The 288358-nt window shown below is 39.0% G+C and overlaps 18 protein-coding genes across 33 annotated transcripts in view; 9 read left to right on the top strand and 9 right to left on the bottom strand.

Moving 5' to 3' along the window:
- Positions 1 to 9545, top strand: part of LOC130174831 (cadherin-4-like) — a 233496-nt gene extending 223951 nt beyond the window's left edge. The window contains exons 13-17 of the mRNA XM_056385049.1: positions 1490 to 1729; positions 1983 to 2219; positions 3735 to 3874; positions 3966 to 4130; positions 5175 to 9545. Coding sequence (XP_056241024.1) covers positions 1490 to 1729; positions 1983 to 2219; positions 3735 to 3874; positions 3966 to 4130; positions 5175 to 5381 — 989 coding nt within the window. The 3' untranslated portion in view covers positions 5382 to 9545. The remainder of the gene's footprint in view (positions 1 to 1489; positions 1730 to 1982; positions 2220 to 3734; positions 3875 to 3965; positions 4131 to 5174) is intronic.
- Positions 9546 to 59933: 50388 nt separating this feature from the next.
- Positions 59934 to 73607, bottom strand: LOC130175187 (transcription initiation factor TFIID subunit 4-like). The gene is made up of 16 exons (XM_056385528.1): positions 73340 to 73607; positions 72362 to 73177; positions 70925 to 71079; positions 69718 to 69837; positions 68588 to 68743; positions 68296 to 68418; positions 68018 to 68107; positions 66572 to 66808; positions 66309 to 66444; positions 65736 to 65853; positions 63232 to 63401; positions 63008 to 63138; positions 62774 to 62899; positions 62450 to 62506; positions 62228 to 62347; positions 59934 to 62103 (listed from the first exon to the last, which is right to left on the bottom strand). Exons 1-16 carry the CDS (start codon positions 73605 to 73607, stop codon positions 61936 to 61938), a joined length of 2991 nt encoding a protein of 996 aa, XP_056241503.1. The 3' UTR covers positions 59934 to 61935.
- A 796-nt stretch (positions 73608 to 74403) lies between these two features.
- On the top strand, positions 74404 to 77503 carry lsm14b (LSM family member 14B). Of its 2 annotated transcripts, XM_056385529.1 has the most exons (8): positions 74404 to 74536; positions 74634 to 74797; positions 74903 to 75032; positions 75171 to 75350; positions 75524 to 75616; positions 75767 to 75928; positions 76453 to 76588; positions 76729 to 77503. In XM_056385529.1, the coding sequence occupies exons 1-8, from the start codon at positions 74416 to 74418 to the stop codon at positions 76886 to 76888; spliced, it is 1146 nt and encodes a 381-aa protein (XP_056241504.1). In that variant the 5' UTR covers positions 74404 to 74415; the 3' UTR covers positions 76889 to 77503. The 2 variants fall into 2 exon arrangements, with proteins under 2 accessions (XP_056241504.1, XP_056241505.1); XM_056385530.1 differs by lacking the exon at positions 75767 to 75928.
- A 576-nt stretch (positions 77504 to 78079) lies between these two features.
- Positions 78080 to 86563, top strand: LOC130175545 (calcium-responsive transactivator-like). 3 transcript variants are annotated; one of them, XM_056386096.1, is made up of 11 exons: positions 78082 to 78420; positions 79269 to 79345; positions 79449 to 79533; positions 79856 to 79988; positions 80461 to 80709; positions 81426 to 81590; positions 83030 to 83131; positions 83660 to 83752; positions 83858 to 83977; positions 84075 to 84202; positions 84373 to 86563. In XM_056386096.1, exons 1-11 carry the CDS (start codon positions 78352 to 78354, stop codon positions 84397 to 84399), a joined length of 1248 nt encoding a protein of 415 aa, XP_056242071.1. In that variant the 5' UTR covers positions 78082 to 78351; the 3' UTR covers positions 84400 to 86563. The 3 variants fall into 3 exon arrangements, with proteins under 3 accessions (XP_056242073.1, XP_056242071.1, XP_056242072.1); XM_056386098.1 differs by lacking the exon at positions 80461 to 80709 and having other exon boundaries at positions 78080 to 78420; XM_056386097.1 differs by lacking the exon at positions 83030 to 83131 and having other exon boundaries at positions 78084 to 78420.
- Positions 86564 to 87123: 560 nt separating this feature from the next.
- On the top strand, positions 87124 to 89767 carry mtg2 (mitochondrial ribosome-associated GTPase 2). Of its 2 annotated transcripts, none has more exons than XM_056385058.1 (6): positions 87124 to 87599; positions 88055 to 88202; positions 88465 to 88580; positions 88693 to 88911; positions 89004 to 89142; positions 89265 to 89767. In XM_056385058.1, the coding sequence occupies exons 1-6, from the start codon at positions 87378 to 87380 to the stop codon at positions 89657 to 89659; spliced, it is 1239 nt and encodes a 412-aa protein (XP_056241033.1). In that variant the 5' UTR covers positions 87124 to 87377; the 3' UTR covers positions 89660 to 89767. The 2 variants fall into 2 exon arrangements, with proteins under 2 accessions (XP_056241033.1, XP_056241034.1); XM_056385059.1 differs by having other exon boundaries at positions 87391 to 87599; positions 88132 to 88202.
- A 1677-nt stretch (positions 89768 to 91444) lies between these two features.
- zmp:0000000926 (uncharacterized) lies at positions 91445 to 168399 on the top strand. 7 transcript variants are annotated; one of them, XM_056384331.1, is made up of 6 exons: positions 91445 to 91556; positions 91820 to 91957; positions 92074 to 92178; positions 139708 to 139772; positions 164769 to 166516; positions 166779 to 168399. In XM_056384331.1, the coding sequence occupies exons 5-6, from the start codon at positions 164927 to 164929 to the stop codon at positions 167241 to 167243; spliced, it is 2055 nt and encodes a 684-aa protein (XP_056240306.1). In that variant the 5' UTR covers positions 91445 to 91556; positions 91820 to 91957; positions 92074 to 92178; positions 139708 to 139772; positions 164769 to 164926; the 3' UTR covers positions 167244 to 168399. The 7 variants fall into 7 exon arrangements, with proteins under 7 accessions (XP_056240306.1, XP_056240308.1, XP_056240309.1 ...); XM_056384333.1 differs by having other exon boundaries at positions 91820 to 91984; XM_056384334.1 differs by lacking the exon at positions 139708 to 139772.
- On the bottom strand, positions 93519 to 99190 carry LOC130174495 (uncharacterized). Its single transcript, XM_056384337.1, has 10 exons — positions 98934 to 99190; positions 98585 to 98703; positions 98269 to 98340; positions 97469 to 97561; positions 96810 to 96902; positions 96159 to 96251; positions 95508 to 95600; positions 95290 to 95349; positions 95068 to 95148; positions 93519 to 94970 (listed from the first exon to the last, which is right to left on the bottom strand). Exons 1-10 carry the CDS (start codon positions 99133 to 99135, stop codon positions 94671 to 94673), a joined length of 1206 nt encoding a protein of 401 aa, XP_056240312.1. The 5' UTR covers positions 99136 to 99190; the 3' UTR covers positions 93519 to 94670.
- Positions 99286 to 102499, bottom strand: LOC130174931 (cadherin-2-like). Its single transcript, XM_056385181.1, has 10 exons — positions 102386 to 102499; positions 102077 to 102196; positions 101828 to 101974; positions 101596 to 101740; positions 101270 to 101442; positions 100991 to 101122; positions 100698 to 100880; positions 99876 to 100225; positions 99620 to 99762; positions 99286 to 99521 (listed from the first exon to the last, which is right to left on the bottom strand). The coding sequence occupies exons 1-10, from the start codon at positions 102419 to 102421 to the stop codon at positions 99286 to 99288; spliced, it is 1665 nt and encodes a 554-aa protein (XP_056241156.1). The 5' UTR covers positions 102422 to 102499.
- cdh26.1 (cadherin 26, tandem duplicate 1) lies at positions 103333 to 120783 on the bottom strand. The gene is made up of 19 exons (XM_056384328.1): positions 120717 to 120783; positions 117469 to 117528; positions 117287 to 117379; positions 117014 to 117175; positions 116767 to 116914; positions 116388 to 116557; positions 116152 to 116280; positions 115875 to 116060; positions 115333 to 115598; positions 114546 to 114691; positions 114209 to 114439; positions 113901 to 114122; positions 113193 to 113317; positions 112978 to 113052; positions 112340 to 112405; positions 111343 to 111417; positions 108864 to 108902; positions 108636 to 108707; positions 103333 to 107086 (listed from the first exon to the last, which is right to left on the bottom strand). Exons 1-19 carry the CDS (start codon positions 120741 to 120743, stop codon positions 106868 to 106870), a joined length of 2511 nt encoding a protein of 836 aa, XP_056240303.1. The 5' UTR covers positions 120744 to 120783; the 3' UTR covers positions 103333 to 106867.
- On the bottom strand, positions 125857 to 137068 carry LOC130174496 (dysbindin-like). The gene is made up of 4 exons (XM_056384339.1): positions 136569 to 137068; positions 128662 to 128811; positions 128156 to 128305; positions 125857 to 127459 (listed from the first exon to the last, which is right to left on the bottom strand). Exons 1-4 carry the CDS (start codon positions 136609 to 136611, stop codon positions 127164 to 127166), a joined length of 639 nt encoding a protein of 212 aa, XP_056240314.1. The 5' UTR covers positions 136612 to 137068; the 3' UTR covers positions 125857 to 127163.
- On the bottom strand, positions 168249 to 179705 carry irf10 (interferon regulatory factor 10). The gene is made up of 8 exons (XM_056384336.1): positions 179256 to 179705; positions 177365 to 177560; positions 176961 to 177037; positions 172350 to 172407; positions 170904 to 171008; positions 170383 to 170769; positions 170047 to 170165; positions 168249 to 169297 (listed from the first exon to the last, which is right to left on the bottom strand). The coding sequence occupies exons 1-8, from the start codon at positions 179424 to 179426 to the stop codon at positions 169193 to 169195; spliced, it is 1218 nt and encodes a 405-aa protein (XP_056240311.1). The 5' UTR covers positions 179427 to 179705; the 3' UTR covers positions 168249 to 169192.
- Positions 179706 to 182299: 2594 nt separating this feature from the next.
- bmp7b (bone morphogenetic protein 7b) lies at positions 182300 to 205069 on the bottom strand. The gene is made up of 7 exons (XM_056386036.1): positions 204370 to 205069; positions 189700 to 189892; positions 187970 to 188118; positions 186355 to 186558; positions 185166 to 185242; positions 183922 to 184032; positions 182300 to 183644 (listed from the first exon to the last, which is right to left on the bottom strand). The coding sequence occupies exons 1-7, from the start codon at positions 204767 to 204769 to the stop codon at positions 183495 to 183497; spliced, it is 1284 nt and encodes a 427-aa protein (XP_056242011.1). The 5' UTR covers positions 204770 to 205069; the 3' UTR covers positions 182300 to 183494.
- Positions 205070 to 211145: 6076 nt separating this feature from the next.
- spo11 (SPO11 initiator of meiotic double stranded breaks) lies at positions 211146 to 217776 on the top strand. Of its 3 annotated transcripts, none has more exons than XM_056385236.1 (13): positions 211146 to 211466; positions 211907 to 212020; positions 212841 to 212929; positions 213330 to 213396; positions 213534 to 213642; positions 213993 to 214079; positions 214420 to 214456; positions 214663 to 214772; positions 214917 to 215016; positions 215406 to 215443; positions 215845 to 215921; positions 216331 to 216442; positions 217311 to 217775. In XM_056385236.1, exons 1-13 carry the CDS (start codon positions 211381 to 211383, stop codon positions 217428 to 217430), a joined length of 1146 nt encoding a protein of 381 aa, XP_056241211.1. In that variant the 5' UTR covers positions 211146 to 211380; the 3' UTR covers positions 217431 to 217775. The 3 variants fall into 3 exon arrangements, with proteins under 3 accessions (XP_056241211.1, XP_056241210.1, XP_056241212.1); XM_056385235.1 differs by having other exon boundaries at positions 211149 to 211429; positions 217311 to 217771; XM_056385237.1 differs by lacking the exon at positions 211146 to 211466 and adding an exon at positions 211514 to 211570 and having other exon boundaries at positions 217311 to 217776.
- Positions 217777 to 219898: 2122 nt separating this feature from the next.
- Positions 219899 to 223909, top strand: LOC130175262 (5-aminolevulinate synthase, non-specific, mitochondrial-like). The gene is made up of 11 exons (XM_056385640.1): positions 219899 to 219992; positions 220364 to 220569; positions 220720 to 220896; positions 221076 to 221207; positions 221312 to 221531; positions 221640 to 221824; positions 221925 to 222104; positions 222310 to 222474; positions 222572 to 222840; positions 223095 to 223257; positions 223629 to 223909. The coding sequence occupies exons 1-11, from the start codon at positions 219937 to 219939 to the stop codon at positions 223790 to 223792; spliced, it is 1917 nt and encodes a 638-aa protein (XP_056241615.1). The 5' UTR covers positions 219899 to 219936; the 3' UTR covers positions 223793 to 223909.
- A 3859-nt stretch (positions 223910 to 227768) lies between these two features.
- On the top strand, positions 227769 to 232296 carry LOC130175264 (dual specificity protein phosphatase 7-like). The gene is made up of 3 exons (XM_056385641.1): positions 227769 to 228473; positions 229218 to 229646; positions 230613 to 232296. Exons 1-3 carry the CDS (start codon positions 228104 to 228106, stop codon positions 230921 to 230923), a joined length of 1110 nt encoding a protein of 369 aa, XP_056241616.1. The 5' UTR covers positions 227769 to 228103; the 3' UTR covers positions 230924 to 232296.
- A 9038-nt stretch (positions 232297 to 241334) lies between these two features.
- Positions 241335 to 261583, bottom strand: tnnc1a (troponin C type 1a (slow)). 2 transcript variants are annotated; one of them, XM_056385410.1, is made up of 7 exons: positions 261295 to 261583; positions 245365 to 245819; positions 243980 to 244010; positions 243595 to 243741; positions 242862 to 242976; positions 242201 to 242337; positions 241335 to 242051 (listed from the first exon to the last, which is right to left on the bottom strand). In XM_056385410.1, the coding sequence occupies exons 2-7, from the start codon at positions 245386 to 245388 to the stop codon at positions 242020 to 242022; spliced, it is 486 nt and encodes a 161-aa protein (XP_056241385.1). In that variant the 5' UTR covers positions 245389 to 245819; positions 261295 to 261583; the 3' UTR covers positions 241335 to 242019. The 2 variants fall into 2 exon arrangements, with proteins under 2 accessions (XP_056241385.1, XP_056241386.1); XM_056385411.1 differs by having other exon boundaries at positions 245365 to 245769.
- Positions 261584 to 262112: 529 nt separating this feature from the next.
- slc6a1a (solute carrier family 6 member 1a) lies at positions 262113 to 271664 on the top strand. 2 transcript variants are annotated; one of them, XM_056385408.1, is made up of 15 exons: positions 262113 to 262496; positions 263525 to 263908; positions 264157 to 264288; positions 264488 to 264588; positions 264782 to 264891; positions 265047 to 265179; positions 265858 to 265992; positions 266081 to 266184; positions 266860 to 266984; positions 267159 to 267271; positions 268001 to 268132; positions 268394 to 268496; positions 268806 to 268906; positions 269070 to 269237; positions 269340 to 271664. In XM_056385408.1, the coding sequence occupies exons 2-15, from the start codon at positions 263677 to 263679 to the stop codon at positions 269817 to 269819; spliced, it is 2169 nt and encodes a 722-aa protein (XP_056241383.1). In that variant the 5' UTR covers positions 262113 to 262496; positions 263525 to 263676; the 3' UTR covers positions 269820 to 271664. The 2 variants fall into 2 exon arrangements, with proteins under 2 accessions (XP_056241383.1, XP_056241384.1); XM_056385409.1 differs by lacking the exon at positions 262113 to 262496 and adding an exon at positions 262689 to 262970.
- A 14039-nt stretch (positions 271665 to 285703) lies between these two features.
- vgll4a (vestigial-like family member 4a) overlaps positions 285704 to 288358 on the bottom strand; it is a 7354-nt gene continuing 4699 nt past the window's right edge. For both annotated transcript variants that reach the window (XM_056384565.1, XM_056384566.1), the window contains exon 6: positions 285704 to 288060. In XM_056384565.1, the coding sequence (XP_056240540.1) occupies positions 287861 to 288060 (200 nt within the window). In that variant the 3' untranslated portion in view covers positions 285704 to 287860. The remainder of the gene's footprint in view (positions 288061 to 288358) is intronic.

Below are 288358 nucleotides of genomic sequence, written 5' to 3'. Positions count from 1 at the left end.
ACCCCCTGACACACACTCAATAAACAGCTCTGAGCTTTATACAGCCAAGCACTCGTTCTTTCGATTTCTCTGTGCCACATTTTCATACCACATATACACTTTCATGCGTTCTTCTCCCTGCTCTGCTATCTTACGCTGATTGCTTAAAGTGTCTATTTTTTACCTTCAGTTCTCTAATAATGCTGATGGTGATGGTCTGTTGCTCTGTTCAGTCAGTGCAAAAGGCTTCAAGATTGTGTCTGAGGTGTGTGTGTGTGTGTCTGTGTGTGTGTGTCTGTGTGTGTGTCTGCGTCTGTGTCTGTGTGCACTAGTGCATGTTATTACAGTCCAAGGCTGACAATATTCTAGTGAACCAGCACCTGCAATGGCCGCCTACAGTCGAATCAGACCAGATTTCTCCACTTGTCTTAACAGTTTCCAAAGACTTATACAACACAGACTCAGGTGCAACAGTGGTGCAAAGTCTACAGGCATTCATGTACGAGAGGATCACAATTCTCAGAGCTCCCTAACAAGTCACATCTGCACCTCTGTATGTATAATAAGATCGTTGCTAAAATTCTATGAATATTCAATAAGCCAATCCTGTGCTGTAGTCATTGTGTGTTTAAGTCGTATCTACTTGTAGGATCACATTCAGTTAAGAAGAAAAAGTCACAACACAGGGGTTCTACTGACTTCCACCTACCCAGAGGAGGGTGTTTGGCTAAATCTGCCACGTTTCCAACACAGAATAGTGGAGTTCATTGATGTGTATTGTCTCTGTGAAATAAATGAAATACACTACATTATGCGTCACAAATGAAATGCATATGATTGGCTGCTATAGTCTGCACTGTGGAACATCAACAACTGCTTTCCCCCTGCTTTACCTACTCAGGTAACATTGAAACAATTAAGGACTTAATGACAAATGTATTGTGACGTGAGAATGGAGGACTGAGTGGGCCACGATGAGAATGCCCAGTTCACCTTTCAATAAATACAGTGCATTGTTAAAATTGCAGACAGAGGGGCGTTTATCTACTGAATCATAGATGACTCTCATAGAATTGTGTAAATACACACAGACAAGGACTTGTTTGATTGTGTTATAGTCATCATTATTGTACCTAAGCCCTCTCTAGGCGATTGGATGTGCTGTGTCTGCATCTTGATCGACTGTGATGGGTTTGATTTGGCTGTAAGGCTAAAAGAGGAGCTGGAAAGCACAAATGTCAAAAGTATTTCTGTCAGAGGCAGAAATTCTCCTCCAGCTCTACAGCATCCCTACCTCTAACATCACCAATGTTAATAAACAGTGTTCTTTTTACCATGTCTCTTTTCTTTTTTATCTCACTTTTTATTCGCTTTCGTTATTTGCTTCCCCTCTGTTGGCCTTCAACTCCTGTCTGTCTTCCCTTTCTATCGCCCCTTTCACTGCACACATCTCATGTCATCCTTTCCTCTCATCATGATACCATTTTCTTTCCTCTCTCCCTGCCCCCAGGCTCTCCTGCAGCCAGCGGCACAGGCACACTGCAGATCTATCTGATAGATATTAATGACAACCCCCCAGCGCTCATACCCAGGGAGTCTCAGATCTGTGAGAGGATGAACAAGAATGTCAACGGTGTCAACATCACTGCTGCTGATGCCGACACGGACCCCAACGCTGGACCCTTTGTCTTCGAGCTGCCCAACTTCCCCATCAGCATCAGACGCAACTGGACGATTTCTAGGATCAGCGGTGAGGAGGTCTCAGCGTAGATGTATACTACCAGGGAAAATTGGAAATTATGTTTTTAAATAAGCTCCTTATACCTTTCATGCCTATATATCAGTATCATATTTTGCAATTTCAGCCATGTTGGAATCCTTATGTTGAAACAATTCTCAAGATTTGACAGCTGCAGATAGAAAATGTGAGTTTTGGAACTATAAATGTGATGAATACTAACATAGTAACATTCTTTTCTCTTTCCTTTTTACTCTTTACACAGGCGACTACGCCCGTCTGGGTCTGCGGTACCAGATATATTTAGAGCCGGGAGTGTATGAGGTCCCTGTAATTGTGTCAGACTCAGGGAACCCTCCATTGTCCAATAGGTCACTCATCAAAGTGAAGGTGTGTCCCTGCGATGAAAACGGAGACTGCACCACTCTCGGGGCCGTGGCAGCCGCCGGCCTCGGAACTGGAGCCATCATGTCCATCCTGATCTGCATCATCATACTGCTCAGTGAGTATCAGCCGTACATATCGCATTCATCCAGTGACACTTCACTGCTCTCAGACATGCCACACACCCACACACATACATACGATGTGAAAAGTTACAGCTGCCTGTGATTGGCTTTGATTTGCCTCTCTGCCAAAAAAAAGTGCAGTTCAGGGCGCAGGCATTAAACATTCACCAGGCTGTGATACAACAACATGAACAATAGTTTGTATAATGGATGAAAGTCTCGACTGCTGGAATCCTCCCCAGCATCTCCCGACAAGAAGTTTTTGTCTTCTTTTCCTGGTAGGGTAAATATCTGCTGCTATCTATCTTGCCAGTGATTCATGCTGCTGGCTTTCTTTGTTGCTGTGAGTTGCATCATACATATAAATATAGACAAGTCCTATAGACAAATTCACCCACAGCTGTGAGATTTTTCCAACATATTCTAAAACGTAATACTGTATGTAAATGATCCATTCTTCTCATTAATACAACCACCAATTCAAGTTTTGGAAGAGACCCACATTTATAACTTATTTATCTTTATGTTTATTTTATCAAGTGGAGCCCACAAACTTTTGAAATCTCTTTTCAAAGATGGCACGCAAACACAGATGATTTACATAAGCAACAACAAAGCTACAAAAAAATGTAATAATAATAATAAAAGTTAAATAATAAAATAATACTAACAAGAAAAGAAAGATGAGAGGAAGAGTTTGCATGTCAGGATTCATATTACTGTTTTCTGGTCAGGCACTCCTATGGTTATGGTTTAGGCATAAAAACGACTTGGTCAAGGTTAGGAACAGGCTGTGGTCATGGTTGAATAGACTGTTGGTTGGAAACGAATTATGAAAAGAAGTCTCTCAGTGTCGAAGTAACACGCTTTGTGACTCCAACCATCCACCCAACCTGCTCCATGAGAGGTTTTTGTGTTGGTATAATTGCGTCACGCTTACTGTCAACAGTGCACGGCCACAGGAGGTTAACGTAGTTTGTTGGTTCTTGACGGTCTTTTTACATCAAGAGCAAAAATACACATCTGGTTAAATACATTTTCAGTTTGCTGGTGTGTTCATCATCATGGTTCAAGGTATAGAAATGTCTCAACAGCTGTTGGATGCTTTGCCATGAAATTTGATGCTTACATTCATGCCCCCCTCAGGATGAACTGTCTAAATTTTGGTGATTAGTCTCACGCTGTCATCAGGTCAAAATATATAATTGTCCAATACTTTGGTTAATGACCAAATAGCTGGAAAATTAATGATATTTTGTGTATTGTGATAATTAGTTTGTGATCAAATTAAGATGGTTAATTAAGAACATGGTTAATTTTGCCTGCTTAACATTAGACTTGTCATTGTGAGCATATTAGCATTCTAACTTTAGCATTTATCTCAGCAGCTAGCATGGCTCTTAGTCTTGTTAATGTCAGGCATAAAGAATTTCCTGATTGTCTGTTATGTGTTTTTGATGCAGGTTGTTGCAGCTTACTGTATAGGTTTATCGTGTGTATCATTGCAGGCATGGTGCTCTTGTTTGTGGTGTGGATCAAGCGCAGAGAGAAGGAGAGGCAGACAAAGCAGCTGCTAATTGACCCTGAAGACGATGTCAGAGACAACATCCTCAAATACGATGAAGAGGGAGGAGGAGAAGAGGACCAGGTGAGATCTCGAGAGAGACACACACACACACACATGCTTTCTATGTTGACCTGTACCCTTCTTATATCGGTGTGTCCCTGTGGCTGTGTAGGACTATGACCTGAGCCAGCTGCAGCAGCCCGACTCCTTGGAGCATATCATCAGCAAGCCGCCTGGTGTCCGCCGGGTGGATGAGCGTCCCATCATCCCTGAATCCCAGTATCCAATTAGACCTGTCGTGCCCCATCCTGGAGACATCGGGGACTTCATCCACGAGGTGAATTCCCACGCACGCACACACACACCGGACACACACATTACATCTCCCATGCACAGGAGCTCAAGGGTCATCAGACAGTTTCTCCCACAGTGAGCTGGCCTCTCACTTTCACTTTCCTGTGATCTGACATTTAATGCGATTACTTATTTCTGGATGCTGTTCAATATGTAAACTCCAGTATGGTGATGGCAACAATCTTGAGTTTTGTTTAACTATACAGCTGCTCTCGCTGCGCCAGGTTTATTCTCACACACACACACACACACACACACACACACACACACACACACACACACACTGTTACACACACACAATTCCAACATTGGCACACTGATGCTACAAAATGCTGATTGACAGACTTGTGACAACGCGTTCACACTCGAGAGGTGTTGGCAGCTGTTCAGCTTTGATCCATCCAGCCTTGACTCTCCCTCCCTCCCTCCCTCCCTCCCTCCTTCCCTCCCGCCTCTCTCTCTCTCCCCTCACTCACACATGTACTCACCTGATATCGCTCCAGCAGTCTGGTAAAACACAAACACAGCAAACACATGGTGTTCCTGCCATGCACTGCGTCCCCGGGGGTTGAGGCTTTTTAGGTTTCTATCCGTAGCATTTCTCTGTATTTCAGTGAAGTGGATGAAGTCAAAATCCCTTCACCTGCCCAACCTTCAAGTCAAAGACATTAATTCGTCATTTTCTAAGAATCAAGTACAGGTTTGAGCATTGGCAGAAAACATACAGACCACTTCACATCTTATTTATGAAACAGTAACAAAATATTTATGAATAAAGTTTGATCGTTCATAAATCAAATTCAGAAACAAGAACCGGCCAAAGCAGCTCCTGATTTATGTATTCACATACATGAAACATGCTGATTTATGCAGGTAGAGTGACTCTGGGCCTCTCAAAAGGAAAGTTTGATACAGACTTGTTGCTTTTCCATCACTGATCATCAACCTGCCTTTTTTAAAAATCATATTTACCACTGTCGGCATGTGAGCACTGACCACCACCTTTCCTCATCTTGATCCTGTTTAGGGTCTGCGAGCAGCAGACAACGACCCCACTGCTCCTCCTTATGACTCCCTGCTGGTGTTTGACTATGAGGGCAGCGGCTCCACCGCTGGCTCTGTCAGCTCGCTTAACTCCTCCAGCACGGGGGACCAGGACTATGACTACCTCAACGACTGGGGCCCACGCTTCAAGAAGCTGGCTGACATGTACGGAGGAGGGGATGATGATTAAATCTGCCCAGTCACACATGCACACACACACACGCACACACACGCACACACACATACCCTCGTCCCGTCAGCTGGCCTGCCATGCTCTGTCCCTATAACATATGGGGCTATTACACCCTTATTGAACACACGACTTGTTCACACTGACCAACTGACTGACCAACCAACCAATCAAATTACCCACCACAGAGGACCAGTCCCGTGAGTCAGTTTCGGGTGCTCTTCTCAACCTTCACCTGCTCTAAGCTCGTCTTAGACTGAAACGGAAGCTCTGAATTGCAGGCTTCTCATAGTTTGTATTTTCAAACTCTTGTGCTTTTGTTTCAGTTTAGGTTTTATGCTAGATGTAGGTTTTAGTAACTTTTGTCTGACTTTGTTTTTCCTTTAGATTTTGCAGCTTTTTTTTTTTTTTTTTTTGTCCTCACTCCCCTTAGATTTGAGTCGATTCCTAAGGGTTTTCACTTTTCCCTCGCTGTCAGCCCCTGCCTGCCTCTCTGCAGAAGCTTTAGGTTGAGCTTCTTGCTTTGTCTGAGGGGAACAAAAGGAATAAAATGAAGAACACAGATATGAAAGTCCTTCTTTCTTGAACTTGAATTACTTAGAACAGAAGCACTGTTGTTTAAAAAGTGCCTTCAGTGGTGCGTATTTTAGCAGACTCCCGCTAACTCAGGATTGGTTGCCATTTTCTGGGCTTATGTGCCCTCATATGACCCTTGACCCTTTAACTCAGACCTTCCCTTGTCATTTCTGTGGTCCTGCAGGGCTGTGGTAGCTGCGGGAGATGTCAGTGCTGGTTTAAGAGGAGCATTGACTGGCTTACGAGGGCGCTTTATGTAGACGTACTGTACATAGGCCTACAGTGTGTCTGTAAGTTATGGACAAATCATTAACTTTTCAAGTCAGGCATATCTGTGCTCTTAGATCACAGCCAACTTGAATGTGGTTACTGAAATCACAAAAATACATTATGGGACTGTCTTAGAGAAGAAATGCATTGCGTGTCTTTGTTTATTGTGGCTTCAATAGCAGCTGTGTTTGTTTTGAGCTCTGAGTATTTGCACCTAAATTCTGAAGATTGACAAGTCAAGTGTGTTACCTCCATAATGTTACTGTATATGAAGAACATATGAGGGTTATTTAAGGAGACTTTGGTTTGCATGTTTATCCCTACACCCAAAGGTTATTAACATGGCACCAGTTATTTGTGGTAAATGTGTCAAAGAAAACTATGTAAACTGTACAAACATGAGGGAAAAGAAAATACTAGATAACTTTAAATAGCTCTGATAGCGTTACATGCAGAGTTGTGAGCTTGTCTGAGCCACATTCCGAGTCCCGCTCTTTTTTTTCTTCTTTTTTTTTTTTCTTTTTTTTTGTTTTTTTTTTGTGTTGTTGATTCACTGTTGTTTCTCGACAAACTTTTAATATACAAACTTTGGTGCTGGTCCCTGTCACAGAAACTGGGGGAATTGAGCCTCAGCCAGGGATTTAGCGCCTTCACAATCTGTCTCTCTTCAGGCAGCATTTCATTCATCTCAAATTTTCTCCTGAAATTTTTGGCTGCAAGTTCAAGAGGTTTTGAGAAGAAGTTAGAGGAAGGGAAAGTCTCTTAAGAAGTTCTGCACTTTATCAAAGCAGACTTGCAAAACTAAAGCTTCAGTAATAGTGCTTTAAAAGACAGACACTTTGAAAGACAGTTGTGTTGTGACTTAATGAAAAGGCAGCACTACCCATGGGCTTTTGTAATTATATTTCAGCCCCCCAGAATTGCATATACATAGAGAACTGGGGGGGGGGGCTTTATTCTTTGTATTAAATTATTTAAATATGCAAAACATTTCACAGAAAGACCGGGGAGATGCTGGTGTATGATAGAAAGGTTTAATCATTCCTTATCTTCCTAGTACCCATTGAAATGCTCCTTGGTGGTAGCCAGTTTCAACTTGATGTGGACTGACCAGATCTTTTATTAATTATGAATATGATAAATGCGTTGAGGAAATCTTGGTAATGACAGTGTTATTCAGATGATGTGATGGCAAGGATTCTCCTCTCATATTCTTTTGTATCCTGCTGCTTTTCAACTGTTTCCCACCTGCTAACGGTTCATTTAAAGAATCGCTAGTGTTCCAAATGGTCATAAAAATGGTCAAATGAGCCCACTGCGGGGAATGAGTATAATTTGAGAGTGGATAGAAAAGAATTGAGAGATAAATGGAAAACATTACCTGTTAATGCACATATTCATCATGCCATTAAAAAGAAATAAGGATGAGAGTGTGATTTGACTATAAACAAGGGACGGAAGGTCAAATTATGATTAATAAGGTCAACAGGGTAGGAATCTCTTGATTTAGATTCATAGATGAATGGGTTTAAATTGCACCTTGCATTACAGAAACTGACAACAGCGATTTTTCAGGACAGCTGTCAGCTGAGACAGTAGACATGAGAAAAGCAGTGGTTTCCACAGCCTGCTGTTGGATAAGCTCTTATCTATCCAATTGCTCGTCAGCATACAGAATATCTTCGCAAAATAAACACAGCTGTTACTTTCTGCTATTTGTGATTATTTCTGACTTATAAATGTTGTATATACAGATCATTTTCTATACATTTGGTGAAATGATTTATCTGTTTCTGTGTGGTCTTTTCCATTTTCTTGCACTCTAGTTTTGTTTCAAATGAAAACTTGGCAAGGTATATCTCACCACAGAAAGCCATGTGCATTTAAGAGAATCAATATGATTCTAAATGGGCTTACAGCCATACTCGTGTCGCTGTTCAAGTAAATCATGGTGAAAAGGTCCCATTTCAAACCCACCTGTACAGTCTATACTAGCACACACTCACTCCTCTAGGCCTTACTGTATATATGTGAGTGTTCAATATTATATAAACCCTTTCAGCATTGTTCTGATACAGCCGCAGAGCTCCAACATTACTGAAGCCCATCCGTATCCATTCACAGGATAAAAACATGCTCATGTTGTCTTATCAGATGTTCAGACTGGCTTCAGGTCCAAACATTGCAGGAGCCCCCACTCTCTCACACACACACACACACACACACACACACACACACACACACACACACACACACACACACACACACACACACACATACATACACACACACACACACACACACGACACATACATACATGACACATACATGACACAATGCCATTATGATACTGAATGTTATCAATGACTCGCAATGACACATGGCAGCAAATCATCAGTGGAGTTGGTCAAAGTTGACCCCCATTAAAATGCAATTTATGATGGGAAATGAAGCAAGATTGATCATTACTTGTTACATACTTGGTCCACTTGTCTTATTGATGTTCCCTTGCTAAAGTGAGGGGAGAATTGGCAAATGAGAATGAAGGAAGAACCATCACACTGTTGTAGTCCATCCCTGTCTTCTGGCTGTGTCGGCTCTACTGCCTCTCTGACTGGTGTTAGTTAATGGACGCTCACTCGGTCTCACTCTGGACACTGCCTGACCATGGACACACACATGACGGGAGGCTTCAGCAGAAGCCAGACTTTTGTCTTGCTTTGGCCAGAAACATACAGACAGGCAGCAGTGTTTCATTCAAGTCCCCCCGATACTGCTCAAGTCCAAGTGTACATAGTGTAGTATTTGCTTGAAGCTAAACAGACTGAGTTAGGCAAACTGTAACTGTACAATTGGAGCTTTTTGCATGTGTCTTTTTATAATGGACAGATGAGTTCTATTACAGTAATCATATAACATTTTAAAATGTGTCGCAGCCCGCATGACCGAGGTTGCAGTCCAGAAGGGATTCTGGTGTACCATACTCACATAATTTCAAATGGAGGAGAAAAAAAAGTTGAAAAAATAATTGCACAGTTATTGAGTCAAAAGACTTCTTTTGTAAATTGTCAACAGCACAAATATTTTGTATTGTTGTTTGTACCATTTTGTAAGAAAATGAAGGGAAAAAAACAAACAAAAAAATGGAAAGAGTCTGTTGTTTCAAGCGTGTGTTTATAGTGCCACTGCAATCTTGGTTTCCAAATACCGTACAGTACATGCGCAGCCTTGCAGATCAACCTTGTAATATAGACGCTGAGCTGGAGACTCCCTGTCAGCACCATGTGTTATAAATAAAATTTCCCCTCCTTATAAGAACTCTGGCTCCTGTCTCTTTTTTGTCACCTGCTGATTTCTGCAAGTGATGCATTTCCTCACAACCGTGTTATTTTTAAAATGATAATGTGATGTTATTTTGCCCAGAAAATTGTTAAATTAACTGAAAAAGTGTCTCTGTCAGTCAGGCAACTTTACACCATGTTCAATTTCAATTAAATTTAAAATATTTACATGTATACATACATAATTTCTTTTGGTCAGGCAGCATCCATTGATTAAAGTTTTGATACATTGTAGCAAGGATATTAAAATAACTTAAAGAAAAGAGAAGTCTTGAACCATGTTGAGTGTGTCAGCATTGTCTCTTCTGAATCGCACCCTAATCGTACCGTGCACAGAGTATAATTTGATTGAGTCCTACAGTAAATAGAGCAATACCTGCCTTCAAAAAGAGAACACAAAAAGCACATTGTAACTGGATTATACTGTAAGAACACATCAGCTGAGGACCAGACTCATCTCAGGGGGAAAACATTTTTTAGAAAACTGCATGAATTTCCAGTGAATGTGATCAATCACAGAAACTTTATCAAATTGGTAAATTACACAACAAAGTACTACTTACAGGCAAAAGAAGCACGCATATGCACTTAAATGGAGGCACACATGCTGTGTGCACTTGCATGCTGGCATTAACACAAAGGTCTTTATAGACAGATGCATGTGAATGTGGCAGTGTACTGACTAAGGAACACAGCTTGTCCCTTAAACGTAAATGGTCTTGCATAAAGAGATACAATAATGTGTTCCAGGAAACATTTCCACAATGTTAGAATCAAAATTGCTGAGAATTTGAAATTATGATGTGCTTCTGTTTGCACGGGTTTAATATGGATGATTGAGTTTCATATTCCAAATTAGTTTTAGTGCCAGCCATGAACAAACATAAGCTAAAATGATCAACACAATTAAGGCTGTTCATTTGTCAACTGTGCCTGACAGGGTCGTCTTCCAAGGTGGGATAATGAATTCTTTGTAAGCTACAGCGAATGAAATTCAGTGCCAAAATAACTGAAATGAAAACAGAAATAGGTGCATTTCATTTCTTTTTCTTTCTTTCTTTCTTTCTTTCTTTCTTTCTTTCTTTTTACTTCAATGCTCATCATTGCTGCAAATGTCACCATAGAATAGGTAATGTATTATACAACCTATATAGAGGCACCTGGCAGTGAGATTGCAGATTGCAGAACCTATGGGGCCTTCAGGTAACATAAAAACCTGAAAGGCCCTCCAGAGCCAGTGTTTGGTTTGTCCATTGTAGGCTACTGTAGAAACATGATGGTGCAACATGACAGGCTCTGTGGAAAAAGACCTGCTCCCTATGTAAATATGAAGGGCTCATTCCAAGCTAACAAAAACTATACTAGCTATATAGCCTATACTAATGAAAACACAATCATCAATATTATATTCCATTATATGTCATTATATACCAAAAGATGCCCCTAAATCCTACACATTGGTTCATTAAGAGAAAGATATTTCCATGAGGAGTTGGTGGAAACCAAAAGCAGAGCTTTGAGCTATGAACTGCCGGACATGTAAACAGGTGGGTTAGTGATATCAACTTAAAACGTGATATCTCAGTGTTGTGTTCACAACTTGGTGGCCAAAAAGAAAAAAGAAAAAATCAACAACATATCGGCAATATTGGCAACAATATAAAATGAAAATAAAGTAAAGGCAATTCATTGTTCAGTATAATGATAGATGATTTGTAGTTTATGGGCTAAAACCACCAGTATGTCCCTTTGACAATAGGCACTACTGCTTATTAACAGTAAAACCTCTTGACTGACATTTCACTTCTGTTTTAAGTCTTAATTCAGCGATAGCCACTATGAAAACAGGGGAAACCTAAAGGTAGAGAAAGAAATCAGTTAGCAGTCAGTGCATGCAGTCAAGGCAGCATGAGGAAGGGGATGAGATGACCCTTGCCTGTTCTATCTTAGCACAGCAGGTCAATGAACCAACAGCAGACTGCATCTCCTCCTCATTGATTGACCTGTCAGAGCATGTCAATGCACACGAAGACAGAATAAGCCCTGCTGTTACACAATGCTCACACAAGCACACATGAACACACAAATCTCTCTCCTCAGTCTACAAGAAAAACTGAGGGTAAAGTGAAACCAGTTCTTGCCCTTCCACCAGCCAGACTGTGGGGTTGACAGGATAAGTCAAAATGGATTAATTCAGGAAACAGTGGCACGATTATCAGAATTGCCCCATGCTGAATTTTGAACCTGAGTGGATTTATGCACGTGGGTGGTTTACAGCTGATATTGATCTGCCCTGCAACTTATTTTGCCAGCTTTACCAGCTAAGTTTTGCAGGTCACCGCCACTTTCCCTGCATTACTACTGTATCTGGATAACTTGACTGAAAAAGAGCTTAATTCATTAAAGGGACAGTTTGGGGAAATAAATTTGCTTTCTTGCAGAGACCACTAACCTATCCGTCAGTTATTGGTATATGTAAGTTTTGGCTCTTGCTATGTAGACAATGTTACCATTAAGAGGTGCTTATTTACCAGTCTAGAAGACATGTTGCAAGTTCAGCATCATCCGCTGTAATTTCAATTAACCGTTTGTTAGCAACCAGCTTTTTATAAGAGACATAAAAGCTTAAATAAATATTTTATGCCATAGAATAAAACGTGAAAATATATTGAGCTTGTCTTAACAGACCTTATTTCAGCCATCTAACCAAAAACCCATTCACTACACCTGACTTTGGGACAAGGGAATAGGAAGTACTGAAATGCTAACAAATTACCGGGTTTTAGGACTCATTCTTAACCTTTTGTCTTATAAACCCAATGATGGCTGCAGTTCATGGTGACTTAACAGCTGTTCATAGGCTTTGCAGTGACAGTAAAAGAGTTAAGGTAAAGCACATTTAAATATGTAAGTACAGCCAGCAGCCTGTTGGCCTAGCTTAGCTCAAAGACTGAAAACAGCTAGACTGGCACTGTTTACAACCCTGTCTCATAGAAATTTATTTTAGTTTTGAAGGAAAAATAATTGTAACCAGAAATGCTACTTTATTTATTTAGAAAATTGCAAATATGTTGATACTGAACATGTAAGGAAAATGTTCACAGACATCATATCCAGGCCTGGAGTACAATATCCACTTGTAGTGACTGCAGCATTATGAAACTTTTTTTGGGCTATGGTTATGTTTATGCATTCACAACACTAAAGATCAAATTATATGTCTGTCGAATGAATATGCGTCAGCATTAACCAACACAATTGCTCTTTAAAAGCATTGATTCATCTTTTGATTTTCATAAAACAAGCTGCATTTTTTTTTTTAAAAAACCTATGCAGCCAACAATTATCTGAATTCATCATTTTCAAGTTTTCCTGTTGTTTGGCAAACAGGCACAAAAATATTGGAAAAATGAATGCACTCCTGAGGATATTTATTTGACTTCATCAGTCCCTTCAAACTCCTCTGACTTTTCTATTTTACCTTAACTAATGTAAACTTTTCCCTCTTCTCTGTCTAAAAAGTGCCTTTGTCCCTGTGGATGATTATACAGCCTTACCTGTCATTTGGATCGGTCAGAAACCATAAGTACTTCGATTAAGAACGATGTATGAGTTAATCAAAAGAGTAATAAAAAAAAGTTTGAGTCATTTACTGTCCCACTGTAATCACAGTGATTTATTAATCATAACAAGTTGTGCTAACGACATCATTAATTAGGCTAATTATTGCCTTTATCTCTCTGTCAACATACTTATCGTCATAAAACACGAGTGGTACTTACATAAACTTCATATATTAAAGTAGTGGCTATAAACCTTGTTGACCTGTGACCACTCACATCAGTGTGGGTCCAATTAAAAAATTGTGCCTAGATAAAGCTCATCAGTATGTTTCTAGAAAAAGACACAAAATTAGTAAAAACTTAACGGTTTATGTTCATTTGTGTTGCAGAAATATGTTTTTTTGGGTTTTTTTTTTTAATCAATCAACCATGTGACCCCTATCTCCTGACCCCTGAAGGGTCTGGAAGCACCATTTGAAAACAGGTCTTGCAGTTCCAAGAATTTTAATTTGTGCAGCAAGATGCTCTGAAATCTACTCACCTTTTTATATGGAAAACTGTGTTGCTCTGAAATCTGCAGTGGTACAAAAAGTACTCAGATCCTTTACTTATGTAAAATAAGTAATACCATAATGTCCAAATACTCAAATACAACCAAATGTCCTGCATTCAAAACCTGACTTTGAGTAAAAGTACCAAAATATTGTGATGTACTTATTATTATATAATACTTATTTTTGGATCATTCTCACTCATGCATTCATGTGTTAGCAGCATGTTGTTGCATGTTGTAGCTGGAGCTAATTTTAACCACTTCAGTTGGTTGGTGTAATCTATGACAATGCATCAGACTCAGACTTTCAGATGTTTTGTCTGGCTTAGATAAGAAAACACATTGCTGCAACATCATTGATTCTTTGTAGAATGTGGTATTTCAGAAATTTTAAAAAGCTATTATGTGCCCTTTTGTGCAGATTTTTGAACTAATGTTAGCTTATAGCCAGGTGCGTGTATGTACTGTATATATCTTCCCTGAGGGAGCTCTGTAGACACAGTGAGACCAGTCATCCATCTATCCAAACCATTCCCTTGTATTCTCCATCAGTGACTTTCATTTCCTCTATGATGGCCTGAGGATGTGAGGGACAGAAGAGGATGCGGGAAAGAGGGAATGGCCCAAGTCTGACTGGATATCCATCTAATGGCTGCTTTAGTGGACTGCCGGACCGCCTCTGGACTCAGACATAGCACACATATAGGGAAATAGAGATGGCAGGGGTGGTCTGTGTTCTGAGTCGTCTCCAAGTAATGCATTTACTCCGAATGATCCAAAGTGCGCCGCTCTGTGTAATAAGAATAAACAAATAGCCACACCGCATTGGCTTTATTGTCTTACATCAATGTTGATTTATTCACAGCCGAGGTGGGCTATTGTATGTAGATTGCCTGATGCCCCCGCAGTGAACTCCTCATCTAATCCTTTCAGAGAGTAACTGCACTGTAGGGGAGGAGTGGGCCCTCAAGAGAAATGAAAGAGGGTTCAAACAGTCAAGAGACCCACAAAACCATGCAGGGAAGCAATGTTGAAACTTTACACTGGCTTTCCACAGGTCACCACATCAGCAAAAGATATTTGCTTCATACGGAGCTTTCTAAAGAACACACAGTTCGGATGGCCGTGGCAGGTAGGATGGGCGTAATGATATGGTGAGAGCCATTTCAAAGAGGCTTAAAGGCATCTAAAAACTGGAATTGGAAGCGATAGTGTTTCCTCCCCGGTCAGTGAGACCACACCCCAGAGAGAACAGCTGCAGCTGACCACATTATGGCTGGCAAGGGACAGAGATAAAGGAGTGAAGCTCTGGGCCCATAGTACCGCCTGAAATCAGATTTAGATTCCATTCTTACATCCAAATCATATTATGCTCCACAGCTATTCACAGAGTAGCTATCTATCACTCACATACACACACACTGTCAACATGATCCGACCATCTGTCAGTACTTACCTACACAGAGCTCCAAGATACGGCCCTGATGGAGCCACTGTATTAGCTCTTGCTTTGACATCCTCTCTGCTGTGTGCGTGCTTTGGTGTGGAGAACAGACACAGAACTCCAAATCGCTGCATCAACACATTCAACTATATTAATAATAAATAAACAATCCACATCCAGACGATATATTCCCCATTAAAATGGACAGACATGTTTGATTTATGAGACCTTAGTACAATAATAAATGCTTCGCTTTCATGACTAAAATCTGAAATATTAATCTGAAGATACAGTGTTGGGAATGGGAAACACAATAATAGGCAGTCTGAGAAAAACCCCAGACAGAAAAAGACAATGTTCTTATTGTTTTGCTGGGTGTGAAATGTCTTACATTGAAATCCCCTTTGTACTCTCTTGTTCCAAATCTTCCATTTTCCTCATTTCCATGCAAGAGTTTACAGTCTCCCTTATGGGGGACTTAACTAATTGCGTCTCTATTTTCCATTGGCTTGTTTTATGTTACTGCTGAGCTCTTTTAACTGAATCTCACGATGGGTTGCATAATCACTGCAGCCACCATGACTGAAAGTTTCCAAGTTTTTAACATTGTTTTGTCCAAAAGATATCTATCTCCAAATCTGTATTTGGCACAAATCTGTAGATAACCGATCCTCTGTACTTCACTCCGTTCCCTCTGACTGCTGAAGATGTATAGATCAAACCCACATTCCTCCCGCTGTGTTTATGACTTGCTCCTGCAGTAAAAGGTCAGCTGTTGATCGGTGGTGACACGGTGATAATGTGGTCACCGTGTGACCATATAATCAAGGAGGTGGATGATTTGATATGGCTCTGAGATGATATACCATTTGGATCAGGGAATAATGTGCAGTATTTTAAAGGGTTAAGCCGGTTGATGCAAACATTACTTCAAGTGATAATTGAAAACATAAAATATACACGCACTGCTATGATAAAGTTAATGCTAATTTTGAAGTACAGATCAGTTACTGCTGTGTTGTTGCTCTGCTCCTCTGAGATATTGATTCGAAATTTCACGTTTAAATCTCTTTACAACCATAGGAAGACACGAGCAGATTAAGGTGTGAGTTTTGTGTATGAATGTGGCTCCAGCTTCTTCTGGTACTTTCTAAACTACAATGGAAGTTGTTGGGGTGGGGGGTGACACCTGTGTTTTATATTCATCATCTATTTTCTCAGGCAATCTTTTCATGGTGTGAAAATGTTTCTTCTCACTTGGTAGCTGACAGCTTTGTGCCATTAGAGAGTGTGTGTCAAAGTGTGAATGAAGGAATGAATTTTAAAACACTTATATAAACGCAGTCCATTTAGTATTCATCATCAGGATTTTTTCTTTTACAAAAATTCCAAAGAAATTTGCAGAAAGCATATTGGTAGCATCTTTTGTTTTTTTATGTTACTTTAAGCAGCAATATTTGACGTTTTGCGCAACTCACTGTGAGGAAAACACTGACATATTCTCCCCTTTTTATGTTTTTATGGTGAATGTTTTTGGCCACCTGATGAATCTAAGTCCAGTTTTTACTGGTGGTGTACAGTGGGTTTATAGAAGCTTTTTCACTGAACACAACTACTTCCAGCGGCTGGTAGCAACACTGATAAAAGCAGTGAGTGTGAAGCAAAATAGTGATGTTGCTTGCCATAAAAGCAAAAATATCTGAGTCATCTGAGTAACTGCAGCTTTAAGTTTGTGATTTTTCTTTTGTCCAAGACAACTTGTATTGTATGAAAAGCAGGAGACTTAATCACTCAAACAAAAATGCTGTTTTTATTTCCATTTTTAAATTTTTTTTTAAATTATTATTCCAGATTATAAAGAGGAATTCCCACTCTCACACAGGACTTATGTTTAAAATCCCTCACCAGTTCTGTACAATCACTTTAAGGCAATGGAACTGTACACTTATAATTATATCCATTCTTTTACAGCCACTTAACTTCAACTGTATGAATGCCAAACCTTTATAAATGGTCATTATTGCCCAAGTCTCCATTCTTGAACTCACTCTGCTTGATTAGTAAAAGGACCGTGTCACAGCAACTGGTCTTTCTGTACCGCGTTGGGTTGCAGGAAATTGAGCCAATGATGAGACCTAGCAGAGAGACTGTAAGGTCAGACCATGAGGTTCATGTACTTCTACAATTATCACACACAATGATCTTAATTCTAAAAAGTGAAAGTGCATTAGATGTTCACTTACAGTAAAATTAGAGACCTTTCTGTTAAGAGAAAGTGGTCTGACAAAGTCGAAGCAGCCAACTGGACGGGCTACCAGCAGACCGTGGCTGTAATTGATGGACACTTGGCATGCTCTGTGCGCCTGGCGATTTGTAGAATCCATAAAATGAGATGTTGAGGTAATTATGTTTGTCATGATATATTGAAAGCAGGAATTGGCAAGCTAATCAGAATGGCTGACAGCTGTAGCATGCAGATGCTATCAGACCTCTTGTCCATGGCAATAAAATAAAAGAGGGTCATTTTAACAGGTAACAGCTGTTCATAGCTAATTTGTTCAATTATGCACAGAGGATGCAGGCGGAGGTTGTTTCTCAGTCCTGAGGGACCTCCTTTTTTCCTCTCCCTTTGCTTCCAGAATGAGCTGAGTAATGGAAATCCATATGTAACACATAAAGCATGGTGAACATACAGAAAATACCAGCATGAACACTTGGGTCTGTGATGAACCAGGACTTTTCTTGTATTTCACCGTGAACAAAGTCAGTGCTAATTGCTGCCAAAATAATAACTTTGAGTGAATATTGCGCTCTTTGTCTTTGTGGCAGCAGGTTGAAAATGCTGCCTCATGTAACATTTTCCTTATAATTGATCAAATAATTCCTTATAAACTGTGACCAGGCTTGTGAGAAAGCAGCATCATATGTTCAACATTGACATGTTCATGAAACCACCGGATAACCACGCCTGCCTTGCTGAGACGAGTAATGTCATCCAATACACAGGAAAAATACATTATGGGATGAATGATAATATTATTGTTAGAGATGAGAGCTTGTCTAGCCCCAAATCGATTTAATGCCATGAAGTTTCCTCTACACCAGGGGTTTACCCTGACCTTTTAGAGAAAAATTTGATTTGGGAACCTGTCTCTTGCATAGCTGCCAAGTCAGTGCAATTGTCAGTCCAGCAATTAGACTTTAAATCAGTGAGACCACTCCAACCAGTCAGTCATCAGTGGAAACAACTGTTTGGCTCCAGCCTGAGGTAGCATGATGTTTAAAAGTAAATGATAAGTGAAATCATTACAACTGTTAGCAGCATTCTATTTTCTTTTATTAGTAGTGCTTTGCACAATGAACAATTTTTTTTGGAAAAAGTGTTGGAGATTTAATGTTTAAATTTAGTGCTTTAAAACACTGTGGATACACCAAGTATTAAAACTGATAATTACAGCTGTTGTTCATTTCACCTTTTCGCCTGTCTCGCTGTTTTCCAAGATCAGTTTGAGATTACAGAACAACTTAAAAATAAATTTGCTTCCCACAAGCACATTGTCTCACAGACTCCTTCACACACACACACACACACACACACACACACACACACACACACACACACACACACACACACACAAACAGGTGAAAGCAGCAAACAGTTAAAGTATTTAAAAGCTTGAATGTTTCTCATTTTAATCCTAAAGCAAACCTTTCAGATCTGACAGCGATAGAATGTCAAGACAGACTAGATTTGTTTCCCAAATTATTAACGTGGAAATCAAACTGGCATTTCTGATTCAGTGAGATAATATATAATCTTGACATCTCTCTGTTCATTTTCAACGCTTCAATGTCCAAATTCAATTTTACTTGACTTTTTTCTTTTTGTCAAACAGTGTTTTTAGTCTGCATATGCCATAACATTTTACTGCAGTGCTAAGCAGTTGCTGTTCTGTCTTTACTATATATTCCAATTCAATATAATCTTTAAATGGACAAAACTAATTTGTTAGCTATTAGGGCACAAGTAAACAATTATATTTTAATTATTTTAATCATGCGTCTTTTTAAGATGATGTACAAGTTACGTGCAGATGTTGTAGATGTTGTCTATATCCTCACAAAGGCTCATGTATATGTTTTTCTGTTTCTGTTGTCAGACAATGGAACAGGTATGAAATAATGACTGAAACGCAGCCCATTCAGAGTACATGTTAACCAGCAGTCACTTCCAAGCCATTTCCAAGCTCCTACTCTGCACTGCTAAAAGCCGGATTTTATAACCTTCACATCATCTGACAAAATCACCAAAAAAAACAAAAGTAAAGACTGTGCTGTGGTTTGAGCTATATTTACTTGATCAGAGAGAAAGTTAGAAGCTCATTCATTTCATCTGCTGTCTGGTCAGCATAGAGAGGTGTGCCTGTGGAGGGAAAGCCCAAACAATTTTGACAACTGTCTTCTATGGTGAGTAGCTAAGATTTGTCCAAAAGGTTCCAAAAGGTTGCGTTTATAGGAATGGCTCAGCTGTTGCATTGCAGCTAAAAATTCACCAGTGTGTTTACATTGTATTTATCTGCCTTAGTGCTTCAAATATCTAAAAGTCTCTCCAACTCACTGTGCTGAGTTTCAAAATGCCAGAGAGGACATTTGGAATTGGGGGCACTGCTGGATGCTGCTGTAACAAAACCTTACTTTCCATTAATATAGCTTAAGGATACTGATATCTTCTCACCAGGTCAGGATTTAATTTTGAATATTTTAATTTCCATTTTGGATTGTTGTTGGTGTTGACTCTTGTTTTAAACTTTATGTTTTATTTACCAGACAATAAAACCATTCTCCTCTTTAGCTGGAGCTCCATCCACACCATCTCACCATAAGGGCTCAACCAGCACCTTTTGCCCCAGTAATAGGAGCAGATTTCAAAAAACAGAGCGGCTCACAGCTGTAAGGCCAAAACCTGACAGAGAAATGTCAGAAACAAAAAGAAATACTGGCACTGGACCTGAAGGCATTTTAACTCATGCTGAGTTTCTGCTAAACAGGTAAGCATGTTGTTTTTTGTTATTTTGACTATCTACTCTGGTCACCATGGTAATGTTGGCAACCAACGGTGGCATAGAGGACCTGGGTTTGGTGTATTATTTTTGCATTATGGTCTTTGTTTACTTTGCAGGACTGGTAAATAAGCACTGGGTTCCTACATGAACATAATAGGAACAACAGCCATAATTTCACATGAGATAAAATATCTTGTTAATCATTGCATGGACTCCCGTGAAATTTGATGGATGAGGATGTTCATCTGCTGCCACCATGTAGGTACAGATTAGTGGTTTTAAAGACCCTTTTCAATGAAAATCAAGTTTTAAACCATATAAACATGTCAATATGGTGTTTTCCTTATAATACAATAAGCAAAATAAGTAGTCAACCTCATGACTGAGTATTTACACCTTGGAACTGCAGTGAACCAATGACAGTCTCAAAAAAACGCATTCAGACAGTCAAAACTTCATTCATCATATACCTAAGAAACCAATCCTGTCAACTTGCGAGGTCAGGGGGTGGGCAAAATAAACCATGTATGTATAATTTTCACTTTTTCAATTAAACAGTAAAAACAAGGTATGCTGGCTGCAATGTCAAGTGTCAACTGTTCTCCCCTTTTTACTCTTTAATTAAGTAGTTATGTTTTGCTGTGCCCTGTAGGTACCCAGTATTTACATTACATAGTAGCCTACAATTTATTTTTTTATTTCCTCCAAAAATTCCTGATTTTTACTCCCTTGTTCTCCATAGTCTTTATTTCCACACACTGCGTCTACATTTAAGTGCCAGCAGGTATCATTGTATCTTTTTGTACCTGATTTATACAATGAAATTACACTATAAATTGCAGGTTGTATTATGTTACAAGTGTTTAATATTATTAATAAATGCTAATATTACTAATATTTAAAACCAAGTTTAAGTTGCATTACACTGATAATAATCCATGGTTGAGGAGTTTCACTTTCAGCTTGGCTCGTTTTGCTTCATCATGTATTTCTGTAGGCATAAATGTATTTTACCCTGGGCTGTCAGTATTGAACTATTAGAGAACATTTTCATGAGATAATCAGGTCCACATTGTCTTATTACCTCATTATGTTTTCATGGCAGAGGAGAAATGTTTACGTACAATAATCTATGTTTCCACCTGCATACTTCTCACAAGAATTTGTGAAATTCATTTATGATCACCACTGACAGGTGTGTAAACCACATGCAATGTATCAGGGCTCAGTGAAGTCTGGTTAGTCATGTTTTTAAGAGTGTATACTGCACTTCTAGAATATAGTGAATTACGTGAAATTTATTCACTCATCTTCATAGCTGTCACTCAAAGACATTATCCTGTGAGCAGCCAGCAGCCGCTCATTATGCAAAATCAAACAAGACAGTGGAATTGAGTTTGGTGTCCCAGAGTAACATAAGCAAATATAGCCTGACAACTCATATTGGAGAAGACTTAGAAGTCAGCCTATGCCTGGATATCAAGACAACGAAGACAACGGTTTGGGCAACAACAGGCATGAGATACCTTGTCTGCAGAGGGAACAGAACAAACAACTGTCTAAGCCTCAAATCCACCAAATCTGAAGGAATAGAAGAAAGTGCTTTAGTGTGATCCTTAACGGAGATGTCCATCTGTGTGTGTGTGTGTGTGTGTGTGTGTGTGTGTGTTGTGTGTGTGTGTGTGTGTTTTGTGTGCAGAGATTCTCAGAGCCTCCATGCAGCAGAAGTCAGGAAGTCAGTACTGGCATAAAATCATATTGCAGCTGGAAACAAAAGTTACTTTTCAGAGTGTGCTTCAAAAGAAATGACTGTTTTTATTGGTGAAAGTCGTTATTCTACCAGTTCTAACATATGGTGCTAAAGGATATGCAATATCTGGACCCAGGTCATAACAGGCTGCAATGACAGATGCCTCATACTGTATTCTAAGGCTCAGCGATTGTCAGACATGAATGCATTGTCTTTCTAAGGTGGTGCGACAGTGCCCCCCTGTGGAGCCATTTTATTCGTACTTCAGGCACCACACACTAGATCTGCTTTCTCCACTGACCAGGAACCTGCCAAGTGTAATGATGAATCAGAGATAATTCTTTTAAACCATGAACAGTCTCAGCACAATGAGATTTCAATATCTGCTTGAAAAACTAAGCGGAGACCTGAGATATAAAAAATATGAATAAATATATAAATATATAAAAATAAAACTCGAGTTTGAGCCCGTGTATGCTGCACTGTATCTCTGCATCAGCGTCACACTGTTGCCAAGGAGCTCTCAAAATGTCTTCGTAGTGTGCAGTAGATCACTTTAAAATATCCCATATCCATAAAATGTCATACCAGCAAGTGATGAATGACAGTGTGATTTTGTAACTATTATACCGTGAACAGCTTCATCCACTCACTCCCAGAACTCATAAATATTACTTTTACTGCCGGAGAGAGGATAAGCTGCTTTTGTGAACATGATAAGATAAAGGTCCCAATGATTTAGGCCTGTTTTGTCCCTGAGATATAAATTCAAGAGGTATTAAAATGAATTTATAGTGATCAAATTGCACTAAGTGTATAAGGGAAGATGAGACATTTTTGGCTCATACTGTAAAATATAATTGTAATTAAGAACTGTGCTGTAAACCCACAACAGGTGGTGAAGCAGTTGGAGTTTTACACCTCAATCACATGACAAGTTTGCATGTTTGTTTCGCGTTTTTTTTGTTTTATGAGGAATGACTAAACCTCAGAGATGGTCAATTCATACTGGAAAAAGTACTTTAATGTTGTATTCTTCTCTTAAGACATTTTTCTTTATTTAATTTTTTAATTTTTATGTTTCACTCAGTCTGTTCCATAACCAAGGTCAATGTGATAATTTTTACTTTGGTACTCGAAAAGTTACACAATCACAATGAAGCGATGTAGCACAAGACTAATAGTAGCTGCCTCTAGAAATGTGAATTAAAAAAATTATACAGTTTGTATTGTATCAACTCTGAGTTTGCAGGACATAACAGCACGTCATAGCGTACGAATGCATGAAAAAGTTATTCATATAAATGTCAGAAAACGTCAAAATATAGTATGGCATAAAAAGTCAAAAAACGTCATAGTATAGTATGGCAAAAAATTGTCAAAAAAAACGTCATAGTATAGTAAGGCATTAAATCGTCAAAAAACGACATAGTATGGTACGGATTAAAACGTCAAAAAAACATCATAGTATGTGAAGGCATAAATGGTCATAATAACGTCATAGTATGGTAAGGAATTAAACAACATAGTATAGTAAGGCATAAAATTGGCCAAAAATGTCATAGTATATTATGGCATAAAACGTCAAAAAAAACATCAAAGTATATAAAGGCAAAGAAGGTCATAAAAACGTCATAGTATGGTAAGGCATCAAATGAAATAGTATATTAAAGCATAAAAAAGACAATAAACAACATAGTATAGTAAGGAGTAAAACATCAAAAAAAATTATAGTATAGTATTGCCTACAAATGTCAAAAAATGTCATAGTATAGTATGGCAGAAAATTTCAAAAAAACATCATAGTATATTAAGGCATAAAAGTTAATAACAATGTCATAGTATGGTAAGGAATCAAAAGAAATAGTATAGTGAGGCATGAAAATGCCAAAAACCTCATAGTATAGTGTGGTATAAAAATATGAAAAAAAGTCATAGTATAGTATGGCATAAAACGTCAAAAAATCATCATATAATATTAAGGCAGGAAAGGTCATAAAAATGTCATAGTATGGTAAGGAATCAAAAGAAATAGTATATTAAGACATACAAATGCCGATACACATCATAGTATGGAAAGGAATTAAACAACATAGTAAAGTAAGGCCAAAAATTGGCAAAAATGTCGTAGTATAGTATGGCATAAGACTTCAAAAAAACATCATAGTACAATAAAGCATAAAATGTCATAAAAATGTCATAGTATGGTAAAGAATTAAACAACATAGTATAGTAAGGAATAAAACACCAAAAAAACATCATAGTATAGTATTGCCTACAAATGTCAAAAAATGTGATAGTATAGTATGGCATAAAACGTCAAAAAAACATCATAGTATATTAAGGAATGAAACGACATAGTATTGTAAGGCCTAAAACATCAATAAAACATCATAGTATAGTATGACATGAAATATCAAAAACACATCATAGTATAATAAAGCATAAAAGGTCATAAAAATTTCATAGTATGGTAAGGAATGAAACAACATAGTATAGTAAGGCGTAAAACATCCAAAAAAACATCATAGTAGTTCATAACAATGTCATATTATGGTAAGAAATCAAAAGAAATAGTATAGTGAGGCATGAAAATGCCAAAAACGTCATAGTATAGTATGGCAGAAAAATTTCAAAAAAACATCATAGTTTATTAAGGCATAAAAGATCATAGCAACATCAAAGTATGGTAAGGCATCAAAGGAAATAGTATATTAAGGCATAAAACAGCCAATAAACGTCATGGTATAGTATGACATGAAATATCAAATAAACATCATAGTATATTAAGTCATGGAAGGTAATAAAAATGTCATAATATGGTAAGGAATCAAAAGAAATAGTATATTAAGACATAAAAATAGCGATACACATCATAGTATGGAAAGGAATTAAACGACATAGTAAAGTAAGGCCAAAAATTGGCAAAAATGTCGTAGTATAGTATGGCATAAAACGTCAAAAAATCATCATAGTATATTAAGGCATAAAAGTTCATAAAAACGTCATAGTATGGTAAGGAATTAAACAACATAGTAAAGTAAGGCATAAAAGTGCCAAAAAATGCCATAGTATAGTATGGCATAAAATGTGAAAAAAAAACATCAGAGTATAATAAGGCATAAAAGGTCATAAAAACATCATATAGTATGGTAAGGAATAGAACGACATAGTATAGTAAGGCAAAAAATGCCAAAAAAACATAATCGTTTATTAAGGCATAAAAGATCATAGCAACATCAAAGTATGGTAAAGCATCAAATGAAATAGTATATTAAAGCATAGAACAGACAATAAATGTCATAGTATAGTATGGCATAAAACATCAAAAAAACATCATAGTATATTAAGGCATAAAAGTTCATAGTAATGTCATATTATCGTAAAGAATCAAAAGAAATAGTATAGTGAGGCATGAAAATGCCAAAAACGTCATAGTATAGTGTGGTATAAAACGTCAAAAAATCATCATCGTATATTAAGGCATAAAAGTTCATAAAAACCTCATAGTATGGTAAGGAATGAAATGACATATTAAAGTAAGGCCTAAAACATCAATAAAACATCATAGTATAGTATTGCCTACAAATGTCAAAAAATGTAATAGTATAGTATGGCATAAAATTTCAAAAAACCATCACAGTATATTAAGGCATAAAAGGTCACAAAAACATCATAGTATGGTAAGGAATGAAATGACATATTATAGTAAGGCCTAAAACATCAATAAAACATCATAGTATAGTATTGCCTACAAATGTCAAAAAATGTCATAGAATAGTATGGCATAAAATTTCAAAAAAACATCATAGTATATTAGGCATAAAAGTTCATAATAATGTCATATTATGGTAAGGAATCAAAAGAAATAGTATAGTGAGGCATGAAAATGCCAAAAACGTCATAGTATAGTATGGCATAAAACGTCAAAAAATCATCATAGTATATTAAGGAATAAAAGTTCATAAAAACCTCATAGTATGGCAAGGAATTAAACGAAATAGTATAGTAAGGAGTAAAACATCAAAAAAAGTCATAGTATAGTATGGCATAAAATTTCGAAAAAACATCATAGTGTATTAAGGCATAAAAGTTCATAACAATGTCATAGTATGGTAAGGAATAGAATGACATAGTATAGTGATGCATAAAAATGCCAAAAACGTCATAGCATAGTATGGTATAAAAATGTGAAAAATGTCATAGTATAGTATGGCATATAACGCCAAAATACATCAAAGTATATTAAGGCATAAAAGTTCATAAAAACGTCATAGTATAGTAAGGAATTAAACGACATAGTATAGTAAGACATAAAAATGCAAAAAAACATCATCGTATATTAAGGCATAAAAGATCATTACAACGTCAAATTATGGTAAGACATCAAATGAAATAGTATATTAAAGCATAAAACAGACAATAAATGTCAGAGTATAGTATGGCATAAAACATCAAAAAAACGTCACAGTATATTAAGGCATAAAAGGTCATAAAAATGTAATAGTATGGTAAGGAATGAAACGACATAGTATAGTAAGGCCAAAAACATCAATAAAAAATCATAGTATATTATGACATAAAATATCAAAAAACGTCATAGTATAGTAAGGCATCAAATTGTCAAGAAACGTCATAGTATAGTATGGCAACAGATGTCATAGTATAGTAAGGCATCAAATTGTCAAGAAACGTCATAGTATAGTATGGCAACAGATGTCATAGTATAGTAAGGCATAAAATTTCAAAAAACATCATGTTACAGTAAGGCATAAAAATGGCAAAAAGCGTTACAGTATATTATGGCAAAAAATTGTCAATAAACGTCATAGTATAGTATGGATTAAAACGTCATAGTATAGTATGGCATAAAATTGTCAAAAAACGTCATAATATAGTTTGGCATGAAATTGTCAAAAAATGTCATAGTATAGTAAGGCATAAACCCTCAAAAAAACGTCACAGTATATTAAGGCATAAAACGTCATAAAAATGTCATAGTACGGTAAGGAATGAAACGTCATAGTATAGTATGGCATAAAACGTCAAAAAACATCATAGTATATTATGGAATGAAAATGTCAAACGTCATAATATAATATAGCAAAAAATGTCATAGAACAGTAAGGCATAAAAAGTCAAAATATATCACAGTATAGTATGGCGTGAAATTGTCAAAAAACGTCATAGTATAGTATGGATTTAAACGTCATAGTATAGTATGGCATAAAACGTCAAAAAACATCATAGTATATTATGGAATGAAAATGTCAAACGTCATAATATAATATAGCAAAAAATGTCATAGAACAGTAAGGCATAAAACGTCAAAAAACGTCATAGTATAGTCTGGTATAAAATTGTCAAAAAATATCATAGTATAGTATGGCATAAAATTCTCAAAATTATAGTAAGGCATAAAATTCTCAAAAAAACGTCATATTATAGTATGGCAAAAAATGTCATATTATAGTAAGGCATAAAATTCTCAAAAAACGTCATCGTATAGTATGGCATACAATTGTCAAAAAACATCATATTATAGTATGAATTAAAACGTCATAGTAAGTAAAGAATTACAGTCGGCAATAAACCTAAAATGCATGTTTAAGGACTTTGAGAAGAAGCCAGATTGACCTGAGAGAACCCATGCAGACAAAAGAACATGCAAACACCTAACAGAACGGCCCCAGACAGGTCTTGAACCCAGAACTTTCCGATTGGAAGGCAAGAGCTCTAACCACTGCACTACAGACACTCCTTACATGCAAGATATTTTGTATAAGGTACAAAAAATTCATAGTATGGCAAAGCATAAAATTACCAAAAAACGTCATAGTAGTGTATGGCGTAATACCTCAAAAAACATCATAGTATAGTATGGATTAAAATGTCATAGTATAGTATGGCATAAAACATCTATAAACTTCATAGTATAATATGGCATGAAATTGTCAAAAAAAGGTCATAGTATATTATGGATTAAAATGTCATAGTATAGTATGGCATAAAACGTCAAAAAACGTCATGGCATAATATGGCATAAAATTGTCAAAAAACATCATAGTATAGTATGGATTAACACGTCATAGTATAGTACAGCATAAAATTGTCAAATAATGTCATAGTATAGTATGGCATAGAAATGGCAAAAGATGTCATAGTATAGTATGGCAAAAAATGTCATAGTATAGTAAGGAATAAAACTTCAAAAAAACATCATATTTTAGTATGGCAAAAAATTGTCAATGAACATCATAGTATAGTATGGATTAAAACGTCATAATATAGTATGGCAAAAAATTTCATAGTATATAGTAAGGCATAAAATTGTCAAAAAACATCACAGTATAATATGGCAAAAAATATTATATTATAGTAAGGCATAAAATTCTCAAAAAAACGTCATAGTATAGTATGGCAAAAAATGTAAAAAAACGTCATATATATTATGGCATGAAATTGTCAAAAAACGTCACAGTATAGTATTACAACAAATGTCATAGTATAGTAAGGTATAAAAATGGCAAAAAAAAGTCATATTATAGTAAGGCATAAAATTGTTAAAAAACGTCATATTATAGTATGGATTAAAACGTCATAGTATAGTATGGCATAAAAATGTCAAAAAAAGTCATAATATATTATGGCATGAAATTGTCAAAAAACGTCATAGAATAGTATGGCAACAAATGTCATAGTATAGTAAGGCATAAAAATGGCAAAAAACGTCATAGTATAGTAAGGCATAATATTGTCAAAAAACGTCATAGTATAGTATGGCATAAGAATGGCAAAAAACGTCATAGTATAGTATGGCAAAAAATTTCATAGTATAGCAAGGCATAAAATTGTCAAAAAAAAGTCATATTATAGTAAATCATAAAACGTCATACTAAAGTAAAAAGTTACAGTCGGCAATATATCTAAAATGCATGTTTAAGGACTTTGAGAGGAAGCCAGATTGCCCTGAGAGAACCCATGCAGACAAAAGAAGAACATGCAAACACCTAACAGAATGGCCACAGACAGGTCTTGAACCCAGAACCTTCCCATTGGCAGGCGAGAGCTCTAACCACTGCACTACAGACACTCCTTACATGCAAGATATTTTGTATAAGGTACAAAAAATTCATAGTATAGTAAAGCATAAAATTATCAAAAAACATCATAGTAGGGTATGGCGTAATACGTCAAAAAACATCATAGTATAGTATGGCAAAAATTTTCATAGTATAGTAAGGCATAAAACCTCAAAAAACGTCATATTACAGTAAGGCATAAAATTCTCAAAAAAACGTCATAATATATTATGGCATGAAATTGTCAAAAAACGTCATAGTATAGTATAGCAACAAATGTCATAGTGTAGTAAAGCATAAAACTTATATCATAGTAAGGCAAAAAATTGTCAATAAACGTCATAGTATAGCATGGCAACAAATTGTCAATAAACATCATAGTATAGTATGGACTAAAACGTCATAGTATAGTATGGCCTAAAATTGTCAACAAAAACGTCATAATACATTATGGCATGAAATTGTCAAAAAACGTCATAGTATAGTATGTCAAAAAACGTCATAGTATAGTATGGCAACAAATGTCATAGTATAGTAAAGCATAAAACTTCAAAAAACATCATATTATAGTAAGGCATAAAATTGTCAAAAAACGTCATATTATAGTAAGGCACCAAATGTCATAGTGTAGTTAAGCATAAAACATCATATTACAGCATGGCAAAAAATGTCAAACAACGTCATAATATAGTATGGCATGAAATTGTCCAAAAATGTCATAGTATAATAAGGCATAAAATTGTCAAAAACATCATAGTATAGTATGGATTAACACGTCATAGTATAGTACAGCATAAAAATTGTCAAAAGATTTCATAGTATAATAAGGCATAAAACCTCAAAAAACGTCATATTACAGTAAGGCATTAAATTTTCCAAAAACGTCATAGTATAGTATGGCAACAAACGTTAAAGTATGGAAATGCATAAAACTTCAAAAAAACATCATATTATAGTATGGCAAAAAATTGTCAATAAACATCATAGTATAGTATGGCAAAAAATGTCAAAAAACGTCTTAATATATTATGGTATGAAATTGTCAAAAAACGTCATAGAATAGTATGGCAAAAAATGTCACAGTGTAGTAAGGCATAAAACCTCAAAAAACGTCATAGTATAGTTAGGCATAAGAATGGCAAAAAACATCATAGTATAGTATGGCAAAAAATGTCAAAAAACGTCATAATATATTATGGTATGAAATTGTCAAAAAACGTCACAGTATAGTAAAGCAAAAAATATCATATTATAGTAAGGCATAACATTTTCAAAAAAACGTCATAGTATAGTATGGCAACAAATGTCATAGTATAGTAAGGCATAAAACCTAAAAAAAACCGTCATATTACAGTAAGGCATAAAATTGTCAAAAAACATCATATTATAGTATGGATTAACACGTCATAGTATAATATGGCAAAAGATATCATATTATAGTATGGCATAAAAATGGCAAAAAATGTCAAAAAAAAAAAACGTCATAGAATAGTATGGCAACAAATGTCATAGTGTAGTAAAGCATAAAACATCATATTACAGCATGGCAAAAAATGTCAAACAACGTCATAATATAGTATGGCATGAAATTGTCCAAAAACGTCATAGTAAAGTAAGGCATAAAATTGTCAAAAAACATCATAGTATAGTATGGCAAAAAACGTCATAGTATAGTACAGCATAAAATTGTCAAAAAATGTCATAGTATAATAAGGCATAAAACCTCAAAAAACGTCATATTACAGTAAGGCATTAAATTGTCATAAAACGTCATAATATATTATGGCATGAAATTGTCAAAAAATGTCATAGTGTAGTAAGGCATAAAACCTCAAAAAACGTCATAGTATAGTTAGGCATAAGAATGGCAAAAAACATCATAGTATAGTATGGCAAAAAATGTCAAAAAACGTCATAATATATTATGGTATGAAATTGTCAAAAAACATCACAGTATAGTATGGCAAAAAATGTCATATTATAGTAAGGCATAACATTTTCAAAAAACGTCATAGTATAGTATGGCAACAAATGTCATAGTATAGTAAGGCATAAAACTTCAAAAAACATCATATTACAGTAAGGCATAAAATTGTCAAAAAACATCACAGTATAATATGGCAAAAAATATCATATTATAGTAAGGCATAAAATTCTCAAAAAACGTCATATTATAGTATGGCAACAAATGTCATAGTGTAGTAAGGCATAAAAATGGCAAAAAACATCATAGTATAGTATGGCAAAAAATGTCAAAAAACGAAATAATATATTATGGCATAAAATTGTCTAAAAACATCATAGTATAGTATAGCAACAAATGTCATAGTGTAGTAAGGCATAAAACTTCAAAAAACATCATATTATAGTAAGGCAAAAAATTGTCAATAAACATCATAGTATAGTATGGCAAAAAATGTCAAAAAACGTCATAATATATTATGGTATGAAATTGTCAAAAAACGTCATAATATATTATGGTATGAAATTGTCAAAAAACATCACGGTATAGTATGGCAAAAAATTCATAGTATATAGTAAGGCATAAAATTTCAAAAAACGTCATAGTATAGTATGGAAAAAAATTTCAAAAAACGTCATAATATATTATGGTATGAAATTGTCAAAAAACGTCATAGAATAGTATGGCAACAAATGTCATAGTATAGTAAGGCATAAAAATGGCAAAAAAAAACGTCAGTATAGTAAGGCATAATATTGTCAAAAAACGTCATAGTATAGTATGGCAAAAAATGTCACAGTGTAGTAAGGCATAAAACCTCAAAAAACGTCATAGTATAGTTAGGCATAAGAATGGCAAAAAACGTCATAGTTCAGTATGGCAAAAAATTTTATAGTATAGCAAGGCATAAAATTGTCAAAAAAAGTCCACTGCAATACTGACACTCCTCACAACTGAGATATTTTTCATAAGGTACAAAAAATTCATAGTATAGTAAAGCATAAAATTATCAAAAAACATCATAGTAGGGTATGGCGTAATACATCAAAAAACATCATAGTATAGTATGGCATGAAACTGTCAAAAACATCATAGTATAGTATGGCAAAAAATTTCATAGTATAGTAAGGCATAAAACCTCAAAAAATGTCATATTACAGTAAGGCATAAAATTTTCAAAAAAACGTCATAGTATAGTATGGCAAAAAATGTCAAAAAACGTCATAATATATTATGGCATAAAATTGTCAAAAAACATCATAGTATAGTATAGCAACAAATGTCATAGTGTAGTAAAGCACAAAACTTATATTATAGTAAGGCAAAAAATTGTCAATAAACGTCGTAGTATAGCATGGCAACAAATTGTCAATAAACGTCATAGTATAGTATAGCAACAAATGTCATAGTGTAGTAAAGCACAAAACTTATATTATAGTAAGGCAAAAAATTGTCAAAAAACGTCATAGTATAGCATGGCAACAAATTGTCAATAAACGTCATAGTATAGTATGGACTAAAACGTCATAGTATAGTATGGCCTAAAATTGTCAAAAAACGTCATAATACATTATGGCATGAAATTGTCAAAAAACGTCATAGTATAGTATGTCAAAAAACGTCATAGTATAGTATGGCAACAAATGTCATAGTAAAGTAAGGCATAAAACTTCAAAAAACATCATATTATAGTAAGGCATAAAAATGGCAAAAAACGTCATAGTATAGTATGGCAAAAAATTTCAAAAAACGTCATAGTATAGTATGGCATAAAATTGTCAAAAAACGTCATATTACAGTAAGGCATAAAAATGTCAAAAAACATCACAGTATAGTATAGCATGGCAACAAATGTCATAGTATAGTATGTCAAAAAATGTCAAAAAACGTTATGATATATTATGGCATAAAATTGTCAAAAAACGTCATAGTATAGTATGGAAACAAATGTCATAGTGTAGTAAGGCATAAAACTTCAAAAAACATCATATTATAGTAGGGCAAAAAATTGTCAAACGTCATAGTATAGTATGGCAAAAAATTGTCAATAAACGTCATAAAACATTATGGCATAAAATTGTCAAAAAAAATCATATTATAGTAAGGCATAAAATTGTCAAAAAACGTCAAATTATAGTAAGGCATAAAAATGGCAAAAAACATCATAGTATAGTATGGCAAAAAATGTCAAAAAACGTTATAATATATTATGGCATGAAATTGTCTAAAAACGTCACAGTATAGTATGGCAATAAATGTCATAGTATGGTAAGGAATAGAATGACATAGTATAGTATGGCAAAAAACCTCAAAAAACGTCATATTACAGTAAGGCATAAAATTGTCAAAAAACATCACAGTATAGTATGGCAAAAAACGTCATAGTATAGTTAGGCATAAGAATGGCAAAAAACGAAATAATATATTATGGTATGAAATTGTCAAAAAACGTCATAGAATAGTATGGCAACAAATGTCATAGTATAGTATGGCATAAAAATGGCAAAAAAAACGTCATAATATATTATGGCATGAAATTGTCAAAAAACGTCATTGTATAGTATGGCAACAAATGTCATAGTATAGTAAGGCATAAAACCTCAAAAAACGTCATAGTATAGTTAGGCATAAGAATGGCAAAAAACGTCATATAATAGTATGGCAAAAAATTCATAGTATAGTAAGGCATAAAAATGGCAAAAAACGTCATATTATAGTACATCATAAAACGTCATACTAAAGTAAAGAGTTACAGTCGGCAATATACCTAAAATGCATGTTTAAGGACTTTAAGAGGAAGCCAGATTGCCCTGAGAGAACCCATGCAGACAAAAGAAGAACATGCAAACACCTAATAGAATGGCCACAGACAGGTCTTGAACCCAGAACTTTCCCATTGGAAGGCGAGAGCTCTAACCACTGCACTACTGACACTCCTCACAACTGAGATATTTTTCATAAGGTACAAAAAATTCATAGTATAGTAAAGCATAAAATTATCAAAAAACATCATAGTAGGGTATGGCGTAATATGTCAAAAAAAAATCATAGTATAGTATGGCATGAAATTGTCAAAAAACATCATAGTATAGTATGGCAAAAAATTCATAGTATAGTAAGGCATAAAACCTCAAAAAACGTCATATTACAGTAAGGCATAAAATTGTCAAAAAACGTCAAATTATAGTAAGGCATAAAAATGGCAAAAAACGTCATAGTATAGTATGGCAAAAAATGTCAAAAAACGTTATAATATATTATGGCATGAAATTGTCTAAAAACGTCACAGTATAGTATGGCAATAAATGTCATAGTATAGTATGGATTAAAACGTCATAGTATAGTATGGCAAAAAACATCATGGTATAGTATAGCAACAAATGTCATAGTGTAGTAAGGCATAAAACTTAAAAAACATCATATTATAGTCAGGCAAAAAATTGTCAATAAACATCATAGTATAGTATGGCAAAAAATTTAAAAAAATGTCACAATATATTATGGTATGAAATTGTCAAAAAACGTCATATAATAGTATGGCAACAAATGTCATAGTATAGTAAGGCATAAAAATGGCAAAAACGTCATAGTATAGTATGGCAAAAAATGTCAAAAAACGTTATAATATATTATGGCATGAAATTGTCTAAAAACGTCACAGTATAGTATGGCAATAAATGTCATAGTATAGTATGGATTAAAACGTCATAGTATAGTATGGCAAAAAACATCAAAAAACGTCATATTACAGTAAGGCATAAAATTGTCAAAAAACATCACAGTATAGTATGGCAAAAAACGTCATAGTATAGTATGGCAACAAATGTCATAGTGTAGTAAGGCATAAAACTTCAAAAAACATCATATTATAGTAGGGCAAAAAATTGTCAATAAACGTCATAGTATTATATGGATTAAAATGTCATAGTATAGTGAGGCCTAAAGCCTCAAAAAAACGTCATATTACAGTAAGGCATAAAATTGTCAAAAAACATCACAGTATAATATGGCAAAAGATATCATATTATAGTATGGCAAAAAATGTCAAAAAACCTCATAATATAGTATGGCATGAAATTGTCAATAAACGTCATAGTATAGTATGGATTAAAATGTCATAGTATAGTAAGGCCTAAAGCCTCAAAAAAACATCATATTACAGTAAGGCATAAAATTGTCAAAAAACATCACAGTATAATATAGCAAAAGATATCATATTATAGTAAGGCATAAAATTCTCAAAAAACGTCATAATATAGTATGGCATAAAAATGGCAAAAAACATCATGGTATAGTATAGCAACAAATGTCATAGTGTAGTAAGGCATAAAACTTAAAAAACATGATATTATAGTCAGGCAAAAAATTGTCAATAAACATCATAGTATAGTATGGCAAAAAATTTCAAAAAATGTCACAATATATTATGGTATGAAATTGTCAAAAAACGTCATATAATAGTATGGCAACAAATGTCATAGTATAGTAAGGCATAAAAATGGCAAAAAAAAGGTCATAGTATAGTAAGGCATAATATTGTCAAAAAACGTCATAGTATAGTATGGCAAAAAATGTCACAGTGTAGTAAGGCATAAAACCTCAAAAAACGTAATTGTATAGTTAGGCATAAGAATGGCAAAAAACGTCATAGAATAGTATGGCAACAAATGTCATAGTATAGTAAGGCATAAAACCTCAAAAAACGTCATATTACAATAAGGCATAAAATTGTCAAAAAACATCACAGTATAGTATGGCAAAAAACGTCATAGTATAGTATGGCAAAAAATGTCAAAAAACGTTATGATATATTATGGCATGAAATTGTCAATAAACGTCATAGTATAGTATGGATTAAAACGTCATAGTATAGTATGGCAAAAAATGTCAAAAAACACCATAATATATTATGGCATGAAATTGTCAAAAAACGTCATTGTATAGTATGGCAACAAATGTCATAGTATAGTAAGGCATAAAACTTCAAAAAAACATCACATTATAGTATGGCAAAAAATTGTCAATAAACGTCATAGTATTATATGGATTAAAATGTCATAGTGTAGTAAGGCCTAAAGCCTCAAAAAAACGTCATATTACAGTAAGGCATAAAATTGTCAAAAAACATCACAGTATAATATGGCAAAAGATATCATATTATAGTAAGGCATAAAATTCTCAAAAAAACGTCATAATATAGTATGGCATAAAAATGGCAAAAACATCATGGTATAGTATAACAACAAATGTCATATTGTAGTAAGGCATAAAACTTAAAAAACATCATATTATAGTCAGGCAAAAAATTGTCAATAAACATCATAATATAGTATGGCAAAAAATTTCAAAAAATGTCATAATATATTATGGTATGAAATTGTCAAAAAACGTCATAGAATAGTATGGCAACAAATGTCATAGTATAGTAAGGCATAAAAATGGCAAAAAAAACGTCATAGTATAGTAAGGCATAATATTGTCAAAAAACGTCATAGTATAGTATGGCAAAAAATGTCACAGTGTAGTAAGGCATAAAACCTCAAAAAACGTCATAGTATAGTTAGGCATAAGAATGGCAAAAAAAACGTCATAGTATAGTATGGCAAAAAATTCATAGTATAGTATGGCAAAAAATTCATAGTATAGTAAGGCATAAAATGGTCAAAAAAAAGTCATATTATAGTAAGGCATAATATTGTCAAAAAACGTCATAATATAGTATGGCAAAAAACGTCATATTACAGTAAGGCATAAAACCTAAAAAAACATCATATTACAGTAAGGCATAAAACTTCAAAAAAACATCACAGTATAGTATGGCATGAAATTGTCAAAAAACATCATAGAATAGTATGGCAAAAAACATCAAAAAACGTCATATAATAGTATGGCACAGACAGGTCTTGAACCCAGAACTTTCCCATTGGAAGGCGAGAGCTCTAACCACTGCACTACTGACACTCCTCACAACTGAGATATTTTTCATAAGGTACAAAAAATTCATAGTATAGTAAAGCATAAAATTATCAAAAAAACATCATAGTAGGGTATGGCGTAATATGTCAAAAAACATCATAGTATAGTATGGCATGAAATTGTCAAAAAACATCATAGTATAATATGGCAAAAAATTCATAGTATAGTAAGGCATAAAACCTCAAAAAACGTCATATTACAGTAAGGCATAAAATTGTCAAAAAACATCATATTATAGTATGGCAAAAAATTGTCAATAAACATCATAGTATAGTATGGCAAAAAATGTCAAAAAACGTTATAATATATTATGGCATGAAATTGTCTAAAAACGTCACAGTATAGTATGGCAATAAATGTCATAGTATAGTATGGATTAAAACGTCATAGTATAGTATGGCAAAAAACATCAAAAAAACGTCATATTACAGTAAGGCATAAAATTGTCAAAAAACATCACAGTATAGTATGGCAAAAAACGTCATAGTATAGTATGGCAAAAAATGTCAAAAAACGTTATAATATATTATGGCATGAAATTGTCAAAAAACGTCATAGTATAGTATGGCAACAAATGTCATAGTGTAGTAAGGCATAAAACTTCAAAAAACATCATATTATAGTATGGCAAAAAATTGTCAATAAACGTCATAGTATTATATGGATTAAAATGTCATAGTATAGTGAGGCCTAAAGCCTCAAAAAAACGTCATATTACAGTAAGGCATAAAATTGTCAAAAAACATCACAGTATAATATGGCAAAAGATATCATATTATAGTATGGCAAAAAATGTCAAAAAACGTCATAATATAGTATGGCATGAAATTGTCAATAAACGTCATAGTATAGTATGGATTAAAATGTCATAGTATAGTAAGGCCTAAAGCCTCAAAAAAACATCATATTACAGTAAGGCATAAAATTGTCAAAAAACATCACAGTATAATATGGCAAAAGATATCATATTATAGTAAGGCATAAAATTCTCAAAAAACGTCATAATATAGTATGGCATAAAAATGGCAAAAAACATCATGGTATAGTATAGCAACAAATGTCATAGTGTAGTAAGGCATAAAACTTAAAAAACATCATATTATAGTCAGGCAAAAAATTGTCAATAAACATCATAGTATAGTATGGCAAAAAATTTAAAAAAATGTCACAATATATTATGGTATGAAATTGTCAAAAAACGTCATATAATAGTATGGCAACAAATGTCATAGTATAGTAAGGCATAAAAATGGCAAAAAATGTCAAAAAACGTCATAGTATAGTAAGGCATAATATTGTCAAAAAACGTCATAGTATAGTATGGCAAAAAATGTCACAGTGTAGTAAGGCATAAAACCTCAAAAAACGTCATAGTATATTATGGCATGAAATTGTCAAAAAACGTCATAGTATAGTATGGCAACAAATGTCATAGTGTAGTAAGGCATAAAACTTCAAAAAACATCATATTATAGTAGGGCAAAAAATTGTCAAACGTCATAGTATAGTATGGCAAAAAATTGTCAAAAAACGTCATAAAACATTATGGCATAAAATTGTCAAAAAATGTCATAATATATTATGGCATGAAATTTTCAAAAAACGTCATATTAAAGTATGGCATAAAATTGTCAAAAAACGTTATAATATATTATGGTATGAAATTGTCAAAAAACATCACAGTATAGTATGGCATGAAATTTTCAAAAAATGTCATAGTATAGTATGGCAATAAATGTCATAGTATGGTAAAAAATGGCAAAAAACATCATGGTATAGTATAGCAACAAATGTCATAGTACATTATGGCATGAAATTGTCAAAAAATGTCATAATATATTATGGCATAAAATTGTCAAAAAATGTCATAATATATTATGGTATGAAATTGTCAAAAAATGTCATAGTATAGTATGGCAAAAAATTTCAAAAAATGTCATAGTATAGTAAGGCATAAAACTTCAAAAAACATCATAGTATAGTATAGCAACAAATGTCATAGTGTAGTAAGGCATAAAACTTAAAAAAACATCATATTATAGTACGGCAAAAAATTGTCAAAAAACATCATAAAACGTCATAGTATAGTATGGCAAAAAATGTCACAGTGTAGTAAGGCATAAAAATGGCAAAAAACGTCATAATATATTATGGTATGAAATTGTCAAAAAACGTCATAGAATAGTATGGCAACAAATGTCATAGTATAGTATGGTAAAAAATGGCAAAAAACGTCAAAAAACGTCATATAATAGTATGGCAAAAAATTGTCAAAAAACATCACAGTATAGTATGGCAACAAATGTCATAGTGTAGTAAGGCATAAAAATGGCAAAAAACGTCATAGTATAGTATAGCAACAAATGTCATAGTGTAGTAAGGCATAAAACTTAAAAAACATCATAAAACGTCATATTATAGTATGGCAAAAAATTGTCAATAAACGTCATAGTATAGTATGGATTAAAACGTCATAGTATAGTATGGCAAAAAATGTCAAAAAACGTCATAATATATTATGGCATGAAATTGTCAATAAACGTCATAGTATAGTATGGATTAAAACGTCATAGTATAATAAGGCATAAAACTTAAAAAACATCATATTACAGTAAGGCATAAAATTTCAAAAAAACATCACAGTATAATATGGCAAAAGATATCATATTATAGTAAGGCATAAAATTCTCAAAAAAAACGTCATATAATAGTATGGCAAAAAATGTCAAAAAACGAAATAATATATTATGGCATAAAATTGTCTAAAAACATCATAGTATAGTATAGCAACAAATGTCATAGTATAGTATAGTAAGGCATAAAAATGGCAAAAAAAACGTCATAGTATATTAAGGCATAATATTGTCAAAAAACGTCATAGTATAGTATGGCAAAAAATGTCAAAAAACGTCATAATATATTATGGTATGAAATTGTCAAAAAACGTCATAGTATAGTATGGCAACAAATGTCATAGTATAGTAAGGCATAAAACTTCAAAAAAACATCATATTATAGTATGGCAAAAAATTGTCAATAAACGTCATAGTATAGTATGGATTAAAACGTCATAGTATAGTATGGTAAAAAATGGCAAAAAACGTCATAATATATTATGGTATGAAATTGTCAAAAAACATCATAGAATAGTATGGCAACAAATGTCATAGTATAGTAAGGCATAAAACCTAAAAAAACATCATATTACAATAAGGCATAAAATTATCAAAAAACATCAAAAAACGTCATAGTATAGTATGGCAAAAAACGTCATAATATAGTATGGCAAAAAATGTCAAAAAACGTTATGATATATTATGGCATGAAATTGTCAATAAACGTCATAATATAGTATGGATTAAAACGTCATAGTATAGTATGGCAAAAAATGTCAAAAAACACCATAATATATTATGGCATGAAATTGTCAAAAAACGTCATTGTATAGTATGGCAACAAATGTCATAGTATAGTAAGGCATAAAACTTCAAAAAAACATCATATTATAGTATGGCAAAAAATTGTCAATAAACGTCATAGTATTATATGGATTAAAATGTCATAGTATAGTGAGGCCTAAAGCCTCAAAAAACGTCATATTACAGTAAGGCATAAAATTGTCAAAAAACATCACAGTATAATATGGCAAAAGATATCATATTATAGTATGGCAAAAAATGTCAAAAAACGTCATAATATAGTATGGCATGAAATTGTCAATAAACGTCATAGTATAGTATGGATTAAAATGTCATAGTATAGTAAGGCCTAAAGCCTCAAAAAAACATCATATTACAGTAAGGCATAAAATTGTCAAAAAACATCACAGTATAATATGGCAAAAGATATCATATTATAGTAAGGCATAAAATTCTCAAAAAACGTCATAATATAGTATGGCATAAAAATGGCAAAAAACATCATGGTATAGTATAGCAACAAATGTCATAGTGTAGTAAGGCATAAAACTTAAAAAACATCATATTATAGTCAGGCAAAAAATTGTCAATAAACATCATAGTATAGTATGGCAAAAAATTTAAAAAATGTCACAATATATTATGGTATGAAATTGTCAAAAAACGTCATATAATAGTATGGCAACAAATGTCATAGTATAGTAAGGCATAAAAATGGCAAAAAAAAAAAAGGTCATAGTATAGTAAGGCATAATATTGTCAAAAAACGTCATAGTATAGTATGGCAAAAAATGTCACAGTGTAGTAAGGCATAAAACCTCAAAAAACGTCATTGTATAGTTAGGCATAAGAATGGCAAAAAACGTCATAGAATAGTATGGCAACAAATGTCATTAGTATAGTAAGGCATAAAACTTAAAAAACATCATATTACAATAAGGCATAAAATTGTCAAAAAACATCACAGTATAGTATGGCAAAAAAACGTCATAGTATAGTATGGCAAAAAATGTCAAAAAACGTTATGATATATTATGGCATGAAATTGTCAATAAACGTCATAGTATAGTATGGATTAAAACGTCATAGTATAGTATGGCAAAAAATGTCAAAAAACACCATAATATATTATGGCATGAAATTGTCAAAAAACGTCATTGTATAGTATGGCAACAAATGTCATAGTATAGTAAGGCATAAAACTTCAAAAAAACATCACATTATAGTATGGCAAAAAATTGTCAATAAACGTCATAGTATTATATGGATTAAAATGTCATAGTGTAGTAAGGCCTAAAGCCTCAAAAAAACGTCATATTACAGTAAGGCATAAAATTGTCAAAAAACATCACAGTATAATATGGCAAAAGATATCATATTATAGTATGGCAAAAAATGTCAAAAAACGAAATAATATATTATGGCATGAAATTGTCAATAAACGTCATAGTATAGTATGGATTAAAATGTCATAGTATAGTAAGGCCTAAAGCCTCAAAAAAACATCATATTACAGTAAGGCATAAAATTGTCAAAAAACATCACAGTATAATATGGCAAAAGATATCATATTATAGTAAGGCATAAAATTCTCAAAAAACGTCATAATATAGTATGGCATAAAAATGGCAAAAAACATCATGGTATAGTATAGCAACAAATGTCATATTGTAGTAAGGCATAAAACTTAAAAAACATCATATTATAGTCAGGCAAAAAATTGTCAATAAACATCATAGTATAGTATGGCAAAAAATGTCAAAAAATGTCATAATATATTATGGTATGAAATTGTCAAAAAACGTCATAGAATAGTATGGCAACAAATGTCATAGTATAGTAAGGCATAAAAATGGCAAAAAAAACGTCATAGTATAGTAAGGCATAATATTGTCAAAAAACGTCATAGTATAGTATGGCAAAAAATGTCACAGTGTAGTAAGGCATAAAACCTCAAAAAACGTCATAGTATAGTTAGGCATAAGAATGGCAAAAAACGTCATAGTATAGTATGGCAAAAAATTTCATAGTATAGTATGGCAAAAAATTTCATAGTATAGTAAGGCATAAAAATGGCAAAAAAAAGGTCATAGTATAGTAAGGCATAAAAATGGCAAAAAACGTCATAATAAAGTAAAGAGTTACAGTCGGCAATATACCTAAAATGCATGTTTAAGGACTTTAAGAGGAAGCCAGATTGCCCTGAGAGAACCCATGCAGACAAAAGAAGAACATGCAAACACCTAATAGAATGGCCACAGACAGGTCTTGAACCCAGAACTTTCCCATTGGAAGGCGAGAGCTCTAACCACTGCACTACTGACACTCCTCACAACTGAGAATATTTTTCATAAGGTACAAAAAATTCATAGTATAGTAAAGCATAAAATGATCAAAAAACATCATAGTAGGGTATGGCGTAATATGTCAAAAAACATCATAGTATAGTATGGCATGAAACTGTCAAAAACATCATAGTATAATATTTCAAAAAATTTCATAGTATAGTAAGGCATAAAACCTCAAAAAACGTCATATTACAGTAAGGCATAAAATTGTCAAAAAACGTCAAATTATAGTAAGGCATAAAAATGGCAAAAAAAACGTCATAGTATAGTATGGCAAAAAATGTCAAAAAACGTTATAATATATTATGGCATGAAATTGTCTAAAAACGTCACAGTATAGTATGGCAATAAATGTCATAGTATAGTATGGATTAAAACGTCATAGTATAGTATGGCAAAAAACATAAAAAAACGTCATATTACAGTAAGGCATAAAATTGTCAAAAAACATCACAGTATAGTATGGCAAAAAACGTCATAGTATAGTATGGCAAAAAATGTCAAAAAACGTTATAATATATTATGGCATGAAATTGTCTAAAAACGTCACAGTATAGTATGGCAATAAATGTCATAGTATAGTATGGATTAAAACGTCATAGTATAGTATGGCAAAAAACATCAAAAAACGTCATATTACAGTAAGGCATAAAATTGTCAAAAAACATCACAGTATAGTATGGCAAAAAACGTCATAGTATAGTATGGCAACAAATGTCAAAAAACGTTATAATATATTATGGCATGAAATTGTCTAAAAACGTCACAGTATAGTATGGCAATAAATGTCATAGTATAGTATGGATTAAAACGTCATAGTATAGTATGGCAAAAACATCAAAAAACGTCATATTACAGTAAGGCATAAAATTGTCAAAAAACATCACAGTATAGTATGGCAAAAAACGTCATAGTATAGTATGGCAACAAATGTCATAGTGTAGTAAGGCATAAAACTTCAAAAAACATCATATTATAGTAGGCAAAAAATTGTCAAACGTCATAGTATAGTATGGAAAAAAATGTCAAAAAACGTCATAAAACATTATGGCATAAAATTGTCAAAAAATGTCATAGTACATTATGGCATGAAATTTTCAAAAAACGTCATATTAAAGTATGGCATAAAATTGTCAAAAAACATCATAGTATAGTATGGCAAAAAATGTCAAAAAACGAAATAATATATTATGGCATAAAATTGTCAAAAAACATCACAGTATAGTATAGCAACAAATGTCATAGTGTAGTAAGGCATAAAACTTCAAATAAACATCATAGTATAGTATGGCAAAAAATGGCAAAAAACGTCATAATATATTATGGCATGAAATTTTCAAAAAACGTCATATTAAAGTATGGCATAAAATTGACAAAAACATCATAGTATAGTATGGCAAAAAACATCATAAAACGTCATATTACAGTAAGGCATAAAATTGTCAAAAAACATCACAGTATAGTATGGCAAAAAACGTCATAGTATAGTATGGCAACAAATGTCATAGTGTAGTAAGGCATAAAACTTCAAAAAACATCATATTATAGTAGGCAAAAAATTGTCAAACGTCATAGTATAGTATGGCAAAAAATGATCAATAAACGTCATAAAACATTATGGCATAAAATTGTCAAAAAATGTCATAGTACATTATGGCATGAAATTTTCAAAAAACGTCATATTAAAGTATGGCATAAAATTGACAAAAACATCATAGTATAGTATGGCAAAAAATGTCAAAAAACGAAATAATATATTATGGCATAAAATTGTCTAAAAACATCACAGTATAGTATAGCAACAAATGTCATAGTGTAGTAAGGCATAAAACTTAAAAAACATCATATTATAGTCAGGCAAAAAATTGTCAATAAACATCATAGTATAGTATGGCAAAAAATTTCAAAAAATGTCATAATATATTATGGTATGAAATTGTCAAAAAACGTCATAGAATAGTATGGCAACAAATGTCATAGTATAGTAAGGCATAAAAATGGCAAAAAAAACGTCATAGTATAGTATGGCAAAAAATGGCAAAAAAACGTCATAATATATTATGGCATGAAATTTTCAAAAAACGTCATATTAAAGTATGGCATAAAATTGACAAAAACATCATAGTATAGTATGGCAAAAAATGTCAAAAAACGAAATAATATATTATGGCATAAAATTGTCTAAAAACATCATAGTATAGTATAGCAACAAATGTCATAGTGTAGTAAGGCATAAAACTTCAAATAAACATCATAGTATAGTATGGTAAAAAATGGCAAAAAACGTCATAATATATTATGGTATGAAATTGTCAAAAAACATCATAGAATAGTATGGCAACAAATGTCATAGTATAGTAAGGCATAAAACCTAAAAAAACATCATATTACAATAAGGCATAAAATTATCAAAAAACATCACAGTATAGTATGGCAAAAAACGTCATAATATAGTATGGCAAAAAATGTCAAAAAACGTTATGATATATTATGGCATGAAATTGTCAATAAACGTCATAATATAGTATGGATTAAAACGTCATAGTATAGTATGGCAAAAAATGTCAAAAAACACCATAATATATTATGGCATGAAATTGTCAAAAAACGTCATTGTATAGTATGGCAACAAATGTCATAGTATAGTAAGGCATAAAACTTCAAAAAACATCATATTATAGTATGGCAAAAAATTGTCAATAAACGTCATAGTATTATATGGATTAAAATGTCATAGTATAGTGAGGCCTAAAGCCTCAAAAAACGTCATATTACAGTAAGGCATAAAATTGTCAAAAAACATCACAGTATAATATGGCAAAAGATATCATATTATAGTATGGCAAAAAATGTCAAAAAACGTCATAATATAGTATGGCATGAAATTGTCAATAAACGTCATAGTATAGTATGGATTAAAATGTCATAGTATAGTAAGGCCTAAAGCCTCAAAAAAACATCATATTACAGTAAGGCATAAAATTGTCAAAAAACATCACAGTATAATATGGCAAAAGATATCATATTATAGTAAGGCATAAAATTCTCAAAAAACGTCATAATATAGTATGGCATAAAAATGGCAAAAACATCATGGTATAGTATAGCAACAAATGTCATAGTGTAGTAAGGCATAAAACTTAAAAAACATCATATTATAGTCAGGCAAAAAATTGTCAATAAACATCATAGTATAGTATGGCAAAAAATTTAAAAAAATGTCACAATATATTATGGTATGAAATTGTCAAAAAACGTCATATAATAGTATGGCAACAAATGTCATAGTATAGTAAGGCATAAAAATGGCAAAAAAAAGGTCATAGTATAGTAAGGCATAATATTGTCAAAAAACGTCATAGTATAGTATGGCAAAAAATGTCACAGTGTAGTAAGGCATAAAACCTCAAAAAACGTCATAGTATAGTTAGGCATAAGAATGGCAAAAAACGTCATAGAATAGTATGGCAACAAATGTCATAGTATAGTAAGGCATAAAACCTCAAAAAACGTCATATTACAATAAGGCATAAAATTGTCAAAAAACATCACAGTATAGTATGGCAAAAAACGTCATAGTATAGTATGGAAAAAAATGTCAAAAAACGTTATGATATATTATGGCATGAAATTGTTAATAAACGTCATAGTATAGTATGGATTAAAACGTCATAGTATAGTATGGCAAAAAATGTCAAAAAACACCATAATATATTATGGCATGAAATTGTCAAAAAACGTCATTGTATAGTATGGCAACAAATGTCATAGTATAGTATGGCAACAAATGTCATAGTGTAGTAAGGCATAAAACTTCAAAAAACATCATATTATAGTAGGGCAAAAAATTGTCAAACGTCATAGTATAGTATGGCAAAAAATGATCAATAAACGTCATAAAACATTATGGCATAAAATTGTCAAAAAATGTCATAGTACATTATGGCATGAAATTTTCAAAAAACGTCATATTAAAGTATGGCATAAAATTGACAAAAACATCATAGTATAGTATGGCAAAAAATGTCAAAAAACGAAATAATATATTATGGCATAAAATTGTCTAAAAACATCACAGTATAGTATAGCAACAAATGTCATAGTGTAGTAAGGCATAAAACTTCAAATAAACATCATAGTATAGTATGGCAAAAAATGGCAAAAAACGTCATAATATATTATGGCATGAAATTTTCAAAAAACGTCATATTAAAGTATGGCATAAAATTGACAAAAACATCATAGTATAGTATGGCAAAAAACATCAAAAAACGTCATATTACAGTAAGGCATAAAATTGTCAAAAAACATCACAGTATAGTATGGCAAAAAATGTCATAGTATAGTATGGCAACAAATGTCATAGTGTAGTAAGGCATAAAACTTCAAAAAACATCATATTATAGTAGGGCAAAAAATTGTCAAACGTCATAGTATAGTATGGCAAAAAATGATCAATAAACGTCATAAAACATTATGGCATAAAATTGTCAAAAAATGTCATAGTACATTATGGCATGAAATTTTCAAAAAACGTCATATTAAAGTATGGCATAAAATTGACAAAAACATCATAGTATAGTATGGCAAAAAATGTCAAAAAACGAAATAATATATTATGGCATAAAATTGTCTAAAAACATCACAGTATAGTATAGCAACAAATGTCATAGTGTAGTAAGGCATAAAACTTAAAAAACATCATATTATAGTCAGGCAAAAAATTGTCAATAAACATCATAGTATAGTATGGCAAAAAATTTCAAAAAATGTCATAATATATTATGGTATGAAATTGTCAAAAAACGTCATAGAATAGTATGGCAACAAATGTCATAGTATAGTAAGGCATAAAAATGGCAAAAAAACGTCATAGTATAGTATGGCAAAAAATGGCAAAAAACGTCATAATATATTATGGCATGAAATTTTCAAAAAACATCATATTAAAGTATGGCATAAAATTGAAAAAAACATCATAGTATAGTATGGCAAAAAATGTCAAAAAACGAAATAATATATTATGGCATAAAATTGTCTAAAAACATCATAGTATAGTATAGCAACAAATGTCATAGTGTAGTAAGGCATAAAACTTCAAATAAACATCATAGTATAGTATGGCAAAAAATGGCAAAAAACGTCATAATATATTATGGTATGAAATTGTCAAAAAACATCATAAAAATAGTATGGCAACAAATGTCATAGTATAGTAAGGCATAAAACCTCAAAAAACATCATATTACAATAAGGCATAAAATTATCAAAAAACATCACAGTATAGTATGGCAAAAAACGTCATAATATAGTATGGCAAAAAATGTCAAAAAACGTTATGATATATTATGGCATGAAATTGTCAATAAACGTCATAGTATAGTATGGATTAAAACGTCATAGTATAGTATGGCAAAAAATGTCAAAAAACACCATAATATATTATGGCATGAAATTGTCAAAAAACGTCATTGTATAGTATGGCAACAAATGTCATAGTATAGTAAGGCATAAAACTTCAAAAAAACATCATATTATAGTTTGGCAAAAAATTGTCAATAAACGTCATAGTATTATATGGATTAAAATGTCATAGTATAGTGAGGCCTAAAGCCTCAAAAAAACGTCATATTACAGTAAGGCATAAAATTGTCAAAAAACATCACAGTATAATATGGCAAAAGATATCATATTATAGTAAGGCATAAAATTCTCAAAAAACGTCATAATATAGTATGGCATAAAAATGGCAAAAACATCATGGTATAGTATAGCAACAAATGTCATATTGTAGTAAGGCATAAAACTTAAAAAACATCATATTATAGTCAGGCAAAAAATTGTCAATAAACATCATAGTATAGTATGGCAAAAAATTAAAAAAAATGTCACAATATATTATGGTATGAAATTGTCAAAAAACGTCATATAATAGTATGGCAACAAATGTCATAGTATAGTAAGGCATAAAAATGGCAAAAAAAAGGTCATAGTATAGTAAGGCATAATATTGTCAAAAAACGTCATAGTATAGTATGGCAAAAAATGTCACAGTGTAGTAAGGCATAAAACCTCAAAAAACGTAATTGTATAATTAGGCATAAGAATGGCAAAAAACGTCATAGAATAGTATGGCAACAAATGTCATAGTATAGTAAGGCATAAAACCTCAAAAAACGTCATATTACAATAAGGCATAAAATTGTCAAAAAACATCACAGTATAGTATGGCAAAAAACGTCATAGTATAGTATGGCAAAAAATGTCAAAAAACGTTATGATATATTATGGCATGAAATTGTCAATAAACGTCATAGTATAGTATGGATTAAAACGTCATAGTATAGTATGGCAAAAAATGTCAAAAAACACCATAATATATTATGGCATGAAATTGTCAAAAAACGTCATTGTATAGTATGGCAACAAATGTCATAGTATAGTAAGGCATAAAACTTCAAAAAACATCACATTATAGTATGGCAAAAAATTGTCAATAAACGTCATAGTATTATATGGATTAAAATGTCATAGTATAGTAAGGCCTAAAGCCTCAAAAAAACGTCATATTACAGTAAGGCATAAAATTGTCAAAAAACATCACAGTATAATATGGCAAAAGATATCATATTACAGTAAGGCATAAAATTGTCAAAAAACATCACAGTATAATATGGCAAAAGATATCATATTATAGTAAGGCATAAAATTCTCAAAAAAACGTCATAATATAGTATGGCATAAAAATGGCAAAAACATCATGGTATAGTATAGCAACAAATGTCATATTGTAGTAAGGCATAAAACTTAAAAAACATCATATTATAGTCAGGCAAAAAATTGTCAATAAACATCATAGTATAGTATGGCAAAAAATTTCAAAAAATGTCATAATATATTATGGTATGAAATTGTCAAAAAACGTCATAGAATAGTATGGCAACAAATGTCATAGTATAGTAAGGCATAAAAATGGCAAAAAAAACGTCATAGTATAGTAAGGCATAATATTGTCAAAAAACGTCATAGTATAGTATGGCAAAAAATGTCACAGTGTAGTAAGGCATAAAACCTCAAAAAACGTCATAGTATAGTTAGGCATAAGAATGGCAAAAAACGTCATAGTATAGTATGGCAAAAAATTTCATAGTATAGTATGGCAAAAAATTTCATAGTATAGTAAGGCATAAAATTGTCAAAAAAAAGTCATATTATAGTACATCATAAAACGTCATACTAAAGTAAAGAGTTACAGTCGGCAATATACCTAAAATGCATGTTTAAGGACTTTAAGAGGAAGCCAGATTGCCCTGAGAGAACCCATGCAGACAAAAGAAGAACATGCAAACACCTAATAGAATGGCCACAGACAGGTCTTGAACCCAGAACTTTCCCATTGGAAGGCGAGAGCTCTAACCACTGCACTACTGACACTCCTCACAACTGAGATATTTTTCATAAGGTACAAAAAATTCATAGTATAGTAAAGCATAAAATTATCAAAAAACATCATAGTAGGGTATGGCGTAATATGTCAAAAAACATCATAGTATAGTATGGCATGAAACTGTCAAAAACATCATAGTATAATATTTCAAAAAATTTCATAGTATAGTAAGGCATAAAACCTCAAAAAACGTCATATTACAGTAAGGCATAAAATTGTCAAAAAACGTCAAATTATAGTAAGGCATAAAAATGGCAAAAACATCATAGTATAGTATGGCAAAAAATGTCAAAAAACTTTATAATATATTATGGCATGAAATTGTCTAAAAACGTCACAGTATAGTATGGCAATAAATGTCATAGTATAGTATGGATTAAAACGTCATAGTATAGTATGGCAAAAAACATAAAAAAACGTCATATTACAGTAAGGCATAAAATTGTCAAAAAACATCACAGTATAGTATGGCAAAAAACGTCATAGTATAGTATGGCAAAAAATGTCAAAAAACGTTATAATATATTATCGCATTAAATTGTCAAGAAACGTCATAGTATAGTATGGCAACAAATGTCATAGTGTAGTAAGGCATAAAACTTCAAAAAACATCATATTATAGTAGGGCAAAAAATTGTCAAACGTCATAGTATAGTATGGCAAAAAATTATCCAAAACGTCATAAAACATTATGGCATAAAATTGTCAAAAAATGTCATAATACATTATGGCATGAAATTTTCAAAAAACGTCATATTAAAGTATGGCATAAAATTGACAAAAACATCATAGTATAGTATGGCAAAAAATGTCACAGTGTAGTAAGGCATAAAACCTCAAAAAACGTCATAGTATAGTTAGGCATAAGAATGGCAAAAAACGTCATAGTATAGTATGGCAAAAAATTTCATAGTATAGTATGGCAAAAAATTTCATAGTATAGTAAGGCATAAAATTGTCAAAAAAAAGTCATATTATAGTACATCATAAAACGTCATACTAAAGTAAAGAGTTACAGTCGGCAATATACCTAAAATGCATGTTTAAGGACTTTAAGAGGAAGCCAGATTGCCCTGAGAGAACCCATGCAGACAAAAGAAGAACATGCAAACACCTAATAGAATGGCCACAGACAGGTCTTGAACCCAGAACTTTCCCATTGGAAGGCGAGAGCTCTAACCACTGCACTACTGACACTCCTCACAACTGAGATATTTTTCATAAGGTACAAAAAATTCATAGTATAGTAAAGCATAAAATTATCAAAAAACATCATAGTAGGGTATGGCGTAATATGTCAAAAAACATCATAGTATAGTATGGCATGAAACTGTCAAAAACATCATAGTATAATATTTCAAAAAATTTCATAGTATAGTAAGGCATAAAACCTCAAAAAACGTCATATTACAGTAAGGCATAAAATTGTCAAAAAACGTCAAATTATAGTAAGGCATAAAAATGGCAAAAACATCATAGTATAGTATGGCAAAAAATGTCAAAAAACTTTATAATATATTATGGCATGAAATTGTCTAAAAACGTCACAGTATAGTATGGCAATAAATGTCATAGTATAGTATGGATTAAAACGTCATAGTATAGTATGGCAAAAAACATAAAAAAACGTCATATTACAGTAAGGCATAAAATTGTCAAAAAACATCACAGTATAGTATGGCAAAAAACGTCATAGTATAGTATGGCAAAAAATGTCAAAAAACGTTATAATATATTATCGCATTAAATTGTCAAGAAACGTCATAGTATAGTATGGCAACAAATGTCATAGTGTAGTAAGGCATAAAACTTCAAAAAACATCATATTATAGTAGGGCAAAAAATTGTCAAACGTCATAGTATAGTATGGCAAAAAATTATCCAAAACGTCATAAAACATTATGGCATAAAATTGTCAAAAAATGTCATAATACATTATGGCATGAAATTTTCAAAAAACGTCATATTAAAGTATGGCATAAAATTGACAAAAACATCATAGTATAGTATGGCAAAAAATGTCGAAAAACGAAATAATATATTATGGCATAAAATTGTCTAAAAACATCATAGTATAGTATAGCAACAAATGTCATAGTGTAGTAAGGCATAAAACTTCAAAAAACATCATAGTATAGTATAGCAACAAATGTCATAGTGTAGTAAGGCATAAAACTTAAAAAAACATCATATTATAGTACGGCAAAAAATTGTCAAAAAACATCATAGTATAGTATGGCAAAAAATGGCAAAAAAACGTCATAATATATTATGGTATGAAATTGTCAAAAAACGTCATAGAATAGTATGGCAACAAATGTCATAGTATAGTAAGGCATAAAACCTCAAAAAAACGTCATATTACAGTAAGGCATAAAAATGGCAAAAAACGTCATAGTATAGTATAGCAACAAATGTCATAGTGTAGTAAGGCATAAAACTTCAAAAAACATCATAGTATAGTATAGCAACAAATTTCATAGTGTAGTAAGGCATAAAACTTAAGAAAACATCATATTATAGTATGGTAAAAAATTGTCAATAAACGTCATAGTATAGTATGGATTAAAACGTCATAGTATAGTATGGCAAAAAATGTAAAAAAACGTCATAATATATTATGGCATGAAATTGTCAATAAACGTCATAGTATAGTATGGATTAAAACGTCATAGTATAATAAGGCATAAAACCTCAAAAAAACGTCATATTACAGTAAGGCATAAAATTTTCAAAAAACCTCACAGTATAATATGGCAAAAGATATCATATTATAGTAAGGCATAAAATTCTCAAAAAAACGTCATAATATAGTATGGCAAAAAATGTCAAAAAACGAAATAATATATTATGGCATAAAATTGTCTAAAAACATCATAGTATAGTATAGCAACAAATATCATAGTATAGTAAGGCATAAAAATGGCAAAAAAAACGTCATAGTATATTAAGGCATAATATTGTCAAAAAACGTCATAGTATAGTATGGCAAAAAATGTCAAAAAACGTCATAATATATTATGGTATGAAATTGTCAAAAAACGTCATAGTATAGTATGGCAACAAATGTCATCGTATAGTAAGGCATAAAACTTCAAAAAAAGATCATATTATAGTATGGCAAAAAATTGTCAATAAACGTCATAGTATAGTATGGATTAAAACGTCATAGTATAGTATGGTAAAAAATGTCATAGTATAGTGAGGCATAAAACCTCAAAAAAACGTCATATTACAGTAAGGCATAAAATTGTCAAAAAACATCACAGTATAGTATGGCAAAAGATATCATATTATAGTAAGGCATAAAATTCTCAAAAAAACGTAATAGTATAGTATGGCAAAAAATGTCATTGTGTAGTAAGGCATAAAACTTAAAAAAACATCATATTATAGTAAGGCAAAAAATTGTCAATAAACATCATAGTATAGTATGGCAAAAAATTTCAAAAAACGTCATATATATTATGGTATGAAATTGTCAAAAAACGTCATAGAATAGTATGGCAACAAATATCATAGTATAGTAAGGCATAAAAATGGCAAAAAAAACGTCATAGTATATTAAGGCATAATATTGTCAAAAAACGTCATAGTATAGTATGGCAAAAAATGTCACAGTGTAGTAAGGCATAAAACTTCAAAAAACATCATAGTATAGTATAGCAACAAATGTCATAGTGTAGTAAGGCATAAAACTTAAAAAAACATCATATTATAGTATGGTAAAAAATTGTCAATAAACGTCATAGTATAGTATGGATTAAAACGTCATAGTATAGTATGGCAAAAAATGTAAAAAAACGTCATAATATATTATGGCATGAAATTGTCAATAAACGTCATAGTATAGTATGGATTAAAACGTCATAGTATAATAAGGCATAAAACCTCAAAAAAACGTCATATTACAGTAAGGAATAAAATTTTCAAAAAACCTCACAGTATAATATGGCAAAAGATATCATATTATAGTAAGGCATAAAATTCTCAAAAAAACGTCATAATATAGTATGGCAAAAAATGGCAAAAAACGAAATAATATATTATGGCATAAAATTGTCTAAAAACATCATAGTATAGTATAGCAACAAAATTCATAGTGTAGTAAGGCATAAAACTTCAAAAAACATCATATTATAGTAAGGCAAAAAATTGTAAATAAACATCATAGTATAGTATGGCAAAAAATGTCAAAAAACGTCATAATATATTATGGTATGAAATTGTCAAAAAACGTCATAGTATAGTATGGCAACAAATGTCATCGTATAGTAAGGCATAAAACTTCAAAAAAAGATCATATTATAGTATGGCAAAAAATTGTCAATAAACGTCATAGTATAGTATGGATTAAAACGTCATAGTATAGTATGGTAAAAGATATCATATTATAGTAAGGCATAAAATTCTCAAAAAAACGTAATAGTATAGTATGGCAAAAAATGTCATAGTGTAGTAAGGCATAAAACTTAAAAAAACATCATATTATAGTAAGGCAAAAAATTGTCAATAAACATCATAGTATAGTATGGCAAAAAATGGCAAAAAACGTCATAATATATTATGGTATGAAATTGTCAAAAAACGTCATAGAATAGTATGGCAACAAATGTCATAGTATAGTAAGGCATAAAACCTCAAAAAAACGTCATATTACAGTAAGGCATAAAATTGTCAAAAAACATCACAGTATAGTATAGCAACAAATGTCATAGTGTAGTAAGGCATAAAACTTCAAAAAACATCATAGTATAGTATAGCAACAAATGTCATAGTGTAGTAAGGCATAAAACTTAAAAAAACATCATATTATAGTATGGTAAAAAATTGTCAATAAACGTCATAGTATAGTATGGATTAAAACGTCATAGTATAGTATGGCAAAAAATGTAAAAAAACGTCATAATATATTATGGCATGAAATTGTCAATAAACGTCATAGTATAGTATGGATTAAAACGTCATAGTATAATAAGGCATAAAACCTCAAAAAAACGTCATATTACAGTAAGGCATAAAATTTTCAAAAAACCTCACAGTATAATATGGCAAAAGATATCATATTATAGTAAGGCATAAAATTCTCAAAAAAACGTCATAATATAGTATGGCAAAAAATGTCAAAAAACGAAATAATATATTATGGCATAAAATTGTCTAAAAACATCATAGTATAGTATAGCAACAAATATCATAGTATAGTAAGGCATAAAAATGGCAAAAAAAACGTCATAGTATATTAAGGCATAATATTGTCAAAAAACGTCATAGTATAGTATGGCAAAAAATGTCAAAAAACGTCATAATATATTATGGTATGAAATTGTCAAAAAACGTCATAGTATAGTATGGCAACAAATGTCATCGTATAGTAAGGCATAAAACTTCAAAAAAAGATCATATTATAGTATGGCAAAAAATTGTCAATAAACGTCATAGTATAGTATGGATTAAAACGTCATAGTATAGTATGGTAAAAAATGTCATAGTATAGTGAGGCATAAAACCTCAAAAAAACGTCATATTACAGTAAGGCATAAAATTGTCAAAAAACATCACAGTATAGTATGGCAAAAGATATCATATTATAGTAAGGCATAAAATTCTCAAAAAAACGTAATAGTATAGTATGGCAAAAAATGTCATTGTGTAGTAAGGCATAAAACTTAAAAAAACATCATATTATAGTAAGGCAAAAAATTGTCAATAAACATCATAGTATAGTATGGCAAAAAATTTCAAAAAACGTCATATATATTATGGTATGAAATTGTCAAAAAACGTCATAGAATAGTATGGCAACAAATATCATAGTATAGTAAGGCATAAAAATGGCAAAAAAAACGTCATAGTATATTAAGGCATAATATTGTCAAAAAACGTCATAGTATAGTATGGCAAAAAATGTCACAGTGTAGTAAGGCATAAAACTTCAAAAAACATCATAGTATAGTATAGCAACAAATGTCATAGTGTAGTAAGGCATAAAACTTAAAAAAACATCATATTATAGTATGGTAAAAAATTGTCAATAAACGTCATAGTATATTATGGATTAAAACGTCATAGTATAGTATGGCAAAAAATGTAAAAAAACGTCATAATATATTATGGCATGAAATTGTCAATAAACGTCATAGTATAGTATGGATTAAAACGTCATAGTATAATAAGGCATAAAACCTCAAAAAAACGTCATATTACAGTAAGGAATAAAATTTTCAAAAAACCTCACAGTATAATATGGCAAAAGATATCATATTATAGTAAGGCATAAAATTCTCAAAAAACGTCATAATATAGTATGGCAAAAAATGGCAAAAAACGAAATAATATATTATGGCATAAAATTGTCTAAAAACATCATAGTATAGTATAGCAACAAAATTCATAGTGTAGTAAGGCATAAAACTTCAAAAAACATCATATTATAGTAAGGCAAAAAATTGTAAATAAACATCATAGTATAGTATGGCAAAAAATGTCAAAAAACGTCATAATATATTATGGTATGAAATTGTCAAAAAACGTCATAGTATAGTATGGCAACAAATGTCATCGTATAGTAAGGCATAAAACTTCAAAAAAAGATCATATTATAGTATGGCAAAAAATTGTCAATAAACGTCATAGTATAGTATGGATTAAAACGTCATAGTATAGTATGGTAAAAAATGTCATAGTATAGTAAGGCATAAAACCTCAAAAAACGTCATATTACAGTAAGGCATAAAATTGTCAAAAAACATCACAGTATAGTATGGCAAAAGATATCATATTATAGTAAGGCATAAAATTCTCAAAAAAACGTAATAGTATAGTATGGCAAAAAATGTCATAGTGTAGTAAGGCATAAAACTTAAAAAAACATCATATTATAGTATGGCAAAAAATTGTCAATAAACATCATAGTATAGTATGGCAAAAAATTTCAAAAAACGTCATATATATTATGGTATGAAATTGTCAAAAAACGTCATAGAATAGTATGGCAACAAATATCATAGTATAGTAAGGCATAAAAATGGCAAAAAAAACGTCATAGTATATTAAGGCATAATATTGTCAAAAAACGTCATAGTATAGTATGGCAAAAAATGTCACAGTGTAGTAAGGCATAAAACCTCAAAAAACGTCATAGTATAGTTAGGCATAAGAATGGCAAAAAACGTCATAGTATAGTATGGCAAAAAATTTCATAGTATAGTAAGGCATAAAATTTTCAAAAAAAGTCATATTATAGTACATCATAAAACGTCATACTAAAGTAAAGAGTTACAGTCGGCAATATACCTAAAATGCATGTATAAGGACTTTAAGAGGAAGCCAGATTGCCCTGACAGAACCCATGCAGACAAAAGAAAGAATTGTATAGTACAGTAAGGCATAAAAATGATAAACAACTTCATATTAAATGTGCCGTCAAAATGTGATAAAACGTCATAGTACAATAAGGCATAAAAGAGTCAAGAACGTCATAGTGTAATATGGCATAAAAAGTCCTATAAACCACATAGGATATTACGGCGTAAGAAAGTCATGGCATAGCATGTCATAAAAATGTGAAAAAAGTCACAGTATAGTATCTCACAAAAATGTGAAAAAGAAGTCATAGTATAGCATTGCATAAAAAAGTAGAATAACATCATAGTATGTTAAGGCATAAAACATCATAGTATAGCATAAAAATTAAGCTTAGTGAAAGTTAAGTCAGGAAGACTATCGACTATCTCCTTGCGAATGCCTTCTAAGTGAGTAGCACAATTATCTAAAGTCTTCACCTGTCACAACCTTACATGTCGGCCTTCAGCCAATCACCTGTAAGCTGTCAAACTCTAAAACTGTCTCTCTTTCTCTGTCATTCAACTGTCATTTCAGCACAGCGAATAATCTGCAACCCACCTCCACCCCTTCTCCACTTCAACCATGGACACCAGACCATCTCCAATCAAACCATCCAATCAGAAGTTCCCACATCAAGACGTTCCCTTTCCCAAGCTCCATTCCTCATCACCAGCACCAGTGTCTAGACTACAGGGGAAGATTCCTCTTATTGGAAGGACCTTAAACCTATGGATCTTGTTCATAGTGATCCACTTCCTGCCGGGGTCTAAGCACCAAACTCTATTACTTCTGTTCACAATAAATTTCATTTTACTTTAATTCTCATACTCTCTTGTTCTTCTAATTAGTCTCTCCTGATTGAAATGTGAAAAAACATAGTATAGTATGTCAAAGAAATGTCATAAAATGTCATAGTACAGTAAGGCATAAAAATGTCAAGAACGCCATAGTATAGTATGGCATAAAAATGTGGAAAAAAAGTCATAGGATAGTATGGCATAAAAATGTCATAAAAAGTCATACTATAGTAAGGCAAGTTAAGAAAACTTCATAGTATAGTACAGCATAAAAAGTCATAAAAACATCACAGGATAGTAAGGCATAAAAACGTCATAAAAATGTCAGAGTATAGTAAGGCATTCGAGTCACCAATAAACCTAATGTGCATGTCTTTGGACTGCCATAAGAAGCCAGAGTACCTAGAGGGAGCCCACACAGACACAGGGAGAACATGGAAACTCAACACAGAAAGGCCACAGCCTGGGGTTTGAACCCAGAACCTTTTCACTGTGAGGCAACAGTTCTTAACACTGTATCACCAAGCCATCCCATGAATAAAAACGTCATAGTATAGTAAGTCATAAAAAAGTCATTAAGGCATTAAAATGACATAGCATAGAGAGGCATAAAAACATATTTGTCATCTTTTTTTCAACGTTAGCCAGGGTTTTGTGTGCTTCTGAATTCCTCTGCTGATAACAGAAATGTTTGTGGTGAAATATTTGAAAAGAAAAAGTCAACAAAAATTCTAAAAGTTAAATTTAGATTGTCAGAGCATTTACCATGAAAAAGTATCTGTTTCAGTAATGGATTGTCCAATTAAAATCTACCTCTGAGATGTATGATAATGTTAATGTCAAATTAAATAGCTTAAAAATAATTATATGGTGTAAACCTGAAAATAGGAATACTTTCAAATCTGCAAACATAACATGGTATGAATTACTGGCTGGTAGTGAGACTGATTCATGGATTTTAACTCAGTTTACTGATTTAAATCAAAACACAGCCCTCAAAGTGTTAACAAACCATAAGAGATACATAACTTTTAGCATATTTCTGCTGCTTGTTTCTACTCAGACATCTTTGTATATCATGAAGGCGTTTTACTGTTCACTTCACTTTCATGAGATGATCATCATCGCTACCAGTCAGCAACCCATACCACCTCCTGAATGTTTCCTTTTAATCGACAAGAAGCTACAGTAATGTCTGCATTCTAACCTTCAAGGACAAAGCTTAAAAAGAAATACCACTGAAGTCTAAAAGTTAAGAAAGAAAAAAGAAAGATCAAATCATTGCCCAGTTTTAATGTGCTTCAAGACTAGAGTTGTTTGAACTACTTTAGCCCATTTCCCATTACAATGGATTCATTGTAAACAGTAGAAAAAATTATTTAATCGATTATGTCGTCGTCTCTCTCTATTTGGGCCGTCTGATACAGTCCTCTTTCTAACTCAATTTGACTACGTCAGTTTGTTCACAAACGCTGCTGAAAGGCGGCAGAAAATTCAGGACAGAGCCTCAGTGAAGATAGTGCTGACATCACTTGCTTGACTTCTTAGTATTTTAGGCTGAACTTGGAAGACCTGCAAGACCAGATCTGCCACAATAATTAAGACAATCAAAATAGAGATATTTGTTTTAATAGAGATCATTCTCTGTCAATCCATTATAAAATAGCAATTAAAAACTTTTAAATTCAGATATTTACATATAAACAAGTGGCTGTGCAAAATTTACAAGATATTGGCAAAAAGCATCATATTTTGACATATTTATATACATGAAAAATAAGACAAATTTTCTCAATTTGAACTTGTCAATTGATAAATCTACAAATAGCAAACTTAAGTATATACAGTAATAAAATTTGCCCATAAACATTCTTTCATAAAATGACAAAAGGTATAAAGACCAAATTAGTATGTGCACTAAAAATACAAAAAGTTATAAAGTGGGTATGTTCATATGATCGACTAGTTTTAGAAAACTGATCTGTCAAAGTGCAATCCTTGTTCTGCATTTCATGCCCATGTTTTCCAAACATTACCAACATCATTTATTAAAATGTAAAAATGTGGATGCACAACTTAAAAATGCGTGATTCACTTAAAGAACTGCGATCAAAACATTACTGGGTTTCATTTCTCCATATTCCCATTTCTTAAAATTCACATTATAGCACATATGTGACACAGCATGAAGACTTTACATCACTAAGAGCAACTTCAGTTCCAGTTTAGACCATACTGATATACTGACCGTTTTGATTTGTTGAAGTAACATTAGGCAGCCACATATGTCCATTCTTCTTTTTTTTTCTTTTTAAATGGTACAAAAAGCAAAGAACAAATGTGTTTGAGATGGACGATCCATCACAGAAAATGTCCTGCCCAAATACATTTTAACCAGAAGTTACTTCAACATCTTAATTGAAACAAGTCTTTGTCTGACATTTGTAAAAGGCAGGAAAATGACTTGATAGCGTGGCTTCTTGGTAACATTATGCAAAAGCACAGAGCCAAATCCAGATAATTATTTTCATAATGTGAATGTTTCATTATTCTTGGATCTTCTAAATAACTCGTCAGATAGCTTGCCACCAGGATATTGACAGAAAGCCAGTTGAATTTTTTACCATTGCTGAAGAAATTACTGGAAACAGAACAAAATCATTTAAAAATGTTTGATAGGGATGTAAAGTATACTAAGTCTGTGTAGCAAATGTGCTAGAACCTGAATAACAGCGTGTGTCAGGAGCTCTCACTGTTCAAATACCAACACCTGCTATTACACCATGCACAACACATATAAATAATAATTTTTGTTTCCAATCAAGCAAAGACAAAAAAAAAAAAAAAAAAAAAAAAAAAAAAAAAAAGCACACATCCTACAAATCTGGAGAGAACTGTTGGATAGATGAAGTTACTTGAAATGAACAACACATTCTAATCCATATGGCTGAGAAGGAAGAAGGCAACTGATCAGAAGACAAGACTTGTCAAGATTAATCTCTGTAAAACAATCCACAGGCATTAAAATGGTGTTTTAAAATAGTAGAAATGTGTGATAAATTAAAATCTCTGTTAAAAACTTAAATAAACAGAGTGTTTACGTTAACATGGTCAAGAAAATTAGCATTACTGCAGTTTTGTAAAATCAGGCTGCACCTGAATGTTGCACATTAATCTAACATGGAACCAATTCGCAGAGATTTGCTGCTACAACCCAGATATCAGTGCAAGGACACTGACAAGGTTTTCAAATCTGAAGTGCCCAGTTCAGTTAGAGATTTTTCTTCTGTGCAGCATGAGGCAGTGCATGAGGGAAGTGTGGTTGAGTGCAACTGGTCTCTGAAGAGCAAACTGAGCTGAGAGGCACGCTGAAATCAGGGCCAAGTTCCAATATTTGCTCCATTTCTGCGCTGAAAATACAAAAGGCCTGTGCTCGAAGAGGCTTTTAGAAGCTGATGTCCCTTCAGTGTTCCACATAATTCTCTTCCCATAGACAAACGTCTCTTCATTCAGCAGTGGGCAATCAAAGAATGTACCGGTAGAGACGATCTGAGCTGACAGTCAACTCTGCTTCCTTAATGCCACTGAGTAAGGTTAGTCATTTTAATGTGGATGTTATTTCAGGAAGCCTTTATAGAGCAGGTGTGAGTGACTGGTCCCTCTTTCATTCTCCAGGCAGAAGAGCAGGTCCCTGAGGTTGACTCTGGTGATACGCTGTCGCATAAACTGTCTGGACCCTGCTCCACCAGAGACTCCAGGTTGGGAGGGCCCTGACCCTGAGCCCTGGACGGTGAATTGAAGCAAACACAAGATAGATATTTAGTCTTTTATTGAGCTTTGAGAATTTGAAAAAACAAACAAAAAAAAAGCACAACTTGTCTGTGTCCAAAGGTTCCATATTCCTCACCTCTGCACTGTCACCTCTAACAGGAGAGTACATTTTCCGTTTTTTCCTGGGGCCAATTGCTGCCAACGCCGTTAGGTTGGCTTCTCTCTGCCTGATCTGAGCCAGCTCCTGCTGCTGCATCTGGAGCACAGGTAATAACATAGATGAGTCTCACAGTCCACCTCATCATAATACTTCACAACAAAAGCAATCACTCAGTGACTCATGGCAGCATATGTTTACCTCTTTGGCCTTCTGTTTAAGTCGGAGCTGCTCGGGGTCCTCTTGCCGAGACCGAGACTGCAATAATGTAGAGGACATCTTAATATTTCAAGACGGATATGTTCAATTCATTCAATCAATTGTTTTATTTATTCACTCACTCAAAGTTAGCATATCTGCTCTCTAGCAGGCGAGGAAATGTATACTAATGACACTGTCCTGAGATCACTCGCCCTTCTATATGCAGTTATGATAGTGCGTCAATGATATTGTATGTCCTTGCCTATAGACAGTGGGGACTTTACGCAGCACTACTTAAAGTCTAGCCTAGCCTAGGATTGTTACCTTGGCAGCCTTCAAGAGGATCTCTCTCTCCTGCTCTTCCTTCCTTTGCTTCTCCATCTGATCCAGCTGCTCGAAGAATTTGAGCTGGGCTCGCACGTCGCTCACTTGCTCACACCGCTCGTCCTCCTGAATGTTGAATGAAGTTAAGGACAGGAAGATACAATAAGAGAAGCTGGAACAGAGTAAATTTCAATGGGTCTTGCCAACTCTAAAATTACAGTGATTAATTATCACCTTGAAGGTTAAGTTCTTCTGCTGTGCCACTTGTGACACCTTTTCTAGCAGGTTTTGTAGTCGATGCTGTGTAGCATGCGAAATGAAGTTGATCACATCTGTTCCCAATTCGCTGACACCAAACTTCTTTCCTGTAACAACAGGAGTGTGGATAAAGATTTAGTGAGTGAGACAGTGTCAACCTTTAAAACCAAGAACATGCTGTACGTGTTCACGTGTCTCACCAATCTCAAGAGCTCTCCGAGTGAGTGAAGAGGTGGACAGGAAGGCCTCATCCTTACAGGAACGAGTCATTGTGCCAACAAGCTCAGAGTTGGTTGCTAAGATACGGGCACTCTCCTCTGACAAGTTGACTCCTGCCATGGAGGCCACATCATTGATATCATCATCATCCCTGGATGAAATGGAAAGTGATGAGAGACATAGTAACATCAACACAATTTGCACCTTTTTTTGTTTGACATCTCTGAGATACTGAGATCTCTTTGTCGTTTGTGTACATTTATACAAAATGATCTAAACAGGTTTGTTCAGTTGCAGCTGTGTCCTATAACTAGAAAAATACCAAAACAGCTAAAACAATGTAAATACTGAGATAATTCATCATGCACCCTAAAAACTGTCTGACCAAAAAACTACACTTATAAAACCATCAGTGCAGTTCATATATCAAAGCAAGACACACAAATGCTAAGTGCCCTCTAGTCATAACATAAAAAATATATTGGACAAAAGGATCGTACCATGGGACATGAATGTAATGAAAGCAACAAGGACTGCACCAATTTAAGACCATCTACTTTTTCTGAAGATCCTAGAATCAAATATGTGCACACAGTGGTTTTAAGGTGGAACAAAACGTCCATATCAACAGTCATCTGATGAGACGAAGAATTGAAAGAAAACATCTTTCAGAGAGACACTGTGGTCACTCTGATTTGTCTCAGCAGTTTAAAAGTCTGTGCCGTGACACTTCCTGTTTTTTTTTCAGTATATCCAAACACACAATAAAATTGTTCTCATATATATTTACATGCTACCTTCCTGGGCACCTCGATCACATCACAATGTTATGCTCACATTTTTGTCTGACTGTATAAACCAGTTTTTTAGTTACACCTGTACAATCTAGTGCAATCCACAAAACTGCCCTATAATAAATCCAATCTGTGTCTGTATTTATTAATAGTGATTTCTCTCTGGGACATTAATGCTTTACTCTGTCTTTGTAAATGCAGAAATATGTTCAGTTTTTCTTGACAGAGAGGAGTAACTACCACAATATATTACGCATAACCGCTTATGTTTATGAAGTCATTATTTAAGAATTGCTGCATTAATTAGCAAATGTGACTACAAACACAAGGGTGACAAAATAGGAACAAAAACCAGGACAATAAACTGACACACTGAAATTCTGAAATTGACCAAAGACAGTTTTCAAGTACAGTTTTTAAACTGACAGATTTACATTACAGCCTACATCAGTAGTTACAGCTGTACTGCTGAATGAATTCAGGACACAAATGTACAAATGTTTGGCTCAACACTCAAGAAAATCACAAGGACTTCTGGTTTTCAGTGAACAGGTTGTAGAATATTCAGATTATATTACAATGTTTGATTGAGAAAACCTTGAACCTGGTTAGATCATGTTACACAGCTCCTGAAAATGCATCACTTCATGTTGGTTTTCCTTTTCTTTTAGCTCTATATGGCTGAGGCTGGATGCTTTCTTCTAATTTCCAATTTTACTGACTCAGTTTTACATGGTGCACAGTGAATCTGTTTGTGCAGTTGCTTGAACAGCTTTCTGAAGCGTTTTTGTTATCTTTTGCCCCCATGCCAATGCACAAGGCCCTAACAGGGTGACTTTATCATATCACTGTGTAATTTTTATTGCAAGAAAATGGGTTTTGCCTCAACATGAAAATTTATGCAGCAAGGTTAACCAGAATCGAATGTCATCTTCCGCTGTGTGGAGGTGTCTGTGGTATGTTTGTAGTACATGTTGTGTTTCTGCTGTTCAGATGTTATGTTAAAAAAAAATGAATCCAGACACACAAACAGATGAGAGTAGGATGACATGTTGATTGTATAAAGTATACCATGATGGTGAGAGTGATATGACTAGTAAATGTAAATCTGACTCTTGCTCTGGTATTGATAAATAAAGCATGACTACCTATGCTTTATAAGAAAAACACCTTCTTTTGATATCCCTGAAAATACAAGGGATGCAACTAATAATTACTTCAGTTCTTTATTAATCTGATTAAACAATTTATAGTTTGGGCTATAAAATGTCAGAAATTAGTGGAAAAAATCTGATATTTTATATTGTTCACAATAAATACATGCTAAAAAATCTTCACAATTTCTAACTGTGAAGTAGTGAATGTTGAAAAATGACTCAATGACTCAATTATCAAAATGCTTGTCGATTAATTTTCTGTTCTGTTTGACAAACCAATAACACTAATCATTCCAGTTCTAAAACACGTGCCAAATTTATTTTGCACAATGTAGAAAAGTGTAGGTTTGCAATTGCTAACCACTGGATGATAGTTCCAACGTCAAATATAATAATAAGATAATTATGTAAATTCTCAGTTGGTTTTGAAAATGTAAAGTACTGAAAATATGTTACTAAACCTCTAAAACTCCTTCAATACAGACTATCTGGACACTGATATTTACGCAACATTTATCTGAATGTGTCACAGACCTGAAGGTTCCCCCTCCTGCTTCCTTCAGCTTGTTCTTCTGAGCAGCAGTGAGAGGAGCCTGACTGACTACTTGTACTCCTTTGGCCCCTGAAGCCAACGTCTGCTTCACTGCTGAAACTAACAGTGACAGAAGCAAGTTCAGATTTTTGCTGCTATCTGAGCAGAACACAATGTAATTGCAGTTAAAATTGTAAGTATGCAGTTTAAAACATGCACTCTAGCATTAATAAAATTTGTCTTGTTTTCAGAATCAATTTTGGCATCTTTGTACAAGTGTAGAGTCCTGCAATTACATACAGTATCCAGAAGGTGGCAGCACTTCCATACTGTATATAGTGAATGTGTGAAAGACCAAATACAGACATGCTGAGGTGGAACCATTGTATTTTTGTGTTGTTCAGTGACTTTCTTCAATGGATTTGTTTAGCATCTAGGTCTGTCCACCAATTCTCACTGGACACTGTATGATGCACCAAATAAAGAAAATAACAATATACAACATTAAGAGCATTAGTATTGATTTTCCAAGCCTACTGAGATACAATGGAAGCTGGAAACTGTTGAACACACACCTGTCTGCAGCTGTTTGACCACCTGTGGCTGGCCCACAATGATGCGGCTGTGCGGTTGTCCTCTGAGTGTTACCATGGGAGACTGAGCCAGCGTCACCTGTGGCCTCACCATTGCCCCCTGTTGTTGTGGCACAATCTGTGAACATTCAGTGACAAAGAATGAGAAACAAAATCATAGCACAAACAAAAATAAGAGATTAAACTCATGCCAATTGCTGAAGTCAGACACAGGTTTAAAAAAAAAAAAAAATCCCACATATTACCAGTCCTTGTTTACTGTGAGGTGCCTGAGTGAGGCTGATGACTGTGGTTTTGGTCGCGGCAGTGCTGGTGGCTGTGGTGGTGGCAGTGGAGAGAGGAGGTCGCAGTACCACGGCGGTGAGGGCCGTGGAAGCTGCTGCAGCTGCTGCAGCAGGCTGAGTGCTGGGCTGAGGCAGCAGGCTCTGCTGAATGAAGGCCTCGGAGTCTGGGGTCATCTGACGCAGCGCTGGGAGACTTCTCTGAGGACAGAAAGAAAAAACATACATTACTTGGATTAAGTCACTGACTCATTTCCACACAGGATAGATTTGGTTATTATAAAACAAAAGTAGCAGCATTTCATGATACGTGGTGCAGTCTCTATGATATACTGTACTCTGAAAAAACACACAATGTACTAGTTGAACTCCCTGTGTGTTTGGATGAGGCCATACAGAGAGGATTGTTGGACCAGGAGGTCCTAAGAACTTTGGGTGATGGAGAGAAAAAATTCCTGAGGATATCACCATATGTGCACATATGCTCAGTTTAGTGTGAACAATAGCATTGATGTGTGTTCACATATTTTTCAAAAGCAGACACAAAATACCTCTTTTTATAAAGAGGAGTTGCAGGAAGCAGTAGCATTAGTTTGTAGACAACACGCAGACTTCTGTGTGGATAAAGAGAAAAGGCTCCTTTTCTCCCTCTTCGAAACCTTTGGGTACCTACTAGCTCTTCACAATAGCTTCCAAAACAGTTTCAGCATGTTGGTGTTATACCACCTTAACACATAAACTTTGTATTTGATGTAGGATAATAAACCCATTGTTGAACCCATTCATAACACACTGCTTTCACAGTTTAATTCCCTGGTTATAACCGTTTAAACGAGACCTGGTCGGCAACTTCAGTTCCACGCACAGCTATTAAAACCACACGATTATATCAGTCTGTGTTTGCTAGATGGAGTCGTTGACTTTCAGTTACTGCCCCAGTGTTTACACTGAAGGAGAAACAGTGTCATTTTACACGGTTTAATTATTTGGCCTTCTTATGGAAAGTAAATGCAACAACCTACACTCTTTAACAATGATGATGTTCATGTGCTGAATCTCTGACATTCAAGAGGGTAGATTATGTGGTTTAGATGACAAGAGATGTGCAAACCTATATTCATTTAATAGTATCGCTGTAGAAACCAACACTTTTTATAAAAATGTATGGATTTGAGCAGTCTTTGCAAGCACTGGTTAGAAGCAGAGTTGTGAAGCCACGTCATCATGTCAGTCTGAACGAGGTACAAGTTGCCTTCAGTTTGCATGTAGCACAAGTGCAAAATATCACTAGAGCTTGTGCCTTGTCTTAACACAAGCTGTGAGTCCTGCACTCACCTGCATATCTACAGTATGTACCATGCTGCATCAGCCATTATATTTGGATATAAGCTGGTTTATTGCTGATCTCACCTTCAGGAAAGGCACAAGGTACGGCTGTGGTGAGGAGTTGAGCTCCCGGTATAACCTGCTGGTGAAATCTTCAGGCTCTATCTTTGCTTCCTGTTGTACAATAGACACAGAGGATGAATCAGAACAGAAAAAATGTAAGTTAATAAAACAGACTGAATGAATGAAAAGAGAGGTATGAAAATGAAGACAGACCGATTTTTAACAGAGATGGTGAGAGAGAGAGATGAAGGATAAGATGGAAAAGCAAGAAAAAGAAGCCACGAAGGAGAGAAATGTACCAGCAAGTTCTTGACCAGCTCCTTAACGCTGGCTGTAGTCTCAGAGGACTGTTTCCCGCTGGATGCCAGCTTGATCAGCGTGGACAGAAAGTTTCTACACTTTTTTACATTCTCCAGTGTCTCCTGCGAGCACAGACAAACAACACTTTTCTTAAATATACACATTGGCTTTACAGTAGAAATGTAGAGCAGAACACAAAATACCCTAAAATGAAATGTCTGTGTAGTTCATTATTTTATTTGAGACAGATTACTCAGACAAAAGCATTTGAGGTTAGTACTTCTCTCTTACAGCTGTGACAGCTGTCGGAGTGACAGGGGTCCCAGTGGCTCCAAGGGGCCCTACCCTCTGTGTTACTGCTGCGGCTGCAGATCCAGGCTGTACTGTGGTGGGTGTTCCTAGTGGCTGACCCGGGGTGGTGGCAGTTCCTCCCAGCATGATGGTGTTCTATATGAGTCAGTGAATTTGCAGTCATGAGATGAGACATAGGAAAATGACATGGCCAGATTAACAGTTTTGACAAGTCTGTTTCCAGGGCACAGTACATTCAATTTTACTAGGACATAATTAAGTGTTATTTTTCCTAGAAAGAGCTAGACATTGTGTTTGCTGTCACAGATATCTGTATACTTTGTAAACAACATTCACTTTTCAGAGCTTCACAATTCTCTTCTTCCACCCCTAAATTAGAGCATGTTATAAAAATGTGATGTACAAATCAGACAATGAAAACAGATGATGTTTAGTAAAAATGTATTAACCTTTAAGGGGACTTCCATGGCAACCAGAACAATCATAATTCACAAGAAAGAGTAATACAACCAGCAGTGTTTTCGAAGTGAGCAAACAAAAGGCCAAGCAGAGAAGACAGAGAAATTAAAACGAATGTGCTTGCCTTGACGTAAAAACCTAGCCCTTCATAGCAGTTATTTAGCAGAACAAGATGACCGTACAATCTATGAAACAGGTCGGCGCCTGTTTTTTTAACAAGCATTTCAGATTAGGAAATCCATCCTATCTGTTCCAAGAGGCATGGCTTTAACCCTATCTTAGGCGTATGAGTAAAAGCATTAAATTAACTCTCCCATTCAAGGAAACTTCTCCTATCTTCTCCAAGATTTATGAGAGCTAGAGAGCTGTTCCCAGGAGGTGGACAGTTACGGACAAAAGTGCATGTTAAATGAGAAATGCAAACGTGAAGAACAATTTGTCTAAAACAAGAAGCTTCCCCAAACACACAGACTGCATTCAATCCTCCTCTGGATTTTGTTCGTGGAATAATCTTTTTTTTTTTATACTGTTGGCAGTCCTAACCCAAGCAACACCAAACCACGATGAGGGAAGCAACATTGGTGGGCTATCTGTGGGAGTTTAGTGGACGCAGGGAAATAAATACCTAAAGGGATGTGTGGTGAAGTTACCTGCAGCACAGGAGGCCTCTGCAGTTTGGTGGCGGCCGTCACAGTAGTCTGGACTGTGGAACCTTGTTTAATAATAGTGGTGGGGGTAACCGAACGAGCCAGCAGTGACGCACCTGGAGCCTGCAGAGCAGCAGGGGATTTGAAAGGAGGTGTCACACATGACATTTTATGTACAAGTTAAGCAATCCTGAGAAAAATAACATTGCGCTACTGTCTCGAATAAACAGTGCAAAAACATTTTTTTAAGTTACATAATTTCACTGTGCATATGCTACTTTAAACTTCTGCGGCTCCCTCAAGAAAGATTCTTGCTTTGCTCCATGTCATCTTTTTTTAAAGCAAAATATTTTCAAACAGCAGCTGCAGCATTTTTTCCACTCACAATTCTCTTTTTTTGAGCATCCTTTCTGTTTCTTTACTTATTTTGAAGTTGGATGCAAAACTCCTCACACGCTAAATAAAAGCAGTCCATTTTGACTGGTCATTTACCATTCAGCCACAGTGTGCATAAGAAAGCAGCACCCAAAACGTAATCAAATAAGACTGCAATACAAAATACATAAAATCGCCTTTAGGTTTTGCTGTTTACAATATGTAACTAAAAAAACAAAGTTGGTTAGCTTTTTCTATCAAACAGTAAAATTGTATGTACAGTAAAACACATTGTGCCTCACTTTACCTATGACACTGAAATAATTGCAGGATGACTATTGAAAATGTGTTCATTATTGTGATTGCATACACTGTTGTTGTGATGGGATGCAAATTACATATTGTTCAGGCCTGGTATTATGGATGCAGAAATCCCACCTTTTCTTTCTTGATACCTAAACTCAGGGTATCAGCTAATGTTGACAACACATCTAATATGCCTGCTCTTTTTTACTGTTTCAGTTTAAAATCTGCATACTTCAGTGTGGAACTGCTTGGTTATCATCCCTCTGTAGCTGCACATCATTTCCTAATTGATACTAAGTTCATGTCAACTTTAATTATATTGTTCTTGAAGGTTTACAGAATTGTGCCATTACAGTTATATAATACCAGTGACGAAGAAAGTATTTAAACTGAATCAGTCACATCTGGCTGATAATCAGCCTACTCAATAAGGTCAGTATCTGCGGTATCTGCAGTATCTGTGTAAAGATCATGTATGAGTCACATTTTCTGTTTGTGAGTGTGGCCTTGTGTCCAGCAGTCCCAGTACCTGTAGAGATGTGATCTGGACAGGTGGAGTGCTTGTGGGGGCTGCAGGTCGCGGAGTCATGGCGCTTTGGGACTGCGACTGAGCCTGCATCTGAGCCAAGGTCTGCTGGTGAATCACCAGCAGCTGCCCACTCTCACTGCGAACCAAGACCATGCCTGCAAGAGGCAAATGTCAAGGTGGTTAAGATGTCAAATGTCAGGGCTTTTCTATCCTTTTCTAAACCTCATCAACATACTGTATATATGTATGTATACACTTTCTGACATGAGGGTGTATGAATTACTCATCTGTAGGTCTATTAATGCACAGATATTACCTTGGCTGGGAGGTTTATATAGAGAGATTTCCAGCCATTCACGATCAGAACAAAATGAGCCATAAACATGATATTAATCAAGAGCATCTCAAGCCACAACACAATGTGTAATTATAGGTTGTTCAACATCCTCAACACAGCACAACTCAAAAGTAAAAGTTTTTTACTTGCTTTCCAGACTTTATTGGAGGCCACTGCATTACAGTGCACTGGTGTTTTGCCTGCCCATTCAGTGAAAAAGCTTGGCTCCAGTGCACAGTAATACACTGATCTACAAGTTGCAGCGAGGACATTCAGGAGAATTAAGCATCAAGAGAAAAAAATGTTTTGCTGAGATGTAGGGGGGTACATGTCACTAAATATTGTGGCTGAAATGTTGTTGTTCAGTGACGATGTTTGCTGTGGCTTAATGGTCTGTCCGGCCATTCTCTGGTTGAAATAGCTCTATACACAGGACTCTAACCCACAGATAATTTCCATGCATTGGCCTTTCTATATTTGAGCAATTCATAGTGCTTTATGTAAAAAGAATCTAAATTATCCCATTAATACCCTGAAGTTTAAATCAAAATCTGCCAGTACAAAACATTAGCGTATTATATGAGGTCAGAGACTGGTCTAACCATTAGCCTTTGCAAACTGTTTAAACCACACACAGGGGATAGATACTTAGTTATACAACAGATAGCTGCTTCTATAAGAACAGTTTGCTAGTGTCTCCAACAAGGTAAAGTAAAAAGAATCAATAGATTGCAACAGAATGCTACGTCGATATACTGTGGGAGGAATATGAGCGCTGACTGCCCTCAAGGCTTTTCATCTGGTCTGCAGTTAGTACCTTGACAATCTCTAATCTGATGTCTGTGGCTCCAGAAGACAATCAATTGTGTCCTCTCTGGTAAATTACTACAAAACGCTTCAAACCATTTCCTGTCTGTTCACACAAGAGCAGCTAAAACAAAGTAGGGTTTGCGTTTGATAGCAACAACTTTCTGACAAAGTTATTGCTCCTCAATAACTTTGTCAGCATAAAGAGGAAACATTGCCACATCTAACTTGTTGGAGAAAACTGCCTGATGCTCTTAAATTAAACTAAACTAAACTAAACTAAACTAAATTACCTGGTGGGAGCTGAATGTTTTGGATATTTGGTGCGTTTTGTTGGGGCTGGGTGAGTCGAGGGGCCAACACCTGTGGAGCAATAGTTCGTATTCCACCGGGAGTAGTGGCAGCGATCGTTGACGGTACTGAAGTCCTTAAGTTTTGCAAAACAGTAGGACTCCTCATGGTTGCGGTTGTCCCTGTCGCAACAGTTGAAGCCACGACACCAGTCTGCATTATAGTCTTTGTGAAGTCGACTTTGTTGACGAGAGGGCCAGCCGTGCTGGTGACACTGACGGCTGGTGATGTTGAGACTGTGGCAGAGTTGCCTCCGCTTTGTGAGGTGTTAGTTGGAGTTTGCATAGGTGGCCTCACAAGCGTGACCGTGGGTACACTTTTCACAGAGGGTTGAGACGAAATAACAGGCGAAGTCACGGCATTGTGCACACTAGCCGATGTAGTCCGAATAATAGTACTTGGTGCAGCAGACAAAACTGCCGTGCTTCCTTTGCTCACAGAAATAGGTCCGTTGTTTACAAACGTGACAGCTGGCTGGGAGTTGCTGCCGCTGCTGTCAGCAGATGCACCTCCGGGGATATGACAGTTCATCACCACGGAACTTCCATTTAAAGTTTGAACACCAGTTTTTCCAGCTTTCCCGACACAAGACGTTGCATCTGATACTACCGTAACGACTCCGCTAGTTGTCCCCGACTTGGACTGACTCTGAGCGGCTGTCATGCTCGCTCCAGCCGCCGATGTGGTCCCTGCTGCTCCATCCATGCTCGAACCGAGGGATCCCGTACTGTTAATGATACCTCCTTGCACTCCTGTCCCTACAGCAGCGGAAACACGTGAAAACAAGGGGGTGTCGAACAACTCTCCGATTCGCATTAGTTTCGGGAAACACACAAGTGAAGCCAAGTTAGCTATAATCAGTTTAACAACGTGACCAAAATAAGCTACTGTTAGCTAACCGGAGTGGGCAGCTATCTTACCTGCTTTAGCAAGCTCTTGTTGTGAAAGTCCCATTTTGCTGCCCTGAACATTGGAATTACTACCTACAGCTGAATTGCCGACGTGATTTGCTGCAGACTGGATCTTTGCTTCTGTGTTGACGTGACTTGCTCCTATCAGCTCAGACTCCAGAGACCCGACCAGATCACTAACTACTTTTTCGTCTACCTCTGTGTTGAAGAAAACATCATCCAGCAAATCGGAGCCCGCCGCCATCTTTGCACAGCTACGCTCGTTCGTGAGACGCATGCGCCGATTGGATGCACCCTGGGTGACGCAACCTCACCGGGTGCTGTGATTGGTTCGTCGAAGAAAATAAAATCTGGAACAAATGGTTGCGAGCCGCAGTTTGGAGTGCCAGCGGCGGGTCTTAGCTCCACGGGAAAACAAAGCCTACATTTCACAGAGGTGTTCCTGGTGGGACTTTATCACATTGAAGAAACTGTCTGGGAAAGTTTCTGTGTAGTTTAACATTTCTTTGTGGATTCACGCACAGTATCGAAGCATTTTGTATCCATTTGACTTTATCGTAGACGACTCAAAATGGCTGCGTTGTTGCTATTTTTTTCCAGGAGACCCACAGAAGCTGCCGTAGCGCTCTCAGACACACAGCAGTGTTGTTTGGCTATCTGGATGTCTAACTCTTGAGAGCGCCGATGAGCAATTACTAGAGAGAGTATGCTCAGGTTTCTTGACGCCACAGGAGTACACATATGTGGCTTATACGTTGAGAAATATGAGAAATGTTGCCAGAACAAGTAACACAATATCACACCACACACCCTCCAAATAAATGTTCCAAATAATCACAACTGTAAATGACGCCACATATCAGACAAAATGAATCACACATGAAAAGTTGAGCGGCTAAAGGGGACTGACAGTGGATAAGTGCATGTTTCATTGCCAGGTGCGTTTCAGCCAATCAGTGGGCGTAGTTTCAGGTCACCTGTGGACGCGTATAAATTGTTTGTGGTTGCTCCATGGTTTGGGTTGTGGCATGTGATGTGCGTTCTTGTGGACATTTGTAAGGAGCTGGCCTGGATATTGTGTAACCATGAGTTCAGCAAAGCCGTACATTGGATGTAAAATAGGGTTAATTTCAAAAGCCCAAAATCGTTATGAGGGGATTTTGTACACAATTGATAAAGTAAACTCTACAGTAGTGCTGGCAAAAGGTGAGTGATCTAGGCCCATGCACATGGGAATGATAGCAGTGCTATTGAAACATGGATGTCACTTTGTTTGTTTTCTCAAACATTGTCTTTTTACTAGTGAAGTGTTTTGGAACGGAGGGGCGACCCACTGACAGACCAACACCACCCAAAGATGATATCTATGAGTACATCACTTTCCGGGGAAGTGATATTAAAGATATCACACTGTGTGAACCTCCAAGATCTCACCATGGCCTGCCCCCGGATCCTGCAATAGTACAGGTATATTAGAACTGCATGGCTCACAACCCACAGTAAGAGAATCAGAAAGTGGAAAAAAAAAATCCAGATAATGTGAGTTCAATTGTTTTAATGTATTTTGTTCAGTCCTCCAGTGCAGGTGCTTCAGGTGTCTACTCGGCTCTTGGCCCATTCAGCCCCCTAAGGATGCCTGCCTATAACCAGCTTTCTGCCAGCTCTCTACTTAATCAACAGTATGCTGCAGCTCTTGGCCTTGGTAAGTAAATGAGCATAAATTAATTCATAGTAAACTGACCACAGACTCAGACCCTTAGTCTAGCTGTATGCTTTTAAGTAAGTTGTTTACATGATACAGTATTTAGTTGTGTTCATCATGCAGGATCTGTGCTTCCAGGGTTACATGTTAGAAGGGGTCCCATGGTGGAAAAGGCTGTTCAAACCCTCCAAATGGAAAGGTCTAGGCAGTGGAGAGGCTTGACTCCATCCCAAGAGCAGGAGCAGAGGTGGGACAGGAGGCGGCTCCAGAGGACAAGAGGAGACAGTTCCCAGACCAGAAGGGGCTCTGGAACCATCAGTAAGTATGTAGAGTTCCAGGGATGAAAGGCAATATAAACTACTGTCCTCTAATTCATTTTGAACAGTCCTAAAACATTTTACAATTGTGTGCCAGCTTATGGAAACTCTGCATATCTATCTGTGCAATCGCAAGCAAGCTTAAAAGTGAGCGTGAATGTTTTTTTATTTAAGTGAAGTCAGGCCCAGTTGTGCCCAAAGCTCAGCAGGAAGCTCGACAGCAGACTGATGAAAACAGGCCGCCACCACCACCCCGAAGAAGACAAGGTAATTGCTACCATACAGGTTTGTTGTGATTATTTATTTTTTGACACAAATAACAGGAGAAACTGCTATTAACAATCAGTGCATTTTTTTTTTTTTTTTTTTTTTTTTTTTTTTTTTTTTTTGGTTTCGTTATGTTTTAATTATTCCCAGGAGCTCGGAGGCGCAGGAACCGTAGTAGAGGCCAGTTGATGGTGGCTAATGCTCCGTCTGCCACCCTTAAGTTTGACACAGACTTTGATTTTGATTCCTCAAATGCACAGTTTATTAAGGAGGAACTGGAGAGGGAAGGGCAGGACAGGATGAATATGAAAGGTTGGTTCATCTGCTCAAGTGATCACAAATGCATCACTGCATTTTCATCTTTTGCTTTATTTTTATATATATATATATATATATATATATATATATATATATATATATATATATATATATAAATAAATAAATAATAAATAAATAAATAATAAATAAATAAATAAATAAATAAATAAATAAATAAATAAATAAATAAATAAATAAATAAAATTTATTTATTTATTTTGTTTATACTCAATTCTTGTTGAGGGATCAGCTTAACCCTTACTGTGTCATACTATGATGTACAGTTATGAATCCTCTGTCTTGCAGGTCAGCTCTAAATCCCTTTAAATTGTAGGTAGTAGCTTAGCATCAGCAGCAAGGCAGATTCTGGTGCTCAACATAGTGGCAGTGATTTACTTTAATGATGATTATCTTCTGTTTCCATGTGTGCAAATATTTTTTCATTTTGATGTTACCCTTGTGAGGTTTTCCACAGCATATCCCTCCAGGTTACATAAAGTGCATGTTTCTGTCTGTAGATGGAAATCATGAGGTAGAAAAGAAAGAAAAAGGGGAATTGCACTCGGCTGCTCAGGATGTTCATTTTGGACCAAAATACTACTATGACAAAGCAAAGTCCTTCTTTGACAACATCTCGTCTGATAATAAATTCAGGTAAACTAGTGGCATTTTTAAAAAAAATAAAAAATAATTTTTTTAATTTTTTTTTTTTATCCCCAATAGTCAAACATTAATGTCTCCAGTATGTAGAGCTACAAGCTTCTGCCTCTTTTGCTTTCAACCAACTGTTTCAGACTAACATGGGCAGAGGAGCGGAAGCGCAATCTGGAGACTTTTGGGGTCCCTGGACGGTTTCTGCGGGGCCAGGGCTTCAGAGGTGGATATACTGGACGAAGAGGACGGGGCACTGCTCAGAGTCTACCTTCTTTCAGAACCAGGAGTGGACAGCTGTAAAGGTCAGCATTTGATACAGGGCACTAAAGCAACCCCTGTCCCCCCTAACTCCACTGATTATTTCCCTTATGTATATAACAAATGGGGTTGTGTTACCCATTTACCTGTCTCTGTGTCTTTTGTCATGGTGATGAGCAAAAGCAGCTCTGTTGGTGCTGTAGGAAGGATCTTTTTTGTTTTTCTCCCCTAGGCAGTAGCCCTGCACCCATATAGCCAGGATTTTCTTTTTTTCTTTTTTTTTTTTTTCTCATTTAGCTTCATTTTTTTGATTATGGATGCATGGCACACTAAATGGTCCATTTGTGTGATAATTTTCTTTTTCCTTGGGATATTTGCCTGAAGAGTATTATTATTATTATTTTTTCTATTAGATGGCAGTGAATATTGAAGTTTGGTGTCTTCTACTTGAGGAATTTCACTCCTAATGTTTGTTTCATGTTCAGTACTTGGCTCTGCAGCTTGGGAGTACTCATAATTTGTATTTATATTTAATCAACAAATGTTGTGAACTAATGAAATAAAATGTATTTAAATGTTAAATCTTGTGCATTGCTTTATTCTATCATATTGAAGCAACAAGTGAGAATAATGGAAATAAACTGGAAATTGCTCATGCACTTGACTCATGTTCTCTGTCGCTACCACACATTGTATTGTGTTCCTATATAGTCTTTGACATGTGTTAGAGTGATCAAAATACATGGAAACCTTTGGTGGAACCATCCAACTCTATATGTGATCACACATCCTAGTGTCGGTGTGTTAACAGGGAGACTGCTTCCTTGTATTTTTAATATGGAACTAGTGTTTTTATTCTTCAGCATATTTATGGGGGGAGGTGTCAAATTCTAAGGCAACAAAAGTCTTCGATGGGTCGCTTGATTTATGAAGACTGCAGCCATCCCTGATTTTTAACAATAGCCTAACCATGGAGCTGGTCTATATGCGTGTCAGGTGCATGGTGGTGTTGTCACATATGTGAGCAGGAGACTGTGTCATAATGTGGAGTTTTTCTCAGTTTGCCTAAAACAACTTTTGCAATCACACTTCTCAATTGCTCCTGAGGTTTTTTGAGACACTCAGCAGCGTGTACAACGTGGACTGATTGGCTTTCATGAATCAAAGGATACCTCGTCTACAGTGAGGGAAAGTGGTAGGCTACTCACTGCCTGGGCTGTACCAAAAGATGAGGGAGAGGGATTTTCCCCTATCATGTAAAAGTTTATTATATGTGTCGTCATTTGCATGCAAACTATAAATAATACATTCAGGAAAATCGCATGTTTAATTGCGCTCAGAGATATCCATTGTTTTCTAATTTAGCTTCCTTGGCGACAGCGCGCTGGCTTTGTCAATACCCCTATTTCCTAGTAATGGAGAAACTATGGAACCAAATAGAGGGCAGCGCTCAAGATAATAAATATTAGAATAAAAGAAGCGCTTTTTATTTCACATATGACAAAATGTCTGTGGCATTTTCATCGGCGCGCCCCAGGAGTAAAGGGGAGGTGACACAGCAAACGATTCAAAAGGTAAAAAAAAAATCTTGATGCGTCGCTGCGTTTGTTATTAAATATTCTAGTCTGGATGGGAGTGTGCGGTCCGCCGCTAGTGCAGGGAAAGTAGCCTGTGGTGAATATCAGAAGAAATGGCAACTGGTATTGTAACGGTACAGTCAGTTGAAGGTGCGAACCAAACAAAGCCATGGCGGTGATGTAGGCGACCGCTGTTACACGCGCAACACTGGCAGAGTCCCTGTGTCCTTGTGATGCTCTTCTTCTCGCTTCTTTTCCCGACTAATAATGAATGTTGCTTTTTTTTTTTTGTATGTGAAACAGATCAGCCTTAGATTTTCTGACTTGTTTCCACGAATTTTAAAGCACAACACCTTCTCTGGGTTTTATTAGAGGTGCCGGTTCCTTGGCAGACAGTGTCCCATAAGGTTTGAATGGTTGTTGTGGACAGCCGCTTTGTTGCAAAAAAGAAAAACAATACATATAGGCTATATAGACACTGAAAACGACAGGGTGGTGTAGGATGGAGGGAAACTGAGCAGCAGGACAGTTATCTGCTGCTGCTTTTATCCTTGACTGAACCGTTTATACGAATGTTAAACGCACTACTCATCTTTAAAACAGGGACTTTCCAGCGATGTCCTAAATAAACTGAGAAGCTGTGCTGCTTCATTTGGCTCCAGAATAAAAGAAAGAAGAAGAAAAAAAACAAGATAAAACTGACCCAGAAAAAAAATGTTCCAAGCTTGAAGTTCTGAGAATCCAGGACAACATAATGTCTTAATGGGACATATTATTGTGCATAATTTACCATGCACTGTGATTTGAGATCCTGTGAAATGAGATTGTTCTGTTGTCTCCCAAAGATGTTGGATGAAAATCATCATTTAATACAATGTATAATGGATTACCAAAGCAAAGGGAAGACAGCCGAATGCACACAGTAAGTCTTTTTTTTTTTCTTCATGACCAATGCCTTGTACATGTTATATCAAAGCAAATGTGATAAAGTAAAGCTGTGTTTAATTTCCCCTTTTTTTTGACAGGTATCAGCAGATCCTGCACAGAAATCTTGTTTACTTGGCCACAATAGCAGATTCAAATCAGAACATGCAGTCACTACTTCCTGCGGTGAGTCCCTCATAAGGTTTCAGGAAAATGTAGTAGATTTCCCATCATTCTGCTCCTGCCATCCAACCAATTCCATCATCTTCAACCCTTTCTGTCGGGGGTGTTTTTGAGTACCAAAGGAAGATACCTTTGTATGGCACAAAAGTAAACATTTGCTTTCCGTTCTCCATGTAATTTTCCACTGATCAAACTATATCAAAATGTTGTCTTTTATTTCAATCAGTGCACCATATGAGATTATGTCAATATGAAGTACAGGGATCAGCAGCAAATATAGATCATGTATAGTCTGAAAAGAAATCTTCTGCCTCTCACCTTTTAGCCTCCCACTCCCAATATGTCAATGGGCTCTGGAGGGATGGGTCAGAGTGGAGGACATGCTCCAAGCAACCTCAGTGACACCATGGCACCTGGATTGCCCCCCACATCGATGATGCAGAGCCAAATGAACAATGGTGAGAGTTCATCAAAAATGTGCATTTTATAGATCACCAGAGAACTCTGGTCCATGTGAACATTATTTACTGCACAAACCCAGACTTCATACAGCTCCATTTTGTTGTCTGTCCTCTGTCTTGAGTGCTTGTCTGATTGTGACTTTGCTGCATGTTTGTCTGCAGATATGATACCATGTCCTGTCTGTCACAGTGCCTCTCTTTTCTGTCTTATTGCCTGCAAGTGTCTGTGCTCTTATGCTCAGCTAATAGTCTCATAGTCCACATTTGTTTGCAGCTATAGCAACTTTTGTTTTTTAAATTTATTTTCCTGATCCATTTATACACACATCATTATCACTCATGACTCTATCCTTGTATAACCACGCAAGCTTCCTGTAGAGATGAACTGAATGTGGGTCCATGATTAACATGACATGGTAGCACATGGGAACGTGTGCTGGCTGCTCTGACTGTGCGTGTGTGTCGTCAGGCCCCAGCCATGCCCCCATGCAGCAGCAGTCTGTTCAGGTGCAGTCGGCTATTCCCTCCACATCCCTCAGCCTGCCAGCCAGCAGCTACGGTAGCTCGGCCTCAGCCTCCGGCTACAGCCATGCTGCACCTTCCTCCCAGGGCAGCATGATCCAGGGCCCTGGTCCTGGTTATGGTTCTTCCTCTTCCTCCACATCCTCCTCTTCCTCCTCCTCCTCCCGCAGCAACCTCAACATGCAGTCCAACCAAGGTGAGCCAGAAGAGCCCGATGAAACAGAAATCTGAATTTTTATGGAAAGGAATACTTTCAGGGTTATGGAATTAACACTTTACAATGTTACTTGGGTATAATGCCTTTCAAGTGTTCGGGGTAAGGTAGAAACCACATTGTAAAACAGCTGGACGATTTCTGAAATATCTCTGAATGTGTTCCTGACAATCTCCGCCTTGATCTTGCTTAAAAGAATTTACTTACATGCATATCTGCATTCATCGATATGTAAATTCCCTCCTTGTCCAGTGTAACTGTGCGAATAACCAGACACATTCAGTTCATCAGAGAGGGGTCCTGCCTCCTCCCTTCTTCCTTCTGCTGCAGGCTTTACCTCTCCTAATCTCTGACCCCTGACCCTGAGATGCAGCCCTTCTCTCCCTGGATGTCTGTTCGTATTTACTGTACCTCTGTTTATGCAATGACTTCACTGGCTTTGTTTGCATTTATACTTCAGAGCGGCATCTTGAAAGAGTCTTGTCAAATAGATTTTTCTTTATGAGACCCCTGACTGCTGTGGACCCGTTTTGGCTTTTTCGTGTGCCCTTATCGCTACGGACCTCCCTTTACATTTGTTTATTTGTCAGTTTGATTATGTACATTTCTTATGCTGCTGAATGCTGGTACTGATACGTGCCTAGAGTTTATCTGTGTATATTAATGTTTGAGATCTCTCCCCCCATAATCCTCCCCAGTCTCCATGATGCACCAACAATCTGCCACTCCGCACTACTCCTCAGCCCAGGCTGGGGGCCAACACTATCAGGGACAGCAGACCATGGGCATGATGGGTCAGGGCAGTCAAGGAAACAGTATGATGTCTCAGAGGCCCATTGGGTCCTACCGCTCTTCACAGCAAGGTAGGTGGTAAGACTTCTCCATGCTACTTTGGTTTAGCAGTGAGCTCAGTGAGTTTGTTTGTGGTGTGTTTGAGTGCTAAAGTGCATAGATGGATGTGTGTTAGTATGTGCGTGTGTGTGTGTGTGTGTGTGGGACTGCTTGGACTGTCTGCCAGTTTCCAAGTGTTCCAAGTGTGGTTCTTCATGCCAGTCTCTTAAGTTTCCAGATTGTTAGAGCTGCAAAGTTTGCTGTGGAAGCCCCTGATAAGTAGTTTCATGGCACCATAGTATTAACTAATGATCATAAAGTGAGAGTGATATTTAAAATATGCAAATGAATCCCAGTTGCCTTCCTGCAGCTTTAAGAGGCAGACTGGAGATGTATCACTCCAGTCACATTAGGTTCCTGTCTCTGTAAATCACTTAACTTGTGCTGTGTCAGCATGTGCCTAATAATAGTTCCACCCTGTCTGTTATGTCTTTTGAAGACTAGGCACCCAGTAACTCTGATATATAAAAAGGATGGGATACTGTTTCCAGGGCAACAGGCCATGGTTGTAAGTCCTCATTCAACCTGGTACACTATTATCCTTGCATGACTGGGTGAAGTATTTCCATATAGAACAGCGTTATGGAATTGTTGTGTCCATAGTTAAGCCGGGTGACTCGCCCAGCGACTCCTTGATTGGCTGTGGGGCTGTTGCTAGGGCTACTCTATCATCTGGAGGTCCTTGTTCATACTGGGAAATATGTGATATGTTGCGACGAGATTGTTTTGAAATTGTTCGCAGAAGTGAAGATGAAAATGTTCTCCATGCTAGAGCTCATTTCTGTATTTGGAAACTTTTGGGTCCATTGTGGTTTGAAAAGAAGATTAGACTGTTCACGGTTCTTCGATGCATCTTCCAGAGAGTTTTTGTTCTGTTGGTCCTGTAGATAATGTTCGATAAAACTGAAAGGGAAAGGGAAGGAGTGGAATCTGGAGTTTCTGCACACCACCATCAAGCAGAGATCAGATTCTCCGTGATAACTGGCTTTCTGTAATCCTCATTTTCTCTTCAAAATTACATCTCGTGTATTTGTTGGAATTGCTCCACTTTAAATAGTGTTTCTAAAATTTGAGTTGGCCTGAAATAGCTTTCTTCATATTATTTCTCCCCCTTGGAAAATCATCACCACTAAAATGCTACATTATCCAATTATAATTAAAAACATCTAATATTAATTCACTTTATCAAATGTTTTATTTTTCTTTCTTTTTGCCTCACAGCTTAAAGATGACTTCCATGAAGGTTGTCTATAACACTGTCTGTTATAGTCTTTACTCTCTGTCTTTTATTATTCTTAATATACACGTATGCTCACACACCCCTTCAGACTGCCTAAATCGCCCAAGTGTTCTGGCGCAGCCCCATTAGTCTCCAACTGTTTAACCAATCGTGGTGTCGCCTGTCTTGCAGGATCTGCACAGCAGTACATGGGACAAGACGAGTTCTACGGAGAGCAGTATGGACACACTCAGAGCTCCAGCGAGCCCATAAACCAGCAGTATTACCCTGATGGTAATCATGCACGTCCATAAACTTTATACACACAGCTCTCAAACACACAAATCCCCATTACAGGTCATGCCATTTCCTTTTAGCACTATCCCACAGGCCTGAGCCATATTTACTGGAGTGCTGAAGCTTCAGCTCTTCTGCCCAGTCACTGTCTTTTTACCTAAGTGTGGGAGATGAAAAGTATTGAAAGAAATTGCAAAAGACTAACATTGGTCTCAATTCTACTTCCTCCCACTGTGTCTGTGTCCATACTGTCCCCTTTGGTGTGCCGAAATTTCAGATTTCAGAGAGTGCTATAGCAGTGTGTTGATGAGAGAGCGCAAACCTCTTCCAGGGTGTTTCTTTGTGCTTTGTGCATAATGTTGAAGTGAGAAGCCTTGAATGTGTTTGTGCTTGTAATTTTGCTGTTCCACATGTATTATGAATGTTTCAGCTTCAAACTGTGAATAATAATTTCTCTGCTGTATCTAAGTCTGTTTCGCCTTTGGGAGAGGAGTTTTTGCATGTGTTGAATCGTGTTCTCTACAGGTCATGGGGAGTACTCTTATCAACAGTCCTCATATGGTGAGCAAGGCTACGACAGGTCCTTTGACGAATCTTCACAGCATTACTATGAAGGAGGTAACAGTTATTCACTTTGCAGTATCAAACCATGTGTTTTAGGTATTGTTTCCTAATTCACAGACATAACAGATGACAGATCCATCTGTGCATGTATGCCTCCAGGTAACTCTCAGTACAGTCAACAGCAGGCCCAGTATCAGCAGAGCTCTGGCCAGCAGCAGCCCTTCAGCCAGCAGCAGTACTCCTCTCAACAAGGCTACACAGGGCAGCCACAGGGATATGGTTAGAATAATCCCTAACCTACAGTACTGTATGCATTCACACAGACATACGCATAACACAATGAACAAATATATTAAGTGAAACCTCTCTACCACAGGACCTGGCCAGGGTGCATCCTCCCAGTATTCTCAGTATCAACAGGGTCAAAGCCAACAGTATGGCTCCTACCGCTCCTCCCAGGTAGGCCCTGGAGCACAGACGCAGAGGCCCTATGCCTATGAACAGGTACCTGACTAATGCCTTTAAAATATTCATGGAAATATGTATATAATTTGTGTAAAAAGGTTCAAACGGTCCAAGTGTACACTAGCACACATTACACTTTACAAAAAGGTATGGTACACATTGTATGGGATCCAGTCCAACCTCTCGGTGTAAATCTTTTCACATTGCAGGGTCAGTATGGAAATTATCAGCAATAAAGTACCACATCGTTCTCCTGTTGGAAGAAAATGAGATGTGCTGTGCTCAGCTGTGGATTAGAAGATCTGGCTGCATTTGATTTATCATCCTTTCATAAATCATTAATCATCATTTTTGCTGAGAAAAAAAAGTCAAATGTGTTGCTTTTTAAAAAAAAATTGTTCCTGATAGATGAAGTGCTACTGGTCACCCTGCAAACAGTCAGGGTGCTTGTAGAATCAAGGCAGTTGATGTAAACCTTCCATATGGATTAAATAACGTACTGAAAAAGAAGCAGTAAAGTCGTTAGCTAAGCCTCAGCAACCTGCCTATATCCTTATCTTTTTTCTGTCTTTGCCTTTCTCTTGTCTTTGTCCTATCCCCTGCTTTTATTGTTTACTTTACTTTACAAGCCTCTTTTTTATTCTTCTTTTTTTGGTGCACAGAGAATGTCTGTGGTTTGTGAGACCGGAGCTATAAAAAGCAAATTGGCCTTGAGGGAAATGCTCCTTGATATTTATCTAATAGACAAGGTCCAGCTTTTGGTTTAATTGCTAGTAGAGACACTGTTATATCTCACAATAATAGAAATTCATTTTATGAAGGTGAAAATGTTGGTCCTTAAACCTGACTTGATCAGGGAGGTTTGTCTGTGTTAGTCAAACTGTGATGTGTTGCTGTGTGGTCTAACATTATGTGTTTTCACTCTCTACATATGTCTACACAATAGATAGCTGACTGATCAGGATTTAAAAGTGTTTATCATTGTCCATGATAATCATACATTGTGGTAGTATTTTTGACACTATATTTTCAGTGGCATTGCTCCGCACAGACATACAGCATAGTTATTGTGCAGAGCCAAGAGGAGTTACACTGCTCTGATGCCATTCAGTGAGGTTTCTACATGAAAAGACATTGCCACTTTGTCTGCACTTTATTTTGCAGTGACAGTATATGTATTGTTTGATATTTCATATTGTAGTGCAATTTAGGCTGTTTTTTTTTTTTTTTTTTTTTTCTTTTTACAAATGATCCTCAAAAAGCCAAAGTAACACAGGAACAGAACAGTATCGTGTCCTGCACCTCTACTTCAATAAGTGCAATACACTCAGTCAGTCATGTTGAGGTTGGTTCTTATGGTGAACTTACATTTTATGTCATTATTTGTAGTTTCTTGACATATAATGATGGCAAAGACTATGGCTGGTTTGTCTTATGTTATCAAATGTTATGTTGTGGGTTTCAGCTGACATATCATATTTAAGAAAATTATTTTATGTATTTATGTGACATGAACAGATTATTCGAAGTCTTTCGTCACAAACATAAAGTGTACTACTTCATTTTTTTCAGTGCAGATTTTATTATCAACTATCTGTATTGTATTAGATGAATGAAATAATGTTAAAAATAAGACAAAGGGTATAGAAGGTTTGTTTTTAATTGGTATACAAGCACACTTGCCTTATTTTTACATATTTATTTGTTAGTTCATTATCTATCTATCTATCTATCTATCTATCTATCTATCTATCTATCTATCTATCTATCTATCTATCTATCTAAAATAGGTCAGACACACCTCTGGTCATTTCATTTATCACTGTTTCTTACAGTTTGATCAGTAATAAGGATTATCAGTGTGACTGTGAGGGTTCAGCTTTGCAGTATATCCTGTAGTAACTCAACTTACCTCAGAGGGGTAAATTAACACAATAGTTGCAGTCATGTTGCAGGGTTAATCAGGAATGGGAGATATCTGGCTGTCAAACAGCTAAATAACTATGTACCACTCAACAGTGACAATCAGTGACAGGCTTCTCTATACTACAATGAATCTGTGTCAGCGTTTCATTTTACTGTGACCTGAACATGTATGGCAATTCTTTTCCAGTTCTCTGTAGTGTGTAATCACTGATGTGAGTGGTACGCCTTGTTTGTTTGTTTGTTTGTGTGTGTGTGTGTGTGCGTGCGTGTGCGCGTGTGTGTTTGTGTATGTATGTTTGCAGGTATGCCAGGGAGAGCGAAAGAGAGACAGTGAGCAAGAGGAAGTTAAGCTTGCTGTGTATAGTCCAAATATGAATGTTATCTACTCATCTATTGTAAGACTGCATTGCCTGATCTTTTCTGCTGTCTTTTGTTACTGTTTGTTATATAAAAAATAAACTGACATTCACCTTTTGTATGTTTGCATTTTGTGTATCTATTATTGAAAACATCCTTACAAAGGTTTCCCACTTACCAATTTTGCTCAAAATATGATTTCCACAAAAACTAAATATGACATTCTGCATTCTTATTTTATAATGTTGTAATGGCTGGCGAACTTATATTTGCTTAAAAGCACTTTTTGGCAGGTCCAGTTCATTTGCCTGTTCACTTTCCCTGAACACGTCATCCACCTTCCCTTTGACTTTCAACCACATCCACAGTGATGATGGCTGACTACCGAGTGACAGGTAGTGTTGTGGCATGATTTCTGGATAAATACAAATTGGTTCCTATAAGTCAAAGGGGAAAACAAGGCAATACATAAATGTCCCACTTTTCAGTCAGTTATTAAAATGTTTAGTGAGACTGCATTTAAAAAGGTCTTCAGGTCTTAACTCGAAAACATTAAATCATTGAAACATTCTTTATATTTTCTTTTCTTTGTATTTCATGCTGCCCAACTCTCCCTGCAGGACAGGGGGGGCTAGAGGACCAAAAGTATACCGTAGTTAACAATCGCGTATAAAAACTGTCCTTTCACGGATTCCGTAGCTGCTAAGGGTAGCTGTGGCATTTGTACATGAGAGCTAACCAAATATAACGTGTTATTGGGTTTTCTTTTATTATTCTATTAAAAGAAATGTATGTCCATCCGGAATTGACAGTATTAATAACAGTATTTTTCAGACAGCATACTGTTTTGCTCTCTACTCGTGATGTGTAAAAACGGTCGAGGTCACATTGTTAAACAGTTGTTAGCCAACCAACTAGTTACCTTAGAATAATGTTGGCCACGTTGTCGAGAGTTAAAACCCCTCGGTGGCTTTCTCCGGACATACTTTCAGGGTACATACCAAGAGGAAACGAACTGAGCTTGTTCAGTCGCAGTAGTTCTCCAGTATCAGCGGCGTGGAGACTGAGAGTCAGAGATGTCAGCACCTCCTCCTCGCTGTGCGCCAAAGTCCGAGGAAACAAGAAGAAGGGAGAGCTGTCAGAGAAGAAGCTGGTATGTATCTGAGCTACTTGTAACTTATTAGTTTTCTTCAACCTGGTGTTTTTTAAACGGATTTATAAAAGGGATATAGTCAGAGAATGTGAAAGAGTAGATTAATATAAATACTAAAGAACCACGTTACATCATTTGTAATTGTGGGGCCATATTCAGTGTTCAAAGTTAGGTTTGGAGTCAGTTCTCTGCTTTTGATGCAAGTATGTATGTAATGTGGAACTACCTCATTATTTTTTCCACCTCACTGCCTCGATGATAAAGAAAAATGTCTTCATATAGATGGATCATTTTCTCAATCTGTCTCCTTATAAAATACTCAAATTATACCCTTGATATTCTTATATGAATGGAAATCAAATATATTTACAGCTGATCCACCATCGGTACTACACCTCTTGGCTTTGAAGTGTGTGTCACCCAACTGTCTAATTATTCCTTGATGTTGCCCATAGACCCGTCACTTTGTAGACCAGCGCCGTGTGAAGCTGGTGGCTGGTTCAGGTGGTAAAGGTGCCTGCTGCTTTCACAGTGAGCCCCGAAAAGAGTGGGGTGGACCGGATGGAGGGAATGGAGGTGATGGAGGAAGCATCATTATCAAGGGTAAGTTGGGCCTTCATCTGGTCTATGGAATGTGAACTCACATTGGTGTGTTTGCCATCCTGTCTTTACACACCATGTATTAATTACATTTAAAGGACTAGCCATCCTACTGTCTACTGTCCATGTTTTGTCAAGAATCACAAACATTAAGGAATTTTCCTCTCTAAGAATTTCTTAAAAAAGGTGCCAAGTTAACACACTCTCCATTCTACATCATGTCAAAACGTGCTTCCTCCTATATTCTTTATTTGTGCGCTTTCAGCTGATCGTTTTGTCAAATCATTGGCACAAATAATTCCGATTTACAAGGGAGAGGATGGGCAATCAGGGGGCAGCAAAAACTGTTACGGCCGGAACGGCAGCCCAACTTATGTTTGTGTAAGTTTATGCATTTGATCATAAATAACATGTAATTTATGAACACTTTTGTCATATTCGTGTCATTAACCTACTGCCTAACCACGCCTGTTTTAATTTTCCATTTGTAAAGGTACCATTAGGCACCGCTGTGAAGGAACAGGGCAAAACTATAGTGGACCTTTCTGAGCATGGTCAAGAGTATCTGGCTGCATTTGGAGGAGCTGGAGGAAAGGGGAATCGATTCTTTCTGTCCAATGAGAACCGTGCCCCCATGACAGCAACCTCGGGAATGCTGGGCGAAGAGAGGGTCCTTCAGCTGGAGCTACGCACCATGGCCCATGCTGGACTGGTGAAAAAAAGCTGTTTAAAATTGAAAATAACTCCTTTGCATTACTGCTTTTTAACATAATGAACAGATTTTTAAAATCTAAATCCCATCAGGTAGGGTTCCCTAATGCTGGAAAATCATCATTATTGAGAGCCATCTCCAATGCCAGGCCTGCTGTTGCTGCTTACCCTTTTACAACACTCAACCCACATGTAGGAATTGTCAATTACAGGGATCATGAGCAAGTTGCAGGTAGTTGGTTTTAAGCAAACCATTAATATATTATTTTTTATTTCTTAGGAACTTGCTTTGGATTATTTTTTACAACATACAGTATAACATGTATTTTCCTCTTTTACTCTTGCTCTTTTTAGTTGCTGACATCCCAGGCATTATTCGAGGAGCCCATCTAAATCGAGGCCTGGGCATCTCTTTCCTGCGTCACATAGAGCGCTGTCGTTTCCTCCTCTTTGTTCTGGACCTGTCGACTCCGGAGCCCTGGACTCAGCTCCAACACTTGCGTTATGAACTGGACCAGTATGAGCCTGGTCTGTCCCAGCGGCCTCAGGCCATCATAGCCAACAAAATGGACCTGCCTGAGGCCCAGGAGAAGCTTGAGACTCTCAGGAGCCTGGTCATTGAGCGGATCATCCCTGTGTCAGCTCTCACTGGACAGAACACAGAGGAGCTCATCCTCCACCTCAGAGAGCTGTATGACGGCTACCGCCAAGGACAAGGTAGTGGGAAAGGTAAACCCACCAGGTCATAGTTAAAACTATTTCCTCTTGCTTTGTTGATATCCCTACATTGTATATTTAAACTGGAAGATATAAAATGTATTTAATAAATATGAATATATAAACAAGACAATTTTAAACGTTTGTGTTTCATTGACTTTCAGTATATTGCTCAATACACTGAAATATGTTTTTTTGGATATGTTGAAATCTTTTAATGTAGTTTATAACAGCTTTATGCCTCACAGCATGTAGGCCTACAGATTTTGACAATGGTGACATACAGTACCAGTCAAAAGTTTGGACACACTTTCCCATTCATGGTAAACTTTTGACTAGTACTGTACATACTACATGTAAAATGTAGATGGTATACTTTTACACTCTTAAATATAGGGTCAGCCTATTAAGACAAATAAATCATAAAAATTCAGTCTATATAAAGATATTTGCGCAGATTAAGATATCATGGATGATTTTGAGAAAAACTCTGGACATCAAAACTGTGGAGACAGCAGGATGACTGGGGAAAAGCCATATTTTTAAGTCCTAAATTAACCAGCAGAGGGCGTGCTCAATCAATCGGTGCGTAATTCAGCTACATCAGAAAATCAATGTTATTGGAGAAATAGTGGGGAGTAGCACGCATTTCAATTCATATGCAAAGTTTGTAGATAAGCAGAGCAGGAGCATGCTGTTTTGTTTGTGCATCGTCATTTCAAATGGGTAGTATATTCTGTTTGAGGTTGAAAACTAACAGGAGTTAGTGTGCTGCACAAATGCCCTCTGACCCTGCGTTGCTGTTGTTTTCTGTGTGCAGTAGGTTTTGGATGTTTACTGCATCCTGCTGTTGCTCTTAACTTTATTCCCTGCCTACACAAGCACAATGACTCATATGTATTCATGGAGTGGTTTGCCAGCAGCCCTTAATTGATGTGTGTCTAATGGCTTAAATGCTACATGCATATATTGTGTTTATGGAGCTCTTGATTCAAAAAGGACCACTTAAGGCAAAGATGCTTGGATGCTGATGTTGCATTATGAAGCAGTCCTTAAAAATGGCAGGAAAGGAGCAAAGGAGTACAGGAGCACTACAATCAGCAAAAGAATAATAACACCTTTGTGATTTTTGCATTTAGGTTAGAATTAGTATTAAACAACTGGAAGAAGAGATAGTTCATATATAAGAGTGGATGGATGAGCAGAGACAGATAAAAACCTGTTGCCCTTTAGACAATTGGAAGAGAAGGTTAATGAATGGGAACATTGGAGAATAAATGGCCTGCACTGCTGTTCTGTTATACTTAAGAGGTAAGAGCGTCAGTGGAAACCTACCACTGTTGTGGTCTCTTGTTCTTTTCATTGATGGCCTACGTCAGCCTCCTCCCCTGGGGCTGGTGTTGTTGTGGAGGCTGCTGTGGCACAAATTTGGTGTTAGTTGACCATTGAATAACTGTTGTAAGCTGGCTTCACTGATATTATGACAAATGCTTTCTTTACACTTAAAACGTTAACATGACAGCCAGTAGGATGCAGCTGGTATTGGAGAGAGTTGTTGTGGCATCTTGTAGCTTGTTTGCTGAAAACAACTGTTGAACAGTTTGTCTCCATACAAAATGTTTACAAAAGACTAAAATGGGCTAAAAGATCTGTATAGCTTCAGAGTGCATAATGCTCTGTGGGTAACCTTAAGCTACTACCTTTGCATTACATGTAGTCATTAGATTCATTGTTAATATACATATTTGATTAAGGCACATTTAATATCCTTGATATGTGATTAAAATGTTTCAAACTGAGATTTTTTATTTGTTCACAGGGTGATGTGATAATTGGCTTGCTGGTTGGTGAGAGGTCAGCTGCTTTCTTTTTGGAAGGATGGGCTCCCAGGCTGCTCTTCACTGGAAACTTGGGCACAACAGACTGCAGGTCAGTGAGAGCACTGTCATCTCTGTTGGGTTAGCTGGGTGCTTAGGTTTTCTTTCTTTCTTTAGTGTTGTATTGTATTGTATAGCGCTACCCACTGCAACATTTATAGCCAAAGCTAGTTTGCAATGCCCAAACAAATATACACAACAGAAAAACACAGGGCACAAATATCAATATAAAAAAAGCATAAAAACATATCAAGAAGCATCTGATCATGAACGACATCTTCCTATTCTGAGTTATTTTTCTTACCCTTTGCACAGCTTCCAGGGTGATCCTTGCACAGCAGCCCTTAATGGAGCGTTGGGCGTATGCCGCCTTTCTGCGTCTTTTGCCTCAGGCTCACACACGCTATCATGACCTCACCCTAGTCAGGCATCTTTGAATACCCTCCCCCAACGGTTGGCACAGCTTCTGTTGCATTCTTGGTACTATCATTTATCTTTAATCGCTGTGTGTGATCACAACAACTGTTGTTTAATTTTACATGCTTATTATTTTGTTTTTCTATGGCCAGGTGTGGTAGTGAGAATTCAGGACTGTCCCCATAAAGGCCTCCAAATGGAACAGCTACTCCAATGCATTCTGCACACTGGTTCCTCCAGACTGGGTACAGCCCTAGGTAAACAACACACACCTTATTTGCTGGTGCAACTATTTAACCTCCTAAGACCCGAACTCTTGCATGGCGTGCATTTTTAATTTCTCTTTGCTATTTAGGCTGATTGGGACCTGAGAAAAATGATGTCCACATATGAGGACATTAGTTTTACATTTCTATTACTGAGTGGCAGTATAATATCCTCATATGTGGTCACCAGGCCCTTGTTGAGAAAAAGTTAGTATTGTGGTCTAGAGAACCCAAAATGTGAGGTCCACATATGTGGACGCCAGGTCCTAGGAGGTTAATGAATCATTGTTTTGGTGATTTCTCCAGTGACCACACACAATTATGTTATTCTTTCCACTTTCAGTTCCATCTTTCAGTTGCCCTTTACATTTATTGTGTATTGAGCCCACACCATGAAAGAAACCTTGCAATGTGTTTGTTATTATAGACACTGTATATGTTTAAGTACATGAATTCATACTCCCTGGTTTAAAAAAAAAATTCCTGTTACAGTTCATTTAGATCACTGCTTCCTGAAGGTTAAGATCATTTGCCTAATAAGGTATCGCCCCCAAATAAATTCAGCCTTGATTTCAGCCACGAGACAGAATTAAAACCTTGTTCACATTTAGAAATCACAAAATAATATGAGTTAGTAAAGTAAAGTCAGCCACGTAGTCACTATCCATACAGCAAATTACACCAGATATGAATTCATTATATAGGTGACACTGCTATTTAGAGAGCATAAATATAGATACTACATTAAATGGTGTGTTGAAAAGTATTATATAATGTTACTGTAATTTCTTCATGGCTAGTTAAGGCAATGGTCATAGATTCAAGTAGTGTCATTTTTTGTATTACCACAAGAAGTCAGTATTTCATAGGAAACATTTATAACCTTGATAGTGTCAGATTGTTTCATGCTGAGAATGTTAGGCATGGTGCGCATCAGGAGTATTGGTAGACAAGTATTTGCATGTGTGAGTGTGTTTGAATATGTCTACGTGTGTACAGTAGCTGTGTGTGTGTGAAAGTTTAGTTAAAAAAGACAATTGTTTGTAAAGTATCAAAGATGACTTCTGATCTTTGCTGAACCTGCACATAATATATTTCATATTCCATTCAGATATTTCCTATATGTAGAAGGAAATAACACAGGTTCACATCATCCTTTATATAATATAGACTACTTCATATGATTCAATAATTTCTTTTGATGTGTGGATATGTACCCACATTCAATTTCACGCATATACACACACACAAACAGACAAATGCCTGACAGTGTAAAAGAACAAACACAAAACCAGCTTGAAAATGCTGGTAGTGGCTGACTGGAATCACCATTCGTCCTTCAAAAGTATTTTATTTACGTAGTGACATACCTGCATATTTTTGACAATCATATTGAAAACAGTGAAATCACAACAAACTTATACTGTTTTATGTGACCATAGCAAATGCTAAAACAACACATCGAAAAACATCCCAAAAAAGTGAAAGCAAAAACTTGTCCTAACATACATTTTTAAGATACTCCAAATACACTGAGACACCCATTTCCCTTTCATTACTATAGATCATCATTGTATGAATACTAAATGTAACCTGTAGTGAAAGAAACTTTTTTTCACTATACACCATATTGACTTAGAAAATATATACTAAAATTCAATTTTTGATTTTCCTCAACTGTTCCCACAACCCGACTTTCATTGTTAATACTGTGTTATGATAACCTATCTCCCCATACCGTGTTCTCATGCCCCTGACTACATAACCATGGCGCTGTGTGGCTTGCATTTTATCATGCTAACGTTTGTATCAAGTGCTGCTGTGTAGAAAAAGGCCTTCCAACAGGAGAGTGTACTTTTTGTGTACATTTTTTTGTGAGCATTTAAGTAAAACATTTGTTGCCTCTTGTTCCTGGAATTTTTTATCTTAGATTTGTTTGACCTTCAGTAGGAACGACATTTTATCGTTCATGCGCTGGACTTAAAAACAGGTCCAGTAACATTCTATAATGCAACATCTCAGTTGCTAACAACCGTCTCTGTAGCAATCCTGACTGAACTCTGCTTGCCTTGTCCTGTTACAACAGCAAAAGTTGTTTGTTTTTCATCTCAAAATTTCATCACAGAAATCAGATGAATTATATGACCAATGAAGAGATAACGCAAAGTTAAATGGAATCAGTGCAGTTTTGATTAACAGACATATTCAGCTTTGTATGTGCAAGCTTCTTTCTTTTCAGAGAATATAGTCTCCTATCTTTTAATGGTAAACAAACATAACAACGACATCATTTCAGCACCTGACTTTGAACATGCATCAAAAATCCATATCTTAGAATTGCGATAACCTGTGCCTGGTGTTATCTAAGTTCTATGTTCAAATTTTCCCAGACAGTCATTCATGAAGCCAAATGTAGCTGAAGGTAGCATAAGAGTATGCTCAAAGCCCCTGTAACATTTAGAAAATTCAAAATTACCTAAAACTCACAAATATGGTGGAGTGTTCATTTTAGTTTCATGGCTTTCAACTTGGATCAGAGTTCCTGTCTTAAGTTTTTCTGTTACATAAGAGGTTTTCATACTGTAGACAGTGCTTTCATTAGGCATGCAGATTGAGGCCAGGGTACTAAACCTTAAATCCAGGTCCATGTCTGGGTCAAAGGAAATATCGGAGATGGAGATTGCATCAAGCTCAAAGTTGTGCCTTGTCTCTCCCTCCTCAGCATACACATGAGGAGTATAATCACACAGCTCCACTCCGGGTGCCTGGAGAGAGTACAGCCTCTACAGCACACACAGCAGAAAGAAAAGAAAAGGAGAACATTTTTAAAAATAAAAAGAGAAACAGAATTTGTAGGATTGATGGAATTGTTGTCATTACCTTATTTAGTATTTGGAGCAGAATCTCTTTTCTGATTTCAATATTCTCTTGAACTGAGTATTTACTGTGTCCTCCCCAAGTCTGGGAAATCAATAGCAGATATTTGTATGAATTCAGCTATTTTAAATCACTTCAGAAGTCCAACATAAATTGACAGTTAAATTGTATGAATTTAAAAAAATAAAGTAATAAAATGAGGGATCATAATGTAGATAACAGTACCTTATACATTGACTGTCCCTGCAGCTGTTTCATTCTCATGGTTGATGATGCACCCTTTGACTGGAAAATCAAACGTTACAATGGTCAGACTTCACATTACAACAGTTTTTGTAATATGATATAAATTTAAATAACTGCAGAATGTTGTGGATTAACAACAACAAAAACAATAATAATAATAATAATAATAATAATGATAAAAATCATAATTTCAGTACCCAACGTGCAGAGTTGTTGCGTGAAAAAGTTTGTTCCATTAAGTTCTGTCTCTGGGATAAATCTATACAGCCACCCTGTGATTCAGCTGTGACCTGGGGGACAAAAAGCATGTTGAGCCTTGACAACACTTATTATATTTACACCTCATATATTATTTGTATTGGTGTCCATTTGTCACTATGCAACATAAAAAAATGTTAAAGGATAAGGCTGTAAATTTATTCTACATTTTCCTAGTTGTCAACAAATCTCATGAAAAGTCTACAAACCATCAGTGTGTTAGTTTGTCTGTTCAACTTTCTCAGCCAATCTTTGACTTCAGCTCAAGCTAATTTGTTTCAATATATAACAAAATGCTTGAAACCTGTCACAAATATTCATTTTTGTTTTTATAAAAGACTAAATTATCTATTTGGTTTGTTCATGGATGTATTTGTTGACAATAAAAAAAAAGAGAAAAAAAAGAATATAACAAGATTCATCCCTTAATCTAGACTATGCTGCCACTTGTGACACAACAACAACAACAACAACAACAACAATAATAATAACAATAACAATAATAACAACAACAACAATAATAATGATAATGATAATGATAATAATGATAATGATAATAATAATAATAATAATAATAATAATAATAATACCCAACGTGCAGAGTTGTTGCGTGAAAAAGTTTGTTCCATTAAGTTCTGTCTCTGGGATAAATCTATACAGCCACCCTGTGATTCAGCCGTGACCTGGGGGACAAAAAGCATGTTGAGCCTTGACAACACTTATTATATTTACAACTTATATATTATTTGAATTGATGTCCATTTGTCACTATGCAACATAAAAAAATGTTAAAGGATAAGGCTGGAAATTTATTCTACATTTTCCTAGTTGTCAACAAATCTCATGAAAAGTCTACAAACCATCAGTGTGTTAGTTTGTCTGTTCAACTTTCTCAGCCAATCTTTGACTTCAGCTCAAGCTAATTTGTTTCAATATATAACAAAATGCTTGAAACCTGTCACAAATATACATTTTTGTTTTTATAAAAGACTAAATTATCTATTTGGTTTGTTCATGGATGTATTTGTTGACAATAAAAAAAAAGAGAAAAAAAAGAATATAACAAGATTCATCCCTTAATCTAGACTATGCTGCCACTTGTGACACAACAACAACAACAACAACAACAACAATAATAATAACAATAACAATAATAACAACAACAACAATAATAATGATAACGATAATGATAATAATGATAATGATAATAATAATAATAATAATAATAATAATAATAATACCCAACGTGCAGAGTTGTTGCGTGAAAAAGTTTGTTCCATTAAGTTCTGTCTCTGGGATAAATCTATACAGCCACCCTGTGATTCAGCCGTGACCTGGGGGACAAAAAGCATGTTGAGCCTTGACAACACTTATTATATTTACACCTTATATATTATTTGAATTGATGTCCATTTGTCACTATGCAACATAAAAAAATGTTAAAGGATAAGGCTGGAAATTTATTCTACATTTTCCTAGTTGTCAACAAATCTCATGAAAAGTCTACAAACCATCAGTGTGTTAGTTTGTCTGTTCAACTTTCTCAGCCAATCTTTGACTTCAGCTCAAGCTAATTTGTTTCAATATATAACAAAATGCTTGAAACCTGTCACAAATATACATTTTTGTTTTTATAAAAGACTAAATTATCTATTTGGTTTGTTCATGGATGTATTTGTTGACAATAAAAAAAAAAAAAGAAAAAAAAGAATATAACAAGATTCATCCCTTAATCTAGACTATGCTGCCACTTGTGACACAAGAACAACAACAACAACAACAACAACAATAATAATAACAATAACAATAATAACAACAACAACAATAATAATGATAATGATAATGATAATAATGATAATAATAATAATAACAATAATAATAATAATAATAATAATAATACCCAACGTGCAGAGTTGTTGCGTGAAAAAGTTTGTTCCATTAAGTTCTGTCTCTGGGATAAATCTATACAGCCACCCTGTGATTCAGCCGTGACCTGGAGGACAAAAAGCATGTTGAGCCTTGACAACACTTATTATATTTACACCTTATATATTATTTGAATTGATGTCCATTTGTCACTATGCAACATTAAAAAATGTTAAAGGATAAGGCTGGCAATTTATTCTACATTTTCCTAGTTGTCAACAAATCTCATGAAAAGTCTAAAAACCATCAGTGTGTTAGTTTGTCTGTTCAACTTTCTCAGCCAATCTTTGACTTCAGCTCAAGCTAATTTGTTTCAATATATAACAAAATGCTTGAAACCTGTCACAAATATACATTTTTGTTTTTATAAAAGACTAAATTATTTATTTGGTTTGTTCATGGATGTATTTGTTGACAATAAAAAAAAAAAAGAAAAAAAGAATATAACAAAAGATTCATCCCTTAATCTAGACTATGCTGCCACTTGTGACACAACAACAACAACAACAACAACAATAATAATAATAATAATACCCAAAGCTCAGAGTTGTTGCGTTAAAAACTTTGTTCAATTAATCTTTGTCTCCGGGATAAATCTATACAACCACTAGTTTTAAAAAAGGGTAAATCATTTTTTTTTCATGGATGTATTTGTTGACAATTAAAATAAAATTGAACACAAAGATTTCAAGGCAAGTCATGACTGCACAAAAGTAATAAATTGAATTACAGCACGTTTGTCATGATTCATGTTGAAGTAAATGTATACTTTACATGATTCACTTGCTTCGTTTCGATTTGTTCCACAGTCTGACTGTCTACTTCGTTTAATGCACCAATAGCCACCTGTTGAAAATGTGAAGATAGTCTTAAGCTTTTACAGCAACACATCATGGTTATATTTTATTATTATTATTATTATTATTATTATTGTTTTAATATTTGTTTAATTTTTTTGTTTGTTTATAACAACTACTTTTTAAACATGATTTTATAGGCACTAGCACACACAGTGTGTGTGTTAGCATGTATGCTAGAGTGAGTGAAAGAGAGCCTACAGTAATAATCAAGTACAAATAAAAGTATTTACTTTGCAGTCAGTTCCTGGCTCCTCAGTGTTACAGTTCTTCAGATATTGTCCCAAACCGTAATCTGGGCTTGGTTTGAATTGTTTCTTACATGTCACCAGACCAGCCAAAAGTAGCATAGCTGGTATATAAAGAACACACACACACAAATCAAATCATTGACCAAAGGAGGGGCTCAAAACAAAAATCTAAAACTGCTATTTCATATTGAATAATGTATGTAATACATGTAATTTAGAATATTTGAATGAAAATTGAAATGAAATATGTATAGTATTTTTTTCAACTTTCAACATAAAAATAAGGCAATCTCATTAACAATAATCAAAGTATTTCTGACCTGTGACCTACCTGCAAGAAATAATATGCTGAAAATGATGATGAAAAATGCTCCTGGTCCTGCTGAGGAGGTAATAGATTTGCGGTTGTGACAGTTTGGCTTCTCAGTGTCTAAGCAGTTACACACAGTAACCGACAGGTTGTGGACAGCGGCCGCGCCTTGAGCGTCAGAGACTTCTACCACCAACTCATGGTGTCCAGAATGAACTGTCATCTCTTTCACCAGGTTGACTGAATGCCCTGTATATCCAAAAAGAAATCTTTGTATTACTCAGAGTCATTGTGACAAACTTGAAAAACTAGACTATTAGAAAAATACAGTTTGATTTGACAGCAGTGACGAGGATCTTGGCTCCTGTCAGAATTAGAACTCCCCTTGCAAAGGGTCGATCTTCCATTTGCCATCAACATCTCCGTGGAGCTTGAAGCTGAAAGGCCCACTGTAGGGCTCTTCATCCAGGTCCAAGGCTGTGATTTTGGCCCATGAGGGTCGATCGGACTGGCACATTTCAATAATAGTTTCAGTCAGGGAAGGAACATTGTCATTCTCATCTTTAATGTGGATGGTGAGGGTTGCAGTGCCTGTCATTGGAGGTTTACCTGGTGATGAAACATATGTGTTGTAAATTTTCATTCATGTGATAAATAAATTTGAATCAATAACATAAACAGTATGTGAATAGTCCTCCAGATCATACCATCGTCAACGGCATATATATTGACCACATAGATACTTTGATTCACAAAGACTGACTCTCGGTCTGTCATCTTTGATGTGGTTACTTTCCCAGTTTTGGGGTCCACTGTAACCCAGCCAGCGGGGTCCTTTCCTTTTATGTATCTGAAACACATATGTGTGTTGTGTTAGACATTTGCAAGTTCTCTACTGGAATACTTATATAGAATATTGTTGTCCTGTAAGCTGGACATGTAGCTAGTATCTTCATGACTTACACAAATGTGTTTTTGCTGCTGACATCAGGGTCTCTAGCTGTAAATGTAACCAGATACTGTCCCCCCTTAATATTCTCAAACAATGGAACTTCTTTGTTGAATTCGTCGAAGATCGGAGGCTCATTGACATCCTCCACAGACACTGTCAATTGGTATATGGATGATCCTTCTCGTAGCCCTGTCACAGCCCCACCACCACCACCACCACCACCACCACTAGCAGCACTAATAGTAGTGACTTTCCAAAGACCAACGGCACTTTTACTCTCCACTCTGCACGAATAATAGGGGAGTTCATTCTCCACACTGACAGTCACATTCCATACAGGACCATCCTCATAGTTCAGATGCTGTAAAAGAAGCAAAGATCGAATGCTGGTTTGAAGACAAAAATTGAAATTCATGCCATGATGTAATTTCACATCATACATCGAAGGACTTTTTAAGAGGCATAATGCTCATTATACAATAGTAGTCAGTGATTTCTGTGATACAATACTAAAATCCCTAGAAATATTATGTATTACAGCATGTCAAAGAGGCCCAAACATAAAAACATGTTTTAGCTTGTTTACAGTAAAATGGAAAAGACGATGTTTTATGAGTAATTCAGATTTTTAGACAATAATGTCTGAAGGAAAAAAACAACGGTGGAAATGGTTGCATTAACATTTTAAATAAAAGGTACAGTGGAACACAGTTATTGTGGGTCAAGCATTTATCCCTGATTTTTGTGGCGTCAGAGTTTGATATATTTTCACCAATAATCTGTATCTGACTGTAGCTTGAAAAGAATATGTAGTATGAACGCAGACCAAATACCTTCTTCACAAAGAGTAGTCCCTCGTTTGTGTCAGGATCAGTACTGATTCTGAAGTAGTTGCCTGCCTCTCCTTGGATTTGATATTTCACTCTCCAGGCATCTGTACCTTTGCCGTCTTCATCTTTAACTTGCAGCCGTGAAACAAGAACATTTTCCTCTCCTTCTTTCACTTTCCCTGGACCCTAGAGTCAAAAAAATAAATGAAACTTTTATTATTAAAGGACGCTGTTGTACTGTAGGCAACAGCTGTTATTTCCTTACTCAAGGTAATTGAATGAATGAATTCGCTCACTCTTTGTCCTGTGATCTCAGGACTGTGGTTATTTCCATCTTCTATGTTGATTATGACAGTGCAGGAGCTGGAGAGCTGTAGTTTGTCTCCACGGTCTTTGGCCTCTACTATAATGATGTGTTTCTCTGCTTTCTGATGGGTTATAAAGAACAGTCACTTTCCAAAATGGAAAAAAAAATCAAACATACGTATTTGACTTGGTCATGTTATTGAAATAAAAAGAAGGAAGAGGGAAATTCCAAGATCAACAGATATGATATTTTAAGAGTATCCTCTTACTTCATGGTCCAGACACCCCTTAAACGAAATGGTTCCAGTTTGAGTACCAGCCATTTGAGTTATGTAGAACTCCACTTCCTCTGATTTATAACTGGTGGAGACTATTCGTAAAGTAAATAGTTTGTTGTTCCCGTTGTCGCTATCTGTTGCTTGAATAGTAATCAAGTTAGTGCCTGTCAGTATCAGAAGAAAAAGAGCAGTTTGTTTTATTTTATGTTATTTTGGTCCTTGTGGCATTCACAACAACTTTGATTCATACAAATGACCAGTTCATAATAACAGGCGTGAAGATTACATCAGGAAGTTGTTCAAAATGAGTAAGTTACCTTGTAACGTAGATTCTTTTATGCTGATCATATAGATTTCACGGTCAAACTTTGGAGGGTGATCATTTGCATCAATAACTGATATCTCAATGCCCAGCCGTGTGTCTATTACTCTACTGTCTCTATCAAGAGCCAGAAACACCAGCTGTAATGCAAAGGCAAGAATTGTGAAATAATGAAACCACCGACCACGTCCCACACCCCAAGTGCACTCTCTTACACACACACTAACCTTAAGCTCCTGGTATGTCTCATAGTCGACAGGGCCGTGGACAGTAATCTCCCCTGTGCGGTTGTTGATATGTAATATGCCTTTGGGGTCCTCATCAACACCTTGACCATGTATCTGGAAGAGGGTGAGGGTCTTCTCAACTTTAACCTGTAGCGAGTCACAACAGCAGCACATTTGTAATGATCTTCCTTCAGCTTGTCATTTGTGTAGTGTCATATCCATGTATTGTGACTCTCGGTAGATACTCACTGTGCCAAGTGAATATGGGTAACTTCCCCCATAGCCTTCGTCTATACTAAAAGAATCTATGATCCAGTTTCTTTTTTGTCGCTGCAAAATTTCTGAAGACGAGCCGTCGATTCCCAGACACTGCGAAAACATTAAATTACATCACTTATATAGTGGAAGTTAAATAATAAATCCTTATGTTACATGTTGCTATAGAGTCATTTGGATGATTCTAAAAATATCAGTTGTGTTGAGGCAGATGTATGTATTAAGTAAGCGCCATATTATTAATTTTTCATCCTTATGTCCAGACAAAAGATAAATTCTTACCAGTGCCGTGAAAAGACAGAGTTGTATTGTCTCCATATTATATCAAGATGATGTGTTGTTTCAAAAGTTAATCCCTCAGATAATAGACTGTTCCCTGTATGAACCTGAATGAAGGCTGAGCTGCATGCCAGGGCTGCTTTATCACTGTCTGTCAGAGTGGGAGGGATATAATAAAGGAGATTTCACATGAACCTGAAAGTTGGCAAAAGTCATAGCATCAGGGTGTAACACTTTCTGAGGAACATGGTGTCAATGAAGGTGCCTTTTTTACTGTTTGTTACAGAGCATTTTATGTATTACTGTCTTTATTTCTCTTGATCCTTTAATAACATGGTTACAAAGTGCTTCATATTGGTGCACGAACAAGAAATTGTACTTGTAAAAGAAAGCTTTAGTAAAACAGTTGTAAACAGCCATAGTACATAAAATACATTAAAAACACAATGAATGAATGAAAGTTTTTTTTAGGTTTTCAAAAGTGATTTAAAAGCAGGTAGCTTGTTTGATGAAATAATCTATTATAAATAAATATATAATATTGAGATTGGAAAATGATAATGTTGTAAAGTTTGATATTGTGAAATAATATTTAACCCTGCTTCTTTTCACTGTAACAGAGATTATGAAAGGTAATTTTTATTTAATTCCAGCATTTCTGATCCAATATATCCTTCTTGAAAATTTTATTTTATTTTTAAAAGTCCATTTTTCACAATTTTAATTTATAATGCCAAGCTTCATGGTGGTACTTGTTACTCTTATCTTCCCTATATTCACCTCCATTTTTAATTAATTCAAAAAAATTTGCCCACTTTCATTTTATGAACTCGTAAAATGAAAATCATTATGTTACAGAACACTTATAGGTAGCACTTATACTTAAAGTTTTGTTCAGTAACTGTTGCTGTTGTGTTCCTTTTAGGGAAATTGAGACATGTACATGATAATGGATAAACAAATAACCTTGGGCAGACTTTAGTAATCAGTTTACTGGAATAATCAGATCTGGCAGAATTGTGAGGCCCACTTTGTAACTCCTTTCAAACAGCAACTCCTTACAAACTTTTTTTCCGTCACTGACTTACACACAAATTATTTTGGCCCATTATTGGGATCCAATTAGAAATAACACATGTTAAATTTAGCAATTCAAAAATAAGATATGCAGTGAAATATGGATTATTGCGTGCAGTTGGGCAAAGCACATTCTTTATTAGACAAAGAGCAAAAAAATATTGGGTTCATGATCAAATATTGTGAACAAAACTTCAAATGTTAAGACTTTTTATCCTCCGTTAGCTCATTTTTAGAAAAAATCAACTCAAACTTTGTTTCATTGATGATAATTTAACAGTAGACTTAAAGCTACTTTGAATCACTTAATGCTCCCTCGTGTCTTTTGGTGTTCATCATTGTCATGCTTGCACATATTTCTTATCTTCAGTTCATCAACCTAATCTGATTCATTAAGTATTTCCTCCCTTTGATTGTGTGCTTTGTCTTTGTCATTATAGCACCTCTGTTACAACTTAAGCAGTTCACAGCAGAAAAGATAATAGCTTTGGTAACTAGAATTGCATTGCAGGCCCCACCTGAGGACAGTAGAATTAGAACAATCTAATGGCTCAACACTGGCTCGCTTAAGAAACCTATCTTCTATAGAATGGGAAGATAAGGCATACGCTTTCGCAAGTCTTTGCACTCAAGCGAGGCAGCTATGAAGCTTTTTACCAGCAGCCCTGATGAATTGACTTCTCAGGAAAAATGATGTGAAGCGTAGTTGTGTAGGCGATTAAAAACCTGTTTGTCATGTCGAGGAACTGATAAATCTAGCTGCTGATGTCGTGGGCAATTAAGAAGTGCACTTTGGCATTCACAAAATTCAACTAAAAACATGACTTTCTATTACTTTGAATTACTGTCATGCTCCCTTGTGTCTTTTGGTGTTCATCAGCCCTTTTTTTTAATTGTTTTTATTTCCTATTCCCTGCTGTAGCATGAAATACCGGCACTTTTAATGCCTTGAATTGTCTTATTTTGTTTTTACTGTGTTTGTGTTTCATGGTTTTGTGTGTTTATGCAGGTAAAAAATGACGTGATATATCAGTATATTCAGATAATTTTCGGGTTATGCGCGCATGTCAGGCAAGGTCACAGGTTCATATTTGCATATAAGCTATATGAGTCTGCGCCACACCTCAACAACCTCTGGCTCCTCTGCTGAGAACATATCTAGCTTAGTGCATTTACTATTTGAAAAACAAGCTTTACAGCGTCTGCTGTACCAGGAATGGACACAAAGCAAAAACATGAAAACATACATACAGTGTCAAATAAAACTGCACAGGCTGATATTGTTTTTGCAGCAATACAGGGAGTTGATGACATGAAATGGTCATAGCACATCTTCAAACAAAACTGTAGACAGCTGCTGTCATTGGTTTTAAAAAACAGTGTTCAAAAATTGTCTACACTGTACACAACACAGCATTAGGAGGGATTATCACATGAATTATATGCAGGGTGAAATAACAGTCAACACAAGTCAAACTTTTACCTTTTTGACATAATGCCAGCGATATTTCTGCCAGTCACCACTCCCTCCGTTACAACCTCTTTATCTTCTACAATTAATGTCACAGTGTTTACATTATAGACTATTAGTGTACATGTAAAAGTAATATAAGTAATTATAGTTGCTGTCAAGCTGTCAACTTATAATATGCACAATCTTAACATATGAACATAGTGGTACAGTTTGTTGCTAGTTTTGTATAATTTTATTATAATAACTTCAACAAATGAACACCCCCCCCCAACCCACGTAAAAAAATGTTTTTTTTAACTCCCCCAGAAATTGCTACCAACATATCATTTAGTAATGGCAAATGTAATTTGTTTAGAATACATATTTAATACAACAGATGCAAAAATGCACATAAGAAAACAAAGCAAGGATCATAAACAACAGGCTACATACATTTACATTAGCACTGTCCAATTTCTGCAGGTACTTGTGAAGGATCTTTTACAAAAGGGCGCCCTTGGAGAAGTTGCTTGTTTTCTTCTTCTGTTAAGTTAAAGTTTAAAGCATCAAAAATAATTATATCCTTTCAAAACCTCCACCTTGACTTGGCAGCAATCACTCTTGTTGCAGCAAAGTACAAAATAAACAAACACACCCAGTCACTGCCAATATGCTAGATTTCACCGTCACCAGAGAGTGACAGTTTGTGCAGTGCATTAATTCCATCTTCAAGTAAGCAACATACAGCCGCTACACGTGGATGGATTCCGATTTGGGCAACCCTGGGCAAATTCAGTATTTTGTAGCATATGGACAGTAAAACATTAGCTTTTCTCCAAATGTTAATGCACTGTTACTTTTTAATTCATTAATTAAAAAAAAAACAGAACATCAGTAATAAATCAGTAAACAGTAATTGAGGCATGAGCAAAAGTTTGGGTACCCCACTAACTCAGTACTTAGTAACCCTGCCTTTGGCAGATATCACAGCTTGCAGTCTTGCAGCTTGAGTCTTTCTGTTCTTGATTCAGGAATTTACTCCTGAGATATTTTTAATCTGTTTTGCACACACAGCATGTGTAAGATCTGCTCTCAGATTTTTCAAATGATATTCAAGTCAGGGAACTGTGACGGCCACTCTTCTCTTCTTTGGATAATTATCCTGCTGTATAACCAGCTTCTTTTCAGTTTCACTGTGTCAACTGACTGCGTGACATCTGCATCCAGAATATTTCATGGGATCCATTCCTTTCTTCAGCCGTGCAGTGTTTCCTGGTGCACTAGCTGCCACTGTTTGTACAAACATTGTGCACTGTAGAATGGCGCAACCCCACCCCTGTGTCAGGTAAACTTCCAGCAGCTCCTTTGCAGCCATATGGGTATTACCTCAAGGTTTGAAGAATCAGAATTCATCAGCTCTGGAAATTTCTTCAGCTAACAATCCTTTAGGATAATTCTTGATCTGCCTTTCAAGTTGTAAAGAGTCAATTTAGGCCTTTACGAGTTCACTAAGTTCTGCTTGTTTTACAAGTTGAAGGATTTCCAAATGTTTTCACATGCCACAATTACTGTCAATTTTTGATACGGTCATGAAATAATGAATGATGAAATAATGAATGAGGAAATAATAATGATAATGCACTGTTATGTGTATGCACTGTTATGTGTGTTATCATTTGAAGAAGGGCTGATCTTTTTTAACGTGTATTTACTGCAGGAGTTGCATTTTCTTCTTTTCACTTGAATCAATGTAATGTAATTTGCCCAGGAGTGCCAAAACTTTTGCATAAAGCTGTATGTAAGACATTTTAGTGGATATTGTGCAAGTACAGAAGCCATCCATTGTGTTATATAATTGTGCCACATATCCAGTCAGATTAATCCATAATCGCAATCACAAAACAGGAACAAAGAGCGGCCTACTTGAAATAAAAATCACATTCTAGCTGTCCCCCTCAAAGCTGCATGTTTTTTTCTTGAATATTCTGGTGACAGATGCCTCCCAAGGTCTTGAACTTTGGCTCCAAATCATTCAGAAACTGCAAATCATCTCCCAGGTTGCTGAGTGACAGCTTATCCAGGGACTCGCATATGCTTCCCTGTCCCTCATAGGCATACACATAGGGTTGGTACTCTGGGCGTTGTACATGGTTTCCATCAATCATGTACAGTCTCTGAAAAAGAAAAAGAAAAAACAGATTTCTGGGTCAAAAATAGGTCATACCAAAACACCAAATAGTATAATGTATAATGATATATTCATGGTACTTTCTATAGATGGTATAGATACTCCTGGTTAAATATTACTTATATTACTTATACAAGTGATAGTTGTTCAATCAAATTTTTACTGGCATCATAATACTGGAGTACTTGCTTTTAAAAATACTTTATTATTCAAAAGTACATTTTTTAAGTCAGCACATTGTTGTTTTGTTCCACATTCACAGAATCTCATGACTCTGAAACAACCTACTGAACTGACTGACTTACTGTAGAACCTGTAGTGTGTGTGTGTGTGTGTGTGTGTGTGTGTGTGTGTGCGTGCGTGTACATGTGTGTGTGTGTGTGTGTGTGCGTGTACGTGTGTGTGTGCGTGCGTGTACATGTGTGTGTGTGTGTGCGTGTACGTGTGTGTGCGTGCGTGTACGTGTGTGTGTGTGCGCGTGTACATGTGTGTGTGTGCGTGTGTGTGTGTGCGTGTGTGTGTGAGTACATGTATGTGTGTGTGTGCGTTTACGTGTGTGTGTATGTGTGTGTGTGCGTGTACGTGTGTGTGTGTGTGTGTGTGTGTGTGTGTGTGCGTGCGTGTGTGTGTGCGTGTAAATATGTGTGTGTGTGTGTGTGTGTGCGCGTGTACATGTGTGTGTGTGTGTGTGTGTGTCTATCAAACAGACAGTGGAATTGCTGATATCTATATCTATCTTCTAACGTAAGCACAAAATGACTGACAGTGTAGGAGTTGGCTGTGACTATTATTTTTTCCTGCGACGAACACATTGAATGGTCTCCTGTGGCTCAGGAGGTAGAGTGGGTCGTCCACTAATTAGAAGGACCCCAGCTCCGGCAGTCCGCGTGTTGAAGTGTCCTTGGGCAAGATACCGGTGACGGCTGTTCCATCAGTGTACGAGTGTGTGAACGGGTGTAATATATGAATGTGTGAGTCAAGTATTGCAAAGCACTCTGAGTGGTCGATAAGACTAGAAAAGCGCTATATAAGTGCAGTCCATTCACATTTATTTACCATTTATCTCATTTTTGTAAATAAAAGAAAATTAATTTTTCTGACTAAAAGCTCTACTGCAAAGTAACAATTACTTTATAGAAATGTAGTACAATCAAAAATAAAATATTTGTCTTGTAAGTGTTGTGGAATAAAAGTCATAAGTTTCCAATATATATACAGTATATATTTTTAAAAAAACGCAATGGAAGTACAGATATTTTGAAAAATACACTCAAATACAGTACTGTCCACCCATGCAGACAACCTAATAGTAATGTTTGTTTGTTCTCACCCATGTTTTGCACATGAGCTTTACTGAATTTTAATCTGACATATAATCTTTTAATCTAATCAGAACTGTGGCCTATCCACCAGTCAGTGCTCTGCAGCCAGTACAGTTAATTGAACTAGAGCATCAATTAAGACAAGTGCTTTATGAAGGCATTAACATACCATGCCTGGTGTTCAGCTCTATGTGATGTGACACAAACTCTTACCCTGTTGATGTGATCTGCAATGTGTTGATCCGAACTCAGGCTGAAAGAGCGCTGGTACCTCGACGAGCTGCCCTGCTGACAGAGAGGACTGTGAGCTCTTATAGCGATAGATTATATGTAAATGCACGGGGTTCCCACTGTTGTATATGCATAAAAAGTGAATACAGTGCACTCAGGGAGGTTTATATTTATTAAAAATATATTAAATCAATGAACAGCAATAATTACCTGGTAGGTGTTCATCCTGTTTGTAGTCCATGTAGAGTACTGTAATTAAGAAAAGACACATACTGTATGTTCAGTCTTCTATCCTCATTTGAAAATATCTGACAGTCACCAGGATCCACTCATTTACTGTTTACTTATTTATGAGTTATTTATTAGTGAGGATAGACTCAATATACCTTTCAGTGCAAGGTAATTAACTTCAACACACCCAAACTATTTATGTTTGCAGGTTTTGTCTATGCATGTGTGTGGATTCCCAAGGAGGAGAATGCAAGCAGTGACAAACAATTCAGAGCAAACGCACTCATCAGTGTGAACCTGACAACCTCCTTCAAGTTAATGGCCAATTGCCTCGTGGCATTTCTCATAACCAAACACTAACATAAAAACCTCAGTGCAGAGGGGAGTTGTCCCAGGATGCATAGAACCCACAGGTGTGGGAAACTCAAATGAGCAGAGAGGAACAAGAAAGCTGGGGACACCTGGCAGTGCTGTGGCTGCACCTTGCTCGTGCCTACAGATCAGTCCTGCCCAAGATGGTAGAATCAACCCTGACCAAAAACCACGTCCCAGAGAAGATCTCATCTCATCTCACGTCTTATCTCATCAAGTCTCATCCTTCACCATTACAACAATTTTTGCCTGAGGGTGTTTTCTGGAACAGTTAATAGGTACAATTAATAAACTGACAGAAAAAAAACAGTGTCAAACAACTAACAGTCTTCCTGCTGGCACTCAGTATGTGTGGTGTTAAAATACTCTTGTGGCGCCCTCTTGTGGATTTAAGTGTGTTGATCCTACACGAAACGGGACCAGGCCCAGACCTAATACATGGCTGGACCACGTACGGTCAATGTGCTAAATTGAGGACATATTTGAAAACTGTTGTGTCCTATTTGCATTCTGCTTGGTGTCAGATGGTTTCAGCCATTTATCAATTTGCTTCTCTCCTCCTCTCTGGGCAGTATTTTTAATGCAGCCGAATTCACAACGAAGCTGTTTCCGTTGACATGTATATGTTGTCAGATCACAGAAAAAGTTTGAAACACTTAATAATACAAAAAATAGTAAACTCCAGGTGAATGCAAGATGCTGTTGAAGTAGAACTCATTCATTGTAGACAACAGGAAGTCTCCGACTAGCTTCAGGCACACTTGCACAATGCCAGTATATAATTAAAATGCCTTTATAATAAGCAAGTTCACAAAAAAAAAGGTTGGAGGCTATGTTGCAGAAAGTTCCTAAATTTAAATTCCTATTTTAAGAGTTTGGTAACCATGGTAATCCTGATTTAGGAAAAAGGCCATTACAGATGAATAGTTCCTAACTCAATGTTCCTATCCTAACTTAAGGAAGGAAAAGTGTATGACACAAGCCTCCTAACTTCCCTCCTTAACTTTAGGATAACTGCTAAGTTGTCCTAAGTGTGAGCGAGTGAATGGGTGAATATGGCAAGTATTGTAAAGCGCTTTGAGTGGTCAGTAAGATTAGAAAAGTTCTATATAAGTGCACGTCTATTTACCATATTTAATATTTCTTAACCTAAAGGAAGATAAGATGTGATTCCAAAAGTTAGTTATAATTTGCTTCTTTAATACCAACTAGGGAAAACTCCTATCATACACTCTTCCTATTTTGATTTAAGTTAACACAGGCCCTGAAATCTATTTCCTCATTAAGACCTGGATAAATCAAATTTAAAAGTCCAATAAGTCTCTCTCTGAAGTAATTAGTAAGGTGATCTCCACTTCTGCTCCACAAATTCAATACCCTCCACTTTCATAAGGCTATGATTGCTGTTATGACAGTTGTGGAAGTGGCACGCCATAGCATGATTCACATTATTAGTTTTTATTGCACATTTGTGTTCTGAGGGTATTAAATGATATGCCAAAATATAATGATTGCATTTTAATTATATCCTGGGTGTAAGTGTATTGGAGCTAGACCAGAGGCTTGTCGTTGTCTAAAGTTTGAAATAGTGACTGAAGCTTTTTCCAAGCTGCTGCTCTGCAGCTGCTAAAATCCAGATTTTACAACCATACCGTCGTCTGACAAAATCACCATACACATAAATTAAAAACAAAGACTCCTGTGATTTCAGATATATACACTGTATAAAAGCCATCCAGTCAAAAAAAAAACAACCAATAATAGCGGTGGAGCACACTGTCACCATGCAAACACTGCAAATTACTATTTTTTTTGATTATTGATAAATCTGATGATTAACTCTTGATTAATTGATTTATATTTCTGCCTAAACAATGTCAGAAAACAGCGAAAGTTAAATTTGTCGTCATATATGACAAATAAAAGTGTCAACTCCTGACTTTTAAGAAGCTAGAACCAGCAAATGGCTTTTTTGGCATTTTGGCTTTTGGCATTACAATTATCAAAAAATCGTTGCATCCCTACAGTCATCAGGAAGCACGTGTCAGCAGAGTCTGCTATTGTAATCACAGCCATGATCACTCACCATGGCCTGCCCTCCAACGCCTCTGAGAGTGTCTTTATGATGCTGCATTCCCATTGAGGTCATGTTAGAGTTAATCTGTAGGGGGAAATGCATTAAGGTTAAATCAGGGTGGAAGAGCATATAGACCAGCAGCAAGTCCTACCTATGACCTACTATAGATTTCTCAGTCATATGTATCTGCAATGACTTGTTTGTGAAAATCATAATTTCAACCAATCCTGCCACTGTAAAACACTCCTTTAAATCAGGGGTCTCCAACCTTTTTTTACTCTGAGAGCTACAGTACTTTGACAAAATAGATAATAATACGCAGACTGATCTTCAAACCAAATCAATATCATGTCATATTGACATGTCAATTTTTGTGTCAAAAATCTGAGTCATGATTCAGTCAAACCTGAACACAAACCTGATAACACCATTGTAAATAAGCATCCATAAATCTGCTAAGAAAAATCAGAGAAATAAAAAGCTCCTTAGTAAGTAATCCAGTGATAGTTGTCAATATATCCAATTGTACATAACAAACGGGAACTTAAAATAGCAAATTCAGTACACTTAATTTTCCAAAATGTAAACAAACAAGGCTAAAAAAAAAAGTTGAAGCCCACATCTTAACTCACTTTATCCATGGCAACATATTTTCTGTTTCTTGGAAAAGTTTAGTTTACATCTGTTCTGTTATCTGGAGAAGTTGCTATCACTGCATGTCGCCTACAGCATATCTGTGGTAAGCAAACATGACAGTGTCACTCATTTGACTGACAGCTGATAAATAATTATTTGTTGTTGAAGGGGGGGGGGGTGTCTGTGTATTTGATTTAGTAGATTTTTAGTTGTGTTGCTTAAAGTTTGTACTATGAATCTATGGTTTGTACTATAATCTTGGAACCTTTGGGTGAGCTACTTTAAAACAGGGGGTGAGCTGCTGGTAGCCCGTGTACCACCTGTTGGAGACCCCTGTTTTAAATCTTCTCTTTAAAGGCCTTTTACTCACCATGGTGAGCCCTGAGCTGTTGTATGTATCCATGTCCTGGGCCATCGCTGGATCCATCTGAGAGAACTATAGTTGAGCAGAGTAAATTAATGAAGCAGAGGCCAGTAAGATTCATTTTATATCTTTATATCATTTTATATATCATATTTTGTCAACAACATTTTACAGCATTTTTATTTATACAATCATTTTATTAAATGATTGAAAAAGCACATGTAGTCACAATATCAGCTTGTCTGAACAGTTAGTCCCCCCTTGCGTGTAAGGAAGTAAGATATTGTCTTTGTACCGTGTCAAGCTACTATTAAAGTGATCTACAGCCCGTGTTAACCCTGTAATTTATCTCATAAATGCGCCTATAACATTCACCTAAAGCAGTTCTTTCGATCACATACCTGCTTATCTGTCTCCATTTTACATGTACAAAGGAATGTACAAAGTAACAACATCATAGCTGTCAATAATGTCTAAACAGGATCAACTGTCATATTTTTTTGAAACACTGACAGCTTTCGTGTGACTCCTTTGTTTTGTTCACCGACGCCTTTTAGACTCTTGCCTTTTGACACACCCAAACTAACACTTAAGAACCTGTATGTAACAAAGTCAATCACAGAAAATGCGAATGAAAGGAGTACCTGCATGGTTGCCTGTTTCAAGCCATCCGTCACAGCCACACCATTCGTAGGTGTCAAGAGCAGAGTGGGCGACGCCTGGCAGAAAGGGAGAAAAAAGAATTATATTATTATATAAAAGACTCCCCCAAAATGTTTAACATGTTGTGATTGGTGGAGGAATGTAGCATACTGTCACAATCTCCATCCAAATTGCACACGCAACAAAACCAACTCACTGTGCTGGCAGCGCCCCCTCCTTCTTGGTTGTACTTGATCAGGGTCTGGTTGCCCTCATCCTGCACCATGGGGAGTTGATTTATCCCCTTTCTTCCACACTCACACATAAAGAGGAGTAGCAGTACTGCAGACACACATCAAAATAACACTAAGAACAGAGTGTACATGTCACCTTTTCAACAAACTACCACATAATTTCCATGGGCAATGGTGGCCAAAATAGAGACAGTCCCCTTCTTTACCACCACTGGGGAGGTGTACTGAGGAGCTTCCAGGTGGGAATGTGTGTAACTGCTTGTTTTTTAAATAATAATTTAATAATAAAAAATAATTTGGAGGGATAGCAAAATGCATGTCAACACAGGAACTAGACCAGCACAGTAACCTCAATTCACAAATTTAGTTAAACCATTCGAGACAAAATCTTGAGGACAGAATTATTCTGATCTGAGATCTAGCAGTCATCGAGAAATGTTTAAGCTACTGGATTGTATTCAAAATATGAATCTTCACATTCCTCACCCCTCTATTAACTATGTGATCAATCGATCTTAGTGTGAGCTAACAATCTCGAACAATTTTATTTCCACAGGTAAATTAATTTGCTTCTAATTGACTTGATACTAAAACACTCTGAGGGTCACTGCAGGTTTATTGAGCATGAACTTTATGGTTAAGATAATGTTTCCACTGATTCTCGTACTCACACAAAAACAAGAGCAATCCTGCAAAAATCAGTCCGATAGCAGCTGGCCCAAGGCTTGATGAGAGCGGCGCTCTACCGAGGCAAACACGTGTTTCTCCACAGTCACACACCATCAGTTCCGCAGTTTCATGTCCACTCATGCCCTGTTGGTCCTGAATCACCAGAGGCACTGAGTAGTTGCCGTAATAGAGTGTCTTCAGGCTAACTAGGCCAGCTTCCTCACCTGGGGAAGAATGTAAAGAGAGGTCATGTAGTAACTCTTCGGCTGGAATTTTTGAGTTCGAGGTGGGTGTAAAGATGTGTACTAACCAAAGGCAGGTTGTAGTTTCCATCTCTGCTCTAAATTTTGGTCATCATCCCCCAGGGAGAAGGTGAAGGGTCCACTGTAAGGATGGATGTCTAGGTCCTTGGCAAGCAACATGACCTTGTTAGCCTTGTTTCCACACATAATGAGGCTCTTGTTGACCAGCTTAGGCACGTTGTCATTGATATCGCTCAGGTGGACCAGGACAGTGGATGTACCTGTAGCTGGAGGCTCACCTTGATACCCACAACAAAGAAAACACACTTTATTAATGTAGTTTACCAATTGACCATACTATATATCTTATATTGGATTATCATATACAGTAGAGCTTGTTCATACCATCATCTATGGCACCGACGAGGATTTTATAAATGTTGTCCTTATCAACAAAGGATGACTCTCTGTCCATTTTCTTAGTTGATTTGATTTGTCCTGTTTCCTTATCAATGGCCACCCAGTCAGCCAGATCTTGTAATAGCACATACCTGATCACAGGTAGGAGACATTGGAGAGTGGAGTAAACATATCGAGAGCATGCACTTAAATGTTAGTGTGTAACTTCTACACTAACATGTTAGATGTCTAATGTTTCCATTAGCACACAAAGGCAAGCACTATCAGAGATACTACATGATTACATGATGATGAAAGTTTTATTGTACACAGGATGCCACATTATCAGGCAAGGTCCAATAGGAAGTGTGGTGTAATTAGGACCTGACCAAGGCATGAGCAGCAGTTTGATTATTGCACATATATCAACATCAGGTTATGGTTATGTGCCTGCTAATACTAAAGAAATGCCAAAGATCTGTTTGTAGTAATTTAGAAAACAGTGGCACCATCACATAATTTGCCTGCCACAGAGCACTGACAATTTGAGTTTTTCAGCTGTAAAATGTTCCACTCATTACACATGTTAGTCACAACTATTTGATAACCAAATTTTATCAGAAATGTTTGTTTATATTATGCATTTTTGACGAAACAAACATCAGATGACATATTACTATACTATTGTCTAAACTCTCAAATGTTGTCAACTGCTTGAAACACCCAGCATAGGTTGGGCTCCATACACCATGTGTCAATAAGGTCAGCTGGCATAGAGTATGTAGCCACAAACCTGATGCTGGTTGAGTCAACATCATGGACCTTTGGAGTGAACAGCACCTTTCCTGGCATGTCCTCTTCCTTCAGGTACACGTTTGCTGTTTCTTTCTCAAACTCAGGCGGGTCATTGACATCAATAACTTTGATTGTGACACTGACTGAATTTGGAGGTGGAGGCGTGGCTTTGCCAGTTGATTTATCTTTACAAACAAATAAGGGCTCCTCGTTCTCTACTCCGATCTGCAGGTCGGTAAAAGTCGTCCGCTCAAAATCCTTCCCCTGGAGGAAACACACAAGTTTATGTCAGTGCTGGTGTAACTGCTATTTATAGATAGATAGATAGATACTTTATTTATCTCCTATGGGAAAATCAGGTGTCCAACAGCTAATTCGTAATAATAATAATAATAATAATAATAATAAATAATTAAATCAGTTCAATGGTGATAATGATGAGAAATTATATGATGAATGAAAACATTTTGTTGGGCTTTTACTAGCTTGGCCCACTGTGAATGAATGAAGTTTGTAAAAGAGTGAGAAGGGCAAAGTTACCTTGATGACACTCAGAATACCCTCATTTGTCTCTGGGTCAGTTTCAAGTTTGTAGTTTCCTTCCTCATTCCCTTTAATGAAGAAGTATTTGGCTCGCCAGCCCGGAGTGTTAGGAGTGTCTTTGTCCTCCACCGCAATTCTCAAAACATCATGTTGGATGGCTGACTCTAACACCTCACCTTGGTACTGGGCAGGTGGAACAGTTTCAACTTTAACATCATACATCACTCTAAAGAGCAACTATAATAATGAAAATAATAACGATAATAAGCCTTACCGTAGTTTCCTTGAACGTTGGTGCATGAGTGTTTGTGTCAACAATATTGAGAGTAACAACAGCAGTGGAGGAAAGGGGTTTTTCTCCTTTATCTGTTGCTTGAACAACAATTTGATACGTCTTTATTTTCTGGAACAGATATAAAATATGATATTTGAGATATCATATTGAAACGTCAGTATTTGTGTGTATGAATGTACATGCAGCTGTCCGCTGTATATGACACTGAACCTCACATCATAGTCAAAACACCCTTCAAATTTGAGCTGGGCCATCCTGTCATCAACCTGATCCACATCAAACTTGGGCTCTTGCGGCTGCTGTGAAATCACACTGAGAGTGACTTCAGATGCAGGTGTGTTCTTCTGATCTCTGTCCAAGGCTTGTAGCTGCACTGACAAGTACCCTTCAAGAAATTGAGGAAAGGAAAAAGGAAGCACAAGAGAGTGAATGTGTTACAGAAGAGTGGGGAGTGGGGAGTAGCAGGAAAAAGAACGAAGGATGAAAGATGAAGCCCAGTTTTGAAATGATCATTTTCTCACATCTCTGTTTAAAACCCTTTAGACTTCATGAGAACTCCATACAATGATACAGAGAAAATGAGTGTAAACTCACCCTCTGGCGTATTTTCCTTCACATCGGTTTGGATTTGAGGTTGGAAAAATGTAGGTGGGTTGTCATTGATGTCCTTTATTTGTATGTCAAAAGCTAGTTCCCTATCTATTCTATCACCCGTTTCTCTGTCCAAGATGTCAAACTTGATCTGTGGGTAAAGATACTCATGTGAAATGACTCTGGTGGTTTAATATCATTATAAAGTGTATTTAATCAGAGGGACTAGTAATTAGCAGTATTAGCTCACATGGAAGAGTTCATATTCCTCTCTGTCGATAGGTTTATGGACAGAGACGACTCCATCATTTTCATCAATGGAGAACACTCCCAGCGGCTTCTCAGTCACTCCCATTCCACTTATACGGAACTTATGGTGTTTCCTCACATGATCTGACTTGTCATTGAACATCTAGGGTCAAAACATACACAACTTAGCTGCAAGTGTTTGCATGGCTGATCTGGCCAGGATGCTGAGCTGTAATATTGACTAGTAATTTCATTTACAAAATGAAGTTTGCACCTGCGAAAGTTTTTTTGGGTATGGACCGGGTTCCTCTTCTGTTACTTCAAGCGTAGATAACACCCACCTTCTTTTCGAACGCACCAACAGCTCCTGTAAATCACATATGCAGTCGTTAGTATTTCTGCTAGAAGCAAAACATGTTGGAAAGGAGTTTGCAATTCCAAACAAGAAAGAGTTACCCGCTTCGCACGGCTCTGAGAGTTCCCACTGTGAGACTCTGCCGCAGCTGCTACTGCAACCTGCAATGACAGGACCATTGAATAGTATACCTATGACTAATACTCGTTCTTGTCATCATATAGAACTTTGAAAGAGCTTTTAAGCCAACATAACTTGACAGGTGCCTTTTATCACTCTACACAAATCATCTCCTTCAGGATTTAATTTGTTGTCTTACTGTGTGGCTGTATGTCCCTCTGACTTTCCCTCCATTTCCTTCACTGTATTCTGCTACTATAAGACAACATTTATGCACATAGATGTTTCCATTCATCAGGTTTCCATCCCCACTCATCCGGTGCAGGGTCTTAGGGAGCAGGAGCATGCATCAAGCATACATTGGGCGAGAGGTTGGGTACACACTGGTTGCCCTTCTATCACAGAGCACAACACATAAAAAACCTTCATACACACAGACAACTAAGAGTTTCCAATTCATCTACATGTCTTTAGACTGTGACAAGAGAGCAACGCAAAAGGAGTGGTCTTTGCACACATGCTGGAGAAAAAGTAATAGTGTAAAACGCATCAACCATTATTGTTAATTAATTAAATTGCTATGTTTTAGTCAAGTGACTTTCATATGATATTTCATCTAGGAAACCAAAACAACTGACCAATTTCTCTTCATTTACCTTTGAGCAGAGTGTTCTGAAGAGTGTATGGTATCATGATTAACAGCACCGAGAAAATATCAGCAACTTAGATTTTTAATGAGATCTTGATGAAATCAGTCCTAAAGACGAACAGTGAAAAAGTATTAAACGCTATTATGGCAATAAATATGGAAAAAATCTAACAAAACTTCTGTCAATAGTAAAGCATATTGTGCAGTGAACTTTTATTTTATGCCTTAATTAGATAGTGATGGTTGAGCAATGACGAAATGAATGAGAGAGAGAAATGCAAGACAGGCTCGTGCCAGATGCAAAACAGTGATGTTGCCATTCATGGCAGCTATTGTGATCTGTAAGCCACCGTGCAGCCATACGCAAATGTAATATACGTACATATATTGAATTTATTATATATCTATAATCTATACGTATAGACACACATTATTATATACAGTGGGTCCAAAAGTCTGAGACCACTTTCCCAGAATGAGAACACAGACGTGTTTGAAATTAATGAGAAGTAAAATAAGCATATACAATTTTTATATGTATGTTGTTTTGATAAACTTGCCTATAGAAATTGAATATTGTTAACATATATGCTTGCAACATAGTATTCCACAATACCATAAAATTCATAGATATTTTTAATGTATGTACATATGCCAATTTTACTATGGCAACTTCACTCTTGACATAGAGACATATCCGTCATTTATTCGCCTACATTCCTGTTTGGATAAAGGTCACTACATACAGGCATCTAATGTTTTACTGACAGTAATATTAGAAACCAGTTTTCTTTAGGCTATTTTTTTTTTTAAATAACCCTTCAACAGTGTTCCACGAACTCCATAGCCTGCAGCTTTTAGTTACAAATCATAAACAACAAGTGAAGCTTCAATGTAGAATTTGTATAGTCCATCATTTCATGCTTTTGTAATAGAGAGCGTCTCAGACCGCATATTTCTGTCCGAAAGTCGAGAGCCGAGTCCGAGAGAGCAATAACCGAGTCCAACCCGAGTCCGACGCAGTTATAGTGTAAGCTGAAGCACTGAGTTTCTGTTTTGGTTACCAAGGAGGTTACAATACCAGTTTACCCTGAATAAACGTGTTGGCGCCTTGTTGGCTAAACAGTCAAAAGGGCTGTTTTAAAGGTATTTTAACACACACACTATGCAATGTCATTATGCCACATTATGCAGTTCATCAAACATAAGCTATACACACGTATACACACATAAAGAGCCTGACACTGCATACAGTTTAGCCTCTTTGAATTGAACATGTGTTTGCTGATGTAACTGAAACTGGACTTTTATCATGATTTATTCTGACTTCAACTTTTTTTTAAAACAGCAGAATTTTTTGTGAAATGTGAACATGATAGATTTTCAAGAAAATGTTGCATGCAAATAAATGTATCGATCTTCTTTAAAAAAGGACATGATGTCTTACTTCGCTTTGGGAGACATTTTCACCTCACAAATTATCTTAAATTAAATTGACAGTTAACCAATGCAATTAATTGTAATATCAACTGCTGTTCCTTTTGTCTGATCAAGACGTTTTAAATTATGTGAAATAAATACCTCAAGTTCCAGATTCGCCACCTCCACTAGGTTTACTGCTGCTGCCGAGCTGTGACTGCTCAATAATGCCTAATGCGGTTTGAAGTTGCCATATCGTAGTCGAGTATCCCCCATATGCCACTCTTTAATTCTTTATCATAATAACCAACATTTCTGCAGAAAACAAACAAATTTAGCAACTCATGGTTGCAGCATAGCTCTTACCGGTAACACGGAGGGATTCAAATGAGATGGGCAAAAATACCGGAAGGGACAATTCATCAACACTTGGACATTGGTAGGGACACGTCCCTGCTGTCCGTACCCAAAGCTATGCCCATGGTCCTGCATTGAACAATAACCGCAATTGACCGAACCCGACCCGAACCCGTGCATCAATTCTAAAGTTTGAGACAGGTGTTTCAAACACCGTGTTCACAGGGCAACGAGAGCGGTTTTATTTGAATCTGCAACCAGGCAGATGCCAACATTAGGGCCATGACCTCTTACGATTGATATCTGCCTGACAGCCAGGTTCGCTGGAATAAGTTTGTATTACGAAATTCTTTTGTAGTAGGCATGTGTTATTTTTATTAGGAAATGAAAACTCTGCAGTTGTACCGAAAAAAGTTTTGCAATGCCAGATTCAGAGGCTGCCAATAACTTAATAATAGGACGGCTGAATTATCACTCAATCAATCCAATAACTGTAAAGATGCTGAAGCTACTCCATTGAATTACAAAGCTCTCCATATGTTACCATGTCCACAACCTGTATTTCCAACAACAGTTTCAGACTGTTTATCCAATAGAATAGCAGACACTACATTCTCTATAGGACATGTAGACAATCTGAGTTTCATTTCCAAGTTTACAAGTAAAATAACAAGCAACACAACTCTCTCAAAATAAACATGTTGGCATAAAAATTCATAAACATTCACTTTGTTTTTCATGTTCAATGTTATCCTAATTTTTGCTTGTTTAAAGACAGGCGATAATTCAGAATGTCCTGCTTACCAACAGAAGCAGGGAGATGGTCCTCATCTTAGTCCACTCTCCTTGATACCCTCTGTGGGAGTGCTCTCTGAAGGAGTGAAGCACAGCTTGAATAAGAGTGCACAGACGACAACCCACAACAGCTGCAAGCAGCAGATTGGCTGACTCTGCAGCTCACAAAAGACTGTTTGTTCAGGCTCACAGTTATGCGTAATTCAATATGTTAATATGGTGTTTGTACCTACAATGTGTGTGTAAGATCACTTGGAGTAGGCTACTACACAGGTATTTGCTTGTTTTTTTAGTTCATTACGAAAATGCGAACTTGTTTGTGTGTGTGCTGGGAAACATAGCTCGGCTCAGGTGTACACCCCTCCAGCTCTATAGCTCAGGTTACCATGTCTTATTCATATCTGGCCTACATCACATTCAAATGTAGTTTCATTTCATAGTTCCTGTAAGTATTAGATTAAATGACTGCAGTAACGGTTTAAAACCCACTGGTACAGTATACATCACTCTCTCACTCATTACACCAGCAGTCAGTCATTAGTATTAATATTAATATTGATATAGACATTAATATTATTTTTACCATACACATGCTGTATTATTTTTTGTTGAGTTGCCGCAGTGACACATTCATTGAAATAGGATTACATTACACATGACAAAAATAGTGTTTGCTCTTCCAAAACCTGTGAGCATGACTGTCCATCTCACCTCAGGCAACATTAATTGGCAGGTTTTGGAGGCACTCCCTCTGTGTAATAGACCAATCACTCACTTGTGCATGGATTTGGGATTATGAGATCATGTAGCACAAGGCTGCAGGTGGAACAGTTGCCATCAGTTAGAAGTTAGGTACGTGGCAATTACAGAATATTTACCTGTTTATTAAACGATTATATCTATATTTGAAAAGTCTAGACCTTAACTGAAAAAAAAATATGGTTAGTGATGGATCAGTACAAAGCAAGCCCAAGTTATAGTTCCTATGAGTATGTAAGTAAGTCACTGAAATAACATTTTTAAACCCACTGGTACGGTATACATTCCTCTCGCACTCATTACACCAGCAGTTATTATCATTATTAATATTAATGATATTACCATACACATACTGGATGTAAACACCATTTGGTTCAAGAGCTGTGTGTGTTGTCTCAGTCACACATGAATTAAAATAGGATTATAATACATTATGAATAACAAAACTATTATTTAATCTTCAAATAAATGATTTATAGCATGACACATTAAGCCAATTAAAATGGGCAGATCTATTGCTCCAAGACGGAAGTGCCAGGTTCACAGGTTCCCACCCATTTAGTAAGAGGGCAGTTATATCATGTCAAAGATGCTTCTTGCTTACATTGATGTGATGTCTGAGTAAAGACTCATACTCATAAAGGGCATTCACAAACAATATGTGGCTGAGTGGCTGGTATATTGCTGTTTCCAAAACCTCAAGAGAAGTCAAACAGGCTAAGCAATCAAACAGTGCAAATAAATTTGATCATTTTAACGATCTTTACTTATTACTTGATGTATTCAAACCATTTATTTAAACCATCATTTATTAATTTCCCATATAGGGTCTTGGTGGCAAGGCAAATTTATTTCTATAGCACATTATCATACACAGAGGTCATTCAATTTGCTTAACAGAAACAAAAGAAGCATAAAAGTATAAGTAAAAAGTATAATAAGAAAACAGTGTCAAAACAGCATGAAAAAACAGATTATAAAACAGGTAATATCGAATTAAAATGCAAGATTTAAAGATTAAATGAAGGCAGTGGAGAATAGAACAGTTTTGGAGCAGATTTGAGCTTGTCCAGCAGTGGGCAGTTTAGTGGGTGAAAGCCGATTTTGAACATTTCAGAAAGACCAGACCATTTAGTAAGTAAGTCAGTAAAGTTTATTTATATAGCACCTTTCACAGATAAACACCACAAAGTGCTTCACAATAAATGTAAAAGACATATAAACACAATGGGGATACATAAAATCAGACAGCGGTAAAAACCCTTGTCTAACTAAAAGTCTGTTTGAGTAACAGAGTCTTCAACTGCTTTTTAAAAGAATCAACAGAATTTAAGCGACATAAAAAGGGAGGCAGTGCATTCCACAGTCAGGGTGCCACTGCTTGAAAAGGCCCTCAGGTCTTAAAGTGGGTATGGGGGATCACTATCAGCCTCTGACCTGATAACCTCAGACTGCAGGTAGTGTGAGTGTGAAGTTGTATGTGTGTTCGTCTGTGCAAGGCTCTAAAAGTCAGGACCAGAATTTCAAAATAGATTCTAAGATGAACTTTAATGACTTGTAGACAATAAGTGCCAATTAACAGTGGTAACTAGTAGGCAGAGGATAAGTCAGAATTAAGTCAAAATTTGGAGGGCTTCACTGATAAAAGACTCGACTTGACTTTGACTTGGTAGTCATGACTTGAGACAGATCACTCAGAATTTTTTTCAATTAAATATTTACATTTTTCTAGATGTTAAGAAGTTATATTTTGTTTTTGAAAAATAACTAGCTAATTTCTAGTGCGATGCCTGCAAACCTCGCAACCTACTGGGACGCGGCAGACCAGCAGAAGCTAACACACAAGGCAGCTACAACCTCTTTGGTGGAGTTAATAAAAATAATAAGACTAATAATAATAATCGTAGCAGATCTGGACTCAGTAAGATTTATAAGGTGTATTCATGTTGAAAATAAGGTATATTCATGTTGAAAATAAGGCTAAACTTTTCATAACTACTTACTTTTAAATGTGGAAATTTGAGTTGATCGTTAACATTTCATAGAACTTGACTTGTGATGTGCTTGATCTGAGCAATGACTTGAATTGTCTTGTTTTACATACAGCAGGGACTTTACTTGACGTGCTTGATTTCTCACCACAGTAACTTGGACTTACTTGAGACTTGCTTGTGGCTTGGACATGTGTGATTTACTCCCACCTCTGTTATTAGTTCATGGAGAAAACACAGACTGACCCCTGTTGACTAACTCACTGCTTACAGTGAGAAACCACAACCAAGTTGTAAAATTACCTGATGCATGCATCTTATATGTGTCAGATGTTAAAAATCCTTATCTGCCCTACAGCATGTTTGAGAGTTTAGTGGGTGCAGTTTCATAAACCCAGGTTTATGTATAAGGACATAGTTACAGTGGAATGCCATCATACATAGTTCAAAAAGCCTGGGACAAGATCCTATAGGCAAATGCTGACATTCACTTTCATTGACACAGTCAATCAGGTTGTCTGCTTACAGGGTTCATGTGTGTGTGTGCGTGTGCGTCTGTGTGCGCGCCTGCGTGTGTGTCTGCGTGCGCGCGCTATGTGATATCTTCACCGCTGTGGCTGAGTGAGTCATTTTGCCCTCCAGTTCCTGGGTTTCTCACATTTGGATCTTTTACATACATTGCATAACACTCGTCGCGCTCTCTCACAGCGGCAGGTATGCGACATCAGTGGAGTGTAATGCTTTCACCCTGGCCATTCCGACTACTGTTGGAGCAGGAGAGGACCACTGCTCAGTTTATTATTTTATCTTTAAACCAGTAGATAGCAAAGCTGTCCGTTCCACTACTTTGTATTCATGTGATATATATATACAAATGTCACTTAGGTGGCAATCTGCATGACAAATAAAGAAAAAGGAAAAAACAAAACAAAAAGCATCTATCATCCGCTTTTAGAGATCAATTTGACCCAGACAGGCGTGATTACTGTAAGCCAATGTATTTATGTTCTCATTAAGATCCACTTGCCACGCTTGCTACTGATATAAGGAGTTTATGCATGAATAAGTAATTACTGTGTATGATCTTAAAACCTAATAATCCCCAACATATGAATTTATCAGAAAGCTATTGTAGTCTTTCTGATAAAAAAAATGACCTGCAGATACCTGCCCTGCTAGTCAGCGTCTTGATGGTGTGGGAATATCATTAGATTTGATTTCTACTCAGTAGCTATCGTGAGAAGACTGAAAGAGAATGAAACTCTTGCCAGGAAAAATGTACAAGAGAGCTCCACCCAACTGATCTGGCCTCTGTTCATCTTAAGGCTCCGTTGTTTTGCCATCCTACAGGATCACATTCCTCTGTAGGAAACCGTTACATGCTATGCATGTACTCAAACTTGTGGAAGGTTGTAGGGTTTTAAGGTGGTCTATAGGGATCCAGGTATAAGAAGATCCTTTCATCGATCAGATTACAGCCTTCATTTCACCTTTGATGACCTCAGTGAGGGAGAGAGGGAGCTAATTTAGACAATACCTGTGGATGAAAAATGGGAGATGACAAACTGGTGGAACTAGGAAAGAGGGGTTAACTAATATTGACTTTGGTTTAATGTCGTTGGACTGTTTTTTTTTGTTTCTGAACTACCTGAACTTTGGGGGGTCAGCACACAAAGAGATTGATGATGGGAGGGTTTTATTGTAATACATTAAAATATACATTGTTTTGGCAGAGGAAAAACAAACCAGCCAAAGACCACAATGGTATCTAAGGATGTGTCATCAAAGACAACTGAGAGTAAACTACAGGCCAACCTTGTAAAACTAGTAGAACTAGAATGCCCAGTGGACAAGAAAAAGCTAGAACAGCGTCCTGTATGCGTCAGTCAGTTCTGTAAATCCCTTAAGTCCTTGGCACACGATCATACAGGTAAACAGATGTTGATTCACAATTATTTGATTCTATTTTTAAAAAATTATCAGACCGGCGCCAGTAGGAAACTGAAATAAAATTTGCGTGCCGTGATAATGTTCCTCCTGTTTGTACTGGCCCTGGATACGTGTAGACGCCTATACATATACGCTTCGTTCTGTGCTTAAATGTGTGGGTCTCTTTGTGGTTATCTTACTGTCTTTCTGGTGTGATTTTCAGCCTGTCATTCAAACATACAGTAGACTATGCCAGGCCTCTTAAGCATCATAAAATTTGCTGCCAACATTTTTTGCACTTCTTTATTTGTTACATGTTGTTATTATTGACTGCTGAGTCAGAGGGAGGTTTAGAAACATCAGAGCCGTCTTTCTGTCTGAAGGGTGGCGAACCAGTGGCAGAATGTGGCAGTATGAAAAAAACTGAAGGAGAAACCAAAAGCAAGTGAGGGAAAGAAAGACAACACAGATAAACACACCATGTGGTTTATTTTTTTTAGTTCATGACAAGATGTTCAGACAGGTAAGAAATATACATCATGACTGACACTGTAAAAAGATTGTTTTGTAATGTTGACCATCGACATTCACACGCCCATATATTGACACACCCATATGAACATGTGTTATACACTGTATGTAAACAAACAAGTCAATTCCTGCATGGATGAAAATGTTGCTTTCGCTACAGGTATCACCTGCATAGATCAGTAATGAAACATTTTTTAGTTACAGAGTTGAAATCAAATAACGTCGTCACTAACAAGAAGAAAATGGCATGCATTTACAAACACGGTTCCATTCATGATACTGTAAATAGTTTGCACATGCACATGGCAAATCGATGACTGATTACAGTGTTGGAGGAATGAAACCTTTTGTTGGGTTTTGCTCACTGTGCCTCATTTCTGCCTCATGTTGATCCTCACAACACAACACAAGATGAAGATGCACAATCCTGTCACATGTGGCCTTTAAAGCCGTGCAGTCAAGAGCTGTCAGTTTGAAGTCTTAACGTTTTGAATGCTCAAAGCAATTGTCACCGAGCAGACAAAAAAAAAAAAGCATAACCATGAAAAAATAGACTAAATAGCTCACCGCGGTTTGATGTGGTGGTCTGGTATAGCTCTGGAGAGGCGGCTGCTCTCTGTTGTAATCTAAATGCCAATAAACCCATGGAAAATCCAAGGTATTCAAATTCAAGTGTAGTAAAAGTAAAAATAAAAGTTTCATTATTTTTTTATAAAGATGCCATGGATTTTCCTTTTCTTTGTACATGTCTGCATTTGTTCAGTGAATACAGTATGACTTCCCTCCGTTTTAGTTTTTTTTTTACTTTTGCTTTACCCAGAAAGTCTAAGCAAAGATGTAGTGCAACCGTCAGGCTCCATGTGGCTGCTCAGGACCTGTGCTTTCAGTTAGTTTCCAACTGGCAATGAGAGGAACAAAGGTTCAGCCAACAAATAATTTTATCTCAGCCACAACATGTTAGTGCATGGGGATGATATGCCTTATATGATTTGCCTGAAATGTCAGGACACTTTTACCAACAGCTTCAAGAAACTAATTAGAGTATTTAACAGATACTAGGAAAAATAGAGTACATTTTAAGTTGTAAAGAAAAGGCCAAGGTACTCAAGAAAACATTCAAAAAGATACAGAAAATCACAGCCAGGTCAACCATGCTAGGGCGCTCCCCAAAAGAAAGGAATGCAAATGTGGAGCGAGAGAGAGATCTCTGACTCCTTTGCTCTCTCTGTGCAGTAAAATTCAGTTTTTATGAGGATTTAGTTGAAAGGCATCTTTCCTCCTCATCTTCCTCCTCTGTTTCTTCATCCCTGGTTTGGGGAACAGAGGTAAGCAGCAGAGTGTCAGCATGGACTTCTTCATCGTCCGACTGGATCACGGGTGTATCCACTCCAGCCCCGCTGGTGTCACTTGAGCCAGACGATGTAGAGGACATGCGAGACTTTGAGCCACGGCAAACATCATTTTGCTGTTTCAAAGGTGCACGTTCCCTGTAGACAACCTCTGCATCTTCATCCTCCTCATCTTCGTCTTCGTCCTCACACTCTGTAAACAAAAGCTGTTAGAACATGTCGGTACCTGTCCTTTGAGTATGATGCACCTGCATTACTCCGTGTTTCTCATGAACAAAATGTAGGTCCGTCGCGCAAATAGTGTAGTTCTGACAACACCCCAAAAAATAACTTTGTGTTTCCAAGTCAAATTTGTGCATGTGCATGCAATGCAACTGAAAGTGTTTGAAACATGTTGTCAATGTAAAAAGGTACATTTATGACTTTATGTAGAAATTACATTTTTTAATAAGTTGTTAAGTCTGTTTTGCAGCAGACTCTCGGGTGTTAATTTTATGAGTTTCTATATCACAAAAACTACAAATAAATTCTCAGCCTGTGGAAACATTTGTAATTTTCACATCAAAGCAGTCTTGGGGATTTCTCATGGCACAACCTACAACAGTTGTAAACCTAAAATATTTTTAGCTTAAGGAACAAACCTGAAGCTGTAAATCATATGACTCGTGACTCATGAGGAAACCAAAATAAAAACCTTTTTCCATTAGCCAGTAGAATGTAGAGATCACTAGAAGAGTTCATAGTTTCAGTGTTTGCACACTATTCCACCATAATGTCCCATAATGTGTCAATTTTAAATGAGGCAAATTACTTCAGTCTTAGATATTTACTCCATATTCAAACCACTAATGGCAGAAGGTCGTTTGTAACTTAGAGGCAGTCAGTGCACCTGGTAGTGGGGATGCCAGCGCTCCCTCGTCTGCTCCAGAGCCTGAGTTAAGAAACACGTCGAGAGCCTCCTGGTCAGATATGTCCATCAGGTCCATCTGCTCTAGGACATCCACATTTACCTCCATAGATGAGATGCTGCCCATGGGAGCTGTGTTTATGGGCAGAGCAGCATTTATAACATCAATATACACTGTACATATCTAAAGTGATACATATCATCTGACAATATGCATGATGAAGTATTTGACTTATGAGTCATTGACACCTGGATAGTTTTGCTAATGTCTTAATCCGTTTAAATTATGTTCATAAACAGCGTCCATTATGGCTATGAATGTATTTTAAACATGTAAATAATTTGCTAAATAAAGTTCTTTCAGAGCAGATTGGGCAAAAGTGAAACAGCTGCCCATCAGCAAATAACATTTATATCCAGTTGTCATTTAATCATATATGTAGTTATGCCCCCAGGACAGAAAACCATGTAAGGCGACAGTTACTCACGTTTCCTGCAGTCGATCTGCAGGTGAGACGAGGGCAAGTAGTTGTCTACATCATGCTGGTAGACCTCTTCAAAAAAGCGCTGTCTCTCCCGCATCTTCAGGTGCTGGGCAGAATCATTGTCTAACACCCTCTGAGTGTTGTCTGTCTCCGCTGACCAACAAAAAACACAAAAAAAAAACATATCAATATATTAACTTCAACTGTCTTTTAATGTGTGGCGTATTGTCTTTTTTTTCAAATGCAAAAAAATGGCTTTCTCTTGATAGCAGATGGAATATTTATGACCTGTCTTATTCTGCCCGACACATGACGACCTGTTACTTAACTGTGTACCAAATCTCTCAGTTGCCTGATTTGTGTTTGGCTGGTTTGTTATGGTTGTGAAACTGCTACAAAAGGTGGTCATATACTTGATTTATAGCTTGCCAAGTCACAACTGATATTGTTGGAAGCTGTCACAATTTAAATTAGAAGTAATTCATTTGGAGCAAGTCCTGTCGTATCTCACACTTAACACATACACAAAACAACTCAAAATCAGGTTTTGACATGTTGTCAGTGTTTAAAAGAAGTTGCCGTCAATAGGAAATATTTTTCTAAAATAAAAAAAAAAGCACAAAAAAATAAGCTATGTTTTCAATGTAAAGACAGAGTTCTTTTAGTAACCTGCTATTATACTATTCATCCAAATGTTTCTTGTTTACGTTACTCCGGTCCTTTCTTGTGCATCCTCTTCCTACTTGCCATCCACTCAGCCCTGTCTGTGACTTTTCTCAAGGCAAAGAAAAAGTTCTGATGAGATTATTCTGACCTCTGGCGGTCATGATCAGACATGCAGTTTGAATTTAATGGCATCAGATTAGCTATGTGATTATTCTGCTGCATCTATATTTTTTAAAGTAATAATTTGTGGGAAAATGCAGCTTTTGCTTTTCCTTATTGTGTGCAAACTGTGCTCCCGATGGCACATTGCAAAGATGTATCCAAGTGGAGATTGAAGTCTCTGATAAATGGATGAGTTGACAGAAATTGGTCATCATGCCAAAACAGTGTTAGTCGGACAGGGTGGCTTTTTAATTACCTTTCAAGATGTTGGAATTTGTTCGGAGTGTGGTTAGAATAAGCAATTTAAACATATTCCTTATGCAAGCACTATTTTTGAGCTGCAGTTACTCCTTTCTCTGTCTTTGCAGACTCACACTGCAAACCTTGCAAATCTCTGAAGATGCACTAACTAGCTACATGTTGCTTTACTGGGCTCTTTTTTTTTTATGGATTTGAGTATGTGAAAATAGAGGCACGAAAATCAAGCAAGCATCTGTCCATAGGTCTGCCTCGAGCATCGACCTCTGCCCAGCTGACCAGCAGTGGTTGTGTAACCACACTGCATCCTCAGCACACACTGTGCCTTCTCCCACTGGGCTCCATGAGCTGACACTTTGACTCATGTCACCAGTGTTTTTTATGGTTGTGTGTATGTGTGCTTGCGTATGTATGAATCAGTAAGTGTGTGCATGTTCACAAAGACTGTATGTGTGCTTATGCATTCATGCCTTTGCTATTCAGTTTATGCTCATTTTGTCACCCAGTGTGTGTAATGTGTAACAATCTTCCATGACTAACATGTTTACAGGATGCTGGCAGATGGATCCAGCATGCACAGTAACAACATTCACTTCACTTCATCTACATGCAGACCTTGTGAATGTTGCTTTTCTCCTGTTTGAAAACAAACACAGCAACGCATCTGGTGTCACCCAACCTTCCTCTTCAGACAGCTCCCCCTCTGGAGACCCATTCCTAGTCAACCTATCAATCACTCTTCCTCAGTGCTGGAGGGGTGTGTGTGTGTCCACTGTCATGCACTAACAACAACCCTTTAGTCTGTCAGTCAAGCTGTCTGTGGAGGCAGGAAACCACTCTGTGGTTCACAGTCTCTCTGACGGATATTTGGTGATAACAGCTGGTGAAGTAACTGGGAACACAGTCAATGATATAAAGCTTACAGTGTTGTTGCATATAAACCATTATCCAGATATGAATGCAAACAATTCAAATCTTGCTAATATATCTAACTATTCTGGCAGATTTTGCTTCATTTTTTCCTGCTCTAATTATAATAACATGGAGTGGATGAGTAATATCCAATTGCCATATCTAAGTAATTCCCACAACTGCCCCACACGTAGGTGCTGTTCCACACACTACGTGTTATACATACTGTACTGCAAACACTGCAGTGTGCTGTGTCAAGGGTGACAGATTACTGTAAAGGAAAGACATATGTAAGTGAGAGGCAACATAGGTTTGACCTCAATAACTTAATAAGATAATACATTTTTATCAGATGCCAAGTTTACAACTCTGGAAAGTTACCAAGACTGCAGTTATTTTATCTTTCACCACAACGGTTGCAACATCAGACAAGTATTATCCGCTAGCAACTCATCTCCATCATCATCGTCATAATCATCAAAACACCATCTGAAGGCTTGTGCTGGCCCATCACCTTGATGGGTTTTTGCCTTCAATTTCCCTGCAATGGGTGTGTCTTCATAAACACACCTGAAATAGTCAGATATAGAAAATGGATTCGATTGACCCCCGCCACCCTCAGCCCAGGCCCCAAGAAACGTAGACACGCCAGTGGCCCAGCCATTTCCCATCAGTCCAGCAAGACAACACACAGCAAGAACAGTGTGAGTTACTCATGAGGCCTATGGCCTCAACCTGACATTGTTGCCCCCTGCTAGTGTCCATGGTTCCTCAGCAGTCAACATTTTACAGCAGTGGGAAGCTTTAGACAAATAAAGCAGTTACTACAGGCTGTTACAGCAATGACGAGGCTTCCTAATGATGATGATGAATCTACACAGCTTACATAAACTTCAGTTTTGCCTGGTGGCTGCATGGGTCTCTCTCTTTCTGTCCCTCTCTCTGAGCATGTCTCTCTCCTTTTTTTTTTTCTTTGTCTCTTCATCTAAAAATCATATTTCACTACTGAGGTTGAGATAGCCAGTGGACATGTCCAACCCACGCACAGGCTCAGCTTCATATCTCCATCTGTCTGCCCTTGCGTGGGAGAAGACCATGTATGTAAAAGGCTGACTCATTCAGATAACCTGAGAGTTTTCTACCACCCTGCTGTGGAAGACATGTAGGAGGTCTCCATGCAAACTGGCTACAGTTACTCTACTACCATGCTCTGCGAGAGACCCAGAAAGTGTTCATAGCCTCTGCTGGGGAATCCCTTGCTTTTGACAGGGGTCATTAGCTGCCAATGATCATTCGCTGTTTGTTTTTTTTTCCACTTTAAATCTGTCCGATGAGTCCGATGTTATTTGCTCTTTACTTATATGTAAGTTCAAGTCTTTCAGAGGCAATCCCAAGGGGGAAAAAAATCATATTGTGGGAAAATGAGCACTTGTTGCATAATGAATAACAGTATGTTTGATCATTGACTGCCAGCACAAGAGCGACAATGATGTTCGAGACAAGTTTGTAGCAAGGGTCAGTAAGCACAAAGTGATAAAGTAGTCTTGGTGTTAAACAGGGTAACTCATTCAGTTCTTTGGTTCTGCTGCCTCACCCTTATCTAGGCTGTGAAACGCAGGTCACATGGAAAGGATTTACTATGGGCGGGTCAATGAACAGAGAACAGCTGTGATGGCTGACTGCTGCTTTGTTAGAGAAGTGTTGGCCTCAGGATGTTAGGAGACAGAACTTATAAAGGAAGAAGATGGAGAGGATATAAGGAGGGCACCAGGCCTCAAATCTGCTGGTTCCATAGTGATTCACCAGATATAGTGTGTGACTACTGACACTGCACTAAACCACATTAGGAATTTGTTACAACCACTGATGGACAGCAAAAACAATATTATCTGAAAAGAAAGCCAGAATTAATAATTCAGTACGACTGCTCTGTGCAAAAACCGGTTCTGGCAGTGTCTCACATCTCAAACTCATTTTGCTGATGATTACCCTGGGACAGAGTAGCAGTGTTTTTATCCTTAGCACTGCATACAGGATCCAGGAATTAGAACTGGAGTCTCAGTCCAGGGACCACCTCCTTTTATGGGTGCATGCAGCCTATGAAGGTATATTCTTTGGACGACTGAAGGCTTCTGGGGTGAACATGCATTTTCTCCGCAGATTAGATTCTCTTCTGATGTTTTGCCATGGCCCGTTTGCATCAGCACCAACCTTTGAGAATATTCTCCCTGTGTTTGCTTCAGTGAATGTGTGACTGGCAGAATGGCAAGTCATGGCTTTTGTTCAACCTTAGTGGGGGAAAATTAGACCAATAGAAACAGTCAGATACAGTTACTTTTTCTGGACTGACTGTGGTCTGTGTGTGTAGTTTATCACAAGCCCCTGGCCTTGGGAAACAACACTAGCTTACTACTGCAGGTACGAAGCTAGTTCAGGCAAACATGCTAACCTTTGTGGCTTACATCAAAGTAATCCATTCTTTACATCTTTGCTGTTGTGGTTTTGGTTTTGTAAAGGCTACAAAGGCCTCTTCAGTCACAGAGTATCACATACAGCCTTATTCGCAGGTTTCAACATGTGGAGAAATCCAGAGCTTGACAGACCCGCCGTGCCAAGTTCCCAGTTGTTAAGCTGTGATTGGATGATCTCTATTAGGGGACAGCATTTAACAGATAATCAGTTTTATTGTAGGGTTGATGTGACTGTACTCAGAGGGACCAAAACTTAATGACTTCGGAAGTTGGCAAGATTCAAGAAGTTGGAGTATGAGTGGCAAATACTGGGAATGTTTCCAGGAAAATGAGCTGCCATCAGAGGAGGCTTTGGAAAGGAAATGTTCTGACATTTTTGAGATAAGATACAGACTTCAAAGGAGGTGGTGGCGGTGGTGGTGGTGGTGCCTCTGTACACAGTAATACTGAAGTCTATACAGTAGCTCCCTCAACAGAGTTCATTTAGAAAAACATTAGAGGGTTAGCTTCAGTCTGTGCGGAGAGAGAAAGATAAATGTTGTGTAGGCCACTAACCGAGTTAAGCCTCACAGTATTTAAAGAGCTACCCTACTGAAATTCCATGACGCTTGTGATCTGTGACGGGACCTATGCACCCTACCCACAAATCCATGCTCCATCTCAGCCCACACTGAGCCATAATTACCTGGGGCTTACTGTTATACAATACCGGTACAATCCCTCAACTGCACGCCCTACAACACGGGACTACTGCATTGTAGTGCATAACCCAACAGCTTAAAGCCTTGATTGTAGTGTATGTGCATGCATGCATGTAGGATGTGGGCTCTCTTTGTAAGTGAGAAAGAGAAAGAAAGAAAGAAAAAGAAAGAAAGAAAGAAAGAAAGTGGAGTGTGGCGTTATGCAACCTGAGCATGCTGTGCATTATTCCTGGTATAACGTAACTGTAGTGTCAGTGATTTGAGGCAAAGCTTAACTGGGTCTGCTTGCCTCAGATTAACCCCATACTGAAAAATTCAAAGGTGCAGTGATGCCATACAATTTTGTGTATTTGTTGTGTGTCAGAGCAAAAACACACACAGCATAGAAATAATTTCATTGGTTTTAGTGCTGCAAGATTTTTTTTGTCCTGATTTTTAATACTCTTTTGATGTTGATCAGATCATAAGCAGTTCTTTATGTCTGGGAGTCTAACACAGGATGTAGAGATGCTTGTGCGTGTAGAAGGAGGGGGTGGGTAGTGAAGGGTCAGAGGTGACGGTTTAGCTGAAGCACATGATTTTTTCATCCTTCTGGTTATTCTGCAGGGTCTGATCCTTTTACCACTTCCACTGCAGTGCTCCTGATAACACACACTACTAGTCTTTTTTACCAAGTATGATAAATGACACATCAGTCTCTGTGCTTGTTTCATTTTGCCCCAGCATGCAATGTGTATTTGTTTCTCTCTGTTGTCTTCTTATGGCTACATTACCAGCACCTTTTCTACGAGGAAAACATTCAATTCTGAATAAATGCGTCATCAGTCGCTCTGTATCATTTTAAGGGTGCAGTCATACATCAAGAGTCCTGGGAACTGCACCGAAAGCAGGGAACAAATGTTCCTATTGAACCAAAGAGTCACATGGTGTAGCATTCAATCCCCTTGAGGCAAGTGGAAAGAAATCCCATGATCATCTTTCTGTTTCCAGTGAACAGAGACCAGGTGTTTACGTGTGTGAGACAGAACTAGTGAGCCAGTCACATTTGACAGCCCATCTATCTCAAACTCCACCCCTCCTCTCCTGCAGCCCCCCCCCCCCCCCCCCCCCCCCCACCCCCACCTCAGGACTGATGATGGTGTCACCCAGCTCCCAGCAGCATACAGCCACATCATTTTTAGGTATTACTGTTGTTATTTACCGAGCCGCTCACTCTTCTCTGCGGGCCTCGTAGCCACAGCAGTCCATCAAGCATAAATCATTTATGAGTGAGATCACTGCACCACAACAGCCACCTCCCCCACCGTGCCTCCCGACTCCCCTGACTGCACGCACACACACACACACACACACACACACACACACACACACACACACACACACACACACACACAGACAAACACACACGCCTATCCATAAACACACAACCACGTAGTAGAAAGTAAATCCAGACAGGCCATTTATGATACCGTGTCCCGCCTCTTTCCACAGCACCCACCGCCATCATCGTCATACTACGTCATACTGCAGGAAGCTCAACCTGAAGCCTGGAGCAATAAATACTTACATGGACACATTATTTAAATATATGTGTGATTACTCACTCTTTTATCTTCTCCACCCCTCTCTAAGTATCTGATCAGATTGTGTACTCCCAGGCCATCCCCATTCCCGAAGCCATTAAGGCACTTCACTCAGGGCTAAATGCAAAGATGACCTCCTGCCATGCCCACTGCTCCCTATTAAGGTCAATCAAAACAGGGCTTTCAGTAGTCTGCACAAAGCTCATATGCAGTGCTCTGGCTCTACTCTGTATACAGTAAGAAACACTCACCCACACAAAAATTTATTCATTAAAGAAGCAAGTAGCATGATAAAACAGCAAATTGTTCTCTCTACGCTCAAGTAGAGCAAACTGCTCTCATGGGGTCATTTGTTCAGTTAGATAGCAAGACAGTGTTTCCCTGGCAAGCAGGCAGCAGCTCGCTTTGCTTCCCTGATTCTAAGTGAAGACTTTCTTCTTTTAGTTTGGTCAGACTCTAGGAGAAGTGTGTAGTAGTGGTTATGCCTTTGATGTAATTGAACCTCATCTGGATCAACAGCGTTGCACCACCATCAAGGACGTCAGGCTAATTTGGTTAAAAAGGGATGGCCTTTGGCTGTTATTATTACTTTGGACAGTTAGAGCTCTACTGCTAATGAGGGTTGGTTCAGAGCTGGGCCAGGATGTAAAAGGATTAAGTGAATATGTGTAATTATTAGTTGGTAATAATTTAATTAATCCTTCGGGGACAGTTTTCAGAGGAAACTTAAAAATAGCTTAGAGAATATTCTGTAGCAGCCACACAGCACCTAATATACATACTGTATTGATCCTTAAGTAAACTAACTAATGCTCGAACACTGAACACATCTCATGAAGGAGTCGACTGTTTTGTTGTCAGGCTCTGAATGCTCAGTTGTGAGTCGTCAGGAATTTATCCCCCACTACTTATTTTATATTAAAGCTTCTCTAGCTAATGAAATGCTAACATTTTCAATTAGAAACTGAAGAGACTATGCTCTACAAATGAATGTGATAAATGACTGCCCGTAGCTGAGAGATGAGCACGTCACATGTGAAATTACAGCAACAAGGCAGAGTAATTCATAAAGTTACAATGTGCTGCAAGTCTTTCTTCTTAGTGCCACGTTCTCTTCAGCTGCATTTCTGTCAACTCATACACTGTTGGTTACTTACATGCCAGTCGCTTGTTGTGGTAGGTTGACCCAGTAGACGACATGATCCAGTGGATGTGGGATTGTTTGAAGAGAGTGTTTTGCCTTTGAGTGTGTGGGGATTTTTCTTGTCCCCTCCTGTCAAGGCTCCAGGACAGGATGCTGGTGTGTGTAGTGGCTGGTCATCTAGTCATTGCCAGTCTCTTGACTTTGGTGCCAGAACCATCAAACACAGTAGACTCACATTACCCTTTATCTCCCTCCCCTCTTCTCGTCCTCTCTTTTATTCTGATCTGCTCTGCCTTTTTTTTCTTCTTTTTTTTTTTTGGCTGTGCTGGCTGACGTCCTCCCCCTTTCTGACTGCCTTTGCTGTTCTTTCTAGGTTTTCCCTCTCACTGCTTCACACTCTCATCTCGGATGCCTCTCTATGTCTCACACACACACACACATGGACACACACACGCTGTCTTGCTCTCTCTGTCAGACAGGCTCAGTTGAGTTGTAAGGAGCTGTGCAGCTTAGGGAGGGGGGGGGCGAGTGATAGTGGGCTACGGCACTGTGGCCTGTACCAACTGATGACAACGAGGGGGTCAGCTGGATCAGGAGGAGCACAGGCTCTTTACATAATATTGAGGAATATACCAGGATTAAACCCCTCCCATCTCAACCCTCAGGCTTCTCTTTATATTATTTATTTATTTATTCACTTTGTTGTAGGATAAAAGCTTGAGAAGTGAATCAATAAGTCACTACAGTCTCTCTCAGTATAACAGGAAAACAACGACAATGTACATGACTGACTGTTATCACCTACTATATGTTACACTTTACAAAACCTATGAAATACTGTGAATTTTTTTTGTTGTATTACATCATCTCATGTTGTTTTTTGTAAATTATTTCTCTATGATTGTTTAGTCATCTTTTCTTTCATTTTCATTATATTTACTATCACACTTTAATAAGACAGAAAAGCTTTATAGGCTCTAACTAACAGATTTATTGAAAGAGTATTCTAAGAATCTATCATTGCATTTCCATAAAGTTCAGGAAGAAAAAGTGAAAAAAAAAAAAGGTTGGCAAACAAAAATCAAAAGTAAAAAAAAAATCAACACAGCAGAGGTGCTGATTGTTTAGTCCCCCAGGGGTCGACAGCCATGCTGGCATATCTGTGAGGTTGTACGATGCAGTTGTACGTTGAGCTAAATGCTAACATGCTCACAGTGACAATGCTAATGCTGCACAGAGTACAGCTGAGGTTGGTGAGAATTTCATTAGTATAATGTCTTAATCCAAATTATTGGACTAATCAGCATTTTGACCTGATACAAAAGTTAAGGAATGGTCAAAGTAGTGTAAATCTGTCCTCTACAGAACTTGAAGTACACCCACACACAGTTGTCAGTATATTACTCAAAATCACAAATGTCAACCTCATGGTGACACGAGAGGGAATGTCATCCTCTGTCTAGAAAATGCCCACAACTTTAAAATTCGACATATCCCTAGCTTTCTGTTAAACATGTATATCCTTTAAGCCTAAACTGAGATAATCCTGATGACATCATGAGGGACTATCATCTCAGACGTGTCAAATCTCCTCCAGAGCCTCAGAAGACATTATACAACTCTTTTCACAGGCTGAGCACAACTCTCTCCGTAAACTGATTGATGTATGATATCAGGGTATTCCCCTTTAATTGTTTACAAATCACTTATTAATTATTTATAAATTAATAAAAAGCAATTCATTCTTTTGAGATCACAGGAAGTGCATTTGGCTGCTGTAAATTCTCCTCCAGCGTTGCTGTGTCTAATGGACAGTTTGACCGCTTACCCTCTGGAAAAGAGTAGCAGAGCATCTGCAATACTTACTAATTTACATCTACAGACTTGATATTATTAAAAGGTGAGAAACCCATTGCCCTTTTTACATTAAGGCTTATTAGAAAGTAAGGCATTAATTATGTATTAATAGCAACAGAAGGTACCTCTGTCTCTGATATTTTCACCCATGGTCCTTTGTAGTATTTAGTAAGTTTGCAGAGATTTGTGGTTCAGTTAATTTTTTTGTTTGCATATTTGAAAGTTCAATAAAGAAAATTATATCAATTCAATAAAGAGAATTACATGAATTCTTTACACTGATTTGATTTACTGCAAATCAAATCAGATTCTTTTTGTGGCCTTTGTTCAAGAGGTTTCTTCATGCAAGCCTGAACAACAGCATACATATGCATTTACTAACATGCAATTGAGCACACACGCACAGACACATACGAACACATCATTAAAAACACACATTCCAGCAACTACACACACTGGGGCAAACACACACTGTAAGTGTCACACGTGGGGGGTTAATAGGCACTTAGCATCATGGATTCTTGCAGGTCCTGACTCCCCCTTCCCTAATAAGAGGCTTCTAACAGCCAATTACATCACCCTTCAGCTGGAAGATACTGCTCCAGTCTAACCACTAATGTCAGGGAAAACTCATTGCAGGATACATAAGGAGATAGAGATATACAACAAGATATGCTGTTGCTATATTTTGATGTCATGGTCACCTCTGAACTCTGAGATGCCTAATATATTCTTTCAGCAGCACCATTTCACACTCAATCTGTTTTGACATCTGATCAGCAACAGACATTATACCTGTGTTAAAAACTGGAGGCACCACAAGTCAGCTGTGTTCCTTTTATAGTTTAACACTATGATTTGACAACAACTCATATAAGTGTTAACATTTCTCAAAGATGTGAGAGAAGACTTTCCCTGTCACTGCATATGCCAACACCTCAGCTACTGTAGGGATCATTACAGTAACTCTCAGCGGTTCCTTATCGGAACGTCACTGATGAATCAACATTGGCATCTGCTGGTGAAGAGTGTGTATTACATTTTAGCGCAAACTTTGTCACCATACAGTATGACATCTTTTTTTTTTTTTTTTTTCAAATACAAAGATGGATTCTGAAACTTCCGTGAAATAAAAATTTCATGAATATGAATCACTAATACTTGACGTCAATATCAGGAAACTCAGATTTTTAAGATTTGTTATTATCTGGACTGGCAGCAAATCACATGTATCTAGTTGCTTTTGATTAGATGTTAATTTGGAAAATGAATCATTTTTCAAATTTGTATTTCAGGATTCAGATGCTCCCAGGTTTAATTCATTCAGGTGAACAAAGGGGGATTTCCAGTGACTTTATGAGTGAGTATGCATACGTGTTTGTGTGTGTGTATATGTGTATGTGTGTGTGTGTGTGTGTGTGCGTGTGTGTGTTGTGCCTGTTGCTCTTTCAGCTCTTTCAGTGCTGGCTTCCTCTTTGAAACTGTGTTGTCTCAATTTTCTGCTGCATAGTCTCTGATGTGGCTTGTGAGTCATACTGTGGTAAATATACACATTTGCGCATGTACACATGGATGCACACACACATAAAGACAGAGTCACAGACACATATATTCACATACACACGCACTATTCATGGTCACTATAGTTACTATTCCCTCTCTATTCATGTTAAACATTGTTGTACATTACACAGTAATCCTGCTGAGATATGCTGCTGGATTTTCTCAGGTGAACCACACAGCTGAGCCTCAGCAACAGAAAAAAAAAAAAAGTTGACATCTTCACTTCACATTTTCTCAGCCGCACCAGACAGTAAAGTCAAAGCCCTCAAACTTTATTAAAAATATCACATTGCGCTGTGTGGGGATATTCTGGGGGTCACCATGGCAACAGACATCCAAGTGCCACATGCACGAATGTGCACACCTGCCTGCCAGTATTCCAACTTGTGCCTCTGAGCCTCCCTGTTAGACAGTATCTAGGTGCTGTTTGCTAAATGTGGCAGGACGGAGAGGCGACAGTTGCAATGCCTTTGTTCTCAGAGAGAGGAGCACGCAGCTCTGTCGAGGTGTTAATTAGCCTTTGTGAGAGTAGAAAGTTGTTAGGAATGTGTTTGCTTCAGCTGTGAGATGCACAACCTTTTGTGTGAAGCAGAGCTTTGTCTTGCCAGACATTGTAAAGAATGCAACATAGTGAGTGACAGCTTCTTTTAAAGCAGCAGTGTTTTATAAATACAACCACCACATTCAACGCTCCCTGTTTGTCCTTGCCAGCAGTGGATCTGACAGTTACAATATACAACGAGCAGCCACAACATTACAAGCTGTGCAACATCTAATGCTGTGGCTGATTGGTGTATGTACCTGTTATGTTATCAAAACTTTCTGACGGCACAAAGCTCAGTATAATATGGCATGTCTCTGTTGTAACGTATAGAGACCTTCACTCAGTAAGGTCAAATTTGAAATTGTCACAGCTCTTTGATTGTGTGATGTGTCTCTAGACACGATCTGTGAAGCTGTACGCATGGACGGATCACTTTTGGGTTAACATGATGGTTTGTGATGTCAGTTTTGCAAGTGTGTGCAATGTTTTTCGGTGTCTAAATGAGATCTAGTGACTCATGTGGAGAAAACAGGCTGCTCGGACTAGGGGACTGACAGTATCGGTTTGACTCGTCATGCTGAGCCTTGCCACTGATATACAGCACTGAACTTAGTATTTTCTTGTGGATCTTAGTCATTGCCAGATAAAAAAGCAAACCACACAGTAACATGGTTTTGGTGACCTGTAAATATAAAGGCCAACTCTATATTTTTTGTTTCCTGTCAGATCATGTTTTGTGTTGTGAGATCATGTTACGTATTTTGTGAGTCAACACAACAAAAAACGCAGGAAAGTCTATTATATGAAGATAAGTGCGAAGGTAACATAACAGTGATTTAATCTGTGAATGCTGAATGTCACCATAAAGCAATTTCTTGAAAATATTTGAATCTTGTATAGGAATTTTTTGGCGGTACTGTGATAAAAAGGCACACACACACACAAACAAACATAAAAAAGGTGTCAATATGTCACACTTTTCAAATGGCTTTATTATTTATACCTCAGATTGTCTCCCTGGGGTTTGTGTGTGTAATGGTTCATGTTCAGGAATAAAATAGCATTTAGATGTTTCTCATAGCAGAGCATACACAGAGTCTGTGTGCATGTGCATATGTGTGTGTGTGTGTGTGTGTGTGTGTGCGTGCGTGAATGTATGCATGAGTATGTGAGTCACGCACCACTATCCAGCCCCCTGGGCTTTGAGTTCTGATGCCCATCTTTCAGCTTCTCTACTGCACACTGAACCCAGTGAACCTTCTGCTGTTTACACTCTCCCCCTCCTCCTGCTCGCTCTGTCTCTATTTATCTCTCTCACACTCTCTCATGCTCATCTATTCTCCCTCCGTCTCTCTCTCTCTTGCTTTCTCTCTCCATCTCCCTCCAGCTCCCTACAGTACATCTCTCATTCTCACGCACTCACGCTCTCTTGTTTTCTTAGTCTTTTCACTCGCAACCCTTCCTCCGTCTCTCTTTATAACTGCGCCTCTGTGTATCTACCTCTGCAGATCAAGACTTATTCAGAGTCAGACAGCCTCTATCTGGGTAGGGTTCAGGCACACACCCAGGGTCTCTCTGAGTGTAGATGTGTGGCCAGAGAAAGAGAAGGACAGACAGAGAGTGGAGGGGGGGGGCTGACAGAGGAAGGGGCGGAAGCTGACGATGGAATCTCCATAGATATCATCCTCATTCCCAACCTCCACCGTGTCTTCACTGCCGTCTTCCTCCTTCACATCCTCATCATCTCATTGCCACCGTGGCCATCGCCATGGCTGTCCTTCCAAACGCAAACACACACTCATTCCATCAGGTTGCAGAAAGTCGAACAGCTGCTGTGTTGTTACTACTTTCTCCAACAGCAGACTGGTAACAGCGTGGCTCTTTTATCTGTTTCTGTGCTTGTCCTTTTCTTTTTCATGAATGAGGATATGTGTGTGTGTGTGTGTGTGTGTGTGTGTGTGTGTGCGTGTGCATGTGTGTGTGTGTGGGTATGTGTGTGGGATACTAAGGGATGAAGGTACAGGTGGGAGGATTGGGGGCATGCCACCCATGTCAGCTTTTCCAGGACATGTGAGACGCTGTTTTGAGCCACTGGTTGACGTAACTTTACCCCCCGACAAAAAATAACGTCATCCTCCAGCCCCTGAGTTCTAAATTGCTTTGCTTGCACTTCTGCAGCACATTGTTGAACTGAAACACGCTATTAATGAACCCGGTGAGTTGAGTGTGAGAGAGTGAATGTGCGTGTTGGACACAGCTTGAAACTCCATTGAGCTGCGTGGAGGAGGTAAGTGGAATGTGCATCACATGGCATGAACCTCAAAGGAGCACATCTCACTGCGGCAGGGTACCAGTACGTGTCTGTGCGTGTGGGTTCGCGTGTGTATTTGAAAGTGTGTGTGACTGTGCACAAGGTACAGTATGTAGCATGTGCACCCATGTGTGTGTGTGAGACTGCTATAATGGGAATTATACATTCACCATAAGTCACAGGGTTCATTCCATGCAACAGTCCAGCTGGTTCACCGCCTCACAAGATTCAATCATGTATTAAAACAACATGCTTGTCGCTCTAGCACAGGCCTGTTGCTTGGTCATAAGTGATGCTTGGTTCTTGGTCTTAAATAACACTAATCAATGGGATTGAATTTATTTATTTTTTTCACGCTGTCATGCCTTTTTCTCCCTGAGGCGGAGCAGCCTTCTTAGCAGCGTTTCTTCACTTGGTGGCACACGTTGGGAACCCCGGGCCTGGTCACGGATAGCATAGATACACTGTAAACGGCTAATCGGGTATCAAAACCAGCGGAGAGGAAAAAGCGCCTCCACTCCGTGTCTCATTCATTATTCACAGCCAGCAAATGAAGTTGGTACAGTGGGAGCAATCAATTATAGATGAGAGAAGGTAAGGAAAGAGAGAGAGAGAGAGAGAGAGAGAGAGAGAGAGATGAAGGGGATAAAGAGAGGCCTACCTTGCATGCAGCAGAGCTTTAGCATGCCAGTGATCATCACAGTGACATTCTGCAACCTGCATGCACAGAGCTATACTCAGGTAATGGACTCTGGAGGCCCAGGATCCTGCGTAGAAAGCCCCATAGAGAGAACTCCAAGGTGTGCATGCACCTTTCACACCACACCAATAGCATTTATTTGATAATGACTCAGTGTGCTAAGTTTGAAGTCTCTTGGTTCACATGTGTGTGTGCACTTGTGTTTTTCTCTGGCTGGCTGCACTGACACAGTCATAGTGAAACTGCATTTGGTCTTTTCACAAATGTCGAGCAACAGTCATAGCGTCCCCACAGTAGGTTACAGCTTGCTCCGAAACCAAGATATAAAATTGGTCCAGATGCAGCATTTTAGAATTAACAGACTCAAAAGTCTTCGATCTCTTTTGTGTTTGACTCACACCAGCCTTTTCTCTGTCCTCTTCACTCCTCGTAACTACAGTATACGTTACACATAACAGACCACAAACATTTTCTGAGATAAATTTAATAATGATTCTAGGAATTCAAAATAACATAAGCATTAACAGGAAAAAAATATGTAATTCGTTGTTGATTGTCACATCTTTAGTAAATGCGATTACTTGTAGAAATGTATCATTGGGCCACCTTCAGTGCTCTCTAACTGATCACTGTTTCTTTTTCCAGACGGTGCTCTTTCACATTCAGTGATTTTATCTTGTTGAAACTAAAAGTAAAGCAATAACTTTGATCACATATTCAATTTTGGGACTTTCCTGGACAATTAAGCAGCCTGGTAACTCAAGTTGATGTTCATCTTCTTCTGTGCCAGTGAGCCATAGATGCAGTTTCACAACTCCAACCTGTGGCACTTCTACGGCCATTTGCATGCATTGTGGGGCCGTCCCATACACATATATTTGCACACACACACACACACACACACACACACACACACACACACACACACACACACACACACATACGTTTGAGATGACACACCTCACTGAGATTGACATTAGTCGCAGAGGCCACTACTATCTGTGCTTGCTTTTCAGCTGTCCACAGCTTTACTTGCAGCTGTTTTGAATGAGCCTCCGTTGTTGTGATTGGAAATTCTAACTGTGAAGCATCTGTTGAAATTTTTGTCTCAATCCCTCTGTCATTTCACTATTCGTTAAATGTCAGATATTCGCTTCTGGAAACTGCTCTATTTGTGCTGTCTGTATTTGGTGTTTGTGTGTTAGTGTGTGTGTGTGTGTGTGTGTGTGTGTGTGTGTGTGTGTGTGGGCAGAGAGGCTGTTTGATGTGAGTCAGATCCAAACCCAGGCTGGTTTCTCTCACATGTGTGTGGGACGCATCCAGATGGCTCCACAGGACTGCACAAATGTCACTCTGATAATGAGACAACACGGCCTGTTGAAATACAGGTAGCAGGGCTGTATTGCGTGCTTTTACACACACACACACACACACACACACACACACACACACACACATTGAGAGGGATGGAGAGATTGCATGAAAGAAAGAAAGACAGAAGAAATAGGGAGGCCTCCCTGAGTGCAAGAAACCACGCAATTATCACATGTAACAAACACAATGAAAACATAATATTGACACATATGTATGACGATTACAAACATGACACATGAATGGTAGTGCACAGGTTCATGTGCTGCGTTGCTTAAAGATAATTTCCTCCGTAGAGAAACATCTGTCTTTATCATCCTCGACTTCACCATGGTGACCTGCGAGGCATGATGAATGCAATAATATTTATCCACTGACCTGTGCTAACTGACAACTTCACCTCTGCCCCTCTCCAGTCCTCGGGGGTCACCACAGGTCACAGCTCAGTTGCCATGGGAACAGGCAACATGAAGGAAAATTCTCCTGAGCACTAAACAGTGACACCTTATACGCCGTCTCTGACAGACTCGGCTGAGTTGCACATCAAGTGTGAAAGCAGGAGTGAGAAGTTGTTGTTTATTTAATTTTCCTACGAGTCACAAGAGTGGCCTGTCAACCCCACTCTTTTTCGCACTCTCCCTGTCTCTCTTTCTGTCTCCTGCATAAAAACCCATTTTCACACGTACCCTTGGATATTTGCTCACACATATTTTCTTTGTCTGCATCACTCCACTCAGTAGTTCTCTCACACAATATATTCCTGTTATTTTGAACAGCAAAGCACAGGTGCAACCCTGTCTGTGTGTGTGTGTGTGTGTGTGTGTGTGTGTGTGTGTGTGTGTAAGTGAGATAGTATCTGTTATTCCAGCTCTCCAACTGCTGTGACCTAATGTAACTATTGCACCTACGTTGTCAACCCTCCAACAGCTCAGTCTGCCTCATGAGGTTCCTGCACCTGTTTGCCTAACACGCACACAAACACACTTTATATATCAGCCCACAGTCACAAATACTAATCCACTGACACCATTATGATCCAAGTCTCATGGTATGTGTGTGTTCAGTGTGTGTGTGTGTGTGTGTGTGTGTGTGTGTGTGTGTGTGTGTGTGTGTCTGGAGTGGGTGGTGTTGCTGCTGTATCAAACGCTGTCCACTGCTGGCAGCGAATTTCCTCTCTGAGGTGATCTGTTATAGTGACAGGGCAGCAAGTATTTTTAGCCATAGAGAAAGGACAAATAATGAAGCAGGAAAGACAGAGGGAGACAAGGGGACGAGTGTGGGAGAGAGAGGAACAAGAGAGGAAGGATAGAGAGAGAGAGAGAGAGAAAAGGGGGAAGTGAAATCTGAGGGTAAAACAAAACCACCTGGATGTTGCTGACTCGCTCCTCTTCTGTTTAGAGCACAGTCTATATACATCACATTACACATCCACACTCACATACCCACACACACCTCACGTTCATGCGCACACACGTCTAAACGTGTATAAAGACTCACCGATTCTGACAGTTTGGATGCAGGCAAAACAGATCGTTTCGCTTTGTTACAATTATTTTTATAGTTTAGGTCATCATTTCTATCGGTTGTGATAACATTGTACTCGCCAAAATAACAGCTGAGATCTGCATACATGGGAAACAGTGCTACAGCAAAATTAGATCGGGCAAGAAACACCAGAGGTCAGACAATCAAGAGAAAGTAAAACCAAAAGTGAGTGTACCAAAAACGTCAGCAATAATCTCTCATGGTAGATTTTAGATTTCAGGGGTCAGGAGCATAGGCAGGTAACTGGCTAGGGTTAGGGTAAGGTTGGAGTCAAGTTGAGCATCATACAGATGACTGGTTGAGGTTAGGAATAAAGTTGGCCTCAGGTTAAGGTGAGGGGGAACACGTACCGATGGGGAAACAGACTTTTCTTCCGCCAGAATTAAAAACCTTTGAATTTAGTGCCAACCACCGCCCTCATTATACTGGAAAACTCTGTCCAAGTACAGTGGGTCAAATTGAACTAACAAGTTATCTGTTGTTTACCACTAAATTTGAAATGGTATTTTGATATTTGATAGTCGCTTCATTTTTTCAAGAATGTCTTGTTTAAGGTTTTTCTATATGAGGTCTTGCTACTTTCTTTGTCCTATACTGTATGTTTTGGACTTTTTGGTCAAACAAAACAAGACATTTGAATGCATCACTTTGGGTTTTGGGAAGTTATGATGGACATTTTTCACAATTTTATAACATTTCATAATCAAAGCAATTATTTCATCCCAAAAATGATTGGCAGATTAATCATCTATGAAATTAATTACGACCCTATCTACAGTTTCATCATTCACCTTCTTTTTCTCTTCTACATAAATTTGGTTAATTTGGGATTGGTTTAAAATCTGTCTGATGATCTGCGTTCTCATGATTTTTGCTACATCCAACTTATTTTTAGCAACATCACTGCTTTCCCAAATCTCTGCAGTTAACTTGGTCAGTACATTATTTTCATGAAAGAAAGACATATTAGTTGAATCTATAAGTTTCAAGTTCTACTAAACCAGATTCAGCTTTGGCAGATTAAGTGCAGTGGAACGGGCGTCACAGCACTGACAAAGCAGTTACTCAGAAAAACAACTGAGGAGTGAAATAATACAACCAAAAGGCAAAAGATAAAGCCTGAAATAGACTTCTTCTTTTTACTTCTCCTTTTTCTCAATGGAATTCTTACAAGAGTAGGACTTTGGTTTTTGCTTCCGTTGTCAGGGCAGCAAGCAGCTTTGGCCTTAACCTCAAAGTGGTGGGTAAAACAATATAAAGTGCTCAGAGAGGTGGTCAGGACATTATGGTTTGCACACGCAAGTCGTGAGGCCTCTGTGTAGCACAATGTCCTCCCCTCTCTCTCTCTCTCTCTCTCTCTCTCTCACACACACTCTCTCACTGGTTTGTTCCCTGAGTCAGCATTCTGCCTCAGCTCCAGTTTCTCTACCCTGGCCCGCCTCTGCCCGCCTCCCTGCAGGACACTATTAGGACATCTCTCTCTCTCTGTGTGCGTGTGTGTGTGTGTGTGTGTGTGTGTGTGTGTGTGTGTGTGTGTGTGTGTGTGTGTGTTTGTGTGTGTGTGTGTGTGTGTGTGTGTGTGTGTGTGTGTGTGTGTGTGTGTGTGTGTGTGTGTGCCTTTGTGGGAGAAAGCTACTGTTGCATTTACGTGGTCAGGTCCTTTCACCATCTTATGCAATACGATATTTTTCACTTTGCGAGTAACCCTGGATATTTCTGTCTGCTCCATCGAATCAGCTTTTGTGCCAGTACACCATGAAAGATGCACGTCTCCTCCCGCTCTTCCAAAACACTCCCAATGGGTTTTGCATGTTGTGTGTGTATGTGTGTGTGTGTGTGTGTGTGTGTGTGGTGTGTGTGTGTGTGTGTGAGTGTGTGTGTGTGTGTGTGAGAGAGAGCGATCTGCTGGATACTACTAGTTCTGCTAACATGGCCCAAAAATAGCAAACTGGAGAGGTGTGAAGTAAAAAAGGAAAGGACACTTTAGTAGAGGAGTAACTGACACGGGGTGAGTCACTTTCACACACACACTCACACATGCACGCACACGCACGCACACACACACACACACACACACACACACACACAAGCACACACATGCATTTACAAAGGCACGTAACACACACACACACACAGTTGTGAAATTGTCTCACGTTAGCTTTGTCACTGCTGACTATGAGTGTGTGTGTGCGTGTGTGTGTTGGCAGGAATCACGGGTTTGTGTCTTACTGCCATGTGATTGGCTCTTTTTCACAGTTTTTTTAATTTCATTTGCCCAGAAAAAATGACAAAGATTCCCCATCCGTGGCTTTCCTCGTTATGCTTTTATAAAGCTCAGTAACTTTTTTTTTTGAATGGATTAGCACAGTTTACACACTTTCCCTCAGCGCACTGGGCTTCCTTAGCATCAGAAACTATAAAGTTATGATGGCGATATCCCGAATTGTCCTCCAGACACCCGGTTTAAGGGACATTGGTGTCAGGTTTCACCCGGCGAGACCCTGACACCCCTGCTTGAAAATCCCTGATTGGTCGATTTTCCACACCATACAACACCCTACATCACACTGTCCACACATCCATCACTGATACTGACACGCCTCGCTTTGTTAAGCATGTAGTGGATATTACAGATTCTGCTGGCATTTTGATTTGATCAGTTTGTGCGTTTTTGAATTGGAGCATCACTGAGGCGGAGGTATCATCAATGCACTGAAGAAACAGTTTTAAAATGTCTAACCTCAAGTTAAAGTGAAAATATGGCTGATGGCTTTTTTTTTTTCTTCTTCATAATTCTCGCTTTTTGAACGTTTTTTCAGCGAACAGAGTCGTGTTGTTTCCCAGTTCTATTTACATGTGTTTATAGGATGTTGTAGTGTGAATGCAGAAGTGAGAATGGGAGAGACAGAAGGAGAGAGGAAATGATACTAAGACGTTTGGCCTGAACAGTGCCTAATGATCACAAGAGCAAAAGATACATGCATGTGAACGCACACACAGACACACACACGCACCATGTGATCTCTCGATTAGTGCTGTATAGTCACACCCTCCCACGCTCTCTTAGTGTTTGATCACAATCTCCCTCCTACTCCTGGGCTCCAGTCAAACAGAAACTTTCAACAGATAACGTTTGTTTGAAACAAAATCAGTGATGACCTTTGTTGAAATTCACTTAGATATTTAATTTTTTTCATGTTCAGTGAAAATGTTTGGCTGAACGTATACATTTATTCTTATATCTATAAAGTGCTTTGAAGTATCTGAAGACATCCACAGCTTGTGTTTGAGAAGAGTCAAAGTTTAGAGTTTGATCTAATAGCTTACTATAGCTCTGACTATTATGAGGCTGATTAAAAGAGAATATGATCTGTGAAGGTTATAATGCACTGATGTAGCTGATATCTATTTGGATGAAATGGCTTTGAGTCACCAAACTGGTGCCTGTGAAAATATTATAAGCTTTAAACTGTGCTGCTTAGAGCTGGCTGTTACTTTTTGAAGGCTCTGGCCAGAGGTTCCCTTTGACTTGAAATCTTTGGCCTTTGTTCTACCTTTCTGTCTTTGCCCTTTATTATATTTAATAAATATTTATTATATATTATATTTTATTGTCAAAGTGGTGCCATCATGTCATCACCACATTTTGGTGAGTGGTATAAGTCTGTCATAAGGCATCAGTTTTACATATTCACAATTGACAGGGGCTTACCCTCCTATAAATTTCATAATTTTGATTTATGGTCACTAGCATGTAATGTATGCAATTAGAACTTAATTTATTAATAAAAAATCATTATCGTTATAATTATGTGTATATGATTTTCTGGTCAGTCACCTACTTCATGTGCCCCTAATGAGAAAAACTTTTATTGTCTATACACTTGTGATTATTTATTCATGTATTTATAAATAATAGCCAAGAATAAATGATAAAAAAGACAATAAAACAAATGGAGGAAACCTCAATTTTCATAGTAAAAATGGATAATTGCTCCATCCATCAGGAAAATAAAGAGTCACAGATAAGCTCTTACTTCACTTTTGACTCATCAGGTGCACGTCATAGATTTCAACTCCCCCTTGACATTGTGTTGTAGAGAGATTCCAGCCATGTAAGCTGCTCTTGACCCATGACCCGGCCTGTTCTGACAGCCCCAGGTTTGGACCTGAGTCATACGTTTTTCCACTGATGAAAAAAAAGATGAAGTGTGAAAGCATTCAGCCAGGTGTAATTTAATGCATAAAAGTTAAAAGTTTTGTTCAAGTTAGACGGTTGAGCTTTTAATCATTAAGAGTACAGGCCATTTCAGCCAAGATTAAATATAGTTCAACTGTAATAAACACTCTAGTAATAATCTGTCAGTCTCTTTCCTGTGCGCTAGTTGTCTCAGTGAGGTGAAGAAAGCCTCCCTTGAGGGTTTACACCAGGTCATATGTGATGGGAAGTGAGGCATGCTGTACAGTAAAGAGAGCATATGACTTATTAGTACATTACACAGGACATTCCCATATCTCCCATAGGCATTGGTTTCACAATAAGATGTGTGAGTGGTCTTTTGTGGTTTCATGCTTGAAAGAAAAGCACATGATGCCAACGCACACAGATCATGAACAAGTGATTAATCTAAAAAGAGAACTGACTCGTTATGACTATGATGAAATCCTCAGTGTGTCAGATTTTGACCAGCCGGCAATTACACTTCCCCTGCCGTAACATGTCAATACCGAGTGCAAGCACACCTTGCTCATCATCCCCGTGGGCTGCGATTGGCTGATGGACTAAGAGGCTGAGGTGTTGCAGCAAATAGCATGAGCTGTGGGCTGGTCTATTCTGCTGCTCGAGGGAGGTTAATGAGTGAAGGCACTGGGCTATCAGCCAAACATGAGCAGCAATGCTAAGGCTCCCACAATGAGCCTGACTGTATTACCACTGAGCTCTGTCTAATTATACACTCCCAGAGAGGGAGAGAGAGAGGGAGAGAGAGAGAGAGAGAGCATATTAGGCACGGGGAAGAAAAAGTTATCAAGTATCACCGTGTGTCAGAGAGACTTACTGAGAGGGATGACTGTAGATTGAAGTTGTAAGGGTGAGATAGAAGGTGTGTGTCAGTTAGAGAGAAGGAGAGCGAGAGAGAGAGAGGGAGGGAGGGGGTTGGAAAGATCAAGCAAGCTGGGTAGAGAGAAAGAGAGCGCACTCACAGGGAGATAGAGAGAGCAAAGAGGCGTTTAGAGAGTGAGAAGGAGGAGAGGCAGGAATAGGATGAAGGGAGGGAAGGCTGAGCAGTAGAGAGGAGGAAGAGACTCAGTCTCAAAACTGGATATTCCTACGTGCCTGCTGCTGCCTGATCCAATGAGTAAACTCTCTGCTACCTGCTACACAAAGGCACCCGGCGAGGTATGTGACCACACCGTTTCCTCCTCTCACTGTGTGTGTGTGTGTGTGTGTGTGTGTGTGTGTGTGTGTGTGTGTGTGTGTGTGTGTGTGTGTGTGTGTGTGTGTGTAGGAGAGAGGGAGCGCAGGTGTGATAGCAACTTTGAATGAAGGGGTAAACAGACTGTGCTGTGTGATTTGAATGGTTTGAGGAGACCAGTTTAGTTAGGAGTTACTGTAGGTGCATGTCATCCTGAGAGTGAGCCGGGTTAATTATAGGGAGGAAATATGTTTGAAATGCTTGTGTGTGTGTGTGTGTGTGTGTGTGTGTGTGTGTGTGTGTGTGTGTGTGTGTGTGTGTGTGTGTGTGTGTGTGTGTGTGAATGTGTGAATGAGCCGCTCGTGGCATACACTCATATAAGTCAGCACCTGTATGTATGTGGGGGTGTTTGTGCGCGTGGAAGAGAATGACAGAAAGAGTGTGAACAAGAGAGCGAGTGTGACTGATCCAGAGAGAAGGAGTGTGTGAGGAAGGCAGAGACAGACAGAGAGAGAGAGAGAGAGAGAGGTGGAGGTTCATCACTCAGCCTGATGGCAGATCAGGACTTTCAAAATTAGAGCAGTGGGCTTAAATAGCCCTGGTCCAGAGATAGCCAGGGGCCCTGGAGGAGACCGCTTAAACTGGGAGGGACGGATATGAGATTGGTGAGGGTGGGGTCAGTCGAGTCGGGGAAAATTTGGAAAGAGACAGAATGAGGGAGGAGGAGAAAGAAGAGAGAGAAAATAGAAGGTGCAGATGTTTGGGGCAACTCTGGGAAAGATCTCCTGCAATTAGAGGGAGGATGTGCAGGTGTGCAGGTGCATCAGGCGTCTAACTTCATATTCAATCAGAGTACAGGATAAATGATAAATCTTTCACTGAAATAACCTCCAATGCCACATTTAATTTTTTTATTTGAACTTTGTAACTCTACTCACTCAGAGACTTTAAATTGGTGTGTTTCTGCATCCCTCTACTTGGAACACAGAGCTGTGTTCTTGCCTCTCTTTCTGACTCCACTCAAATCCCTCCACATTTCTCGCCATTCTCGATGGAGAAATACTACGCCAGTGTGCACGATTATGATTTCTGTATGTCTATTTCTGCTACAGCAGGCTCTGTCCTTCTGCTGCAGTGATACCCCATATGCTGCATATAGGAACACTTCACAGGTTCATACAGTTCTCTGTGTATACGAGACATACAACATTTGTCCCTGCTGACTTAATTCACTTATTTCAATTATGAGGACGATCTGTGGAGTGTACAGGAAGTCTTCGGTCACTGAGAGATTGCTTCTAGAAAAGCATGTTTTGAGTGCACAGTTACAAAGTGTGTTTCATCTGCTGGGAGCAATTTTTTTGTTCTGGTAGTATTCAGAGTTGGACTTGTCACTTGCATGCTGGTGTATCAGTGGGAGTTTGTGTCATGGTGGGGCTCTAGTTGTAGTCAGGTGGCTTCAAAAACCAGATCTCCTTTGTTTATTTTGTGTTTCACAGTAACTTACCAAGACAAAGCCCCAAGCATCATTTCATACCCCTGCTATGTAGCTATGTAGCAGAGAAGTAGCCTCATGAATGATGTAAGGATGACAAAGAGAAGCTGACTCTACGTATGTTTCTATATCTTTTGGGAAAAAGAAAAACGACTTGTCTCTGTGGGCTGAATGAGAAATACAGCATGTTCTCCCATCCCATGTTTCTTAGAGTACTGTCACCCTGAGCAGAACAGGCCTCTTGTGGGAGAAGGTTGAGTGGCTGCTGGCCCTTTAAGAGGTCTATTTTTACAGGGGCACACTCATGCAAGGAGCAAGGCGCACAGAGGAGGCAGCAGCACATGGAGACTCTATCTGCTCTGCCTCTCTTCTGTGACTCCACACAACACATCCTATAGGACCATAACCTTGTGACTGAGTGGCTATGAGAGAGAGAGAGCTGCAAAACTTGTTTGGTCCAAAGAGGAGCATGTGCTCTTTGAATGCAAGCTCTAACACGAAAATCATCCAAACTGGAAGTTACAAGGTTTGCGCCCAATAAGGAGAATCAGCCCTTTTAAAGTGGATCTCTCTGAAGTCTAAAAGTGATAATGAGTGGGAGCTTATGCACACTGTACACAAATGTGCCAACATTCCCACATACTTGTTTTGATATGCAGATAGCTATGAAAGAAATCTGAAAACATTCATGCCCCCTTCTTACAAACACATAATACACTTTAGTTGTCTTACACCCACACACTCTTCGAAAGAAACCACGAAAATGAACACATTTCAGAACATTTTTACACAAATGCACATCCGTGCACTTAGAGGTGCGCATAATGCTGAACACCCACGTAAAAAAATTACTTATACATCCTCAATATCTGGACCTAAAATAATCTTCTCCTTATGCAATCTGCATGTTATATAATGCATGGCCTGTCATTATCACAGCGCTCCTTCACGCCCTGCTGTGCCTCTCCACCTACAGCACCACACAGATAGTCAGACACATACACACACGCACACACACACACCCTGCACCATGTGTTGACAGTCATATACTCTACTCTAGCACTCTCACCCACGTTGAGTGTGTGCTCTCAAACAGCCAAGCCAGATGAGTGAGAGGGAAAGACAAGAGAGGAAGACGGAGAGTGGGTGGGGGGGGGCTGAAAGTGAAAGAGACATAGAGGGAAAACTTAGATAGTGAAGTGTACATTCATGCAGAGACTACACATTTGCATGTTTGTATGAATCCGGCATCTGTGTTGCATGTGTGACTCTCAGGGCTGTGTTTTATGTGTTTGCTCTGAGAAAATTCCCGTCCTTCACCTGTTGAAACCTTTTGTGGGTGACAGATAAGCAGGCACTAGAGGCTACACCACAACCCCTCATTACATTATTTGTGTAATCATTTTCTTTACCCCCCCCCCCCTTCAGAGTTTCGGAGCGCAGGAAACACTCACCAGTTTATTGCAGGATGTGTGAGGGATAATAACTCTCGCTGTCACCCCCAGTCACACCTCCGGTCAGACACAGACTTGCATGTCTTTGCATGTCTTGCATGTCATCTTCTCACACAATGGAAAGGGAGTCCCCACACGGTCCTTCTTGATCTGTGGAAATATATTTCTAAAGACTTCATTTAATTAAAAACATATATTGAAAAGAGATGCTCACAAATTTTTTTGATTATAGAGGGAACTGACAAATCAAGCAATATGTGCACATCTGTCAACTCAGGCATGTTGAGCTCCACATTCACAATGGACTTAACTCAAGTCATTCAGAAAACATAATTTTTTCTAAATAACTAACTCAATGGAATTGCACAAATTCCTTCTGAGGTATGTGCCAGTCATGAATTAGTTTTGCGTTTATGGCATTTTTGAATCAGTCAAGGAGACCTGCATGGCCACTGTTCTCATATCAGCACTCTCCCAGTTGGAAGGGTATGAGAATTGGCTTGGGAGCTCAGCTGAGGAGCCAGGAGGGTGATGAATAATCCCAAACAGAGGCAGGTGTTTGAATACAGTTGACACAGTGCCAGACTACTTTAAGGTGACAGACACACCTGGCGGCCGGGGTGTCCCGTGAGAGGAAAGGTGCAGGAAGTGATATTTCATAGGGTGCATTTACATTCAGATCCACTTACGTGTGAAGATATGTGTGTACGTGTGTACGTGTGTACGTGTGTATGTGTGTATGTGTGTATGTGTGTATGTGTGTACGTGTGTACGTGTGTACGTGTGTACGTGTGTATGTGTGTATGTGTGAATGTGTGTATGTGTGAATGTGTGCATTTGCTCTTATGCAAACATGGGCTTGTAGTCTGTCAGTTATCTGAGGTTTCTCTTTGCTTTGTGTTTGTGCAGATCGTTTTCTTTGGCCTTGACTTGCAAACCTTTGTCTATGATCAGGCAGTATGTTCTCCTCCTCCTCCACACTTCATCTACAATAGGGGTCAATGACCTTTCAACCTTGCCACCCACTACTTACACCCACAGTTCTCCAGCCAGGCCTGTCTTTCTGCCTGCTGGAGCCCATGCAAGTAAATCTGCTGCCTCGTGCAGACAGACCCAACGTGAACAGACACAATATATTGCACAGTATCGGTATCACAGTACAGAAAGTGTAACATCTGAGACATCCTGTAGCCTGTATAGCATCAATAGTGCCTTGACAGCTTGTCCTTAAGTTGGATGTGCATTACATTCTACCTTTGTGATGCTTTCCTATTCATTTTATTTCTTTTTTTTTTCCGCACAACAAAAAAATCAATCAGCAAAACATCTTTCTCTAATTTAATTTGAGTTTTTTTTCAAATTATTAGCAGAGATTATCAAATAGCTGAGTGATAAAGGTACTCTCTCAAGTGGAACTGGGACTCTCCCTATTTTCATTTTGAAAATAAGCATTAAGCCCACTCAATCCTATTTCAATATCATTTGCAGTACCCTCTATAACAAACAGCATAAGCGATGTTTTGAGTAAATGGCTGTGGCTGTGTGTGACTGGGCAGCAGATTTGGTGTGGGAGGGGTTGTAGAGCAGAAGTAATAATGGCAGTGTATAGCAATGTTGCCTTGAATACCGCCAGTGATAAAGGTACTCCAGACAGTATCTGTGAAGCCAGTCTAGACAGTCTCTCTGAAAATGAATGGCACTTGAGCTACCATGGCCAGGTCTGGCCATGCTCTCTCCACGGAGATGCCATCACTATGTTTGCTTACAGCTTGCTGACATTTTGCTGCTAAACCACAGAACCAACACAAACTCAGTTTGACTGGCAGTCGCCAGGGGACAGTGCCAGAAACAACAAATCTTTGGAATGAAAAGTAATCCCCCTCCTCTTCCATACACACACACACACACACACACACATGCTCTCGTTCTCGCTCTTTAGAGTTGTTTCTACCCTATCAGACTTTCTCTCCCTCGGTCTCTCTTTCCCCTCTCCTCTACCATCCACCCCCCCCTTGCTACTGATCTCATAGCATGAGAGTACTACTCGCAGGTCTCTGAGTCGGCTAATCATGTCACAGACTAGTAAGAGGGACTGCTACCTGTGAGCCAGTGAGCAAGTAAAAAGTTGGAAAACAAATTTAGAAAAAAAAAGGGAGATGTAAGGATGGAAATACAAAAGCATGACTGTGCACCAGCAAGCAGTATGTGACATCACTACAGTTGCATAAGAATTGCTGTCACCTACCCAGTAGCGGCACATTTGATGTTTGTTTCATGTTTTCTTTTCTGTCATTGTGATGCATATGATATATGCAAATTGAAACCGAAGTCAGCTTTTTGTGGTTGACAATATAGCTGGTGCAGATGTTGCATATTATCAGACTGAGATAATGTAAAAGTGCAATAATGAAACTCTCATCAGTAAACACTTAAATGTCATTGAATGATAACAACATAACACCCGCATTAGAAAATGTCAGCCATAAGGTTTGCAGAATACCTGTTAACTGCTGCTGACCTCTGGGTGCACACTTGTATGTGCAGCACATGTCTGTGTGTATTTAGAGGAAGAGAGCGAGAGACAGAGGAAGGCTGCAGTAGTTTGCTGTGGTCAGAGGAAGAGGAGAACGAGGTGGAGGAATTTTTGCTTCTGCTGACTGGCTGACCTGCATGTAATTAGTCAAGTCATATTTTTAACTGATATTGCGTAAAAGCCAGCTTAAGGAGCCATAGCTGCCCTATTTATACCCTAGGGGCTAATGGCCTGTACCACCACACAGGGGGATTTCCTCTCAGAACTATACTAAGCCTGCCTTAGGCCGTACCAGTTAGGATTCACAGGGATTAACCCAGCAATACATTACAGGCGTCACCCTCTAGTCTGCACCACACACACTGTTGTACTCTCTCCCAATGTTTAGCATGCTCTCTTTGGAAATCTGCTTTCTAGAAGGTGGTATGTTCTGTTTATTCTGCTGCACTCACAGTACACAATGTTGATCGTATTCTTAATCAGAAACAGCAGACAGCGGATACTTTCATTGTTTGTGCCACAGGAAGATGTGCAAGCCAGCCACGAGTTAGCTGAAGGTTGATTCCTCGCATGCATGTTTGTGTTTCTGTGTACAAGCAGAGTTCCCTCTGTATGTGTGTGTGTCTGTCTGTGTGTGTGTGTGTTTGTGTGTGTATGTGTGTGTGTGTGTGTGTGTGTGTGTGTGTGTGTATGTATGTGTGGGTGTTAATAGTAACTCCTGAGCCATAAGCCCATCCTCATTGTGGTTGAGCCTGCTGCGGGCAGGGCTGCTGGCTCATCCTGTTGAAGAATGGGTCAGGGCCCTGAAGGCTGACCTGGCCCTTTGCCCATTAAGCTATCGCCCGTATCACCCTGTCCTTTTATCAGCTTAGCCAGGCTCCTTGTGGAGTAAGCCACCACACAAGGCTAGTAGTACTCCCTTCCTCCCCCCCACCCCCCTCCCTCCATCACTCCACCTCTCCCTCGAAGACTTAAGTTTGCTATCTATCTATCTATCTATCTATCTATCTATCTATCTATCTATCTATCTATCTATCTATCTATCTATAACCCCCCCACTCTTCCAACTCTCCTCTACTCTCCCCTCTGTTCAGATCTGTTACATTCAGCAACAAATTTCTGCTGCATCAGACATCCATCATAGATCCTCCACTCAGCCTGAAACGTGATCAGACACCCGATACGAGGCTACACATGAGGAAGGGTAAAAAAAAAAAAAAGAAAAGAAAGAAAAAGAAAAGAACAAAATGGCTTTTTGATTTAAAAAAAAAAAGAAGAACCAGAAGTTCAAACAGTAAATCATGTTCAGTGTTCAGTGGAATCTGCTGAGGAGAGGGGGTGAATCCTGTGGAAGCCTTTGACCCCTGTTGCTATGTTTCACTTCCACCACTAAGATTTTTTTTTTTGGGTGTAGTCTGACTCATCTGACCTTTGTTGTGTAGGCCTGACCCTGCATGTGCTTGTGTGTGTGTGTGTGTGTGTGTGTGTGTGTGTGTGTGTGTGTTAGAAAAACAGCTAGATGAAATGGAGAAAGAGCGTACACCAAATGCCTCAGTGGTGCCATAAATGATTGACAGCACAATACGACTCCATGTTGTGTTGGCTCATGTTGATGTTTATCTGTGTGTGTTTGTGTGTGGATTCAGTGTGCTAAATATCAATGTGTGCATGCATAAGTAGAGTAGAGCACAACAGTCATTTCTATATCTCCACACTAGTAAATACCCTTTGATGAACCCGGTTCTTGCTCTGTTTTCCTCTCTTTCACTATGACTGGACTATTATGTCAAAATTTATGGCATGATTAGTGTTATGAATATGTAGAATTATATTTAAGATACATTCTACAATTATATCTGTTGTTCTGAATGCTGACTACAGAGCAGAGGTGTTATGGCTCTTTAGAGAAAAGTAATTTGGTTTGCATTTCTTTTGCATTGCATTTATTCCCTACTTTGTATATCTTAATATCCAAAGTATGATTTCTCATCAACTCGAGACCTTAAGATTTAATGGTATTGATAAAAAAAAATGTGTTATGTTGGGGAATTTTCATCTGTAATCATGAACAGGGAAAGCTTTATTTAAATAGCCAAGCTCACTCTGATACCTTATGAGGTTTTGTGTAATATAATCATAGAAAGATTTTTGTAGAATCAGCTTTGTTTTTACATGCGGCCAATTGTACAGTCAAATTAGTTTTTAAGATTTTTAATTAAAAAAAAAAACTAATTACAGTAAAATTAATAATTTCCTGTTTGTAAATTATTTGATAAGTATGTAAGAAACCTGCAATTCCTGGCCTATTGATCCTTTTTTTTTATTGAATATAATTAAAACAATTAAAAACAGATGGATTTTTCTTAATTCCATAGCATCCTTAAGATTGTTTTAAAATGTATTTATAGCAGTTAAATCTTGTTGCTGCTTTTTTTTATTTATATTTTTTTGATTGAATAGTATCATATGTATTTCCATGTGATATTACAATATGGCTCTACTATCAAAAAAACATATCAAACCATTTTTTATTTATTTAATCTTAATCCAAAAATGCTCAAAAGATAAAATAAAAATACGTATCTTTACTCTTTATTAATTGTGAGACTTATAATGAACCCACACAAATACAAGAAATAATGGAGCAGACAGCTCTTATGCCCACACGACCTCAGTGCATGCATCTGCAAACAGCATTCACTCTGAAAAATAAGTAATCTTTTCCTAAATGTCAGAGGAGAGTATCTTGGCAATTGTCACCTCGCTGTGAGAACGTTTCAATGTGGCCTTCAAGCTGATGTGTCTGCACACCTACAAGTCTGATTAGCTTTGCATTCCACTGAGGTTGAGAAGTTAGACAAGGTTAAGCTCTAATTTACTGTTGGCGGATATGAGTCTGCATTTTGCTCCGTGTTCAGAAGATTGGATGAATTGCTTGTAGAAATATGAAAGAAAATAAAGATTGCTTTTTTACAATTAACAACCAATAATGATTAGATTGCTTCATTAAATCCTATTTCTCCCTGTGCTCCAATTTGTGTTCTCGCTCCGTTATTGCATTTCTGCGCTGATAATTAACATAAGCCTGTTTGAATTGAGGTTTGGCTCTGTTTCTTTGTCGAGGAGCACATGAGGTTTTTTGCAATGCATTTTCAACCTTGTGCCTGTTTATTACTGTTGTTAAAGGTTTCTATACTGACAGGTTTCTGACTTCTTGCCATAAATGAACTACACTGCTCTCACCAATTCAGTCCTAATAAGCCGTACCAGCCATTCCAACACACTTCACTTACACTGACTGAATCACTGAAGCAAATCATTCAGAGCTCTCCTGCAGTGCTCCTGTTAGCGTATGAGCTTGTGTGTGTGTGTGTGTGTGTGTGTGTGTGTGTGTGTGTGTGTATGTGTGAGTGTGAAGTCAAATCAAATTTATTCATAAAAGCTCTTTTAATAAGCAGGTTCATCACAAAGTGCTTTGATGAGAACAAAGGACACAAATTCAGATGAAAACTACAGATAAACAAATAGAACAAGTATTGGGTCTCTGCATGTGTGTGTGTGTGCCTGCGTGTGTGTGTGTGTGTGTGTGCCTGCGTGTGTGTGTGTGTGTGTGTGTGTGTGTGTGTGTGTGTGTGTGTGTGCTTGATGGATGTGAGGTTTAGATTTGAGTCAGAGGCAACAGCAAAAGCCTAAGTCTGAGAGTGTGTGTAGGACGAACCTCCTACCACGTCCCTCCCTGTCTCTCATCAACTGTCTCTCTGCCTCCCCTCCATCCTTCCCTCTCTTTTATGTGCCAACAAGTCTTCTGAAAAGTGCTCGCTAGAAACATAAATTCAATTTTTGATCGCTGACGAGTTGATTGATTAATGACTTCTCTTGTTAAGAGACACGTTTAACTGGTGAAACTTCCGTGAAAAGCATAACATCAGGCAGTGCTAAGGCAGCATATAGTCACATATATAATCTGTATGTGCTGCATCCTTGACTCTTTGTGCATGTGTGTGTTTGTGTGTGCATAACATATATATGTATGTGTGTGTGTGTGCATATTTGTATCCCTCACAGTGATTAAAGCAAGTGGGCGGCAGCAGCAACTGGTCTGCCTGTGTGGCTCTGCATAGCAGACATGTTTCTCACTGCTAGATATTACTCATTTCCTCAGCCCTTTGCACACACAAGCACACACACACACACACACACTCACACACACACACACACACACACACACACACACACACACACACTCACACTCTTGAGACACACACTCGCACACACACACTCACATACACAACAGACACAGAGACGGATAGCAGGCTCTCAGTTCTTTCCCTCAGTTTGGTGGGCTTGCTGGTGTTATTTCATGCGTACAGAGATCAGAGGCAGTGTGTAGCTGGAGGCTGCTGATACCTGCAGGTGTTGTAACTGGCGGTGGTGCTGTGGAGGAGCAGTGTAGCACAATGAGGAGCTGAGGAGTGGGTTGACCCTCTGGGAGGACTGGAATATGAATGACTGCCAACACTGGGAAGCCTGCTCAGCCAGCATTAAGGTCAGTCTAACATCACATCACAACAACCACCAGCTCCATCAACCTGTCTGTCGGCTCCCGCATTCTCTAACTGCTCTTTTAGAGCAGGAGTTCAGTAAGAGCTGCTGCTGGTGGCTGCTTTTCTGTTTCAATTAGCAACACTGGACTATCAGTTTATGTTTCTTTCATTATAAAATAGGCGAAATGAGTCACTGATATTCTGTAGTTCTGTTTTTCTGAGGTTTGAAGTCATGAGTGAGGAGGTATGTTTGACAGCTATCCTGAGAATTGCATGCAGAGAAAAGGCGGGATGAGAAGGAGTGGTGTGAAGAGATGTGTCAAATTTGACATTTACAGATGAGAGTGAGTTGAGGAATATAAACATTTTAAATTTTAATATAGCAACATTAACACAAACTGTTTCAGAAAGTTTAGATTTTTTATCAGTTTTAGGTAAACAGGAAAGGAACTTCTTAATAAACTGTATTTATGCTTACATGGCAAATCAAAAGTCCTGAGGAGTAATTCATTGGAAGGAATGTGTAACATCATTATTACCATGATCTCTCGGTTTTGATATATTTAAATGCTTTGACCACAGTAGCTCCAGATACACTCCAGCTCTGTGTGCATAGCTGCACAGTGTAGGAGTGTTCTGTTAGAAGACGTTTCTCTGCAAACTCCTCCACATGCACAATCGTGTTCTTTGTTTTCTTCTACTTCTTCTGGCAAGTTTGTCTTAGGTCTATTTTGATGACCTCTTTCGTGAGGGCTGTTGAAATGACAAAGGTGAAAGAGTCATTTCAGGACAAAAACGGAAACCAGATTTTATTCATTTAAAAATTCTGTATTCTAGACAAGTGCAGCCAAAATCACACTGTAGAAAAAAGTTATAGGTTTCAAATTCAGACCTTTTGAACTGTGTTTAATGTTGATTAATTGTTCAGGTACAGATGCTATGTTGCTTTCACAATATTAACTAAGTATCATATTTAGATAAATAAAATCCTGATAATTAATTTGTTCAAAACCAGATTAGTACTGGAGTATTCAGAGAAAAGTATAATTCTAGATATGTATGGATTAGATAAAGACTGAATCCAGCTGTTGCTGCCATCTGAAGGTCTTACTGTATATCTCCAGACTATCAGTTTTCATAAACCTTAGGTCAGTGGGTTTTTTTAGCCGGCAGAAAGCCACGTCGTCTTTCAGCTGAACTGAAAATATATCTCTAAAACTGGACTTTAAAGGTTTCACAACACAACAGCAACATGTTAATTTACTACCATTTAAAAACTGCTGATAATAATTGTCCATCATCACACCCGTCCTGTCAGTGTCTGGGACAATGCATCCCCCTCCTCTCACCACCCGGTTTTCAGTTTTCCACTCAGATACACAAACAGCTTGCTCCACTCTAACACTTGCTCTGTTTTTGGACCAAGTCACTTGATGAGCAACAGTTTACCCGCCTCTCCATGGAGTATCCCCATCTAACCTCTCTAACTGACTGGATGTGTGTATGTGCATGTGTGTGTGTGTGTGTGTGTGTGTGTGTGTGAGTGTAGACACAGTTGCCATGGTGACAGTGTGGCGGATGGTGAGACGGCAGGGAGTTGGTTGGCTGTTGAGACAGACTTGCGGGTGAGTGCGGGGCTGAGTGGCAGCATGGTGCTGTGATGTTGTGGCGGCGGCGGGAGCAGCGATGGTGTTGGTGGCAGTGTTGCTGGTGGTGGTGGTGGTGGAGGGAACAGCTGGGTTGGCGCTTCGGCAGCCATCTCTCCAAAAGAGCACATTTAAACGTTTGGAGAAGAATTAGTAGAGCTCCCCCGCACTTCTCACTGAATGAAACAAGGCTGCAAAATCTCTGACACATTCGAGGACTCAAACACAAACACACACGCACACAAAGACCTAAACAAATAAACACTTTCACACATGCTCCCAAAAAACATAAATAAATAAAAAATTATAAAATTACACATGCACACAGACAAACATGGCATACATGCGTGCGCACACACACACACACAAACAGTCACACACGCTTCCCTGCACCCCTGCTGTGACAGATAATTAATATGCAAAGACCCATATCCTGTATCCACAACAACTGGTGGTAATATCAACAGTGTTTCTGTCAGCTTTTGGGTGGGTGGTGACCAGCTTTGCCTATCACTGGGGGAGTAAGTACAGCCGCCTGAGGGAGTATTTGTGTGTCTGTTGCTGTCCGTGTGTGTGTGTCTGAAAGAGAAGGGGGGGGGGGGATGCTAGTAGTAAGCTCATACAGAATACAGAGAACACCCGGGGGTGTTGTGGGGGTGGTTCATGAAAGTGGTACAAAAACATATCTACATATTCCAATCATCCCCCGAGAGTCAGAGATGAAAACTCTCCTGCTGTGAGTGCTCTGTGTGCAAGTATGTGTGTGTGTGTGTGTGTGTGTGTGTGTGTGTGTGTGTGTGTGCTTCTTTACACACACACACACACTGCTCTCCCTCTGAACTTCATTGGCTACAAAATTTATTTTTAGCCCACATGTGGGAGTAATGTGTTTGAATGAAACGAGTAAGTTGGGTAGTTTCAGTCCCACCGCAGTGCACATAGGTAATGACTAATTAGTGACAGCTATCAGGAAGCTCAGAGTATCTAACCTTTTTAAAGTAGTTTGGAAGAGAGGGAGTCACCAGCTGAATTATCTCCATCTGTCTGATACAGCTGTATGTGTGTTAACATGCCTGACCAGACTGACAGCTAAGTCTCAAGTACAACTGATGCTGGGACCTGACGGACTCTCCTTTTTTAATGTTCACACTTTATCTCTCTTACTTCTGTTTCTGCGCCCTCCCTCCCTTTCACCCGCCTTATCTCTGTGTCTGTCCTCTTTCGTCCTCTCTATAGGTGAGCGGTGCTTCAGTACAAGAGAATCAACAGTGATCTGACAGTGATGCTGTGTAGCAGCCTTCCCCTCTGTCTGTGCCCCTCGTTCTCCCAAGAGGCCCATGTGACCTAGCCTACACCCACACACAGGGGGCCCCCACTGCCGCTGGAGCCCACCCATGAATCCCAGCCCCGACCGCGGCAAAGAGTGCCTCCCTCCTAAGAAGAGGGAGTCTCGGCAAGGATCGACAGAACACCACGTCACTTTGGACGAGTTTAAACCCCCTGTGCCGCTCCGGAGTCGGTCCAGCACAGGCAGAGGGGAGGGAGGCAGGGAGGCTAGCGACAGGGACCGAGCTCTGACTAACCCAAACCCGCATCTCCTCCACACTCCTCCACCCCTTCCTGCTCCCGCACCATGCCTCCCCCTGTCCCTACCATGGCACCTGAGCTACTCTCCCTCTGTCTCTCTTCCCCTTTTTCCAGGGCAGATCAGCGAGAGGAGGGGCTCAGGGTCTCCGGCCTGGAGAGATGATCCTCTCTCCTCCCCCCTGCCTCACACCTCCAGGTGGCTTAGAGGGGAGGGTTCCTTCTCCTTGCCACCTTCCCCATCTTCCTCCTCTGCTTCCTCCTTTAAGACTCCCTTCCCAGCTGATTCTAGAGAGATGTGGTCCTACGTCAACAGCAGCCGGCGTGACTACAGCTCCTCTCTCTTCTCCCCGTCATACTTGTTTAGCCCCCACTCTCTCTACCCCCAAGACCCAAGCTTAGTTGAAGCCAGACACAGGTACCTGGGCAAGAGGTCTAATGGCCTGGATGGACCAGGCAGCAGGACTGTCTCAACCTCCAGGCCTCTGCTCACAGGAGAATATGGGAATGACAGCTGCAGAACCAGGCTGGATGTCAGTCCACACAGCTCCCATACCAACGGAGGACGAAGACAGCAGGAGGATCTAACCTCCCGTGTCCATTCTGGAGGGCCATTTTTGTCAGACTCTCAAGCTCAGGAGGGCCCTGAGCCACATTCCTCACTGCAGGACAAACATCCGCATGGGATAGTTAAGACTGGCTCAAATTTACTCTCCACTAGTCCCCACCCCCTCGGACCAGACCCCAGGGTAGGTAGAGGGGGTCTTTTGGACCCTATAGGGGCCACACCAGCTGAAGCCCAGATCTACTACTCCTTGGGATCAGTGTGCCACCCCAGCCCTCAGCCCTACCCACACTATAGCCCCTCAGGAACACCTCTGTACAACCTGCACAGGGAGCCAGGCCCCAGGCAGCACAATCTAAGGAACTCACCTCACTCACCTCTGGGTCTACCCAACAGCCATGACAGGTTACAAAGAGACCGGGAAAGAGACCAAGAAAGAGACAGAGAAAAAGTCCTACACAGGGACAGGGAGCGAGGTAAAGACAAAGACAAAGAGAAGCACCTACAGCATGACAAAGACCAAGAAAGAGACAGCGAGCGCGAGAGAAGGCGGGACAGAGGGAGAGAGTTATCTCCCTGCCATTCTCACACCTCACCCCCTGACCTTCACCCATCTCCTCCTGCGCTCCTACCTCACTTCACCAAGGGTTCTCTGATTGAGCTGGCCAACGGGCGGTTGAAGCGGGTGGAGGAGCTGCGGACCGAGGACTTCCAGAGGAGTGCGGATACCTCTTCAGAGTTCCACCTCAGCACCTGCACCGTGCTGCTGATTTCCCCCAGCAGCTCACAGGGCTTCAGCCACCTGCAGGTCCACCTCACAGACCGCAACACTCAGGTCAGCTTTCTCTTTAGATATATGCCTCAGCACAACTTGAGTTACAGATATCTACATGACAGCATGATCACAAATGATTTAATTAATAACTGCATGACAGGATGAGTGTTAATAAAAATCAGTAACAGTTTAGATTGTTGTTTTCTTGATCTTCACATCTTACACATGTAATTACACATCAAAATCAGACTGTGGTGATTTTAAGTGAAACACATGAGAGACCTCTTGGTTGAGTGTATAACAATGTTGTGGTTTTGTGTAGGAGTTACTGAAGGTCTTGGTGGAGTATCCGTTCTTTGTGCAGGACCGAGGCTGGTCTTCTTGCTGTCCCCAGAGAACCACACAGCTGTATGGCCTGCCCTGCCGCCAGCTCATGGAGGGGGATGTCTGCCTGGCTCTCACCCCCATGCCCACCCAAACCCACCGGACACACGCGCGCACTGGCCCCAGGGCCCATCGCACACAATACCCCTCCAGGGCTACAGGAGAGTCCAGCAGCTCACACAGGGAAGAGATGCCACCTCCACCTCCTCCTCCCCCTCTTCCTCACCACCCACCTCCTAATGCGCCAGCCCCACCACGCGCGCTGGCTGCAGAGCCTCCCGCACAGGAGCAGCCACGTCCACGCAAACGGCGATGGTCTGCCCCAGACACCCTTCCCTCACCCGGAACTGATGAAATCCTCCTGGATTTACCTCATGGCTCTAAGCTAATGAAGTGGCAGTAGAAACTTGCACATGCATACATGCATACACATGCGTACTGACACACACACATAAGCACATACACACCCTCCTTGTCTCTGTTGCACCCACCAAGACAAACAATGGAGAGACCTCAAGGCAGGGTTGCAGGGAAGGATTAAAAAATAATATAAAAAAACGCAATTTACGGGTGTCCACACTTTAGGAGGAGCAGCAGCTGAAGGATCTTGGGATGGCTCCTTACAGACACAATGAAGACATTTAGTGAGACAATCAAGCACTTGTCCGTGTTCACTCTGTTTTTGTAATGGTTGTCCCACACACCTACTTACTGACAGTGTTTTCTGCAGGGTATCGACTTTCAATCAGTGTTATGAAAGTAAACGCTATTGAAGAAGTGCAGATATATATGAACAAAAATTGACTATATATATTACAGATGTTATATACAGTAAATATGCTAAACAGATTTAATGCAATCTCTCTGTCAATTTCGCAATGCATTTTCATTTCTTTTTCTTTTTTTCTTTTCTTGCTTCTGAGCCGATGTCTATGTGTCGGCCTGGGCAGGCAAGGTGAATGTATGAGCAGCTCTTCGCCTTTTTTTTATTCTCATCACCGGGAGTCAAAAAATTAAACAATTGTTCGTCAAGGCATTACCCTCCAATATGTTCTTAACATTATCTCTGAGAAAGGGAGAACACTAATGAAACTGCGTAACAGACAATCCCACCCACACAGACAGGTCTGTGCCACATCGCCTTGACACTCATGGTGTTTTTCCATTAAAAACTGAATGATGGAAAGAGTAAAAGTGCAGTATGGCTGAAGAGTAATGGTGCTAATAACACGTTGGAACATGATGCTTTGTGAATACTCTTGACCCCTGTGTTACTGTACGCTTCTGTTCCCATCTCATTTTTTACGTACTGTATATGTTTGAGGGCAGGGAAAATAATGAAAGTATTTTAAACTCAGATACGGGTATCTCCTCTGATTCAGCACACTCTCTCACTTTAGTTTTTGAGTTTGTTTTTTTTTTTTTTTTTCAAAAAGAAAACCTTACCTGTTGATTTTTTCTTTTTAAATGTTATAGCTACAAAAATATATGTATATTTTTTAAAAATTGTGAATCTGTTATATGATGTTCGCTAGAAATAAAGGAAAAAAAGCTTTATAGATTTAATTAAAAGTGTGAATTTATTCTCTGCATATGTTGTAAAGTACTATACACTTAAATGATCATTTAATACAAATGGTAAATATGGGATTAAGATGCTGGAAAAACTTTTACATTAATAATATGCATGTTTTATAAACAAGATATTTTCTTTAACAGCTGATAACTCTTGCCAGGCTAGCTGCATGGTGGACGGGAAAAAAATCAATATATGGTACATTGCTTTTAAATTTTCCTTCTTGCACTGCAAATAGGTTTACACTGCAACACATCCATCATTTCTCATCATATATACTCCTCCAGGGCTGCACGATGATGCAGTGGTTAGCGCTGTCGCCTCACAGCAAGAAGGTTCCGGGTTCGATTCCCGGCTCGGCCGTGGGATCTTTCTGTGTGGAGTTTGCATGTTCTCCCCGTGCAAGTGTGGGTTCTCTCCGGGTACTCCGGCTTCCTCCCACAGTCCAAAGACATGCAAAAATGGGGACTAGGCTAATTGGATGCTCTAAATTGACCATAGGTGTGGATGTGAGTGTGAATGGTTGTCTGTCTCTATGTGTTTGCCCTGCGATGGACTGGCGACCTGTCCAGGGTGTACCCCACCTCTCGCCCGAAAAGATGCTGGGATAGGCTCCAGCCCCCCCGCGACCCTACTAGAGGATAAGCGGTAGAAAATGAATGAATGAATGAATGAATATACTCCTCCACTGACGATACTCTTCATCTTTTGCTCTGTTCTTGGGACAAAGCTCCAGTAATCTACTGTTCATGGTTACCCTGGTGCAGGGTAACTTCCTACATCTTCTCTCCCTCTGTGTTGGAGCCAAGGACCAACCGCTTCTCCTCAGTCTCTCCCAAGTTGAACCTCTGCAGAAGCTCCTCTGCAAACAATGGCACCACCTGGCCGATAGAACAGACCACAGTGTAGTGCTCAATCAGTATGCTTATGAGGACCTCTACTGGTGATTGAAAATACTACCAGTGAACTCCAAATGACAGGGAGCGTTCAAACCGGAATTATCAGGTTCGACTTGGACTGTTGAACTTCAAAGAGTTGACTTTGAATCAGTTTGACAGGTTATTACACTGACACTCTGATTATAGTCTAGTCTGAAGCTAACATTTTTTCACAATGTTAAGGAGAGTGACAAAGAAAAATCCTGAATTCCATTAAATTTTGATACAGGTCCAGTTACAGACTGGTTAAAGACCTGCACCAAAACTTCTTCCTGGGCCCATGCCCCATCCCTCCACCAAGTTTGGTTCAAATCAGTTCAGTACTTTATGTGTAATCCTCCTGATAAATAGCGATGGAGGTAATAAAAGAATATAAATTTACATGACAAAATCATGCAAAACACACCTTCTTGTACACTCCCTACGAAACTATTACTGACTTCTCTCATAAAGAGCAAATTTGGGCTCAAATGGGATGTGATAAAGCATAATTTTTAAATGGAGCCCTTAAAAGTGTTGTGAGTCCTTGGGAAGATAAAATCACAATGTCAAACTGAATCATTTGTAAATCGATAAAAATTTTTTAAATGCTATTCTATTCTACACAATCTGCATTTAGAGTAAATGTGCAAGAGCAGACAACATATAAAACAGAGAGGTTCTTGGTTCTTTTCCAACATAATCTGACTGACCTGTGCCATGATCAGCTTCCTGGTTTTTGGTATGCCGGGGTCTGGATACTCCTCTCCGAAGCAGAGCTCAATCTCATAAGAAGGTGTAGGTCCCTTCCCCTGTAAACAGCTCTGCAGCTCTGCACAAACATTAATCAGAATATTCAAATTCATCATATAAACACATTCCATCTTTGCATAGAGAAATAATGTGACATTTGTTATTTGTTTTTACTCCCAATGACCGCAGTCAATCTGTCTCTCTTTGAATAAATCATATTCTGTTCCAGCTAGATTTATACCACTAACTGATAGCTAATGAATTCTGTTATGTTAAGTATGCATGTGTTGCCTTACCACTGACAAATGTGGGTATATCAAGCAGTTTGAAGGTCTTTTCACGCTCCAGTTTGTTGGGCCGGTCAGAGTGTTGGGCCGTGGGACCGCTCCAGTACACCCTGCCCTGGCAGAACCGCTTGATGAACACCCCCTCTTGGGCCACCCATAATAGCACACCCCTTTCCAGGTGACAAAGAAGGCGATTCATTGCTTCAGCCATGCATGACGGTAGGGATACAGAGCCGGGGGAAGGGAACGAGAGTTGCTGTGCAGTGCAGGGCCCGTAGATCCGTTCATTTCCCAAAGGAACACGGCCCTGCAGAATGAAGCATCCATCTGGGCTGCGGGTGGTCACTTGCATCACCCTCTGGCCCTGGTACAACAACGTCACCTTCATACGAAAATCTATACACATAGACACACACACACACACACACACACACACAAAATGCTACTTTTTTTCCAGGTCATACAGTACAAAGGCTAGTAACGTCTTCATTTGGTTTTGTTTTAGTGCATAATCCCATAAACTTCTTTACCTGACATAGTAGGCGCAGGGCTGAAGAAGGTAATAGGAGCAGGGACCTGATTTTGAGGTTTTTTTCCTGTTAATTCACAGTACATGTGCTCCATCATCAGATTCTCTAAAGCAGAATAGAAACATGACTTAATCAGTAAATTCTCAGTGCTGCAAGATTACTTATGGAAATAGGAAAATGTGTTCTGTTGACGTCGATGTTTTTAAAATTACGTTCATGAGTAAAATTCCTACCAACATGTCCATGCTGGCCCAGAATGGGTTAGATGAGGAGCCATTTAGGTCCCATCTTCACAATCCAAACAGGGTCCATTACTATTTGTTCATTGGTTCAATGTCTGCCCATTCAAGAGGGGCCCTTGAAAGCAAACATTGCTAAGCCCAACATGATGCACTTACACAGACTCATGACTCATGTTTGGGGAGCCTCAGAATTGTATCTTTGCTTTTCGCAGCCCACAGCTCAGAATGTGAACTCCAGTGCTCACTGGGAAGGTTTGCAGCCGAGTGTGAAGCAGCACCTCCAAGTCTGAGGCCATGGTTCTCAGCCAAAAAACAGTGGACTGCTCCCCCTGGGTTGGGGGTGAGTTTCTGCCCCAAATGAAAAAGTTCAAGTATCTCTGGGTGTTGTTCACGAGTGAGGGTAGAATGAAGCTGGAGATTGAAGGATGAGTCTGTGCGGCTTTAGCAGTAATGGGGACGTTGTACTGGACCGTTGTGGTGAAGGGGGAGCTGAGTTGGAAGGCAAAGCTGTCAATTTACCAGTCGATCTTTGTTCCAACCCTCACCTATGGTTATGAGATCTGGGTAGTGACCGAAAGAAACTGAACTGAAATGGGTGTCCTCTGTAGGGTTGCTGGGTTCAGCCATAGAGTTAGGGTGAGGAGCTTGGACATCTCATGGGCACCTTCCTTTGGAGGTTTTCCAGGTGCATCCAACTGGGAGAAGCTCCTGGGGTAGACCCAGAACTCGCTGGAGGGATTACATATCCAATCTGGCCAGAGAACGCCTCGGGATTCCCCAGGAGGAGCTGGAAAGTGTTGCTGGGGAGAGGGATGTCTGGAATGCCCTGCTTGGCCTACTGCCACCACAACTTGACCCCGGATAAGCGGAAGAAAATAAATGAATGGATGGATGGATGGATGGATGCTATCAGACCCTGTATGGATTGCTGAAATAGGATCCAAATGCTGAGTCATAATAATCTTAAACCCACATGGATATTCTGACTGGGATAAAAATTACCATTATATAATTTGGCCATTTGAGGTTATTATTCTTTGCTTTGAGTCACAGGTGGACTCTGCTCAGTCATTTGTGGTTATAAAGCAAAATAGTTGAAGACTACCACAAAAGCCATGGGGAGAATTGTCTTTCAGACATCTCTGGGCATCATTCTCCATAACTATTCTACAGTGCAGTAACAGTTTGTGTGTGTTACACTTACCAGTCAGTGGTTTTTCTTCTTCTTTATTTGCTTGAAATGAGTCATTTTGAGACTGAATCTACAATAACAGAAACCAATATTAGGTAACATAGTGTGAGGTTTATTTGAAAGATTATATCTTTTTTATAAGATCAAGCAGTTTAAACAAAGGGCGTAGGTTTGCATATGGACGGTAGGAACATGTCCCTACCAATAATTTGGAAGTGAACTTGTTCGCACTATATTTGGAGTGAAGTCATATAAGATCATTCCAATGTGCCTTCCAAGAGGCTACATCTCCAAGACAACCAATTTAGGCAATACAGAATTTGAGTGATTGAAAGGGCGGGGGCTATCTTAAGCCTCACGTCATGTGAGAATATCACAGTGGTACCTAACGTCACCAGGAAAATGTCAACTGATGGTATTTAAACATTTGAGCTTACGATTACTAGCAAGCTATCCCAGGCTTCTTTCTTCAGTAGACTAACAGTCAAGTTGCTAGCAGGACTAAACATAAAATGGCGAATTACCAAAATATGAGTTTAATTTCTATCAAAACTCCCATGAAAATATCAGTATTGAATAATATGACTTTTTTTATGCCTTACTATATTTTGACGTTTTTATGACATTTTGTGCCTTACTGTACTATGACATTTTGATGCCTTACTATTCTATGATGTTTTCATGCCTTACTATACTATGATGATTTTATGCCTTTCTTTACTATGACATTTTTATGACATTTTATGCCTTACTGTACTATGATGATTTCATGAAATTTTGAACCTTACCATAATACGACTTTTTATGCCTTCTAATACTATGACTTTTTATGCCCTACTTTACTATGATGTTTTCATGAAAATTTATGCCTTACTATTCTGGCATTTTCATGCCCTACTATACTATGACGTTGTTATGACTTTTTGTGCCATACTGCACTGTGACATTTTTATGACATTTTATACCTTACTATACTATGACATTTTTATGAGTTTCTTATGCCTTACTATTCTATGACTTTTTTATGACATTTTCATGCCTTACTATTCTATGACGTTTTTATGCCTTACTATACTATGAAGTTTTCATGACATTTTATGCCTTACTATGCGATGACATTTTACACAATTTTATGCCTAGCTGTAGTATGACATTTTCATGATATTTTCTGGTCTACTATACTAAGACATTTTTATGACGTTTTCATGCCTTACTATACTATGACGTTTTTATGACATTTTCTGGCTTATTATACTATGATGTTTTTATGCCTTACAGTACTATCACATTTTCATTACATTTTATGCCTTAATATACTATGTTATTTCACAACGTTTTTATGACCTACTGTACTATGACATTTTAATGACATTTTCATGCCTTACTATTCTATTGACGTTTTGATGCCTTACTATACTGACGTTTTCATGACATTTTGTTGCTTATTATACTAAGGCGTTTTAATGACATTGTCATGCCTTACTATACTAAGACTTTTTTTTTTAATTTTGAACCTTACTATACTATGACATTTTATGCCTTACTATACTATGATGAAATTATCCCTTCCTATTCTATGATGTTTTTATGCCTTACTATACTATGACGTTTTTATGCCTTACTATTCTATGACGTTTTTATGACATTTTATGCCTTACTGTACTATGACGTTTTCATGCCTTACTATACTATGACGTTTTTAAGACATTTTGTGCCATACTGTACTATGACATTTTATGCCTTACTGTACTATGATGTTTTTTTTATATTTTGAACCTTACTATAATATTAAATTTTATGCCTTACTATTCTACAACGTTTTTATGCCATACTATACTATGATGATTTTATGCCTTTCTGTACTATGACGTTTTCATGACATTTTCTGGCTTATTATACTATGATGTTTTGATGACGTTTTCATGCTTTACTATTCTATTGCGTTTTTATGCCTTACAATACTATGGCGATTTCATGACATTTCATGCCTTACCATAAGTATGAAGTTTTTATGACATTTTATGCCTTACTATACTATGACATTTTATGCCTTACTATACTATGACATTTTATGCCTTACTATACTATGATGAAATTATCCCTTCCTATTCTATGATGTTTTTATGCCTTACTATACTATGACGTTTTTATGCCTTACTATTCTATGACGTTTTTATGACATTTTATGCCTTACTGTACTATGACGTTTTCATGCCTTACTATACTATGACGTTTTTAAGACATTTTGTGCCATACTGTACTATGACATTTTATGCCTTACTGTACTATGATGTTTTTTTTATATTTTGAACCTTACTATAATATTAAATTTTATGCCTTACTATTCTACAACGTTTTTATGCCATACTATACTATGATGATTTTATGCCTTTCTGTACTATGACGTTTTCATGACATTTTCTGGCTTATTATACTATGATGTTTTGATGACGTTTTCATGCTTTACTATTCTATTGCGTTTTTATGCCTTACAATACTATGGCGATTTCATGACATTTCATGCCTTACCATAAGTATGAAGTTTTTATGACATTTTATGCCTTACTATACTATGACATTTTTTTGTTTTTAATTCAAGCCTTACTATGCTATGACATTTTACAACGTTTTTATGCCTAGCTGTAGTATGACATTTTCATGATATTTTTTGGTCTACTAAACTAAGACATTTTTATGACGTTTTCATGCCTTACTAAACTATGACGTTTTTATGACATTTTCTGGCTTATTATACTATGATGTTTTAATGCCCTACTATACTATGACGTTTTCATGACATTTTGTTGCTTATTATACTAAGACGTTTTTATGACATTTTATGCCTTCCTATACTATGACTTTTTATGCCTTACTATTTTATTGACGTTTTCATGATGTTTTCATGCCTTACCATATACTTTGACGATTTCATGACATTTCATGCCTTACTATACTATGAAGTTTTTATGACATTTTTTATGCCTTACTGTACTATGACATTTTAATGACATTTTCATGTCTTACTATTCTATCGACGCTTTGATGCCTTACTATACTATGACGTTTTCATGACATTTTGTTGCTTATTATACTAAGACGTTTTTATGACATTTTATGCCTTCCTATTCTATGATGTTTTGATGCCTTACAATACTATCACTATTCATTACATTTTATTCCTTACTATATACTATGAAGTTTTTATGACATTTTATGCCTTACTGTACTATGACATTATTATGCCTTACTATGCTATATAGTTTTTACTCTTTACTATACTATGACGTTTTTTTGTACTTTTTATGCCTTACTATACTGTGACGTTTTTATGCCTTACTGTAGAATGACATTTTTATTTTCATGGCTTCCAATTTTATGAAGTTTTAATGCCTTACTATAATATGACGTTTTTTTGAAATTTTGAACCTTACTATACTAAGACTTTTTATGCCCTATCATACTTTGACTATTCATTACATTTTATGGCTTACCAAACTAAGACGTTCTTATGCCTGATTAAATTATGACATTTTTATGACACTTTATGCCTTTACTATATTATGACGTTTTTATGACTTTTTATGCCTGACTGTACCATGACATTATTATGTCTTACTATACTATACAGCTTTTACTCCTTACTATACTATGACGTTTTTTTTTACTTTTTATGCCTTACTATACTATGTCATTTTAAGACGTTTTTATTGCCTCACTATAGTATGGCATTTTTATGACATTTTCATGCCTTACTATTTTATGACATTTTTATGACTTACTATACTACGTTTACTCTTACTGTTATGACATTTTGTGCATTCCTATACTATGACTTTTTTATGCCTTACAACACAATGACGTTTTTATGACTTTTTATGCCTAACTATGGTATGACATTTTTATGACTTTTTATACCTTACTATAATATTTACTTACTATAAAGTTTGTTTATATTATTATGACCTACATACATCCTCTGGATATATGAAATGTTCATGAAATACTCATAATGAAATGCAATTTCATTAAAACAACATGCTCATTCCAATTCTATATGTTGTATATATAAACCTATATGTATATGATTTTTATTTATAATTTTATTAAACTTAAATATACAAGTCTATCTTTTATATTTACATGTATAATATTAACATATACTGACAGGCTTTGGGATGGATATATATTTATGTAACATATGTCTATAATAGTATAATACAATATAATAGTAATAACAGACATACTAATATATATGTTTGTATTCACTAGACATATATTTCAGTATATTATATTCCAAGCAAAAAAACAATAATTTATGGTTCAACTCTCTACATGTAGGATTTTAAAATACCTGACTTTGGTGACCTGCTGAAACTTAGAATAGATGATATTTACTGAACCGTTTCCCTGGGATTCTCAGTTTTCTATAAATAAAAATCTGAAAAAAACAAAAAAACAAAAACAAAACAAAACAAAAAAAATAAAGAATTTTTCTATTCCTATTTTTTTCTCTTCACCCCTGCTGGACAATTCTGTCAACTGTAACAGCACTGTCGAGTATTCAGGAAGGTCAGTGTTATATTTTGTCTATTTATAGCTTATTGGATCTATGTTTAAGCTCACCTCTCTTTCCACAGAACAAGGGATCTTTGAAGACCTTTTAGTCTGAATTATCATTTTATTCTTGATCTGGGGAGAGTCTGAGGAGAGAAACAAGTGACAGCAAAAATAAAAAATGAAAGACTCAGATACCTTCAAGTTATAAAGAAATTACAATACAATTCTTTGTACTGTATATTGGTACAGTACAAGCTGATTGCAGAATGGTTAAAAGACGGGTAAAAACTTCCTTACTTTTTAAAATCTTTACTAAGGATGCAGCACTTCATTTCCTTCTTTGTTTTTTCCTTCTATTTAACTTTTTTACTTGTATCTTATAAAGGGGAGTGTAAATATGAAACCAATGTTCAATAGCTAACTCAAAATATGACTGGGAAAAGGAAAAGAGACATTTTGTTTGATCGTACCTGCTGGCTTGGCTGAGCCATTGTCGAGCTGGATGCAATAGACTTTATATGGCTCAGTGATGTCCAGCTGATTGCGTTCAGGGACCTCTTGGAAGTCTGTGCTCTTGTTGAGTGCACAGCGGAGACGGGTCTTCCACATGGTGGGGTCAGCTTTATCCCTTCCCTCCTTGTATTTGCCCTTATACACAGCCCAGGCCTGAATGTAAACATTAAAAAATTATTATGCATAAATAAATAAATAATTAAAAACAGACAAATAAAAAAAAAAAATGTGATTGAATGAAAAAACTGGGGAAACTGTGAACCAATGAGTGGCTAATCACAATATATTTCAACATTTCATTTTATTTTTTCAATATTCAATGATTAGCATAGGAAATGTTTGTGTTCTGCTGTTATTAGTTCTTTAACTAAATCCATCAAGAGCATTATGAAAGTAGCAAACTGAATACACACTATGAAATCATCAGTTATTTCACCTTTATTACCTCACCAATCCTAAACTTCCCTAAAATTGTGAGTTTATTGAACTGTTACTAAATAAATTGTTGAGGTTGTTCATTACACGCACTAGCATTAGTCATTCACTGAATTGCTTTGAGGAACTAGTATAAATTTAAAATTCAAAATTAGGTCAGTCAGCAACTGTTCAGTTATAGGTTTAGACTGTTTAGACTGACTTTCTGGTTTCTTCTATTAGTAGTGACAGAGTTTCAGGTTTAGTTCCCCATTATTTTCATGTTGATGCCTTACAAATAACCAAATGACATTGAACTTCAGGTCTTCAAACCGAATGTGATGAGTATACTAAGCAATCAGCCTAGTGTTGTGAACTTATTTTTAAGTTGTTAATCTTGAATTAATGCTTGTAAATTCTGAAATGGGTTAGATTATGATGCCTTGAAATTTGAGGTTTATTGATATGATGTTAAATATTAAATAAATGCAAAAACATAGACTGACATTTTATTGTAAACTAAAAACCTCTGACGCTCTTTCTGTGCTTGACACAGGAAAGTGACAAACTTTCTCAGTGGAATAAGTGAAGAAAATTCCTGTAATGTAGTAAGATTACTGTTGGACCTGGTATCCAACACTTTTGCAACACAGCCTCGCAACTTAGAGTTAAGGTCTTATTGTGAAAGTGTGTTGTTTTTTAATCTACGGACTGCACGTGAACGCATCATTTCAGCATACACTTCAACTAGGTTTTCAGAATTTTGAAAGAGGTAATAATAATAACAATAACAATAACAATACATCTATTTTTAAATTCAATAAATAGCCTACAGTAGCAACCTACCAAAGTGTCTTTGTAAATATTTAAAATATTTATAATGTTCATCCTGATTGTCCAGACTGTAAATCTAGAATGTGCTTTTTTCTACTGCGTGTGGGATACCTTTTTTTCGACACCCAAGCAGCATCCTTGCATTTTGTTTTTTGACTTTGGGCTATAATAAAATTTGACTTACTTAAAAATAACTAGGCAACATTGTGTCTATATGGTTAAAAAAAGAAGTAGGTTTTGATTCGCAAGAAATACAAAAAGGACTGACACACTGTATTATACTTAATTTTTGCACAAACACTTGAATAAGCCTGACATGTAATAATAACTTCTAAGCTAAACACATCGTTCAAAGTTTTTTTCCTTTATCGGTCATGGTGCGTGTTTGTTATGGGCATTAAATAAATACATAAATAAATAAATAAGAAGAACTAGCCTATTAAAGGTTTGATCAAACCCAGTATTCCATAGTCGACTAGTTCATTAGCACCTTATTATTAAGTCAATATGTTAAGATTGTGTTTGACCATAACCATAACTAACTGAATTCACATGTTCAACGTTATGTTTCAGAATATGAAAGAGACTAAAAGTGTTGACCTTGAACAGAGCTGCATCCTCCGTCTGTTTGTAGTCCTTCTTGGCTGCGTGCTTCCACGGAATCCTGAACATGGTTTTGTTGTCATCCTCCCAGCACAGTCCTTCATATTTGCCACTCTCTATCTGAGTTATCAGCCACTCTTTCAGGTGCAACTTGGCTCCTTCTTCCATCTTCACCACATAACTTGGTCTTACAGCAACAAAACGTCAGAGAAACATGTGCAAAGCGGCTCGACCACACTTTAATCACGTTCCCAGCTTGAAAACGAAAGAATATATATCAATATTTTTATTCTGATGCTGCCCAAGCCTCCAATATTATTTTAAGCAACGTCTAGTAGCTTATTAATAAAAAGTTAAAGTAAAAGAGACCTCATCGCAAACTTAAATGCAGAAGTCGTAGACTACCTAAAATTAAGTGCGCTCTGGAAGCGAAAGCGAAAGCTTTGAGCGCATTTGATACTTTCGGTTTCCCCCTCCTTTCATTGTTGCAGCGAAAGTTTAATCATTTCCAAGTAAGGTGTATGTGGCAGGTCGTTAAACGACGAGGTCACTGGGTTGAAAAAAAAAAAGAAGAAAAAACTGTGAAAGATTTTCTTCATGGGAAAAAGACCTCACTTTAAAATCCATGTGCTGCAATTGGCAGGTTTTTGTTAACATTAGAGTCAGTTTTAAGTTGACAGAAGCCAAGACCAAGCACTTTACCCTTTATTATGAGACAGATCACAAAACTCATTCTGCTAAATATTACTTTAAATATGGAAGAAGACTAAATCAATACAAGCAGATAAGTGTAAAAACAGAATTACTTTTACACAGCACTACCAATGAAAATAATGTTATGCTTTATTGGGAAATTGGGAAACATTTTATTTGAACCCACTGAAGTCAATAAGCCTCTGTGTGAGCTACAGGACAGCACCAAGAAGCCTTAGACCACCAAGTGAAGCACACACTCACACAGCCACGTATAGAAACACACATATAGCTATACATGTAGGAATCATACCGAAATGTTCATGTGAAAATGAAAGTATGTGGGTGTATGGGATTTTTTTTTCTCGGTTGTTATACCTCTAATGTACAGGGTTCATGTTCGCGACAGAAACAGCAGACGGTTCTTCAGATCAGATAATGCTACTGAGCGGCAGTCAACATAAAATCAAAGAAAGATAAGGCAGGTAATAGTACGATGTAATGCTGTGTAAACAAACACGTTGCAGCTGGTTTCCCCCAGCAGAGGGCAGTGTGTATCTGCCTTGCTGCCTATTCCCAGACAAAGTAAACAAGTATTTAATTTAATCAACGAAACAACAATGCACTTGAGACAGGATGTTATTAAATAAATAAAAATTACATGATGTATGGAGAAGGATGCAGAAACATTCACCTTGTTATTCCAATTCAAAGCTCAGACCACAACTGTGTTCTAGTAACACATGTTAATGAATTAGAGTGAATTAATTAATTTGACTTAATCAATTAGAGACGCTCTGTCACTGGTACTTGTTGCTGGTCTTGCTTAGAGTTGCCTCACAGGTGGTTGTTCAGATACTGGGAACAGAGGTGTAGCACAAAAATCTGGGCCCTTGCAGACCCCCTCCCATTCCCTTTTTAATACATCCAATTTCAAGTCTGAATCAGCAAGCAAACACATGATGCCCCTGTAGTGGTTATTAGGGTAATTAGGAACAAACATTTTATAAGGTATTTCAGAGTATTTAAAATCTGAAATCTCAGCAGGTAGCTGTTTATTGGGTTCTTATTTCCACTATTCCCATCATTACTACACACCTAACTGGAAAACAATATGCCAAATGTCTGTCTCATCACAAGTTGTCAGTACCAAAAGTAGAGGGTTTGGCCTCTGATATTAACATTTACACTCATTTGGAAGGTGCTTTTATCCAAAGCTTACAGTACAAGTGAGGGACAACACTAAAGCTTCAGTGCAGTAGAAGACCTTGGTTTAAGTACTAAGTACTACATCTACTCAATAAGTGCAAGGAGATCAGGTAAAGAAGTGCGCCAATAGTGCATAGTAAGTGCTTAGTTAGGCATGTTAGGGTGTTAGAGGTGTTAGGAGAAGAGGTGCTCTCAGAAGGGATGAATCTTCAAGAGATTCTTGAACATAGAGAGGGACACCCCTGTTCTGATCGCATTCAGTAGCTTGTTCCACCATTAGGGAACCACAGACAAGAACAGTTTTGACTGCGATTGCTTTGTGTGCAGGGATGCCACACCAGACGCGCAGGAAGGCACTGGCCAAGAAGGAGCACAAGTTTGTATAATTAAGTTCAGGTAGATGACGATTATTATTAATGTTATTAGCTGTCATTACTATTTTTATCAGTATGAACACTACAGTTGCCACTACATTACTAACACTGTTACTGCTGCTACTATCACTATTATTAATATTGCTATCACTGATCTTGTTCTTTTCCTCTATGCTCTCTCTTGCTCTCTCTCCAACCCAACCAGTCTTTCAGTATATAAGGTCCAATACAACAAACTTCAGCCTCAGAAAGTACTTTTAACTAACAGCTCTCTGATTAAAAATGGTAAAGTAAGTAATTGTATGAAATGATAGAAGACAATATATTAGTAGATGGGTTTATAGTAACAAGAAATACAGAACCGCACACACAAGCTGCCAGTATTTTCTCACACCTCACTACAAATGTCAATGTAAAATATTATGTTCAGCCTTTTATTCATGTAGCACATTATTACACATAAACTAAATGTGCTTTACATTAAAATGCATGTGGAAACAACCACCCACACAAAAAAAGAACCTCACAGTCATCAACCAGTCAAAAACACACACACCCACACACATGTAACTAATCATGAGCCTGAGAAAATAAAGGTATTTAGTTTGTTTTTAAATGTTGAAACAATTATGACAGATCTAAGGTCAGCAGGTAAAGGATGTAGCTACAATCCAAGTAAATATGTGTGCGGGAATGTGTAAGAAAGTGCAACACCAGCATGAGTCCTCCTTCAACTTGGCATATTAATTCTGCTTTTCATCCAGATGAAACAACACACCTTGGGGTGGTTTTATTGCTTTCTCCCAGTTTATTGTTGTACCAGTTCAGCAGTAAAACATGGTTGAAACATCGGAGCACAATGTAGAAACAGCTTAGGCAGCTCTCAATAAATAGACCTATTAAATATGACAGATTGTATTACAGCAGAGGAATATAAACCTGAAAATGTTTTGCACACAGAGCAAGATGCTTTGTATAAACTTCCCTCCTCTCTCTCTCTCTCTCTCTCTGACAGTTCAGGTGATTGTTGTTATAAAAATGTTCGTCAGGTTTATGTAACAGCTTCGACTGATGAAATATGAAGACATTTCCATAGGTCCAAGTTGTCATAAATTGCCTCCCGTCGTCTGTGTGTAGCGTACATGTACACGTGAGGCAGAGAGAGGCGCGTCGAGTTTGACCTCAACGCCCATGTCAAAGTAGTTTTCTGTCAAGTGTGTTTTCATTTCCTCAGAGTTTGTGTGTGTACTATCATGTGAAAGAAAACAGGCAGCATTACATACAGGAGAAAAAAAAAACAAAAAAAAACATTGAGTGACATTCCAGGAAATAAATACACTTCTTGCTTTGTTTGAAAAAAATTATTTACACAGTATTGTACATAGAAGAAATTCAGAACTTCCATCTGGGTCTCTCAGTCATAAAAATATATATATAATAAAATCTACAGTAAAAGAATGAACTACAATAACAATTATTGAAATAAACAAAAGATTGTTGACTGTGAATGAATATACAGTACAATCACTGCTTTAAATGTCTTGTATACACAGTAGAAAGCACAAACGTGAGTGTGTGTGTGCGTGTTTGTGTTTGTTTGTGCATGTGTGTGTGCGCGCGCGCGTGCGTGCGTGCGTACGCGTGCGTGCGTACTTGTGGTAAGAATCTAAAATTGATTGAAATTCTTTTTCACCCACACAACAACATGTTTACTTCAGGGCAACCTTGAAAATGAGACACAGGAAACCATGTTGAACTTTCAGAACGTTCATCAAATGCATGTGCACGTACTTTGTTTTCTGATCCATTCTCATCGCGTCAAGTGACAGCAAGGGGAAGCCCTCGCTACTCATGGGCTGTGTGCATTTGTGTGTGCGTGTGCGTGTGTGTGTGTGTGTGTGTATGTGTGTGTGTGTGTGTGTTTGTGTGTGTGTGTCTATGTTAAGATGCTAGATAGAGTCTAGTGGCAGCCACAAGCTCTGACCACCATGTTGCGGTATTTCTTGAGGATGACGTTGGAGCTGTCATCAAAGTAGAGCACTGAGATGGCATGAAGCTGCGTGGGCGCACAACAAGGCTTCGGAACTGTCTCTGGGTTAATGAAGTGAACCTGGGGAAAAGAGGGAAAATCAAATGGTTAACCCATCATCACACCATGAATGAATACTGAAAAGCAGTGTAGCACACATTTTCATAAAGCGCTCTGGGGAAAAAAAAAAAAAAGTATTCTGTATCACAAGTGTTCTCTGAAATACAATCTGCAACTCTTTTGAATCATTAAATACAGTGGTTCCAACAGCAGCTACACTCTCTTGACAGGTGATGAGATGATTAGACTCTTAACATGACTGCTGGGTTTTTTAGTCCCTGCTTTCATGGTTACTCACGAGGGTTTGCACAATGGCATGGTTTGTGGCATTCATGTAGGAGTTCAGTGGGAAGGCACACTCTCCTTCGCAATAGTACGCTGCGTAGCCCTCTGGAGCGATGATCCAGTCCTGACAGTGAGAGAGAGAGAGAGGGAGAGAGAGAGGGAGAGAGCGAGAGAGAGAGAGAAGAGAAAAGGGATAAAGAGAGATGAAAGAGCAGAGAGCCCAGGTAGCCGGACAAGAGTGCACAGACTCACCTTGAGTGTCAGCATACTCAAGGTGAGTCTGTGCACCTGAGGACCAAATTTGATACATATCTGGCCCTTACACAGCTGAGCAGTGCAGATGTGGCTAGATAAGCTTCAGTCAGCTGCACTTGAGCCAGATATGGGCCATGGAACCATATTCAAACATGTGAAACTATAGTTTTCTATAGTTTCACATAGAATTATTTCCTGCATTTATAAACCCAACAAATAACACACACTGATGAAATTGGATATCATATTCTCTTTAATAATGGCAGAAAAAACAAGTATAAACGCTATTTAGCAGCTTAGTAATACACTAATCCTGCTTTCTTCATAGGGAGCTGACACCAATGATAGATAATGTTTAATTTGCGCTGTGACTAAACAAGTCACTGTCCTTTTACTGTCTTATCTTTAATCCATCATCTTTTTGGAGAAGATCACAATTGCACATTGTCAGCTGGTAATTGAAATATAAATTTACAGCTGCAACTAGAGAACATTTTCATTATCGATTAATCTGCCCATTATATTCTTGATTAACCGATTAAACATTTAAAATGTTTAAAATTGAATTTGCTAGTTTCGCCTTTGTATTTTTTCAGGCCTAACTAGTGTCTGCAGAGATTCCTCCCAGCCTGCCATCAGAAGGTTCAGGCGGCTTGTATGCAGCCTGAGAGGCAAAACCCAGGGCAAAAAAAAATTATGAAAAGTTATTGCTCTGAGCCAATAGTTGCAAATGACGTGACCTGATGAATACTGATACTTATTCTCCTCTGAAGTGTGGTTGCTGGACAGTAAGAGGACACTTGAATAAATCAAGCAGAAACTGTAAAATTGGAGTGGACTTGTCTCCAGTGGAAATTACGCCCTCAGGCTCAAGCATACGTGGGCTGATTCTAGTGTCATTCTTCAGGATTGTGAGATAAGACCAGCAACTAGGACTGTCTGATTTAGGCCTCTGTTGGGCCAAGCAATTTTGGCTACCTGGGAGAGGAATGCTTTCCGTACCTGCCACCCCAAGTCTCTGAAACTGACGTAGAGCTCGTGCTTCTTACAGGCCTGTTTCTGATCAGTACTGCTGTTTTCTGAGGAAAAGGACAGACAGAGAAAAAGAGAGAGATTCAGTACATGTGCTATTATCCCGCTCGGCTACAAGAGTAACTATTTACTGCAGTCAGGCCCCAATTAGGCAGAGATGATAAAGAACAGATCTAAACACAGCCAGTGTCCTCATACAAAACATTAACATTTAGACAATGGCTGAAGGAAATCACCTCCAGATACAGCAGCAGTTTTGTAATTGCTTCAAATGAATGGGCCACCCTGCTTAGAGGTCACTCTGCTGGGCTTTGAGTTTCCACTGGCTGAAACAGATGTGCACACAGAGTAGGCTTGCCACATTTTTCATAACTCAAGTCTTTTTATTTATTCTCTCCTCTTTCTCCACACTCACTTCAACGTGTCTTTTTACACCATCCATCTGTGGAAAAAGAATAGTCTGTTTTCTGTCTAATGGTATCACTCCCTCTCTTCTTCTGGTGACCTCTGGGGCTCTGCGATACAATAGTTCCTGAGAGCAGTTCACATTGGAAATGATCACGAGCGACTGGTTCTCATCATCCAGTTAAAGACCACTGGTATCCAAAGTTCCAAACAGGCCCATTTGGCCCATGTGTTGCGGCCCCGGTTGCCCCACAACACACCGCAGATGTGTTCTGCCATAAAAGCCTGCACTGCCTTACCTCCATGCAGGGAACTTGGCCCCGACTGCTCTGTAATGCTTGTGTAAATAAACAAAGACAGCGGAGATATATTTGAAGCTCAGGCATTACAGTCTAATGTTTCAGCACTTCACATAAACACAGCCCTCTCACACCTCCAAAACAAAGGCCCTGGATATGCATTGCATGTTTAGTTGAGCAAGAATCACATCAGTTCCAATGGCATACTTTTGTTGGTTCTGGATGTATTGCATATTTGTGAATGTATGTGAGTGTTTACTGTATGTGTTGGCCCGCGTACTATGAAAATGTAGAGATTTTTCTCAGATGGAAAGACAAGTATCAGTCGTCTGTGTCCCATTCCGTGGATTCCTCACGAAGCCAACAAAAGCCAGATTGAAGCAGGAGGTCGGCCCAACACAACAGTATAAATCAACGTCGACTGCATGTACAACACGTACGCTTTCAGTGGTTACCTGCAACATTGGCCACTCTGAGTGCCTCTTGGCTCTTTGCCCCTTTGGAGCGGTTGGGGTTACGCTGTTTGGTCCCCGCCGGTGCTGAGCGGATGCTTCGCAGGTGCACCTCAGTGGCTTTGAAGAAGGCCACCATGAAGGGCTGTTTATTCTGAGGCCCACTGCGACCAATCAGGCCAGCCACACGAGGATTGATACTCTCTCCTGTAGGGGGAGACAGAGAGAATAGTACAACAGGTGTAAAATCTAGATTTTATTAAGACATGGCATTGTATCAGGTGAAAGAAAGGTTTTTTTTTGTTGTTGCATGTGTGTGGCCATGTCTTTCCTCACCGACACCTACTTTTGTCATGTCTTTATTGCCACATTCACTTTTACAAATAAGATTTTCCTCTGTGAATTCCTTTCCCTTTTTCTCATCTCCTCTCCACCTCTGAAATGCCAAGAACAAATGCACACTGAACATCAAAGCCTCGGTACTTGTGCTTGTGTGCGTATTTGTGTGGGTGTGTTCGTGCACATGTGTGCACTCCAGCCGTGTCTATCTTGTTCTCCCACAGAAGAATGTGTCTCTGATCACAGTTTGGTGGTAAATCAAGACTTCTGGTCGCTGCTGGAGACGGGACGTCCCGTGCGCCTGTCTGTACATGCTCAACCATCAGCCTTCATACGCCATCCAGCACACAAACACACACTCAAGGATACAGCCTCCCTAGCACACCTCTCCCACACCATGAAAGCAATACAGTGTCTGTTTTTCTCTACTAACATGTAACATCCTGCCATCCCTGTGAGAGATAATATTTTCAAACACGTTCTTTCACTGTTTGCTGATAAAGTTTTCCACTGGCTAACATCTGAGCTTCGTGACGACAAACTCCTGCCGAGATGTTATCCTTATGATAACGCAGTGTATTTTCTGCATGGCTGCTAATGAGGCTGAGGGTATGACGGATGACGTTGATGAATGATGAACAGCAGGGTTTGATTTATCTTTGCTGCGTACGCACAAAGAATAAATCATGTGATTCTTTTGGACTTTCAGAGGACAGCCTGCATGTTATATTATAATGCAGACTTTCATATTTGTTAGACATCCAACAATATCCAACAACTCCACATGATACAAATAGTTAACTTTGGTCTGTCTGAAGAATATGATAATTTGATGGTTGTGAGGTTTTATAGCACTCTGCAGTTTTTCATGCTTTCTAAGTGGTTAACCTCAAGGATGGAGGTAACTAAGTACATTTACTCCTGTTACTGTATAATATGTTCTCAGCAAAGTCCTATTTATCTCTACATTTTAAAACATTACAAAGTAAAATGCTATCAGCTAATCTAGCATTACTTTTTTTTTACTTTATTTAGCAATTTTTACACTTGCAATATGGGTTGAATTCCTTACTGTGAGCATATTTTACAGTGTACCTACTACTTTAACTGAACCAGCTACTCTAATTGATACTTTCAATAGTTTAATTATAATTAAGTTACCATTTACCATAATGTACACCTGTGCAAGGTAAATCATACCATTGTGAAGCTTATAATTCTTCTTCACTACACTAACTTTCTACGTGCTGAGGAATGCACTGCTCCGAGTGACACTCACCATTGGTGCTTTCCAGGGCCAGCTGTAGCCCCAGGTTCCTGCCAGGGTTCAGGACCCAGTGGTTACTGGTGGCTGTCACATCAAACACCAACCAGCCCTCCTCTGCTGCCCAGATCACCCGAGAGTCCAGCAGGAACAGATCCGACTCCCTGGAGAGGACAAGGAAGACAATAACAGTTCACACTTAAAGATGAACATAAGTCAATAGGGATTATATGCACAATTACAAATGATAGGTTGAAACCATGTGATGGACTGTAAAGCTAAGTGACTGAAGCGCAAAGCAAAGTAATGGAGGGGAGAAAGGGAGTCAGAGCAGTGTGACGGAGCGAAACAAAGAGAGAGAGATAGAGCAAGAAAGCAAGTAAGGGAGGGAGCTGGGGAGGGAGAGAGGGAGGGCTCCAGATGGTGAGGCCCAGGGGAACACTTCATTTTCTTAATTGACAATAATGGCTTTATAAACGACCGGTCCTTTCATACACTACACACAGTCCATCACTGGCTGGAATTTTGTGAGAGAGCCAGAAAGCCAAAGAGAGTGAGAGGGGGGGAGAGAGAGAGAGAGAGAGAAAGAGGGAGGGAGAGAGAGAGGAAAAGACAGAGAGAGATAGAAAGCGAAAGAAAAAAAACACAGCTGTGAAAGGGGAAGAAACTGTGTGAAAAGTAGAGAGTGAAATAGTTTATATCCAAGTCAGTCCTATTGTCTAACAGTGATCTTCTACTCGTTCACCATTGGAGACTAAAATCTCTTGTTCTTTATGTGGCCATTCATGTATCCCGACCTATTTTCTGACTGGGCAGATAGTGTGTCACAGAGCTCTGGTTCATTCATGTACCCAGGCCTGTCTCTGGCAATGGAATAAATGACTGTGTTGTTCCCTCTGGACAACAGAAACCTTTAGGAGGAGTCGAAGAGAGTAGGACATGGGCCATTCCAGAGTTACATACACCTAGTGGATGGCCCAGATTAGCCACATGGAGAAGGCAGGACAAAGTCTTGTTCTGATTAAAGAAGATTAGAACTGAAATTTATGATTTTCATTATTGATAAATATATTGATTTTCAATTAAAGAACTGTGTAGTCTATAAAGTATAAGTGTAGTTCTGTGATGTTGTAGTTAATCACAGCACTTCTTTGAGCATAAATGCTAACATGCTCACAATGACGATGCTACTGTAACATGCTGGTGTGTAACAGGTATGATATTCATCTTACTTTCGTGGCTTTGCACGCTAACACTTACGCTAAGACGCTAATCAGCACTGAACAGAAAATACATCTAGAACTGTTTGGTAATGTCATTAGCTCTGCAGGTATTTGGTAATAAAATAAATCATTGGACAAATTAAATATTTGACCTGATCATAGTGCAGGAGGAAAAGTTAAGGGATCAAAAAAGTTATTACAATGAATCCTCAGGGGGCCATGAATGGCACCAAATTCCATGGCACCCCATCCAACAGTTTGCTAGACATTTCACAAAAAACAAAGATGTCAACCTCATGGTGGCACAGGGACCAAAGTGGTGGATCAACCAACCCACTGACATTGCCATCCCAGGAGCCACACAGTTAACACGGCCAAAACTGATGTATGTTTACTGACTAACTGATCAATCAACTAGTCATTTCAGCTAGTTCAGACAGAATCATTGCTTAGCAACATGAAAAACTTAAAACACACATTACTGATGCACAAACAAATAATCATATACATAACCATACTCACCTATCAGAGTGTTCCTCCAACACCTGGTAGACGCTGATGCGGAAGGTCTCATTGTCATAACGTTCGTGGATGAAGTCTTTATATATACGAAACTCAGCAGCAGTGACCGCCTCACCCTCTGGGATCCGTGATAAGTCGAATCTGAACTCTCTATGATGCCGACGCACTGGCAGGAACTCCTTGTCGTGCTCCACTGCAATAAATAAAAACATGAAAATGACAAATGATGAAAATTTGTATCATCATACACATTGTATCTACAGTACGCAGAGAACGTTGTCTCTATACATGTGTACATGTGAGCTATTCTGCACACACACACACACACACACACACACACACACACACACACACACACACACACACACACACACACACACACACCCTTTACGAGCAATGTCTGCAGGGAGATCTTTTCGTTTGGTGTTGGGTTGCTTCTTCCAGGTAAACAAAACAGATGTTTGTACAAGAGGGGGACAACAAATGTCTTTTCCTCTCAGATTTTTTACAATTTCTTCTTCCCCCACAGTCCATCAACCTCAGTTGCTTGCGAGCTGCTGACATAGCTTGTCAGACTCTGGATCGGTCCCAGATTAAACACATCTATAGATATGTAGTACACATGTTGGTTTATGATTGAAACATTCATGAGGACTAGCACTCGGGGTAATGCATCTGGCGCACACTGCGCCACGATAGAGAGATGCAGGAGGACTCTGACAGCTTTATGAGCCCCTTTCTTCTCCCTCTCTTCCTCTCATAGCCCCAGAGAGTCATCCAGTCTGCCCTTCATCTGGTTCTCATGAGTTGGGGCTCCATGTTTGGAGTACCCCATCCGCATCCCCTCCTCTCTCTCATCCCCACATCCCCGCTTTCCAACCCCCCCACCCCCCAACCCCTGTGCCCCCAAGACGTGCCCCCCCTGACCCTGCTCCTCTCATGTCCCAGCAGGACATCCCTGGGGTCAGCGCCTTGTCTCTCATCGTCTCCTAGCTCTCCTTCCACCTCCCTCTTTATCAACTGTCAGACAGACCCCCCACACGTACGTATACACATCCAAACATACACAAACAGATACATATACACATACACACACAAGTACACAAAATAACTTATAAACCTGCAAAGACCATGAAAACAATACATTATCAAACCAGATCACAGTGGCATTTTGAGCTTTTTCTTCAATCTCATCCCCTTTCTATATAGTTAATCAATTCTATTAGTCAATGCATAGCATTAACAACAATTCAATCATAATTCATTATCTTTAGTCAAATCTCCTCGAGTTCTTGTATGTACGGATCCCCTTCCTCCCTTATTACCTGCACCAAGGAGGTTTGTTGGTTTGTTTGTCAGCAGGATTATGCAAAAAGCACTGAACCGATTTGTGTTTAACTTGATGGAGGGGTGGGGCATGGGCCAGGGAAGAACCAATTAAATTTTGTTGCTGGGGCAGATCAATGAATCTTGTTTCACCCCTTTCCTTAAAGCAGTGAGAAAGGGCTTTTTGTCAAAACTTTTCATCAGTTTTTCAGGAAATGTTCATGTTATGTCATGGTGTTGAGATTTATGACTTTGTACAACTCGGTGCAGATCCAAATAATAATCCGAATGCCACAGAAATGTGAGCGGCATTGTAGTTTATATAGAGATTATAAAAAAAAGAATAAATTAAAATATATCATTGCAAATTATATGATTTATTTGCAAATTTAATATCTTTGGGGTTTGGGGTTGACAAAACAAGATATTTAAAGACGTCACCCATCACTGGTGAAAATAATTGTTTACAGTCTTAATACAATTACATATCAACCACATGCCCCTGCTGGGTTGCAGCTGGGTGACAGAGGAAATCCCACTCCAGCAGCCATTCATCTACCACGTTACTCAACAATTCTTTATCAGAGTTGATTGCTCCCATGCCTCTGAGCCACAACTTTGGCAGGAAAACAGCAAGTCCCGGGATCTTTGCTAAGCTACCAGCACGCACACACACACACACACACACACACACACACACACACACACACACACACACACACACACACACACACACACACACACACACACACACACACATGCACAACTCCATCCCAACTCAAATGCATTTCTGATGACAACATACTTGTTCTGCAATGATGCAAATGTTATCCATGTTCCACTACACAACTAGTGTGGTGTTATTTCTTTCAGTGCACACCTGTGTCTTTGTCTTCCTGCAGGAGTAAAAGAAAGGATATAATGACTCCTCAGTGAGTGACAACTCTGCACTCTGTTGCCCATTACATTGTCCTCCATCTGCTGTGGACACACACACTGGATTGGTTTGAAAAACTCTTTGACTCTTCCTGAAAACAATGAAGTACAAGGTTATGTGGACTTCACTGTAGACCTTTATCAATTCAACACCACTTCCTCAACCCACCCCCACTTATTTATTACCTCTTTTCATTCTATCAGCCCCCTCGCTGTCAACACTTGTACCAATCCTTCACTGTGTGGACCGCTCCATCAATCAGGGCTTTCATCAAGCCCCCATCCCCCCTAAGTTACCCTTGACAACATTATACTGTAGAAAATGCATAAAGCTCATGGGAGTGAAGCATGGTCTACGACTACACCTGCAGATCACCCTCACTCTGTGCTAACACTGTATACCAGCCCAGTGGTTCCTAACCTTTTTCACTTGTCACCTATAAGAACAAAACAATGTCTGCTTGTGACCTGTCCTCACAGCTTGTGGCCTTTGTTGTGTGCGTAAGTTGCGAAGATTTCCACTCTTCACAACTAAATAGTGTCTTTTTCCTCTCAGATTACTTAGTTTGAAGAATTCACAGAGGCCTAAAGTGTTGGACGTTGAAGTGTTTCAAAAGAAAAACTATAATTTTGTAACAGATGTATTTTTTCTTTCATATGCCTTTAATAATCCTGTGACGCTCCTGTGTGATTTATCCACAAGGTTGGGAAGGACTGCTCTGGCCTACAAGGTCTGAATAGGAACTCATTATCATTCTGATGTATCTGATGTAATGCATAACCCAGAGGAACAAGAGAACACAGTATATAACAAAGTAAAGGCTACCATTTTCATTTTATTATCCTTCCAGGAAACAATTACTTCATGTTGTTGCTACACTGTCACACATTTTCATTCCTCCTTCATACCTCTCTGCTCCAGGGCCTGCTTATTCTTCCACCACACCAGGGACCTCTCCCTCCTCCTGTAGCCCCATGCAGGTGCACTGCCTCCAGGGAAGAAGCCAGACCTGTTCTTTAGCCTCCGGCAGCAGCTGCCCACCCCGTCACTGTAAATGCTCTTTATCTTTGCTTGTGAGAACAGCTGAATGCTTCTGTGAAACTCCCACACTAACTATTTGTATCGCATCGTGTTCCATTTCCACAATGCATGAATTTCATCTGTGCAGTTTGAGAGAAAACGAGAGCAGCTCACAGGGTGTAGCTTAAGCCTCTGCCATGATTCTCCCATTGTCCCTCTTTCTTTCTCTCCGTCTCTACAGGCCATTACAGCAGTATGGCAGTCATTAGATGAGGGGAAGAGGCACAGTTAAAGCCAAGCGGGAGCATTTATGACTTCCTCCGGGAGGAAGTGAGTAGCCATCGCCCCACCTGTGTCGCACATACACACTCACCACAAACATGGCGAACACACCCTCCCATGCCATATGAGCCCTTTATTTTGAGTGGCCGGCGTCTGGATCGTTTGCTGCTGCTCACACACACACACACACACACACACACACACACACACACACACACACACACACACACACACACACACACACAACTATCACAAAGTATTGCCTGTGAAGTGAACGGTCTTGTGCGTCACAGCACGGTAACACAATCATTATGGGTTTCTGTAATCCATAATTAGAGATGCAACAACACACACATGCAAAGAGACAAACACACACAAGTACACGAACATCACAAACATATGCACGTACACAGTGAGCTGCTTTTATCATTCTGCCTGACGTCTGATTTGCTTTTTATACAAACTGCTGAGGATGCACAGTTATCCCACATCATTTGCTTTGTGCAGGCCACACACGTGCACAGCAGCACACATGACTTCGCCATCCTCCAACTCTACCATGCACCTGGCAACCAGGCAACGCTATGTTAGCATTTTTTGAGATTTATGCTTCCCCACAGGCCATATAGCTTCCTTATCATGTTCTCCACTACAAAGAGTTGTGCCTGCTAAAAGCCAAAACCTCTGATCTTTCTCCAGGAAACAGTCAAGAGTGATTTGAGGTTTACTACTCTACTGGCATGCAGTGATTTTCATTTCATTTTTCTTTCTTAATATAACATTTTTTTATCTAAAAATCTTGAAATCAATCAAAACATTTCTGTGCCACATTTCTGTCTATTGACTGCCCGTAGGAGTATTTATGGTGATATTTTATTTTTCTAATGGTCAACAAATCACATGAAAACACCAAAGCCTACAAACAGGTATTTTCCGTGTAGCTTATGTAGCTTATTCCTCTGTGCCAAAAACGGGAAAAACAACACATTAGCAAGTGAGAAATGAGATGCTCCCTCATTATGCTGAACATGAGCGCTGCAGTTAATTTTGAGTCAATCCCACACTCACCTTCTTGCTGGTGTAAATACTTGCTAACAAATACACAGCTGGGAAAAAAAATGTTTGACTAACATTTGTCAAAACTACAGTGGGCAACCTTTTTGGGAATTAAATGTATTAAATGAAAAAATGAAATGAAATGATATGTTTGTGACCCTTTTTCAAAGATTTACTTCTTCAATAGGAGCAAGAGGCCTTGAGGCTGAGAGTGACGGATAGACTGGGGAAATCATAAACCAGTGAGAGGCAGACTACCACACTGCTGGTCTCGGCCTTCTCATGGGATTTGTTGACCACAACAAAAGTACATAATTGCCAGCCTCATCCTTTAACTCCTTTTCTTTCTACTTGTATGTCCCTCTCTTCCTTTTTCTTCTCCTTTCCCTCTCCTCTAATAATCCCCCCCCCCCCGCCAGGCCTGTAGACCTAAGACACTTCTCCGACACCTCAGGCTCCGGAGCAGCAGCGGACAGACCTGACGGCTCACATTAGCCCAAGTGTCTGTTCGCCACCCTCACACCCCTCAGTCCTGCCTTGCACGCTTCCGCTGCTCGGTAGGGGTGGGGTGGGGTGGGGGTTCTCACCCCTGGCACCGCTCTCACTTCTCTAAACCGATGGCTTAAGCTTCGCCCCCCCCCCTCCTGTCCCACCTCCAGTTCCCTTGAGTTAACTGTGCCACCACTATGTGCACCTCGCTCTGCATCCCTGCAGAGCCCATTAACTCCAACAACACACCTGATACCCAAAAAACCCAGACAATCAAATCAGGGTCACATCATTTCATTGTGATCTGGAGGTCCATGAAGGGTACTGTTACTACAGAGTCACGCAAATTTGATTGATACATCATAATAATCTGTCTCTTTCTGTTGCCCTCACTCCAACAATTATCTAAGTACAGTACAGGGAAAGAGTAAGTCATAGTTTCCGTAAGCTAAAAGGAGAGAGGGGGAAGAAAAACTGAGTGCAAGGAAGGGGCAGATTGCTCAAGATGTTTATCCTATAAAGAGTAAAGAGGGTTTGATCTCTTGGGTACCGGGTGACTACCCACAGTAGGGCCATTACAACGTTAGGAAACATCCTGCCCACTGGCGACTACTGATGACATCATGCCTGTGTGATGTATTTATACTGCTGTATGGCCTGACAGCGCTGGCTCCCTGGGAAAGGGTCATTGGTGTTTCATGCTATAACTTACTCACAGTTAACGATCATTAACTCACCGCAGAGTGTGTGCGTGTGCGCACAATCACGTACACATGCCTTTGAGCCTGTGTGAAAGGAGAAGCAGTAACCACAGGAAGAAGAGTCTTTATATTTAAGACTTGTGGTCAAAACAAACTTTTCTGGGGGGGTCTAAGATTATACTCACAGCAGCTTTGGTAACTTCGCTCTCTCTCTCTCTCTCTCTCTCTCTCTCTGCAGCCATCACACATGCTTGCCCTCTACACCCATAAACTGTAGTGCTGGGTTTGACCTCATGCTTCGCTGGGCATCATGGACCAAAGATTTATGTGGATATGTAACAGAGTGCAACTCACAGGAATGTATCTGACTGTAAAGCCTCTCTTTGGCCCTCTGCTAATGTTTTTTTTATTTTGGGGAATGCAGTACGCTTATCCACATTCTGAGAGTTAGATGACACTATCGATGCCACTCTCATATCTGAATACGAAACTGCAGCCATCAGCTGGGTAGTGTAGCTTAGCATTAGGCCTGAAAAACAGGCGGAGGCAGCTAGCTTGGCTCCATTCAAAAGGTACCAGCATCCAGCATCTCCAAAACCCACTAATTAACACGTTATGTCTTGTTTGTTTAATCAGTACAAAAAAAGTAAAGAAAGTTTATGTGCTGGACTATGCTGGAACGTGGTTTGTTATGTTTTGGGGCACAGCCTGTGCCCCTAGTGTTTGTTTGCTGTGTGTGATGCCTGTGTTGTCTCCAGAGACCGCGCTTTTTCACAGTGTATTCAAGGGGCAGGCAGCTAGTGGATCAAGGGGAGATGCCTATGATTTGAGACAAAAATAAAGTCGCGCTGAAACCATGCAGGAATGCATAGTGCACCTTTAATACAGCCCCTCACATTTTGAAACTCAATAAAGGTGATTTGAATTTCATTTGTTTTATTTACTATGTTTTACTTCATAATTCATATTCTTATTTTTTAATACTTTTATAATTTGGTGAACCCCTCCTTTACTGTGAACCAAAGTGGTGAATCTGTTGATCAGGCACTGACTGAAGGTCCTGCAGGGCAAATTGAGTCATCTCGGAAATTGGAACTGAGACATCGTCATGTTCCCTCAGAAGTCTGTCAAAAGAGATTGTACATTAGTGAAAGGCAACAGTGGCAACAAAGAAACCACATCCTAAATCTTCAGCGGTCATTGTTCTGCGGTGTGATATAATGTGTGGAGAGACGGGGATGAAGGGCTGTGGACAGATCTGTGCCAGGCGGGAGAGGGATCCCTCTCTGTGCTAATGCCACTGTGACCATCTGCACTTCCCCTTAGCTGCAGGATAGAGCAACTCACAGACGTGGAACCACAGCCGTTCAGTTTCCCCCACTCACTCTTCCCCCTCATCCCCTTGTTTTTATGTTCTTTAATTTTGTGGCCACAGGGGCCACACCCTCCTCGACCAGCCAAGCCGCCTCTTATTATAGACCTCAGGAAAATTCACATACAATACGCACATCGGCACAAAGAGACACACAGATTTTCCGGTGTCCACATAAAACTTTTTTGCAACCTCGGGTGGCATCTTGTGCACACATGATGGGCACGTTGGCACCCTGATTTTCACAACTTGTTGTTTATTTTGTTTAATCACAGCCCGTTTCTTTTTCAAATAAACAAAACATCTGTGGAGGAAACCCAAGGGAAACACAGCTGCATGCATGCCCAAATAAATAGAAACTTGCCTCATGCAATTTATACTCCAAGCTGTACATACACAATATTTCATCACTTATCATAAAAACACTTGCGTACAGTTGTTGCTCGGCTTTTACAAGCTTTGATTTGGCCGTTGGAACCTGGTGAGGAATCTGGTCAGTATTACGAGCTTCCGCTAACGCAATCTTCCGCTAGGAGAACTAACACACATCACACGGTGCAGCTGGTGACTGGGCAGGGTAGGTGGCTCTAAAATAGTGTTTTACTATGCACAAACACACACACACACACACACACACAAACACACACACGACTGCTCTAACACGAAGGTTCAACAAGCACATTATGTTCGCACAGGAAGAGAAATGGACTCGCTTTAAAGAAATGCACAGCATCCATTCGTGATCCACCGTTCCCCTCTCTTGCACTTTTCCTTTCCTCACTTCTTTCCTCCTTCTCCTCTCATCTCATTCCTCCTCTCCCATCCGCCCTGTCAGTGCCCCAGTACCAAGGAAAGAGTGCTGTATTTGTTTTTGCAGCAGCGGAGCTGTTGGTCCCAGGATCTCTGGCTGTGCTCTGGCCCACATCTGCTCTCTCAGCTTCACTGCTTGGTACCCGCCGTCATGGAAGTGCAGGGGAGTCTTATGTGCCGCAGGTCACTGATAAGGCGAGGCCAAAGTAACCCAGATGAAAGAGAAGTGGCTAAAAGGGTGGAAATGTAATTCATTCTGTTGTCCGCTGCACTTTTTTGAATCTCACAGTTCGCTTTAATGTATCAATTATTCCTGTTCTCCTGCTCACATTATGCAGTGGTCGCATATTGCATGAGTTTACCACAAAATTGGAGCCACATTCAGAGAGACAGAAAGAAAGAAGGAAAAGTCAGAGCAGGAGAGTGAAATTATTAGAAAAACTAAAGTGAGCCCAGCATTCCTGGCAATAAAGAAGCTCCGTCCATCATTGAAGCAGGGCTAGAACGCCCGCTGCTTAGTACATCTGGGCCTTTTGACCACTCGCCACATTGTCAAGTCCCACCCGCAGAGTGTTTCATCATCTCTCCCAGCAAGTGCCTTAGTCTGGCCAAGAGCACAGAGGCTCTGCTATGTACATCCAGATGTCATTCTGGACTCATGGCTTCAACAGGTGAATCTGGGAGATAACAAATGGAAAAAAAACATGACTTTCCTGGATCTCTCCGGCTGTGGACTTTGTAAAGCTGCCGAAGCTGCTGAAGTTTAAGAGGGGAGAGATTCTTTGTCTCCATTTGCGATATTTATTTACACACCGGACCTCAACATAATACATCAAATGGTTGAGAGCATTAAGAGAAACTACCTGACAGGAAGGCAGGGCTATCTGTACCAACTGTTACATTCCTCTGCTTCTGCTCACTCCCTTTCCAGCAGAAAGCAATAAAACACTCAATAACACTAATTAGCTCCAGAAGCATTCCTTTTGGGAAAAAAAAAAAAGTGTATGTGCCTTTCTTTCCACACATGTATGTATGCGAGTACATACATATGCGTGTGCTTTTTAGTCCACTGGGAGTGTATACAGAAGCGATTACATAAATCTTCAGGAGGAAAAAAGGCGTACTAGCAGTGTCAAGGACAGGCTGCATGCACAGAGGAAAGAGTGGCCTTCAACACATGCTTGTCTTTTAATTTTTGTGGTCCTCTTGTTCACATTTTGGAAAGCAGCAGCTTCTGGTGTGAGATGGAGAGACCAAGACAGACAAATCTGTCAAATTAACAACTCAACAGTGGACAAAAGGTACAGATTTGTGCGCGTGTGTGTGTTTATGAGAGAGAGAAGGAGTGAGAGACAGAGTAGAGAGACAGGGAAAGCAGTGTTTTGGGTTCAGATAAAGTGTGTGTATGTATGTGTGTATGTGAGAGAGAGAGAGAGAGAGAGAGAGAGAGAGAGAGAGAGAGAGAGAGAGAGAGAGAGAGAGAGAGAGAGAGAGAGAGAGAGGTGGGGAGTGGAAAAACACACAAAAGAACTTGAGAAAGTGTTGAAATGTTTTATGTCTAGGACCACGGGAGATTTAAACCTCTGGAGGTGAGGGCCAGAGCAGGAGGTTGGAGACTAAACCCCCCCACAACACTACTGGGACCATATGATAACTAACTAATTAAAACTAGGAGGCCAGTGCTGATAATCAATACTGTTGGTTCAGGGAGGGTAGGGAGGGAAATTTGGTATCAGATGGTCCTGCATGAGGGAAGGATGGGAGACAGGGCCAGACATGATGGTGGAGGTCGAGATGAGGGGACTTGTTGGACTCTGAAAAGATAAAGTTTCACTGCACAGCTGCTTTGGCCTGTAGACAGAGGGAAACATCTGTATTAACCTCAGCACCACAGGCAGCCCACTGTGGAGAGGAATGCAAGGAGCAATAGAGAGAAGGGTGGGGAGAGAATGAACAGAAGATATGAGTTTGTTTTTAAAAAAGACAGATATTGGAGCTATTCGCTTGAAATTACAAGTTCGGACCACTACCAGCTAGTATAAAACCAGAGCTGCGTGCCTCTGACGTGACTCTGGTGTGACACAACTGCTACCGAGCATGCAGCCGTGAGTGTGTGAGCCGGTGACACAATGCTGTCTGAAAGCCAAAACCTCTAATAAATCCTCACTAATTTACCAGTTAGACCTTTTCTTCCCCTCTCTCCTCTCCATTTCCTTCCTATTAACACATTCTCTAAAGCAGATAGGGCTGGCAGGCGACTGTGCGGCAGCTCCTGTGGGAGTAGACAGAGGGCCACGAATGGTGGAGGGCCAGGTGGTGCCCTGTCAGGTCACCAAGGTAACGCAGAGGATAATTACCGACTAGTGCAGTGACTCACTCGGCACGCCAAGTCTGTATGATACTTCTCCCCGTCTCAACTCACCAGTCAAATACAGGCAGAGCTTTAACATGACACACAGCACCATGTGCGACATCATGAGGCTTGAACTGGGTGAGATCATGGCTACCTGACTGTTACATATTGCAAATTGTTACAATGAGTGAAAGAGAGTAGTGGAGCTTTGTTTGTTTACTGCTTTTCAGTTCTGTTTATCGAAATGTGTCACATCTGGTGCTGATTAACAGCAGCAGAGCACGTTCTTAAATGCACCCTGGTAGCACATGTTTTCAAAGGCTTGATATTTGTTCACTTTTTAGATGCTTTTATTTTACAGCACCACCCCTCGGAGTGTCCGGACATAGAGCCTGTTCTAAAGCATCACTCTCACACACGCAGAGAGCCGTCAGCCAGGTTTCAGTTACAGAATGAACCAGCACACACAACACCAGGACCCTGAAACTGAGGCAGCCACCGTCATGAATTTTAGTAGGGGATATTTTATGATGCTGACGTACAGCATCGTATGGCAAACGTATGCAAAATCACCTATGAAATAATCAAATACATGTCCAGAGCAATAAACTGTGTTGTTGTTATGCACTACACAAAACCAAACTCCTTATTTGTGTAAAATTTCAACCAATTCAACAAAGTACTTTTGTAAGTAAGTCTGTAACAAGTTTAATTGTCAACAAAACAAATCCCATTTAAACATGTTGCTCTTGCTTATTTTGAGTCATCTCCGGTACACCGTCCACTCACTAGAGCACCAAATGTGTAACACAGTAATCCGTAGCTGAAAAAAGTCCCCAACAAATTCAACATTTACTCATGTTTGAGTAACACTCGCTAAAAACTACACTGCCCAGCCTCTTCAAAGAAATGACTGAGAGCTCTTTAAAAATGACCCAATGTATTCATGACCTGTTTCTGAAGATTAACATCTTTAGTAGGAGCCAATGTCGTCGGGGCCCGGTGCCACAGACAGGGTAGGGAAGTCACAAAGTATTGTTGGCTGTGATCTTTTCCTGGGTTTTGTTGACTAAGAATACAATAAAATAAAAGACAGAATAACATCAGTCTTATTCTTTAACTTATAACAATAAAATGTTAAGACCATATCGTCCCCTCATGAATCTGCTGAACGTTGATAAACCACTACACTGATTTATTACCTAGCCCTTATGTATACACAGACAGCTGGAATGTAGCGCTATCTCTTTTCCTCACGCTCTCCAAAGGTTACGTTAATCCAGTCAGGATTGCATGAGAACTGGAATAATAAGGAAGCTATGACTAACATACTTCACGTTGACATTTTACAGTAAGAGACTATAACACTGCCCCCTCCCAAACATAAACACAGGTGATGATGTTGCCACTGTTTCAGTCATCCAGGATGCAAATAGCAGACGTCCAAGTCACAGCCCTTTTCCTGTGGTCTGGGAGGAGTAAATGGGCATTTAAGCTTGGGCATTACGAGTGTTTGAGCGTGTGCCTGGATGGCTGAGTAGGACTGGCCTGTGTGAGAGTTTAACATGAACTGAACTGAACTGTGGCTCAGCACAGGCCAAAGTGGCGGCCAAAAGCCCTGGAAGCTGTGGTCTGTTAAGGAGGAAATGCCTTAATTCACGGTGGCTGAGGGCTAATGCTGCCAGAGACCACTGGGATTCAATTAAATAATTATTACCAAAAGGATGTAGCTTGCACTATAGATAGATAGATAGATAGATAGATAGATAGATAGATAGATAGATAGATAGATAAGATAGATTAGATTAGATTTTCTCTTTTTCTTTCTTACCTCTCTATATTCTTTTCTGTTGCCACTCTGACAGACAGAGAGTGTGTGTGTTGCATTAACTTGCTGGCATGTTATCATGGCATGTCCGGCACACACCCAGTGCCTGGGTGACCTGTGTTGCGTGTCGTGTAGCAGTGTACATTCTGAATGTATGCTGTAAGCCATTTACACAGCTGGGCTTTTAAACTGAAGTGACTCAGTGAGAGGATGTCCCTGGCCTGGGGTCTGTCCCAAAGTCCACACCCACAATAAACTGGCTGCACTGGAGTCTGGAGCACTCGCACAGGCTGACAAGAAAGTGTATAAGCTCCCCTGAGTGGCAATCAGGAAGGAAGAGGAAGAGCAAGTAACATCTTTTTTTCTTTTCATATCAAGTCACTGCTTAAAATAATTAAGTAGCTCACTTTTTACACTGCTGTGCCGACTAGATGGGTAGTTCTGTGCTGTAGCTCTGTGATGGACCCGTAGTGAAATCAGATACGTTCTTGTCAGAGTATTCAACTTTAAATAAAAATACAAACCCGTGCATGAAAGCAGGCCTCTCAGGAAGCAGTAACCAGTGTACAAAGTCTGACTAATGTACCTTGGCACGGTAGTTATGGAGACATGCAGAGTTTTGAGGGACAGTTTTTAAATAAAAGCCACACTCATTTTGCTCTCAGACAACCTAAATAAGAAAACAAAGCCACAACGAGCAAATGCGGAGAGGAAGGAATTTGGAGAGGAAATAGTCAATCCTTTTGATAGCCATCACTTACTTCTCCATGTCCCTCTCGCTCTCATGTGAAGGGTAATGAAACAGAATATTATCTGCTGTTTTAAATCAAGCTGCCTGGATGCATATTTGATGGTATCACATGAGACTCGGGCAGAAACCTAACAATGAACCCGACTGACAGATGCAACACGTGGCAGATAGCGCACACAATGCAACGACACACACCCGCTTTATATGCAAATGTATGGCAACACTGAACATGTGCCATGAGGAAGACTCAACCTGGGCAAATGCCATCAGTAATTACATTAGCCACAAGACTCCGGGAAGGCAGTGTGACTTTTCTTTCTACAATCCCCTAATATATTAAATAAAAAAATGTTCTCTCTAGCTTGATGTGACCCATCTTTGTTTATATTTTTTCAGTCTGCTTTGAGTATCATCCTCGCAAAAGACATGGGCCGAGTCCCAGCTATCTTTCGTCCTTCTTTCTCTCTCAAAAGCTCCCTTCTTTCGTCAGCTTTCTGCAGCCTTGGCCCTTGACTTTGCGAGGCCCTTGACTTTGAGAGTCTCTGTGGTCAAATCCATCTGTGTCACAGCCTGTCAAAAATAGTCACAATGCAGCAGCTCCCACAGTAATTACACAGTGCAGTGGAGGAACCAGTGTCACCTCCCTCTCTCTTGCCAAGACGCTCCAACAATGATCTTTCCAGGATTGAATGTAAACTTCCAAGTCCTTGCAAAACTGCACTGAAACTCTGTTAGTTTGCAAACATTTCGCTGCCATACGCCTACTGAGAGGTCCACATATCGCCTGTTTTATGCAAAAGTATGGCAAAGGTTAATAAAGTAAAATAAGGCACGGCCACTCATCTGGAACGTAAGTGGGGCATTTGCTGTCACTGAATAATTTGCTGAGCAAATTGAATGATAATGGTTTGTTTATCTAACCATAAATCTGACACCACCTTCTAATGTTGTGATTATTTGCACTTAACCACTGACTGTTGCTGACAGCAGTAAAAATGGTCCAAGAGCGATCGATTTCCATAAACATGCTGATTAGATAAGCACAGGACAACATTTAACAACCAGCAACTTAAAAAAAAAAAAACTATTCCGACAATATAATGACTCACTGTGTGACAAACTGAAACTGCCTCAACTGGCATTATTGTGTCTATAGGGATGTCTCCAGATTAGAGTGAAGGGAGGACACTGTGCACTTTGAACCCAGTCAGTCTGTTGTTGACTTACTCATTCTTTAGATAACACATGGTTGACATATAAGCTGCTGGCTGGTCCATCATCCCCAGCTCCAGCACCTGAACATTAGCCTGCTGCACAGCTGTTTAACAGAGAGGGACACTGGAATGTGACACTCCTGGGTATTAGCCGGATAACTGCACCTAGTTGTACAGTAGTTGTACGTGAACGCGGTTACTGTGCTGGTCTCCTGTGCGTGCATGCAGGTGTGACATCAGAAAAAATACATGTGCTTGTTAAGGTGCAATAACAAGATCCTCCTTTCACCATAAACACATAAATATTCCTTGAGTGAGATACTCATGATTATTATTGATACTATTAAAAGAACTGAGATGACTGGACTGGGAACTATAGTGCACAATAATGACTTAATTGTTGCCATCATTGTAACATGTCTATTATCCTCCAGGGGCTTGTTTTGTCTTATTGAACTTTGTAAAACTAAAGCGGGGTCTATTTTTCAATAGCTTTTGGTCACACAAACAGTGAAAAAAGAAGGAGCCTACCTAAATTGACAAAGCTCATGACCATGTCTGCATCGTTCAAGAAGTTGTTGTCTTGCAGGCTGGCTATCGGGGGCCCCTGGGTGGTGAAGACAGGCTTGTAAGGGTAGGAGTATCTGTCCTCGTCCCCCTCTGTGGACATGGCGTTGTACAGGTCCAACATAAACATCGGGGCAGCGTTGTGCTTTCCGTGGAGGTGGGGTCGCGGCCGGTGCGGCAGCCCCAGGATCGACAGGATCTCCCGCTGCATCTCTCTGCGCTCCTGGCTCTTCAGCCGACGGTGGATGAAACTGGAGTGGAACTCGTTGTCCAAAGTAAAGTTCGTAAAGGCGGTATCCGCCAGGACGCAGTAGCTCCAAACCAAGAGCAGAGCCGGAGCACGTCGATCCAAAATCGGTGCCATGGTACTTGCCGTGCGTAATTGCGCCCAGTTCTGCTCGCCGAAAACTCGGGGAAATGGATATTGAACTTTTAGCAACAGGCAGCCAGTGTTCAATATCCAAAATTAGTGACCGACCCTCATGTTGAGGGAAGTACTCCAAGATGAAACATCAATTTAACTTTAAGTCCTTTTATTGATTGGTTTTCCGGACAGATTCTGTTCGCGTGGACCCTCTTTCCTCATCCACAAACTGAGGTCCACAGCTATCAACTGTAGTGCAGCCTGCAAACTGCAGAGTGGAAGCTGCGAGCAGACGCGTTTCACCGGGAGAGGCACGAACAAGTTCTGTGGAGGAGGCGCTGTGTGCTGGGAGGAGCAGGAGAGAGAGAGAGAGAGAGAGAGAGAGAGAGAGAGAGAGAGAGAGAGAGAGAGAGAGAGAGCGAGAGAGAGAGAGAGAGCGAGCGAGCGAGAGAGGGAGAGAGAGAGAGCGATAGAGAGAGAGAGGGATAGAGAGAGGGAGTATGTTGTGGTTGTCTAATGGAGAGCTGACTTGGCCTTTGTTACCAGTTGTTGAAAGGCTTGAGGCAACATGTGCAAATACAAAACGGATTAGGACGGGATTTGTATCATGATGCTTCAGTTTATGATAAAGCACATTTTGTCATTCCTTTCCCACAATTCCTAGTGCTTGTTGTGTGGGTTCAGTAATGACAGATGTGCAGACAGTGACAATAGGCCTTTCAGTGTTTAGTGTGCTTATGGAAAATAACAGACTTCATTTCAGAGGGTAATTATTTGCCTCTGTGGGTGAATACTACAATACTGTGGGAGAGGTTGCAACATGCAGTTGCACTGCTGCCACTATGTGATCTGCAGGTGCACTATCTGAATACCTCGGGTCACGTGGTTGTGAGAGTTAAAAGTCAGTTGTCCTTTGATGTCAAACAGGCGGTATTACGGCCTCACAGCTGCCATTTCATGCTGCATTTCTGAAGATATCCAAGCTCTCTATCCCCACTGCTGGAGCAGGAAGTTTGTGACAAAGGCAGCGGTGCACAGACAGAGCACAGACTGCGAAGGAGGGGTGCAGATGTTTGGCAGCTGCTCCATCCCCTCCATCTGCCCCCCTGGCCCCAGCACCTCTTAAACACCACACTTTAATGGAACGCTCCTGACCCTCTTGTACGCCATGCTCTCACTGACACAGACGGAGGGGTTTCAGAGGGCCCTTGCACCAGGAACGACCGCTCCATCTCGACAGACCTCCTGAAATTTTTTCACTGCACAGAGAGTGGAGTTTTTTAAAAGCTCTGTGGATGAGATGTTTTAGGGCTACAGCTTGCCAGGTGATTTTTATGACAATAAAATTAGACTTCAATGGCACAGCAAGAGAGGCTGCCAGACGGCTTAAGCTATGATTGCAAACAGAGGAAGGGAGGAAAGGAGGCAGAGCATGTCTTGGGGTATTCTACACTTCCTGCCCATTTAATGTGGTCGTTCTTGTCTTCAAAGGCGTTCCAGTCCACTTTTTCCAAAGACAGTTCAACATGGCTTAAAGCCTGAAAGCCTACATAGCCTGCCACTACTCATTCTGTATATCTAATCCTCTATTTGCTTTTAAATGGCCTTTCAGTAGTAGCCTGTAACATATAAACATTTCTATCCGGTGCCTCAGATAGAATCAGCTAATGGCCGCAGGTGTTTACATTACCGCAGTTTCCGACAGGGGACTTGAAAGAGTCTTTGTTTCAGTTATAGCTATACATCTCCCTCTTTTTCTCTCTCTCTCACTTTCTTCTACCTCTCTCTCATTGTCTTACACTCGTTCTCTTGCTCTCTTACCCTTGGTGTAAGGTTGGTGAGGTCAAACCCCCCCGGTGCTCCTCCAACAACCCCCAGCCCTCGGCTCAGTTTGTGCCCAGAGTCGGGCTGACAATCCTGGGCAGGACAATAGGAACAGACCCCCCTTTGTTTTTGCCTCCATGGGCCTGGTGACAGTCACAGTAAACAGTGGGCACAGGCTGAGGCCAGGCTGGGTGAGCCGCACTGAGGGGCCTTTGACAAGGAGAACTAAAGCAGAAAAGCAGAACAAACAGTGTTTGAACCTTCCGTCAAAGACACCCACATAGAAAACAAACCAAAGAATAGCCACAATTTCTCTCAAGTATCTTACACTAAACTCAATATTTTGTCTAAGATACGTATGACCACTAATATATTTAGGAAACCAGTGATACACACTGTCAAGTACCTGCAGCATTACATTTAAGACAATAAAGTAGCAGAACAAAACATACACTAATGATGCCTGCCCTTGCCACTGAAAAAAGTGGACACGCTTTTGCAGGAATATCTAAGTAAATGATTCAAGTGCAGAACTGCTCTCACGACATCTTAAAATGTCATATTTATGGACAACTGCTTCTTTCTGTTCTCTGTTTAGACAGGCTTTAATCTTAAATTTCATTTAGCGAAAACTCAGTATTTGGCCCAGAGCACTTCGAGTGCACACACATACACTCTTTCCACTATGACCTAGGACAATCTGCACAAATACACACCACTCTAACAGGTTGGAGCATGTACTAATCTCCAAAGAAGACCACACAGTGGTGTAGTGAAAAATCCCAGGAAAATCTTTCACCCTCCCACAACACAAGAAAACACTCAACATAATATTGTTCTTACTCTCTTACTTTTTAGTTTGTGGTCTTTCCATCTGCCTGGTTATCTCTATTTAGCAGCTCAAAGCATGCGGTCAGAGGTCAGATTAATATTTATTTCATGTGTTGCCTCAGAGAACAGCAGGCAGCAGTCTTTTGAAGGCTGGATGCAGGGTGGCGGATAGGGTTCAGTGGGGGGTGGGGGGGTCTGACCGAGCAGACCATCAGACGATACAGTAAAACTTTTTCAGGGTAAACTGACCCTCAAATGAAGCAGTGTGGGGTCGGGGTGCAAGGACAGGAGAAGGTGGAGGCACATTTTTTCCTCTCCCCCTCTCCCCTGTCTGCCTGTCATGTCCGCCCCCTTGTCTACGTTTTTGGCGTAACCCCACTGTGTGCACTGCACAAACCGGCGGCCTGTTAAAACAGCCTAACCAGGTGGAGCTGAGCTATTGCAAATGTTCCCCTTCTGGTGTCTCACACTTCCAGGGGCCTCATGAACATATGAGACACAGCTGTGAGACAGGCAGAAGAAAGAGAGGGGGTGGGTATATGAAACAGCTTTGAAAGAGTTCACTTTGTACATCCCATTTAGGTTTTGTGTGTGATAGCGTTTGTAAAAATCTGTAGTATCGAATTATTGAATCCAAATGTGTTTGTATGCTTTATACATTTTTACGAACTACATTATTGGTTTGGTATTATTCTTAAACTGAGAGCATTACATGCCCAGAGGACATAGTTACTACTAAAGAAAACATATTTATCTTATTTGAAATGCTGCAGCTTTCCAGTGCTCCTTGCTATCACTCAGCAGCTACTTTCACCAGTATCCGGTATGTCCCGTCACTCCTGTGTCTGCCTGTAGCCAGATAAGGCACGCGGGAACACCAGAGTAGCTCGGATCTGATTCATAGCTCTCAGCGGTCCAGCCAGACCCATCAGTTATAGTCGGTGTCACTGACAGTCAGAGATTCTGCTTTAGTTAAGCTTACCATAATGCCCAGCTTAGTAGGGCTTATCCATTGCAGGATGTTATCACTCAGGCACTCTGTCACTTGTGTCATCAGCACAGAGTCCGGGATTGACGCTGAGCTGGTCTCCTCACCCGGCCACATACTTATCAGCATCCATTACTGAGGTGTGAGGGCCTGATAAAGGACTGTGCAGCTCGAGCCAGAGGTCCCATTTAGATTCTTGTCTGTGCAGCAAGAGGCCTTGCCCCTTTGACTCTTGCTCTCATCACTCTGTAATGCTGTGTTGGCCTGTCAATCAGAGAGGACCCTGGGTGATCAGTCAGCTCCTCTTTAGAGGATGCTGGTTTGAGTGAGGGGCCATTAGAGAGGAGGCAGCATAGCCAGACTGGCCCAGGCCAAAAGCTGATGAGAAACAGAGGAGCAGGAGAGCCCGAGGTAGAAAGTGGGGAAAGGAGGGGTGGGGGTGGGGGGGTTGGGGGTGCAGCAGGAGGTGGATGTGCTGAACTATGTGAATTGTGAAGGGAGGGCAGCTCTGTTTTCTATTTGTGAGGATTAGGTTGACAGATCTGTATTTAGTTTCTTTGGGCCTCTAGCTGCAGCTAATCCCCCTCACCTGCAGTGGGCACCCCCCCCCCCCCCACACACACACACACACCCTCTCTTTCCTCTGACCCTGCAGCCCCTACTTCCCCCATGTTCCCCCCTACAGCCCAGCACAAACACTCATCCCGAGACAAGCACATGACTCGTTGCACTCTGTCTCCTCAGGTTAGGGCCTCACACTCGACACAAATCTCTCCCAGGCCAAAGGAACAGCAGGGGTCTGGAAGAGAAGAAAAAGGACCCCCACAACCTGTGGTCTTCCACATGTTAAGATTTTTTTCAGTTTGGGTGAGGGGTTGTCCCTCATCACTTAGAGATAGCAATTACTCAGAAATTAAGAGCCATTACTACGGAAGCAGCTTGTCAAAGCCACTCAGGAGAAAGGGGGACCTTTGGTAAAGCTGCACATTAGGAAATATTCAGGGTCAGGTCAGGGGCACGGACCTCTTCTCTTCAGATCCTGGCTCCCACACACTCTGACCAGGCCTTCACACTGTGAAAGAAAGACTGCAGTGCCTCCGCAAACACACGCAGCATGCCTGCCAGCAATTCTGAAAGGTGGGGACTGTGGATGACCTAATAGTTATAGAATCTAAGCACATGTCTCTGTTATAACAATGAAGTGACATGACTGGAAGATGATGCAACAAAGACACAGAAACAGGTTTTGAAAGATTGTTGATGAAGCAATATGTGGGATTTCCCCAGGGCATCGTATTTCTTTAATGTCATTTTAATGTTTGGAGCCTAACACAGCTGCAATTAGTCATTATCTGTCTGTTGCTGCTGCAGAAAGAATGAGCAGCAACATTTGTAGCGTCTTATTGAGCCCTGAAACACATGTTGACCATCATTATCGTTATACACAACCATCATCAAAATTATATTCAAAAATCACTTCCACATGGCTGACAGATACAATATATATATATATATATATATATATATATATATATATATATATATATATATATATATATATATATATATGGTTTCTCTGGGACTCTAATCACAGCCAATTACTCCCCACCCACCCTACTGAAACCACCACACACAAACAGAAACACACATACAGTCGACACGCCTTTGGACAAGTATCAGCAAGCTCACATAAAGGGTCTCATTACTGAGTGCCATAGAGGGTGCTAACGGGGATTTTTCCAAACACCACCAGTGTAGGCCTACCGCCTTACACCAATGAGGTGCGAACTGGCCCACACACAGTCCTGGGTGTTAATAATGGACACAGCTTGCAAATGTGCACTGACCTTTAGCTTGAAGAAGAAGTCTGGTAGCTTCTTGCAGTCATTTCCAGGCTGTTTTGTGCATGTCAGGACATCAAGACTTACTGTAGGTTATTTAGTCACATACTTCTGCATTCACAATTGTGGCACCCTGAGGAGAGAGGAGAAGATTTAACAAAAAAAGAAAAGAAAAGAAAATAAAAGCAGAAAAATAAACCAAAAGAAGTGCTATGCAGAATTTCTTTTATCATGGTGTGGCTTAATATCATGAATACCATTTATGTATGCAGAAAGGGCTCATTTACGGCTCACAAGTAAAAAAAAAAAAAGAAAAAAGTAAAGCACCCAGCACACACACACACACACACACACACACACACACACACACTGTGTAGTAGGCCTACAGCCCATATGCAGTGCTCAGATCTTTTACTAAAGTTAAAAATGTAAAAATGCCCTCTGTCAGGATTACACTATTAGATATAATGCTACTGGATTATTACTATTAATGCAACAAACAATTAAGCAGCATTTTAATATTACAGGTCTTATTTTATCTACAGTTTTTGTCATCAACAGGGTGCAGGATTTAGTTTTTTGAGATATGCACCTGTCAATTAGTGGGCTAATAGAAATGTAGTGAAGTAGAACAGTATTAAGTAGCAGACAATGTGAATACTTAAGTAAAAGTACTTAAGAACTGTACAAAGCAGAGTATTTAAGTAATTGTACTTAACTACTTTCACCTCCTCATATTTGAGAGGCACAACCCGGGGCGTTTCTGTAGACTAACTTTTTCCACTTGAATCCGGTTAAGAAACACTGGATAGACGACGTGTTCGCATATGACAGTGTAAATATCGTCTTACCGTGTACATTTAGTGGAAATACTCAAAACTGTTGTTCAGTTTCTGTGGTCTTCTCATGGCCAAAAAAAAAAAAAAAAACCCAAAACAAACGTACGGTGAATTCTTCCAACCGGAAGTCCATCTGCCTTCAGTCATGTCAGCTGAGCAACGAAGTCTAGGCGGGAACTTAGCGTAGATAAATGACTTAATGGTTAACAGTGCACAATAAAGTGATGGGAACACAGGCAGCAGAACTGTTCACTGAAATTGACAAACTCCGTGCTCAGCTGCTGAACAATGTGGAGGTCATTACAGACTGCCAACGTGTCGACGAAGAAATCAGCCAGTAAGTCCACAGTCACCTGCGCCAGCTGCTTGATTAGGTGATGTTAAACTACGTCATGGTTAGCTTGTTAGCTGTTAGCCAGCAGCGAACTGACAGCGTAATGCAGCGGGTACTTCACTCGCCCGATTATAATGTAGCTAGGTATGATTACTGGATTGTGGGCAATGCTGTATATCAATTATGGCAATCTTTATGGCAATATTTGAAGTGCCTTTGTCAGGTGTAAAGAGCAATCATTTCATTCTGATTATTTTATCCATGAACAGTTTCTCAGATGCTGAAAATACCTGCACCATACTGTATAACAGTATATATTAATGAAGCTGAACCGGCTCCTATGCTAGGTTTTTGGCAGCTATTTCCACAATCATTGTCGGCATTCACAGCGGAAATCACTGTCTTTTGATTTTAGGTAACTTGGCTGACTCCTGCATCATTCATGCTTTTGAAATATTGTCATTGTATCTTTATTTGCAGCAGGGAAATTTTGACCCATATTGAAAACATAATCCTTGGAATAGTGACCAGTCTGTCCAAAGGTGAAGCCCCTGTCCTGACACTGCCCAACAGATCCAGCTGGGCCAACGTCAGGTAACTAGTTTTAAACACGCCATAGCATGAAAGGTTTTCCTCCCCACCTTGAACTCTGTAGTCATTTTACACACCAACTCTTTGGGATCCATGTAAGCCAACTGACATTTACAAGATAAACACAAGCAGTCATGTTATGTAAAGAAATAAATAAACATTTACTTACATAGGTCAGGCCACACAAGATGATCTAATTGCTGTTTAATTTACTTAAAGAGGAAATACACACTTGAGCTTTTTCTGAATTTGTATAAGGGGTGTTTTAAACACTGAACAGGCAACCAAAAAATTAAAACTTGCAACTTTGAAGTTGAAATAACTTCCTGAGCTCCTGAGTGATAAGGAATTGAAAAGCACTGGTCTCCACACACACACACACACACACACACACACACACACACACACACACACACACACACACACACAGTCAAACACAAATTTGCAAAGGGCTTTAATGTGACTAGGCTGCAGAGACCTTATGCTCTGAACAAAGCAAGCTGTCTGGTCTTGTTTGGATCAAACTTTGCCACAGTTTAAAGCGCATTCTGACTTAGCCCTTTCAAATGTGAGAATCCCACAGATTGAGCGCCAAAAGTTTCACAGAGGAATCAGGATGGTGAAGTGTGAGGGAGGCCTTCTCATAGGTAGCCCTCAGGGTGTGGGGAATTTTAGATGGCTTTCAGGTGGGAGCTTGATTTTCAAAGCTGTAAAAACAAATGTAGCACAAACAGTCTGTGATGATTTCTTTAATGGCCTCTTTTTCTTCCCTTCTTTTCCAAATGAACTTCCATAAGTTTTCTTTCATTACTCCCCACTTAAGTTTTGACAGTGCCATCGGGCTTCAGATGAGTTCAGGAGCTTCTGTCAGCGTCATTAGGAGCGACTGCCCTTCGTCTGTCACTAAATTTGGTGAGAAGATACTCACACCTTCGGCTGGTTTATTTTCTGATTTTGCCTCATATGTGACTTTTCCTGTCTTGACAACAGACATTCCTTTTAGTCAAAAAACCTACAGTGGTAGTGTACTTCATGTGGCTTTCATTTCTATTCATTGTGAACATATGCATCAACTGCACAAACGGCAGTAAAAGTCAGACTTAGTTTTAGGTGACAAATTGGCAGAGACAGAACATGTTGAAAGGGCCTTTTTAAGGAACGATTTACCACATGGATATCCAAATTAAGAACAGGGTATGTATTTTTTTTTCACTACAGCCCTTTAAAGATGTGATATAAAACTCATGATAGTGAGTATAGTGTTTATTGTTCAGGAGAGTTATTCATGTTTTATTTGTTTCTCTGTTTAAAGCACAAATTCTCAAGATTCTCTCCGTCATCTACAGACTTGTGCAGAGAAACTCATATGCTACAAAAAGGTTATTTGTTTTCAATTCACCAAAAATTCACCTTTCAAGTGATCACTAAAGTCAAATAAAATGTGCATTCTTTGCCGTTTTTTTCCTTGGTTATTGGTAAATGTGGTGTCATGAACATTTACATATTGTTTCCACAGAGACATCTATTACAACAATACACAGCTGTTTGGTTCACAGACAGCTGTGGATAGTATTGTGGATGATATCTCCTGCATGCTAAAAGTTCCTCGCAGATCACTTCATGTGGTAAGTGTTCATGTCCATGTTAATACCTGAAACAGTTTTGTCAGTATGGCGAAAAAACGCAGACTTTAGACATTAAGACCTTGTAGCAAAATTCCTCTGGATTTGCTTTGTTATTATTAGTTCAGGTCCCACAGATGAAATGTGTTAGTTTAGTGCGGTATTTTAAGCATTTTGTTCTGCTTCATGTCTCAGGAAACACCTGTGGAAAAAAATATGGTTCTTCTGATCAAACAGAAATTCAATTAATGCTGAATTCAAAGAGGCACTGTCCGAAGTATGTATACATACTATATTTATGTGTTAATATGAGCATGGAGTAACTTAAGTGTGTGTAACTTTTATGTCACCAGTTGGCCACGTCCAAGGGATTCATTGCAGGGGATTTGCGTTACATAGAGGAGGATGGGACAAGGATTGACTGCCACTCCAGCTCTGCTGTAAGTCCTGTCAACAGTCTTACCACCTTTCTCTCTCACCTCCTTTTAAAAATGTTTTCAAGACTTGACTTATGTCATATTGCCTCAGGCACCAACCATAGACTGCATACGGTCTATGATACCAACTTACCACCACCGTCGGCAGAAATGTGCATCTCTGCTCTGTGTGCTGGTAGAAGATGTGATGTAAACAATATGCAAACATTGCTCTATAGCACCATGAGGTGTCAACAACTCCACAGGGTGCCTTACAGACAACCACAGCGACATTAGCACTACAATGTTGCCAAGACAACTTTTACTGGTTGAACCAGTTTTTATGTCTGTGTTTTGTTTTCAGGCTGTTGCAGTTTCATCAAACATTGGTGGGATCAAAAGTATCCTTCCTAAGGAGTTTGAGAATTTTACTGTTCCTGCGAAAGAAAAATGTGTACCCGTTCCACCTATTATTTATTTATTTATGCATATGTCTTCCATTTTGTCTGTCTTAAGATACATCTGGGAATGTCATGTTGTAATTATTATATACAGTATTTCTTACTACATGGCTGCAGGGTCTGTTTTTTTCCCTGACCATGATCAGATATTGTATCATCAGCAAAATTTGTCTTGATAGTTGAGAAGGATGCAACTTTCCAGAGATTGCTGGATGACGACTTCTGCACAAAGCTCTCTCCTTGCATCATAATCACAGTGTGTTTAGTTTTTTTTCTCCCCACTATCTTTTGGTGATTTTTGTAAATGTGACTTGATTCAGATTAACTTTAATATCCTCTCCTCTCAAAGAGGGCATCATCAGTGTTCTATATACTTGACAGATGTGTTTGTGTGCGTCAGGGTAAAGGCATGCCAGATGTAAACAGCAGGTTGATGGTGAGGAAGCTTTGGGACACGCTGCACATCCCCATATTTGCTCTGGTGGATGCTGACCCTCACGGTACACATCATCTGTCTGAGTGCAAACCAGTTTTACCTCTCACACACACACTTCACGTATTTCCACACATTCAACTACACTCACAGAACTCTCTTTTCATCTCTGCACACGCACAGTAGGTTTGCATGTCCCACTAAGCCAGCAGATGTTAGCACCTGTCATAGCGCTTTGTCTGGCCATTATTTCCGTTGGCCCGATCTTGTCCAGGTGGGATGACTCTGTTTCCATCAGTCTCCATACCTCTAACCCTTTTCCCATTGCATGGCAAGACACATATGTAATGCTTTACTTTGCTCTAAGCCCCGTCACACATCTTAGAGGATAATTGCTCTGGTATGTTGGTGATTGCAGCGTGTCTCTGTCTCTCCCTCTCCCTCTCATTTTCCCAGGCATTGAGATCATGTGTATCTACAAGTACGGATCAGTGGTGAGTCCCGCCAATGCCAGTTATTCCTGTACTGTATATTATCCGATGTGGCCTGTTCAGTGTCTCTCTGTTAGCAATATGTAATTATGCCCCTCTTTAAGTAAAAAAAAAAAAAAATGGACCAATCATCCATCGCAGAATATTTAAACTGACATGGCATGGGGTGAAAATGTTGAGTGATTGTGTGGCAATGTCTTTGTTGATCACTGCGAATCTGTGTAATCATCCTTGTGTTCATTAACTTCATTGTGAACATGTGCTGGGTATAACCTCATTATGTAGGCACGGCGCTGATTGTCTGTGTATTTGCTTCAGATATACTGCACGTATAAGCGCGACATGTGTCTGTGTGTGTGTGTGACTGGGCGTGTGTGTTTGTGTGTGCATGGGTTTTTCCACAGGCCATGTCGTTTGAGGCCCACAGTCTGACGGTCCCCAGCGTTATGTGGCTAGGCCTCCTCCCCTCTGACCTCCAGAGGTTTGGACTCAACATTCGTTACTTCCTACTTCCTCCTCCTGCCTCTAATTGGGATTATATTCTGGGGACATTTAGATTGTTTGTTTTGGTTTCTGTTGCTGTCGCCCTCAATTTTTTTTTCCTTAAAGGAACTGCGTCTGAGAGCATATTGAGTTTTAAGTATATGTCCCCTTGAACAAATTTAGGCCAAAAGGGCTTTTTGACATACATTTGATTGTAGTCTGTACAATTCTTCCTCTTATGTTTCCCACTAAACATACATATAATGACTCCTCAACTAGAGTCCATTGAAAATGGGAGGAAACGTGCTGTCGGAACAACATCCATCAACAGAACTGCCTTCTGCCTGCTGTCATTTTCAGGAAATTAATTTGGTCATGTGCAGAAAAATCAACATTTCATTCCTCAGGTTGCGGGTTCCTGAGGATGCCCTGATCCCCCTCACCAAGAGAGATGAAAGCAAACTAAGCAGCCTCCTTAAAAGGCCGTACTTAACCAGCCAACCTGACTGGCAGAAAGAGGTGAGAAAAAAATGAAGGGAAAAAGGGAGAGGGGAAACTGCTGCAGAGGAATTTGGGCGTGAGAGCTCAATAAAGTGTGATGAAGGAAAGTAACTGAAACATGTCACTTTGAGTAACATACCATAGCTTTAGGATTAAAAGATTCAGTGTTATTGTTTTATTTCCATCTCAAAGATCTCACATTCTTGACATTTTTTCCTTGTCATTTGTTTTTTACAAAGAAAACTTTGACCTAACTGGATGATTTTTACCCTTTTTTTTTTTTTTAAATGTGACTTTCTAACTATGATATCAATAAAAAGGATAATGCTGCAATTTTTCATTTGCAACCCACTAACCGACCACACTCACCTTTATAGATAGATAGATAGATAGATAGATAGATAGATTCTTTATTGTCATTGCATTAAAAACAATGAAATTAAGTTTGGCAGCAATCCTCTTGGCAGCATATGTTAAAATAAATAAAGCTTAAAACTGAAATCATTAATTATATAACTATATAGTAAAATAAAATATGCATATAACACCAACGATATAACTATAAACTATAAATGATCAATATTGCACAGTGTAGTCGTGTTATTGCACAGGTATAGCAGCAACAGGTCATGAGACTATTTGATAAAATGTTAGTATAAAGCTCCCTTTTTTTCACAAGGAAAAAAAAGTGTTCTTCCTCAGAGGTTTACCAGTTTTAACATTTTGCTCATGTGACACATGGCAGAGGAATGTGTGTGAGAGGACTTAGCTCGCTGATACTAAGGATACAGAATACCCACACTTTTGTGGAGGCTGATGATTTATACTTGTTTGCACGGTATCCTCTTGGATGCCCCTGAAAATTGCATGTTTGCTCTTGTTGTAGATGGAACTGATGCAGCAGACCAGGGTCAAGGCTGAAATACAGTCTCTGGCAGCCATAGCTCCTGATTTCCTCACCAGCATTTACCTGCCCAACAAGCTGCGATATGGAGGCTGGATATGAGCATAATGCTGCCACCTAGTGGCGGTGGATGCGAACTGCTGAAACAGATTGCAAATCTAACAAAGATCTTACATTCAGTTGTCCTCCCTAACCTTTTCAGAAAAAAAAATTTATATTAATTTGCGTGAGTTCAGTTTGTAGTCTTAGCATATTTATCAGTCAGGGTGTGTGTTTGTTTTCTAACTGTGTTTCAGAAATGTGTCATTATATCATTAAAACTCCTGTAATCACATTGACAAGTCAGAGCATGGTTTTGATCTTTACGTTGTTGTTGGCCTTGATTATATATTCCCAAGATATTTGGACCTGCTGCTGCAAAGTCCTGAAACACACCATGGCAGTTTTATTACTCTACAATTGTTCCAGCACTATTGTACATGCTTTGCCACTGAACACAACAAAGCATGCTGGTGCAAAGACTATAAGTGAGGATATGTGGATGATGATTTAGTGGTTTGGAACTGGAGTGTCTGTGTAGGTGTTCATTCATTAATGTACAACATATCAAGGCTGATGCTGCTGTTTCTTTATAGTCTGTTCTCCAGCAGGTGGAGACAGCGTGCATTAAATGAGAATGGGGCAGGAGTTTTTTTTTTTTAAAGAAATTACAGAACTTTTACTGTTTTATATGATCAAGAAATCAAGTTGTGTGGAGTAAATAAAGGGGGAAGTGGTGAAGGAACCCTAAAAAACTTCAATATAGATTTTTAAATTATCCAGAACCAGTGGTTTACTTGAGTAAAAGTCGAAGTACCACATTGTCTTCTTAACAAGTACAAAGCCTGCTTTCAAACTTCTACTTAAGTAAAAGTACTCATGTATTAGCACCGAAATATACTTACAGTATCAAAAGTAAAAGTAAACTGCTCGATATGGAGAATGATCTTTGAGAGTGTTATATTATTATAGCCTACTATTGAATCATTATTATTGATGCATGTAAGCAGCATTTTTATGGTGATACTGACATAGTATCATAATCTTAATCAAGTCACAGTTATAATCTTAGAAGTAGTAGTTAGTGATGATGATGATGACATTTTCAGTATTTTAGTGCTACTCGTTGGAGGAAGAATTCATATTCTAATCTGAGAGTAGCAATAATAAACTGTAAAATACTAATTTACAAGTAAAAGTCCTGCATTCAAAATAAAAACTTAAGTAAAAGTGTGTAAGGGTTAACAAAATATACTCTAAGTATCAAAGGTGATAGAGAAAAATTTAACTTATGAGTGAAACACTGTTATATAATACTTATATACTACTGCTAACGCATTTATGCAAAGTACAATATTTCTGTCAGAACTGTGGTGAACTGGAAGGAATGGAAAAAGGTGAAGTCCCTGAAATTTGTGGGCCTGCAAAGTAAATATTCCACCACTGGTCATGATGACATTGTAAACAGTATCTTGGGGGCTACAGCGGTGAACAGCTTTGGTAATACTGAAGAAATGAGTTTGACTTTTGCAGTGAAAAAAATGTTTGGAGGTCGTTTTGTGCTCGGTTTAGTGAACGTATAGTGCTTCCTGTTGGACTAGACCATCTTTGGCAGTGTTATTATATGACTGCTGGTGGGCGTGGCTTTATGCTTGTGCAACACACATCTGCTACGTCACCGCACTGACCGAAATTGTTGTAATTTCACCAGCTGGAGTTTCCAACGGGAAAGAAGAACGGTCTACGGTAAAGGAGTCGGACACAAGACTGAGCAGCTCTAAAGTTGGAAAAGATCATTCAGGTGGGTTGATACACGAACTGTATGAGAGAATGCAGCAGAGGTAGTTTATATGTCACGTGGTTCATTCTCGTCCTCAGCTGGTTGAAGTTTAACTGTTTTTTTCTGCGTTCAATTTATCCACGGTTTGATTAGCTGATTCAAACTGATCTGAAAATAGCTTTCCAATTCCGTTGTTCATTTCTTCCTTAATCTTGCAACCTTAAGATGCTGCTGTATCAGTCTTGACTAAAAGCCAGCGGAGAGTAAGGGATGTTAAAAGCAGCTGGATACAGATGTTATTTGCCATGCCATGTCAGACCTATGTCAGACCTATTGTATGAGAAACAATGTCTAATAATTGAAAGTTGTGTACAGTTAATTTTGCCTTACAGTCTATCTAGATCTTAGATGTCTTGTCTTTGAAGTGATTTAAGTATTGAATTCTGAGTCATGGTCACTTAGTATTACTAACTAGAATTCACTAACTGGTACCTTTGACAGTTCAAAGGAGAGACCAAAATACATAGCATAAAATTTGACGTTATGGATTTTATGGTCTGTAACAGAGACCAAGCTCCTGTTTTGTAATATATGATGGTGGGGGCTCAGTATGTCATCACGGAAGACCACACACTTGTAGTAGAAAGGACCAGCCCTTGAGAGGCCTTCCCCTTTCTACTTGTCAAGGACAGCTGGACTGTAGGGCAGAGTGAATGAAAGCAGTCTCTCGGGCTTTTAACATAACATCTTCTCTGATCTCACTGGTCACGGATTAGTGTGGAGTCAGTCATGTTTCGCAAGGCATTTTTGATCTGTTACATCAAGTTGGAGTGGGATGTGTTCAGGTAAAAAAAACAAAAAAATGCTGTGTGGTATTAGGTGACAACTGAGAGAAAGGTAGATAAAGGCAACATTTTTCTGGGTTCTGACATGCTAGCTGAACAGTTGGATCTCTTAACATTGTTGAAGTGGTACCTTTAACCAGATTATTTATTTTTCAATTAAGTGTCTTTATTACCACCCATGGTGTCTGTCTTTATTTACTGTTTAGTAATGTTAGTCAAAAGCAGCCAGGAGCAGGTTGTATTCCAATAGCTGAACTTTATGGAATATTTATAATCAGTGTAAAATTTGCTTGCCTTGAAAATTCACAGGAAATGTATTTATCTTGAGACATTTTTTTTTTAATCTTCCTCTTTTTCTCCTTTCCATTTAGGTCAAGAGTATCACATATGGACGCAGTGGTCCGCCGGTGCCCTTTCCTTACCGTTGTGCCCAGTGTTTTCCTGCAACTGGCTGGAAACTCATCGCTGGTGAGCTATGCCCAAAAGTGCCCTGTGATGATGGACCTGGCCTCAAGACCCCTGGCCAGAGCTCTGTCTTCTTCAACTTCTGTGTCCAAAGGCACTTCAACAAATGACGGTCAGTTGTAAGCTAAACACTATAATGCACTCCCTTATATATGATTAAGTGCTAGATCAATACAGTAATGTGATTTAAATGAATGTGATATATTTTTATTTTGTAGACTATAATTTAGATACTTAGATACTTTACTCCTGTCTCCTGCAGATCAAAAGCATGAAGTCAAGTTGCCTCCAGGACACACTGTGCCGCCTGCTGGCCAGACTGTAGGCTCTAAATGCCCTTTCCTGGCTGCAGAGATGGTGCAGAACAACAACAGGGTAGTAAGAGAGGCCAGCATGGAGCTGCAGGAGGACGTTCAAGAGAGACACTCTTTCCGCACAGGTAAGAAATTGTACAGTCACACCTGCAACTGGATACCTATACAGTAAGTCGGTTATGTCAGTCGTGAAAGGTCATTGTTTTGAGCATCCACACTGACATACTGGCATCCACATGAAAGTGCAAATGAATGTCATGCATTGATTTAGAGATTATTAACACTCTGCGTCTCCCTTGATCAGGGAAAACTGGTGTGGATTTATCAGTTTTTGATCTTATCGAGGCAGACAAGGCCAGCACCGGGGCACCGAAAAGCCTTTTTAAACCAACATCTTCCAAAGTGTCTCACCTATTAAAGGATAATCTGCCTGAAGGTAAGAAAGCCAAATTCTTCCCAATGATCAATAATTCACAAAAACTGTATGAGTTTTCTGAATCTTGTAAAAAAAAAAAACCCTCTCCCATTTTCCTCCATCAGTTGTCACCTTCCAATATGAAAAGTTTTTTGAAAAGAGGATTGAAAGCAAGAAGACAGATCACACTTACAGGGTTTTTAAGACAGTGAACAGGCGTGCCTCCTCGTTCCCAATGGCAGATGACTACTCTGAGTCTTTTCATGCAAAGAGAAACGTGTCCGTGTGGTGCAGCAATGACTACCTGGGCATGAGCCGTCACCCCAGAGTCACACAGGCTATCATGTGAGTAGGCACACAAATCATAGATCACTGATAACCCCGGTCAGATTGATGAAATAAGAAACAAGGGGTTTCATCAAAGTAAGCGCTTTCGTTTTTTTCTTCTTAAAGTGAAACGGTACGAAAGCATGGTGCTGGTGCAGGTGGCACTCGAAACATTTCAGGGACAAGCAAATTCCACGTGGAACTTGAGCTGGAGCTGGCTGACCTGCACAGCAAGGATGCTGCGCTGCTGTTCACTTCCTGCTTTGTAGCCAATGACTCCACATTGTTTACTCTGGCAAAAATGCTACCAGGTACATTAAATAAAGCTGCTGTGTCCAAAATTGAATCTGATTCAAACTGAAACTTCTAGTAGTCATTTTTAGAGTTTACATTTTCTTTCGTTTACTCCAGGTTGTGAAATCTACTCTGATGCTGGCAATCATGCCTCGATGATTCAGGGTATAAGAAACAGTGGAGTCAGGAAATTTATTTTCCGTCACAATGACGTCAGCCACTTAAGAGAACTTCTTGAGAAGTCTGACCCATCAACTCCAAAGATCGTTGCCTTTGAGACCGTGCATTCAATGGACGGTGAGTAACACAGCCCTGCCACTGAAGTATCAGTCTTTTTTGGTGGGGAATTTCTTATCATTTATGTGTTCCTAAAAAAGTGTGCCAAAGTAAATAAACCATGAGTATGTTTTCAAATCCTATAAATAAAATCCCTATGTTTGAACATTTTTATCATAAGTCTTAAAAATGAAAATATTCTAATTTAACACTGTGCTCTCTACAGGGGCTGTGTGCCCACTAGAAGAAATGTGTGACATCGCCCACAAGTTTGGTGCTCTTACCTTTGTGGATGAAGTGCACGCTGTGGGGTTATATGGGCCCAGAGGAGGAGGGATCGGGGACAGAGACAGAGTCATGCAAAAGATGGACATCATCTCCGGTACCCTTGGTCAGTGAAAGCCTCACTAATGACGGGAAACATTTCCTAACATTCTCATCCGTTGTGTATGTGCCTCTCTGACGTGTTATGGGTGTTTCGTTTCCAGGCAAGGCGTTCGGCTGTGTGGGTGGTTACATCGCCAGCACCAGCGCCCTGGTGGACACAGTACGCTCCTACGCTGCAGGCTTCATCTTCACCACTTCCCTGCCCCCCATGCTGCTCGCAGGGGCAAAAGAATCTATCAAGATCCTGAAAAGCGAAGAAGGCCAGACGTTGAGGAGGAAACATCAGAGGAGCGTCAAGCTGCTCCGACAGATGCTGATGGACTCCGGCCTTCCGGTGGTCCACTGCCCGAGTCACATTATTCCTGTCCGGGTAGGAAAGTTAATAATTTATCTGTCTGCGAAAATTCCCAGCCATCTAGGTCATGGTATATTACAGTAATAGGTACACTCAGCTAAAACTAATACAGTCTAATACAACAGTGGCTAACAGAATAGTTCCCCCAACCACCAGGCCACCCCACTACCATGGCTATCCATCTGGTGCTTGGTGCATTGACTGAAAAATGTCATTTTTACAGACACATTGAAATCTGAATCTGACACATGGGTGTATCTGTTTGTCAGGTTGCGGATGCAGAGAAGAACACTGAGATCTGTGACATCATGATGTCTCGTTACAACATCTACGTCCAGGCAATCAACTACCCCACTGTGGCTAAAGGAGAGGAGCTGCTGCGCATCGCCCCCACACCACACCACACTCCACAGATGATGTACTACTTTGTTGGTACGTCGGCCAGAAATTCCCTTATCTCATGTATCCTGCGATACAAAGTATATGTAGTCGAGTGGAGCAATCTTTGGTATATAAAATGTTTCGGCAATGTAAAATATTCATTTGAAGGAATAAAGGACGAAAAGGCCATTATACTTAACAATTAACATCAGCTTTATTAACAAAGATGATGGAATGCACGAGTAAAACAAACATCCGGATAGACACATTACATTGGATTTTTTTCAAACCCCAGTATATTGTATAAAACTATTATCATTTACTGATAATTCCAACTCGCTTTTAGGTACTTCTAACATCCATAATTTATGGCAATGGTTGGTTGTATCCTCACCGGTTTGTGCTCTGCTTCGTCCCCACAGACCGACTGGTGAATACGTGGACGGAGGTGGGCTTGGAGCTGAGGCCGCACTCCTCAGCAGTGGAGTGTAACTTCTGCCAGCAGCCTCTTCACTTCGAGCTGATGAGCGAGAGAGAGAAGTCCTACTTCACAGGCCTCAGTCACATGATATCAGCAGTGGCTTGATATCGAGTAAAACACTAAACCCTGGTTCTATTCAAGCTATTTATTTTATTTACATTAAATATATCACGGCATATAAAATGTTCTGTATCACCAATAAATGTGTGGGTAAACTGTTAATTTACTCTTTTGTTTACATTTTTAAACACTTGACTATGATTTATACATCAGTGGTTAGGAATACAGCCACATGTGTAACATTCAGGGATCACATGCGGCTGTATTTACGAATCAACCAGCTGGTCAGTCAGCAGTTAGCTAAAAATAATTCCAAAAGGCTGTTGGGCTATTTATTTATAAATACATATATTTGTAATATTTGTCACATGCATCATTAGTAAGGTGGGTAAGATACCTCATAAAAAGACGCATAACAGTGGACTGAGGCTTTTTATACAGGTTGAGGTTTCAGAGTATCTAAAGGTTAAATTAACTTTTTTTTAAACTCCTATTGGTTAAAGCGGTGTATTTATAGTGACCATCAACGTAGACATCATGTATTGTCACATTGTGTTTTTATTTTCTTACTGTGTCCTTGCTGGAAAATAAATCCTCTCATGGGATAGTAAAGCTCTGACCTGGACTGAAAGCTCTCATAAAAACGTACCCTCTCACATGTAATATCATACTAAATGTATGTATTGATTTTCTGCAGATGTCCATATTATGTGTTGCATAATATCAGGTCTAATCTGAATAATCTATCTGAACATTTCATGCTAGAATAATCTTCAAGTATGAAGCGACTGAGAGAACAGATGGGACAAATTTCACACACTCTCTCGTACCCAGTTACACAGGAAACATAGTATCTCAGATCATTAATATGGTGCAACCACGTCTTTGTGGGCTCATACGGTTTTATCCTTATACGTTTATGATAACACACAGGATATTTGATGCACTTACTATATGTGAACTATTTCATTGCGTGCAATGCTCCTGGCAAAAAAAGATCATCTGTCATATCTGTCATAACATGTTGTGGAATGTGACATTGCATCCCACTGTAGATACAACCCTCAAAAGTCAGTTACAAGATGATGGAGCAGCTTGTGGCTTAGGGTGTTGTATGATTCTTGTCATGGAGTTTTACAAATTTTGCAAAAAAATAAATAGTAAAATGCAATAAGTAGAAAAAAATACGCCATATTGTCACAATATCCTGTACAGTTTAATTTTCGTACTGAAAAACCTACTGATTTAGCAAAAAGACATATGTATCAAGGGCTGTTCATGTATAATCAGCTTAAAGGCAGATTTGTGGTCATCTGGCCATTCATTCATGAAATGCATTTGATGGCATTCTTGGTCTCGCCACACGGCGGCATACTGGGTCTCCTGTTTGCAACTGTGAGCCTGTGATGTCAGACACCTCCTCCCTTTGCAGATGACTCATAGCTGGTGCAGCAGCTTTCACGATGAACCACTAGATGGTATCAACAGAGAACAGGATATTGTGTTTCCCATCCAGATAACATGGAAGATCACTTTGGTTGTAATAAAATGCAGCAAATACACTTGCATGTGACTCACAGCATGTGTCAGTGAAGCAGACATACACAATCGGAAGTTGTGGAGCATTTTAAATCAACTGACGTGTCAGATTTATCTGCTATTAATATAGCAACCTGGTTATGTTATGTAACTTTTTCAAAGAAGATATTATTAACATTTTTATTGACATATACATTTTCTATCCTGTGGCCTCTGATCATCATGTTTAGATAAAATTAGTTCAATAAAAATCCCTATACTCCCACATGCAGAGAAGCATCAATGGAGAGGAAGCTCTCCTCCCATCTGTCTCATCTCTGAATGCTTCCCACTGTACATGTGCACATGACAGGAGTGTGTTTTTGTGCCCGCCGGGTATGCGTGAAAGCCCTCAAAGCGGCTCTTGACATGCAAAACCTGGGATTCTGTAAACCAAAGACCTTTCCTCTCTTTCCTCCGAGAGAATTACCATGAGATCACGTTTAGAGCACATTATGTAACGTGTGAAGTGTTGGTGGAAATGGAGCAGTCAGGTGACCACTGCTATCATGCAAGTCAAGCCAGCTCACAATATCCATCTTTGATGTTCTGTGTTTTACTCTTGTTACATGTTTGTTTTGATTTAGGTGATTTTGATTTTAAATTTTGAGACATATTCATTACACAGAAGGTCCTACAAGACAAGGTCATCATTTCCAGTCCAGCTTCATATACAGCAGATTTAGTAAATCAAATTGCCAGGATGGTGTTGTTGGGAGGAAAGACTTTGTGTTGTTTGACTTCGTAAACATAATTTCCCTCATCCATCACTGTCTTTTGTAGGTGCAGGCTGCTCAGTCCCTTATTGCAAAACGTCTGAGGGCAGATTCAGAACTACATTTCCTGGAGGAGAGTTCAGCTGCAACAGCAATCATGCGGGTATGAGGGACTACAGTCAGGGAGTGTGTGTGTGTGTGTGTGTGTGTGTGTGTGTGTGTGTGTGTGTGTGTGTGTGTGTTGGTTTTCAAACTCTTGAGATTATGTGGTGGTTGGCCGTTGGATGCAGGTGCTGAAATGGTGGTGTAGTGTGTGGCGATGATATGATGCCTGTTGTTGTGTGTCTGATCAGTCTATGGTTGAGAGCATTTCTGTGTGTGTGTGTGTGTGTGTTGTGTGTTGTGTGTTGTGTGTGTTAGTGTTTGCACAGGTTCAGCTATAGTCCTCATTCTGTGTTAATCCTGATGCTCTGCACATCTGTGTCTCCCCCACTCACGTGTTCAGACAGATGAGCTGCATGGCTGGATTCCCACTGCACGCATCTCTTCCTATCTCTCTCTCTCTCTCTCTCTCTCCCTCTCTTATTCCTCCTCATTCACCATTCTCTTGCATTATTATTCACATCAGTAGTGAACCATGTGAATGTTGTGGTTGCATTCTAAGAAAATTCACTAATGCAGAGCAACATGCTTATGAATTTCCTATCGCAGCCACCATGTAATATACCTAGAGAAGAAAAAAAAACAGACCTCCTTGATACACTTCACCTTAGAAATAAAATGAAAATTGAGGAAGAGAGTAGTTTCAGGGGTGTGTACTGTGTGATAGTGAATATTATCATGATGAAAGATAAAAACATACTTCCGTAGTTAAATCTTCTGCTGCTGTTCATCAACAAAATGCATTACCAACTCAAAATGTGACTGAATGAAGGACAGTGGAGTTTCCTCCTTCAGGAAGAAAACCGATGGTTTACACCCATTTGTCAGTGTTTGTCTTCTAAATGAAGGGTGTGATCTTATTGCTAATACTGCATTGCATTTGTAATCTTATGTAATAAACTAATGGCTGTTGTAACAAGTATTGTTACATGCTGTAAAGGTATAAAGTTATGTGGTGTCAGATAAAATGCAGTATATCATAGCATTTCTGTTTCAAAAGGGCATCAGTAGCACTTTAGATAATCAACATAGGTCATGGGAATCTAGTTGTGAATCATGCTTCATTAAGTGCAATAATGCAATCCCACCTCATCTATCAAGAATTTCTACTTCCAACCACCAAGCTATAAAAACGTTATACAAAATTACTGTTATACTGACTCAGACACATCTTGAACCTGCATAGGAACATTTCAGTGATATATGAGGAAATAATAAGTTACACGAGGTCAGTACAAAGTCATTTGATAGCCTACAACAGAACTAATTTTGTCCCTTGGTTAATATAGGAATCATATTAAGTTGTTGTGAGTGATAACAGTTCCCCCAGAAGTCAGTATAAACTTGCCATAACTATAACCAACACTTGATAAGAAATATGACGGCAATGTTATAGTGCCTGACAAAATTGTCACTGATAAAATGATTGAAATGGTTCCTGCTCAAACCAAACTTTGTGATATTTCTGCTATGACTTTAAATCATAAGGAATAAACTCCTCCCTCTTGAGTTGCTCTACTGTCAACTAAAAGAAAAAAAACCTCCCATGCATCGGAATGGTAAAAGGAGAATGTGCATGGAGGACCCTGGTACGATGAGGAGTAGTTGAAGTTGATGAAGAGACTATTGGCTCAAAAACATTCACATTTAAACTTGTATCTCGGTCATTAAAGTGTAAATAGGTGTCCATTAGTCCTGGGGCAGGTCAGACTCACTGACTGATGGAAATAGAGAAGAGGAAAAAGGATAAATCTCTTCGCTCAAGCAGAAGCGCCATGCACTGGCCGGGCAACATATAACGCTTCAGGTTTTTTTTTTCGGGTGAAATGTAGTTTGTCGTTGTGTGGACGACCATGTAGTAAGTGTTTGCGCTTGCATGTAGTATGATATTGAGTCCGATATGTCTAATGTGACGCCGAGTAAAAGCGTGGAATGGCTGCAACTCGAGTTAGAGTCCGGAGGCACTTCTCTGCTCCTGCTGGACTGCCGTTCACATGAGCTTTATGAATCATCCCACATAGAGACCGCCATAAACCTGGCCATACCGGGGCTGATGCTACGGAGGTTCAAAAAGGGCAACATACCTATCCGGACCATCATCCCCAACCACGAGGATAAGGAGAAGTTCATCAGACGGTGCAAGACGGACACGGTCGTCCTGTACGATGAGTGCACCTTGGACTGGCAGGACAGCGGAGCTCCACCGTCGGTTTTGGGTCTACTTCTTCAAAAACTATGGGAAGACGGCTGTAAAGCGTACTACTTAGAAGGTCAGTACTTTTGCCGTCGAATTAACTCAATGAACCATGTAATTGTACTTTAATGTATCACATAGATAATGTTAGTTAGTTGTGGTTTATAACCTCAGGACTCGACCAACAGTCGCCGCTTTAACGTTACAATTCGATCCTTCGACATGTTATCTGCAAACATTCAGCTAGTTTGGACTCAGTATTTGTCAAACCTAGCACCTTTTTATACTAAATGTAAAGCTAACGATTCTTTTTCGAAGAGACGTTCACAAGTGGAGCTGAAGTTGTAACGCGAAGGGGTTTTAAACTTTCAAATGCATGCTTTGAACAGCGAGGCTGTGACGTGTGTCCTGAATATTGTTGTGTTCTAACGTTACGAACGTTAATGTTGCCTCGGCGCCAACGGTCATCCTGTGTTGTGGGTTTACGGTTTGTAGGATGTTCAAAAGTTTGTGTGATGTGTGTCACTGAGATTCTCAATTAAAATTCCAAAATGGCTGCGCCATGTTTTGCTCTATCAGGAACAGGCATGCATTTCATGAATGGTCTTTTTGGGGGGAACTTGAGCTACTTCTTTACAGCTCATATTCAATATCCAACAGTGTTTTGTTACTATGTACTTCCTAATATGAATTTTTTTTTTTTTTTTTTTTTTTTTTTTTTTTTTTTTTTTTTTTAATTCCATGAGGTGACAATTTCATTTGAAACTAATTTAAACATCTAGATGTGACTTTGTTATGTTGTGTTCTGGCTCTTGTCCAGGTGGATTTGTAAAGTTCCACACAGAGTACCCAGAGCACTGTGAGACCCTCCTCGACAGCTCCTGCCCCAGTTCCTCTCCTCCGCTCTCTGTCCTGGGGTTTGGAAATCTCCGGATCAGCTCAGATTGTTCCGATGGGGAGTCCGATCGAGAGCCGAGCAGTGCCACCGAGTCTGAGGAAAGCCCCATCCCCAGTAATCAGCCTGCCTTTCCTGTCCAGATCTTACCTTACCTTTACTTGGGCTGTGCCAAAGACTCCACTAACCTAGACGTGCTGGGCCAGTACAACATCAAGTACATCCTGAACGTCACACCCAATCTCCCCAACATGTTTGAACATGATGGCCACTTCAGGTACAAACAGATTCCCATTTCGGACCACTGGAGTCAGAACCTGTCCCAGTTCTTCCCAGAGGCCATATCATTTATAGGTGAGTAGGTCAATAACAGGCTTTGCTTAACATAAAGGGTTATATATGTTTGTATATGTTTAGTAGTTTGTTTTGTCACAAGGAGTGTCTTGTACAGTACGCCCATGTGGCCCTGGCTACCCTTTCATATATATGAGACCAAAGTATGAATTAATTGTTTGTTGTGTTTATTAATAATGTAATAATCAATACTTCTGAATAATTTGTTGACTATAATCATTTGCTGAACTGGTATGTGAATGTGTTTGGACAGTTTTCGTATTATTTTCATAAGAAAATTGTGGTTTACAGAGCAGGACATGATAAACGTCCCTCCCTAACCTCTTGTGTAGGCTGCTATCAGCTGTTGTGCAGCAGTATCATTGAATTGCTCTTGTACTGAGCAACAACATATTTGTTTTGAACGTGAAAACAGTGGTTGTTTTTTTGGCTGCACCATAACAGTATGTATCAATTTCACTTTTGATTCGTTGTCTCTCACCACAACTGCACCTGAAACCAATGCTTTTGACTTGTTTGTTTGGTGGTAGCAGAGTGATGTATCATGAACAAGTTTCCAAAGAGGTTTAGAGGTAGAATGAGGAAGGAAATGCTCTTTCCACTCTCTGGGGTTGTGTTCGATTGCAGAATCACAAACAAGGCGTAGCGTTAAGTAGACAGTTGTTTGCTAATATCTGTAACTAACAGGATATTAGATACACTGTTTTATAGATCAAAATGTTATAACAAGAACTGAGCCTCTCAGTCAACAGCAGAACCTTTTGGTACCATTGTTTGGCCAATGGCAGGGTTACATCTGTCAACTACTGGTAACTGCAAAAAGCCCTTAAACATTGTAGTACAGGAAAATATTAATCAATGAAAATATTATTATAACAATCTGAAAACGGCAAAAGTATTTGCAGTGCTTGAGTAGTTGTCATTGGATGCCTTTTTGTTGACCATAGTTTTCCTCTCCTATCACAGATGAGGCTCGCTCGAAGCAGTGTGGCATCCTGGTCCACTGCCTGGCTGGCATCAGTCGCTCAGTCACAGTCACCGTGGCCTACCTGATGCAGAGACTCAACCTTTCTCTCAACGACGCTTATGACTTTGTCAAGAGGAAGAAGTCCAACATTTCCCCAAACTTCAACTTCATGGGTCAGCTCCTTGACTTTGAGAGGACGCTGGGGCTGCACAGTCCCTGTGATAACCGTTCTACCAGTGAGGAGCAGCTCTTCTTCACCACACCGACCAATCACAATGTCTTCCAGCTGGACACGCTGGAGTCGACATGAGGATCAATTGGACAGCTTTTTTTTTTTTTGTTGTTGTTCCCTGTGGTGTCTTTGAGGTTTTCTGAGTCTGTCAGATGCCTAACTAGCTGACACAGGTAGTAAGTCAGTTACACTATTTCTGCACCAAAAGGAACTACATTTATTTGTTAAAGGAACATCACCCATATGCAGAGAACATGCTCCATCAGATCAAGTCTCAATGCCTTAATACCTAACACAAGGATGAATTTTGCTATCCACTATACATGGCATTAATGAGTGGTCATGTACAGCCATAATAGCAGGACATTTCATAACTTTTCTATTAAATCTAGGAATGTTGTTTCGACTGTTACTTTTTATTCACCAGCTGTAAAGTGGATGTTAATCAATTTCTTTGTATTAGTCATGATTATTGCCTTGATGGTCTAAAAGGAATCTTTTGCCAATCAGAATGTTTTTCCGTGGACCAATCTGAGACGTTTTGATGGTACGCTAGCAGAAGAAAATAAGCTACTACAGTGATCCAGCCTTGAATTACCGTCCAGTTTTTCTTTCTGATGACAGTTTGTAGTTCTCTTGCAGCAGAATGGACCCTTGAAACCAGTTTTTCTTGTGCTTTTAGTCAGAATACCTTAACTTACATCTGATAAACACCAGGATATTACATAAGTGACCACTTGTTGCAAAATATGAAAGTTAAACCATATTACTCTTCAGAAACCCTCCTGTACATTCCAATGCTTGTAACTGCATTATTTGCATGTGATTATGTTCTACCAAGAACCTTGTTTTATAACCATTAGGTCATATTGCCAGTTATTGTTGAGGCATTGACCGTACATTAACATGAAACTGAACAAAACATAGTGAATAGGAGTGAGTTTTTGCCACGATGGGAAGGAACAAATGTGTAAGTAAACAGTGTATAGAGGAATGGATGTCCACCTCATTTTTTTACTCCCTCAGTCTTCAGCCTGCAGCTACTCCTTCTGTGGCACAGTAATGTTAAGGGAAACATGATGTGTAATTAGCTGTTCTCTCTTGCCAGTCTCGTTGCAGAACAAATTTTTGAGTTCGATGTATGAGAGGGAATGAAAGGAAAAGGAGTTCGACTAATGTGTTCTTACCTCACAGAGAGACATTTTCAGGGATTTTTATACAAGGCATCTGTAGCTCGTCATGGCCTCTTAAAGTGCATCCAAGGGCTGTTTCTTTGCTATGTTTGTAAAGATGTACATAAAATGTGGTTGTTACAGGGACATTTTCTCAAAATCATGAAGAATGCGAAAGTGATCCTATTTTGACCCTTATGTATAGTGTATGTAAAACTAAATGTCCAAGACATTCTGTACAAGTTTATACAACAAATATATTGTATATTTTTACTTGAATATCTTTTGTTTGTCGTTGTTTACACTTTGTAGTTTTTTAGTTGAAGTTGGTAGCGCACTTTCATAAACTAAAGGGGTTGTGTTTTGACTCAGGACCAAAGAGTGCTCTGAGTTGCGGTTAGTGGCTCTACGCTGTCCAGTCCCAAGGCTGTAGGTGTGGTCAGATGTCTGTTTTCTGTCCACTCTGATGCTTGGCTTCCTGTCTCCCACGAGTTTTTTGACACAAAGACAAGTGACAGGGCCGGATCTGTCAATACCACAAAGCAACCACACCCACTACCAGTCATTCAAGCAGCGCTCAAAGGAAGAGGAAGATGACACAGCATGTACTGTACCGCAGATACAACATTTCCGACAGCTCTCCTCTGCAGCTCAGGGAGTGATAATGTTTAATAACTGTTGCGCAATAGCCATTGAAAGTGTATTAGTTACACATCTTTTTTTTATTTGTTTATTATGGTTTGAACATTTATTATCAACAGTGTAATATCCTGTAAAGCTATGAATGTAGTTTGTTGTTTTAAAAAGAGGAAATGAAAGTTCCCCATTATCTACACATCTTTGCTCACAATTAGAGAGAGAAATTCACATCTTTTACAATCCCCATGATACAGTTTTAGAAGGAAGGAATTTACACCAAAAGTAATATTAATTTAAAATATGAATCTAACTTGTAAGCTTCCAGAAATCAAACAGGGAATCTTAAAACGCATCGTGAGTGTGTTGCATAATGCCTTTCAAAACTAATTTTAGGAGTTCACAAGGTGAATTTGAATAGGTAGGTATGTGTGTCATTGCTAGTGACAGAAATCAGTTGTGCTTGCTTTGCCTTCTCACCCAATGATTAGACCACACAATGAATGTTTCCAAATTTGTTTAGTTGCTGGAAGAAATATGTGCTCTCCTTCTTCCGAGCTTTCTCAGAACTGTGTTTCATTCCAGCTCCCTGAATGCTTGATTGGTTTGGTATTGTTTCTGGTTCGTCTGGGAGATTTATTCATATGTTCTTTGCCAGATGACAGAAAGATGATGCAGTGAATTCCCTTCCCTGAAGAAATTATCTCATGAACTGAAGCCAAGCTTTGTAAGTCAGGAAGAAAATAGGTGGGGGAAATGTTCTGGAGTTGATCTGTGCTGCAGTTCACGGTCCAATAACTGTCACTCTGTGGGATTTAATGACTTAAATACTGCACTAAAGCTGTTTTAGTTCCAGCTCCTGGGCTGAGACGACTGAGAATATTGTAGCTGGCTAAAACTAAAATCTCCAACTTTCACAGCAGTACATGAAGAGACTTGCCGAGCAACACCTCGCAGTTGTGACAATAAAAGCTGTTGAGTGATGGGTTTTCCAGCATGACTGAACCTGGCTGACCACATACCTGCAGGGTAAACCCGTGATTAGGTCTAAAATGACACCCACGATAAGGCAGAGGCAATGGGGTGGCTGCAATGGATGAAAGAAAGGAGAACAGTGCCTTGGGATGATGGAAGTGAGAACCATTAATCATAGAGGTCTTATCAGTAACTGGCACCGTACACTTACAGGATATCAGCACTACTGTACAGGAGTAATAAGTAATGATTTATATATTTGCACGCTGCCAAATACCAGTTTTTTTATTGCTGTTGCATAGCAGAGTCTTCAAACACTTACTTACTCAGATATATAACGTGACTGTTCATGAGTGGGATTCCCTTGCAGCTGCTCCTCGGTGCTTTTTGGCACCAGCTATTCCTTGCTGAGGGTCTCACCTGAGAGTTAAGCATAGACTTTTGGATTCTGTAATTATAAATCATTTTGTGTGCTGCTGCCAGCTTCAAAGGCAAGGTGTGGGGTCTTGACAGCTCCTGTTTTCCCCTGTTACTAAGTTACTCAAAAAGAAAAAAAAAAGGCAGTAGGAAATTCTTGCCTGTTCTTGTAAATAGAAATTACAGAGCTCATTGTGAACGTTTTAAATGAAACCTTTGATGAGAAAAAATTATAACTTCAATATATAGAAAAAATGGATGCAAATGTGTGTGTGTGTGTGTGTGTGAGAGAGAGAGTGATTCACAAGCTTTTGTTTTTTTGCTGCCACAGTATGTTTTGTGTGACACATAAATGGAGTATTTCTGTCCTGTTATGATCACTCATGAAGGGAAGCAGAGGCTAATGCAGTGCTTACTCAGCAGAAGTTGTTGGGGAAGCAGATGTGCATGAGACTGACAGGATTTTAGCTCAGGGTGGGGGCATGTTTCTGTTTGCAAGCATGCTTATTGTGTATGTGTGTGTGTGTGTGTGTGTGTGTGTGTGTGTGTGTGTGTGTGTGTGTGTGTGTGTGTGTGTGTATGTGTGTGAGTGAGTGTGTCAAAGCAGAAGCCAGTCAGAGCTGGTTCACACCTGCTGTGGTTATAAGAACATACTTAATAGTTCATTTATTCAGCTCGCCCTCACTGAATTTAGAGACTGAAGTCATTATTAGATGAAGTCATTCACCTCATTGTCTCAGTGGAATTAAATAGTATTTTTGCATTTCCACAAAATAATTGTTCTAATAGGTATGACATTTCTGAAAGGGTCACTGTTATCCTATTACAGATAAATGTCTGGCCATCTTGCTGTGAAAGTGTTTCTCATCTGAATAACTGCCATCTTTAGTGCAGGGCTTTTTTACTCCCAGTGGTCTCACTCTTGTTTGTGCACAGCAGATGTTCAGGGTTGAGGAGAATAATCCTAATCTCAGTATTTGGCTGAATGCTGTCGCTGACATCATGTCACTGAGGAGGGGATGACATCATGGATGCTGTGCCATCCTCTGAGCCACGCTCTCTCTGTTTTTGAGAAAGGCCACTTCTTTTTATATTTTCAGCAGTATGTACGATTGGAAAACATTCAACGCTTGTTACCAGCAATGATGATGATGAACATGGAAAATGTTTGAATCTTCTAAACCAGTATCACTTAATGGTTTCACTGAAACAGGGAAAAAACCCTCACACGTGGTTTCATGGAGGTATGTGTTGTGTGGAGGTGTGTATTGGAATTGACATGTATTATCATGCCAGTGATTTCATGTACTGTTGTTGGGGATTGCCATTTGATTCTCAGAGCCCTTGAAACACACTGAAACTATGTGCGGTGCTTCCTGCTTCTATGTATGTGTAATGGAATAAGTTCAAACCCAAAGTTAGACCACTTCTCATAGATTTAGCTGAAGCTGAACAAGATGGTTTTGATGATTTGTTAAACCACAACTAATTATAACGAAATACTTCAAATCACACGCTTAAATATCTTATTTGTGACAGTGATGATTCAGATGTCTGTTGTTGCGACATCCATCAAGTCGTGCTAGACTTTCTGCCCATCTAACAGGAAGTATCTTATCTCTCCAGGAACCTACTGCTTATACACAATCTTTTCAAAACAGTCCTCACAACCCTCACAATCCTTTCTGGGAGACATGTATGTTCTCTGAGGAAGAAGAAAAGTGTGAGTTTTGGCAAAGGGAATAGTGGGTCATGTGTAAAGCAGAGCCACATGGAATACTAGTGGCGGAGCGAGGCGGCCATCTGTTATTACCAGAAGTCGCTCATTTTGTGGCCAATTTCACCATCCGGTGATGTACAGTAGCCTGCGCTCACCAAGCAGAGGAACAAAGTGATATTTGTTTGCAGTTTTATCTGTGGTAAAGTGAATGAAAGGGAACATTCCTAGACCCAACACAAAGTAAAGGTCATCTGTCAGTCATGTGTTGTTGCTTGGGAATTACAGAAGAGGTCATGCTGGGAACTGTCTTGCCGTCTGGTATGCCATTCACACAAGGCCATATGTTGCTAACAGTACAGAACTGCTGAGTGAGCCAACGAGCATGTCTGAGCCTCAGGATGTGCTCCTACAACATCAGGGACCAAAATGATGATGTCATAGCGCAGAGGACAGGAATCTCCACTTGTCTGAGACTTAAATAACTCAATTAACACTCAATTAGCCATGTCATATGTCTAGGACAAAAAAATAATATCTCCAGCTAAACATATAGACATATACTGTAGTGGATCATAACTCACATTCACTAAAGTACTGTACTTAAAGCAGCTATAATCAATATTTTCATGATAACAAATGATCAAATGACTGTATGTGATGTGAAAATGGTTGCTCGAATTGATGAACCTTCAGAGAATTGTGGCCAAAATATAAATTATCAAAGCTTTAACTTCAATTTTGATGAGGTTTGATCTGTCCATCTTGAGTTACCTCTACTCCACGACATCCCAGAGGCTAATACGAATTTTTGACTCAGCTACATTAATCGTACACATATAAAACATGTGATCACTTTATAAGATAAAATACATTGTTGTAGAAATAACTACACACAAATTTGCAAATAATATTTCTACCTTGACCACCTACAGTACATTATACAAACAATTCAATCAAATTTTATTGTATATGATTATATAATAAGAAGTGCATAAGAGGTACTTCTAACATTATTCATTACGTTTTGAGTGCAGAAATGACTTTTGTAAAGGAGTGTGTTGAGCATGAGCAGAGTAGTTTTCCTACTTCGGTTAAGTAAATGATCTGAATAGGCTAATTCTTCAACCATTTTATGCACAAGTTTCCTTTTTGAAAGTGGTAAAAATAGATAAACCCTCCAGTGGTACATTAAAACAAAACAATCGGTGTTATTCATTTGAATCAATGAATAGTTATTGCGGAATTTGTGAATTCTGTGTCTTGTAGTCTTGCTGTTCTATGGGCCATTATGGCCGGGCAGTGCAGGAACAGTACTTCAGTGTTCTCAGCACCAGAAGTGGGATGGAGCATCATGATACAATATTCTGTCTGTTCGAATTTGATTTGCAGTCCTTCCACTCTCTCTTTGTCTAAGGCGTTGCACTTCCTCGTTGTGTATTTATGGCAACAAAAACAACCTACCAACCTCTCCAAAATCATCAACGTTTCTGTATCTATTCAGAATAATATCATTCATAATCAACCAATCATAATCAATATGGTTCCCTTTTTTTTGAAGAAACAGAAGTATAAAATCATCCTTTTACCCTATCGTACTATTTATAGCACAAAACATCAAAGATAAGAAGTAATTATGACATAACATAAAAAAGAATAATAGCTCACAATAAATCTAGAGATTTTGGAAGCTTATATTCATATATTTGATGCCATTGTGACTGGTGAATGAGACATTTCTAGAGATTGGGCTGTGATATTTGGCACTGGACAACTTCCAAGATCATGTGATGTAGAGAAGCAAGAAAAACAGGAATCCTCTAAACCCAGAAGCCCGCTGGCTTCAAACTAGGTCTGAATGTGTGGGCGGCAGAGAGATGGTATGAGTAGTTAACGCCTTCCAAACTCTAAACGGGGTATTCCTCGCTCGTCCGGGGATTTTATACATCTATAAATCATAGTGAGCCGGGAAGAGGTTATGAAAACATCACACTGTTGGCGTAGCTTAGTAACCCAGTTTTAGGACAATTTCATGGTGGATCGTGACTCTTGTAGATCTAATGGTTTGAAACAGATGATTTATTAATCAATAAAGCAGTGGAGCAGTGTGTGTGTGTGTGTGTGTGTGTGTGTGTGTGTGTGTGTGTGGGTGTGCACCTATCTAACAGAGGACCTCCTAGTCATTACACACCAAGTGTGGATTGGTAATATGTTGCAGCTAAATGTTAACCACTCATGGTTTTCCATCATATAACCCCCTAATTCTATTATTTTTATTCCAGCACCCAAAGGAAAGAGTCAAAACCTTTAATAAAAAAGGGAAGCAGTGTGTAACTAAATAGCTCAGTTTGTTAGAAGACTGGCTGAAGAGGCCCAGGGAATTCAGAAGTCCAATACTCAAAGTGAAGACTCAAAGGCTTTAATTAACACAGCTCATATATATCTGATCAAGTGGCTCAGGGTGTTTGAGAACTGATTTGAATTTTGATGTCTGACTTCCAAAAGACGAACATAAAAGGTTTAAGAAAGACAGCTGAAATGGTCCTGACCCACTGTCTCAGGGAGTCGGAGTCTGAGGTCTATTGAGATGTTTCCAGATCAAGAACTCAATTGTTGTGATGCACTCTGATGTTGATGAAGCACTAGTCTAGACAAACAGCTCTTGGTACTAGAGGACCACCAAGTTTTGAAGTCTCTCTGAATTTCAAATTCCTACAAACGAAGTAAACACTCAAACTACAGTGTGTTTTTACAACTAGCTCAGGGTAAAAGAAGTACTTGTAAGTTTTGAGGACATGGCTTTGATCCTCATAAGGCTGACTGAATTTTGAAGTCCAACACCCAAAGACTCAAATGCTTGAGGAAGTACAGCTGAGACGTGTCTGAGTGCTAGAACATTGCTCTGAAGATTTAAGGTTGTGGATTCAATCCTTAAATACAGTATAGTGCAGTATAGTGCAACTTGACATGAGTATTTGCCAAAGCAAGATGTACATTTTAAAAACAATCCATTTTTGGAAGACATCAAGAAAGCCTATGTCCTAGGCTGTGTTCACAACAGACACTTCCACTGCAAGCTGTGGAGGTCCCCTCTTTGATAGGTAGACATCATCCAGGGCTGCAAGTCCTCTGTTGAAAATTTTTAACAGAAAATTGCAAAATTCAGTTACATTATGGAAGAAGGTGTTAAAGGTCTTTTTTGTTACCAGAAATAGTTGTCCAATCTTGGCTGTTGTAATGCGACAGTCCACTGTTGGTAAGGTAGGAATGTATAGTGTGTGTGTGTGTGTGTGTGTGTGTGTGTGTGTGTGTGTGTGTGTGTGTGTGTGTGTGTGTGTGTGTGTGTGTGCGCGCGTGCGTGCGCGCACTATATACAGCACTATTTCTGCCTGGCTCACTCTTAGCCAATGGAATAACCTGTTTTGCCCCGCATAGACACACACACATGCACTCACACACACACACACACACACACACACACACACACACACACACACACACACACACACACACACACACACAGACGCACTCACACTGGTAGAATAAAACTGAATGAAGTCAGTTACATAATATTGATGGCTGGCTATTACCTATGCAAATCCCCACTCTCTCAGTCACTTTCAAAGGTCAGTGTTACAGGGATGTGAGTGTCACACACAGTGGCTTATATTATCCCTGAAATCCACATTACCAAAGGTGGTTCATAACCGCAGTGTGTTAATAACAGCAGGCATGAGTCATCAGGCCTGTCTTACGTAACTGCGTCACTTCTCCACCCAACTTGCTGTTAGTATGCCACACCCCATATTCATTCACACACTGCTACACTGCTCTGCTGCTGCCCAGCCTCTCATTGATGGCAGGGAGAGCACTACTCATCCTGTTCTACGCTGCAGACGGAAGCTTAGAGTTTTTAAAGAACTCGGGCAGCAGAGCAGTCTAATCTGTCCGATAAAAAACTATCACATCCAATTTTAATCTGATACCTTTTCCTCTCATATTATCACTTGGTCTTAATGCAGTATTTTTGGACTTTGAGATAAGTGTAGATAGTGCAGCTGATGTGGTGTGTTATATTTTTTAGACAGTTAAGATTGGTCTGGCAGAGCAGCTGTGCTTCACTGCTGATTAGGGTTTAGAATCCCATAAGTAACACAGACCATGGGGACTGAATGGAGCTAACAGGACCCTCAGGGAGATGCAGAAAGATAAAGGGAAGTGGAGAGGCCTTTGGACATTGTCATCGGTCAGGCCACTGACGTCACCTGCTCACACCAAATACAGTTGATCCCATTTCCCATAACGAAACTATAAAAAGACCAGTGATTTAAATGATATGGGATCTCTAAACATGTTATATATTTATTTTATAAATGGATATAAAGTAACTCTAATCTTCATCCAGTCTGGAGAACAGAAGGGGATTTCATTTTTCATTTTCATTTTCAAATACTCTAATGAACGAATGGTGTAGCCTATTTGTGGTGCAAATCCATCAACCCCTTCACATCCTGACTGGATCTATGTTTTTTAACAGACAGGGAAGTTCAGTATTACCTGTCTTTGGAGGGAGTGTAGCTTTGCTGTGAAATATCTGCATCTTCTGGTTCCTGTAACTGACCCAGACGAAGAGATAAGATTGTGTTTTCCTGCTGACATCAAGTGGCCACAGTGCTAACTGCATAATTCTTCTGCTACTAAGACTGCAGCCTGTTCACCTGGGAGTGATATTTTACACAACTAACAGAAACAAATCTGGATGTTATCAATGTGTTTCTCTATTGTTTTGATGAGGAATTTCTCTGAAAATGCCACAAGAATCTAAAATCACAGAGAAAAAAAAAATACATGTGTTTATTCTAGAGTGAGAGGCCTGTGGCTGAGTAATAAATATTTCTACTGTAATTATCCAAATTTTTCATTGCACTAACACATTTGTCAGAATTAGACCAGTTTAACAATAGAAGTGTTTACTTTGCTTTGTAGTTGAACACTATTCTTTATATGGACAAAGGCATCTGATTGTCAACTGGTGTCGGTCAATCCAGATCCCCTAACATGGGCACTAACATGATTAGACATAAATAGCTCCTGTCCCAATAGACAGTGTAACTAGATATGTACACGACAACTATGTGAATAGTTCACATGCCACAGACAAAAGCCACTATAGAAAACAAGATACACACATAAATCAAAATTTAAGTTCAACAGCTCAGTTTCACAGAAAAGTATCCTGTTTTGATATGAGGGCAGTCATAATTCAGGCCGCTTTGGCTTGTTTATTTGCTGTGTGAGCAGCCAAGCCGGGCACAGAGGCAAGCACGTGAGCAGCCTGTAAATTCTGGACTGATTTAAGTCACTGATGTGACCGTGTTGTGTGCACCGTTACCTCAGATAATAATAGAAAACCCAGTAAGACAACAAAAGCGATGACCCAAGGACAGAACAACATGTCTGCAGGATTCAGCAAGCCAAACACTTCTGCAGCATCTCAGCTCTTTTCTTGAAGTGAATATGAGAATATTGACATTACATTTTTCAAACAAAATGAAAGATTGACAAAAATGACTGCTTTTGACAAATGCATCTTGTTTATTACATGAGCGCACATTCCAACTTTTTCATGTAGAAATGTGCAGACGCTGCAGACATTTCAGGAACATGAGAGAGGAGTAAAAAGTCCTGAGGGTATCTGAAACATACAGAATTGTATGTGCACTTCATTACATGCACAGTATACAGACTGCATCCAGTGCATTGCTCAAAAAGTGTGATTAGTCTACCAGAGCCCATGGTGTAAAACAATGTTGCCTCATGGATACGTTCTGCTTTGTGCACACATACATTATCTGCACAGCTAAACAATATCAGCCTCTCAGTAAGAAGATTTGTAAACTGGCTGTGGCACTTCAGAGATAAGATTGAGCAAAACAAACACACAAGTTGATATTTCTAAGCAGTCAAACTGTTATGCTACGTGTCCTCTCTAGAAAATGAGAAGAAAAAAAAAGTCATTTGGATACATTTACACAAATTCAGTATACATGGGCTCCAAAAGTAGTTACAATCTGTATTTACAACAATGCAAGAGATGGTAGAAAAATACAGAAACATTCGGATACAGTATTTGACTAAATCTTGCAAAGTCGTTCCAAGGATCTCTCAACGGCATCCAAAGTCAGCTTCCAGTTCTCCACAGATGACCGTGGACTCACAGAGAAATACAAAAATAACACTCTGGATCTTTTTCAGGATTACTCCACTCCTTTCATGAACTCCAGGAACTCTGTAAAATTAAGGGAGACACACGGTTAGCAAATAGCTACTATTTTAAAGGGATGAATGATGAATGATAGATTATAGAAAATGAGCATCAGAGCGTTTGCTCTACATAACCATTTCACCAAGTCTCTTTTATCAGCTGAAAGTCCTCACCATCATAGTCAATTTTGCCATCGTTGTTCTTGTCCCCGTCTTTCATCAGCTCCTCGATGTCATCCTCAGTAATTGCCTCTCCTGTAGACTCCAGCATCATTTTCAGCTCTTCCAGGTCAATGTAACCATCTGCGTTCCTGCACAATCAAAGCAGTCAAAATGCATTATTTGTACATAGCACACCTAAATTAAGCTTTACAGATGGCAGTGGAGGAGGTGGTGTGTTTGTGTGCGACAAGTGACTGATCATATCCTGAAGTTTTGAATGTTTGAGAACCATCAGTGTGAGAGAGAAAAAAAAAAAAAGTATTGCGAGTGTGTTCTTTGATGCTCAGACGAGGTGTCTGGCTTACATGGAGTGGGTGTTTGAAATATTCTGTGCTGTCAAAAAGGATTATGGAGCAGACTACATGCTGTACTCTGCGGAGCTACTTGGCTTTTTGTCAGTACACATAATTGCACATGGGGAACATACTTTGCTGGAGCTACACTAAGAAGAGAAATTTGATTGTCTGTGGTGATTTTCTCCTGTTGTAGATATTTTGTCAAGTCCGTAATTTAGTTTATACATTTAAGACTGCGCCAGTGAGCTGCTCTCCTGGCTTTAATTCTTATAATTCAATTAGACAAATTAGCGCCGGTGTTTAAACATGAAACTCACTTGTCAAACATGCGAAACAGCTCCGCCAACTCTTCCTCTGACTTCCCCTTGCTGTCGTCCTTCATGCACCTCACCATCATGACCAGGAACTCGTCAAAATCCACCGTGCCACTCCCTGCACACACACAAGGTGCCTCATCACATCATTTCACTCCATACTGGATACAATTTTATATTATTTAACCACCAGTTTCTCCTTAAAGGCCCAATCTGTGGACATAATGTATCAATATGAAAGAAATTCAAAGCACAGCACAGCAAGCTGCAATGACTCATTCACTGATTGAAAGATATTCCAATACAAAGTCACAGGAAGCACTTAAATTATTATTTTTGATCATCATATACAAGAACAAACATACCATTTTTTTATATGTGTCTTTTGTATTCGAGGTCGGTTAGTTAGAAAAAAACATCACATATCCACTGAAGCTTCATGAATCAAATCCATGTTGTGTTTCATCATTACGTCTCATGGAAAATTCAAGATGACTTGTGCGTCATCTGATATGCATTTCGCTTTAATTCAGCTCGACACATCTTGTCATATTTAAGATCCTCGACCATCATTTGACATTAAGTTCAGAGGGTTTTGAACTGCACTTGTCTGCGCAGCACCATTGTGCAATGATTGACCTGCCAGCTGGTCTGTGGGGATGAAGAGGTCAACAACAACAATCAACCCGCTCATTCCATCCCATGCACTGTAGCGCAGTGTAGTGTTTTGATTTACCGTCTTCATCCACCTCGTCAATCATCTCCTGCAGCTCCTCTGGCGTGGGGTTCTGGCCCAGCATCCTCATCACCTTCCCCAGCTCCTTGGTGCTGATGCAGCCGTCCTCTGCATCTTGTACGAAGATGTCAAAGGCGGCCTTGAACTCTGCAACAACACAGCAGCACATCGGAAAAACAACCCAGCGTTACGACACACGATATGGGCCCGTGCAGGGTAAAGCCTCACTTTTCCTTGCAACATCATGCATGACGCGTACAGATGAAATGTGATTAAGTGATATTTGAACAGAGCACATTTTCAAAGTTGACGGCAGGTCTTAAAGGCATGCTTGAAGTAACGAGATGCACGTGTGCAGTCTAAGAGATAGTTGATGTGAACACACCATTTTTCTGCTCATCAGTCAGCTGCTCAACCTGTAAAAGACAAAAAGTTAAGAGTTTATACTTTCATGAAAATATCCATTTTCTGCACATTCTCAAGTACCGTCTGGTCAAATGTGTTTATTCTATCTAAGTCATTATAGATTTTGCTACACTTACTGAAGCTCAAAAAGTCAAGCTGCAAAATATATACTGAATTAGTGCTGTAGGTTCAAATATCTTGAATTATAAAGTGTGAAACCAGCCTCTGGGCCAGATTATCTCTGTGTTTTGATAACTTTTCAGAAAACAAGGGTAATTTATTTGGTCCCACGGACTGGGCCATCCCTGAGAAGACACTGAACCTATATATCATATGTGAGAGCCAGATAGAGGAGGAGTTAAAAATAAACAGACAGGAGGATCAGGAACCACAGATAAAGGACACAATACACAGTGCTTTAAATTAGCATTGCTGTGGATCTGGCCCAACAATGGAACAGTAATCCTGGAAAAGCTACCACGAATGAGAGAGGGAGACAGGTGCTTATGTAAGAGTTATTGTCTGTGGTCTACTATAAATTAAACACACACACATGTAGACACACTCATATACACATACTCCTCTCGTGATGATATATGAAAAAATCTAAACAAACACATGTAATGTACATTCCTGTGTGTTTTTACTGTCTCAGCTGCACTGCTCACTAGGGATGTAGAGTGAACTGAGCAGCCAGCTGACCATACAGGCCGAGGTGGACAGACACCCACACGGCTCTCTGACTCATAGATAATGCTGGAATTCAGCCGTGGGGGGTTTATCTAAACCTGAAGCCCTTCTCTGGCACCAGAGGACCGCGGACGCAGAAGTGTCTCATCAACTGGCCAAAATTAGCCATTTGAAGTGGGACCGTTCCATTTGAAGTCATGAATGAAGCAGCAGAGCGGATCAGGGACCTGTCCTGTCAGTGACCTCCTGAGTGGCTCCTATCAGCTCTGATAGGGCTGAAGTAGAGGAGAACATCTAGGGACGAATATGGTGTCAAGGCTCTTTTGGCATCAGCAGGTGATGGAAGCGATGTGCTGTGCAAGTCGCATCAGGGATTTGTCAACCATTCAAGTGATGTCAGATGTCAAATGAACAAATTAATGAGGGACCCTTTTTTTATACAACAAATAAATACACAACTACCAAAATATTTCTTATAGCACCTGCTTAAATAGGACGGGATAAAAAATACAGTGTTACATTTTAAATAACTGATTTTATGTCAGTAATAATAAATGTTAGAGATTATGGTTTATGATCCAAAGCAACATCACTCTCACAGCAGATTGAGTTCACACACAGATTTTTGGTGAGCAGCTTCACACTTTCAGCTTCATGAGTTGTGAGAGGACGTACCGCTGCCTTGTAGATGTCGTTCATGGTGGAGGCTGGTCTGCTGCCTGTCCTGGCGGCGTCCTGGCACAGAGGAAGGAGGTACTGTCCGGATCAGGGCAGGACACTGGCCTCATCGTGAGAGGGTTTTATAGCTGGAGTCTGGCGCGTTCTGGCCCCTCCCCGGGGCAAACCAGTTTCCCCTCTGTTTGTGCCTCAGCGTGTGTCCACGGATGTGTGTTTGTGTATGTGTGTCATTTGGCCAATCTGTCACAATCACCAGGCTCAGATAAAAATGCGGCAGCTCTTAGGGGGGCATACTTTGGAAAGGAATGAAGAGGGGAGGGAGGAGGAGGAGGAGGGGGGCATGCATGGTGAAGCCTAATCTCCAGGGAGGGGGCTGTAGAGACACTCAACATTCCTCTAGACCTGGACCAGAGACACAGAGGGCTCAGGAGGCTGTGTGTGTGAGTGTGTGTCTGCAGGGTGGGGGGTGGTGGAGGGAGGTAAGAGGGTGGAGGCCAGGATGAGAGAGACACAGACCTCAGCCAGCAGAACAAGAGGGGTGGGGGGAGAGAGAGAGAGAGAGAGAGAGAGAGAGGTGTGTTCAGAAAGTCAAAGATGTGATTATAGAGACAGGTATCTGCATGGGTGTATGTGCAGTGCGGCAGACATTTTGGCTTATCATAGTAGGAAAAGCACAGGTGTAAGCAAGCACATTAATGATGGCTCCATTCCATTTAAGGCTTCTAGTGAGGCTTGCCAGTGCAACACGCCAGGGCCCTGGGCCTGGAACAACAAACTGGAATGAAGCCATTGTTAATGTTGTTAGTGCCACCTGGGCCTTTACTGCTAAAACCTGTCAATATGCCTGCTGCGAAAATAGGTAAGGTAAATCACTTTTTCTGCAGCTGTTCTCATCTGCAGAGAAACACAAAACAGAAGAGAAACTGAAGGATCCATCCACCAGAAAATAATTATATTCTCTCACTTACGTTCGGAGGTTTTGAGGTTTGTGCCTCTACCCTGATACAGTGGAAGTGAATGGGATTATTTTTCTTTGTTTTGTTCTTATAGCACTGAAGACGACATGAAATAGATTTCACTAGAAGCATCTCATACCTCCCTGGCTAATCCACAGGCATAGTTGTGAACAGTTTCCACTGGAACTACTTTCTATTGAAGAAAGAGTCCCTATGAATACTGTTGACAGTCAGGTCTGCAGATTTGTTTGTGGAAAAACATGTTGATGATGTTGAATTTCACTGAATATATACAGAAATACTCAGTGATGTGAGTACAAGAAACTAAATTCCATTCACCTCTGTTGTATTTGTTTGAGGGCAGAAACCTCAGAGACAGCTGTCTCAAAACCAGTAAGTAAAACCATTAAGTGGAAGATATAACAAAAATATTATTTTTAGTTTCGATTAAAACAAAAATATAATGTCTGCAAATATTTAACCTCTACACGTTAGATTTCTCCTGTGAAGAACACAACTCAGGCATTTCCCACTCTACATGATTCATGAAGCCTTTAATTCTGAGCCTTCATGTGAAACACATATCCAGCCAGCAGAGGGTGTTGTTCACTACATATCGACTAAATTAAATTGTTGCGCAAGGCTGCCTCCGGATATCCAATTTATCAACAGTGGGGTAGGTGAGAAATCTGGGTCAAAAAAAAACAAACACTTGCAGACACATTTAAATTGAATTGTACACAGCACAAGACTTTGCAGCATTTTAAAAAAAACATTTTTTATTTCCATGTTCTTTCGAAACAAGGCCATATCCATCACTTGACTGTGTGTTTCACACACGTGCTCTCACAAAAAGCTCACACGCACGCACGCAAGCATGCACACACGCACACACACGCACACACACACACACACACACACACACACTCACACACACACACACACACACACACACACACACACACACACACAAACACACATGCACGTACACACACAGAGCATGCTGTGGCAGGCATTCTAAGTGACGAGTGATCATGCTGGTTTATAATGGGATGCTAATGGGGACTGGCACAGCTTACAAGCATCATACAGCCAGTCAGAGAGAGAGAGAGAGAGAGAGAGAGGGAGCTAACACTGAGCAACATACATGTCCTACTCTTGCACAGATACAGACACAGATCTCCTGACAAAGACCTCACATCAGTGCACATCAGTCACTTGCACAGGCTGTACCTCCATGGAAACAGACAGGCGGCAAGGTGGGGAGGGGTTGGGGATTGAGGCATTTTGTGCCCGTTGTCCTTGGGTGTTCTCTCAGTCATTCGGCAAAATTTCATCTCAAATCACACAGCACTGCCGTTGTACGTTGCTGCTCGAATTCAGAACAGAAATGAGTCGTCATCAGTGGCACTGACTCCATCAGCTGAAACCCAAAGCATACTGATGAGTCTACATGGTCAGCCAGAAAGATTCATTTGGAGAGTCTGGTGGGTGCCAAGAGTGATGAGCAGCTCTGCAGGGGGCACTAGATTCTAATGTAAAGCTTTGGTTAGCATCCACACACACACACACACACACACACACTCACGTGCTGTCGAACCAAAGGCTGGCACACACATCAAAGAAAGCATATGGAGTGCTGTTTCATTGGAGCTCTCCACCAATTTCCTCTTACAGAGGAAGGCTGACGAAAGAGCCAGCACATCTCCTCCACACAGCGCAATCAGACAGCGCATCTCAAATCCACAATTCACCGCACACCGCTTTTTGAGGGGTTGCCATAGAAACTCTGCTGGGTAGTAGCGGACAGAAAATGAGAGGAGATGAGCGGGGCTAGTTCCCCCTCCACCTCCCTCTCTGCCTCCCTGCAACCACATTTTGTCCTCAGAGTGACTGTATTTATTTTCTATTCTTTGCCTCCTGTACGCATACATGCACACATCAAAACTGAATATGGGGGGGTCACAATTAGGGTTAACAATGGTTATTTGTGCACCAGAGCCATTCATGCAAATTAACTAAATCCACAAGTCCAAATGATTATATTTCACGTCTGAGGCTGAATGCTGAAACACAATGCTCCAGTTCTTTTATACTTGCATCTAACCAGGTTACGTGAAATGTTTTGAAGTTGCACAACCATTCACATTGTGCTTGTGAATCCTACTTAACATAATAATAGTTATCTGTGTGACTTGTTATTTGAAAGGCTTCATTTCCATCATCAACCAAAAAACATTATAGATTCCAAGTGTGCAATATGTCAAAATGCCCGAGGCGTAACATCTCATGCTGGCAGTACTGAGTCAGCTGGACTACATTTGTGAAGATCTACTACCATACACAGCATACATCGTGTCAATTTAAATACTTGTGTGATACAATGATTGGGTTGACGTGCAGCTGAGCTTGGAAGCATAGGTCCTACGCTCTCTCCTCCTCCTCCCCTCCGTATCTTCACCTCCTTGATTGCTGAGGGGAGGAGGGGAGCTGAGCCTGTCAGCCCCTTTCTTTCTCTCAATTCTTTCCTCCCTTCTTCTCTCTGTCTATTTCTCTTTCTCTCTATCTCTCTGCCTCCTTTCATTGATGACCAACCTGTCAGCAGCTCCTGTTGTGGCAGGCTGTGAATGCTCTGCGTGTGACTGAATGATACACAGTGCTTTTTTTCTTCCACTATGAAAGCATCTCTGTCTGTGCCCTCAGTGCTTTAGAAGCCCATTTTCTCATCAGTGACAACGTCTAACCCGAATTGAGGGATTTGTCTTTGGAGATGAGGGAGAGGGTAGTCTTGACTTGTCTTCACTGTGCTCAGTGGTTTCCTTTCTGGAACTCTTTGGGCTGAGGCACTTGGCGTTACGCAGTGTTCCTTACATCAGAGCTCTAATGAGCCAGTGGCCACATTAGCTCCAGCGCCGATAAAGCCACGCGCTAACTTTCTGCCAGGGGGCAGCGTTTTCCAGTCCACTGGACCACCAAGTCGCCTGCCACCCTTTCTACCCGAACACCCCCCCCACACACACGCACACACATACACACACTCCCCACTCCCACCTCTATAATAGTGTGAGACACCCAGAAAAGATTTCCTCTCAGATATATGGCAGAGGAAGTTCCCTTCAAGCAAGAGAGATAATGTGTTTCTCTTGTGTGGCAGCAAAAGGAGCGGTCAAGATTCTGTCTTGAGATTTATCAGCGAACAAGCTTCACTGTGGCAATGCTGGAAAAATAAATAAATAAATAGTGAAGTTCTCAAATGAAATAAGAATTATCTCTGTAAAACTCTTCCTATTTTGGTATGTGATACAGAGCCAATCACTGCTCCAACGATTCATGAAGATATATAATTTAACTGTTAGAGCAGAGACAAAATATAAACTAATATGATTCAAATATTACAGTTAAGAAGGTTATAATGGAAATAGAGTTAACCCTAATGTTCTGTTTGGGGTCCTGGAGATCCTGAGTCCCCTCTAACAGATCACAAATCAAACTTAGCATTGTTTTATCATCTGGATACTTCATGACTTCCTGATTCTGTGAGAACTGAAACATGATTATCATCCAAACTATGTGGGGTCTGTGAATTACTTTTTGATTAAAATATATATATATATATATATATATATATATATATATACAGTATATATATCTGTACTTGCATAGTCCATATAACATATAACACATTAAACATTTCCTTATTTGGTGCAATAACATAGAGGACAGAAGAGCTACTTTTCCACATAGTGAGCTATAATATTTGATGGAAAAGAATCGTAAATATCTTTATTGTTTTTATACATGCAGCATTTAGGTCTTTGCCTTGAGCCTCAAACAGCAGCCAATTTAAGCCAGTGTCAACAAAACACAAAGGTATGGCACAAGTACACTACAACAACTTGTATTTTTAAGTCCTTATAAATATAGCCTATGACAAGAGTTGCCTGTCTTGGTAAAAAAAAAAAAAAATCCCTGAATACACACACACCCATTTTAGATTTGTCAGTGCCTCTGCCTTCTCCTCTTCCCCTCAAATAACTGCTCTCTGAAATGGAATCTGAGGGCCCTCAGGGTTTCTGACAATGTTTCAGATATTCCTAAGTAAAATGAAAAGCGGTATAAGTTCACCATTATTTAATTTAAAAGTTAGCTCTATTGAGAGTGTATTGAGAGGGAGGGGGTCACAAATTCACTCTCTCAGCAGTTATCATCCCCTTTTTTGGCTGCCAGTTGCTTTTTCTGAGCTAAATCAAAGTATAAGCACCACACTGAGATCCTGGAGAACCTCCTTACTCGTCAAGTAGCAACATTAGTATGGTGAATGGTCTTTTACCATTAAATATATCAAGTACTAAACATGTGAGCATCCTTATTAAAATATGAAAATATTCATTAAAATGAACGACTACTGGTGGATGCATGGCTGCAGACCCCTTATGAACTTATTCACCTTGTCAGTAACATAAACTTAGGAAAACCGTGAGGGTGCGCCGATGAGTCCATGAATAAAAATGAAGGTAACATAAAGTGGACCTATGTACAGTTTCCCAATGACCTTGGTGAACCAGTACTTTTCCTCTTGCACCACCTGCAGGTTGACATTTGTGGTTTTGGGTGAAATGTCTGGGTATCGATATTTGTGTTTGTGATCCCCCTGACTTTTCATCAAGCATCATCATCAGGTCTACTAATGACTAAGGTCTAATAAAAACGGATGGCATTCCCATCAGCCTCCACTGCATTTTGTGTTGGTGCTAATTAATCAATGTCATCATGCCAACATTAAAAAGTAATATATTGGACACTGTTAACATTATACCTGTTAAACATTAGCACAATAACATTGCCATTGTGAGCATGTTTGACTGTTGATTTAGCTAAATAAAATAAAGTACAGCCTCACAGAGCAGCTAACATGCAGACTCGTGTTCTCATAAAGCTCTGCTGCTGTATTTCTGTCCTGGTATTTGCTATTGGCCGGTACCGATCTGAGCTCTGTGTGCTGTGTCCAAGAGAAAATGTTTTGAAATGGCTCTGTAGCTGGGACATTGTTGGAACAGACTGTCAGCACCAAAGCTCCTGCAGGTGAGATTCTGTGTCACACATACACCAACATAATCAGCCTAAATCATAAAGTGGGGAAACAGCAGAGGAAACTGCCCCATTCCCATCAAATTATCAATTTGATTTTGGTTTTGAATATTTGGTCATTTTTACTAGAAAAAGAAATCAGAATCATGCAACCTTATTTATTGGTTTTACACTCCTTAATACTTTTGGGGCTACCAACAAGCTAAACTGCAGACAAGTTCAGACTGGGTAGCAAGTAGAGGCATGTCAGACTGCAAAAGCTGCTGCAACAGAAATGTCTTCCCCAAGAATATCTGACTTGAGACAAGGTTAAGGGAAACATGAGAAATGGAATCTGACAGAACTTTGATGCATGCCTAATTTTATCATATTGTACATTTCTTTATTCAGTGGAATCAGATCAATCAAACAGAAAAACAATGAGTCTCTGATTGCAACTTTGGAAGACTCTGGCTTTGCCCTCTGTGAGGTGTGGGTCCAGAAGTACAGTTTTATTTGTTATACAATCCATGAAACTGTCTGGGGATGAATGCCCTCTAGAGGCTCATTCATAAGATAAATTGGCCTGAAATTCATTGGTCCTGCAGACAGTCTGTCTCCCCTTGTATGTCTCACTCTCTCGCTCTCTCTCTTTCTCTCTCTCCTGCTTTTCTGTGCAAACGCACTCACACAAACTGTCACAAACAAACGCCTAACATACGTGCACGTCTCCTAATGCCCTCGTGTTCTTCTGTGTTATTCAGGGTTGCAGTACATTCAGGCTAAAAGAGAAGAAGGGAAAAAAAAAAAAACACCTTTGCATCTGTCTGCGTAGCTGAAGTCCAGCCTAAGGCCTACTAGGCTTCAGTGAAGTGTACTGTGATTTGACAAGGCCAGTGACGAGAGGCACTGTAAATATCCGGCTGTCATGTGACTCACTTCATGGCCTCAAGGAACCAACCAAAGGTCAATGTTTCCTGATGCCATTGCCAACAACTAAATTAAGTGACTTCATTTCTTGCTCATGCATCTGTTCCATTTAAGGAGATGGATACATTTGAGGTGTTGCATCACTCTGTTCATACACTGCAATGATCAACCACATTTCTATCAGAACGCACAACAAATATCCGTGCATATACACGCGTATGCACACGTTGGATTTGTTACACAAGCTCATCTGCCGCCTCTACACGCGTATATATACGTACACCAACACGCACATACCGTCAGGCATGTGGCACGCACTCTCGACCTCTGGGTTCGTCTTCATGCATGTCATGTCTGACAGTGACAGCAGTGTGTTAACACATCTGCAAAGCTTCTCTCATAAAGCAAATTGCAATCCATGTTCTTTATCCCAACGCAGTGCAAAAGGTTAAAGAGTATCATTTAGCTCAGTCACTAGTTATGTACAAAGAAAGAAAATCTACTTGAAATTAAAAGGGTAGATTTTGATGTAACTGCAGCTCAACTGTGAATGTGTCTCTTGTCTTGTAATAGCTTTGGGGACTTGAATTTATCCTGCACACTTTCTTTTTTCTACCTCTTAGTGCTAATGCATCAATACTTATATGCAAAGGCACTAAAACCTTTCTGTTCTATGGAGACTACAGAAAATGTTAGGCAAAAAACTATCCTGCTAAACAAAATAAGTTTACATGTTAAGATGTACAGAATGCACCCAGTGTTTATCTATAGTGCAGCAGAGAAGCTTGTATATAGAAGGTACTGTGCATTTTATGACTAAAGCATGAAACTTTCTCCACTGTTTCTATAAACCTTGAAGTTTATTTTCAGATGTGGAGGCATTTCAGATGTGACCTCTGGGACAGGGCAGAGCCCCCTGGAGTAATGAACAAACTAGCATGCTAGCTTCTGAGTAGAACATTCACTAATGTGCTAGCTAGTCATGTGTCCATAGAACACACAGCAACAATTGTCTGAACACCTGGAAATGGTGTTCAGGTATTTTGCAGTCCCACTGCAAAATTGGTGCTCTAAGCAAAATTATGTTACACGACCACAGCAGCAAATACATATATTTATGCAATTTTTGCAAAGATATACATGATTATAATGGAGAAATGGGGCAAAAACTGGAAAGATGCAATGCTGAGGTCAATGACCTCCCACAGTCACCAGAGGTCAGATACAAACATACTATACAATGACATTTTTTATACCTTACTATACTATGACTTTCTCTGACTTATTATACTATTATTGTCATGGTCTCAGCCTGGAGGCTCCAGGGTTTTGGTTTTTTGGACTTTCTTGATTTAGTTTTCTGTGTTTTGGGTATTTCTAGTGTTTAGTTTAGTCTTCCCTGTCTTGTGCTGTGTTTCCCCATGCACTTCCTGTTTTATTTTGTAATAAGGTTTCCTTGTGTGTCTCAGTGTTTTGCTTCCTGTCTTGTGTGGTCCTGGGTCTGTGTGGTGATTGTCTGCCCCGCCCTAATGTATTTCACCTGTGTTCAATCACCCTTGCCTCCCTTGTCTATATAGTATTTGTGCTCCCCTTTGTCTGTGTCGGTTCGTCTGTTGTCTTTCTGTTTATCTCTGGGTTTGTCTTCGTCTGGTCGCGTTATCTGTTCCTCCGTGGTTCCAGCTGTTCAAGTCTGGTTTGTTTTTGTTCTATTCTTGTTACCTGTTCATGTTACCTGTTGTTCTCTGTTTTAATAAACCTCTGCGCACCGTTCTCCCAAGTGTTGGCTGCATTTGGGTCCTACTTACCTCAAAACCCTGACAATTGTTTTTTATACCTTACTATACTGTTGCGTTTTTACGACTCATTACAAAATGACTCTTTATCTATGATTTTTATTATACTATGACTTTTTTTATACCTATACTATGACGTTTTTATGCCATTACTATACTATGGCATTTTTTTATGACTTACTAAACTATTACTTTTTATGCCTTACTATCCTATGAAGTTTTTATACTGATGCCCCACTACTAATGGAATATGTGCTAAAACACACATCACAGTGATTAATTGGGCAACTTTGGAATGGAAAATCCCAATGCTCTCTAAATAAAACATGGTTTACTTTGTACAGTTTACTGTGCCATGGGGAGACATAGGAAACCATGAAGGAAATAAGTTCGATAGAACCAGCAGCCAAAGCACACAAACAAGACAGTAAAGTCATGGATCTCCCTCTGTGGAGGCTGAGGGGCGATAAATCTAGTAAGGTTAGGATTTGTGTTCTACAGCTCACAGCAATATTATGTCAAACTGACAAAGAAGAGCAGCCAGCATCTCTGGTGAGAAACAGACAGTACACAGGTGTGGGCCAGAGACACAATAATGCACCTTATAACCGAAAGAACACACAAAAAGTGAGTTAGGCCTTTTTCTTTCTTCTACATGGAGATCTAGCCAGACCCACGTATTCCATGCAAAAGATCACCAAAGACCCTCACTGTAAAAAATCAAAAAATGATGACAATTTGCTCCCTAGCATCGACTGTTTCTCATATTTTTACTGGTATATTTTTATAAAAGGATTTTACTCTATCAGCTTCAGAATGAAAACAACCCCAACAACCCACTACAAACCACTTTGGAAGAAATATTCTCCATTTAAATATTGCCTGTGAGATGAGTGAGTGTGACTCTCCATTTCACTTATAATGTAATTCCAGCAGCCTTGTGGCCATTGATTAATTACTGAACAGTCCTACCAGGCACAGGCACAGGGACCCCAGGGGTCAAGAGGCCCCTGAGGCAGAGCTTCATGTAGAAAGTGAAGGCCATTAACATTTCCTGTTGGAAAGTCAGAAGGCTTTTTTCTTTTTTTTTTTTTTCTCCTGATCCCCTTTAATATTAGCACCTTCCCGTATCAAGTCAGATCTAATGTCAGAACTAAATGTTTGAGTATGTTTGTTTGTGAGTAACTAAGTGGCTAAACTTAAAAAAATATACAGTAGGGTCCCACAGTCTGAGACTACTGTCCCAGAGTGGGACTTTTGGGACTTCACAGTTTTCATTTGATGGTTTTCTATATTTTGTAATGTGGGCTGTTGTATTTCCTACAATATTTGTGTAGATAAATGCCACTGTGAATCTGTTTTGGAAATTGTTTGGAGAGCCCCTCTGCATCACATCATGAACAACATGTTGTTAACATGTTTCAAAGCTGAATAAATAAAATAAAAAATGAAAAAAGCTTGTCCTTGCACGGAAATTTTCTTGCAGCTGAAAAAAAGATGAATTTGCCCAAAACTTGTGTTTTTAAAAAATATTTTATTCGGCCAAACACGTCAGTACAGATGCTCGTTTCTCCACTGAGACAGAATCAACACAACATCTGTCTCAGCAACAAATGAGTTGGTCCTAGCACCACAGTCATAAATGATAAAACAATGTTGATTGTTGCACTGCTAGATATGAATTTGTAAGAACACATGACTTATGAATCATTTATCAAGGACATTATTTATTTATTTCATAGTTCACTATATGTGATGTATTACACAAATGACAATTAATTCTGGGTAAGTGATAAATATTATGGTATAGTACTATTTCTGTTCCTCTCATTGGGTTTATTATGATAAATGAGACTGTAAGCACTGACCACCAGTACACTGTAGATAAAACTGAGCTTTTCCCCAGAGTTTATTGTGTATTACTTTCATCAGTTTAAGCAACTTCTTAGGTAATTTCTCAAACACATTAGAGTCGCTGTGTTCCAATGTGAACTTTAAACTTGTAATAGACCTTTATTTATTATTTGTTATTATAGATTTGGCAATTAATTGATTGATAAAAAAAATGAATGAATAAATAATATTGCTGGAATAATTTAACCCATTTAAGTGCAGAGGAACATCTAATTAAACACCGTGTAGTGTTGAGCGGCGCCATCAGGGTCAGCTTTGGGACAAAAACTCACCCAGGCAGGTAATTCCTGTGGTGGGCATGCTTTTGGCATTTTTATGAGAAGATGTGAGATGACAGCAACAAGCAAAGCAAAATGTTTGCGAGACAAGGCCGGTTTCCTGGCTTCTTTCAGAAGGCTTGAACTGGGACTATCTCGAGATGGGTGCAGCACAGTCTTCATTTTCACCTGCCTGTGTTGAGGTTGTGTTTACCTGTGGACTCTGTTCTCCAGCTGATTATCTCAGGCTATCAGTGTTAGCACTGACCAGACTGAAGGTCCTGGTGATTAGAACCATTTTTCCCCCCTGTAATTAGCAATTACTGAAGCTCTTCTTCAAGATGTTGAGGGGGTTGAAGAAGTGGTTTGGGATGGATTAAAGCTGACGTCAATGGCAAATGCAAATGTGCTTCTCCGAGCTTTATGTAAAGGCTCTGAATTGGGAGCTTAGCTGGGGAATTTTGTCCACATGCTCTAACCCATTCTTGTCAGTGCTGGAAGGATTGCGTGGTCTCACTGATGGGTTGGACGACCAGCTCCTTCAGCTTTGAAGCTGATAAACCTTTTAAAACCATGACAAATATTCTCCTGCAATTTTGCCAGAGGAGAGGCAAAGAAATGAAATAGGTAGCAGGCGCAGGAATATGAAAATTTGCCCCATCCACCTCTAACTCCACCACCACCGGCACACAGTCAAGTTTTTCTTTCAAAGGCTCAAGTGCTTACTCTTGCATGGGTCTAAGTTTATAATACACCGAGTGTCTCTTCCAGAGCCATCTTCCACATTTCAAAACACATTAACCTAAGGACTCTGCATCTGTACGCCAGCCAATAATATCCAATAATGTCACCGCATGGAGACGTGCCGTGTAGTGGAACTGTGATCACCCAGCATTTTGTTGCACAAGCTCCATGTCATTGGCGGACATAGCTGCATGGCACAAGTTAGGCAGCAAGGGTGAGACATCCAGTCAGTTTCCATAGTGATGTGGTTGAATGGAGGGGATTAGCAGGGGCAGTGTGGTGAGAAAGGTTTGCAGGCTTCTGTCAAAGCTTGTATTTAAAGGACTCCATGTTGCAGCTCCATCCCATTTGGTGATGCTGATGATGGCCCCAGCGTCCCCCTTCACTCCCCCCATTTTCCCTGACACAGACATGTTTTCTCTGCACTGAAACTGCCGTATCCGTTTGAGTGGCGATTTCTCAGGTGTAAAATATTTGATGAGCCAGTTCCACACAGGAACATATGAGCCCAATGCAAACCCCACAGCCAGAACCAAAACATAAAGCGTCTGCATGAATACTTTTGAATTATATTACATCTGAAGTGTTTTAATTATAACTCAGAGCTGAGCCAGATGTTCAGAACTCTATGCCATATATATATACCATTGTTGGGGTCAGGAAATATAACATAACATATCGGTATTAGTGTAAAAAGATGTGTACGCTGCATTTGTGTGTATTGTGCCTGCACAAATGCAAACATCATAAATCTAGACAATTAGTGTGTGACAGTGCTGTGGTTCAACACGCATTTTTGTTGTATTTACTGGAGCAGCCCTTGTAATTGCATTAAAGTGTTTGCTCACTCTGAGAATCAATCATCACAGGTTATCTCTGCAAATGAGTTTGTCAGCGGCTGAACCAGCGCGTCCTTCTTTATATTGATAATATTGTTTATAGAAGTCATTTCAGCTGTTACTGCTAGAAATACAACCAGCTGCATAGTTCAAGGAGAATTCGTTTCAAAGGCCCTTTAAGTCTTTGTCATGCATTTGTATGTTGGTGTATATTCCTTCATAGCCTAGATGAGCTTTTTAACCCTCTGAAGCCTAATCTGCACCATTAATGGACTTTTTGTAGAAGTTAATTAACCATTTTCAGTGATAGCAGCACAGCAATCCCAGTAGAGAGCCATATAAGGAGGGAGAGACGGAGACCGATTATGCTGTTGCCTAGCAACACATGTACAAAATTTGAAGCGATTTAGTGCCCCCATACTGGTTATCATGGAGGTCATATGTTTACTAAATCCACACCGTGTGCTGGCCGTCACACAAAGCTGTCAAACAGATCAACACAAGTACCTGTCCCCGTCCTGCTCCGTGCACGTTCACGTGTTGATGCCAAACATGTTAAACCTGCAACTGGGCTGGATGTCTCTTAAAACATGGCCGTCTAATTCCATGGATTTGTGCAAACTGTATTTCTTTTGAATGAGTGTCAAAATCTACATCAGAATCCCAAGAGAGGAAAAAAGCTGGTGTTTTGCAGATGTGGAATTTAACTTCTTTGCATAGTTCATCCCTTCAGAAGGGTAAAATCAGAAAAAAAAACACCAAGGAGAGAAACTGAGCATGCTCCACAAAATTGGAAGATGATTCACTCAATATTCCTGAAATATCATTGGCCAGCCCACCTCACTGATTCCCACATCCCACAATACTTCACTACGCATGTAAATAATATCTGGCAAAAGCTGTTTTCTTAAAAAATGTCCTCTCAGCTTGTTGTGCCTGTTTGTAAATTCTGTGTGTGTGTGTGTGTGCGCGCGTGTGTGTGTGTGTGTGTGTGTGCGCGCGCGCGTGTGTGTGTGTGAGAGAGAGAATGAAAGAAAAAAAAGGAGGCATACAAAGAGACGGAGAGAGAGAGACGTAGGGAGGGAGAAAGAGAGAGGCGAGACAGAGCTGCTGAGGCACTCACTTCACAGCAATTTAGGTCATGCTAAACAAATGCTATACTAGAGAAGCACAGACAAATAAGAGCATCCAGCCTTTAAGTGATTTCAGTATCTTTAGAAGCTATACACTGTGGAGATCCTAGTGTAGCAGCTTGAAATAAAAAAGTGGTGTGTGTGTGTGCGGAGTGAATGTCTCAGGTGTCTCGGTGCGGCACGTCCAGGTGTGAGGTAAATTTCATCAATCTTCCCTGGGAGGGCAGAGCAAATAAGATTTATGCTTTATAAAGAAATATTGAGTGAGTGGTTATTAGGTTATGTATCACTTCCCCAGTGAAATACACGTATGCCAATCCCTCTATCACCAAGACACAAGTGATACGCTGCAGCCGTATTGTACTCTACACTCTCTCAGCTCACAAGTCAAGAAAAATGTACAGCAGCAATCACGGTTGAAAACAAAAAAGCAGACAGCAACAGAACTGAGGCTGCACATCGAGTGTAACTCTTTGTGGGTTTACCTAATGAGACATATTTAGATTTTAAATACCCTGTTGAAGACAGGCTTGCTGTCAAAACAAGGGTTTTGTAAATAATTAGTGTTGCCTTTTTTGTATTTGAATTGTATTTCAACAGCTTCTGCTATATCATATCATTTAACATAATCACAGTCCAAGAGCATTTATCTTGTGTGTATCTACCAGTTACCGTGTGTACATTGTGCTGAGATGCACTGTAGGTGAAATCACCCGTTCTCACTGTAAATTGTCAGCAATCACCACACTGACTTGCATGTTTACAATAAAAAATAAAATGGGATGTGTACACAATTCCAGCAGAAGGGGAAAAACAAGTCTGCGACAATATGAATAAAATATGTGAATTGCTTATGATTAGCATACTAATGACTAATCATCATGCTAATCAGTTCATTTTGTGTCCTCAAATTGGAGACTGGTGTTGAGAAATGTGAGTCCGTGGAAATGCGTCTGAAAACTGAGAGAAACGCTCAGAGATTAGCGAGCAGTTAGAACAATCATTTCAAGGTAGGTCACTCAAAAGTATAGACAGGGGAGAAAATGGAGGACAGATTCATACAGTGGCCTGACGTCATCCTCAGGAGGATATTTTCAACACTGCTTGATTTCTTTTTTATCATTTCACATTAAATTTTTTTATATTTTCAAATGTTTTTAATGAGGTTTTTAAAATATAAACTCAAGTATAAATTCAAAAACAGCATTGAATTTATTTATCATTTTGTCTTTGAATAGTTTTGTCTTTTTATTCTTATTGTTTTTCTTATTTTTAACATATTTTGGACATAATACAATATTTTAAGAAATACTTGCTTTTGAAATGTATATAGTCAGATTTTTAAATGCAAATAATTGTTCAATTGCATCATAATTGTGTCCATATAAGCCTGAAAACAAATAAGAAATCAATAGAGAATCTCTCAGTGTTAAGTGAGCTGCACCTTGGCTGCATCCTTCTTCAAATACCTCCCCAGCATTAAGATGATTTTACAGCCAATGGATCCAGCACTGAGGGGCAACCCAGCCCAATCACAGTCACACAATTTAAAAGCCATAGAAAGAGAGGACAAGTAATCCCAGCCTAATGGAGCACGTACAGCATTCACAAGGAGCAAATACAGGCTTCAAACGGAAATTAAGAGACTGGGAGGCTTCTGGTGGAAATGGCAATGAGCTGAATCAAACCAAAGTTGCGGGGTTAGGAGGTCAGCTGGCTGCATGTACATGTCACCAGCCTATTGGACATGCCTGTGTGCTCCATCAGCAGGTGTATAAATATGTGTCATGTTTCACACTCTATGTCCGCAGGGACGGCAACCCAGATGGGATTTTAAATGCTGCATTTCATGTGGTATCATTTAGTAGGTTAGTTCACCCCTCATTGGTTTGCCATCTGGTGCCCTCTCAGCCTGTGATAGGAACATTCACACTGGAATCTAAACGCTCCTCATCTCCCTGCCAGAGCATCTCCAGCAGTTCACACCACAGTCAGCATGCTCTCCCTCCACCTCAACTCAGTGACATTCAAAAAACTAAACAAAACAGTCCATCCACATGTTCTGGTTTTTAAGCAGGAAGCTAAATGAAAGCAGCCAAACACACGTGGAGCTTGAAAATAAAACTACAAGCATGGAGACAAACTACAAAGCCTTTCAGAAGTAGTGAAGTTGGTAAAACGTGACATCACTGTTCACGCAAGAAAAAACAGCTGAGCTGAAGAAAAACTTGTGCTAAATTTTCAAGTCTAAATCAAACAAGTGGGCCTGTTTATAGCGGCTGTGAGTTACTTACCCGAGCACTTCAAAATGACGAACTGCTCCTTAAAGACGTGTTTGGTTCTTGTCTCTCACTTTCCGGCTGCTTTCTTTAGAAAGAAAAAGAAAAATCCACGACTGGGAGCCGCTTCGCTGATTTGCTGCTGCCCATGTTGCCCATTTCTCTTATCTTTCTGTCATTTGTCTTTTCTTTTTTTTTTCTTTTTTTTTTTGAATTGTGAATATAGTCCACGAGTTTATTCTCCTCATATCATCCCCTCATTTGTGGAAGACGTCGGGCTTTGGACGATTACAGGCAGAGTTAGACAAACAGGCAATGTTCCCTCCCTTTATTGACGGGCTCCCTTTATCACAGTTTGCCAGATTTGCAGACAGACAGCCGCTGACTGGCCTCACCTTCCACATACACGCCTTTGGACCTGATAATGCTGCTTATATTACCCTCCATATGTTTCCATTTTGTACCTCGACAATGTATTTTATGACTGGGGGGGGGGAGGGGGGGGGTCTTCTTCTTCTGCTTTTTTTTTTTTTTTTTGAGGGGCGGGGGGGATGTGGGGGGGGGGGGGGTGCAGCAGACACAATCACAATTTCAAGCAGTTCAATCCTAAAAGTGCTTGGTGGAATCAACCTGAAAAGAGTTTTAAAATAAAGCAGAACTCGATCAATATTTATCACTTTTGAATAAGAATTGTTAGTTTATCTACTATTACTATTACTATTGGTATTGAATTTGAGAGGGGGGGTGGGTGACTGTGTATGGGGGGGGGGACAATTTGAAATGTTAAAAAATCAACACGCTGCAAGTACGATTTCAGTGCAGCCTATAGATGAGGAGGAGGAGGGAAGGGGGGGCGACTTTGAGATGACATTGAGGCTGTGTAGATGGGAGTTGAGTCTCTGGTTGTTGATGTTAGACAGTCGCACAAGGCGAAGCGGCTGCTGCCCGTGTTGATTCAGCCTCCTCCTCCACCACCACCTCCTCCTCCTCCTCTTCCTCCTCCTGGTCTTCAGCACTGCTCCCCGCTGGACAGCTCCTGCTTGGACACCTCTAACGCTGCATGGTCCCTTTAAGTCTTTTAATGGAAGTAAAATCTATTTATGTTCCAGGAAATATTGGGAGTTTACAACTTCATCCACGGGAGGAATCTACGGATACCTCGTTTCGAGATTTGTGGCAGGCAGCGTATCCTCGGCGGCACAGATCACAGATTCATTGTGAGTAAACTGGGTGCTGAATTCTTGCGTCTGTCTGCGCGTGTGTGCGTGTTTGAACCTTCATACAAACGAATGTGGTTAATGCATGATTCATTTCTTCTTCTTCTTTTTTTTGTCTTTGCAGCGACAGTGAGTGTGAATGAGACTGTCAATCAGTATGTTGCTGGGGTCTGCATGATGAGCTCTGCACCTACTTGCTACAGCCAATTAAATGCAGAATTGATCACTGTTTGCTAGTCTATTGTATGGTGCAAATGTGGAGAGTCTTTCTCATGCCATTTAATAACGCGTTTGGTTCTCAGTTCATCGGAGAGAATGGGGTGGCTATTTGTGCAGCCTGATGCGTAAAGCTTTTACGCATTGGACATCCCTTTGTCTCCACTGTGCGTTTAGTGTTCCAGTTTGTTTGTGACATCTCTGTATCCCCGTTGCTCTCAGTTCTCTATGTGGATAAAGTGTCAGGAGAATCTGCAGGTGGTAATTGGTGGACTCCACTTCATTATGCTTAATTCTCATAGGCTATTTGCTATTGCTATGGCGCGTCTTGCGCTTGAAGTGCACGTTTTGGATCCTGTAATTTGTAAAGTTTTCTTCTCTTTTTTTCGTTGATGGTAGTTAATGTTAATTTCCCATTTCTGATTTTTCAGTACATTTAACAGCAGACTTTGTTTAGGCTATCATGTGTGTGCTGATCTGGTTTGGAGTACTGTTAATTTACGCGCAATCTGTCTCAGTTATGGGAGCATGTCCAGCATGAATTTGTCATCGATGGTTTTTGGTGTTTCTTGAGTCTGATATGAATGACAATTTTGTCAGAGAGCCAAATGTTCATGAGATGCTTTAATCTGCGTTTTTCAATGCACATTTCAATGTGTGAATTGTATTTAATTGTATGTTTGAATTCATTGAATATTGTTTTATTTGAGGATGTGAATGTAGAGTAAAATGTGTCCACATTTTCTTCATAAATCACCACATTTTCAGCGCCTCCTGAGAAACCGACCAATTGCTCTATTCACGATTTCCAGGTTAACGGCGACTGACGAGCCGTGAGTGCACAGGCTTCATCTCCAGACATTTGGTCCAAAGGTTAGGTCTAAAAACCGCGAAGCTGCTTTCTACGTGGACTGGTGCTGAAGCCTCCCGTCCGACTGCCAGGACCTCTGCCAAATCCAGAGACATGGCGACGAACGGCACCAAAACGGATGGACAAGTCACAGAACTGAACGAGGTGGCCACTAATAATGACAAACCCAAGTCACTGGACGTGAAAGCCGAAAAGCAGAAAAAGGATTTGCCTGCTAGAGAAACATGGGCGGGAAAATTTGATTTTCTCCTGTCGTGTGTGGGTTATGCAATTGGACTGGGAAATGTATGGAGATTTCCCTATCTGTGTGGAAAAAACGGTGGAGGTAAACATTATTTTTCACAGCTAATTTGAGAAAATCTGCATGGCCCCATTCACCCCCACCATGCACATAGTCGAGTTTACCTATAATTGGCCATGTCGATGACATGAACAGAATGAATATCACCTACATTTGCGGCCGTTATTAACTGACGTTGTGCTGTGGTGTTTTAAGTAATGCGTCGGTGCAGTTTCAGCTTGAGGTTAATCATTATTTTTTATGCATAACTTGATCTACTTCTGTCCATCCAGGAGCCTTCTTGATTCCCTATTTTTTGACCCTGGTATTTGCTGGGGTCCCCTTGTTTCTACTGGAATGCTCCCTTGGTCAATACACCTCAATTGGAGGGCTTGGTGTGTGGAAACTGGCTCCTATGTTCAAAGGTATAATGCACTTAAATATTTCTGGACAATTGTTTCTTAATCCCAGTCCTAAGTGAATTTTTTTTTTCCATGCTGGAAACATATCTTTATGGTATTTGATGCTTTCATAGAAATAATGATGACTTTCAGGATTTATGGAGGCCACATAACACACATTCCCACTGATAGTTACACTGCCTGTTTCATTTCTGTATGATAGGTGTGGGCCTTGCAGCAGCTGTCCTGTCCTTCTGGCTTAACATTTACTACATTGTAATCATTTCTTGGGCCATTTACTACCTGTACAACTCCTTCACCACTGTAAGTATTATACAGTGTACTCAAGTGCTTCATAAAAGCTGAAAATAGCATAAGGTCAAGGTTTCTATTAGGATTTATAGCCTGTGATACCTGTGAAAAATTTCTAAATCCCTAAATGTGTAAGGGGGTTAAAAAAAAAAAATTAAAAAGATAGAAAAGCAAAGAAAAAAAAACTGTAATTTTTGTTTTTCAGGATCTTCCATGGAGCTCATGTAACAATCCATGGAACACAGAGAAATGTTATACAAACTACTCCATTGCAGATACCACCAATCTCACCAGTGCAGTAATGGAGTTTTGGGAGTAAGATATTGACTGCTTTCTCTTACTTCAACAACAGCAGAGCTTTAAAGTATCCTGCATGCCTTACCGAGATACATAAAAGACAGCCTCCTCTGCTGCATTCTTATTTCCCCATGTGTACAATGGACTTATTGTTGCTCGCTCTGACTTTGTAGGCGCAACATGCATCAAATGACCGATGGCTTGGAAAAACCAGGCCAAATCCGAGTGCCACTGGCAATAACACTGGCCATCGCCTGGATCCTTGTGTACTTCTGTATCTGGAAAGGGGTTAGCTGGACAGGGAAGGTAAGACGCCAGATTTGGATAACCAAGCCCTCGTATGCTTCACTGGTTCCCAATAAGGAGCAGTATGAGACAGCTATGCAATATTAATCAGTCTAATATCACCTCATCAATCATTTAGACTGCAGGCAGCATTGTCCAGATTGATTTTAAAGTAAGAGAAGAGACATCAAACACTCATGTTCACTAATCCTACTTCTACCTCATGGTGGCTCTTCTAATTCCAATTCTCTTGACACAGTGTCTATACTGAGTATATAATCTGGATTTGTCCTCTCCCTCCACTTGGAGCAGTTTTACCTCCCTTGTGGTGCCACATTTCGAAAGTCTTGTGCATCACGTGACCATGGCAAATAAAATTTGTCTTGGTCACAAAACAGCCCCATCCCCCTGCACAGTTTGCTCACAAATTGCTTGCACAGTGTCATAAATGCACATAGACATTCAGAACTGATTCAAAGTGAAGCTGCAGTGATTTCTTTGCTGAATATTTGGTCTCTTTATCTTTTTCTTTTTTTTTTTTTTGTCTGGAAGAGACCAAAAAGTCTAGAGAATCTTTATAACCTTCCAGAGAATATCTGAATAGTGGGTGAATTCCATAATTACAAATAGTGCAAGCATCATATATATCCTTATGATGCAATGGTGTTACCCTGCTGATAACCGTCTCACATTTTATAGGTCGTTTACTTCTCAGCCACATATCCCTACTTCATGCTGTTTATTCTCTTCATTCGTGGGGTGACTCTACCTGGAGCTAGAGAGGGAATTCTGTTCTATATCACCCCTGACTTTGAGAAACTCAAAGAGTCTGAGGTAATGATATATTATTATATGATTCACTCCTATGTACTTGCACGCCCGAGTGGCCTCACGCAGCTAAATGCTTGTCTTCTTTTGTCAGGTATGGCTAGATGCAGCTACCCAGATCTTTTTTTCCTACGGATTGGGATTGGGGTCTCTTATAGCCCTGGGCAGTTATAACCCTTTCAATAACAATGTTTACAGGTAAGACTGGTGATGATTCATCAATAGAAGATAATCTATGAGACAGAGAGTGCTGCTCAGTTTAATATATCAGTGCAAATCGTAACAGTGTAAAATGTCAGTAATTCAATTACTGCTATTTTATTATATTATATGCCCATATTAAAGACCTTATTCAGGAGTACTTTGTAAGAGCTCTTAAAGGAGCTTATTAATGTGAGTTGTTGGCATGAATATAATAACAATCTAAGGGAAAGGCTGTTTCTTTCTGGCAGCGAGTGTGCTGGGGGGAAAAAAACAACTATGATTGCAAAACCTGAGTGTTTTCTCCAGCAGCCCCATGGTTCTGGGTCACATAAACAATCAGTTACATAAAAATAGTTGCATTCATTTGTGCTTGTCTCAAATGGATCTATCCCTCTACATCTGTGTCTATATAAAATAAAATAAAAATACAAGAATTTTGCTTCTTAGATTAAATCTCTTTATGTTTGTCATAAACAATAAAACTGGGTGAACATGTGAATGATCAGAGGGAATATAATAGCCACGATGCATTCTCACAGCGAGTCTTTTAGATCTCAGTCTTTCCTGTGGGCTCTGTTTTCAGGGTAGCTCAATACAGAGAAAAAATAAATAAATATGAGTCAAGTTAAATCTTTGACAACATGCCTATTTTATATTTCCTCTCCCCAGAGACTCTATCATTGTGTGCTGCATCAACTCGTGCACCAGCATGTTTGCTGGCTTTGTAATCTTCTCTATTGTTGGCTTCATGGCACATGTGACAAAGAAAGACATCGCCGATGTGGCAGCCTCAGGTAACTACGGATTGCATTTGTGCTTTCTTCTGTAATTGTTCTGTCCCTGCACAGAGAAAGGTGCACTGTCATTGATAGTGACTGCTAAACAGCTTTTGTCATCACCTCTATGTGAGAATCAGAGTGCTACGAGAGTAACCCTGATGAAATATGATTTTCCTATTTACTATCCAGGTCCTGGCTTAGCTTTCCTGGCCTACCCGGAGGCTGTAACCCAGTTGCCTGTGTCTCCTCTCTGGGCCATCCTGTTCTTCTCCATGCTGCTCATGCTGGGGATAGACAGCCAGGTAAGGGGCTTGGAGATGATCTGCTCATGGGCTGACCTAAATATTTAAATGCAGGTACATATCATGCAGCTCACCCCTGCTCTCTGCATGATAAGCATGCAATTTGCTTCTTGTGGACAGATATAGCTGAGCTTTGACATCAACTGTCAAGTCTTTTTAATGCAACTTTATCACCTCCATGTGCCCGCAGGTTTCACTGTCTGTGTTTCTTTACTTTGTGTATGATATTTGGGTTCGAATAAGGCCACAGAGACTAGAGAAACACATATACATGTGGCTATACAATGGCTATGACCGCCAGCGCTTCAAAGTAAAAGAAATTATAACCCTATTTATAGGTTTATAATTCATACCCCATGTCATAGCAACAACGCTTTTGCATATCAGAGCTATCAACAAAATGGCCTCCAAGAACTAGATGCTTGGTCATTCAGAAGATTACGTTAGTGTTTTTGTCCCATGGTTTGAGGCACACAAATGCAATTCTGTCATTTGTTATCATCAGTCAGCCTATCCACTAAAATGCAGCTTCTCTGGTAAAGAATACAAATAGCAAAAATATTCACAGGCCACTAGAAGCTAGAATGAAGCAACAGATAAATACACTCTATGTATTAAAATCATATATTTTATATCTATATATCGAAGAATATACAAGCAGCAAGGTGCAAATATAGTGCACATATGCACATTTATGCTTAATGCTCTCTCTATGATTCTGTCCTTCAGTTCTGCACTGTTGAAGGCTTCATCACTGCTCTGGTGGATGAATTTCCCAGAGCTCTTAGGAATAGACGAGAGATCTTCATCGCAGGTGTCTGTCTGGTGTCCTATGTGATCGGACTTTCAAACATCACACAGGTACAGCAGGGCAGCTCTCTTACTTTACCACTGACTATAAATGGCACAAGGTTAAACAAATGAGTAAGAGAATTGAAAGATGAGATACGTGATTAAAAGTTAAATCCATGCATCTATGAAGTGGCCAAGAGCCAATTTAAATCTTGACTTGTTCTCTTTTTGGCAGCAACTACATGACTAGAGTATGATATGTTGTATCGGCACAGCATATAGTCTTTTTTTTTTTTTTTTTATAACACTTATTCATTTTTCTGTAACCAGGGTGGGCTCTATGTGTTCAAACTGTTTGACTACTACTCTGCCAGTGGAATGTGTCTGCTGTTCTTGGTCTTCTTTGAATGCATCTCCATATCCTGGTGCTACGGTGTGTATCATCAATGTTTCATTGAATACAGCAAAAATAGGAACAAAATTTTACATCACTAAATATTACAAATGAACAAACCAAGGTAGTGAAATATTATTTATGTGAAAAGTTGGGGTAAATATGAAGGTTAGAAAGCATCACACCTATCCAGAGATATTTGCGTGGCTTCAAACGCTGTTCAGCCTCAAGGTCATGAGCACTCATGTGTTCCACCTCACCATCCTCATCATCATGCATGGCAGACCGGCAGCAAATTGAAATAAATTGGATATGAATATTTTGATCACAGATTCATTTGTCTCGCAGGTGTGAACAAGTTCTATGACAACATCCAGGAGATGATTGGCTACAAGCCGTGTATATGGTTCAAGATGTGCTGGGTCGTGTTCACCCCTCTCATTGTCGCGGTGAGTACTCTGAACTAATACAAACGTACATCTAAAGTCATGACATGAAAAATGAAACAATAAATAAAGTCAATATTACCTGCCTGCAGCCATGTCAGGCTGAGACAGTGCTGCCTGTAGTCAGTGGTGTCAGGATGCATAAAGTGTTTCATGTCTCCCACAGGGGGTGTTCTTGTTCAGTGCTGTACAAATGGTTCCTCTCACATTGGGAGACTATGTATTCCCAGGCTGGGGTCAGGGAGTGGGCTGGCTCATGGCACTGTCCTCCATGGTTCTCATACCAGGGTACATGATCTATATGTATCTCGGACTCAAGGGCACTTACAAAGAGGTAAGAAGTTAATTGCGTGTTAGGTTTGTTTGTTGCAAGCTTGTGTTGCCAGATTTAAACCGTGCTCTGACGTCATTCATTTGTGTTGTGTTTCTCTCCCAGCGACTTCGGATAATGCTTCAGCCTCCTAAAGTCACCAGGCGTCAGGAGAACGGACCTGAGCTGCAGGTGGAAACCAACACCGCTAACCTATCCAGTCCTGCCAACCCGGCCAGCCCGGCCAGCCCGGCCAGCCCGGCCAGCCCCGCCAACCCGGTTCCCGCCAACCCCGCCAGCCCCACCAATCCGGCTCCTGCCAACTCAACCAGCCCCGTGACCCCCGCTAACCCGGCTCCTCCACCAGCTAACCCGGCCACTGCCGCCAGCCCGGTGAACCCGGCAACTAGTCCCACCGCCGCCACCACCACTACCACCGCCACCACGGCGAGTCCAGCTAACCCCACCACTACCACCACCACCACCGCCTCAACTGTTAGTCCAACCAGCCCACCGCCCAACCCAGCTAGCCCGACGGAGCCTGTTAACCCCCCGAACCCAACAAGCCCGACCTCTAACCTGACCAATGCCGAGGCCAATGTGTAAACAACAAAGAAACCCTCATGGAGCATGTAGACAAAAGAGAACATTACAAAGGACTTCCAATATTTTAATTGATTCACCTACCTCCAGGGGAAATATGTGATCAAAACAGATTTTACAAACCATGTTTAATTTTTCTGCATTTGTAAAACCAAGCCAATGATGTCTTATTGTTGGTTTAACATTCTGAAAACAATATCAAAGACTGTTAGTGTTCACAAATACAACCATAAATCTGAATAAAAAAAATGTAAACATACTGTGTAATACTGTGAGAAAAGAAAAAAAAAACATAGAGATATAGATTAGAGATTTGTTAAATATCTTCATGAATCAAGTAAATACCGTGTGAATATAGTAGATGAAGTAGTGAACAAAATTGACATCATGAAGAATGCAAGGGATGGCGTCAATTTTATTGTGGATGTTTACTAAACCTCACACAGTTGTCTCTTTTCCAAATGTTGCACTCTGTGAGGTAAACTACAGGCCACAAGGCAAATGGGGAGCTCTGAGTAAGCACAATGCCAATAAGAAGTTCATGTTTAGGAGCTCTGGAGTAATCCAGTATTTGTTGCAAAAGATTTTGTGTGTGAGAGAGACTGTTATTTTTTCCTTCCTTTTTTTTCAGTAAAAAAAAGAGAAAACTTTTATGTGATCAAAACATTTTTAGAATTATTTTTAGGATGTTTTATACTATATGTGTTGTGATGGAGGACCAAAATCAATAGGCAGACAAAAGCAAAAACTATGCCATTTAGTGTTCGGTTGGCAAAGCACAGGGTACAAAGAAGTACAAGAAAAAAAAAAAAAAAGCACAGGGTTAGAAAAGTGATTTACAAACATCGACTATCCCTTAATGCTGACAGTCAATCCTGTTTACGTTTTGCATGCTTTCCTCAGGAACATCAGTGAAAGATTTCTGAAATGTCTCCTGACAAACAAAAAGAGAAAAAAAAGAAAAAGAAAAAAAAGAAGAAGAACAGAGAAGGCCTTAAGCCAGTACACCAATTTCATCAAAGCCATAGTCTGTTTACATGACTGGGCAGAAATACAAAATATCACTTTGTATGCGAGCACAAAAACCTGGACCAACTCTGTGTTTGAGTACAGTCATTATTTTTTTCTTTATGTGTAATGATCAGTTATAGTTTGATCAATATGTATTCAGCAATACATATGTAGATGTATAAGTGCAGGCCAGTAAGCAAGCGGTCTGTTTCTCTTTTTGTTTATGTTGTCTTTGCTTTACTAGTGAAAAGCACAAAGCTTTAATTTCCCCAGACTTTTGCCATGGCGTGTTAGGACAATGTTAGTTTGCTTCTATGGCAGCTACTGTGAAAGGCATCTGGTTGAACAGAACATGTTTACTTTGAAAAGCAAAACAACTGAGCGAAAATGTGAAATGGCTACAGTTCATGTCCTGTGAATTTTGTATAAAGTTACTCTACCACAGTTTTCTCTGGAACTTTGTTGTAAAACTGTACCGTGTAAAACATGTAACTGTGAATGTCTGTAATACATTGGAAGTTATTGTCTAAATGTTGAAAAAATGGAGTTGCTGTTTTCTGCAATAATATTTTGATCACAGAAGCTAAAGCACATATCTTACAGAAATATACGAAATGATGATGACAATGAAGATACTGACGATTATATTAAAAATAGAAACTATGTCTAGTAAAACAATATTGTTTTGTATATTTTTAACTGTCTCACTGCCTAATGTAAAACATAATATAAACATGATATGTATCTAAATGGTGTCACATGATAAAGCACGATTGTTATGTTATACAAACAGAAAAAGACTGAAAAAATAAAGAATTATAGAAAATATAAATACAATACATGCCTGCCATATGTCCCTTATAGCATGTGTGTTTAAAGTAGCAGCCCCGTGCTTCTCAACACAGGAAATTAGGTCAACCCCAACTATCCTATCAAAAGATGTATCTAGTCCTACTGCGGTAATTGGCTGTTGTTTCCTCTCTTGTAAATAAACCCTCTGGCTGTCCATAGAGTTCTCCTAGTCAAAAGACATGACAAAAATGTGAGACCAGTAAAATTCAAGCAGGGATTAGGTGAGAAAAATCCAAAGTGTTGTATAGCTGGATTCAATTTTTCATTTAATTAGGATGAGGCCAGGTGGGACGTGTGAAATTAAACAAAACCTTCCCTCAGTAATTTTGGATGAAGATGACATCGAGCGTAACTCTACCATGGGGGTAAAAAAGGAACTGAACACTACAGTAAAGAAAAAAAAAAAAAAACATCAAAAGGAAACGAGAGAAAAGCGTCTGAAGCCCTTCCTTGGTGGTTTATTTGAGTGTCAGAAACACAAGCTGATAGAGAGGCCTCGGCAAGCAAGAAAAACATCACCACAAAACAGCTCCTGCCCCGGGGCCTGGCGTGCCCACCCGCCCCATCTCCCCAACCTCTTATGGCTGTGTGTGTGTATTTCAGTGTGTGTGTGTTTGTGTATGTGTGTGTGTGTGTGTGTGTGTGTGTGTGTGTGTGTGTGTGTGTGTGTGTGTGTGCGCCTGAATCTTCTCCCCCCACCTCCTGCAGTTGCTGCTTCCATTAGCTTCCAGTGTGATAAAAGAGACGGCACCAGCTGACACCACCACAATGACTCGCCATGGATAAAAGAATGAGATGTCCCCTCTAGTAGCTCGTGGCAAACTGTGTGTGTGTGTGTGTGTGTGTGTGTGTGTGTGTGTGTGTGTGTGTGTGTGTGTGTGTGTGTGTGTGAGAGAGAGAGAGATGGGGGGAGAAGAGAAAGAGAGGTTAGGGACAGAAAGCTGTGTTTGAGTGGACTGGGGTTTGAATAATGCCCCTAATGGCTGCTCATATAAACTAGGCCCTGATGGATGACTTACTAGCCTCCTTTATTCCCAGTTGTGTAATTTAGCATCATTACCTATGAAAACCAGTCACCACCGAGACAACCCAAACTGATGTGTTACGTCCACAATAGCCATAGATCATCATTTTCGGCAGGGGAGGACAGGAGAAGGAAGCTCTTGATTAGTTGGGAGCGATCTAGCAGAACACAATTAGTCTTAGGTTAGGGCCTGCTATTTCCAGCAGCTTCAGTAGTGATACATTTAACTATTTTTTTTCCTTTTAATTCCAATATTTGTACACACACTCTAAAAAATTCCACATTTTTCTGAGCTTTAGTGGGGTGCAAAATGTTCTTTTTTTTTTTCAAAATAGCTGACCTATTTCTGAACTTCTTTTTTCCATCCTCTTCCTCCAACATCCTTGTGCCACACTGATTTCTGTGACCCATCGATTGTGTGGCCTGATTAGTAATTTCAGTTGTATTGCCAGTAAAGCTGTGTTTTGTCACTGAAAATGCAGTCTTTGTAGTATTTTGTAAAAATACTAAAATTTTTGCGTCACAGAATTGGCCGGGTCACATATTTCAGTGTAACACCCATTCATTCCTGTGATGACCTTAATGACAGCAGTGACAATGATGTCCGAACAGCCTGGTTCTTCACCCAAGCAATCTCACGCTCTGTATAATTGAGTTTTAATTTTGTCAGCTCATGTTCATCAGACAGCTTCTCTTTTTTTTGTCTTGATGGGAAAATAAAGGGAACACCCCCTAAGGTGTGTGGAGTGTCATTTTCACTTCCTATCTCATAATGTGGATGACATGAGGCTCTGTAGCTGTGATTAAGGAGCATGTAAATAAACCTGACCATTAACTGACACTGTGCATCGGGTGTGCATATGCATCAGCTCTGTACCAGCTGACTGATTAATTGATGTAGATGGAATTATTGAATCTGATTCAATTTTTTCTCATGCTCCGTCTCAGCTCTGTTTTTGTGGCCAGATCAGAGCAAGGGGATATTGTTTGGTGTTTAGCATTTCTTGGCACTGGCTGTCGCGAGCCTATTTTTAAAGTTAAAAAGTGCTCGCAGTGTGGCCGCAAGAGAGGACACTGAAGAAGCAAACTGGTGATCCATGATGCTTTTATGAAAGGATGACAGAACGCTACAGCTTATAAACTCACACAGGCTGCAATGATTAATCCTCATAGCCCACTTAGAGCAAGAAAAACTAATTCTGCTGTGAAGATGAAAAGGCTGATAATTATGTTTATAGTTTCTCTGTTTTTAACCCCAGTGTGAAAGGATTTTCTTAATCATAATGCCCTATTGGGTTTATGTTGTTGTGGGTCACCGAACCTGCATATTTTTGATGTGGATTTTGTGTGATCATTTGTGACGTTTTTCCTCTGATGCATTTGGTTTGCCCTAGACTTCTGTCTGAGGTACACTCACCCGAGAATTCAAAGCAAATACATTAATGAATAACTAATCTTTGCAGATGCATGAATCTACATATCAATGTAATCAGAGGATGTTTTGTGCTTGGCTATTTCCAGCAGAGGGGCTGAGAGGATGTCAAGCATGCAAAGCCTCTCTGCATATACGCTAATCGGGCTCCATTTTCCAATCTGAATATGAACCTTGCTGAAATTAACTTGTTTACCGGTGCACTTTTAAGGGGCCAAAGTGTCTTTTTGCACATGCACACAAACTGCTCTGCTGCTTACATATCAAGCATACATTTATGGCGTGCAGCTGGGTGAGATCTGAGATCAATGGGTGCACACTTGGACATGTGAAAATCGTGGATTCCCAGTGATTTTGCCGTTTGATAATGCGTTCTCGTGACACAGCAAATATTGCGGTTATATCAGGCAGCAAAGTTCGCAGGCAAGCGGAGCGTACGATTTCTGTACAGATGTAAATATCAGATTTCGAAACAAAGGCCAAAGAGGTTACCCTGTCACAAATCATAAGGGCTTATCACACTCACTGTAAGAATATCTATGGGTCTGAATGAACAAATCCCCCTCTTCTGGAAATTATACAGACCCTTCAAAAAGGGCTTTAATTTACATTACATTGCCCTTCCCCCATCCTGCCTCTTTTGGCAGCTCATAAACCTACATATAATATCATGTGAAGAAACCTGTACCTATCTGCCTCAGCTGGTGTCCAATGTAAATATTTCTACTGTATTAATTTCTCCTCTGTACAAACAATGGTACAGCTTTCTTATAATCATCCAAACAGGGGAGAACATTTTCAATCAAGGAATATTGCCCAAAAAAGCGACATTCATTAAAATGAATCTGTGTAAGTGAGAGTCAATTTAAAGTCACAATAGAGAGGACAATTTCAGCTAATCAGGAGACTGCCCCCCTGCTACCTTCACTTTGCTCTAGCGCTTCTTGTCTTTTGTCACAACTTATAACAATCTCCCCAATGTGCCAGAGGCTTATGGGGGAGTCATTGTAGATTACTGCCTGGGTCAAAGACTGAATGCAAATCAGACTGAGGAACAGGCGAAACTAAAACACTGAAAAAAAAGGAATCAGGGTGTAGAAAATATCAAGAAAAGAAACATCAATCTTTTTCTTATTCTATACATTTGTAATTTACTCTACAGTCACGTGTTTAAGTATTCTAAAACCCTGAATGCATTCTAATATTAAAGACCTATTTTCAGAGGCGGCTAATTTACAAGACTGAATAGCTCATGCCAAACTTCTGCCAAGGGGAGAAATTCCACATGGTGAGCAGGACATGTTACTCTGCCTGGATGTCACGCACAGTGGGTGCTCTGGATGATCTTGTGCCCTGATGTGAAGCCAGTGGGAGGAAGGGCTAGTTCTCCAGTGAAGCTCCTCTAATGGCTTCCTCCTGGATTCCCTGCCCAAAGGGTTTCAGGCCCTTCGCTCTACCCTGGTTCTCTTTACGCTGAAGTTTAGGCTGTGGGACTTTGATAATAGCTGACAAATGAAAATCTCTGCCGACATCAAATGGAGTTATTTGTTTCCCTGCTCTTACACAGAAATGACAACAGAGGAAGCGCACTCTGTGTTCCACTGAATTTCTTTTCTCTGCAGCTAATCTCCTGGAACTTTACCCACACCCACTAGCAATGCCGCACCTTCAAGCACCTGTGTGTTTGTATCTGTACAACATGTACAAGTTAAGTGTATTTGTACATGCACGGTGTATGTTTGTGCACACAGTTGTGTTTTGCACAAAAGAAAACATGCATGTGTGAAATGCACGCTGGAGTTGTTTGTGAGCGTGTGTGCGTGGATTTTACTGTACGTGAATGTGTACAAATACGCCTGCTAAGTGTAAAGACAGGAGCAGGCAGCTGCTCCAGGCACAGCTTTAGTAAAGATCTGCATCCTAAATAAATTCTGTCAGATTACGCCAGCACATACTTACCACTTCACTCTTCTGGATATTGGCGCAGTCTCCTCAGTTTATTACAGCTGGTAACTGTAAACAAGGTGGAAGGTGAGAAACAGGTGATTTAGGAAGTTCACTATTGTCACGTTATTTAAAGTAAACATATCTAAATTGGTAATGGATTGCAATTTTATTCTGACATTTGATTATTTTTGGCACATAGTTATATGCAAATGTGACCAAGTGACCTCCACATGTGCTTTGCATGTATTATCCTCACTGTTGCATGACATTTTCACTCATGTAGTTATGCCCTTGACTGCACATTGTGACTGTGCAGAAAAAGACACAGATATTTAAGCCGACCAACATGCATAAATACCGACCTCCCTCAAATACGAACTGAAAACTGAGACAAACACACGAGACACGTACAGTGCTGTGCTCTGGGAGACATTTTGAAGGCCTGTTAAGATGTGCTTTACTCTTTCTGACACACAGAAAACACATGGGCAACTTTTATGGAAGCACTGTCATATGCAAACAAGCTCATTCATTCCCTGTCTGCCTCACTCTCTTCCTTACACAACATACACACACACACACACACACACACACACACACACACAGGCACACACGATGATTAAGAGGTCTGAGGGCCTTCAGGGCACGCTTGGGCTTGGGGCTGCAGTGAATCATAGCTATGATGTGGTGCATGCTTTCTATTCTGATCTGTCAGAGAGGTTTGGGAACTGTGCTCACTGATGAGTGAGCCGGACCAGGCAGGGCCACAGCAGCCTGCCCGGTCTGTCCTTCCTCCTCCTCGGGCACCTCAGCTCTGCTCGCTCCCTCCCCTGAGCTAAACAGTGACAGGTAAGTCTCCCCGAGAGCAGCCTGCAATCTGCAGGGCTGAGACAAACAGCAGGGGTCAACGAGGCCAAGATAGAGCCAAACAGTGGAGCAAACAGAATGCAATCGCACATGACCGACAGAGCCAGCTTCTATCCAGCAGCACACATGACAAATGTTGGCATTTGTAGACAGAAAACTTCAGAAAATGCTAAATATATTTGCTATATAAGTTATATTAAATGCATCTCGCTCTAGAGTTCATCCCAATTTCACCCAAATCATTTAGCCACCATTTTTATTTGTTTTATTTTTTGCTTATTCTCCAATAAATGTGATGCTTTACCATTAATTTCCATACTTTTTATATTCAGTTCATTTATATATAATCATTTGCACTGTTTGAACAAATGATTTCTGGCAAAGAAGATGGTCCATTTCTCTACATTGCTTTTCCCAATCATGACTGAAGTTGCTCAAGAGATGCACAAGCCTCTAATGTACCTGTGTGCACATTTACAACAGCTTCTGTAGTGCCACCATCAGTGCAAAGTCTAAAGCCACAGATTCTTTTTTAACATATCAGCATAAAGTCATGGGTCAACATGGACCCAATGTGGCCAATTTCAGCCAATTAAATTTGGCCACCATTCTGAACAGACAGACAAATAAACAGGACTGAAAACCTAGTATATGGTTGATATGTGAAAATGAGGATGTGTGTGTGTGTGTGTGTGTGTGTGTGTTTGTGTGTGTGTGTTGAAAACTGTTGAGGAATCGCTGTAAACAACTGACATCATCACATCCTATTTGCATTCAGCCTAATGTCAGCTGGTTTCAGCTCTTTATCTGTTTGCTTCTCTCCTCCTCTCTGTGCTCACATATACAGTACTTCAGTACAGCTGAGTTCACAATAAAGCTGTTCTCATTTACATGTGTTTCTGTTTCTGTTGTCAGACAAGAAACAAGTTTAAAATAGTGACTGAAACGCAGCCCATTAAGACCACGTGCCATTTCCAAGCTGCTGCTCTGCTGCTGCTACAACCCTGACGTCGTCTGAACAAAATCACCAAACACATAAATTAAAGACAAAGACTGAGCCGTGATCTTGGCTATATTTAGTTGTGAAATGATCACTCAGTGAGAAAGTTAGAAGTGACAGAACATCTTTCTTATTTTGTCTCTCACACAGACCACAGCCTCTGTCTGGGTAACAAACTGCTGCTCCACCTCTCTGCCACTCACTGAACATTGTAGAGATGACATTTCCAAAAAGTAACTGGGTGCTGTTTTGAAGGAAAGTCTGTTTGCACCAATTCATTTTGAAAGAGTAACGGCCAATGGGGAAACTCCAACCCCTTTACATGGCATTCAGCTGACCAATGGAGGAACTATGATCACTCAACTCTATCAATCACTCAGTCAGTCAGCCAGTCAGTCATGGACATAAGCAATTATTGGGCTGGCCCCGCTGTTGCAAGTCCAGCCAAAAATTTACAAATGTGACGCAACCACAATGTATGCAATTTTCCTTGTACTGTACTGAACTGTACTGCCACTTTCAAGTCAAGGTTGTGACAAAAAAATCCACAGTGCAAGACAGGCCAGAATAGATGACAGGTGGTCATTTTGTCTCTATAGAGAAAAGGAAATGTATTTGAGAGTGTTAACAATGGCTTTTCCAAAGGATCACTCCAAACTCTGCCCACTACGTCCGCTGATTCAGTCAAACTGTGGTCTGCCATTTGAGAAATATTCCAAATTGTGCAGCGTCCCAGTTTGTAAAGTTTCATGACAGCTGGTCAAAAACATAAAGACTGTGGACATTATTCACATTTGTGTCAATTCCAATTTATCCTACCAAACACTTAGAACATTCAAAGCTCACATATGGCACACAGTTAGGAAAAAAAGCTTTTTTTAGATTCAGCAAACAAGATGTCACAGTAAACTTTTATTGAAAACTGAGCACTACTTCTGTTTGTTTGAGCATCAGTAGCTGCACCTGCCGTACTCCTCTGTTCTGTCAGAGCACTGGCTCACAGCTATAAGGCAGTGGATGCTTGCATCTCCCTGCTCTTTCCCACATATCATTCGGCCTTTGATTTGTGGATAAAACTATAGTATCACAGGGTCATATGACAGTTTAAGTGAAAAACATGTATTCTGAACTGAGAATGCATGCATTATTTACAATAATTCACTTACTGATGTATCACAATACTGGGCTGTTGAATAGGCTGGAAACAGTTTTATCACTGCAGTGTTAGATGCTACTGGTTGTTTAAGGCAAACTGACCAAAACTGACTGTCTTCAGTCAGCGTCCTATGATAAAATAAAATACATAGAAATAATATGCAACTTGATCAGTAGCTTCCCTTTTTATTTTTGTTTTTTCATCGTATTGCTATAAATATTGGGTGAAATCAAGGACGAAATTCCAGTCGATATTCTATAAATAAGACCCCAGATGTGAGTTTAGAACTATCAAGTAGGTCTGATAATATGAGTGGAGGCAAAGCGTTGTGCTGGACTGAAGTTACTGTGGTCTGTCAAACACATCCTCTGGCAGGGCCTAATGTGGCGTGTGACACGTCACACCCTATCACTCTGCCTTACAGATGACCAGCCGCTTACGTATGCCGCGTGCACCACTGGATCCCAAACCAGACACTGTCAGGTGTGATAATAGTTTGAGTGCCAAACCCACTCTGAAGCCTTGCCCTCTCCCATTCCCCCACAATTCATTTGATGCTGCAGCTGCACAGCTCACGGTCTGCTATGTACCACTGCAAGCATGTGCTGTGTCCTAAAGATGCTTTTATTCTTGGTTCACCTGCACATTCCCCCCTGGCTGAGGGCTGGAGACAACCCTGCCACTCTCTTCCTTCAGACCACCGAGCCACTATCCATCACTGGGGGGGGTCTCACTCAGATAAGGACTACTGCTGATCCCAGCTCCATGGAGGGAATCAAATACTTCAACATCAGCTGAGGTTCACTGTGGAGAAACTTAGACAGCCAGAGACAACGGTGCACACCTTACATACATCCCACATGCACCAAATATAACTCATGTCAAATGGATCAATGTACACCACTGTACGCCAAATGCTAAAAAGTTTTTCCCTTCTGCAGAGAATTTATTCTATGAGGATTGTACACTAAAGGCCCATTGCTTTCTTGCTGTACTTTATTTTGTCATTTGTGACCCTTGGTCCCAAAATGTGCTGCTTGCATTTGGCTTTGGAGGTAAATGTTCCCCCAGCACACACTCATTATTTCAATCCTCACAAGGCTGTGGACAGGCCCAGCGACTCTGACAGCATTTGATGCTCTCTTGCTCTTTCTCTCTCTGTGTCACCATTTCTTCCACTTGACGGAGACCTTTGTTTTTGTGTGAAAAAGAGACAAATCAGTTCTCCTTTTTTTTTTTTTTGGCTTTTTCTTATTACTTTAATTTTATCAAGGCGGCCCAGCATGTGTGATCAAACATTTAGTCACATTAGGTTATTTTGTACTAGTGACGATTATTCTGCTTGTTCACACATGGAAGAGAATTCTGCAAAATGTTGAGCGGAAACGCTTTCAGAAAAATGATTTCATCATATCTGCATCAGTGTTTTTAAATGAGGCAAGCCATTGTATCTAATAGGTCAAAGTTAGAATAAAAATATTTTTGTAGTTTTTCTGTGAATTTCCTTTTGTTAAAATCAATCTCCATCCGTCACCCTCTTGATTTTTAAAACAAAAAGGTGATTTCCCTGCATATGCGTGTAACAAAGCAAGTAAATGAATGAGAGCGCATCAAAAAAAAAAGTGAGGTGTAATCTCTCTATGCCTGAAGCATCTTTGTCATTCCTTTTTTTTTTTTGTGAACATTGAACCTCTGATCGTTTCCCATTTGCTCTGTTTGGTTTTCAACATGAAGAGGAATGCTGAAGCAGATAACAATGCGGTCTACTGTACAGTCTCTGGGTACTGAAGTCTGATAAAGCAATGTGATGGTGGAGGAGAAGAAAAAAGAAAAAGCAGCAAGGAGCAATTTTTCTGTGCTGGATTGTTCTCTATGATCCGGAGAGCAGTGAAAGGAGGGCATTATGTAACGTCTTCAGCGCACACATGGCCGACTGTGTGACTGCCAAACACACGGGGGAGAGGTAGTGGTGGTGGTGGTGGTGGTGGTGATGGTGAGCTAGGGGGGGTTGCTGTGGCAAAAGGGGGGGGGGGGGGGACAAGAGGATAGAGGTAGGGCTATGGAAGACAGTAGTAAATGGACGTGAGAGAAAAAACATTGCTGCTCATATCGGTGTTGGGTCGCTTTCCTTATTAAGGCTGCTCAGTCAAGCAGCTGTAATGTGGGCCCTAACAAGCCTCATAATGAGACATGAGAATGCCCCTTAGTGATGGTTCAAACATTTATCTGCTGCTCAGTGCCCAAAACCCACTGTCTCAATAAACATCCTTTTCCGCCTATTGTTAAAAGAGGAAATCTGAATAATTATATGGGTTCCTGATCTTGTGGGAAAAATACAGTGTCTGGCTAACAAGAAATATTAGCCCATCATTTGTATGTCCTAATTGGAAGCAAATCATTATCTTGAAGGAACAACAAAGCGGCAGCACAGTCATGCTATTGTGCAGCAGATGGCTCTTTAAATCAATCATTTACTAATCAATCAATAATATATAAAAGTATGAAATTTAAGCCAACTGTATCAGTGGGGAATCACTGGCTGTGTCAAGCGCCATACGGCCATACAGCAGGCCAAATGTGCGCAACAAAGCGGGTCAGATGGAGCTGAGACAGCATGCGCCATGGAGGGATGCAAAGGAGAAATGTATTAATAAGATCCTGCCAAATCAGTGTAGCATGCACGCCACACGAGAGGGCCTTATCAAGAAGGAGCTGTCTTAACTGATGGAAGTAGGAAGTAAGGAAAAGGCAAAGAGCGATTGGTAGAGTGTGTTGGTGGTGGTGTGCAGCTGAGAACTGATGTTGAGACGGCCTGACAGGGTCGGTTTCTGTTCATTGCAAGACTGTTATCCAGAGTGACCGTGTTGTCTTCCGTTCCCCTCACAAAGGTTATGCCATTGCCAGCAGTCCACATGACACAATGAATGAGCCACTATTGCTTGAGCCAGAGATGCTCATCAGGTCAGTCTTAAAGCATCTACAACGTTGCTCTCAATCCATGCTATATTCAAAGAGTCATTTATGGGTAAATTGGCGTTGGCTCTCAATATTTCCCCTCTTGTTTGTGACCTGTAGTGAGGCTGTGGCTGCATTTTAGAAATGACGTGCTTGGTAATCGGGTGTGTTGGGCTGTCAGCTCAGGGTGCATGATCTTGCCAGCATGACTCAAGTCTGCCCGTGAGCTGCTTCCTGTGCCTGTGCATCTACTCCAGTTGCTTGTATGATCTATTTTAGATTCTTTTGCCCAAGGATGTGTGTGCATCCTCACAGCAGAGAGCCACAGAAATAAGAAAAAAAAGAGGAGGGGGAATAGATAATGTTCAAATAATCTACAGGCAATCATGCAAATTCCCCAGACGTTGTGCACTCGGGGATGCTGTAAATATGAGTGTAGCCTCACATTCTATTCAGAAATTTGGAATTATGCTAACGAATGAATGAGATCTCTCTCAGCCATTAGTGCAGGTAAAATGTGAGCCAACATGTATGCCACTGCGAGGGCTACTATTTCCCATTTAGCCTGTAGTAAAATCATGCATCTATCCAATTGGATTAATTATAACTCCACACCGTGTCCAGAGTGCACTGTGTTAAACCGTTTTCATTGGTTTGTTCCTTTTACGTAACCAAGAGAGGAAAATGGAGAGGACAGTGTTCGACATATGTGTGTTTTGACCATGTCTGAAAGCAGCAGAGTCCATCCTGTTACAGCAATAACGGGAGGCAGCGACTGAGAGACCAGTCCCCCATCACAAGCACAGATGTCATGCTCCTTGTGGCCTTCACACACTGAAGGAGCCAAGCCGAATTTGGCGTGACCCTGATGTGTCATCTTGATTTAGACAGTAGTTTCATGTCGGCAACCAATGCGGCCCGATATCTGTGTACGTACGTGTGTGTCTGTGTGTGGATCTGCGATTGGTTTTACACAAGCAAGAAAATGTGGATCTCCTCTCCATAATCCCACAAGAGCAGGCTTCCTTGGAAGGCATGGAGCAACAGAAGCAGGGGCATTGTGGTTGGTGAATGGCTGGGTCTAATCTCATGGAGGCAGTGGTCTTTTGGAGGGGCTTTTTGAGCAGATTTGAGCCTGAGGGGTGAGAGTAACAACAACCAAACGAGGGGGGGGGGGGGGGGGGGGGAAGATCTTTCTTTTCTAGTTTAAAGATTTGCGCTATGAATGGTGCTCAGCAAATTCAAATTAGCCAAACTGAAGTGGAGGTATACTCATTTACATTTTCATTCAGCATTTAAGGATTTTATTTATAGCTTAAAATTCAACTATGGTTATGCTAATCAAGCATAATGTTTCCAATACATAAATACATCTACAATGAAATTTCAGAGAAGATCCTTAAAAACAGGGGTCTGGGATCTAGAGCCATGTTGGATAAGGTCTACAATGGATTCTGTTCTCAGCATGAAAACAATGTCTCGTTACCTATAGATCCATTTTACATGTAAAGTACATTGTTACATTACTAACAAACACATTGAGGAAACACTGCATCCATATCAATCTTCCCAATAACGATGATGACGCTCATGTCTTTGTTTGATCTCCAGGGACTGGAGAATTTAGGGGAGTGTGTAAGGTGGTTATATACCACCATCTGCTGGTTGGGAAAGAGAAGTCAGCTAATCTCGGCTCCAACTACAGGCCTGGTCTCATAAGAATTATCACTTTTATTATCCCATTTCCATTATAACATGATCATGTGCAAGCTAAAATGCTTTCTAGGTCAATGCTGAAGTCTGCATCAAGCAATCCATACCACTAAGTCATCAAGCATGATTTCCAGTTTTCTCACTTTCAAAGCAATGGATTTTTCCAGCAGCAATTATTCAGTCTTTTGTTACCATGACACCAAATCAACCAAACAGTGTCTATGACCAACTGAGTCCAAAGAGGTTTCAACTGTAATGTCTGAGGGAAGATGTCAGCTGCTTGTTGAGAACATGGTGACTCGGCTGTAGAATTTGTCTCACACTCTCACACACACACACACACACACACACACACACACACACACACACACACACAAGTTTTTGCGCAGCTATCCTTGTTAGGACATTAGGATAACCCTAACCTTAACCCGAAGAGGTAACAAAAACACATGCACACGCACATCCATTAGAAGTAGAAAAACAAAGATGTTAAATATACAACTGTTATGTTTCACTGGAAAACTATTTGTGAATCACAAGAACCTCCAAATAACCCTAAATGGGACAAAGACGTAAGGACAGAGTTACTGATCCACGAGAGAGTGACTCACACTATGCCAATACATAATGTTCTTGTAGTTTCCATTAAAGAGTAACAGCTCCTACAGTGTGAAGTTTTCTATAACCAAGTTTCATCTGCTGTCTTGATTTGAAACTCAATACTATGATGGAGTTTGTAGGCTCCAAAGATACTAACATGACAGAAGGCTCCAGACTGAAGCAAAGTGAGATCAGTCCTCTTATTACAAACCTCTCTCAGCACTCTTACAAGCCCAAAGGTGTGTATTTGATACTCTACGACCAGACTGTGTGTGTGTGTGTGTAGAGTATCAAATACACACCTGTATCATTTTAACATCAGCATGCTGGAGACAGCAAGGCAGACTTGAAAAACTGGCCCAAGTCTCCTTGGGAGACTAATCATTTTAATCTCTCCTGGAAAGACAAACAAGTAATGACTCAAGTCAATAGCAAAAACAAAAACAACAAAAACAGAATTAACTGAAGACAAGACACTGAAAACACTACGGGACAAGGGTGCTCCAGGAATAAACACAAACATCAGGCAATGTTCCACATAAACAAATGTGCTTTAGTAAAGTATTCAGCATAATTACACTTACAATGTAGGTCTACTATAAAAGGACATTTGTCCAATCCTTGCCCCTCTTAGCTAAAGTGGTCTGGCTAATATGTTGATAAATCACTTCATTTTGTAGCTGTGGCAGCCAGTATCCAATGAAAACATAGAATGTGCAATGAGTCCTGATTGCTTGGTTCAAACAGGAGTGCTCTAATCAGTGTAGCCACCTCCCCATTGGTGGCTCAAGTGTCTGCAACATTGAAGATGCATTAAAAAAAAAAAGAAATCCTATTGTTTTACAATTTACCAGTAGAACGGTAATGTTACAGGATGCACAATTCAGAAATGACAGCTGAGGAGTTTCCAAAGAACCTTTCTCTACATTTTACCAGTAAATACACGTTTGGTGCACACAAATGTTTTGAGTGGATCTGAATGGACCCTGTGGAACAATAAACTGCAGAGACCGCTGTTTACCTATAGCAATATCTTTTTTGGGTCACTGTGGAAAAGAAAGAAAAAGAAAGCTCAAACACTGTCACCTCAATACCTTGCATTCACACCCATTCTAACCTATATACCAACTACCATGTAGCAGCACTTGATCTTAATTGCTTCACTTTTATACTGGCAAGAATATTTTTTGTTAAATTATGCAATCTGATTGAATGCAACTTGTTACTGCATGCTACAGACAATCAGCAAATACAATATAAAGTATCTCATGCTCTTATGACTGCAGTCACATTTTATTTGGTAAAAAGAATGACAGGAAATATGCAAAGGTTGGCATTTGAATGTTTATTTGGAAGAAATTAGGTACAAACAGTGGCATTTTCTTCCAGAGAAATAAGGACAAAAGTGAACATATGTTTTACATGTGGATGACACCTGGAGCAGGTCCTTTCTGCTAACAGTCTTTGAGATACAGGTAGTCTAAACATAGCAATTAAATAACAATGGACTAATACCCCAAACATATTACTAAAAAAAAAAATCTACTTGTGTCAAACAAGCAGATCCCATGATAATCCCTAAACTCCACTATGGTACACACAGACACAAACTCTTTAAACTGTTAGTGTAGAAGTCTTTCTGACACTGCACCAAGAAAGTCTTTGATCAAAAGACTGTTGTGTTCCTGCACTTTTTTATCATCTGATAACTGTGGGAAAATAATCAACTTTTAGAAAGATAGAACCATGGTTAGAAGATAATGAGCATCCATGCTACACGAGTACACTACTCTGAATAGAAAACAAAATATCTATGATCATTCCGCGCGGCGCAATGAAAGTCTTACATGAGTAAAATAAAATATAAAGACAGGATAGTGTATGTAACAATTTTAAAAACTGTTGAATATTAATACAAATGTATATGTTTTCACAGACAGTTAACTGACATACAAAAAAAATCTGAATTTACAATACCATTTCTTAATCAGTGTTGACAAATAGGTTATGCTACTGTAAGTAGAGAATTTCAGAAGGGTGAGAAATTAATTTAAACAAAACTCAACTGCATAAAAAACTTTGTGGCTCACTTTAACCTTTTCTCCATAATAAGGAAGATTTTTGCAGCTAGCATCATGACATCATCTTAATCAAGACAAACATACCTGTAACAGTATTTGCTGAACACAACTGAAATGACTGATACATGTCTGGCAGTCATGGTGGAATGATGCCTACTCAACAGTTAAGGACACTCACATTGCATCTGCTTTAAAATCTTCGTTTTTAAGGGAAATCAATTTTGTCATTGAAGCAATGGAGACATCCTCTTGTGTTCTCAACAAATTAAAAAAAAAGAATTCTGTTGTCAAAAGTCAACATGAAAGCATCAACATGTTGTGAATAAATAAAGCCACTGCTAAAAGACTGTACTACAGAAGGTCAGATTTAGCTGTATTCAGTCATGTATAAAGCATCCAGCTCCACAGAGTAACAAAGCAATGTAGCCTATTAAACTGCATTCAGACAACCTTGCCAGAGGCTGTGATTTGTAGATGGATGCTAAGATATAAACCTATATATAGTAATGAAAACCAGATACAAAAAATATATTGAGTACAACTGTACCAGCAGTGAGTATTTCTAAAATGTTACAGATAAAAAATAAATTCTGAGTAAATATATAGTATAGAATAAGGATTGTAATAGAAACCAGCTATTTGAAACATGCTTTCTAGTTAGAGATATGTACTATGATTGATATTAGTTTACTAAGTAATCAGCCACAGTGAGCATATAGACAGGAAACTAAAATTATTTAGTTAACAGTGGATAAGTCCAGTTCAGGATCATAAAGAAGACAGATTAGTCTAGTGTCTCCAGAAAGCAGGGGGACCAGAGCCTTAATTGCATTATCACTATTTCAAAACACAAGACGCATTCTTGAACATATTAGCTCCAACTGAAACAGGTAACCTGCTACCTAAACGGTCAGAAATGTAATAGTGCAAATGAGACCTGGCTGTCCTTTTCAAGTAATACAGATTCAGAAAGCAGTGTGATTTTAGAATGGAAACAATGAAGACCAGATCTATGGTTTATATGTTGATGGAAAAGGCAAGGAATTTCTTTGGCTATCAAGGCAAGTGAAAGGCAGGTAAGACAGAACATGAGCTAACATCCGACAACTTTGTGAATCTCATTATCGGTGCAAGATAAAATCTATGATTGTACAATTTTGACAACCAACATCGTCAATCCAACTATGCAATATTTATTTTTTCTTCTTCAATTGAGAAACTTTCCCAATTTTGGAGAACAAATATGAGCTGAGTATTCTAATAAAAGGTCGCCCTCAATGTCCAAAAGTAAATAGCCTGGGAGAGCACCACGTTATATGTCTTATATTGTTCTTTGCTAGGGGAAGTTGATGCTTGGCAAGAAGCAAACACTAAGAAGGCGATTGTAATGTTTACTTCCCTCTGCTTCATGGATCTGCATCTGGGGTCTGATGACCCCCACCCTTGGCCTTGATTTGGAGCCAGGCATCTCCCAGAGCCTTGGCAAAGTGGTCGTCCACTGAACCTGTGATGGACACTGAGTTGGACACAGGCTCCGCATCTTTGTAGTTTTTCCCAAGGCTGCGACGGAAGTGCTCCTCAATCACAGGATCACATACTGTGTTAGCTAAAATTAGATGTAGAGGAAAAAGACCAAAAACCCTCTTATTACCAAGCATGTAATATAGAAAAATAAACAAAGCTATGATCACCATGGAATCAATAGAAAGAAAGCTGTTTATGCCTAAACTGGTTCCACCAGGATCTGAATCATAATACAGTACTGGTCCTGTAGAATTTAGATGTGTTCTCAGTGACTTTAACTGTGGCTTGATTGTTGGTGCCAGACAGGCTGGTTTGAGTGTTTCTGAAACTGCTGCTCTCCAGTTCTGACACACAACAGTCTCTAGAGTTTACCCAGAATA

The sequence above is a fragment of the Seriola aureovittata genome, chromosome 9, assembly GCF_021018895.1.
Source record: "Seriola aureovittata isolate HTS-2021-v1 ecotype China chromosome 9, ASM2101889v1, whole genome shotgun sequence".
NCBI lineage: Eukaryota > Metazoa > Chordata > Actinopteri > Carangiformes > Carangidae > Seriola > Seriola aureovittata.
This window is presented reverse-complemented; position numbering and strand designations above follow the sequence as displayed.

What these genes read in the sequence shown, in the direction of transcription:
- irf10 (XM_056384336.1), bottom strand. Translation starts at nt 179,426, where the DNA reads ATGGAAGAAGGAGCCAAGTTGCACCTGAAAGAGTGGCTGATAACTCAG. An exon ending in AGAAGAAAAACCACTGACTG is followed by an intron (nt 171,009 to 172,349) that starts GTAAGTGTAACA and finishes ATTCTGCTTTAG; the next exon opens with AGAATCTGATGATGGAGCAC. An exon ending in CCCTGCGCCTACTATGTCAG is followed by an intron (nt 170,770 to 170,903) that starts GTAAAGAAGTTT and finishes CTATGTGTATAG; the next exon opens with ATTTTCGTATGAAGGTGACG.
- slc6a1a (XM_056385408.1), top strand. Translation starts at nt 263,677, where the DNA reads ATGGCGACGAACGGCACCAAAACGGATGGACAAGTCACAGAACTGAAC. An exon ending in ACTGGCTCCTATGTTCAAAG is followed by an intron (nt 264,289 to 264,487) that starts GTATAATGCACT and finishes TCTGTATGATAG; the next exon opens with GTGTGGGCCTTGCAGCAGCT. An exon ending in TCACCCCTCTCATTGTCGCG is followed by an intron (nt 268,907 to 269,069) that starts GTGAGTACTCTG and finishes TGTCTCCCACAG; the next exon opens with GGGGTGTTCTTGTTCAGTGC.
- mtg2 (XM_056385058.1), top strand. Translation starts at nt 87,378, where the DNA reads ATGTTGGCCACGTTGTCGAGAGTTAAAACCCCTCGGTGGCTTTCTCCG. An exon ending in AGGAAGCATCATTATCAAGG is followed by an intron (nt 88,203 to 88,464) that starts GTAAGTTGGGCC and finishes GTGCGCTTTCAG; the next exon opens with CTGATCGTTTTGTCAAATCA. An exon ending in GCAGCCCAACTTATGTTTGT is followed by an intron (nt 88,581 to 88,692) that starts GTAAGTTTATGC and finishes CCATTTGTAAAG; the next exon opens with GTACCATTAGGCACCGCTGT.
- LOC130175262 (XM_056385640.1), top strand. Translation starts at nt 219,937, where the DNA reads ATGTTTCGCAAGGCATTTTTGATCTGTTACATCAAGTTGGAGTGGGAT. An exon ending in AGGCACTTCAACAAATGACG is followed by an intron (nt 220,570 to 220,719) that starts GTCAGTTGTAAG and finishes TGTCTCCTGCAG; the next exon opens with ATCAAAAGCATGAAGTCAAG. An exon ending in CATCATCTCCGGTACCCTTG is followed by an intron (nt 222,475 to 222,571) that starts GTCAGTGAAAGC and finishes TTTCGTTTCCAG; the next exon opens with GCAAGGCGTTCGGCTGTGTG.
- LOC130174496 (XM_056384339.1), bottom strand. Translation starts at nt 136,611, where the DNA reads ATGTCGTCTACTGGGTCAACCTACCACAACAAGCGACTGGCAT. An exon ending in CCACAACAAGCGACTGGCAT is followed by an intron (nt 128,812 to 136,568) that starts GTAAGTAACCAA and finishes TTTGTTGGTCAG; the next exon opens with CGGAGACAGACAACACTCAG. An exon ending in GCAGATCGACTGCAGGAAAC is followed by an intron (nt 128,306 to 128,661) that starts GTGAGTAACTGT and finishes CCATAAACACAG; the next exon opens with CTCCCATGGGCAGCATCTCA.
- lsm14b (XM_056385529.1), top strand. Translation starts at nt 74,416, where the DNA reads ATGAGTTCAGCAAAGCCGTACATTGGATGTAAAATAGGGTTAATTTCA. An exon ending in TACAGTAGTGCTGGCAAAAG is followed by an intron (nt 74,537 to 74,633) that starts GTGAGTGATCTA and finishes TCTTTTTACTAG; the next exon opens with TGAAGTGTTTTGGAACGGAG. An exon ending in TGCTGCAGCTCTTGGCCTTG is followed by an intron (nt 75,033 to 75,170) that starts GTAAGTAAATGA and finishes CTGTGCTTCCAG; the next exon opens with GGTTACATGTTAGAAGGGGT.
- tnnc1a (XM_056385410.1), bottom strand. Translation starts at nt 245,388, where the DNA reads ATGAACGACATCTACAAGGCAGCG. An exon ending in TGACGAGGTGGATGAAGACG is followed by an intron (nt 242,977 to 243,594) that starts GTAAATCAAAAC and finishes GTGTGTGTGCAG; the next exon opens with GGAGTGGCACGGTGGATTTT. An exon ending in TGGCAAAATTGACTATGATG is followed by an intron (nt 242,052 to 242,200) that starts GTGAGGACTTTC and finishes TTAATTTTACAG; the next exon opens with AGTTCCTGGAGTTCATGAAA.
- bmp7b (XM_056386036.1), bottom strand. Translation starts at nt 204,769, where the DNA reads ATGGCACCGATTTTGGATCGACGTGCTCCGGCTCTGCTCTTGGTTTGG. An exon ending in CATGAGCTTTGTCAATTTAG is followed by an intron (nt 189,893 to 204,369) that starts GTAGGCTCCTTC and finishes TATTTATTGCAG; the next exon opens with TGGAGCACGACAAGGAGTTC. An exon ending in TCAGAGACTTGGGGTGGCAG is followed by an intron (nt 184,033 to 185,165) that starts GTACGGAAAGCA and finishes TCTCACTGTCAG; the next exon opens with GACTGGATCATCGCTCCAGA.
- zmp:0000000926 (XM_056384334.1), top strand. Translation starts at nt 164,927, where the DNA reads ATGAATCCCAGCCCCGACCGCGGCAAAGAGTGCCTCCCTCCTAAGAAG. An exon ending in TCACAGACCGCAACACTCAG is followed by an intron (nt 166,517 to 166,778) that starts GTCAGCTTTCTC and finishes GGTTTTGTGTAG; the next exon opens with GAGTTACTGAAGGTCTTGGT.
- LOC130174931 (XM_056385181.1), bottom strand. Translation starts at nt 102,421, where the DNA reads ATGGAGACAATACAACTCTGTCTTTTCACGGCACTG. An exon ending in CTGAGATCACAGGACAAAGA is followed by an intron (nt 100,881 to 100,990) that starts GTGAGCGAATTC and finishes TTTTGACTCTAG; the next exon opens with GGTCCAGGGAAAGTGAAAGA. An exon ending in GACTACTCTTTGTGAAGAAG is followed by an intron (nt 100,226 to 100,697) that starts GTATTTGGTCTG and finishes CTTCTTTTACAG; the next exon opens with CATCTGAACTATGAGGATGG.
- LOC130175545 (XM_056386096.1), top strand. Translation starts at nt 78,352, where the DNA reads ATGTCTGTGGCATTTTCATCGGCGCGCCCCAGGAGTAAAGGGGAGGTG. An exon ending in CACAGCAAACGATTCAAAAG is followed by an intron (nt 78,421 to 79,268) that starts GTAAAAAAAAAA and finishes TGTCTCCCAAAG; the next exon opens with ATGTTGGATGAAAATCATCA. An exon ending in CTACCGCTCTTCACAGCAAG is followed by an intron (nt 81,591 to 83,029) that starts GTAGGTGGTAAG and finishes CCTGTCTTGCAG; the next exon opens with GATCTGCACAGCAGTACATG.
- LOC130174495 (XM_056384337.1), bottom strand. Translation starts at nt 99,135, where the DNA reads ATGACAGTTCATTCTGGACACCATGAGTTGGTGGTAGAAGTCTCTGAC. An exon ending in GCAACAACTCTGCACGTTGG is followed by an intron (nt 95,601 to 96,158) that starts GTATTATTATTA and finishes TTTGTCCCCCAG; the next exon opens with GTCACAGCTGAATCACAGGG. An exon ending in TGCTCCAAATACTAAATAAG is followed by an intron (nt 94,971 to 95,067) that starts GTAATGACAACA and finishes TGTGTGCTGTAG; the next exon opens with AGGCTGTACTCTCTCCAGGC.
- LOC130175264 (XM_056385641.1), top strand. Translation starts at nt 228,104, where the DNA reads ATGTCTAATGTGACGCCGAGTAAAAGCGTGGAATGGCTGCAACTCGAG. An exon ending in TAAAGCGTACTACTTAGAAG is followed by an intron (nt 228,474 to 229,217) that starts GTCAGTACTTTT and finishes GCTCTTGTCCAG; the next exon opens with GTGGATTTGTAAAGTTCCAC. An exon ending in AGAGGCCATATCATTTATAG is followed by an intron (nt 229,647 to 230,612) that starts GTGAGTAGGTCA and finishes CTCCTATCACAG; the next exon opens with ATGAGGCTCGCTCGAAGCAG.
- LOC130175187 (XM_056385528.1), bottom strand. Translation starts at nt 73,607, where the DNA reads ATGCGTCTCACGAACGAGCGTAGCTGTGCAAAGATGGCGGCGGGCTCC. An exon ending in AGCTGGTCAAGAACTTGCTG is followed by an intron (nt 68,108 to 68,295) that starts GTACATTTCTCT and finishes ATTGTACAACAG; the next exon opens with GAAGCAAAGATAGAGCCTGA. An exon ending in TTAGAGGTGACAGTGCAGAG is followed by an intron (nt 62,104 to 62,227) that starts GTGAGGAATATG and finishes TTCACCGTCCAG; the next exon opens with GGCTCAGGGTCAGGGCCCTC.
- spo11 (XM_056385235.1), top strand. Translation starts at nt 211,317, where the DNA reads ATGGGAACACAGGCAGCAGAACTGTTCACTGAAATTGACAAACTCCGT. An exon ending in AAACATTGGTGGGATCAAAA is followed by an intron (nt 214,457 to 214,662) that starts GTATCCTTCCTA and finishes GACCATGATCAG; the next exon opens with ATATTGTATCATCAGCAAAA. An exon ending in GGTGGATGCTGACCCTCACG is followed by an intron (nt 215,017 to 215,405) that starts GTACACATCATC and finishes TCATTTTCCCAG; the next exon opens with GCATTGAGATCATGTGTATC.
- cdh26.1 (XM_056384328.1), bottom strand. Translation starts at nt 120,743, where the DNA reads ATGAGGACCATCTCCCTGCTTCTGTTG. An exon ending in CCATCTCCCTGCTTCTGTTG is followed by an intron (nt 117,529 to 120,716) that starts GTAAGCAGGACA and finishes CTGTCATTGCAG; the next exon opens with GTTGCAGTAGCAGCTGCGGC. An exon ending in ACAGGATGAACACCTACCAG is followed by an intron (nt 108,708 to 108,863) that starts GTAATTATTGCT and finishes CTCTGTCAGCAG; the next exon opens with GGCAGCTCGTCGAGGTACCA.